Below are 288358 nucleotides of genomic sequence, written 5' to 3'. Positions count from 1 at the left end.
TAAGTCAAATATCCAAATTTCCGTTTTATATATGATATTTCCTGTCGTTGATTACATTCCCCTCTAGTCGCCGTAGTTCTCAGTGTAATATGACCCGTGGCACGCTGTCTCAATGGCCTGAATCCACTTTTTTGTCCTTAAACGCTCGTTTTTTGGGTCAACAGCTTATAAAAACGTCTGGGTTTTTGCTTCTGGGTTTTGTTCAGCTTGTTTGCAGTACACTTTGTCACATATCAGCTTTTATACATTGTTCAGTTTTTTGTTATAAGTCCGAAATGACAAAGAGGCAGCCTCACGCAATGCAAAGTCAATGGAGACGGTTTGATTGTTTTCCCCCCCGGTGGGCGTGGTCTTCAGATATGCCGCATGTCGCTCTGTCTCTATGGCTGAATAATAAGTCCCATCTTCTAAATATAAGAGCCAATCACCAATTGGTAAAGTCATTGCGTCACTGGGGCTACAGTTATAAGCTCAGTTTGCTATAGAAACAGTCAGTGTTCTGAGACGCACGCTTGTGACTGCACATGGACATTAGCTGGTCCAGAATGAAAAATGCAGTTTTGAGCTTTTAGAGACAAATTTTATGAGACGGTTGTTGTCAGACTTCATTGGTGATTTCAAAGATGAGATTTCAGCTTTGGGGAACTTGACGTTCCCCATTCAAAGAGATGCTGTACTTGCATGACTGAAATAGCTGCACGAGAGGCGCTGCAAAGATGGCCGTCGACTGAAATGACTTGCCTTGGCTTTCAGCCAAATTTGTTTGCTATAGAACAGACCTTTTACTGGACAGAAATAGACATCATGGGCTAATTAAGAAAGACTCAGTTAGTGTCTGCTCGTGTAATCGATACACCAGGGCCTATAGCACAGTGGTGACCTATGGCATCGCTGTTTGTGAGTAAGATGTGTCTAGACTGGCATGTGTTGTGCCCAGGGCCAGCTGATGGTGAATCCCCTTAGGTAAGTGAACAGCTGGCAAACTAAATTATACCATATGCATCCAAATGGTGTTCAGAAAAAGGCTCTAACAGGTTATATATAATGTTTCCATGTTTTAACCTTGTGTAGACCCCTGTGTGATATTGTTTTGAAGGTTGTAGGATGTGTTAAATGAATGTCTTTAGAAATCAGGTGGAAATATTTTAAATCACCATGACATTGTGTCTGGATAAACATGTCTAAATTTAAAGGTATAGTTCAACTCTGTAATTTTTAATCACCTTCATGTTGTTCTGCACTTGTATGACATTCTTCTGTGGAACACAAAAGGAGATATTTTTAAAGGGATGGTTCACCCAAAAATGAAAATTCTGTCAAAATGCACTCTCCCTCAGGTCATTTAAAACCCATAAGACTTTTGTTCATCTTTGAAACACAAAGTAAGGGGTTTTTTATGAAACCTGAGAGGTTTCTGTCTCTCCATTGAAATTCAAGGTAACTAAAGCTTCTAAAAAGGACACAAAGGCATCGTAAAACAAATCCATATTAATCAAGTGGTTTAATCCAAGTCTTGTGAAGAGATATGATCGCTTTATATGCTGAACAGATTAAATTTAGGGTTTTATTTACTATCTAAACAATGATCAACACACATACATATACAAACGTGAGTCTATCATTGGGGGTTTTTCGTGTGTGGTTTTGCTTTCGGTAACTTACAGCGACAGAGATATGAGTGGTGTCATCTGAAGGCTCTAAATCCAGTCACTGTTTTCCACCAGAGCTGCTCACATCATTTTTGTGTTGTATGTGCGACTCAAATGCTCCGCTCTCCACCCAGATATAAAAGCTGCTATCAGTTAATGAAGATTTGATGGATGAACTCGTGGCTCAATTGGACTCTTGTTGTATCAAAATTGATAAGACCTTTCAAAAAGAGGAGGGACGTGGGTGGAGCTGAGGTGACGCGATGACTAATAGACAGCAGACAAATGGCAATCCACCTGGCCACGCCCTTAATTATGCAGAACTTTAAGGCTTTATATAATGTAAAAGAATGAGTTATAAAAAAATGCACCCACTCACAGTTGTCATGAAGGGCAAAATTTGTACCAGGCTGTAAACAGGTTTTTTTCCGCTGTAAAGTTGGGCATTTTAACATGGAGCTCAATGAGATTCTGCTCCCTTTTGGAGCCTGTCCCTAGTGGCCAGTCGATGAATTGCAGTTTAAGTTACTTCTGTATTTGCTTCAAGAGAACCTGGGGGAGGCTGCCGCTTGGTTTGAACGGGACATTTTAGGACTCACACTTGCCATTGTCAATCCCAAAAACTAACAGTTTAAATGTAGCCTAAGTTTTGGTTTCCTGGACTTTCAATGGGAATGACATGAGGGTGAGTAAATGATGACAATTTTCATTTTTGAGTGAACTATCCCTTTAAGAATGTTTCAGCTGTTTTTGCCCATATAATGCACAACATTGGACCTAATAGATTTCCGTTGTATGGACAATTGTATGATTTGTATGGCTATCTTGTGACCACTGTATCCTGTCTAATCCCATGTTATACTCAGGTATTTAAACAGAAACAATCACTGTAATACACGCACGTTTGTAGCTGTGATAAATGTTAATTTTGCAGTGATTGAGGAAGGAGGGGTGAAGATGAAGTTAACAGTCGTTGATACACCAGGCTTTGGGGACCAAATCAACAATGATAATTGGTGAGTATTGGGTGATTTCTGTTAAATCCAGAGGACTGATAGCTATTTTCAATCAATTTCTATTTTTTGCAAATGATCCAAAATGTCATTGCATCCTATATCACTGCATCTGGAAAACTGAGGAGATGCATTTGTGTCAGCTGCTACTAACTGGCATAAAAAAACATGTTCATAGTATGAGGGTCAGTGTTTCGACGTCCAGATTTAAACTTAATTTCCAGAGACAAGAATCAGATTGTTGGTAGAGATGCCAAATGTGAGTCTGGTTTGGCAGCTCGCCCTCATTTATCACATCCAAGGGTCTCAGTAAAGCGACACAGTATTTTTCTGTGTCATTCAAATGCCTCAGACAAAACGCTGCTGCGTTGGGTGTTGAATCTTCTGTTGCTGACTGTCATGACAATAAAAAAACAGCTTTTTTCATTCATGAATAAACTAACCATACCTAAAAATGTAACACTTGTTCTTTTACTGAAAAATTCCAGTCAGTTTTTTCATGTGCTTTCATTTTGTTTCAAAGTTTCATGTATTCTAACATAGCTCTCCACATGCCACTTTATTGATTTGTTCTTAGCTGGGAGCCCATATCCAAATACATCAATGAACAATATGAGAAGTTTTTAAAGGAAGAAGTCAACATTGCTCGCAAGAAACGCATCCCTGATACCCGAGTGCACTGCTGCTTGTACTTCATATCCCCAACTGGACACTCGTGAGTTTACATATTTTATATTAGTTCATATACCACCATGTAAATCAGCTCACATAGTGTGTAAACTTTAGCATACTTTTAAAAAGAGTACTTATTAAGGAAATAATATTCTTGAAAATAATACTTATGTTCGAACTGAATGTAATGTTTTCAGACACTTAATTTCATGTTATTTGCAATTAAATAAAAATAGGTTATAATTTACATTCATATCAAATGCAATTGACCATATGCATGGTTACTTCCTGGTTTTCAATAAGCCAGCTTGGGCATTTCCGGTATACTGTTAGCTGTCATTCTATACTCGCTGTACATGGACACAAAACCATCAATGGTCGACTTTTTAATGTTGTTGACTTTTTAATATTTTAATTCAGTTATCACATTTACCTAATTTTGCCAATAAAACAGTTTTATTGATTGCAATAAAGACTAAGCTAATGGGAACGTTGGAATAATAAACATTGTCTGTTATTGGACACACACGCAACATTTTTCCAGCACTTCAAATTATATTTTATAATGTGATGACTAAAAACTTTATTTGTTCATCTTTCTGAGATTGACCCATTTGTTAGAACGAATGTTTCAAGATGTAGGAAATACAGCATTTGATAGAAAACACTTTTATTTAAAACTAAGAAATAAATGAATTACAACTATAACCAGGAGATGGCGGAAGAGGATCATTTATTGGCTCATATTAGCCATTTCCAGTCATATTTTTTCCACACGTTTTGATTTTGAATAAATAAGAAACATTATAAAATCCTTAGGCTAAAATACATTTTGTAAATGTGAAGTAAGAAGTAGGCTACTCACAAAGTCTCATGAAAAACACTAACTTTTTATTGCGAATGAATTACACTGAGAGCTAGCACCGTGCACTCCCTGCCTTTAGAATCACTGACAGAAGCTGTCAGTTAGAGCAGATTTTGGCACACTTCCCATTTTGTCCAAAGAATTTAACTAAAGTGCACAATAAATCTCTAAATTACAGTGTGTTGATGCTTCTTTTCACACAGAAGTGTGAAAACTGATGGTCGAATTTAATTTAGCTGAGGAACAGGGACGCATCTTTTTTTTAATGTTGTTTTACATTTAAATGACTAAATTAATGCTAGGCTTGACTATCTAAGTGACTATATTCTGATTTCAAACAAATTATTACACTATTGATGCTGTTAAAGCTACCTCAGGACATTGACGATACCGACACACCAACAAGTGACATTTCACTGGAAGTTTCCGGCTTATTTCATTGCAGAAGTTCTTATGAATGTTCCGTGCATAAGGTCAATTAGTTGAACTTAAGAGTGCTTTTTTACAACTTTTTATTTCATAATTACTTCTAGTGGCATTTAAATATGGTTAAACCGAATGTATGGACAAGCATTAATGATCAAATAAAATTTACTTTAATGTAATTTCTATTGAAACTTCATGGCATGCATATATTTTAAAGAGTCAGCACTCCCCACCAAGCTGTTTGTAATGAAGTTGCAATTTACTACGTGTAAAACATTAACTTTAAATGTAATATTGAATAACACACTACAGTTATATTATATATATATTATAATCAAGTACTTTGTGCTTTATATCAGTCAACACATCAAAGTAGGTTTGCTTCAAAGCATGAAAATCATTTAATGTCCTTTACACAATGCACTTTTAAAAAGTGTACTTAAGTGTGTTAAGAAATATAGACCTTTTATTTAATTCATATCAAATCTGCTAGTACAAGTTTTTTTAACAAATATGTTTTTAAGATTTGAAGTACATTACAAGTGCTCATTTATTACAATGCGTCTTTTTCATATTGAATCAGCTGACAGTTTAAAATGTAATTGACTAAACTGGTCTCTATAGAAGATAGCAATAAGACGTCTGGATTTCTGTGTGCTTCTTTAGAGTATTCACATCTCTCTGATATTTGTCAATAATTGAAAAATGCTTGCAGTTGCAGATTTGTTAATTAAGACGTGTGCATGAGTGCTCCTCATTCAGCTTGAACGAGCTGCAGTAGTCAAACTGTGAACCTCAGGCAGACCAGTGTCCCTGTTATAAAATCTCATTCTATTAATCATATCTCTTCCCCCTCATTTCCCCTTTCTCAGGCTTCGCCAGTTGGATATTGCGTTCATGAAACATCTGAGCCGCGTGGTCAACATCATTCCTGTCATTGCCAAATCGGACACGCTCACTCTTGAAGAGAAAACTGAATTTAAACAAAGGGTGAGAATGAAAGACGGCGAATTGACAGGGCGATTCATTATCAAGTCAGTTACACCGATTAACTAGCGTTCACCATAATCCCTTGCAGGTGAGGAAGGAGCTGGAAGTGTGTGGGATCGAGTGTTATCCACAGAAAGAGTTTGATGAAGACATGGAGGATAAGAGTGATAATGATAAGATCAGGGTAAGATCTCACTTCTCACATCTTGCATGCTGTTCTTTTTCTTTACATCTTTCTTATCTCTGCTTTCACCTTTGGATGCTCTCCTCTGTTGGTCAAAGCGTTTTCACATTATGTTTGTCCCATTAAATCTGTGCATTACAGGAGACAATGCCCTTTGCCGTGGTAGGAAGTGATAAAGAGTACCAGGTCAATTGCAAACGAGTTTTAGGGAGGAAGACAGCCTGGGGAGTGGTGGAGGGTGAGTGGGCAGAAGTGTTATTTTTCTTTTTAAAGCAGATTTCTAAGATAAAAATGGTCATCTGTTAGTGTCACTATGCCAATAATATTTATTTCTGTTCTGTTAGATCAGGGATCAACCTTTTTGAAATTAAGTGCCATTTTTAAGTTTCCTAGCTAATCACTGTGCCATCCCATAACCATAACCGTATTTTAAATGGTCGTAATGGCTTAATTGAAAGATTGACACATTTTACAGTTTAAACCTGATGATCAAACATTGCTTGATCAATTACAAACTTTCTTATTTTATTAGTAACATAGAAATAGTGCAGAACCTTAAATATTTCTGAAGCAATTTCCCATCAAATATATTCATTATACTTTAAATTAGACTTTGAATAACAGATTTCCAATGTGATCCTGCTGAACCCCACTATGCCTGAACAGAGTTTGTTCATCACCGTCGTTGTGATGTGTGTGGAATGCTAAAAAAACCTACAAGATTTGGGTAATTTTCTATATTTCTGTCCCTGCAGAAAATCAGCTTATGTTGCATCCAAAACATGGACCGAAATTGATTAAACAGGATTATGTTTTAGGTTTATATATACAGTATATTTGCCCAAAATAATACAAATATGTGAACACAAGGCATTTTAATCACTTTTTCTACCAGATGACTTGTCCCTATGTGCTATTTGTCCACTCAGACATTTTATAATGAATAAAATCTAGAAAAGTTACAAAAACAAACTCTCTGTTCTTAGTACTGTTTTCCACCCTGTTAGTTTGTACTTAGGGCATCTTATTTAGGGCAGGACAACATTAATTTCCTAATAATAACATTTCAATGGAACTTTTTGAGGTACTGCATATAAAGAATGACCTATTTTACCGTAAACATTGTGTATTTGTACTTGTGTACGGTAAATTGTTGTCTTGCTGCATGTTTTCCAACTGTTTTTTTTTCTGTCCCTGTAGTTGAAAACCCAAATCACTGCGAATTCTCCTTACTTCGTGATTTCATGATTAGGTGATGTATGCAATTTGATTGGTTATAGTGATCTTAATAGTGTATTGTGTACTTGTTAAAAGATATTAATATTCAGCAAGGACGCATTAAATAGATCAAAAGTGAGAGTAAATACATTAATAATGTTACTGGAGATTTCTATTTCAAATAAATGCAGTTATTCTGAAAATATTTCTTAAACCACTCAACACTAATAATAATGTTATCATTTACTCAGGTCTCACCTCCAGGACCTGAAGGAGGTCACTCATAACATCCACTACGAGACGTACCGTGCCAAGAGGCTCAACGATAACGGAGGTCTGCATCCCATCTCCTCCTCTGGCCATGACACACAAGAAAGCAACCTGTGAAAAAAAAAAAAACGAAAAAAAAAAACATCAGGATAGTAGGATGTGAGAGGAGACACAGATTCATCTTGTAATAGTTCAGCTGTGCATGCTCAGAAGATCGCTGTGGAGGTTTTGTCTTTATACTCCTTTTAACCCTTTGTGGAACTCGTCATCATCTCTTGTCGCACAACCTTTGAAAATTAGAAAAAGCGTTCCCCAGTTGCTCACTATGCTGATTTTAGTGAGCGAGATTGCTTGTGATAATCGTGTCTTGTCCTCCGTCCTCAACTGCAACCTCTGGTAGACACATTTGAGCAGTTTAATATAGTTAGAAGGGGGATTGCACTGCCACTGCAATCTGCAGCGTACTCAATGGGCCCAGTATGAACATAAGTAAGCCTACTAAATCTTAACATGCAAAGTGTTTTAATAAGTGTTCTCTCTTTGGCCATATAAGGGTACAGCAGTGTTTCTCTAAGTACTTTTTATCTTTGCTGTGTAACTCTGCCAGAGCAAGTCTCAGAGGACTCTGAAGTGACCACTGAAGTATTCCTACACATCATTCCAAACAAGTGGAACAATTTAAGCGCATGCCTGGATTTCCAGTGGCTAGTGCGTTTACATTGCTTTCCAGTGGCCAATTAAACTTCAGGAAGAAACCGAAAGAACACTGATTAAAAATGATCAGTTCCTTTTACAAATCAAGAAGTTTTTCTTCAGCACATTTTGTATGAGTGTGTCTGTTTGCGTGAATGAGTAGAAAAGTTGCGTTTGCGTTTAACAAAGCTTTCTTGTCATTTTGCCTATGGTAATAGTGATTTGTGCCTCTTATGTGAAGTCATTTTCTTTTTTATATCCCATGTGTGCCAATATTTCCAATTGTGTGTGATTACTTTTACATTCCATCTCACAATAGCACTCCCATGATCTCTGCACAGATTGATACATTATGTATGTTGGAATCTTACAGATTCATACTGATCTTAAATCAGTTCACCATTAATTCATCGTTTCATATCGCATTTAATCAATGCTGGTGTGGAATAATAAAACACCTTTGAACAATAATTATGAAACATTATTTATATTGTATTTATGTTTTATTTATTACGATACTTATGTTTTAATTTAATAAACATGTTTGCCATGATTGCCTTGACTTTTTTTCGCATCCAAAAACAGTACCAGTTGTCATTCGTTTATTTTAATGCATAAAACAGAAACGGGAAGAAGTTTGCCTCTAGGGGGAGCTGTATGACAAAAGACTAAATTGCGTCTGTATTCACAAAGTCCACCGGGGGGCGCGGGACTGAATCGTAACAACACACACATCAGTTCACTCTATTCAGTTCACACAGGCAGCATTTTCCTAGTCCATCCGAATTCTTGTTTGTCGTATGACTGTATGTCAATCGCTGCAACCAGGTTTTGACTTGATAAAAACCCTTTTATAAGTGTCATCACAGTCTGTTTAGATGAATTATAAACTTGCCCTCATATTATCATGCACCCATTTCTCATTTGAGCGTGTTCCGCCTTTAATAACCCTCTGGCACTGAGATAATTGATTTTAAGTGATACTCAATTAATTTGACTGCGTTATTTATCGTGGCTTTTTTTATACGATACGGAAATACCGTCGTCTTTGTCTCTCCATGTGTCGTTTCGTGAGCTTTGTGCTTGGCTTGTTAAAGGAGGAGGAGCCAAACGCCCTTCCTGCTCTATGATCTGAGAAAACAGTACTTCTTTAGTATGTGTTGGTTAGGTTATTGTAGTGTAGTGTATGTCCTGTCAGACCACATTTTATCTCCTCTATCTCAATAAATCTATTCTCAATCAAGTGGAGTCCAACTGAAACGGTTCAGCGCTTTAGGTGGAGAGGAATACGGGTTCTTAATTTATTAAAGCTAAAATATCAATCCTTTAATCATTTATTTGTACTGTTTAATTGAGATTGTGTATATAGACCTCGTGCAGTTGAGGCTTATCTAAAATTGGTTACATAAAACGTATCTCATCTGTGTGAGCTCCCCACTAGCTCGCAGGCGGTACTGCAGTTAGTAGACATTTCAAACATGCTTCACATGCTGCAAGTAATGACAACAAAATGGCTGACCTTGATAAACCCTACTCCCTCATCGCGAACCGTTGAACTGCTCTGCATAAGGTGTTGGGTGTGTGCAGACTGTGCATTTCAAACAATGACTTGTTTTTTTTAACCTTTCTTGTTTATTCAGGTGTGTTAAAAAAGAGGTGATCTAAAAAACAAAACAAAAAAAACAAAAACAAACAATGAGCCTGCAAGTGCAGACAACTCCTCCCACGGGTATCCCATCCCCCTCGCCGCCCCATCCCCCTCTGTCACGCGATCCTTCCCCGCTAATATTTGAGTGAGTGCAGTAAATAAATAGAAGTAAAACACAAAGAGCAATAAGTCTCAAGTGATTTTCATGATGTTCAGTTGACGGTGCCTGTTTGAGAACAGTCAGTAGAACTATATTCTGATGCTGTAGCGGTTTCATCGCGGCATTATATTACGCTAAATGGAATAGTGCGTAATAAGAATGTGTCCTCCGATTCCCGAACGAATGAATCTTTTGAGTCGATTCTTTCTAATGAATCAACAAATATACAGCACAGCCGGGCAATTGGGAAACGCAGCCCATATTCCCGAGCGAATGACTAATATGAACCGATTCTTTTTAGTGAATCAATATGGATCAATCGGAGCTGTACTCACTGAAATAAATCGCACTGTTTATTTTCATGCCCTATTCGAAATTAACCAAAAACTGCAGCTGCGCTTGAGGGTAAATCAGGACTGGCTGTATACAACTATGAGGTTCAATAACTCACATTTATATCCAGAAAGCTATGATGATGCAGGGTTTGATATGGCCAGGGTTTGTGTACGGCCAAAACTCGAGCTTGATTGTTGAAAGGCGTAATTCATTACAATTCAGTAATGATACGTATTTGTTTATAATTTCGTACACACATTTCTAATACACATCCACAGTCCACTTTAGATGTCAGTCGAACCAAAACAAATATTCATGGGAAGGATGAGAACACGGTTGAACCAGTGAGAAACCGAGTTTCTCTGTATATCACTGCAATTGCTGCGTATGGATTTTAAAAGTATGTTAAAATGTACGCTACCACCAACTGACATTTAAATTCAACATGGACACCTCAGAAGACGTTCGAGGGTAGGTAGGAGGAGCCTAATTTTCGATTCTCATGTTGTCCCGCGAAAAGCATGTCTCCTCCCCCTGTTGTTGTACCGTTGTTGGAGGGAGAAGAAGAGAGCGCGAATCACCAAGCAAACTACACCGTGGAGTTGCTGTCAGCCTGCTCTCACTGTAGCCTACAGTCAATCACCTTGTGCTGCTGTCTGTGTGACTGTATGTGATTCCGTTGCGTGACGATAAAGACGTTACCAACAGAATCCGCGTTTGCCGATGTTCTGCTTTTAAACGTATACAATACGAGACCGTCGTGGTAACGAATTTTTGGAGGTACCGATTTGTAGACGCTCCGACTGACCAAACGCTGGGTGAGTTTTCACTCTTGGGTTTGCACAATTAATTGTTTGTCCTACTATTTGTAACTTAATATACATTTATTTTGATTTAATATATTCGTTTTTTTTGTTGTTATCTTGAATTAGGGTTATGTTTATATTTTAAATGTAACGTGATTTTACCTGTCACACATAATTGCACATCAGGTGTAAACATATTTTTTAAACTCAGTTTAAATAAAACAAAACACAATTTAGACTGTCTAGGTCATTTGTTAAATGTATTTAAAGTGCAATTTAAGTGAGTGTCTTTGTTTTTTTTTCCATTTTCCAAAGTGATAACTGCAATGTGATTTCTTCCAAACCTGGAAAAAAAAATCCTATTTACAAATCCAAAAGATAAAAAGCTGCACATGTAGATATAACATTTAATGTTTTTATGTTGGCTGACTGATATTAGTGTGAATGTAGCATTGTTTGAAGAAGTTTTGTCACTTATAGAAATATACTCATTTTTGTCAGCCATAATTAATTTATTCTCTGAGAAGTGTCCAATAACAGGCACTTTGCTGAGATTAATAATAGTATTTGGATCCTTGTTGTCATGTGATCTCAATCTGCCCCCCTGAGGTGAAAAAGTAAAAAACTCCATGTAAAGTAAAAAAGCTGCAATTAGGCCATGTGTCCACCAAAGCATTTTTTTCCAGAGGCCAGCATATTTTTCCAATTGTTTTCAATGGGAGCCCCACGTAGCGAGGCGAGGTGCTGAGTGTCTATTTCATGCTGAACACCCCCAGTTTTTTCTTTTTTTACTTATCGCTGAGAGTTGAAGCATGTTCAACTTTGGGGAAAACACCGCACTCATCAGTGTCACTTTTTACTTAGCCATCCAATCACAGTGGAGGAGGGACGGGACAAATACCACACTGTCCAACTGTCGACGTCTACTCATCAGTTTTCATTTTTACTTCTGTGTTGTTGTTTGCGTCGTTATGCAATTACATATGCAGACAGATCACAGCGCTTCCTCTTTGGTGATTGCTTCTAGGTGATTGCTTCCGCTTCTAGCAGACCAATCTCAGCGCTTGCGGTCCGCGGCGAATTGACACATTGTTACATTTTCGGAGAGGTACACGTCAGGCTATGCCACAGGCTATGTGTAGCTACGTCGTATAAATTAGCTTTAAGATTTTAGCAGAGCGCTTGCCGTTTTCAGCTGGCTAAAACGCATTGGTGGACACGCGGCCTTAAGGCCTGTACACACCGGGACGAATATTGTGCGATTATCGCCAGCATTTTTCGCCGCGTTATGAGTGTTCACACCCAAGTGATTTTCACTGGCGATGCGCCGAGTGATTGTGCAAATTCAGCCGATGGCGCTCCCTGTAGTGGTGCTGCGGTACGTTGCGCTTCTGACACTCGCTTGTCACACATAAGAAGAAGAGAGACAGTATTTACGTGCTTGGCAAAACCATTCACACACTTTTGGCTAACTGGCAAGTAGCATTAGCAGCTCTTCTTCTTCGTCGTATCAATGTGTGCTCGGCGAGACCGTTTTGTGCTTGAGCGCCACCAAGTCGTGTTTTACTGTAACTTCAGCAGCTCCAGGCATGTGAACAAAAGCACCGATCTCATTGGTCGGCCAGTTTTAAACGTGCCGCGTCAAAAAACAACAACAACCCAAGGTGTTTTTTTTTTAAATTACGCTTTTACGCCTGCCGTTTTGTGCACACTCACAGTGGCGCCCTTTGGTTAGTCACGATGCGTTAAACATCGGCGATAAACGTGCGCGAAAATCGTCCCGTGTGAACAGGCCTTTAGGCTACGGAATATAACTAAAGTCTTCATCTCATCTACGTGTTTTTAAACCTATTTTTCAAGATATAAGTACAGATAGCCAAACGTATGCCATAAGTTGAGCTAGTGTTGCTATGTCAAAACAACAATGCTTAAATAATGCCCCAGTGCTTACCTAGCCTATATCCACCTTATTTTGCAATGCGGAAGTATTTTCTGTGAATGTGCAAGACTTCCGTTTCATTGGCTCCTTTAGGTAAATAACTAGAAGAATAACAAAGTGTTAAAACTAATTGTACGACAATAATAATGTGCACTTTTAATCTGTGGTTCTTTCAAAAAAAACTTTTTTGGAGGTTGGAACGGGATTACATTTTGTCTAAACAGTAGAAGCCTGTTTGTAAATTAGCATTATTTTTGCAATACCATTATTTAACGACTACTAGGGATGTGATGGTGAGTAAATTTTCCCACCGGTTAATCGACGTGTGACAACACCGGTAATACCGGTATCACCGACTCGGCTTTTAAATCACTAATTCAATCTAACCGAAAGTAACATGCACATGACCGCTCGAGCATTCATAACGCAGCGGAGCAAAGCAAGTGGTTTCAATGAATTCCTATGAAAGTTAAGCTTCCGTTTGCATGAACTGAACATGCGCCAGTGCGCACACACCTTGAATGACCGTTAGTCCGTAAATGCTCGCTCTGTGGGGGCATGAAGGGATGACAGTTCGTCCGTAAATGCGCGTTTTGTGCGGCCGTATACATTTTACTTTCGGTTTTGAATTAGCACCAAATCCGGGGGCGGGTTGCTTGAATTGTGGGTTCATTAGCCTATTATTCTTAATGAAAAACACAACAACAAGACAAATGACAAACTCCCTTATATAGGCGCTTTTACATTTCGCTTTGAAACCAAATCTTCCACGATCATCTCAGTCAGCTCCCCACTGTCTGATGAATGAGATCTGACTCCTGCTGCGTTTGTGCCGAGACTCACGTCAGATCATGCTTTATTAAGCAGACACGTTCAGTTTTTATTTGTATTGTCTGTTCTCTAACTGAACTAAATTATTTTATTAGCCTACTAAAAAAAATCATAACGACGGTGGGGGCGGTTCCGCAAGTGGGCAAGTCATGTAATCGGTGTTGAGTCTGAACACCGGTAACCCCGACTATCTTAGAAAGCCTACCTCCTACAAAGACTCTGACTTGTTAAAGGAACACGCCTCACCATTTTTGAAAATAGGCTCATTTTCCTACTCCCCTAGAGTTAAACAGTTGAGTTTTATCGCTTTCGAATCCATTCAGCTGATCTCTGGTTCTGGCGGTAGCACTTTTAGCATAGCTTAGCATAGACCATTGAATCTGATTAGACCGTTAGCATCTCGCTCAAAAAATTACCAATGAGTTTTGATATTTTTCCTATTTAGACCGACGGAAAATGAAAAGTTGCGTTTTTCTAGACGGATATGGGTAGGAACTATACTCTCATTTCTGCTTAATAATCAAGGAACTTTGCTGCTGTAGCATGGGTGCAGCGGCGCAATGATATTACGCAGCGCCTGAAAATAGGCTAACTTCCATCATCATAACCATGACAACCTGCTTGCGCAGGCAGCGTGCTGGGGACTATTTTCAGGCGCTGCGTAATATTGCGCCTGCTGAACCCATGGTACCCGGAGATCAGCTGAATGGATTTGAAAATGGTAAAACTCAACTGTTTAACTCTAGGGGAGTTGGAAAATTAGCCTATTTTCAAAAATAGTGGCTTGTTCCTTTTAAGGAACAACTGAAATGTTATTTTGAGTAATAGATCTAGCAATTTGCCAAGTACTGCACTTCATCATTATTTTATTTTATTTGCAGATATATTTTAAGTCTAAATATAACATTGCTAGCAGGTTGCATGTTTCATATCACTATAGAAAAGCTCAAATAGAAGAGAATGTTGCCAGCAATGCCAAGATCATTGGTTTGAAGACCAGGGAATGCATGAACTGATATAAAATGAAAACCCTGAATGCAGTGTACCTCATTTTGAGTAAAAGCATTTGCCAATTTAGGTCAGAGGCCTTTAGATTACATAAGCATAAAAAATGGTAATAATTAGGGAATGTTTTATAGTCAAACAACAATATTGACAAAAGGTTTCTGTACAAAACAGACTTATTAAATATGACAAACAAATGGTGTCCCTTCTTTATTATAAACACTCATTATTGTTTTATGAACATAACCTTTACAGATGCTTCTTTTGAAACCATAAATATATAATCACAAACCAGTGCCTCAGATTTGTTTACTATAATGATTCAGATTAGGGCTTTTCACACTTGAAATAGTTAACCCTGGGTCATTCTAAACCCAGAGTAAACTGAATCCTGGGTTATCTTGCTTCACGTTCACACTGCTCATAATTTACAGCGGGTTAACTATTAATCCTGGGTATTCGTAAGCTGACGTTTCACATTGTACATTCCTAAACCCTGGGTTAACATTCTTATTTGCATATTTGCGGGTTCAGTGTCATTGATTAGATGAACGCAGCACAAGACCTGTTTACATAAAAGCAGCAAGGAGCATCCTCGTATTGCTGACTGTATTATCGAGTTTACACTGAATCAATACTTCAGACTATAAAAGTAAGAATATTCAACAATCTCTTCTTCGCTCAAATTGTTTTTTTTCTGTAAGCATTTAAAAATGTTCCTCTCAAGCTGAATTTACTGTTTATATACAATGTGCAGTGTTTCCGTGACTGTTTAGAGCACGCAAATATATGTATGCGATTTGTTGTCTGTGGCTAAGCGTCTAGCTTTAACATTCTAACACCGCATTGTTTCACACTGTACAAGTTTGGCACCGCAATGCTGGGTTAACACTGCAAAAGCGGTGCTTTCATAACCCTGGGTGAAAAGCGGTGCTAACCCCGCTTCTAAATTACAAGTGTTAAACTTTCCTTTACCCAGGATTAAAAGCGGTGTTTAGAGCGACCCAGGGTTAAGCGCAGTGTGAGAAGCCCTATTGATCACAGACTACTGCTTTGACCTAATCCAACTTGGATCACTCCATCTGAGGGACACATTGAGGTCTTATTATGCCACTGCTTGACTACCGTAAAGACAACTGAAATGCTGTGGCCAATACATCTTTTATGCATTGCTTAAAGGCCAATTTATACTTCTGCGTCAAGTGTACGCCGTAGCTACGTCTTAGGCTGTGTGTTGCACCCGTAGCCTACAACGTACCCTGACGTGCACCTCTTCAAAAATGTAACAACGCGTCAATTCTATGAGGATTGGTCTGCCAGAACCCCTTTCTCAGGGGTACACATGCTCCCTCTGCATGTGTAACTGCGCGTCGCTGAGGACAAGGACGCAGAAGTATAAATATAATATAATATAATAATATAAATGAAAATCGACGTGTAGCCAACGGCGTTGAGGCTATGCCGCAGGTCTGACACAGAAGTAAATCAGCCTTAAGAACATGGTGCACTTTTGTCTTAAATTCATCAAATTAGGCCCTGTCCCAAATGGCACCCTAAATCCTCACGGTCTTCCTCTGAGTCCGCACTTTCACAACGTAATGCCGCTTTGATTGCCGGGAAGAAGTCCAGTGCGTGCTCGGCAGAAGTGCGCATCGAGGGCGCATATCGACCTCAAAGGGGGCGCTAGCGAGCACCCTTCTGAGACCTAAAATGACAAATGGGACACCCTACGGACCGTAGGACTTAAAGTCCACAAGACCGAAAGTGCACATGAAGTGTGCCATTTGGAACAGGGCCTAAGTAGACTGTGTGTTTTGGAAGCCAGTGTCAAACTTAAGCCGCTTTTCCACTGTGGAGTCGAATAGTTCCAGTTGTATTTCCACTTGAGCCTGGTATGGCACGGCACATTTACAAACTGTTCTTAGCCTGTATTCTCAGCACGGTTGGCTAACTGTGCTGGTAGAATGCGTGTGATGTCGCAACTCAGGATTTGTCTCCTGTCTGCCTACCAGTTTCTTTGACGCTTGCTGAGTGCGCTATTTGAGCGACGTAAACAAATTAATAATGCAATTAAAAGAAATATCCGATCATCTTCCATTAACACGGTTGCTACTTGTTTGTAAACTCTTGCGTTACCAAGGCAATGACTGGCACATTTGTATTACATTCCAAAGAGCCCCGTTATCAGCCCCACATTGAAAAATGAAACCATGTGCGTGCCGGCTGGAATGGAAAGGTTAAACCGAGAATGGTGGAAAAGCGGCTTTTGTCTCACTAGTAATGCTACATTACTGGGCTGGAAACGTGTGGATTAGAGATCATCGATATTTGAAGACTCATGTTTCCAGGGATTGGAGCGAGCTGACAGCAGTGAATCCATCTTATCAGATTGGAACCGATCCATTAGAAGAGATTTTAGGAGAATCTTTGCTAACCATCACAAATTGTTGGTGTCTATCATTCTCCTCCGTGTGCTGTACTCTTGCCCAGTAACAAAGATGGTCCAGGCCTAGTTGGAGGTGCATTCACTTGGGTTCAGAACCCTGAACATGAGCCCTGCGGAGCAACATTGAGACAATTGTGCAGTTAAGTCGAGCTGTTGATCCAACCACAAGGGCATTTTCACACCTGGCTCGCTTGGAGCGTTTGTTTTGGAACCTTGTGCGTTTTCTCTCTTAGTTAGGTTGTTTAGGCATACGAACATATGAACAATTGTGCTCAGATCGCACCAAGACAATCGCTCCGAGATTGCTTGAACGAGGTGTACTCGGCCCGATTGAAAACAAATTCTGGGGCGGTTCGGTTGAGATGAGAAAGCAATCTGACCCAACGGACCAATAAAACAATTGGCTCATGATTCTTAACAGGAAATGTTAAGAATGTCAAGAGGTGCACTAGCGATTGATGCTCGAGACTGCGGTCTTTAGAGTCCTTTTTAGCACACCCACCCCCCATGCCGGAGACGCCGGTTCAAATCCCGCTCGGAGCGGGTCGAGTAGGACTGGTTACATTTGGTGCCGTGACCCGGATGGGAGTGAGGTTTAGGGTGGAGAGTGTAACAGAAGCAAGCTGGTAAGAGCTGTGCATGTAAACCTCACTCCCCTGGCCTCAAGAGGCGCACTAGCAACTGATGCTACTAACTGCGGTCTTTAGCGTCTTTGTTAACGCGCCTGCCTCCCACTAGTGCACTAGCACCCATACTAGCGACTGGTATTACAGACTGCGGTCTTTAGCATCTTTGTTTGCACCCCGCCTCCCATGCCGGAGACGCCGGTTCAAATCCCGCTCGGAGCGGGGCGAGTAGGATCGGTCACATTTGGTGCCGTGACCCGGATGGGAGTGAGGTTTAGGGTGGTAAGTGTAACAGAAGTAAGCTGGTAAGAGCTGTGCATGTAAACCTCACTCCTCTGGCCTCAAGAGGCGCACTAGCAACTGATGCTACTAACTGCGGTATTTAGCGTCCTTGTTAGCGTCCCCGCCTCCCATGCCGGAGACGCCGGTTCAAATCCCGCTCGGAGCGGGTCGAGTAGGACTGGTTACATTTGGTGCCGTGACCCGGATGGGAGTGAGGTTTAGGGTGGAGAGTGTAACAGAAGCAAGCTGGTAAGAGCTGTGCATGTAAACCTCACTCCCCTGGCCTCAAGAGGCGCACTAGCAACTGATGCTACTAACTGCGGTCTTTAGCGTCTTTGTTAACGCGCCTGCCTCCCACTAGTGCACTAGCACCCATACTAGCGACTGGTATTACAGACTGCGGTCTTTAGCATCTTTGTTTGCGCCCCGCCTCCCATGCCGGAGACGCCGGTTCAAATCCCGCTCGGAGCGGGGCGAGTAGGATCGGTCACATTTGGTGCCGTGACCCGGATGGGAGTGAGGTTTAGGGTGGTGAGTGTAACAGAAGTAAGCTGGTAAGAGCTGTGCATGTAAACCTCACTCCTCTGGCCTCAAGAGGCGCACTAGCAACTGATGCTACTAACTGCGGTATTTAGCGTCCTTGTTAGCGCCCCCGCCTCCCATGCCGGAGACGCCGGTTCAAATCCCGCTCGGAGCGGGGCGAGTAGGATCGGTCACATTTGGTGCCGTGACCCGTATGGGAGTGAGGTTTAGGGTGGTGAGTGTAACAGAAGCAAGCTGGTAAGAGCTGTGCATGTAACCCTCACTCCCCTGGCCTCAAGAGGTGCACTAGAGAGTAGCGACTGATGCTTGACACTGCGGTCTTTAGTGTCTTTGTTGGCATGCCCACCTCCCACTAGTGCACTAGCACCCGTACTAGCGACGGGTGCTACAGACTGCGGTATTCAGCATCCTTGTTAGCGCCCCGCCTCCCATGCCGGATGCCGTTTCGACTCCCGCTCTGAGAGGGTTGAGTAGGATTGTTTACACAGGCACGTTGTTAAAGATGACTAGGCTGGATCGGAAGCTATGTGTAGTCTGACATGTTTTTTGTCCACGACACGGACAAAGAATTTAAGGCCCTGTGCATGAACTGTCATGTGACATGAATTTTCAATCGTATAGGGTGGACTGAGATTGTTTCTGAAATGCAGTTGGAACTCCAGTTTAGACGAGGAACGTTTTCATTTTTAAACGCTGTTTTAAAGCGAAAACGCAATAGTGTTAACAAGGCCTAATAGTCAAAATCTTTGCCACCTTTAAAAAAGTATGTTCTATATAGTATGAATATGTGTAGTATGAATGGCATGCAGACTTATTGTCATGTGACCTAGTAGCCGCAGTTTTGTCAACTCGCTGCCATTCACAAATCCTCTCCTGTGGCTTCAAGGCATAGTAAAGTGCTCAGTACTTGTCACCTACTTGCATTTGACAAATTCTGTGAATTCGGATATACTACTTGTACACTGTTTCCCCCCTACTATGTATTAGGGACGCATGCGATTTTGGATGCAAGTTATTGACAGACAGCCTTTGAATGCATGACCTTCTATACTTCTAGCATGTTTTCTGCTTCTTGTGGACGTCGTGCCACCAAGTAGCCATGGCTGAATTGTCCTACTTCCCTCGTCTGTCTACTCATTCCACAGCTTTAATAGTCGCTTTCATTTTATAATAGTAAAGCAATATATTGTTTTTCTTTTTCTACTCTGGGGAAACAGCCTGTTCTTTTAGTGCATTATTAAACTACTCATCTTTTTTTTTTTCACCCCTAAAGATCTCTTAAATGGTACAGCCCTTTTTCTGTCAGTAGTTTTCCACTCACCCATTGACATTCACTGTAGGGGGAGGGGAACGACTTGACTTGTGCTTGTCTTGAATCATAGAGTAGCTGTGCTGTTGTGCTATGCGTTTCCCGGTATCCACTTCTATGCCATGTGATAGTCGTACTCATAGACAAGTAGTCTGTTCCCTGACATCATGTCTGAGTGTACTTTTTAAAAATGCAATTTCAGATGCAAGCTTTGCAGTGGCAAGTACAATGTGTTTGACTTGCGTTTCCATGAGTACATGGCTCAGTTCTCCCTTCATTTTTAGGCTCTGTTAATGGGTGCTGTTATATCACAGGTCGTGGTTGTATTGTGCTTTAAATAAAACCCGGAAATATATTGAAGTATGTTATTTCTTCCTTTTTTAAATAACCATATCAAAACAAACTCAAAAAAAGGGAAGAAAATAGGACAGAACTGTCTGAAACCGGGCTGATTTCATGGCGCTGGCTATTAGTCTTGTTTCTTTGTACATCAGTCAAACTACATGAAATATTTTATGCATTAAGCGGTTCAATTTAAGAGGTTTCATGATTCGTAATACTGTTGTCGATTATTAATTGTTTGTTCGAAAAAGGTTTTAGTTTAAAGTTTGGTCTTTAATCTCCATAAAATGTGTACCTTTTAAGATTTTTCCATCATAATAAATGCTTGACAAAAAAATAGGGTAAGGAATGGAAGGAGAAGGAGAGCTTCTCATATCCTGAGTGTAGAGAATGGGACAGAACTGGTTGAAACCGGTTGTGGTAGCACAGCTTTACTTCCTGAATGTACAGCGGCACTGTGAACAACAAGGATTTCTGGTCACTAGCTATTTGTGCCGTATGGATAATGTGGTATTAATTGTACGAATTTTAAGCGATACAACTATTTTGTGTTTTAGGAGATTTTACGATTTTTAATGCTGTGATGTTTAGTGACCGATTAGTTTAAGAAAATGTTTAAGGTTAATAGGAGAACATATAATAAAATAACAACGTCCCAACAAAGAAAAGATACATTTTGAATTAGTGAAAATAAATCACCTGTTCTCATTTTTCAGCTTCTCGAGGTAGCTGAAGATTAATATTACTTAGATTGTAATCTAAGCCTCTGTAAACAGAATAGCTGTATGTGCTGTTGATCTCATCAAGGCGGCATGATTTGCTATTTTTATCTTAAACGTTATATCTTGCACTGATTGTATATAGAGCATGATCATGTATCACATTGAATCATGTAACACATTGGTAATGATGAATCTGTAATGATTCATAATGTAATAGTGAAAATTTAGGTGAGAAACTTAAATTGCACCCAAAATGAGACCTGATGAAATTGTGCAAATGCCGATGACAACATTACCATTGGTTAGACAACACTTAAAATCCTCTGCAAAGCACATGGTGCAACCTCGTTTCTGTCACCCCTCCCCCACACTTATATGGCTCATGATTGACTTCTTCTTCTTAATTAAAATGGTGTATACATAAAAATTATTAGATTAGTTCATTCGTACTGCATAAAACTCAGGACTTCAAATGGTCAACAGTGCTTAGACAAAACTGGTTCAAAATGCTGCCGCTTTTTTTCTCATTAATCATGACATGTGGTGTGGACACTCCCCTATGCACAACCACATAATGGTATAGTCCACCCTTGCCTCTGGTTTTTCCACTTCATCTCTATTCTTTATTAGGCCTGCTGTTTACTAATCATACACTTAACAACCAATGAGCTTTTTGCAATTAGTCATACTTAAAGGTTTTGAGTGGGAACAGATTAATTTTCAAATGTGTTATTTACAATTGGTTTTTATCTCTTATCTGTGTGTAATCTGCTCTCACTATTTATTTATGGTTGCTGACCTAGTTAAACCCTGGTTTCATATTAATATATTTAATCATACTTAATGTGTCTCTATAGTATTGATTGACAGAGTAATGACTTTGTACTTGAGCGCTGTGTCGCTGCTTTCCAATGCTCATCTGCATATTTGCATTCCTGTGACCTTTGCATTGTTAGCGCTATGCTAGTTAAGCTACAGGAATTATGAAGCAGTGTCATGTGTACATAAAGCTCTTCTGTCATCTATACTGTTATTGTGTTTGGACCAAATGGGTTGGTTTTTGGCAATCTGTTTTTCCAGCCAGGCTATGTACTAACAACCAAGAGCCGATTTACAATAATTTAAGGTAGCTTAACAGACTTATCAGCCTTTTCTGGAAACCAGCAGCATACATTGAAAACGTTAATGTTAATGCTTTGACATATTCAAACACATTCACTTGATGCTTCCAAGAAATTTGGAATAGTGCTGTGAGGGGATTTACGCATGTGTGCCTGTGCTGCTGCACATCTGTAAGTCTGTGTGCAATGTGCATTTGATGTAGTTTTCGTGAACCCACTAGTGCACACGCGCGCACACCAACACACACACACTATGGCATGCACTGAACTGACAGCATTAATCCAATACTGGCCCTACACGGTAGGTGACAAATTCGTCAACTGTGCCATGTATCATGTTTTCGCGCCAGCAGTGGCACCAAATGGAAGTGCAAAATAATGACAAAACGGCATTGCCAAACAGGTAATCTTGCCTCTAACATGCCATATTTTTATGTGACAGTCTATTTTTCACAGATAAAATTACATTTGAAATATAACATTTGTGAATCAAGTTTTCAATATGCACATTAATTGCTTGCAATGTTTCTGTGCTTCGATAATGGCACTAAACCTGCGACCATGATTTATAATTTTAACGCCCCCCCACCCCCCACTCATTGTTAATGGTTTTGTTTTAATAATTAACATACTTGAATAGCTAGGTAGTTTCTAGAAAGTGGAGGTTTCTTTTCTCTCGCATTCTGCCCTCTGAGAAGATATCAGATTTCTGTTTCTTTTAAATTAGATCCTAGTGTAAAAATAAGCATAACTGATCCTACGAAAATTACGGGCCAAACTGTCAGCTCTCATGTCTCATTTCTTCATTAAACCTAGGGCTTGATTGTACAAACAGTATGCTTTCCAGCTTTTTTCAACAATAGCACTTTTCATATTCATGCGTTATTATCATACAACATTAAGTTACTCATTACATAAGCACTAAACAGACACAATTGTTACATACGATCTCTCTTCATAGTCATATCATTACTAATGTCTGTTCTGCTGGAACTACAGGAGAAGGTAAGGGGGTAGATCCTGTTTTTATCATTCCCAATCAATGAAAACTCTAAACTGTTGTTTAATGCTGTTTCCTGTGTCTGGCTTCCTTTGCCGATACAAGATGGAGTTGTCTCCCCCTCTCAGTCCTTATGATGGTATGCTCTGTACTCTCCAGTAATTTTCCATTGCCTGCTCTGCTGTGCTACTTGGTAGCAAGCGGGAGGAGCTACTGCTCAGTGTGACTGTCTCCAGAACTAGTTTCAGCTAGTTTGATATTTTGTGTAGACTAACTACTACGCAATTTTTAAAAACAGTTCTCCATTTAAACTTTTCAGAACATGTTAAGGATATGAGAAGGAAAGACTTTAAGTAGGCCAATTAAAAAACAAAACAATCATGTTTAGCTCTTGGGGTTATGTGAAATTATGTACGAAATACTGCTAATTTTTCGTTTCCAAGTGTATATAAGCTTCTTTGTTGAAGTATTAATCGTAATACCCCTGCAAAATGAATGGTACAATCCTACCTAAGCCCCTCCCACACCCTTCCCCCAGCCTGATCAGTTTTAGTGCTAGACTTTTGATTGAAGGCTAGAGCAGGCTTGCCAGTTTTGCCTCCTAGCAGAAGGTGGCCTGCATGCAAGGATAGCAGTGTAAGGTCCCTGCTTTCTGTCTTCCTTTTGTAAAATTTTTATCTGTATTATTATTATAATTATAATAATAATAATTATTATTATTATAATATTTCTATGAGTGTGTGTGGTTTGGTTCATTAGGTTGTACTAATTGTAATATATTCTGCAGTGGGTGACGTGTACCAGTAGGGGGGAAAGTGCTAGCTTTTTTGAAAAGAACCATTCATTTATGTATGTGTAATTATTGATTTGGTTTTTAACCAGTTTATTTTGGCAGGTGTATTGTGGTTCAGGTGTACTTGGTCCTGCTCGGTGATAACTTGCTTCAAGAAACATTTAAGATCCGAACTCTCGTTTAAAGTGTCCTGACGAATCAAACTTACATTGATATTTTGGCATAAGGGGTCAATGAAATTACAGAACTCAAAACTTGCTCACAGTCCAAATAGAGCATTTAATTACTTCACACTGCATTAACGACTCGTTTTAAAAAGCCCACATTGTGATGTCAGGATGAGGCGTTCATTTGAATGACTCCACCCATGCAACATCGTAATCGTCTTGGTGAAATGGTTACTGTATTTTGCTTTTAAACTGTGAAAATGTTGTGTCGGGTAAGGTCCCCAGACATTGCTGTGTTCCTGGTTGAAGAAAAACCGCATCTTTGCATGCATTTCCAATGGATCCCAAAGTTGGGAATTTTTAACGATGTACCTGATTGTGTAAATGTGGGATTATTTGTTTGTTTTGCACGTTTTACCATTGATTCATTTGTAAAACACTCACAATATGTAGCAGGATTTGCAACGTTACTTTTATTGAAAGATGGCACACTACTATAATGAACCTGTGTCGACGGTAAGTAAACAATTTAATTCTTATGTTTTGGTTTGTTAATATTTGTTTGAAAAGCAGGGTGTAATGCAACGCAAAGCATGTATTATGTGTAATGCTTGGTTAATTATAATCTAAATACATAAACCGACACCAGGAGAATTCTTCACGTTTGTAGCTAGTGTAAAGGCCCGTTCACATCAAGGACTATGACTATAAAGATAATTACATTAGTGTCCACACAATATCGTTGTTTATTTGTTTGCCTCTTTAAATGCTCGAGCTTGTTACAGCAGGATGCATTTTGATTGGCTGTCAATGTTTTTATAGTTCGTCAGCTGGATAAAATCGTTCTGAAAGTGATTCCAACTATATCGTTTCTCTATATTATAGCTGTCGTGTGAACTTTGCTATTCTTTAATATTGAGAGCGATTCTTAGAACTATATAATTATTTAGCGTTATTTTTATAGTTATCGCCCTTGGTCTGAATGGCCTTTAGTCTGGATTAGCAGTGTTGGCAGCTAAAAAGCTTTTTAGATGGTATATCATTTTGGTTTTCATCAAACTATGTCTTCTGGCGGACTTGGTGCCGATTTAGTTCAGTTTCTATCTGAAGTTTTGAAAACCGTTCTGTGCGTAATTGAGGACGCATTGATCATTTTCTTTCCAAAGATTTTAGCCAATCACAATCATGGCTTTTTACATTTAAGTCTTAATGCACAAGTGGCCTCAAAATGGAACATTCGGTTGAAGGGTTTAGACCATTTTTTAACAATCTTAATAAACGATATAAGTGAACCCTTACTTGCTCAGCAAGGTTCTCTTAAAATTAGCTACTAATACATGGACCCCTTTTGTTTCAGTCGGAATTAAATCATTCCGAGTGATGAATTCGAACAGTGTTTACATGCTAAATAAAGTGATTGGGATGATGTGTGTTTGTCACAAGCTTCAAATCAGAATTTATATTTTAGCATGCGCAAACTGCACGAATATACAAGAGTCACAGATGATGAGAGGAAAGAATTTTAGATTGATATACTGCTACTGTTGCTCTTTCATAACAATATTAGCCTCTTAGGGAAGAATAGCCATAGTAGATTCACTAATGCCTGCTTTAGTGCCCTCAGTGGCAACACTAAGAATGCATTGCATACTTGCGCAACAGCATTTTTGGTACACAACAACTCCCGAAATACAGTTTGCCTATCTGTAAGTTGCATATAATATTCAGCAATGATTAATTCCATCTTTTATAATTGTGTATATTTGCGCTGTACTTGTTCTTATTGCGGTGAGCTTCACATTGAATTGCTGTCAGAATGAGGCTTTGCAATACATGACGGGAATGAGAGGCAGATGTTGGAACTGTCATGTTGTTTATATTCTTAATTAGCAAGCAAGATTTCAGCAACAACAGTCATTACATCCTTCAGAGGACGAATAAACAGCAAAAAAACAAAACAAAACAACAATCAGATTAGGTTGTTGAACATGCTGTACCCTGTCTTGAAGTTGTATAACCTTGATCATGGAACGTATTAAAAGATAACAAGGCTGTTTTATAAGAAACCAGATAGATTTGTTTAGTCTGCAGAGTAAATTGGACAAACTTTGAGATAATGATATTTTTATGCCATTGCAGCTGTTTTCTTTGTCATCAGCCGAGCTGGTGGCCATTTTGTGTTATTGCAGTGCAGAGTATGAAATGGCCGAGTGGGGGAGGGGCTCTTAAAGAGACTTGCTGGAGTCTGGCTCTCAGTGGTAGCTGTAGTGTGCATGCTTCACTGCTGTTGTGCCGTGTTTATTTCTGGTAACTCTAGAATAATTTTAAGCTCTAGTGCAAGAAATGGGTTCCATTTCATGCACCCGTTTCACAATTTTGTGAGTTTTGAAAGTAATAACGCACAAGTGGCTCCACAATGGAATGTTCAGTCAGAGAGAGACTAGAAAGTTCAGACCATTTTTGGAAAAAAAAAACTTTTACTTGCTTAGCAAGGTTCTCTTCAAACTACAGGACTTGAAATGAACACCCGCCAAATGCAGTGGCATTTAATGCAGTCACTCCTACTAGCCACTTTGGCAGGTTGAATTTTATACATTTCCCAATTGTCATCTTTTTAAAGAGCATCTGAAATAATAAACTATGTTCAGCAGCGTAGTGTTGTCAAAAAGATACTTTTTTTCGCTACAGAAATATCCGGAATTTTCTGTAGAATACATACACAACACTCTCGTTCTCTAATCTCTCCGACAGCAAGTTGACCCAAACCCGCCTCCCCTCAATCGTTTAATTTGCTCCGGACAAATATTTTTGGTGTTACAGGGCTTGAATTTTGGCGTGGGATTGCGTGTAATTTTGCCCATTCCAGCAGATTTTGTGCTCACACCCAAAGTGCGCACACATAGCCGCCTCTCAGTGCTAAATTGAGTTCGTTTTCGCTGCTTATTGCTCTTAAACAGCAAACAAAATAATGTCAAAATTCTTGGCGAGTACTCTCAGTCAGTTATGTTTTAAGAGCTTGGAAACCGTTGAGAGAGAAAACGCATGCGTAACAGTATAATGGATCCGTGCGTCAGGTCTTAAAGTGACAGCAGCCTATACTGCTGCCAAATTATGAGATATTAAAAATATATACATCGTTTACACCAATGTCTGTTTTAGTGCCCTCAGTGGCAACACTGAAGCCGAAAGTATACTTTTTTTTTTTTTACGCCTACGTGAGCATATGCGCACGGTCGAACGCACAGCTTTGCAACGTAAACTTCTCTGACCACGAGTTACAACCCATGTAAATATTGCAAAAAATCAAATGCGCATGTGCAACCTGGTTACAAAAATCCGGTGGTGCGCGTTCAGTACACGTGTACTCTTCTGGTGACGAAATTTTCGTGACGCGCAGTCTACTTTGACCTTGATAATGCAATGCATACTTGTGCAACAGCAATTTTGGTACACAACAACAACTCTTAAAATGCTTTAAGTTGCACCTTAATTCAGTCTTTTATGGTTGTGTATATTTGTGCTGTACTTATTTCGTTAAGCTCCACGTTGAATTGCTGTCAGAATAAGGCTTTGCAATGCATGACGGGAAGATTTCAGCAACAGCTAGTATGTCCTTCAGACCATGAAGAAGCAAAACAACATCTATCAGATTAGGTTGTGGGATTAACCTTGAATATTTGGACATACTGTGCCCTGTCTTGAGGTTGTATAACCTTGATGATGGAACGGTATTTAAACATAACGATTTGGAAAAGAAAAGCTTGACCTTGAAGAAACAGGCTAGATTATTTCAGTCTGTAGACTAAATTAGACAGCCTTTAAGATAGACACTTTTTATGTTTGTTTCTTCTCACTTAATTTACAGAAATACTGCAATTGCAGCTGTTTTCTTTGTCATCAGCCGAGCTGGTGGCCATTTTGTGTTATTGCAGTGCAGAGTATGAAATGGCCGAGTGGGGGAGGGGCTCTTAAAGAGACTTGCTGGAGTCTGGCTCTCAGTGGTAGCTGTAGTGTGCATGCTTCACTGCTGTTGTGCCGTGTTTATTTCTGGTCACTCTAGAATCATTTTAAGCTCTAAGTGCAAGAAATGGGTTCCATTTCACACAACCGTTTGACAATTTTGTTGGTTTTGAAAGTAACAACATTTTATTTCTCAGAAAATGAGAATCCTTAATTATTCTACAATTGTAAAATGTTACTTTTGAATTGTAATGTAGTAGATCAGATTGCTAGTTTTAGTATCTTTTATCAGAAACCTTCAACTTCTGACCGATACATGAGAGTTCTATGGCAACCAATTACTGAAGTAGTCTCAACTGGTTTCAGCCAGTTTCAGCCGGTTGTATCTGTGAGTAGGTGGCTGAGCATACAATAGCATTGGAAAATGATAGCTGCTTCCATGTGAACTGTTTTTAACCAACAATGCTCTCTGTTTTAATATATCTTGTATTTCATGTTTGTCATGGATTAGATCCCTGCTCCTCTGAAATTTAGAAAATGGTATATTCCACTTCCAGATATCTGTTTCTACTTACTTATTTTTATTCTCAGTCAGGGCAGGGGTGGGGTTTTGGTTGTGTTTGCAGCAGTTTGTTTTTGCTGCTATGTGTCAGCCATTTTACGATACCCAGTTTAAGGAATCTGTTAATTTAGTATTTTGGGAAACATTTAAGACGGTTGTGAACAATGCAGTTGTATTAAGCAGTAGCAAATATCAAAGCATTGATATTTAGCCCATATAAATATTAATTTAACAGGTACTTTTATTGCAAGCAACTTAGAGTTAAGAGTAATGCCAATGTGATGTTAGCAGTGCTGTACAAGCAAATTTTAAAAGCCATACAAGGACTCCAGACTAGAGTGCGGATCGGGACGCATTTTTCTGTCTGAGCCCGGCCCGCGTCCGACAGAGCAGTAACCGAACCCGACCCGAGCCCGACAGGCATTAAGATATTTATGTCCGAGCCCGAATCTATTGTAGCGCACAGACTCTTCATAGTTGTGAAATTGCTGTTTTGTTTTGCACCGGCAGTGATAAGGTTAACAAAGGGAGTTCAGAGGGGCGGAAACAAATACGGAAGACGTGTGCGCTTGAGTGAGAGTGTGTTCATCTTCATTCTGATTAAAAGTTCGGAAACAGAGCCTCCCTTGTCTGTCATTCTTCAGACATTACACTATTATTTTTTTTTTTCTCATACTAATGACACGTGTGTTTGTTCGTGTGGAAAGCCCGCTTTTATTAGGCAGCTATAGGAAGGCATTCTGAAATGATTACAGATGAGCGCATCAGCGCGCAGACGGGGAAACAAATAGGCTACACATGTTAACGGGGCTCAATCAAATAGCCAGTTGTGAAACCAAAATTAAATGAACAAAGGTCTATCAAAAATGACCCAAGCTAAAAGAACAAAACATTAACGTAACACAAATGCAGCATATTGAAATGAAAATCACTCTTACCATTTTTCTCGAAAACTGTATGGCTACTAAACTGCAACATGGGATCTATTTACATAATCCATCCTTCAAAGTTTAGGCTAATCCAGGTTATTATGCAGAAAAAGGATTGCATCAACTGTGTATGGCTTCAAGGCTGTCCTCTGCTCGATGGTCCTGCCAGCAGTGCTGAAGTTGCGCTGCCAGCCACATGTAGCCTAATAATATGCAATATGCACGCACGTGTTGCGCGCTGGTTGCGCGTTGTCACAGCTACAAAAACAAATTTCTTCGCACAGGAAGACGGATGTTAGGGTAATATTTTTAATTTATTTTAATCACAAAAACATCAGGTTAAAAAGGCCTATTGGCTACCTACATAAGCTGTTTTAAATTTCAAATGTTCAATGCCTTATCGCGCTGACGTGACCGAGCCCGACCCGAACCCAAACATTTTTTCTAAATATCTGTCCGAACCCGGCCCGGCCCGTTGGTTACCGTCGGGCTCGGGTCGGGTATCCATCCTCTACTCCAGACTAACATTTGAGAGCAGTGGCATCAGCACCTGTTTGATGGCGCTGGAGGAATATTTATCATGAAGTTAATTTAAAAGTAAAATTACTCTTGTTTTTTGATAATGCGTGCAGTTACTAATAAATATTTACTTGTTTGTTTGTTTGTTTGTTTGTTTGTTTATTGGGAATTTAGCCGTGAAGCACTGAGCTTGAATTGAAATGCAGATAAAATGTACTTTTATTAACAACAATAATGTGCAAAAACCTAATTTAAATTAAAAAATTCTACTCTTATTAAATGTAAAAATTTTCTTCTATAGTATCATACTGAACTGACCGACAGCTTCAGGGATTATAAAAAGAGCTGTGTAATTCAGTCAAAATTTTTGAAAAAAAGTTTTTGTTTTTCATGAGACTGTGACACCCTACTTTTTTCCATATATTAAGTATTGGAAATGGCTAAGTTGTCAAATAAGTTCTCCTATGCTGCCACCTACTGGTTATAGTGGTAATTTAATGTATTTTTTAAATAAAAGTGCTTGTTTGCCACAAAGTGGCCTACACCTTTAAACGTTTAGTTTTACAAATCATCACATTAAAAAGAACATTAAAATGTAATAATATTTAAATGTAAAAATAATACAAATTTTTTGACCATTTCTTCCATTGTACCATGGGGTGTTACTAAATTAGATCCATGGTGAATGTTTAAGATATGTGGACTGAAACCCATTTACTTAGTTCAAGCAACAATGGTTTCTCCTGGTTTCCACGTCAGCGCTGTTTGATCTAATAGCTATGGTTTATGACAGAATTCTGTACCGAGCGCTTCTCACTAAATCCCGCAGTAGCGATTGTTATTAATTCTGTGGCGAATTCAAACGCTTTCTCACTGGATCTCCCAGCGCCGTGTAGTAACTGTGTCGCGTGTATGAGCTTGCGCTGCACTGTCTATTATTGGTCCGAGCTGATAAACGGTCAGCTCAGTTAAAACGAGTAGCGCGGTTCCATTCCGCTTTCATTTCAATTGCCATTTGATGTTTCTCATATGTAACTAAAATGGCAGCTCTTATCAGTTGGGCACCGTTGTGGTCACACCACCTCTAAAAAAAATGTAGTCGCACCAGCAGGAAAAAAGGTCGCAGTCTGAAGCCCTGTATACCAGAATACAAGGGACATATAACAATTAAAGCTAGTTCTGAGGATAGACCGTAAAAAAATATGGACGATGCGAATTCATTCTCTTCCGCTGAAGTAACTGAAGCCTCTGGAGGTCCGAATATGGCGCTGACATCTTGCGCAGATTTAGGACAGAGTCTGCGCAGTAGTGATCTCAGGACTGGAATCTGCGCGGTAGAGAGCAGGAAGTAGAGGCGCGATATCAAAAGCCCGCCCACTCTCTCGGAGATGCAGAACAACTCATTATGTCGGTGTGAAATAAACAGTTATAGAAATGTAGAAATTAAAGCTAAAGCTCCGATCTCCTCCCGAAAAAAGTCTGTTAGTGCCTCAGTGACAACTTGACTCAGAGAAGCCGTCAATCTCAACTGTCAATCATGACGTCACACCCTCCGTTTTTATAGCATCAAATAACTAACTAAAACTAAACTTACTTAAAAAAAAACGAACACTTGAAATGAAATCGTGATACAAACTGCCTACAATGACAGAAACCAACTTTGGTAAAAAAATATTTGAAGTGTAATTTGACTGTTTAGTTTGTCTCGCGTCCATTAGGAAACATGGAGGGGCGGGGGTTATGAGCTATACTGGGACCAGCCATCCGGGGGCGATCGAGGCGCAGAGGCTTCAGTTTCTGAGAGGATTGCTACAGGCTTGGTTCTGAGGAATAGAGGGCAGCAAATAATGTACTCTTTTTCTCCATAACCTTAAAAACATAAATAATTCTGACACCAGGCCTCAGATTAGATCAGTGCACTTTTTTTCCCAGCTGATGAATGATAAAAACATTGATAATCAGAATCCAACAGACTTTGCACATTTAAAGCAGCGGACGACACAGGCTTATTATAAACAGAATGTTATGATGTGGTCGCTAGTTATAGTTATCTTAAAGTTATCAAGAATGAGGAGGCTTTAAGTCCGTTGTAGTTGTGTACGAATTCCTTTAAGTGCTGCTTTAAATTAACCTTAAATATAGAAATTCTAGAAATAACACCTTTTTAAAACATTTTTGTTATCTGCAGTGTTTTGGTCATGCAGTTCTATGCACTTGCTAAAATATAAAGGGAGGAGTGCATGTGCATTTTTTTTTCTGTCTCATCTTATTTAATTTAGACTGCAAGCTCACTGCTAGTCAAAATAATCCTTTGCTGTAGCACTGTAGATTCAGCATTGGTGCTTCTAATTAGCGGTGCAGGAAACACTGGATTCCTGTTTGTGCTGGGTAAAACATGCATGGGACCGGACCGTTCATCCAGAGAGGCGGCCACAAACCTCAAACTGTTGGATGCAATGTTCGCTGAATGTTTCATGGTCAATTGCATTGTTAATTGATAAGCATCTGGGATGAGCTTGATTCAAAATTCCATATTAATCCTTGGCCAGGGATGGAAACTTCGGTCCTGGTGGGCCACTGTCCTGCGGGGTTTAGCGCCAACCCTAATCAAACACACCTGAACAAGCTAATCAAAGTTGTCCATGCCTGTTCTAGGCATTTTTGCAAAGTCTAGCTCCGTGTTAATATGATATTCTAGGGTTCTAGCGGCCCGGATGGTAATGGCGGAGATTTTAAATAGTTACTCGTCCTTTTCCTTGCACAACTTCCTTTCAAGCGATCTCTCAACACCCCTTTTTTTTTTAAATAATAGTACGACCCGTGCCTGTCCTTTCTTCCGTTTTGACTGTGCACATTCTGCAGCTATGGGGGAGGGGTGAGTCTTCTCACTTCCATGAGTTTACCCCCCAATAATATTTAAGTACTTCTGTTTCTCACCTTGATCTCTACTTGAGTTATGTTTTTCTTTTCGTTCTTGGAAATGCTAGTTTGTTCAATCGTGGCAAAGTCTTGCATGCTGTTCTGTTCACTGAAGGCAGTTTATTGTTTCTGCTGGATTCAATAGTGATCCAGAGGATGTTAACAATCTTTATTGGTCTAAAATGAACATGTTTTAAAGGCACCTCTGCAAACGTAGTAGAGTCCAAGCTATGCTTCCCTCCCCCTTCCATGTACTCTTTGTGTGCTCCTAAACGTGCCTGAGTTCTCTCATGACTAATCCTGGGCTAAGCTTGAGAACCGCTGTATTTCAGACTCATCTCCACAGTTAATTGTATTTTTAAGATCAACACATTTGTGTGCGTCTAAATGTGCGCACTTTCGTTAAAGCTGAAGGGCACTGATTGGAGGAGATTGTGACCAAACGTAATGTTCATGTCTGGATATGTTGGACCTCTGAGTAAGTGGACCTCAGAATGACAAGTAGTTAATGTCTGTTTGGAACTCAGGTAGTTGTAACGTCCAAGTTAAGAGTGTCTCCCCCTCTCAGTCCTTCTAATGGTATGCTCTGTACTCACCAGTAATTTTCCATTGTCTGCTCTGCGGTGTTTGCAGCAAGAGGGTGGAGCTACAGCGCAGTGTTGACTGACTGTGCTCTGAAACTAATTTCAGCTAGTTTGATTATGTTGAGACCTAATTTATGTTTGAACAGTTCTGTGTTTCAATTCTGTTTCACAGCATGTCCACCTCAGTTAATTTAGTAAGGGAAAAAAAGTAAAACCTGAATAAGTTAATGAATTAAAGTTAAGAGAACAATTTTTTTCTTTCTTTTTGCAGTCATATTAGCTCAAATTTTTCAGTAGTTAGTGCAATTAGTGATAGAAAAATTAGTAGAATTAATTAGTAGCACCCCTGTAAAGTCCATGGTACAGCCCTAGCCCTGCCCCTCCCCCACTTCTGCTCAGTTTTACTGCTAGGCTTTTGATCGCACGAAGGCTAGTCACGCTTGCACATTTCTCCTCCCAGCAGAAGGTGGCCTGCATTTGAGGATAGCAGTGTAAGGTCACAGCTCTCTTCCTGTACTTATTTAATTGTTTGTATTTTTCATTGGTGTCTTTCCCTGAAAGTATGATTTATAGAACTATGTGAAATGTATGAAATGAAGTGGGGTGCTTGCGATTTACTTCGCATTAGCATGAACGTGTTAGCCATTTTCACATGTCATATCATATCATGAATTGACTATGCTAACATACTAAAAGCAGTTGATTAGTTTTCAGTCGGGTGACTTGGCAGACATGTGTTTCAGGTGTACTCAATCCTGCTCCTGGAGATTTTCCTTTCAGCAGCGGTTCAATCCAAGGGTGCGTCTCAATCAGCTCCCTAGTTCAGTAGTCAGGGCACTGATCAGGACATAAGTCAATGGGATGACTACCTAATCAGTGCCCAGACTACTGAACTAGGGAGCTGATTGAGATGCACCCCAACCCTACCTTAGCGCACCTGCTGCTAATTTACAAGATCCTGAGGACCTTGATTGGATTCCTTGTGTGCTTGTTTAGGGGCCGAACTAAATCGTGTTTTTTGTAGAAAATTTAGTAGGGTTGATCACCCTTGTATACTGAAAGCATGTCACTACAAAATGATAGGCCCAATCAAATTTGAACTTGAAACTAGATTAAAAAAATAATAATTAAATAACTAAAATAACTCCTTACAATGAATACAAATGTCAAATTTGACTTAAGCTAGTTTTTTAATTGCACATTATTAGTATTGTTTCAATTGTATTGAGAAACAGAGAGACCTAACCAAACTATAGACCAGGAAAATCAATCCTGCTGGCTTTGAGAGCTTAATTTATTTAAATATTAAAATTCAATTCATATTTATGAATAAACTTTTGTCAGGTGGGGGAAGAGTGGCTGTGTTGCCCTGCATACATTAAAACAGTGTTTGTCAACTGAAGGCATCAGGTTCTTCCAATGTAGACGACTTTGTTGTTTAGAATGGGGGTGATTTTAAGTTTTGATGTGACGTGGCACTTGCATGCGTTGTGGACAACGTGTTAGTACACGCTTGTGGCTTTTTCACTTAACAATATTTTTGATGCTGCATGACCTGCATTTATCTATAAAACAAAGAAGTTAATGTCCAGAGACATTGCTACTATTCCATTACGGTCACTCGTTGAATACAAGGTGACAGAGGTAAGGGACATCTGCATGGACTGAAGAGAGAACCCTTTAAAAGCGCTCCATTAATGCTCCAATGCACAAATATGAAGCAATGCCATAAGACTGAAGTATGATCAGATTGCTCAGAAGAAACACAGGAGTAGCCCACACCTGATGCACGTGGGAACCATCTTTGTGATCCAGAACACAGAAGACGTTTAGCACATAAGACTACTGGTGGGATGACAAGGCTTGAATAACTAAACACACTGTGCTCTCTGTAGTAGTTTTATGATCTTGATGATGCAGCGTAATTAAAAGCTGATGATTTTTAAAAGCAAAAAATCAGCTCCAGTGTGGACGAACTGGACGCATCTTGACGCTAAGGAACGTAGACGTGAAGAAGCATGCTTGCATGCAAGCTAGACACTATATCAGACAGCCCTGAAACAGAGGCACTTTATTTTAATTTAGTCATTTCTTCCTGTTTAAATTACATGATTTGTGCAACTGCAGTTGTCAGCAGCTGAACTGGTGGCCATTTTGTGTTATTGCAGTGCAGAGCTACTAGTATGAAATGGCAGAGCGGGGGTGGGGCTCTTAAAGAGACGTCGATGTGCAAGTCTGGCTCTCCATGGTAGTAGCTGCAGCGTGTGCACGGTTTTACTGTTGTTGAGCCATGTTTGATTCCAGTCATTCTAGGAGGATTTATGCTTCAATGCGTGAAATGTTTCCTTTCATGCACTTGTATGATGATTTTGTCGGTTTTTGAAAGTAATAATTTATTACACAGAACAAGGAGATTCTAGATTCTGAAATTAAACTGATTTCATTATAAAAGCCGCTATTTGGTTGGTGTATGTTACCAGGAACAAAAACTGACACATGACAGAGATCTATGACATACAACCCACAGCTAAGCCAGTCTCAACTGGATTCAGCCGGTTTCTGCCGGTCGTGTCTGTGATTAGCTGGCTGTGCATACAGTAGCATTACAAGAGGAAAGCTGTTGTTTTTTTTCTAAAGGGAGTTACTGAATTACTAGTTTTAAGATGTATGCAGGTCATGTTTGTACCTATTTCACCAGAAACCCTCTTTAATACTACTTTGCATTTTATTTTTTGGCATAGATTAGCTTCTCTTAATGTGTGTGCTACCCTACAAATTACAAAATGGTATATCCCATTTGGTCTTCCTTCTCAGTCAGGATTGGGGGAGGATGTTGGCATAGCTTTTGTTTTTCATGCTAGCAGCGACAAATTTTGCAAAGCTGTCATTGTGATTTGCAGTTTTGATTAGTGGTTAAAGCGTTTAAGAATTTTTTTTTTTTTTTTCAAAAAATGTTTTATTGTCTGTCTAAAAACGCAGTGTTTATTGTGCATTTGCGAATACCACATTTACATTTATACATTAATATTTGCATTTATTCATTTAAAAAAACGTTTTGGTTAAATGTGACGCACCATTTTAAATTATATAAACACAAAGGCAGAAGGAGCCAAAATATTATCAGCCCCACTGAATTACAAAAATAGATTAGAATAAAGCATTACATTTAAATATTTAGTAAACCAATGTTAAGTAAGGGGCCAATAAATACCAATATTCTCCATAACTTAAACAATTTGTTTAAGTTGTATTGTTATTCTTGTCCTTATCATTGCTACAGTATATTATGTCTTTTTAAAAAATATTTTATTTCAGTGACAAAAAAAAGTTGGATTTCTGAAAATATAACTGACCTGAATAGCTGTTGTGATAAACTAGCTGCTATTAAGCTGAAAGAATAGGCCTGCACACTGCCATAGTTTGCTCATAATTTAGTTTATTTAATCAGAAATGTTTTAGATCAGCACAGTTTCTCAGTGTAGTCTTTGTTATCGGCGCAATGAGCACAAATACTGTGGTTTTGCTGGACAAAATTGATAGCATCAATATTAATGAATATACGTTAAATATATAACTTGATCTCCACTGGCCAATTTTTGAAATCAAAAATTTCGACATTTATGTTTGGACTTAAATGGGTTTGTAATCGCCTGGTTAATGTACAGTACTAGTGAGTGAGTTAGCTGGCATCTGCTTACATTTACTAGTACTGAGATACCTACACAGAACCTGCTATTGTATGTCATGTGAAGTCTTAGTCAGTACCACCATTCTCAGTCATTTTAGTCATGTCCAACTCAAGATGAACAAACTCTGACAGTGAGTCAGATGTTAATTCATCGGGTGAGTCATTAGACTGATTCAAGTTTGAGAAAAATGTTTGATTCCTTACAAAGAAAGAACCAGCTCATAGTTATTTGTTCACACATTAGACTACAATGTTTTCAGTGTGTCTTTTGTTGTGGTCAGCCAATGTTTACTGTCTATTTATACTATCAGACCCAGAACTGCGAAATATTACTTTCTCATAGCGTTCACTTCACACTGTGAACTCTCAAGTCACAACTCGGCTCAACTATATTTTGTCTTGCCGCGGTGCTGTAGATCCAGCAGCAGCATGTCGTAGTCTCAGTTTAGCAGTGCAGACAAATCTGTGGCTACTTATGCAGGGTAAAATAAGCATGTGGGTCTTCATCCAGAGAAGTAAAAAAAAAAAAAAACACACACCAAGCTGATGCTAAACTTGTATGAAGAACGAAAAGCTTGATGTGAATGAGCACTGGGGCAGAACTTCACTGGTTGAATTCATTTGTGAATTCACACTACTGAAATGGCTATATAAACTCAACTCACTCCTCAAGCTGGCTTTCTGATTATTGAAACTACTGAGGTGATCAATCTGACTAGCAGTTGGAGTGTGTTTTCTGCATTGAAAGCTAGTCGATACACACGAATCGGAAAATTACAAGCTGTTGAGATGAAGCATAGCATAGGTCTCTGTTAAATATATTAGCTACTAGATCTGTAAATGCAGCAACACACTATTAAATTGTGATTGCATGTTAATTTAGGCAGATGTAACGTTTTCATTCTTGTATGCAAAGGAATATGTATTTTTACACCCCTCTTTTTAGTAGTAGTACATTCCCTGTCTATTCATTATTCATTTCTACCGTTTTTTTTCCCCCCTGCAGAAGTGGGGGGAGCGAGAGTGTTCTCACTATCATGATTTCTATCCCTACTCAAATTTGACAGCTTTTTTATTTTTTTATCATTCTATGCTTGAGTTTTTCGCAGCGCATAATTAAATGGAAAGCCTGCAGTTTGGCTTTGCTTGTTCACTCATGGCAAGGGTCTTGCAAACTGTTCTGGTTGCTGAGGGCAGTTGTGTTTCCTGCTGTCTTTCAAAGAAGTAAAAGTTGTTAAATGTTGTACTATTTTTCTAGTGTAGAAATCAACGTGTTTTAAAGGCAACTGCAAACATCCAACATGTGCTCCCCTCCCCCTTCCATGTACTCCTTTGTGTGCTCCTTGAGGTAATGTGACTAGACATGCTTGTGTTCTCACGACTAATCATGTTTGAGAACCGCTGTATTACGGAATCATATCCCAAATTATTTTAATATTTGGATTTTTTGTTAAATTCGTCTGCCTTTCATATGCGCTTAAAGTTAGCTCTGATTGGATCACCTCAGTGCTGTTTGGCAGACATATCAGACCTCTCGATTAGTTGGACCTCAGATGGAAAAGACCTGTAATTAATGTCTGTTTGGAACTCGAACCGTTGTAACGTCCACGTTAGGAGTGTCTCCCCCTCTCGGTCCTTATGATGGTATGCTCTGTACTTTCCAGTAATTTTCCATTGCCTGCTCTGCTGTGCTACTTTGCAGCAAGAGGGAGGAGCTACTGCTCAGTGTGACTGTGTCTCCAGAACTAGTTTCAGCTAGATTGATATGTTGAGACCTAATGTGCGTTTAAACAGTGTTCAGTGTCAATTCTGTTTAACCGGTTTAATTCTGTTTTAAGAATTAAAACAGAATTCAATTTAGTAAGGAAAATCTGAAAGTAGGCTGTAACCTGAATAAATGTATTGTTAAGAGAACAATAATTTTTATTCCCTTTTTTACAGTTATCTTGGATAGTACAGCTCATTTGTCAGTGTCAAAAATATTGTATATTAGTGTGTTTAATACTTATTGAAATGAATAATAGTAGCACCCCTGTAAAGTCCATGGTACAGCCCTAGCCCTGCCCCTCCCCCACTTCTGCTCAGTTTTACTGCTAGGCTTTTGATCGCACGAAGGCTAGTCACGCTTGCACATTTCTCCTCCCAGCAGAAGGTGGCCTGCATTTGAGGATAGCAGTGTAAGGTCACAGCTCTCTGTCTTCCTGCAGTGTTTTGTTTCTTTTTATTACAATCCTTGTGGGAATGTGTGGTTTATTTTACTAGATTGCACTAAATGTATTTACATGCAACTTTATCGCAGTTTGACATGTTGGCAAATGTGTTTGTTTTTACCGTTAGTGGAAAATGCGGGTATTAAAAAAAAAAAGAAAAGAAAATGTTTTGCTACCTAATGTGATATTGTTGATTGTCTATCATGCGTGCTAAAAATGTATATTGGTTCTTAACCCGTTTATTTCGGCAGATTTAATGTGGTTCAGGGGTACTCAGTCCTGAGATTTTCCTTTCATCTGAATCTAGGTTCAACCCTCATTTAACTCACCTGTGGTAATTTACAGGTGATCCTGAGGAGCATGATTAGCTGGTTCAGGTCCTTTTTTGGAACCAAACACAGTCTTCAAAATCAAATCTGTGTGAAGGTAAATCTCCTGTAGGATTGAGCACCCTTGTGGTAGAGCTAACACCTTAGGCCTTTCCTGTTAACAGTGCTTGCTAAATGTTTTTAGCTATAACACATAGATTAACTTAGCCATGCATGTCTAGAGATGCTGCTATTCTGTACCTGTGACTCGTCAAGCACAAGGTGTTGAAGATGAGGAACATGGATTAAAGAGCGTAGAACACCAGGACGAAGCAAAACCAGAAGACTGAGGATAACATAGCACCTGGCGGGTCAATTGAAACACCTTTACGCTGTCCAGAAGACACAGAAGAAGACAGAAGGCCACCTCTGTGCTATCATACCATTTTGTGGGATCCAAAGGCATGAATAAGACGAGTGAAGTTTCACAACCTTCAAGAGGATGAATTGAAAGCGCCGCCTTTACGCAAAAAAAAATCTACTGCAGGAAGGAACTTCGACGTTTGGAACCAGAGAGAGTCAGACGCATGCTCCATGCCAAGTTGGCTAAATTCAATTAGACAACTTGTGAAATCAAATCTATTCCAGTTTAAGTCACATGGATAGTGCAGTTGTTTGGCTTGCCAGCAGCCGAGCTGGTGGCCATTTTGTGTTATTGCAGTGCAGAGCTACTTGTGTGAAATGGCTGAGCGGGGGAGGGGCTCTTAAAGAGGCCTTGCTGTAATTCCAGCTCTGTGGTAGCTGCAGTATGTGCACGGTTTACTGTTGTTGTGCCGCGTTTGATTCCCGTCATCAGAAGGAGTTTAAGCTCTGGTGCCTGAAATATTTTCCTTTTCACGTATGAGCGATTTGTGGGGGTTTGAAAGTGTTATTGATCAGACTATGAGCAAAGTCTCAACTGGTTTCAGCCTGTTGATGCCGGTCGTGTCTGTTATTAGCTGGCTGTGCATTCAGTAGTTTCTAAAGGAAAGCTGTTTTTATACAAACAGTTGTTGTGTTGGAGGGTTTTAAGATGGGTTCAAGTTGTTGTTATTTTCTTATTTCACCGATGGCCCTCAATGTTTAAGTATTATATCCATAATCCGGTCATCTGCGCTTGCACTACAGTCTCTTGGGAATTCTCTACTTGCGAGTTAGGAATTCGCAATAATGTCGTGATTTGGTTTGAAGTGATTTTGGTCGGAATAAAATCACTTCTCAACAAAGAAGGGAGTTTATTTGCCAATAAAGAGAAAATGATGAACTTTAGGTCGGTAACTGATGCTTTATCTTCTGCTGCCGCAGAAAATGGTTAACTGTTAAGTTTGGTGGCACAAGTCTCCCTGTAAAACTGCTGTCTCAAAGCCGTAATTGTGATGTTCAGTTTTCGGAATCCCCTTGGAGTAGTGACTTTTTAAAAATCGTTTTTTTAATTTCATAATTTAAAATATCTTCTGCTAATAAATTTAATTCGAATAAAGCAGAAGCCAGGAATCATGGACCCAGCAATATTAGCAGTGCGGTAAAAATAAATAAAAAAAAACAGACCACATGCGTTGTAAATAGTGCGACACTAGCTTGGCTCCGCCCTCCTACATACTTCCGCTCAATTTTAATTTTCCTTCAATACTCCGTCTGGGATTGCGGTATATTCTCTGGTTTTCTCCTGTCAAATTTTAACCGCTCCAATCAGTGAACAGAGGGAGTGGCTAAGAACGATGATGTTGAAGTCGTGCGCTAGTTTGAGATGATATACGTGACGACCAAACCTTAGCGATTGGTTATGGCCGATCCAGAGTGGCTCTGGGCAGATCCAATAGTTTTAAACTTCAACAGAGTACCCGCCTTCAAGGAAGTTAACGCTTGTCAATGGAGAGTGGCCAGACTCTGTACAAATTAAATCTACGAGAGTTTGGTAGGACCAGGCTAGTGCGATACCATTCCCTCCTATGGACAAGTGTTGTAAATTAGCAGTTTTGCTATAACACTAAAAACAATGTATCTGGTTTGCCCAATGCTGTTATGTCCATATCAAATAAATAAATAAATAAATAAATAAAGAGCAATGAATACAAGAATGAGGCCCCGTACACACACAGGCGCGTTTATCCGTATATGCAAAAATTTGTATGATATCGGCGTTTTGGGAGCCTGCAACCGCTATTTTTTTATTTTTTTAAACCGGGTCGCAGAGTGGATAAATAACCCTTGCGTTATCATGTATACAGCCAATCCGTATATTTTGTGAAACGATGATGTCATCACCCCAAGTCTGGACGCATGCTCCAAGTCGTCTTCTCCATTTTTAGTGCATCTCTGTGGCAGAATTACAGCGCCACATACTGGTCTGGCATGTGTACTACATCGTTTCAGTGGTTTCATGTGTACTCCGATATTTCGGCGAGACAATGACGTGTTTACAGAATTCGTCTATAGGGGGAAAAAAATATCGTATGGGGAAAGCTCTGGCTTCGTGTGGCTGTGGCCTGAATCTCATTTCATACCCTGATAGCATACAATTTCTTTATTCTCATCATAGCTGCAGTATTCTGCTCATTTTTTATTTTATTCCCATGTGACCGCACTGAGAAGGCGCCACACTTCCTCTAAATGAAAACAAAGAGCTTCAGATTTATCAAGGAAAAATCATGCCGTTCTGTCTCCTTCAAGGCCTTCATCAGACATTAGCAGCATCGTACACACAAGTGTATAATATTATCTGAATTTTTATCCGTCTTCCTTGTATTCAAATTTCTGCATCTCCACACCCCTGCTTTTATCCATCGTACGATCGCTATCTCTTTTTTTTTTTTTTGACTGCACATTCTTCAGCAGTGGGGGAGGAGTGTTCTCATTGCATGAGTTTCACTCCCACTGTAACTTCTTTTCCATTCCCATTTTACACCTTTTTTTTTTGGGTGTAAATTCTCTCTGCACGGTTTCTTGGAATGTTTTTCCTGGTGTCTTCTAAAGTAAAAAAAAAAAAAAAAAAGGTTTTGTGGTGTGGAAATCAACACGTTTCGAAAGCAACTTTGTATGCATGGTAGAGTTCTAGCAGTGAACTCTTTTCCTTCCATTCACACTTGGTGTGAGACGGCTGGACGTGCTTGCGTTCCCTCACGATCATGAGATGCTCCTGAGAAGTATTAGGTTCATTGTGTGTGTATTTATGCTTGTTTATTGATTGTGGATGGCGCCGAATATACTAGAGCACGAAAGAGGCATTGACAAGCTCAGTGCTGCTTGGCAGGCATATGTCTTAACCAGATGTGGCGCAACTAGATTTCAACGGCAAGTGATCTTTCTGCCCACTCTGAAAGTGGAAATGCTTTGCGACCAAAATCACATCTGATTTCTATGATATATTCCCAGGTGGCACCATTTTTCTTAATATCCTTTTGGATATTGAGGGATTCGTCAGTTCTGATGTTTCTAAAAATGGGTGAGGCTACCCGATGTTATGCACTAAAATGGAAGCCGTGAGATGGGCACAATGCAGTGTCGCTTGTCATGGCTAGGACAGGAGCGCAGATTAATGTGGAAGAGCGCTTTGGTCATGTCGCTTCTGGTTAGGACGGTGTCAGACCTCGGAGTATGTGAAAACTCATCAGTATTTACTCTGAGTTGCAACATAAATGTCATTAGGCTTTACGAGATCTGTAAAGGCTAATATTTTTCTTTTTGTTTAGACTTGACAGCAGAAATAGCCATCTGAACTAGTAGATTTGTTTAGATAAGGAAGGTCCTCTGCTTTGTTCTCATGGACTGAATATAGTTTTTTGGCACAGTAGAGAGATGACAGGAAAGGATGGTGAAAAATAAAATCGGAAAAATGTCATGAGCCGGATTAGTACTTGTATTGCCGGGATGAACACTTTAGTTAAATGTGTCAGAACACATGCACTAACAAAATGTAGGCTAGTTGGTGAGTGACATTTAGTCAGGATAGTTTTTCAAGTGACCCTTTACTAGGAAAGCAATGAATAGAACATTAGAGGTTTGTTGGCTTTTGCCTTTGGGAATATCTCCCAAGAAAATGTACAGACTTATAATGCTTTTTCTTGCGAGTTATTAGATTTGATTTCGCATGGTCATGAAAGACCATCACGATTTTTGCAAAACTGTGTGAAAGATGTTCACGAGCTGAGACTGATTCCATGTGACTAAGAGGTGATTGTCAAAAGGATTAAATACTTGACCATAGCTCATTTTGTTTTCAATGTAGTTGTTTACATTTATGGCAGTATTTTGACCTTTTACCTTGTTATAACCCTGCCTTTGTGCAATAGCAAAGCTACTGCCAAAAGATGTTTGTGCTGTATTGGGATGCACGCTGCGGAGTTATTTATTGAAAAATATGGACTTTGGAAAAATGGTTATTGGCAAATTGGTGTATTTTTGTATGTTTAAAATGCAGAGCAGATTGAGTTTAGCTGTGCTCCCTCTTGTGTTGACACACAGCGGTGCACGTGAGACACCCCTCTTGTGTTGCAATGGTACGATCCACATCGCAGTAATTTTCCACCCTGTTTTCTCTGTGCCTGCAGCAGTGGGGGAGGGGTCTGTTTTTTTGCTTTACAGCATATGGCAGTTTTTCTTTCTTGCTGCTGATGTTTTCCCTTTTATGCTTTATTTCCCTCTTTTCTAAAGGTTTTTGTATGAATGTCCTATTTTGGAACACCTTCAATCGCAGGTTTCTGACTACTGCTGGTTGATCAGTGAGATTTTATGAGGTGATGAATCATCTCTGACTCCTCATGAGTCCAAAAGTAACCTTTTGTTTCACATAACGCTGTCCTGTTGGCTGTAACGCTACAATTGTGTAGCTACACTGTTTTTTCTATTCTAGTTACAGCCAACACCTTACAAAGAATGTGCTCCGCCTCTCCACACGAGTTCCCTTCCCCCTCCCGTTCTCTCTGTCTCTCTCTGTTCCTCTTTTCTGTGTTGTGTGCGCTTTGAGCTAGTTGGAAACTAGGCATGCTCCCGTTTTTGCGCTCACTACTAATGAAGGCCTACTCCTGAAGACTTAACCTCAAGGTTGTTTTTTTGAGCTGTTTTGGTTCTTGAGGACCTGTTTTTTTTCGCATTCAAATTTAGTGGTGTTTAGTTGTAGGATTAATAGGGCATTTTGGTGGATGCTTGTTTTATTTGTTTTAAGACAAATTCTAGATGGGGGTTCATGTTTGCGTTTTATCGTACGAAAGACATTTTTTACGATTTTTTCTTGTTTTTGTCGTGTTTGTTTTGGCTGTTGCTGAGAATTGTTCAGTTCTAGCATGATTGAGATCATCTAATGTACATTTGACTGGGATATTTTTAATTCATACTTTGGTCTTGCGCATCAGGGAGTGTTGATTGCGTGAAATCCGTAAACGAGCGTGATTCATTGCGATATTTTTTATTTATTTTATTTTATATATATTTAATGCATTTTAATGGAATATTCGCTTTTTTCTTATTTTAGATATAGCAATTTTTTTTGTCAGCTTACCACAGATATTATTGCAAGTATCAGGCAGGTATCTATCTTGAAACGGTTTTTCAAGACGAAATGCAGTGTTCGGCTATTTTGCGAACAGTTGTGCAGTCCACAAGGTTGTATAGCTGAAATCAACTTGGATTGAACGGGACTTGGATATTCAGGCCTGAGCCTCAGGAGGAGGAGTACTGTTGAGCTGAGCCTGGCTTTACACCGCAGCTCTGGCGACCATTTTGCAATGAGCGGGAACCTCTGTGTCTATGTTTACAGTTGGGATGGGGGAGGGTCACAGTGAAGGCTGTGCGCGGTGATCAGCATTAGAACTGAAGCTAGCAGCCATTTTTATAAAATGAATGTATTTTCTGTGGCCATAAAACTGAGGACATGGAGGAATACAGAGATGCACTTCATTACGGTTTAGTTTTTGTCACAGATTGGTGTTTTTTTTTCTTTTCATATCTCCATGTTTGTTTCATGGAAATATGAATGCTATTTGTTTTTTAGTGTTCCTTATGGGCTACTAATGGCTATCTATCATCAGTTTAGAGACCCTCATTTGTGACTTATACAACCTTGTTACCTGTCTTGTTCCTGACTCGGCAGTTTGTGGTGACACTTCAGTGTTTAGGATGGAAAATTAGTCAAATCTAATAGAACTCGCAATTGAATTAAGTAAAAATCTTTTTCGTGGTTGTCATGGATACCAGAACTCCATGGGGGAATGGCTATTGACAGGAAGTTAGGCAAATGGTTTATATATGTAAGCCGCGTCATTCACACCTGCCAGGATGATGATTGCTAATGTAGCAGTGCAGCAGCAATGCGGTGTCCAGTGGATTCATGCTTGCAGATCTTGCCAAGATATTTTTATGGGATGTGTAGTAAACAGAAAAGATGAGAATAACTAGAGTTGAGAATAAGTTGCAGTCAAGACCGATAAATTTTTTTGGATCCAGCAAGGTGCTTTGCTAATAGCAAGTTAATTTCAATGCTAGCAACTTGCTCAACTCTTATTCATGGGAATATTGGAAAATATAGGAAATTGGTTCATATTTTAAGGTTTAGGCTATGGTGTTTTGATTTTGTTTATAAATGTAGAGCTGAGAGGATTTAATTTTGAAAGTATTTAACAGTTTTGTTTCTAAAGTAACGCTATGTTTGTTCTGGTCTCAGATCATATGTTTTTAATCACAATCTATGCCAGGTGGCTAGTCATTGTGTACTAATTTAGAAACTTCTAGTCTCTTAATAAGCGCTGACAGAGAACAGTACCGTAATTTATTTTTAAATGGATGTCCTCCTGTAAAATGTAATAAAAAAAAAAAAAAAATTGCAAATAGGTTTTAGTATTACCTCGTCTTAGCAGGATAACAATTTGCAGTGAACTACTTTATCACATATTGCGTGATGTACTTTATTTGTGATCAATCTGAATTTAATTAGTTTCTATATTGTGTAGTATTGGGTAAACATCTACTTTAATTACAGGATGTCACCAGCTTTGTTTCTTTAGCTGTTTGCTCAAGTTCTATGTTTTTCTCTGTAGAAGATGTTATTTTTTCACAGCTTGCAATGAGTTCACTGTATGTGGCCTTTGTCATAACATTTGGCTACAGATTCAGCATGGATTGTAATCCATATATGTAGAACTAAGGAAGTATTTTACAAGATTACTAGATAATCAAGTAGAATATGCCAGCGCTCATCTGATATGTGAAAACTACTGGGTTATGATTACGTAATGTTTTGAGTTCAACTTATTAATTAAAACATGAGGGAGCTGTACTAAGAGGAACTGAAGGATGTTTGGATCTGGTTATGAGTTGAACTAACTTTATCATGAAATGAGTTTGTGCGAAAGAATTTTTAACTTCATTTCAAATCTAATATTTCAATTCTTTTTGTTTTAGGATCCTCAAGCGACTGGCTGCCTAATCCATGAACAGGAAAGTACGAGACATTGCAGAAGCCTGGTAAGACAAACTAATGTCTTTTTGTGATTAACACTGAGACAGACGTACGAATCTAGTTTAAGTACTATAGTAGCTTTGAAAATCTGCATTATATAATGAACTCCTCTTGTCGCTAGCAGATTCTGTAGTGTGCTGCTCTTATTGGCTAAGAATTGCACCAATCACGTTAAAGGGGAGGACACAAAGTCTGCTCTCCCTCTTGGTATTCTGAAATCAGATGCACTGCTGGCTGTTACGGCCCTACCAACTCACTAGTTATGTCAATTGAACTGAGGAAGGTTATCGGTTTTTGTTAGGTAACTATTTTCACAACAGATTTCTGGTGGTTTGTGGACTTTTTAATCAGAGAGGTGCTTCAGCTCAGACGGATAGTGTGGATAAACAGATCTAAACAGTTTAGTACTTCTACTTTGGATGAATTACCATCTAAAAAAAACTTGCCAAAGTCTTAGTCCAGGGTTATGGTTACGGTTTTGTTACAGTTAAAAGAAGGTATTTTGATTGAGGTCAAGAGAAAAATTCTAGCAGAACAGCAGGAAATGGCTTTTTAGATGAAAGACAGTGACACCTTGTGGTGCTCTTCAGTAAAGACACTTGTACTTGGTCAGATTAATCCGATGTGTTGAGTACTGCATGGAGTTTTGCTAACTGTTTAGGATGTAAAGCATTTGTTTGACCATATCCTCCTGCTGTTGTTCTGCAGGTGAAAATGGAAGTAGCTGTACCTGAGGAACCTCAGAAGAAAATCTTCCGTGCACGGAAAACCATGAAGATGAGCGATCGTCAACAACTGGAAGCTCTGCACAACACCCTGACAACCACCACTTCCAGCTCCGCCTCTTACTCATCTTCCTCGTCACAACCTCAGATACCGCTGGTGAATGGCACCCACACCGAGGAGAAGGAGAAGGATAAGGAGAAAGAGAAAGTAAAGGAGAATGACTTGAATCATAAAGAGGCCGACTTGATGTCGCCTCCCCCGGATTCGGCTCGCTGTTCCCCTACTCCATCTGTTTCTCGATCCCCCTCTCCACCCAACGAACAGGCTACCTCACCTTCTATGGATCTGGATGACCCCCTTGTGGCCGCAGAAGAGAAAAAGGAGACAAGCAATAAAAGTTCCTCCTCTTCTCTCTCTGCTTCTCCATCTGGGCTAAACTGTGATCCAGAGGTTAAAGAAGGATTTCTGTGCTTGAGCGAAGAGGATGAAATCCAGGCCGACAGAGATGAAAAGAAGGAAAGTAGTGAGGAGATGAATGTAGATGATGAGAAAGAAGACCAAAAAGACGAAAAAGGCACTTCTGAGAATGCAGGAGGTGAGAATGTCTAGAAAACCCAACCTGCCTGCAAACTACTGGTCAATCTCTAATAATCGGGGTGGTGAGAGCTTTGTCAATCTTGCATTCCCATACAATTCATTTGCGGAGACCGTAAAAAGTCACTCCTTTGAATACTTTAGAATACTTTTAAATCCTGAGAATAATTCATTACTTTGCAATCTGAGTAAAGGGATAGTTTATCAAAAAAAATTAAATCGTCGCCATTTACTCGCCCTCGTGTCTTTACAAACCTGTTTGAGTTGCGTGGAACACATTTTGAGTTATCTGGGTTTTGCCATACAATGAAAGTCAAAGTGGTTCAAAGCAACATTTGACCCGATTGTATGGACAAAATAAGCTGCAGCATTTTTTCAATATGTCTTTTGTGTTTTACAGTCGAAAACGTAAAACCGGTTTGGAATAAGTGGATGAGTAAATGATGATAGAATTTATTTTTGGTTAAGCTTACTCTATTCAAGTCTCAAATGATCGAACAATTTTGAGTTTCCAAGCTAAGTGGTGACATGAAGTTTAGCCTTTGAGCTGACATTCGTTACGCTAATAGCCCGTTTTTAATAGTTGTAGGCGCTGCCTATAAACCTAAGCCCTTTTTCTGCCTCTACTTAACAGCAGACAACAGCTCCCCTGCTGGCACAAAGAGAGCATTGTCTGAGGAGCAAGATGAAGATGACACCGAAATCGAGGAGAGAGATGGAAAACGAGCAAGGCTGGAGGGTGAGGAGCTGGAGGCTCAGCTGGAGCTGAAAATCACAGGCAATGCCGGGAGCCGGCATAAACTGGAGAAGGTTTGTTAATTATTCGCTCAAATCATATCTATGTACAGCATCTGTAGCATGCAGTCGCTTAACATGCACAACATGATTTCGTATAGACGAATGGGTAAATGAGCCCAAGTCTTTAGAAGAAAGGCATAATAGGTCCTCTCTAAATAGTCTTGATTTTGTTTTTGAGGTCTGCTAATATTGGTTTTCATGCTTAAATGTTCAAACGCATTATTTTTACATTATTGAGCACCTCTCTTTCCATTCTGTCAGTAACGCTCTGTTTAGTTCCGGTCTCTATGGAGCCGCTCTTTCCGAAAAGTTTATTTTGCTCTGATTAGTTGGCTGGACGAGTGTGTTGTGATTGGTCGATCTTGAAGTGTCACACCCCTTGCCATAACCACACGTTTCGATACACCACTAGCGCAACTCAACCAACTTTTTTTTTGTGGGAATTTTGGAAATTATCTGTAGGAAAGGATACTCATAGATTAAGTTCATGATAAACATTCTTTTGAAAGACTTAAGACATGAATTACATTTCTTGTCTCTCTTCCTGTTAGATGGTACAGCAGTTAGTCGAGGAACGGTTACGGGTGCTGCAGTTGACGGTATTTGACCGAAGCCTAAAAGAGCTGAAAGAGAGAGTGGAGAAGATTGACAATGCAACCAAACAACAGAATGCTCTGCAGCACATTAACACACTACAGGTGAGTCTTGAAGTTTTCACCAGAATCAATGCTCGCCAGAACAATACAAGAATTATTGCTTTTGTGCATCAAATAGAAACCGGTTTGTCTCTCTCTTTAACTTTAGGCTAAGATATCCCGGCTATCCAAAAAGTTTGGTGCTGCTAATCAGGCCTCGGAGAACTCAAAGAGAACTCAAGAGGTAAGTGTGTGAATCGCTGCTATAATTGATTTTTCTTCAGTTATTGTGGAATTAAGACGCGGTCCTTATCTATAAACATAATACACTTCTTAGTGTTTGATTGCAGGCAAAATATGCATTAGAATGTAAAATTGAGTTAACTTCTTTTTTTCTTTTCTTTCATTAATCAGATTCATGCTGCCTCTGCTGCTCAGGCCAACAATGCAACCAACATGACAACACCGCAACGGTAAATACTAAACACATCTGATATATCAACCTCTATTCTTCACAAGATCATGCTACTCTTGCTCCATTACAAGATATTGCAATCATTCGTTTTGTATATTATTTGACATCTAACCTACACGGCTGTAAGTCTTCCACCACTTTCAGTCCTTCTAAGGGGCCATCCACACAGAATGTGTTCTTGCATTGAAAAATGCAAGTTGTGGGCTGTGGAATAGGAAAAAATACAATGCCTTTTAAGTTGTACTTCTTTTAACCTGAATGCTGTGTTATGTGCGAAAAACACACGAACGCAACGGTCAAAGACGTCCCTCTAGCGCATGTTTAGCGCAACGCAAGGGGAATGCAAAAAAGCATTCTGTGTTAATGGCCCCTAAAGCTGCATGGCTCCTGCTTGCCAAGATCTAGAGATTCCACCATCCTTCCACATTGGTTGAACAAACTCTCAGTACACTCTTAAAAATAGATAGTAAAGAGAGTTCCAAAAGGGTGTTTTCCTTCTCTGGCATTTGGCCGTTTTTTTGGTTCCCCTAAGAAGCTTTCAGTGATCATTTCTTAAAATAACCATTATTTTTCTTCAGTGTGATGAACATTAAAAAAAATCTAAATTCCCATGGATGTTAAAGGTTCTTCATGGAACCGTAGATGCCAGTAAAGAACGTTTATTTTTAAGTGTGTTGCTGTCAGAAGAGCTAATTCTCTAGCCACACTCTTGGTCACACACCAATTTGGGAAAAGCTCCACACATTAGTGCTGCTGTTTCTAATTTAAAAAGCTACAGCCTATAACACCTTGAAATGCTTGTCCACGACCCATTTTTAATGTTTCCCTACCATGTCTGTTCTTTTACAGTACTGTTAAAACCACAATGGATTCCAAACTGTCCAGTCCATCCACTGGTTCTAATTCAACTGGTGAGCTTTACAAAATGCTTACAACATTTTATCAATTCTAGTTCTTGCAAATAGTAAGTAACTATTTCATTAAATATTTATTTTTTCTCTTCCCTCACCCCACAGCGATCCCAGCGCAGCCCAAACCTCTGTCCACACCGACTACGCCAGCCTCCTCCGCTCTAGCCGCCCCTGCACCCATTCTACAGATCATCTCCACAACAACAAGCTCTACTCCCTCATCCACCTCTTTGCCTGGCCAGTCTCAGACAGGCACTCTACTACTAAAGACTGGTCCCGGTACAGGGGTCATGACTAACACCCCAGTAACATCAGGGGGTCAGTCAGTGTCTATTCAGCCGCTTTTAATTCAGCTGCCTTTAGCGATGGCAAATGGGCAAAGTGGGGCATTAGTCAATGCTGCCGGTAGTGTTGGTTTAATACCAGTGTCGTCACTATCTACGGTTAGTAGCATCAATAAGGCAAAGACGACTACACCTGCCACCACCTTCATCCTTCAAAAGGCAGCAGGCAGTGTCGTTTCGTCTTCCTCCACGTCAGCAGCTCCGGCGGTGTCATTGGCGAGAGCCGTGTATCCGGGTGGCACAGGGACTGTTAGTTCACCCAGCACAGGGATATCCGTGACAACAGCCCGAACACCCACGCAGTGTGCTGCTGTTGTGGGAGTGTCTACAGCGGCCTCTTCTCCAGGAACCACGGGACCAGCGGCAACAGGATCAGCGGCAGCTGCAGCTGGTCCACCATCAGCTTCCGCATTGGCCTCAAAGACCGGTATGAGACTTCAATTTGCTAAATGATTGTTTTTGCTGTATTTCATATGGGGGGACATAATTGACATACTGTATTAGATGTTATTACTCCATGCTGTTTAAAGCATGGAATAATAAAATATAGAGTTTTAAATAACACATTGACATTTACATGTAGCAACAAAAAAACAGAAAATTCAGAGATTCTTGAATTGAATGACTTTAAAAAATGTTTGGTTTTGCCGTCTCTCTCAGTTGTTCTGACAGTGACCACTCTGTATGAATGAAATTGACCAGATATTATGTTATAAAGAGCAAATATTTTGTAGCGGATTTTATTATTCTCACATTGCCTCTGTGTTATCGATTCATATTTTCAATAATGTTATTTTAATCTCTTATTTTAACAGATAATCAGGCCTCAACACCGAAAACACCCTCTCAGGTAGGCAAGGTTTCATTTTGTAATGAGATGTTTAAAACGTCTTTGCAAATACCACTTCTGTGCAGTAAAAGTGTGGTATACTAAATTGTACTCCTCTCTCGACAGCCTGGGCGTCCCAAAGGTTCTGTGATAGATCTAACTGAAGATGATGACGATGTGCAAGGTAAAACACTGTTGCTCTTTATTCCTCCATCTTAAGGTGCAGTCACATTAAAGGTCTGTTGTCAGTAGTGTAGCGATGTATGAAGCACTGCTTACACAGAAGTCGCTTTCAAATCAAGCGGTTTCCTGTTTGTCAGCAAGGCAAATTGACATAACTAACTTGAATATGACTGAAATCTGAGTGGGGAACTTTTGGGGAACATCGTAGTTGATGTTTTTATCTCTCTTGAGCATTTTAAGCTACCGTTTCCTAATACTTTTTCTCTTTTTGTTGGTGCTGTGCAGTGACAGGAGTCCAGAAGGCCACTGTTTCCCCCATCACTACCCAGCGTACATCTGGGCCGCCTCCTTTAGTCAGCTCTACCCCTAATGCTGGTGAGTGGTTTATATATTTCGTTTTTTCTGTTTTCCCTTTTGCTGTTGCTGGTAATTTATATAGCGTTCTACATCACTTCAGAATATGACTATCTATACGTATAAATTCAGAGTTGTATACTATACTTACTTATTTTTTTTCTTTCCTCCACAGGTTCAGGTGTTCGATCTGCACAACGTTCCTCTGTGGTGAGTGTGTGTGTGTGTGTATATATATATATATATATATAAGATATATAAAGATGTCCAAAATGTCATTTCTTTCTCTCTTTATGATTTATATTTTGTTAACATATAGCACCTATAATAATCTTTTTCTTATCTTCCCTCTTTATTCTCTCAGGATTCTCCGTCTCTTTCCCGTCCAAGCTCTTCTTCCTCCACCTCTCTTCCTCCACTGCCACTGGCACCATCACCACCGGCGCGTCTCCCACCCGAGGCCGCCCACACATCACCCCCGCAGCAGCCCCAGCTTAAACTGGCCCGTGTCCAGAGCCAAAACGGAATTGTCCTCTCTTGGTGTGTTGCGGAGACAGACCGCAACTGCGCCGCTGTAGATACCTATCACCTGTACGCCTATCACCAGGACAACCAGGGGACGGCATCGGGCACTGGTGCTTCGGCTCAGTCACTGTGGAAGAAGATCGGGGAGGTGAAGGCACTGCCGCTGCCCATGGCGTGCACCTTGACCCAGTTTGTGTCGGGGTCGACATATTATTTTGCCGTGAGGGCGAAAGATGTGTACGGCCGCTTCGGTCCTTTCTGTGAACCGCAGTGCACTGACGTCATTAATCCAACATCCTCTGCATCATCCTAAATTTATTCCAAATGGATGGTCCAAAAGGATGTGGCCTGGGCCGAAGGAAGTTTGACGGGAGATTTGTAATTGTTACAGAATTGTTAACTATGCGCAGACCACTGGTTTAGTCTTGCCCTTCGTGTTAGGAATTGTAGGGAGTTCAAATAGGTTGTCTAATGCAAATGGAAAAAACAAATACTCATCACTGCATACAGACACGCATACACTATTTGTTTCAACTTTATTTTACATTGAGGAGGGAACTATCAAACATGCATTGTGCTTGAATTTGTATTTTCCTTGTGCAGAATGTTCAGAGTTAAGTATTGTTTTCGGAATTCTTTTTCTCTCTCTTTTTTTTTTAAGGTGACTTTTTTTTAATAAAACAATATTCAATACACTGCACAGATGTTCCAATATAGGTCCCGGTCATTAGCTACAGGACAGGAAAGCAGAGGTGTTAAAGGTTTTCTAATGTTTTTTGTCTGGTACCCAGACACTCCAAAATGACACTCAATAAAAGTATTGATATATTTAAAAAAAGGCTCTTTTATTATTTGGCAAAACTACAGTGTGAATTATTGAATGACATACAAGTTCTGTTATCTGTACAAATATTTCAAACTTTTCAACTATATGTAGCATTCCTGTTCATCTCAATGGCAGAAGTATTGACCTTTTTTTCACAGATTGATGACATGTTTCAGCAGTTATGAACATCGTAAATCTAGCAAAGTTTTTACATAAAACTGTATTTGTGTTTTACTACCTTCCCATTAAATTGCAGGAAACTAGTTGGAGCAAATGAGAACGCTAAATTATTTGTTGTAGTTTCCGTTAACCATTATAGAAGTTTACACAATGATGACGACTTTTATGTTCACACTACAACAATGTACCAAAATGGAAACGGTTTTTCGTGTTCAAACGACAACACTATCAAAATGACCCCATTCACACAGATCTGCAAAAACACCTAAAAACGCTGTTATACTGCCAGGCCAGTAGATGGCGATGTCTCTTTGTAAAGAAACACTTCGCTCCTATAGACTGAACACGACGCCACTGTTCACAATTTCATGTTTTTGTTGATTACACAGAGGCGATAATGGTTTAAATTTTAAAAACATGCACTTTGAAAACATGTTTTCAAACTCTTGTGCTTTCAGGCCCCCAAAACGCCATTGTTGTGGCCAAGCGTTTTCCGTTTTTAGTTGAAAACGGTGTCATGTAAACGGCCCTGTAAGCTTCTGAGAGCCCCGGATAAACAAATAATACATTTGACAATTTTCACAAACATTTTAGGCTGTCAGTGAAGAAAACAGGCAAACTTTTTATTATTATTTTAAGTAACATTGCTTACAGCACACACATGCACAATTAATTCATAGGAGAGCTGCTAGGAAAATTATAACTGTGACTATTAAAAAAAAAATCGTTCTCTACAGTATTAATGTTGAATGTAATCTGGACATACTACAATCATCATTGTCATGTGACCTACAGCGTCAGTTACGTTAGGTGCGTCTCAATCAGCTCCCTAGTTCAGTAGTCCGGGCACTGTTCAGGGAGCCAGCCCATTGACTTATGTCCTGATCAGTGCCCGGACTACTGAACTAGGGAGCTGATTGAGACGCACCCATTGTTTCACTGACATTCATAACTCCTCTCTACCATGGCCTCATGGGGTAGTAAAGTACACACTGGATGAATGGGCTATACTGTTTTGTCGTTTACTATATAGTAGGGTAGTATTCCAGAAAGCAAGGTTAACTTAAGCCGCGTTTCCACTGGAGGGACTACTTTGGGATGGTATACTCTGTGCATTTTCGACTGCAGGAACCAGTCTAACTGATGTTCCGGGTAAACATTTCCTCCTCAAAACGGCCCTTTACTGTCACATATACCCTGAACTCTCGGTTGATTAACCTAAACCTTGCTTACTTAAGGTATAACGTTACAGGTACCAAAACTGCGGTCTGGAGTAAATTCAGTCAACCCGTAGTAAGAAACGCATGCTGTGTCCGAAATCGCCCCCTATACCCTTAAATATGGCATTGTTTGAGGGTACAGCCATTTGTAATGTTGTCCGAGACCATAGTGGACATTATTGAGTGCACTCATTCAATCCCGTAATACAACGAGTCAGCAACTGATGTAGGATACGCTCAAAGGCTAGAGAATACCCTGCACTGAGAGTCGCGCGCTGAATGAATTCCCGCGTCTCGCCAGGAGATGGCGCCCGCGGCTGAATCATCCACCCATCGATTTCCCAAAACGCGCGGGTACAGTTACAGGTACGTTCTTTTAAATTGATTATTAAATGGTTTAATTACGGTGTATACATTCTAGTTTCCATGGGAGAGATCAAGATAAATATTTTGATTACTGCTGGAGCTGCCAGTTTGCTACGTTTTAAATAATTATTCAGCAAGCAGAAACTATGCAAAAGCGTACAACTTCCGGCGCACTCAGTGTCCAAATTCATTCGTTTTCATTCACTCGTTCAGGTGGACCATATTAGTGTTGTGTAGAGTAATGTACTACTAGGGAATAGTGAACGATTCATAGTTTTCATGTGACGTCAAACCGTTATAGGAACGTCCACCTGAGGGCAAAACAAGGCTTTCCTCCATTGTCAGCCAGTCATTTTTATCAGCAATGTATTACTGTAGTAAAACAGTGATATTAAAAGACAGGCATTAGGATGTGTGTAGTATGAGGCACAGATCAATCAGAGCATTTAAGTAGCTTTTATAAACGTGTCCTAGGAAAAATAAACATTACTGGTGGGCAAAACTATGACATGTTTAAAACAGCTCAAACATGCATTTTAGTCTAGGACTATCTTAAGCCTTGTCTGAGGCAGATAATATTGGGGACTTTAAGGGTGGGTTGCACGATTACTAACTGGCGTCGGTTCACCCTCCGCCTATGCTTTCTATGTAGTTAATCTGTGTTTAAAAAAGTGCTGCAACCTGCAACACAACTCGATTTAAAATAAAACCCATATCAACAAATCCTTGATTAGGCTTAAACTTTGGTTGATATAATCCTGGTGCAACCCACCCTAAGCCTTTCTTATATGGATTTAAAAAAGTGCCAAAAGCTTGCATCTTGTTCACATATTTTAGTTTTAAGATGGAAAATGTACAGGCTTGTGCTGCAGTTCTATGGCTGTTTTGCCCTCCATGGCTCCGCGACACAACATCAGAGTTATCGGTGACCAGACGTTTGAGTTATCGGTGACCACACGAAGACATCCTCGAGTTATATCGGTGACCACACGAAGACATCCTCGAGTCAGGGGCGGACAGGCCATCTGTGTGATCTGGAGAATCACAGAACGGCCAGTACTGCAGTAGGCTACACCCGCTACGCACGCAGTCATCACCTGTTTTTTTCCCCCCACTAACTCTGTTTCACACTCCAGTATTGTAGGTGGCAGCAATGCACCTTTAAGTTGGATGCCAGGTGCACTGGCCGTGGCCGTCAAGTAAGGAGAAGAAGTGGAAGAGTAGGAAGAAACCTGGAAGAAACCAACAGCAAAGACGTTAGATAGAACAGTGTTTCCCAACCGGGGTGCCCAGGTGCCGTCTGACGAGAGCAGGGGTGCCATGTATAAGTCCTTCAAATATTGAAGGACTTTTACATGGCACCCCTGCTCTCTCTCTCTCTCTCTCTCTCTCTCTCTCTCTCTCTCTCTCTCTCTCTCTCTCTCTCTCTCTCTCTCTCTCTCTCTCTCTCTCTCTCTATCTCTATCTCTCTCTCTCTCTATATATATATATATATATATATATATATATATATTTTTTTTTTTTTTTTCTTTTTTTTTTTTCAAATTTTTCAAATAATGATCTCTTTGTAAACTTTGTTCAATGCATGCGAGTGCTGCCATATGTTCGAATATGACCAGTAATTTTCGCCGTCATCTCCCGGGTTTAGTGCCAGAAGACGCGAATGAGAAGACGCGCGCGCTGTGAAAATTTGGTTCTAATTCAAAATTTGTCTCTGTGCACTCATCCGAGAGCGTGCACGCGTCTCACAGTCCGCAAATATTGAGATCTCTTTCAAGTCTTGCTCTTGAACGGACAAACTCACGCAAAAAGTATGTCAACATGTCCATCTTGATGAGTATTCTAGCAGACATAGTCTGTATGCCTAAAGTAAACTTTATACAGTCGAGAAAGACTAAGCATATCCGTGCATTAGGTCTTAAAGGGGCAGTAGCCTTTACTGCTGTCTGTTTAATGTCAAACAACAAAAGACAAGGACATCACTCACTGCTCTTGATTGAAATGCTTTTGTAAGTTTAATAGGATTAATCTTTAATTTATACAGTCAAATATGCAATGTTATTTTACATTTGATCAATTTCTGTACCTGAAAACTAATGTTAGACGTACCTGAAAAACCTGAAAAGCATAGTTTATTTTATTAGTATCTTTGCTCAATAGTATTTATTTGTGCTGCTGCTTGTATTTAAATGATTTGTTCTTATTATTTTCTTTATTTTTATTTGACAGTAGTCCTTTTTTCCCTGAACATAGCAAAAACTGAACCATACCGAAATGGTGAACCTAAAACCGTGATACAAACCGAACCGTGAGCAATCTGTACCGTTATACACCTAGCGTAACGTATGCGAGGGGGTGCCACAAAATGGAGAATATTCAAAGGGTGCCATGACTGAAAAAAGGTTGGGAAACACTGAGATAGAATAAGCATAGAAACAAACAAACAATATGCATAACGCGGCCGCGGGTAAAAAACGGAAAGAAAAGGATGGGGCTGAGAAGGCGAGATAATTTTTTTTTGCAGAATTTAGATACTGAAGCCGCTAAATGTCGCAAACTAACTGAAATATTTAGCAGCACAGCCAGCAGCAGCACCTCGCAGTTAAATATTAGCAGCAGTGAAGAAGCCAGACAGCTATGCAGCAACATGCCACCAGTGATGATGATGAGGGACAGAAAGATGAGCTGGTTCCACAGGCAGATCCAGGGCAAGTATGGAACATGAGAGGAGAAAGACAGTTACTTGCTATGGATGATGTTAGGAAGTGATATTCAGGTTGCTACATTTTTAATGATTACAGTAGTTAAAACAGCTAAACTTCAACATTTTAGCTGTAAAATGCCACATGCAGCTAATGTTGTTGTTGTTGTTGTCGACTTTACGCACGGCGATTGCTTTGGGCCGGCCTAGTCAAAGTCCAGGGCCGTTTTTTAGTCCCAGTCCGTCCCTGCCTCGAGTTATATCGGAGACCACACGAAGACATCCTCGAATATATCGGTGACCACATGAAGACATTTCTCATCAACCGAGCGAAGAAACCAGGAGTCACCATGGAAACGGCCGCTTAGAAGAAGCGTCCCATTTTCATTTAGAAATAATTTGAATGGACATCTACGATGTGTTAGAAAATAATAAAATTAACAAATTACAATAAATAAATAAAAAACATCGCTTTATGTTATGTTAAATGTATAACTATACATATCATGTGAAACCTGTTATGCTCAATAAGCCTTATGCACTGAAACAAAACTGCCCTGGAACAGACGCGTATGTTCATTGAGTAAGTTGCTATGGATACTTACATAATATGAAAGTTACATCTGTTTTGGGAACTGAAAGTTGAGGTTATTCACTTACTCTTGAGTAAACTTACGTCGCACAAGCTGCTTCTCCAGCACGCGCTTTCTCCTGTCTTCCTCTGAAAGCCACGCGCGCACTCGCGTAATTTAAAAATGAACGGTCATTTCGTTTTACTGGCAGACTGACATTGGTTTATTGATATCTTTATTTAATAATTACTTATAATTAATAGTAGCCTAGCTGTAGCTGTGAGAGTAAATATGATTTCTAATAGATTTGACACCCGCATCGAAGAGAACATTAATCGAGAAGTTTGTTTTCTACGGACCAAAGGAAGCATGTCGGGCTAAACTGTAACGTTAAGGCCTGTACACACCGGGACGAATATCGCGCGCGCTTATCGCCAGCGTTTTTCGTGCCGTTTTTCGGCGCGTCTTGAGTGTTCACACCCAAGCGATTTTCACTGGCGCTGCGCCGAGTGAACGTGCACATTCAGTCGATGCGCTCCCGGTACACAAGATGGTGCTGCGGCACTTTAAGCCTCTGACACTCGCTTGTCACACAGAAGGAGAAGAGAGACAGTATTTACGTGCTTGCCAAAACCATAGACATATTATGTATATGGACAAAACCATTCACACACTTTTTGCTAACTGGCAAGCAGCATTAGCAGTTCATCTCCTTCTTTGTCTACTTACTACTTCTTCGTCGTATCAATGTGTGCTCGGCAAGACCGTTTTGTGCTTGAGCGCCACCAAGTCGTGTTTTACTGTCACTTCAGCAGCTCCAGGCACGTGAACAAAAGCGCCGATCTCATTGGTCGGACAGTTTTTTACGCGCCGCGTCAAAATAAAAAAACGAACCCGAGGCGTTTTTTTAAAAAATGACGCTTTTACGCCTGGCGTTTTGCGCGTCGGTGTGAACACTCACATTGGCGCCCATTGTTTAGTCCCGAGGCGTTAAACGTCGGCGATAAACGCGTGCGAAAATCGTCCCGGTGTGAACAGGCCTTCAAGGCCTGTACACACCGGGACGAATATCGCGCGCGCTTATCGCCAGCGTTTTTCGTGCCGTTTTTCGGCGCGTCTTGAGTGTTCACACCCAAACGATTTTCACTGGCGCTGCGCCGAGTGAACGTGCACATTCAGTCGATGCGCTCCCGGTACACAAGATGGTGCTGCGGCACTTTAAGCCTCTGACACTCGCTTGCCACACAGAAGGAGAAGAGAGACAGTATTTACGTGCTTGCCAAAACCATAGACATATTATGTATATGGACAAAACCATTCACACACTTTTTGCTAACTGGCAAGCAGCATTAGCAGTTCATCTTCTTCTTTGTCTACTTACTACTTCTTCGTCGTATCAATGTGTGCTCGGCAAGACCGTTTTGTGCTTGAGCGCCACCAAGTCGTGTTTTACTGTCACTTCAGCAGCTCCAGGCACGTGAACAAAAGCGCCGATCTCATTGGTCGGACAGTTTTTTACGCGCCGCGTCAAAATAAAAAAACGAACCCGAGGCGTTTTTTTAAAAAATGACGCTTTTACGCCTGGCGTTTTGCGCGTCGGTGTGAACACTCACATTGGCGCCCATTGTTTAGTCCCGAGGCGTTAAACGTCGGCGATAAACGCGTGCGAAAATCGTCCCGGTGTGAACAGGCCTTCAAGGCCTGTACACACCGGGACGAATATCGCGCGCGCTTATCGCCAGCGTTTTTCGTGCCGTTTTTCGGCGCGTCTTGAGTGTTCACACCCAAACGATTTTCACTGGCGCTGCGCCGAGTGAACGTGCACATTCAGTCGATGCGCTCCCGGTACACAAGATGGTGCTGCGGCACTTTAAGCCTCTGACACTCGCTTGCCACACAGAAGGAGAAGAGAGACAGTATTTACGTGCTTGCCAAAACCATAGACATATTATGTATATGGACAAAACCATTCACACACTTTTTGCTAACTGGCAAGCAGCATTAGCAGTTCATCTTCTTCTTTGTCTACTTACTACTTCTTCGTCGTATCAATGTGTGCTCGGCAAGACCGTTTTGTGCTTGAGCGCCACCAAGTCGTGTTTTACTGTCACTTCAGCAGCTCCAGGCACGTGAACAAAAGCGCCGATCTCATTGGTCGGACAGTTTTTTACGCGCCGCGTCAAAATAAAAAAACGAACCCGAGGCGTTTTTTTAAAAATGACGCTTTTACGCCTGGCGTTTTGCGCGTCGGTGTGAACACTCACATTGGCGCCCATTGTTTAGTCCCGAGGCGTTAAACGTCGGCGATAAACGCGTGCGAAAATCGTCCCGGTGTGAACAGGCCTTTAGGCTAATTTTACAATTCAGTGGTAGAAAAAAAACATTAGCCTACTATCCTACTTTAAGACAAAAGGTAATAGGCTACATTTAATATTTAAAAAAACATAGATTGTGTTGAATTAATTGTTATTTGGTGCTAAAGAAATGCAAAATCTGGGTACTCCGTGAAATATTGTAAATCTTACATATTGGACAAATTTAATCTTATTTAATCTTCCACATGATGGTTGTCACGGAGTTAGGGCTGTGCAATTAATCGAATTTCGATTTCGATTTCGATTTTGCCTCCCAACGATCACCAAAATAGTACAATCGAGAAAAAACGATTATTTTGCCTTGCGTTCTGAATGAAACGCGCATGCGCTCATCCGCCCCTCCCGAAGCCACAATCTCTCTCAGATCGGGAGTCTCGTGTGCATATCATCCGCTGGAATTTAAAAACTCTGCGCGAGTAAAGATGGCAGAAGGAGGGCAGTTACAGCAGCGTTTGTTGAGCAAAATAGGCAAAACCAACTCCGTTGTCTGGGAACAGTTTGGCTTCGAGGAATCAGACGACGAGCAAAAACATGTTACGTGCAAGATTTGCTACAAGTAGTGTCTGCAACGCAAGAGAACACCACGAATTTGTTTAACCACTTGAAAATTAAACAGAGTGACCTATGACAATCTAATAAAGAAACAAAAACTGACGAGAGCAGGGGTGCCGTGTAAACGTCCTTTTTCCCCCTCATATTTTTCAAATAATTCTCTCTTTGTAAACTTTGTGCAATGCATGCGAGTGCTGCCATATGTTAGAATATGACCAGTCGTTTTCACCGTCGTCACCCGGGTTTAGTGCCAGAAGACGCGAATGAGAAGCCGCGCGCTGTGAGAAAATGTATCTATCTGATAATGTATCATCCGAGAGCGCGCACACGTCTCTCAGCGCGCAAATATTGAGTTCTCTTTCAAGTCTTGCTCTTGAACGGACAAACTCACACAAAACGTATGTCAACATGTCCATCTTGATGAGTATCCTAGCAGACATAGTCTGTATATGCCTTAAGTGAACTTTATACAGTCGAGAAAGACGACGCATATCCGATCCGGATTGAATAGCTTTTGTAAGTTTAATAGGATTAATCTTTTATTTATGCTCTCAAATATGCAATGTTATTTTACATTTGAGACATTTCTGTACCTGAAAACTAATGTTAGACGTACCTGAAAAGCATATCTAGCCGAACCATATTGTTTATCTTATTTATTTGTGATTATCATTTTTACGTGAATACTTTTATACTTTGATTTGAATATATGTTATATTATTTATTTTAATAGTTCAAAAAGTACAACAAATGTTACAATTTCAATTGAATTGTTGAAAGGTGTATTTTTAATAAATACAACACATTCCCAAAGTCATGTGAAATAATCGTGTTACATAATCGTGATTTCAATATTGACCAAAATAATCGTGATTATGATTTTTTCCATAATCGAGCAGCCCTACACGGAGTGTTATCCTCCGCCGTCACTCCCTCACATCGATCAACTGAGTTCTGATCACGCACGCCATCAGCACGACAATCCCAGCACTATATCTCAGCACACAACTCAACCACATTAATTTTCTGATCTTAACGTGGACAAAGGACAGCGAATTATACCGCAAACGCCTACCAATCTCCCTTATTGTGTTCTTCTTGCCTCCCCACGTCACCTGTAAGTGAATAAACAGTCAGTTGCAGCTAAGCATATACTCACCGGGATCCTTCCTCCTCCGACTAGGTGTGCGTGCTTCCCACGATCCTCTACTCCGTAATGTCCGTCACCATCTGCAACAGTAAATAGCCTACTATCTTCATTGATCTGCCATTACCCCCTACCTGGCTGCAATAGACCGTTTACCGACCTGTTGTGCTCAATCCATCTTTGCTGCTAATAAAACTCGTGTTTGGAATTCATCAAACCTTCTTGTTTGAGTCTGGTATACCAACCTGTAGGTGTATGGGTGATGTGCTCGGAGTTTTATTAATTAAACAATAAATAAAAACAAGATAATACTGATTATAGGCGTCCACATCCATCTTCCACACCACTTATGGGTCATAGCATTCGGTGCCATTTGATATGACATAATGTGGTAGGCTATATTTTGTGCAAAAATGGGCTAAAACTGGTTTCTAAATGCTCATTTTGTATAGTTAACCCCCCTATAGACCACAATAATATGTACCCAGGATTAATAAAAAAAAATTACTCTTATTTTAGTAGGATAAACTGCCATGTCCCCAATTAAGCTTGCATAACTTCAGCCACAAATAATACAATCAAACAAATTCCAAATTTTTTCAGTATTGTACATTAATATTCCTCACCAAAACATATTTGTTATTAATAACTTTCTAATGCTTAAAGTCTTTAAAATATGCATGTCTCTGAATTGAATGTCCCCCCTGTTACTCTGATGGAAAGTCCCTCCCTTGACTGTTCCTCTAATCACATTACACTCAGGAAGTAGAATACTTTTTTGGTGGCAGTCAAACTATCTACAAGAAGCAGAGGAAGTATCCACGATCCACAATGTGTTGGAGTGAGTGGGACACAACCGCGGGGTAAGTTGTAAGTAACACACATGGTTTAAAACTTTACACACATGCCAGAATGACGAAACTTAGCATATTTACTAGTTGCCATATCAACACTATTTAGAGAAAAAAATGCATCAAGATTAAAAAATCTTTGGAAGATATCACTGAACATTTATTTAAGCATAGCATAAGTAAATTTCTTATTTAAGCTCATTTATCATCTCAGTTTTTTGTGTGTGTGTGTTTATGTAAAACAAGACAAATCTGATATTATTATAATCTTATATCTGTTATTTAACAGTTGAGATCGTTCTTAAATCTGATCTAACAGCAGAAAACACGAGCCAGGGTTTAAATCCCCGGAGTGTCTATTCACACCAAGTGCAAATAGTGTGCCTTGTTGGCAAGTGCTATACGTACTAGCTCCACCTAACAATGATTGGTTGGGCCAAACAAGAAAAAAATGCATCAATTTCAATTCCTTCAGTGGTGCAATCTGTAAAATGTAAGGCTTAAGGATCCTGGTTTTGATGTGATCGACCAGGGTTCGAATCCGCCTTTTGCAGAGCTCGCTCTTATCCCTTTTCTCATCACATATGGCATTTACTTTCAATAGAAATAAAATAAAGAAATAAAGTGCCTAACAAAATGTTTAATAATAATAATAATAATAGCATTTATTAGGTAGGGGTAGGGGGTAGGTAGGGCTTTTATTGTCCTATTAAGGTGGCATCCATTTAATAATTTTAATAAATATAATCATTTACACTCTATGTTATTATTCCATCCTGTTAATGTACAACAATACTGAGGTGCAAATATTATGTATCTGTCAAAATGAAGTATAAATAGCATCTAATTATATACACATATTGCTAAGAATTGCTACTTTTAAATGGTGTAAATAGATTATATCACTATTTTCACTTAGTATGCCATTTCACTGGTGAAAAAATAAGCTACTGTGTTTTGCACTGTTGCATTGTCATTTTAAAGTGAATAAATGTTTTGTATTGAGATGCTGGTTTACTGTTTCATGGTAATTTATAGAAATGTAGAAAATAATAAAATTTATATTAAAAAAAGTAGCTTGGAAAAAAGTAACAATGTGTGGCTTACAAGGAGACATTTGTAAATATTCTTAAAACTATAATTTTCTAAATTGATAAAATTGAGTTGCTATTACTTAATAGTCCAAGTTGAAAACATGCAAAGTCTAATAGGATAAACAATTTTATTGAGTAAAATGGGCACAGTATTTTTTTTCACAGTGTATAGGCCTACACTCTAAAAACGTTTAATATGATTTACTCAATTGTTTTGGTGAAACATTTTTACACAAAAAAAAAATTAGTACATTTTAAAGCAGTGAAATCAATTACATACACCATATGAGCTGAGCAAATGCAAGTAAAAAAAAAAGCAGATCTGTGTAACTACATTTGGTACATTTACAAATAAAATTGAGTAGAAACAATTTGGGGAAAAACATTTAAAAACCAATATTTATGAGTAAAATTAACTGTTTTTATTTGTGAGTAATATTAACTCTTATAGTATAACTTTAATATTAACTTTAATTTCCTCTAAACCTTTGTAAAATACCTCACACCACACGTATACATGACATTGGCCTTTATTGTCGATGAGTAAAGCAATACAGCATATATTACAGTTTTGACATGTATACAATATTTAACAACATATTTACAACATTTAAACTCATGTAACAAACATTTTAGAAGTAAAAATGAAGTAATTCAAGTGTAATCAGCCTGTCTGTTATCCAATTTCCACCGTATCAGCGCCGTTTCTCAAGCCTGAGATGGACTCGCACTCTGCGGGTGGACTTTGAACTTCAGACCGCCGTCCTGCATTACACTCGTAGCTCAAAGATGCTGCAACGCGCCTGACTCCATAACCTGCCAATAAACAAACAGTGCACAGTTTTAAGAAAATTTTTTCATCCAAATTAATTCTATTAATTATTTTAAGGAATAAAGTTGTGTGTTTTGAGCAAGGCAGTAGCACCAGGGGCTTCAAAGACAGATGCAGATTACTCACATTGCATCCCTGTATGTTGTTTTGCATTAAATAAAAAGATTTTAAGCTCAGTAATGATTTTATAGATCAAATAAAACACACAAACCTGAATTTCAAAAAGGAAATGTTCCAATTCTGCGGCGCTGAGATGAAGGAACTGCTCTGGAGACTGAAGAGAATTCAAACAGCCTGCGCTCACTCAACCGTCGAGCTGTCCTCACGTCAAGGGGCGGGGGAGGGGTGCAGTGTTATAATCAAGTAAACTTACTACATTTCTTCAGTGCGTGTTAAATATTAATAATCTAAGTAATATTTGTGGTTCTTCAAACAGATCGATTTAATTATCCTTTCTCAAATATTTTGATAGAAATTTCACAAATATATTAAGTATATTTGAAATAAATAATTGGTTATTCGAACACTAAGTTCTTTTAGTGAAAACAACTTAAATATAACTGTAAATTTGAGACAAAATTAACTGTTGGATTTTTTAGTCAATTTATTTTGGTATGTTCAACTCAAAACATCAAGTAAATGATATTTAGAAATTTTATTAAGTTAATAAAGTTAATTATTACTGTGATATTTACTAAGCCACTGAATTATTTTTTCAGAGTGTAGCGCGCTGATTGGCTGCGCTGCGGCAACTGCACAAACCTATGGCGAGGCGGCTGATACGCGCTAACCAATCAGGTCGCTTCGCGTCCTAGCGTGTCAGTGCCCGCCAAAATGGGTGTGGCCTATGGCTATAAAAGCCTCCCTAACGCCAGGATTCACTTTAAATCAACTGAAGCGATCGCCGGATCTAAGCACAATAGCACGGCAGGTTACGCAACACTCGTTCCCTTCTCTCAGGGGACCGAGGTTATGTTTAGTAACCGGGACGTTCCCGTTCGAGAGTACTCTTGTAATGCGTAAGTTAGCCTATGCTATGGGAACCCAATTTAAAACGCGCTGCGTGCTTATAAACTTCGCCCCATACTATGGCCTGGGGCGAGAGCCCGAGGCCCATAGAAGAGTTAAAGTTATGAGTCCCAAAAAGAGGCCAACAAATGGTGAGCCTCATATAAGGGAATTTGCACAAGGATTTGTTTCGTTGTCAGCATTCTGAACGAGCGCGTCATAAGTGTTTGTTCAGAAGTCTGAGATCTAGGAATGGGTCTGAGACCGACATCCTTCTTTGGAATGAGGAAGTAGCGACTGTCAAAACCTGACTCGCTTATTGCTAAGGGGACAGTTTCTACAGCCCCGTTTGCCAACAGTTTCGACACTTCGGTACGAAGCACGTGACTCACGTCGCTCTTCACCGAAAGCGCGGGGGTCTGCGAATAAACTGTCTTTGAAGGCATGGTGCATAGAAATATATTTTCTGAGGGGAGAATCGAACCCGGATCGCCTATGTGGTAACGCGGAGTCCTAACAGCTAGACCACCGTGACGGTGATTTTTGTTGCGCGCAGGGCTAAGTCAGAGGCGCTGCGCAGGTCTTTGAATGCCTCAGGATCAGGGCCAGACTCATCCAGAGTATGGAAAAGTTTGGCCTGAAACACTTGAAGGACAGCCATTGTGTGTAGAGCCGAAGCAGCCAAACCGGCGGAGGCATACGCTCAATCAGCGAGAGCTGACGTAGTGCGGCAGGGCTTGGATGGGGTGCGTCACTTTTGACTGCCATCTCCTAGCGGCGACCGCTTCCTCAAGAGGGGGAAGACTCTCATAACCTTTTTCCTTCGTGCCATTGAGTATCGAGAGCGCTGAAGAAGCCAAGGATTTGAGACGATTTCGTCAGCTCGTCGTGAACTTCTGGGAAGAAGGAGGGCGAGCCTCTGCAGAAAAAAAAAAAGGAAATAGGACCGGCCGCTAACTGAGAGGGGCGTTGGTCATCCTGGGTGAACAAGACGGGGGGTTCTGAGATCGAAACATGTGCGGAGTGCTCTGGCGTGGGCTCGCTCGTCTGCTCTGGCATTCTCTGTCCGCAGCGCTTCATTCTGCACGGCCTGAGCGAGAGAAGAGGGAGAGCGGAGGGAACAGCATCTTCATTTAAGCTGGTGAGTCGAACCCGCAGAGATTTGGGCTGGAGGAGAAGAAAGTAGTGAACCTCCCCTACACTATGAACAACAGGGCAAACAAGATCCACCAGCTTAGGCAAGAGCTGAAGAGTCTGAGGAGGAGGTTCAAGGAGGCGAGGGAGGAGGAGAGGGGTCCCCTAGCAGAGTTGCGTGTTATCCTCCGTAAGAAGCTCATGACTCTGAGGAGAGCGGAGTGGCACAGGAGAAGGAGGAAAGAGAGGGCCAGGAAGTGGGCTGCCTTCATAGCGAATCCCTTTGGCTTCCAAAAGCAGCTTCTTGGGAAGAAGCGGAGTGGCCGGCTCACCTGCTCCAAAGTTGAGATCGACCGTCACCTCAGAGACACCTTCTGTGACAGATCCATGGAGCAAGATCTGGGCCACTGCCAGCACCTGATTGATCCACCTGCACCAACTCTGGACTTTAATGGGAAGGAGCCCAGCTGGAAGGAGATCCAGGAGGTGATCAAAATGGCCAGAGCAAGCTCAGCCCCAGGACCTAGTGGGGTACCTTACAAGGTTTATAATAACTGCCCGAGGCTACTCCACAGGCTCTGGAAGATCCTGAAGGTCATATGGAGAAGGGGAAAGGTTGCTCAGCAGTGGCGGTTTGCAGAAGGGGTGTGGATTCCAAAGGAGGAAGAGTCAAAGAGCATCGACCAGTTCAGAAACATCTCGCTGCTCAGCATTGAGGGAAAGATATTCTTCAGCATCATTGCTAGGCAGCTGACCAACTACCTCCTGAGGAACTCGTATATTGACACCTCTGTCCAGAAAGGAGGGATCCCGAAGGTGCCGGGGTGTCTGGAGCACACTGGCGTGGTCACACAGCTGATCAGGGAAGCCCGGGAGAACAAGGGGGACCTGGTGGTGCTGTGGTTGGACCTTACCAACGCCTATGGGTCCATACCCCACAAACTGGTTGAGGAGGCCCTGCGCAGGCACCACATCCCAGACAAGTTTAGAGACCTCATTCTGGACTACTACGAGAGTTTCAGTCTGAGAGTCTCTGCGGGGTCTACAACATCAGACTGGCACAGGCTTGAGAAGGGTATCATCACTGGATGCACAATTTCAGTGATATTATTCGGTTTTGCCATGAATATGCTGGTAAAGTCTACAGAGGTCTAGTGTAGAGGTCCCCTCACCAAGTCCGGTATTCGCCAGCCGCCCATTAGGGCTTTCATGGATGACCTGACGGTGACAACACCACACGTCCCAGGGGGCATGTGGATCCTGAAGGGCTTGGAAGAGATGACCACCTGGGCTCGCATGTGCTTCAAGCCAGCAAAGTCTAGATCTCTGGTGTTGAAGAAAGGAAAGGTTACCAACAAGTTCCGCTTCACACTTGGCATGACCCAGATACCAATAATCACTGAGAAACCAGTGAAGAGCTTGGGAAAGGTGTTCGACTGTAGCCTGAAAGACACGGCAGCCATCCATGCAACCAACCTTGAACTGGAAGGCTGGCTAGCTGCAGTAGACAAGTCAGGCCTACTGGGCAAGTTCAAGGCCTGGATTTACCAACACGGCATCCTCCCACGGATTCTCTGGCCCCTCCTGATTTATGAGGTTCCAATCTCCACCATCGAGGGCTTTGAGAGGAGAGTCAGTAGGTTTTTACAGAAGTGGCTGGGCCTACCTCGAAGCCTGAGCAGCATCGTTTTGTATGGCCAGAACAACAAGCTGAAGCTCCCCCATCAGCAGCCTGAATGAGGAGTTCAAGGTGGGCCGTGCCAGGGAGGTGCTGCAATACAGAGAGTCACAAGACCTGAAGGTCTCCCATGCTGGGATCGAGGTGAGGACAGGACAGAGGTGGAGGGCAGCAGAGGCTGTGGATGTGGCTGAGTCACGGCTACGGCACAGGGCATTGATAGGAGCAGTGACTCATGGAAGAGCTGGCCTGGGTAGCGGCACAACATCTCGCTACAACAAGGCACAGGGCAAGGACAGGAGATCACTGGCGCAGCAAGAGGTGCGGGTAGCAGTAGAGGAAGAGTGGGCCAGCAGGATGGTTGGAATGCGGCAGCAGGGAGCCTGGACAAGATGGGAGCATGCAGTGGACCGTAGAGTCTCATGGGCAGAGCTGTGGAAAGCAGACCCACACCGCATACGGTTCCTGATCCAGGCTGTCTACGATGTACTACCGAGCCCATCCAACCGGTTCAGCTGGGGATTGGTGGAGTCATCAGCCTGCAGCCTCTGCCTAAAGAGGGGGACCCTGGAGCATATCCTTAGCTGCTGTCCGAAAGCACTGGGCGAGGGGCGCTACTGTTGGCGCCATGACCAAGTCCTGAAGGCCATAGCAAATACCATCAGCTGTGGAATATGCCACTGTAAGCGCCTCCACCCAGTGAAGAACACCATTGCTTTTGTCAGGACTGGGGAGAAGCCACCAGCTGCCAGGGCCACCTCATCTGGCCTGCTAGCAACAGCACGAGACTGGGAGTTGAAGGTTGACCTGGGGAAGCAACTGAAATTCCCAGAAGCTGTCGCCACCTCAACACTGCGGCCTGACATGCTACTCATCTCAGAGACCTCCAAGCAGATCGTTCTCCTGGAACTCACCGTATCCTGGGAGGACCGTATCGAAGAGGCCACTGAGAGGAAGAGGGCAAAATACGCTGAGCTAGTGGAGGAGTGCCGGAACAATGGGTGGCGAGCGCGTTGTGAGCCCATTGAGGTGGGATGCATAGGGTTTGCTGGCCAGTCTCTCTGCAGGGCCTACAACATCCTGGGCATCATAGGGGCCAGTAAGGGAAGGACCATCAAGGAGGCCACAGAGGCAGCAGAAATTGCCTCAAGGTGGCTGTGGATAAGGAGAGGAGAACCATGGGTGGGGTAGGGTCACCTGGGTGAGAGTGTATGATGCTTGAAAGACCCGCAACACTCCGTGACCCCAGGTAACATCACTGATGATGTGTCCATGTTGCATCAAGTTGATGTATGTTACAAACACAATACGAGAGTACTCTCGAAAGGGAACCATTTAGTTCAGTGGTGTGATGTCCATCCTGTTTCCTCTGTTTTTTTTATGTTAATAAAATAAGTTTAACAAATGTTATGCATTCTTTTTTTTTATTCTAAAATAAATTGTTGAAATTAGGAAACAATCTTTTTCAAAATAATGCTTATTTATGAACACTTATTAAATAACTTATTAAATAAATTTGCTGGGTAAAGTGAGGGACATTCCAGCTCTTAGACAATTTGAATTACAATAACTGTGCGTTCAAAAAACGTATAAATTGAGAGGAGAATGTCCTGTAACTGGGTGGACAGTTGGCCTTTGCATGTGTGTTTTGCAATTTGCTTAAAAATATTAAAGAATAATATCCTGAGCTGAACCAAAAAATTTTCTCGTAGTAACAAGCCCTTATTCAGATAAAATGATTAAATCATGGAAATTTGATATTATACTTATACTTATATTAACTTATACTACTGTATACTGGGTCACGGGTGTGCTGGATGATTACTTACGTACAGAGGGGTAATGATAACAGAATATCACAGTAAAGACGTTCGGGGCGAACCTTAGAATGACATTCTATTGCTGTTAAGAACTTTCCTGGCTAACCAAAAGCAAACCTTAAAGAACATTCTGGGAACCAAAAATTGTTGGTTGTTTTGCGGTGGTGTTTTTTTTTCTTGTTCTTTTAATCTTTTAATATTAATTACTGTGAAAAAGAGTAGGCCTATTGTTTGTTTGCTAAATATATACATTTAAAAAAAGATTGACCTAAAAAAAAACATCTGTGCTTTCAGAGATAATGTGGCTGCAAATTTGTTTAGCCATTTTACTTTCAAATTTGTTGTGAGATTGGATCACATAGCTAGCTATGCATTTTATTAGTCCTAATAAAAAAGTGGTTTACTATCAGTCACTTGAAGACCACCCCCCCCCCCCGCCCCCAAACCTGTCAGCCCGCAAAAAAAGAAAATGTGTTATGTTTATTAGTGAACACTAAACAATCATGTGAAGATGTTAAATATCACAGGAGGTTTCTGATCTGCAAGCCCACATATAAAATTACTTCCAAAATAGTTCTTTCATAAAGCATAATGGATTTGAACATAAATGAAAAAGTAATGCAATAAAGCAAACCATAAAGCATATTAGGTTCTCTTTGGTGACAAACATACAGTATTATATTACTGAGGAAAATTAAACACCCAGTGAAGTGAAGATATCTAGCTGAACATTAGAATTTTACTGGCCCAAGTTGGTTTAAGACCATATATATTTTTAAAAGCCTACTCTGGTTTTAACTGTGTCTCTTCCTTTGGTTTCACAAGAATTCTGATCTGACAAGATTTTTAGCCAGTCAGGCTGGGAGTCCAGTTGGCTGTCCAGCTAAACCAGCTGATGACCACTCTACCCAGAGAACAACTTAAACCAGCAAAGACCTGCACCATTTTAACCCTGATAAGTGAAGAGCTGTAGAGCATGTGTTCTGGTGTTTATTCCCCTGTAGCACCCAGTTGCCTTGTTTTAGAAAACCTTTTTTAATTTGGCAACTAAAAGAGGCTGCTGCTGAGTTAAACGAGGAATACTGAGTAGCACTAAGGGACTATTCTGTGTGAAGCACCTAATTGCAACAATATGTCATTTGAAAAGTGCTAGGCTATACAGATATAATTAAAATGAATTAAATTAAATTGTTTAAGTCTGTGTTAATTATACAGTAAAGTTTGTAATTGTAAGTAAAGTTTGAACCTAACGTTTGCACTATGCAGATTTTACCTTTGTTTTTCATACATTAGCCACAAGAGGGCAGTCAAAGATTAACAATGTCTGTAGAAAATGCACCGCGGACTTTAGATGCATTAAATCTCATGATAATAGCAAAATTGTAGGTCTATATTTTAGCAAAATTGCATTCTCGCTTTGCTAACTGACAGGTATTTTGTAAGCACACTTAAAAACTATTTTGTATTTTGAGGAAAGTGTTGACGTTTTCAATGTTTTGAACTAACGTTTGGGTATTTTGTTGAAGAAACGATTTAGTTGAAGATGTGACGTATTGGCGTTAAATCTGAATTGTTATTGGTAAGAAGAACCGCGAATAACAGAAATATGTCTTTATAATTGAGAATATTTATTTATGTGAATGTGAAATTGTGAAATAATTTTAATCAATCACAAGTTTAGCTACTGTTTTTTCAACCTTAAAGGGATCGTTCACCCAAAAATGAAAATGAGCCCATTCTTCTTTCAGACAAATACAATCAGAGTTATATTCATGGCACATTTTACTTGTTATCTCCATGAATGAAACTGAGAAATGTAGATCTTCTTTAAAGTTTACTGCACAAATGTAGCTAGTTAAAATAATAGGGTTTAAAGCATGTGTTAAAAAAATATTTTATCCACATATTACCAATCTAGACAATTACAGTAATATAAAGGTTGTCTATATTCTTAATGAATATTATCTGGTTATTTAAAATGATTAAAAATTAATTAAATATTCAGGGCTTGACTACACATAGTGTAGAACCAAATGTATTGGTCTTTCCTAACCTAGTAGGCTATGCAAACAATATATTTTTTTGTTTTGTTTTACCCTCATTGGGGGCTGAGCCCCCCTAATATTGAAATCTTAGAATCGCCTTTGAAAGGTACATATATAACTTTTTTTTGTTTTGTTTTTTGTTAAAAATGTATCAAATCAATACATATATTATTAATTTATTTTAGACCTGTCAGGTGGTTTTGGCGGGAAATCGCATACATGGGCCTACACACGTCATACATCTGTAAATAGAGAAAAGTGGCAGAGTTTTGCAACAAGCGAGAAAGGTACGGTGACATGGAGCACGATAAACCTCGAACCTCTGGGGAATCACCCGTTTTAAACAAATACAAAAAGAGTCTGCTGGCAAAAAGAACATGTGTCAGAGATCGTAATAATAAAGACTGGCTTTGGCTTTTCGGAGATGGAGAAATTGGGATTTGAAATGATGTAAACGCGACGTGGAGATGGCGTTTTTATTACTCGACAGGTGAGTAAGATATTTAATTGAAGATAAATTGCCATATGTAGCTCTATATAACAGTGTTCTTTGTTAAGCATTATCGGGTAATTTCATTGTTGTTGTAACTGTGCTGGAATTTATTTATTTTCAAGGACGTGTATATGGGATCAGAATCCCGCCAAATTTACTGCAGTCATGCATAAAAAAATAATAAGCATGAATCAAAATTTTAAAAACAAATGTGAAAATATAACGCAGAAAACTGAAAAATCAATGAAAAGTTAACCAGAATCACAAACAACGCAGTCACGGAAATAAAAATAATAAGCGTAAATCAAATATTTAAACAAGTTTAAAATTATATTGCTCAAAACTGAATCATGAATTCAAAATTATCTGAATCGCTCACAAAATCATGTTTTCTGCTCTTATTTTCATTTTTTGCATGTCCTTGCTCTTTTCTCCTTTGCTCTTGTTTCCACATTCTGTGCTTGCGGTTTCAAATGTTGCAGTTCAAGTTTCATGTAAATTAGGGGCGGGTCTTAGCATCACCATTGGTCCACTAGTTCTAGATTGACAGCTCATCCTCAAGCCAATCAATTGAAGAGGGAAGTTTACGTCACTCCAATGCGACTCATGCCGCAGTTCAGCCAGCCGCTGTTGAGCTACGAGTGTAACCTCTATCACTATATCTGCAAGGAAATACATTATTGTATTGTTATGAATATAATCTTAGGACTCTATTCTTTTGTATGATAGACGTTTTAGGGGGGTTTCCTCACAATTAAAGCAGTAAAATGAACATGATCACGACTGGGTGCTTACTGACACGAAACGCGTTCACTAGGCCTATAGGAGATGCACGGATTGGGCTTTTATTTAATCCGCAACCGCATCACGCACCGTCCGCACCAACGTTTTTTGACCAAAGTTCAAAGCCGCACCCGCCCGCCATCCGCTGATTGTAAAGCCTTGTTGGGCGATGCAAGGCGCTGCTGACGCGAGCAATCGTAATTCAATGGACTGGCCTACATTAAACCTTTAACTAAAATAGTTATTGAACTGTTTACACTGTCATTTACAATAAAAGAGCCAGCACAGCGACAGGAAATAAAAATGAATGCAAAAAACCTGCCTTAGCCTACTGTGACTGAAGGAGCTCAAGAACCGCTCACTGGTAAAACGACGTGCACTCAATCCCTCCAACATGACATTTCTCTGTAGCCTACTTTACTTGTTTAGTTTCATATGTTTAAATTAGGGCTGGGCAAATTAACGCGGGCGATTATTTTTTTCAGTTTAACGCATTAAAAAATATTTAATGCAAATAACACAGCGTCCGTTTTTATATCCATTTTTGTCTAGCGTTACATGATCACGCTCCTATTCATGTAAATGCTTCCAAGCACGACAAGACACAAGAGAACGCGCTGTATGTCAATGTCCTGTGTGTGTGTGTGTGTGTGCATGGGCGTAGAATAAACGTACATTCGTCCCCCGCACTTTTACCGGGTCGCACCGGTCCTAGTCGCCCCGCTCTTACTTTTAAACATTTATGATTATAATCATTGTTGAAAACAGCTGTGGAAATCATGATGCATTTTATTTTTCAGTATTTTTTAATTAATAGAAAGTTAAATGAACAGCATTTATTTGTATTGAATAAAGCATATATAAATATTTTGTTATAATGCCACTTGATCAATTTACTGCATGTTTGATGAATAAAAGTATTAATTTCTCTCTTTTTTTTATCTTACCACAAATGTTTGAATAGTTTCATGATTTCCACAAAAATGAAGCAGCACAACTGTTTTCAACATTGATAATAATCATAAATGTTTCTTGAGCAACAAATGAACATATTAGAATGATTTCTGAAAGATCATGTGACACTGAAGACTGGAGTAATGATGATAAATTCAGCTTTGATCACAGGAATATTTTTTTTCTTTTTTACTATATATTCACACAGCTGCTTTACATTGGGATAATATTTCACTGTATTACTTTTTTACTGCATTTTTTATTAAATAAATGCAGCCTTGGTGAGCAGGAGACTTCTTTCAAAAACATTTAACAATTGTAATGTTTCCAAACTTTTGATAGGTACTGTATATTTTCTGCCTTATTCAGTGATATTTTTTTTTTTTTACAAAGCATAAAATCCAAGGGGACTTAATGCACAAGTTTTTGTAGTACATAAACCAATCATAAAATTGGCATAACATATAGGGAAAACATTATAGATATTAGTGGTTATTTTTCAGCAGTGTATTTGATATCTTACTCAATTAAAAGCAAGAGATGAGATCAATTAAATCTGTCAATTAGACAGGTTTAGAAAAAAAACTGGTATTACACCTGACATTTCTGTCCCCCTCACTTCTGAAAAGATGGCTACGCCCCTGTGTGTGTGTGTGTGTGTGTGTGTGTGTGTGTGTGTGTGTGTGTGTGTGTGTGTGTGTGTGTGTGTGTGTGTGTGTGTGTGTGTGTGTGTGTGTGTGTGTGTGTGTGTGTGTGTGTGTGTGTGTGTGTGTGTGTCTCGATTAGCTGATATGAGTCACACAGACAGGACATTGACACACACACACTCACAGACAGACAGACAGACAGGACATTGACACACACACACACACACACACACACACACACACACACACACACACACACACACACACACACACACACACACACACACACACACACACACACACACACACACACACACACACACACACACACACACACACGTGTTTTGCTCATGAACAAACAGTAACAACAACACAGAGAATTTTGAGTATTCTCATATTATGAGTCTTAAATTAGTTCAATAACGTCTTAAATTAACTTAAAGAGTTGTGAGGAAATGAGATCCACGATGTTCGTCAGCGGCCGTTCTTAAAGTGACAGGAGCACTGATGATGCCTGAACAACGGGAACAGAGAAAATTGTAGCTTTAATGATGATTAATCTATATTTGATTTATTATTTATGTAGTTAAGAAAGATGTTTCATAACTGTTAGATTTCTGTATATAGACATATACAGAAATCTAACAGTTATGAAAAATCTTTCTTAACAGGGAAGGCCACAGGTAAAAAATAACATTTATTATAATGGGTTTATGTAAAGATTGTTTTAAGTTCACTTAAATTAAAAGTTGTTTTTTTTAAAGCCTAATAAATGTTGAAATTGGCCGCTTTCAGTTATACTGTAATGTAACGTCATTAATGTTCCATAGAGACCGAGATACTGGCCTTCATTCATAAAAAGATGCCATTACAACACATATTTTAAAAAAAGCTGTCTTTAAATTGTTTCTACATTAATTTGGAGAGTAACTGAAATTATTACAATATCAAAATGTAATTTTAAATATTAAAATATTAAAAAATAGAAAAAAATTTGATTAATTAGTTAATTTTTGTAATCGATTCCCAGCACTAGTTTAAATATTATAATGTTATTTTTTTCATTTCATTTAGCCTACGTTGATTATGAAATATGATTATGATAGGCTATATGTAAGAAGACATGGGGGTCAAAAATTATTTCGACCACTTTAAGTTTCGTTAAGTTTTGTTTTGTATAAATTGTATCTTAATTTTAATCAATGTTTTGTCAACCAATTTCGAGGATTTAATCAATAATAAGCAAAATATAGCAGACAATGGCATGGAGGTGCCAGCGCTGCATGAACAACGGCTTAAATGAACAACTAGGGAAGAACCAGCATTACACAAAGCCAGGGCATGAGCTTTAGAAATGAACGGAATCTTCAGAAAGGCGCTCTGACTCTGGAGGAAATATTACCACTCTACGCATTCTCTATACCGCAACGGTCACAATATGACCTCATGTATGTTTTAAAAACATAATTCAACATATAAATATTAAGCCTTTTTTTTAATGGCCACTTAAAGTGTACAAATAAATTACTAAATGCTAAAAACGATCTTAGCCTATACATGTAAATTAACTCAAATTTGCAGCACCTCCACTTCCCGTGCTCCTGCCTATATATGAATAGCCTATATTGTACCCCAGAAAATCAGCAGGGAACCGATCGGCGCACAATGGACAAAAATAAATCGTATCGCACACACGTAGGCCTATTATTTATACGCATTTTCGTGAGATCGTTGCCTTGCACGTCTAATTAATTGGCAAAGTTTTCCGACTATTTTTTCGTTTTCTGCTGTGGATGTTATTGAATTTGTAGAAGTTTAGCTCTTGCTTTCTCTCTTTTAAATGCCTATCCCCGAGTGACTACAATGACTGGCTGTTTTAGGATAGGCCTAGGCTATATACCTAATATCGAAACAAAACCCAGGCAGTATGTACGAGATGTTTAGGCCTCCATAATGTTTCTTATTCATGTGTGGTTTCTTATTCATATTCCACCACTGGCTGTGAAAAAATATTTCTTTGGAATGAGAGTGGCACTAACCAACTATTTGGGGTCATGATCATTTGATCAATTTCTGATTAACCTCTCTAAAATGTTGATTGTATAAATTGATATATTTAATAATATATTCATGATTGTAAACAAATATATTTCCATGCACAAACAGTGGGCCAGAGATGCGCGGTTGGCAATTACAGCCGCGGACTCCGCGGATCGGGCGGATGACGTGACGAAAAATAAGATTATAAGATTTTAAATTCGGGCGGATGGTTCAACCATTCAAATTAATAAAAAATAAAAAAATATATTATGCTTACATTGTTAAATATTGTTGCAGCGCCTGGTAGGCCAAGCAGACCTGCAAGCTAGAAGCCCAGCCCAGCTGTCAGTATGGAGGCAGCCCCATTCTTAAATATAGCCTATCTCATAATTATATTTTATAATCAACGTAGGCTAAATGAAATGAAAAAAAACAAACAAAAAAACATTATAATATTTAAACATATGAAACTAAACAAGTAAAGTAGGCTACAAAGAAATGTCATGTTGGAGGGATTGAGTGCACGTCGTTTTACCAGTGAGCGGTTCTTGAGCTCCTTCAGTCACAGTAGGCTAAGGCAGGTTTTTTGCATTCATTTTTATTTCCTGTCGCTGTGCAGGCTCTTTTATTGTAAATGACAGTGTAAACAGTTCAATAACTATTTTAGTTAAAGGTTTAATGTAGGCCAGTCCATTGAATTACGATTGCTCGCGTCAGCAGCGCCTTGCATCGCCCAACAAGGCTTTACAATCAGCGGATGGCGGGCGGGTGCGGCTTTGAACTTTGGTCAAAAAACGTTGGTGCGGACGGTGCGTGATGCGTTTGCGGATTAAATAAAAGCCCAATCCGTGCATCTCCTATAGGCCTAGTGAACGCGTTTCGTGTCAGTAAGCACCCAGTCGTGATCATGTTCATTGTACTGCTTTAATTGTGAGGAAACCCCCCTAAAACGTCTATCATACAAGAGAATAGAGTCCTAAGATTATATTCATAACAATACAATAATGTATTTCCTTGCAGATATAGTGATAGAGGTTACACTCGTAGCTCAACAGCGGCTGGCTGAACTGCGGCATGAGTCGCATTGGAGTGACGTAAACTTCCCTCTTCAATTGATTGGCTTGAGGATGAGCTGTCAATCTAGAACTAGTGGACCAATGGTGATGCTAAGACCCGCCCCTAATTTACATGAAACTTGAACTGCAACATTTGAAACCGCAAGCACAGAATGTGGAAACAAGAGCAAAGGAGAAAAGAGCAAGGACATGCAAAAAATGAAAATAAGAGCAGAAAACATGATTTTGTGAGCGATTCAGATAATTTTGAATTCATGATTCAGTTTTGAGCAATATAATTTTAAACTTGTTTAAATATTTGATTTACGCTTATTATTTTTATTTCCGTGACTGCGTTGTTTGTGATTCTGGTTAACTTTTCATTGATTTTTCAGTTTTCTGCGTTATATTTTCACATTTGTTTTTAAAATTTTGATTCATGCTTATTATTTTGTTATGCATGACTGCAGTAAATTTGGCGGGATTCTGATCCCATACGTGTACCGTGTCTATTAATGTGTAGAGCTACAGTAACGCCTTCAGTTTAGATGGGATTAGCCTATATCTCTTAAACCTAGAATGAACAGTCTCTCTCTCTCTCTCTCTCTCTCTCTCTCTCTCTCTCTCTCTCTCTCTCTCTCTCTCTCTCTCTCTCTCTCTCTCTCTCTCTCTCTCTCTCTCTCTCTCTCTCTCTCTCTCTCATTTTCTATTTTTAAGTTATGAAAAAAAATCCATATTCATCCGTACAGTCACGCAGAGCCGAAGCACGACTAACCGAAACAATGTTCTTCCGCAAAATGCATGCAGTTTTGTTTTTGACCGCTAGAGGGCTACATACGATTACACAGTGGACATTTAAAAGTCATTTAGTCTTAGATTTAATTTTTCTTCTATTTTTAAATCTACACAAATACAATTAAAATGTATTTACACACATAGACAAAAAAAGATTAGAACAAAGACACAAGTGATAAAATATTCAGAAGCCTATTTGTTCCTATTCCCCTCTTAGTACAGAGAAACAAACATTGTCTCTTTTGGGATGAAATACAAAACTAAACAAATTTTTTGACACGCTAACACTGTACTGTTTTGATTAGGGAAACTTTGTTTGCTCAGCTAAGTTCGCAGGATGAGGATGTATGAGGATGACAGCAAAGTTGGCGCATAAAGTCGCCATGTTGCCAAACAGATGGGGAAGAGAGAGATATGACCATTAATTGAATGGGTTATTTGACATTGAGTGATGGGAGCGATAAGAAGTTGATGGCTGTTGCTTACCAGTGGGACTTGTGCAATTCCCATGAGATGAAGGGTGATGTGAGAGAACAGGATCACCCGCTCTCGCAGATACATTGTTGATTGTAAATAATAATGTGCTTTGATATGATGATAATTGCTAGCTATAGCCACTATTAGTCAGTTTTGTATCTCTTTTCCCATAACTTTAATGTAACCGCTTTAGGGAGATTTCCCATTGACTATAAAAATCAAAGAAATCAGCTTTATGTTTTTTTTTACAAACACATTTTTACAATATTGATAAATAGTTTTAATGTTTTTATATAATATTCTACACATTGAGTTGTATGTGAAATAGTTTGAGAGCTCAAATGTTCAAATTAACTTTTTACTTATATGATATATATTATATGATGTCTTCATCTTCATCGCCGGATATTCTTGGATAATGAGACAAATATCTGCAGGTCAGCTTTGCAATGCAATGGGTCACAGGTTTGATTGTATTGCATTGAGTTGCATTGCAATTCAGTGTAAAATGATCCTGTGACATTGGCGTGGCCAGCACCATACCTTACTGTATGAGCTACAGCAATACATTTTAATATACATTTGATTATGTTAAAGGTACACTACACTATGTAACCTTTTTGTTTAAAATGAACAAAACTCAAATGAGTCAATACATCAGTTATTTCATTAAAAACATGTTTTTATCTTACCCTGATTCACTAATAAGCCTATTCTAAGTGTTATATTTTAGACCCTGCAGGATGGTTTTATTGGGAAATTGCGTACATGTGTCACTTGCCCATGTGTGTCTCATCATATTCATAAATATAGAAAAAGTGGAGAAAAAAAAACACAGAATAGAGTAGAGTTTGCTGGCAAAAAGACAATGCGACAGAGCTCGTAATAAAACAAGAATCATCATTGGCTTGGCTTTTCGGAAAGGGCGAGAACTGAGGGATTTGAACATTCGTAAAAGCGCATGTTTTTTTGACCGCTAGAGGGCCAAAAGTTACTTAGTGTACCTTTAACATGAGTGTGTTTCTATTATGTTAAAAGATAGGGATAAATGGTGAAACCGGTTTGGCTTAATTTATCGCTGTTATCATTGATGCAAATGGAGTGGATGAAATTATCCATGGCAAAAAGTGGTGGGGACATGTCTCTGCCGTCCTCACTGTAAATGATTCCAATGATACTGCCATTATTGATTCAGATATCTATTCAAATTGTAGGTAGGCCACATGAATTCCAAACAGGGTTTATGTAGTGCTTTATCTGTATTTAAGAATCTTTCATTGATGTGCACCCCAGGAAGTGCTCTAATATAAACTTTTCTCAGTTACAACTCTGATACTTTAGGCATGAGGAGGTTATACATTATAAACAAAATTAAAACAAAAAAATGTAAGGCACAAATTGCACCATTTCCATGGCCCTTCTTTAACTCTCCTTTTATTTTTTTCTATTTCAAAGTGATCAATAAAGGGAGCGCGCAACAGGTAGACAGACAGACTGTGTGAGTTTTAAAAAGGAGTGGAAGACAGGTGCCAAGAAACTGAGGATCAAAGCACAGTGATCAGTAGCTCAAGCCAAGTAACCAGAGAAAGAGAGAGTGAGCCCTTGAGAGAGCAGACATCTGAGAACCAGACATTCACATGTACACAGAAAACTCAGACCGATGACAGATGGGGTGGTAGTGCACCGGTGCAGACAGAGTCAGTGCCTAAGTAGGACTGGGCAATGTGCAGAATGATGAATTGGCTCAAGTTGGAATTTTAAATTGAGATACCCACATACCACAGGTTATTAAAGAGGAATTTACTGAACTGCAGAATTCAAGGAAATTCAACAAAGTCACACAACAAAGAGATTTAATTTCTCTTTGGAACAAAAGATTAAAAATTACATAAGCTAGACTTATTACGGTTTCCACAAAAATATTAAGCAGCACAACTGATTTCAACATTGATAGTAATAAGAAATATTTCTTGTACATTAAATCAGCAGTAATGAAGCTGAAAAATCAGCTTTGCATCACTGGAAAAAAATACATTTTAAAATATATTATAATAGGAAACAGTTATTTCACAGTTTACTGTGTTTTTGATCAAACAAATGCAGTCTTGGTGAGAAGAGACATTAAAAACAATACAACAATTTTTACCAACCCCAAAACTTGAACAGTGCATTCAAAATGTTATATATACAGTGCTCTCTCCAGTCTCCACTAATATTGCCACCCCTGGTAAATATGATCAAAGGCGGCTGTGAAAATAAATCTGTATTGTTTATCCTTTTGATCTTTCATTCAAAAAATTCAAAAAATGTCATCGAAGAATTGAAAGTGGGGGGAAATCTCATTATGAAATGAATGTTTTTCTGGAGTTCACATTGGCCACAATCATTGGCACCCAATTATTGCCTGATGAGTTTGGAGAACACCTGACAAGAGATTAGAGACCATTCCTCCATACAGAATCTCTCCAGATCCTTCAGATTCCCAGCTCTTCTCTTCAGTTCACCCCACTCCTTTTCTATAGGGTTCAAGTCATTTCATTTTGTGCTCAGTGACACATTTTTGTGTTGATTTTGATGTTTGTTTTGGAACATTTGGATCCAACCATGTCCATGGCCCTTTATAAGATTTATAACAGATTTTCTATCTGTTGGTATTTGCTAGGATCCTTGATATCATGTATCTGAACAAGATGTCCAGGACCTCCAGCAAAAAAAATAGGCCCACAGCATTAAAGATCTAGGAGTATTTTTTAACCGTGGGCATTGGATACTTCGTATCCCTGTTTGCACCAAACCCATCTGGTATACATTGACATTCTTACTAAACCCATCTGGTGTGTTTGCTGCCAAAAAGCTCTTTTTTAGTTTCATCTGACCACAGAACCAGGTCCCTTTTGAAGTTCCAGTCGTTTCTGACAACTTGAGTTTGTTTTTGGATGAGCGAGGAATATTTTTCTGGAAACCCTCCCAAACAACTTGTGGTGATGTAGGTGCTGTTTGATACATTTCTTTAGGCTTTCTGACCCCAAGACTCAACTAATCTCACAATTCTACATCTGTGATCCTTGGAGAGTCTTTGTCCACTCAAACTCTCCTCATATCCGTGCATTAGGACGATATAGACACATGTCTCTTCCAGGCAGATTCGTAACATCTTTAGTTGATTGGAACTTCTTATTTATTGCCCTGATGATGGAAATGGGGATTTTCAATGCTTTAGCTATTTTCTTAGACATTTTCTATTTTGTGAAATCTTTTGCTGCACACCAGACCTCTATTCTTTGGTTTAACTCATTGTGGTGAATGCTTTACGGCAGTGGTTCTCAAAGTGTGGTACAAGTACCACTAGTGGTACTCAGGCTGCCTTTAGTGGTACGCAGAGGAATCACTAAATAAATTAATGTTAACACATACATTTTAATTTAAGCTTTATTTGAGTAAAGTTTGTTTTACATTTAAGTACAGTACAGTTTTAATTTAACTTTACAATACATTTTAATTTAATCATTATTTAATTATTTTATTTACCTGTATGTAAGCACAGTGCAGTGTTAATGTACAAACTGTGTATTTACAATGTTAAAGTGGCTGACAACAATAACTATTCTTATAAGGGACAAGCTGTCTCGTTTTTGAGCTGTGCAGAGCTGTAGCTGAATAGTTAGGCCTACTACGCTACTGTATTTTAATGCTGGTCATTATGGTGTTACTTGTAGAGTCAAATATTTTCTGAGGTGGTACTTGGTATAAAAAGTTTGAGAACCACTGATTTCGGGAATTTGGCCTTTTCCGCTAGTATTTGTGAACGGAAATATACTTCAGAGATATTTTACTCATAAGAATTTCTAGGGCTGCCAATAATTGTGGCCAACATGCATTGGAGAAAAACATTTATGTGAGTTTCCCCCCCACTTTCAATTGTTTTACTTCAATGAACGGTGAATTTTGTGAATTTTTTGCACAAATTTACAAACACAATTTATTTTCACAGCGGCCTTTGCTCATATTTACCAGGCGTGCCAATATGGCAATAACATACACATACAGCATATAGCCAAGTAAATTAAAACTTTTTTGTGCCATCTTTACGATTATGTCATGCTTTGCAAAATATCCCATGTTGTGTATATTTTAACATTTTTGCTTATTTATACTGAATAATTGTATTACTAATTTGTATCTTTTGTAATCTTTTTCTCACTCTCAGTTGTGCAGTAATCCTGTAGAGGGACCCCTCTCATTCTGCTTCCTCTGCCTCCTACTCAACAGTGCTCTGTCCGTAAGGGAGGGGTGTGAGAGAGAGAGAGAGAGAGAGAGAGAGAGAGAGAGCGAGCAGTCTCGTTGTGTGGAATTCTTGGGCAGACATCGCAACCGTTACACCTCTTCCTACTGTTCTGCCTCAGTCACTGTCTGTGGAAAAGGGCTATTACTTACTGCAAACGGAGGACTCCTTCAGAAGCCAAAAGAGAGGGAGAGAAAGAGAGGAAAAAAGAGTGAAAGAGAAAGAAAGAGATGAACTAAAGCAACAACTGGACAGCAGGAACAAACTGACTGCCTTTTCTGTATAAAAGAAAGGAAGGAAAACGGAAGGCACTGGAGTATTTGTTTTTTTCTTTCGTTTTGTTTTTTTCTTCTTTCTCATCGTGGTGCTGGGAGGCACATCATCTTTTCATTTGTTTGCTCTCTCCATCATTTGCCTCCTGATCTATTTCTCCATCTATATGGTGTATAATTTTGTCTATTTATGACGAGACAGGAGAGGAGAGAAAGAAGGGGCAAGTTTTTTTTTTTTACTCTTTCACTCGTTTTTGACTATTTATGTCCCCCTTCATTCCTTCACCTGTCCCTCCTTTTCATCATCCCCTCTTCCTTCCATCCCTCCCTTCATCTCAAAAGTGTGACGCTCCCTGAATGAAAGTTGGATAGAATTACGAAAGAGACTCAGAAACCATCTCCACATCTCCTTATCAGTTTTTTTAATCCTTTTTCTTTCTCTCTTTTTTTAACAGTTCTTTTGTCCTCCACCATCTACCCTCACGTATCACTCTTTTTTTCCCTGGATGCTTTAATATTCTTCTAGGTAGGTTTAACGGCTCGTTTAGTGTCTGTCCGGTCTGTTTGTCTGTGTGTGTGTGTACTTGTGTGTTCTTTTTTTACATGTACATAAAACACACATACACACATGCATTAAACTAATGGACAGCCAGGTGTCAAGAATTAAATATCACTTCTCCATGCCCATTTTTCTCCAACTCTGTCCATCTCTCACTTATGAACAGAAAGACATTTATTTCCTGCCATTCTTTCTATTGTAACACACACACACACACATACACACACTTAAAACACTCACACACATCTGGGCTACCCAGTCTGAAACATCCTCCATTCATCTCCAGTGTCCAGTGCAAGCATCAGTGTCTTCTATTTCATTTGAGAAATCATTGCAGACACATTTCTGAGATGAGGTTCTGCTTCCATTCTTTGACAGAGATGGGTGAGGTTGGCGTGACTGCTTAATTTGTGCTTCTTGGACACATTTTGAACTTGTGATCTGTGTCGTCGGCGGAGGCCTTCTCTGAGCTGTTGAAACATGAAACCTGATTTGTGAACAATAAATTGGTATTTGCTGAAAATATTGATTAGGTTTCAGAGCAGCAGTCGTTTTTTTCTTCTTCTCTCGTTTCACCTGCTCACAAGCTCGAGTCCATTTGCGCTGTTATGGTCACTCCTTCGTTTTATTGAGTGTTTAATTTTCTGCTGTCACTCGCCATCTTTTTCTCATTTTATCCTTTCATCTAACACCTTTCGGATAGGCCGTCACCTCCACTTCTTTTCTTATCACCACCTCTTGATTTTCTCTATATTCATTTAGGGTCCCTTTTTTTAGGTGTCGTGCATGACTGGTGTATGACTGTAATCTCAATAGAGAAAAACTTTTCACTCCCCACTGAAAGTTATTTACAGCCCATCAGTTATCCCCCTTGAATGATCCTTTTGCACTTCATTTTATACATTTGAATTCAGAACTGCTTTCTTTGATTGACTGAACGATATTCTTCTATTTACCTCTAAATATTACAAAAGAGGATTTTTTTTCAATCTTTGATTGGTTTTTATATATAACTATCTAAGAAAGGGGTGGTGATCCAAGGAGTGACGTCGTGTCACAACTTAATATGGAAGGAAATCTCCTTTTTCCATTCATGTTGATATTTCATTTCCCATGCATTATTATTTAGTTTATGTGCTTATGCTTCCCTCTTGGCGACTGGTTTGAAATCTCAAATAAAATTCAGTTTCAGCTAAAACTTTCCTTGAGACATCTCAAACTCATCATCTCCCCCACATTTTTTTCTTATATATGGACTGTTTGAAAAACAAACAATCAAAAAGAAAAAAAAAAGCATCTCACTTGCCTTTTATTGGGCGAAATGGACAAATCAGTGGAAGGCGACCATCTTGTCTTACGTTTTTGAATGCTTGCACTCGCCTTCTGTCTTGTGTATCACATTTTTGTAAACATTACCCAAATAATAATGATGAAATGCCACAGGACAGTTAGACTGGTAAGTAACACGGTAAAAATATCACACAAGTATTTGTACATATTTGTAAGTGTGTTACTGTGTGTGTTTGTGAAACATGCCTGTCCTTTCTATGGCTTGAAATAGACTAAAGTGCATCTATTTACGTATCAGTTAAGCAATAAGTATTGAACACTGTATATTAGATCAGTTGAAAGAAATGACAAAAGGGAAAAAAGAAACATCTCAAATCTAAGTTTGATCTTTATTCAACATCATTAGTGCTTAAGATACTGTTCTCTTCCTTTCTCTTCCAATAGTGTCATGAGAAGGACCCAGCGAAGGACGTACATGGATACTTGAACCAATGACAATTTAAGACCAGACGTCGCTTCTCCATCCCTCTCACTACTGGACTGCTGGGCATCAAGCAACTCCAGAGATTGTGGACTTGTGAACTTTTAGAAACATCTTCTTTTCACCTTTTTATATCACATTTTGTAGCCGATGTAGGCCTGACTTTGTCCTGGTTCATTTTAAATTTTACGTACATTTCTTAGGTTTGATACAAGACTTTAAACTTTTCTTGAGTGACTGAACATCATAGCTCAAGCAAGTTTTACTTGTCTTTTATTTTGTCTTCACTTGTGAGCCAGGCATCTTTCTTACCTTTCTTGAGTGGCTTTTCTTAATAGTTTTGATTTGATAAACGATTGCCTGTGCTCAGTCATCCAGCCTGGATTTACAGTAGGGACCAACACTTTCATCCAGTCCTACTTTTTCTTACCAATCCCTCAAACTACTTCAACGGTCGGTCACTCCTCCATCCAGGGCTATGAGAGGAAGAGACAAGACCCAGCTCACATCATCATGCAGGAGTTGAGGAGAGAGAATGGGAGTTGGGCTGGCAATGTTCAAGGTAAGGGATTAACTTTGCTTTCCTTTCTTCTCTATTGTTTATCCTCGCTATCTCTGGCTATGTTCGCAATGGAATATATAATGGAGTCCAAATGAAAAACAATTGTAGTTCATAATTAGTATCGTAACATAATTAGTAACATCATTCATTACATTCAACATTTGAGGTAATATAATCAGACTACTTTTTGATTACTTTTAGATTACTTTTGACCTAACTTGTTTATCACATTGATTTGAATAGGATAATCTTGCACCATATTGATATAAAAATACAAAGAGAAAGAAAATATTCTGTTCTTTGTATCAACAACATGACGTGCATTAAATATTACATTACGTCAGGGTTTCCCAGACTGGGGTTCCTGATTGAACTGCAGGGGGTTTTATGAGTGTATCAAAATAAAACACTTGCTAAAAAAGATGAAATATTTTATTTGTTCAACTGCATGTCATGTGACCACTAACCAACATCAGACCAACTTCATTTTATTATTGACTTAGGTTAAACTTCAAGTAAATATATTAGGTCAAAGAGGTTCAGCTGACAAAAAAGTAGGGAAATCCATGTAAATATGATATTACATTAATTTGTACATTTTAACATGTTTTGAAAGACTCACTGGGTGATAATACAAACAATAATGAATGTGTTTGCCATGAGTTGATTAGATATGCAATGTTGAGAATAATTGACTGCCATTGTGAGAATAACATGTAATCAATAAAAGAGTAATCAATAAAAAAGTAACTAATCTGATCACAAGTATTTTGAAATTTAATATAATCTAATTACAAGTACTTAATGATTACATGTAATCAGTTACTACCCAGCACTTCTAACTACTTACTGAATAATGTATTTACTGTTAAAAAAAGTTAGGGGGTCAGTACGATTTTTTTGAGGGGGGTTCATACTTTTATTCAGCAAGGATTCATTACATTTTTCAAAAATTACAGTAAAGACTTTTAGAAATGGACGTTGTTATAAATGTTTTTTGAACTTCCTATTAATCAAAGAATCCTGAAAAAAATATATATCCTGGTTTCCACAAAAACATTAAGCAGCACAACTGTTTTTGAGCAGCAAATCATCATATCAGAATGATTTCTGAAGGATCATGTGACACTGAAGACTGGAGTAATGATGCTGAAAATTCAGCTTTTCCATCACAGGAATAAATCATATATTAATATATACATTTAATTAAATTGCAATAATATTTCATAGTATTACTGTTTTTACTGTATTTTTGATCAAATAAATGTAGTCTTCACCATCATTGGAGAATGGAGAAAGATGCTTTTTGCCCACAGAATTGTGTAGTTGCAACATCTACAAGCAGGGCCTAAAAAAATAAAAATACAATTGTTTATTTATGTATTATTATAATTTTTTAAAATCAAATTTGTAAGTTTTACAAAATTTGGCAGTACAATTTAATAATGAGTCATAAAAGAGTCAAAAATCATAGCTAATTTTATGTTCATTCATCACACAAAATCTTGAGTGCATTGCATTGTGGGATACAGTACAGAGCACTATGTACTTTGTTATATGCTGCCCATTTTTGGCAAATGTAACTGGTCATATTCAATGCATACATGAAATTTGCACAGAATACATACCAGGATTGGGTTAAAAATGTCTCGTTTTTAGTCAATTCTCATTTTGATGAACCAATGTCGATTCTTAAATCCCAAGAATCGCTCTTTTAGTTGATGTTGTTTTCAGTTGACGAATTAATAAATATTTGTAGTGCACCTCCCATTCTATAAATCTCAATAACCTCAGAGTTCCTCTGAAAGCTTTGTGCTTTGTTACTTTTTATATGAAACAAACTTTCAAAATGTGTCAATTTTATTATGAAACACAATGAAAATCATTTTGGCTCTCTTAAATGTGGCGTGACAGATCACTCTGCTAGTTATAAACATCAGAAGGTATGTTGAAAGATACAGTACAACTTAACAAAATCCGTATCATATCTCGCTCAATCAGTGTTTCAGCCAAGAAAAGATGTCAGTTAAACAGCTTGTACACAATATGTCACGTAGTGTTACATGTAGTGCACATAGCTCGATAGTTAAGAGAAGAACATTTTGCTAAATATATGTTATATGCTAAATATTAGGGTATTGACACATTTCACGATTCGATTAGATTTCCATTCACAAGCTTTCGATTCGATTGCGATTATGATTCGATTCAATATCGATTATTGTGGATATATATCAGATACAGTACATGGCAAATTTTCTTGAGGAAAAAATGTCTTAACTAATGCTGTAAACTATACATGGGAGTCAGTAGGTGCATTACTATAATACTGATTATACCGATCAGACTGATTATTTACATTAACTGATTTAAATTACACTCAATGATGTTTTTTTTATAATAATAAAGTTATAATACTTAATTTACAATCACATAATCATATTTCTACTCTAATTAGTTTTTTAAAATATAAACATTTAAATGCTGGCAATGATAAAAACTTGAGGGATTTATTCAACGTAAGAACATTAAAAATTATAATGAATAGCCTATAATTTATAATATATTTTCACTTAATAAGTTCTTCAATATTCTTCACCATTTAAACTTTTTATGATTGACTTACTGGGTTCCTAGTTTTCAGCACTTGAGAGATATTTTTTTCCCTTGAGAATATCGGCCATGTACTGTACCTCATATATATCCAATTGAATCGATATTGAATCTAATTGAATCAAAATCGGAATTGAATTGCAAGCGTGTGAATCGAAATCTAATTGAATTGTGAAATTCCAGTCAATACTAATAGCCCTGATAGCCTACATACAATGTGCAGCAACAATTTTGAAAGAATTATGTTAATATAGTAATCTGAATAGCTTGCCAGCCATTCTTGATCTTTGATATTCTCTCTTAAGCACGCACATTCGCTTTCTCTCTCATTACCATTTTACCTTCTCTCACTTCCTCGAAGGCCGTAACAACATGTCTGTTTTTTCTTTCAGGGCTCTAATTTTCTGTTGTCTTAATGAATGTGTGCGTTTCTGATACTCAGCGCGGCATTGTCTTCTTTTCATGCAGGCGTGCTGCCTTCTATCCAGTTTGAGTAATGTGCCTGTGGTCTGGGTCAGACATGGCAGCTAAGTGGGTTAATGAAAGAGAGAGTAAGAGCGATAAATACTGAGAACGGGAGAGAGGGTAAGAAAATAGGGTGAGAAACAGACGGCCTTTTACTCTCTTGCTCTGTTTTCTCTAGAGGCGCTCCTGATAGCCGTTAGACTCATTCCTGGGAAAACAGGAAAGTCGTTAGTCGATCTGAAAACGTCTGATGATGTATCGCCCTCTTAAGATGTGCCGCTGCTGATTAACGTGAGGTGACAGTGTTTTTTACCCACGTCAGTGGGGCCGAAGCAGCTGTCAATCAAGCTTGACGTTGATTGACGGGGACCAGAGGGATGAGGACAGTGTGGAATGTCTTTCAGAGTGAAGCATCACTCAGAGATTCTGTTGGTGTGGTAACAGAGCCTCTGTTGGCATGGCAACGGAACATAGGGACACGAGGGCATTCTAGACTTTCAATGATATAACTGCTACACAGAGATGGTGCAAATCTGATTTTGTGTCAGCCGTTGTTTCAGAAATAATGATACTTACGCTGTAGACACCTTGCTTGTGTACACAACTCGTCTGACAATGTGCTGCTCTACATTGAACTAGCGCGCGTACCGACTGAGCAAACAACAAGCCGTAATCTATCATCCTGAAAACTGGGGAAATTTGACTTAGAAATGTTCGTTTTCAAACAACAAAGATGATAGTCAATAAGAGCCTCTCTGGGATGGATGATGAAACAGTTAGTTAAATGTGTGGTGTGGGTTTGTTGGTGCTAAATTGTTTTGTGGCTTTGTTGTGAAGGAGTGAATATCGAGAGCTAGAATTTTGTGTACTTTCCAGTCAGAGAAACAGGACAGTGTGTTATAAAGCATTGACAATGGTGTTCTTTAAATTGTTTAATATAATATAATATAATATAATATAATATAATATAATATAATATAATATAATATAATATAATTAATATAATATAATATAATATAATATAATATAATATAATATAATATAATATAATATAATATAATATAATATAATAAATATAATATAATATAATATAATATAATATAATATAATATAATATAATATAATATAATATAATACACTGCCCGGCTAAAAAAAGTGGCTGTTTTTTTATGTTTCTAGCACGTTATATGTTTGGCAACAGTTCTTCTAACCCTAAATGATGGAGTGTGTAGATTTTCAGTTCTTAAAGGGGTTGGTTGATTGCCCCTTTTTACAAGATGTAAAATAAGTCTCTGATGTCCCCAGAGTGTGTATGTGAAGTTTTAGTTCATAATACCCCACAGATCGTTTTTTATAGCATGTTAAAATTGTAAATTTTTTGAGGGTGAGCAAAAACGTGCCGTTTTTGTGTGTCCCTTTAAATGCAAATGAGCTGCTGCTCACGGGGCGGAGCTTCAAGAACTCCAGTTAGCAGCTCTGATTACCTCATGCAGACAGGCAATGAAACTGTTCAGCCTTTTGTGTTCAAACCAGAGTCAGACGATGGAGAGAAGTGACAACATGTAGAATGCAACAGATTCAGATGTTCCTGAATGGTTAGTTGATGAATTTATGTAGCTGAAGTGGAGTTAACTATCTTCAAGTCATTGATTAGCATATTCGGTCATGATAATCTCACCCCCTTTGTTGCGTGTTCCCGGGGGCAGGGTTTATGTAAATTTCAGGGTTAGTGATGTCACTAACCCTGGAGGAAACTCATGGAGTCCCTACCAGCCGTTTGTTGTAGTCCTTAAAGGTGTCATGAACTGGCTTTTAATTTTTTTTTATACTATTGTCTGAGGTCAACTTATGACGTTTGCGTGGTTTTTACATTCAGAAACATCATAATGAATAAGTAATAGGCTATTTTCTGCCTTGGTTTTGAGGGTCTCTGAAAAACGGTCGGTTTTGATGGGCGTGCCGCACTGAAGACTTGGAAGTAAACGCCCACGGCTAGGATTGGATAAGATTTGCATATTTAATGAGCTTCTGCTCCCCCTGTCAGTGACAGCGCGTGGCAAAGGGCAACCGGAATGAATCGCCCAGCCCACAGCTAGGGCTCGCAAAATGTCTTTATCAAACAAACACAATGATTCAGCTCTCATCCACTCGCGATTGATTGGAATGTTATTTCTGTATCGTTTCGCCCTATCATTAGTGAATATAACCGCGAACCGTATACACACACACACACGTGTGCGCGCGATAGCCCATCTGAAAAGCACATAGCCCCGGGACTTTGGGCTTTGCTAGCTGCCGTTACAAGTCCGAGTCTGATCACGAATGAACCAATAACACCTTCTCCAGCCTGTGACGGCGTGCTAAGGTATGTAATCAATAGATATCAAACGATCTGTAGCAATGCAATACTAACACATATAAAAACATGTTTTACTCACATAAGTGTGTTGCACCGTTCCTGTTGGATCCAATACAGAAGGCACAACATTGTGTTTTAATCTCAATATGTCTGCAAATCCAGTCTTGACCTGTATCTTGTTTACAATCGATTCCGCACCGTTTAGCTCCACGAGTCGGTGGGCGGGCTTGAGGCGGTGCTTCCGCATTCTATTAAGTCAATGGTCCACATATTGTGAAAGCTCTCGTTTGCTGGGCCTGGTGTTTATAAAAGCTTTTCTTTGACTAACAAGGACGTTTTCAGCTCTGAAACTTACAGGATATTCTTATGTCACGATGAACTTTCACATACCAAAGGCTCAAAGGAAAGTTGATTTCTCAATTCATGACCCATTTAAAAAGGAATTTCTTTAAAAGAAAATATCTCCCTTTGCTTTGAACTTTGAGCATCATAACTTTTCAGAGGTTGTTCATACTCAAACAGCAACGTTACACACTAACTAAAGTTTAAAAAGTGAAATCATAATCAACCACCCCTTTAAACAGCCATGTAGGAAGACATATCATGGCCATATTCCAGGATGACAATGTCAAGATTCATCAGGCTCAAACTGAAAGAACAAACACCTTTAATTCATTGAAAGTCTTTGGGATGTGCTGGAGGAGACTTTACAGAGTGCTGGACTCTTGCATTTTCAATACAAGATCTTTGACCAAAAATTGATGCACCTCTTGATGGAAATAACATCACAGCATTTATTTCCTTCAAGAGGTGCATTTCATTACACATCATGTATTGACAATGCAAGAGTCCAGCACTCTGTAAAGTCTCCTCCAGCACATCCCAAAGACTTTCAATGAATTTGGACTCAGAGCTGCCAATTCATGTGTGAAAATTATCCTTCATGCTCCCTCCCAACCATTCTTTCACAGTTTGAGCCTGACAATCTTGACATTGTCATCCTGGAATACGGCCATAATGTGTCTTCCTAAATTGGTGTTTAAGAAATGAAAAGCTACACACTCCATCATTTAAGGTTAGAAGAACTGTTGCCAAACATATAACGTGCTAGAAACATAAAAATCACTGCAATAATGATCCAATCATTGGCTCTTAAGCATTTGCCAATTTAAATCCAAACAGCCACTTTTTTTTTTGGCCGGGCAAAATTTTTTATAAAATAAAATAAAATAAAATAAAATAAATAAAATAAAATAAAATAAAATAAAATAAAATAAAATAAAATAAAATAAAATAAAATAAAATAAAATAAAATAAAATAAATAAATAAAATAAAATAAAATAAAATAAAATAAATAAAATAAAATAAAATAAAATAAAATAAAATAAAATAAAATAAAATAAAATAAAATAGAAATCAAATCAAATCAAATCAAATCAAATAAAATAAAATAAAATAAAATATTTAATTTAATTTAATTTAATTTAATTTAATTTAATTTAATTTAATTTCTACAATATTTTGGAAGGGTCCTAATTAGATAATTTCCAATATTATTCCTCTTGTCTTAATAGGACAACATATTTACTGTAATTACCTGATTTTTTGTTATAACACATGATTAATCGTTAAAAGAAACAATCTTTTCAACTACACAGTATCATTATTTCTGTGTTACAAATATTCAAATTATCACTGCTTTTACTGTTATACAATTTTATAGATCGGATAGAGACACATCTATGGCAGCGATCAAAATAGAGCACATCACGGTTTGACGCTTCAAATATAAAGATCGTATCAATTACATTGTTGCACCAGTACACTGAAAAAAATGATTTGTTGAATTTACTTCATTTTTTTATTGTGGTCGCAATCAATTTATTTGATCTCAATTTAAACAAAAATACATGCAATTCCCATAAAACCAATTCATTTTTTTTCATTAAAATCAAAAAACTAAATTTAAATTATTTAAACGAGCACAAATTAATTATGCTTAATTTAATCGGGCCATAATCATTTTTTTCAGTGTAGGTGCCGACAAGTGATTGTTGTTGACTGTCATTGAATCATTTACTCAAGAAATTCGTTAAAAAACAAGTGAAGTATTATGAGCGAGTCATTGAATCAATCATTCATTTAAACAGATTTTTTTTTTTAAATAGACTGCAGCAATTAACATTTTGTCAGAACCTCTAGTAAATGACATGCTATTTTGTTCAGTTGTCTGTTCAGAATCATGGGAGAATCATGATCTCTATTTGAAGCAAAGAAAGTCATGAATTGATCCAGAATCATGTTGCTCTAATAGGTCGCTATATGCACAAAACAACCGATAAAATATCAAGAAAAAACAGACATATAAAGAAAAAGCGCTAAAGTGAATACAATTGAAAGTGTGTTTTAATTTTGTTTTGGTTTTAATTTGTGTACAGCAGTATACTGTCAGATAAAACTGGTTACAGTTGAACGTGTTGTCTGTTCAAGTGCACAAATGTGTGCGTGTGTGTGAAAGTGTTTGTGGCGGTAGGAGAGATGGATTGACATGACATGGAGGTCATTATCCTGCACTGGTCTTTTCTCATCGGCTTTAACAGTATTGACTAACAAATTAAGGGGATTTGGTTCCAGCGTGTGTGTAATGGGCGCATTTAACAGAGTTCATCTGTGTAATCGGGTCAAAAGGAATATACCTTATGGCACAGGTCAGTTTGCAAACAGGCAAGTTACAGCTGAGAGTGCATGTGTGTGTTTTGATCCCCCCACCCCTCCCATGGTGATGATTTACCAGTTTATCAATGTGCACCTGTTGTAATTCACACCTCCATCACCATAGGAGTAATTTTGGCTCTCGTCCCTCGTTCACTAAGATGGTTGAAGCTTAGCCTTAATCACAGCGCATGACTTCATTACGGATAGTTACAGTGACTTAATGAGCTCTTGTCCAGTCATGCACAGTGTCATAAGTCTCTGAGATGAGTGATATGCATATTTAATGGTGTAATGTCATTATGTCATTTAATGTCATTCTGCCTCTTTGGAATGGAGGATATGGTTGAGAAAGTTGTGAGTAAGCGGATATGTAGCGCAGACAACAGTCAAAATATCATCATACCAAACACTGCAGTTCAATACCATATTTTGCTTGGCTGTTATTTTTTGTGAAGTGTGAAATACTGGATATATCAGATTAGCTGTCACCTAAAAAACGTTTGGTCTGCATTTTCTATCTGTCTGCTTTTACTGCCGGGATGCTCAATCCCATTCCTGGAGATTTACCGGAGATTTTTCTGGAGTTCAATATAAAACTCATTCAAACACATAATAATAGCTAGTAATGATTTTTATGACAAGGGGTCAAGGTTTGGCTGGGTGGTATGGTCCAGTTAACCCCTGATGGTAGATGATATAACTTTGTCATCTTGGGGCACAAATTGACGGCCATTCAAAAGTAGACGTGCATTGTGAATGATTTGTTTTCCAAGTGTCATTTAAATCCTATTTTAAATGTTTTTGGAGGACTTTAAAAAGTGTGAAATGGTCTTATTTTTCCTTGTCTTCTGCCATTCATGACACATCTCAGGATAGTCACTCAGATCTGGAAAGATTGCAAAAATTCACACTATTTAAATGTAATAAAAGTATACTTTAATACTTTCGTAGTTTAATTTGATAAATTGATAAATTCATGACATATATCACTTTATTCTATAAAACCTATTTAGTTTGAATTCATTTTTAGTACATTTAAATAACACATATTATTTTATGTTTTGTTATCTTAACCCCAAAATGTCAGGTGGTGCAACTGTCCGAACAAATGAACATGCTAAGAAAATGATTTAAAACGATGTCGTTAACGCTTTTTTTTTTAAGTTTTATGTGTCAATGATCCATTATATTAAACAAAAGTGTGTGTATATCGGTCAGCTGTTCAGTTGAGTACAACTAGGACCTCAGGCAGTAGTCATTTGTAATGCCTGATTAAACAAAAACATATGTACAAAATGTAACAATTGTGTAAGGTATTGGCTAAGCTAACAGGCTAATCGCCTATTGAAATGCAAAGCTAGTGCACTTATCATAAAAAAAACACAAAGAACAAGCAGTGTTTCATTTCACACTCTTTAGCTTCAGTTATATAAGGTTATATGCAGCTCTGTTATATAACAGACATTAATGGTCATAAAACATAGTAGGCTATTGTGATTTTGTAGGATTGTAATATTTTGTAGGGTTTCTAATCAGGCATTGAATAGAGCGGAATCATCCTAGGACAACTCAACGAACCCGAAAATGTTGATTGACCATCTGCGGCCTGAATACATTTGATCTTTGCAACTGATGTTTTTGGTTAGAAATAAAAGTGACCTGCTCATAGTGGTTGAATACCAGTAGTGGAGGTCCACATGATTTAAAACACGATCTGTAGTAAAGGATGTACGCCACATCACAGCTCATGTCTCCCTTTGGTGTCCATTAGTGAACGCTACATAGTGTGTTACAAAGCACAGAGGAGTGGACGATTGAGCGATTTGGGATGGGGCTCATTGTTTCATGGTAACCATTTGCTGATATTCATTTGGCCTAAACAAGGAACAGCTTGGTAATTAATTACCCATGACCAATGGGCAGGGGGGGTGAGCCAATGCTCGCGCGTGATTGGTCAAAACAGAAGCAGGCCATCACCAAGCCCTCAGGGGAGGAAGTGATCTCTCACCCGAAAACCTGCTCATCACTGCGCTCATGTCTGTCAGAGTGTGTACGGTCTGATACAGATGTTATGGTTGTATCCATTCATAACATTTACAGTATTTGCCGTATATTGGTAGTGCTGCTTTTCCTCCGCATCTGCTGGCCAAAAAAACTTTCCCCGTAGAATCTCACACATCCTGTGTGTTTGTATAGGTGTGTGAGGTTGTGGGTAATGGAAGTTCAGTTTGTGGGCCCATATGGATTTGCATATGTTTAGGACTCAGTTATGTTTGTCAGGGCCGTGCAGAGAGTTCTTCAGAGGCAGGGGCTCAAATGTAAAAAAGGGGCAATATGTAAATATATATATATATATATATATATATATATATATATATATATATATATATATATATATATATATATATATATATATATATATTAGGGGTGTAACGGTACACAAAACTGACGGTTCGGTACGTATCTCGGTTTTGAAGTCACGGTTCGGTACGGATTCGGTACAGCAGTTTTACAAAATTGTGTTTTATTAATTTTTATTCAACAGTGGTTTAATAAAAAAAAAATTGTCTGTCCTTAAATGAATTCAATTATAACTAAAAGTTTCTTAAAGATAATGCTGTAAACTATATAGGGAGCCCTTACATATTGCTATTAAAGATTAACAACAGAGCCCAAACTATTAGCCTAAATTCATTTGCTATTTATTTTTAGATATAATAATCAACACTCATAAGCTTCACATAAAGCAGTTTTTGCATTAATATGTAAATCTAATTATTATTATTTTTTTGATTTATTTGTTGAAATATAATCATTTAGTGGCTGTAATTTTCATGACAGGTTTATTTAAACATACATTAAATAAACAAGACATCACTAACAGGCTAAGTGGTATATAATGAATATATATAGGCTAATATAACGAATATATAGGCTAATATAGTGCATGTGTTCAGTGAAAGAGTTAATCTCTCTAGTGAACTCACAGCTGTGGACACTGAATGACTTCTGAGGTAAATGTGATTCTACATGACATTGTTTGTTTACAAGCTGTTTTATTGTCTTTCCGCGGTTGAAACACAGATGGAGCGATTACACAACATATGATACGTTTCAGTAAGTTGTAATGTATCCTCAACATACCTTAAGATATTCATTTCTTTAGGAAGAGATGATCGCGTTCACTCGCGCGCCGCGCGCTGCCGCTTGAAGTTGAACTGATACGCGTCTATCTGTCACGTCACATAATAGAGCGTTAAAACGGCATTTATCGTTTGAATTTCGTGATAAAATGGACTGAATACTTAATATGTTCGTGTGGGAACTCGGATTGAAGTGTGTTCCGCGCTTTAAACAAGCCGACTGTTAACTGTTATAGATTACATTCATAACCGTTCGGTACACGCGCGCACCCTACCGAAAGCCCGAAACGTTAGTACGTCTGTCCATGTAGTTTTCAACCGATTTATGAATAAGAACAGAAAATTACCGCTCCACTTCACATGCCCAATGGAATTTGAACTTGCTTTGCCAGATCACGATTGGTTGGTGTATATAGGCTACATGACAAACGGGCATTGGTGAATTGTGTAATACTTTAAAATATATAATATATAGACTTGTAATTAAATCAACACATTAGCTCTGATTAAGGATGAAAAAAAATATTGGTTTACATTTTTCCCGTAAGGCCACATACTCTCTGAAAGGACCACATTTGGCTCGAGAGCCGCTTCCGAACAGAGGAAAATCAGCAATCAATCAAAACGCACGCGACCCATAGCAACGCGTTATGGCAACGCCTCAACAGAAATTGTCCGACTTTTGAGCCGTTCGTTACTATTGTATACATTGTCATCAATGTCATGTTATAATAATCACATTTATTTATTTAGTTTTATTGACCACGATATTATCATTGATATTTGTCTGAGAGGGGCACTTTTGATTCATTTTGAAAAAGGGCAGGGGCTCGAGCACCCAAAGCCCCCCCCCCTGCACGTGCCTGATGTTTGTGCATATATGTATGTATGTGTCATATGCTTGTGTGAACATATGTCTGTTCACTTGGGTGTTTCTGTGTGCTAGTAGCATTGTGATTGTACATGCTGCATGTTTTCATGACATAGGGGAGAACACTTTGTATCTCAAACACACCTCATATTTACCTGCATGTATCTGTTATCATTTAAAGCTGTTTTGAAATCTACTTAATTGGTGTGAAACAGCAGGTGGAGTGGATTGTAACACCATTAGACATCTGTTTAGATTTTGTGTATTATTTAATAATTTTTTTAATTTTAAGCATTTAAATGAAAAAAAGGTTAAAACATTATTTAACAGAATATACATAAACAAATAGGCTAATTTGTTATTTTCTAAACTCTAAAAACAACCACTTCTGGGTTATTTGGCAACGATATTGGACAGAATCATGAACGGACGGACCATGATGGACGGAAGATACAGGGTTTTATACATTAACCCATTTACTGGGTTGTTTTTTGAAAGTGCTGGCTCAGTCTATTTGATATTGAAGGTTTTTTTATTTTAAATAATCATTAAAAAAACCACTTGGAATTCTCTGTATATATAGGACAGGAACAGTTCAAATACAATATATATTTTTTCAATGGCAAGTCAGTCTTTTACAGTCATAAAATTCTCAAAATGTTTTAGGATGTGACAGGAGCAGCAACTGCAGCCAATGGGAATCTGTGGTAAGAAAACTGGTATCAGTAGGCTGTTCCAGTTCATTAAATGACAATCTTATATATTCATTTTTGAAAAGTTAAATAAAAACAGCTTTACCTTGTATGGCGTTCAACCCAAAAGCATATACGCGCGACCACAGCCGCGACGCTAGTGCATTAGATCAACAGCGGAGCACAAGGCAGTTTAGGCGGCGATGTTGCCTCGTGTTTTAGCCCTGGTCACGCATTCTTTTGGCGGGAGGTGAAACTTCCTGGTGGCGCTGATGCATCGTTCGGCTAGCGTTCCAGTTAACTGTGACTTACATGTAAGCAAAAAAAGGTAAAATGTTAGACTACAGATATTTTCCTCTTTGTACAGTAATAATTTGATAGGAATACAATGTAATACAAACCTTAATTTCCCCCCAGGAAGTTTTCTCTCAGAACAGAACAGATCAGAACACAAAATGACCATTGACAAATGTATCCAGTTTTAACCGGTTTTGCACAGACTATCCAACATTGGGTTACATTGACCCAGCGCTGGGTAGGTATGTGATGACCCAGCAGCTGAGTTACAGAAAACTGGGTAAAAATATTAAAAATAACCCAATAAAATGACACAGCAGGCTTAACCCGCAGCATTTGGGTTAAAAAAAAATAACCCAGCATATTTTAGAGTAGGTTTTTTTGGTAGGTTTTTTTAATATTTGGGTCAAAGGTTGAGATTTGTAAGCTGTTTTTGAAAGAAGTCTCTCATGCTCACCAAGGCTGCATTTATTTGATAAAAAATACAGTTATAACAGTAATATTGTGAAATATTAATTCAATTTAAAGTAACCATTTTCTATTTTACAGTATTTGAAAAAAGTAATTTACACTTGTGATGGCAAAGCTGAATTTTTATTTCCTTCAATAATCATTCTTATACGCTGATTTGGTGCTCAAGAAACTTTTTATTATCATCAATGTTGAAAACAGTTGTGCTGCTTAATATATTTTGTGGAAAACGGGAGGCATCTTCTTCAGGATTTTTTTGATGAAAAGAATGTTTAAAAGAACAACATTTATCTACTGATTCAGATGATACCAGCTGTCACGTAATATTCATTATTAACCTGATTGCAAATCAAATTATAACCCAGAAGTTGGGATGCATGATATATCAGCCACCATATTGGTATCGGCTGATATATGTTCATTTTTAATGTTAACGTTATGGGCCCAATAAGAAAATGTGGGCGATTATATTAAAGCCGATAAATAATGGATTATATCCTTCAGCTGAGACACTTCAGATGCACACTGTTCGCCATTATGGTTTTGAATGGCTTGAAATATTGTGAGTGGAATCACTTCAAAAAAGGAAAACACAGTTAAGTGCAGCATGTGCGATGCAAGTCTGTCATAAATGAGAACATTATAATTGTGTGCTTGGGACATGGCTTTCAATGGTGAGACTTTTGTGTTTGAAATCAAAATTAATTAAAAATGTGGATTTAGATTTATCGGCCAATATATCGGTTATCAGCTTTCAAATATAAAGAATTATCGGTAATCGGTAAAATTGTCGGTGCATCCATACCTAGAAGTGAATGTAATTTCTTGAAAAACCTTTATATTTGTACACAGAGATTTAGAGGTTACTCATAGATAGTTGACGGTCATGTATGTGTGTATAAACATACCCCGAGATATTTTCGGTAAACAAAATGATAATCGAAAAATTATCCCTAAAATTTAAATCTGTTTTAATACCGGGAAGCTTGATTTTGGCATCTGCCTCAGTTGTGATGAGTGCAAACCGCTGCTGGCTGTTATTTAAGCGTCATTATGAGGAGAGAGGACTTCAGTAAAGGTTACAGCTCAGAGGCAGGAGTTCATAAACACTGCTTAATGGAACCGCACTCACAATGCTATGACTGATACCTTAGAGACTGGAGTGTGTGCGCGAGGTGTGTATATGGGAACGTATGCTTGCACAGAAGCCAAGACAGAAGTGCTGGCTAAATGTCTAAGTATGAAAATGAGCTTAGTTAGAGGTAAATACCAAGTCGTTTCCCTCTGATGGTGTTATTTGCATGTGTTGGTGTGTGTTACACACACCCAGAGATTATTTAACGTGAAAAGGCAGGCCGCATACCTTCATACCACTAGACAGACTAATCTCTCACTTTAAGTGTGATCTGTGTGTGAGTGCATGCGTGCATACGGTTCTTCCGTTACACAATATGTTACAATCCTCTTGTCATCTCTTTATGCTGAATTAAATACATTTTTTGCGTGTTTCGGAATTGAATCAACTGTCTCGGGTTTATCAGAATTCATTCTGTATAACTGCATCAATGAATGTTAATTCAGTTTCTGGTTGTTATCAAAGCTTTCCCTCCCGCTCTGAAACAGAGCTCGTTTGAGATGGGAGGGAGCCTGTGATGGGCTTTTGTACAAACATTTTGTTGAATACATAATTTATTACTTCGCCAAGAAGAACTGAGATGGAGGACTGCGTATAGAAACGCCTTATCTGTGATTCCCAAAGCAATGAAACAAACAGAGATATATTAGAGTGCTCAAATGTACACACTTGTATTTATTTATTTATTTCACATCCTCTCTCGCCCTCTAAAGCATGCACAATGTCAGGATACCTTTGAGTCACCTGCCACACACGTTGTAGTCTGTGTTCGCTCAGTTTGATGGTGTCGGTTTTACTAGTAAGTCTTTGTTTGGTTTGTTCTGGATTGCAGTAATCATGTTGGTTTGGTTCTAGTTTTGATCATCGACTGCTTTTAAGATCAATAAGTCATTCCAAATGGCATTTTAGCTGACACCAACACACTTGACCAGGCCTGTTGGAATCTTTTTGACCATTGTAGCCAATCTCAGGCCCTTGGGGGCCATTCTCTCGTCTTAAGCCAATTGTCAATCAGGCCTTAGGCCATGCACAACTGTCTCAGAGAAAATCAAGAGAGAGCAATCTATCGGAGCAGGCAGATGCATGGATATTATACAGCACCACAGGGAATGTGCGTGTATATGTAACATTTTTTGTTGTCTGTGTCAGTTAAACTTAAGCTTTAGTGGTAGCCATCCAGCAAATGTTGAGCGACACTGGAATTCTTAACACAAAAAACCCATATACAGTGACAACAGGCAGAGATAGATGCAGTTTGGGTGTGCAAGCATGTATGTAAGTGTGTGTATCCGAGAGCATTTTCTCAGAAGAGGCAAATTATCACAATAAACACAAAAATATGCCAAAACAAAGATTACAATATCTGTATATATGATGTATTTATGCAATATATAACAACTGAAATAATGTGTAAATGACACATTTTTCACCATTCAACAGCTAGTCAACAGTGGTTCAGAATGAGATCAAAACCTCCCTTGAGCTCTTTGGGTTTAACATAAAAAAAAATTCAAGTGAAAAGCCGTGCCTTCATGCCACTGTGATTGGCTCATTCAGTGCAATAAAGCTTGCATTATGTTCTCACCAGTTTGCAGTTTGGCATGAATGGTTAAAACTTGTGGAAATAGACATCTAATATAACCCTTGGACATTAGCACTTTTTATAATTATTATTATTTACACATATATGATATGTGTATGGTATGTATGTATATATAAATTAGTTATAATGTTAAAATGATTAATGCACTTAAATGCACTCACCCCACCACAGATATGATGCAGCGTTTAGAATGCTTTCATTTCAACATATTGGGGCTAAAATGAGTTTTTGTCTCTTATTCATTATTTATATCATATTATATAGTTAAAGGGATAGTTCTCCCAAAAATGAAAATTCTGTCATCATTTACACACCCTCAGGTTGTTCCAAACCTGTATGCATTTCTACCTTCTGCTGAGCACAAAAGAAGATATTTTGAAGAATATGGGCAACTAAACATGGACCCTGTCGACTCCCATAGTATGGAAAAACATACTATGGAAGTCAATTGGGTCCATCAACTGTTTGGTCAATTTCTGTTTCAGAATTTTCACTTTTGGGTGAACTATCCCTTTAACCCCTTGGAGTCTGAGCTGTTTTGGGGCCCTTTAGAAGTTTTGACATGCTCTTACATTTGTGCTTTTTTCAGTTGCTTATAAACACATTAATAGCAAAAGTGTAATTACACTGTATTCAGCACAAACTGGGCTACCATAATATGTGAGCAACATGTATGTACATGCTTGTATTTTTGAGAGAAAAATGTTTATGCATGGTTTTTGAAAAAAAAATATTTTAAAATTAAGGACTCAAAACACACAATAGATATGTGTCCACAAGACTTTGACTAATGGGTGTTGTTGCCTAGAGTTTTTGCTTTAAACTGATGTGAGAATCATTCACATAAAACAATATAATAATTTACAATTTACAATGCCACATGAGCAACGACTGCAATATCACACGAGTGCTGTTTTTGTCCCAAATAGCACAAATGCAAATGTTATATTGATTTTATACAACGGCTAAATAAATAAGAAGTTAATATGAGTTATATTTTAGATGCAACATTGTTGGTTTTTGCTCAATTTTGCCTATAAATATTACCTAAAAAGCCACTTTTGTTTAGAACTGTTGTGTGTCTTGGAGCCACACACAGCAGTTTTTAGTTTGTGAATGAATCAGTGTTCTGAGCGAATCAACCGGGTGAACCAGCTATGTTTCCATCACCCTGTTTTTCTGCGTATTTTGAAGTATCGCATCAGAAACTAGTGATGGAAACGCCAAATTTTGGAAAAAAAGTTTTTACGCTCGCTTGAGGTGATTTTTGACTTGTGCAAAATAGAGTTAATGTGAATAATGGGAGATGGAAATGCATTTGCAGAATAAATACTGACGCAGCGAACATTAAACCCATGTGACTAATCGGCTGTTTCCGCTGATGGTGTCCATAATGTTGCATAACATTTCAAATGTGGCCTCTGACATTCTCAAATGACGTAGCCAAAGGTTGTGAGAAAAATGTCTGGTCACTACAACCTCCCATAAGTCCTGCTGACGTTGTCTTTCCCATATGTATGGGGCTCGCCTCGTTGTAATGCCCTTGCTGATAGTGCCTTTATCAGAAATTCTTCAATTTAGTGGATGCAAGCTGCACTGCTAGTACATTTTTAACTTGCCCAATCGTAACTAATTGCAGTCCTGTCTCCATTTTCTATGCGTGCCTTGTTTTATTTACTGTTGATTACTGTGTTACCAATACCACCGCCATCCGCTCGAACAACTTGATGGAAACGCACCAAATTTGTTTGTTTTTCTTTTTTGCAAACTTTGAAAATATTTGCTTCACCTTTGAATGGAAACCCAGGTAGTGATTCATTCATAAATGGAGCCATTTATTTAATTCCTGAAAGAATCAGCCTGTTGATCAAATTGAATGAATGAATGACTCAATGACTTACTTACATAGGTCGGCGTCGTGTCATAGCTGGGGGCGTGGTGTGGGGGCAGAGGTGACGTGGGGAAAACACAATGGAAATGCATGGGGTTAACCTGCGTAGAATTACTGTTGCCGCTCGACAGAGCAAGATATATAGAAAAACTGAGCCATATTGGGTCAGATTGTCCGTACAGTATCTGTGACTGATAAACAACCCAATGGAATCATTTTCTCAAATACATGCTGCTCCGCCGACCCCCATATAGGTATGACATGCCTATAAATCACCCAGTTTTTCCATGAAGACGTTAATTCAGTGTTCCTGAATTTAATGAATTAAAAGTATGTATTACATACATTTAACGTTTTAAAATGTTCATAAAATTTGTCTTGTTCTATGAAATTGATATTTGGAGTTGACATGTCAGTGTCACAATTTTAGTAGAATTACTGACAATAGCAAAAAAAAATTATTTACTTTTTTATAGCAACCGTCTTCATCGAAAGACTGGATGATTTATGAAGTTGCCTAGCTATTATGTTGTGTAATATTTGTGGGAGCAGAATGCATTTTGACGAGAAAATGTGTCGTACATATAATGTGACTATCAGCTTGAAGCACAAGCATGAGCCCAGCCCTTTCCATCATGAAATAAAGAAGACTTTTGAATGTTTTGAACATTAATAACCTCACACATTATGAGGGTATATGTGATCGCTCATCGTGAAAAACTGCTTTAACGATAAATTGAGTCCCGTGACAAGTATGACTTTATTGACGTTTTGTTCAACAAACTTTTGCCATTGCAATTAATGAAACCTCTTTTTTAATTCCCAGTAATGCCGACCAAGCCAAATATATTGATATTGATATTTGAAGATACTTACATTTCAAAAATATATCTCTGTCTAAACCTTTATCTTTTAAAATTAAGTTTTTCTGAAAAATGGTACTTTCGCCCCTGCTCTCAACTAATTTATCCGCCAAAACTGATGTGTGACCATTTTGTGATTAATTAGATAAATAAATCGGCACATCATGTAATTATATATATATATATATATATATTTTTTGATCGTACAAATTATGTTCCTTATGCATTTAATGAGCATCAAATAAAAACTGGAACTAGAATCACTGGACTAAAGCCACCTAAACACAGAGCGAGAACTTTCAGAAGTCTGCTGCATATCATTGGCGTGTGTTTTATATGAAATAATTTTTTTTATCTGATTATCTGAAATCTCAGCTGTAAGCGTTTCAGACGGTTCTGTTTGAAAAAACATTTGTGGAGCTGACATTGAGCCTTTAGCTCCTTAGGAGAAAATGTGTGGGAGGTGTGTGTGTTTTATTTAGTTTAATTATTTTTATTATTATTATTATTGCAAGAGATGGTGGTTTTATGTATGTTCACAAGGTGTCTCTAAAATGCCCTTTTCAGTAGGCTTTGAATAGGTGTTACTATGTACTTTAAGACAAAATCTATATAACTATGTCTGTATATAGCAGTCTCTGTTTGTGTGTGTGTGTGTGTGGAGGAAGGTTCATTTGAATAGTTGCTATGGAAACCAAGTGCTGTTAAAATGAGAGGCAGAGCCAAATAGAGCATCTTAGTCTCTCCTCCCTCTCTTGTTCACCCAGCTGCTGTTCTTCTAGTCTTCTATCTCCCCATCTAGTGCTTATCCTTCCGATCGGTGTGCTTCTCTTTGCTTACCCTCCTCTTTTATTAGCTGATTATTAGAGCACTTTCTCTTTTCGTCACTACTCTCGTTCTGTCTCTGCTTCATTCGTTTAGTCTTCTAATTTTCTCTTTTACGTTTTTTCAACTTCTTTTGCAGTTCATCTCTCCATACTTTTCCATACCCCCTCAACTGATTTCTCCCTCTCTTTCTTTCTCGTTCTTCCTCCCACACTTTGTCCTCCTCCATCTCTTCTCTCGTCTGCAGCAGAGAGAGCTAATTCACAATTAGCATGTGTACCTGCAATTAGCACTGACAAACCTCCAATAATTAGCCTTGTAAAAGCAGTCTTCCTTTTTCAAGCGTGTTTGCTTTCTTTCCATGCAATACCTCACTTATGTTGTCCTTTCATCTTTTTGTCCTCCTCTTCACCCACCATGTTTTTCTTTCCCTGTTCTTTAAAGACCCCATGAAATGAGTTTTGTGGCTGTTAGCTGGCATGGCGTTTAATCTGTTTCCCTTCAAAAATAGGCTGCAACTGGTAAAATATCTATTGTAATATGCATGATTTAAATGTTGCTTGCAAGAAAAAGAAAAGAAAGAAAAATGAGTCAAAAGATGCTTTTTGCAAGAAGTCTCTGCTCACCAAAACAGTAATATTGTGAAATTTAAAAGCAAAGTTTGCAATTTTCTATTTTAATACATTTTAAAATGTAATTTATTCCTGTGATGCAAAGCTTCATTACTCCGGTCTTCAGTGTCACATGATCCTTCAGAAATCATTCTAATATGATGATTTGATGCTCAAGAAATATTTATCATTATTATCAATGTTCGAAACAGTTGTTTTAAGCAATAGGAAACATTTATATTTTTTTCAAGATTCTTTTAATAAAAGTTCAAACAAACAGATTTTTTTTTCAATAGAAATCTTTTGCAACATTATAAATATCGTTACTGTCATTTTTGATCAAAGCATTCTTGCTGTATAAAAGTATTTTACTGACCCCAAACCGTGGAACTTTATGCAAATTCCTGTTTCAATGGAAAATGTCTACAAGAAATGTCTTCATTGCTCCGCCCCCAATTGCACAAACACACAATGCAAGAGATGAGAGCTTTATCATAGCTGAAGCAGAACGAAGATGACAAATGAACGACAATGAAGAACAAAAAATTTACATACAGTACACAAGAATACAAGCAAAGTCCCTTTAAGACAAGTCATTTCACTCGGTGGCCATCATGGTCAAATCATGATAAAAACGCCATTTTCAGCCTGGACTAAGCTAATGCGCTAAATCAATCTCAGAACACTGCATGTTTCTATAGCAACCGGAGCGGCAGCTGTAGTGATACGATGACTTTACTAATCAACGATTGGCTCTTTGATTTAGAAGGCGGGGCTTATTCGGCCTTATGATAACTTACTTTCTCCCATTCATAAGTAATTGGAGTGATCCGTCTTCCTATAATTAAAGTCTTTGATACGAGCAAGAGTTGGTTGTTAGCCGCCAACAGAACAGCAGCTCTAGAAAAACAATCACACTCAGAACTGTCCTGTAACTATAGCTAACATTAGAACAACAGCATATCTTGGGGCTGTGAAACATAGCAAAAACAAAAGCAGAAACAACGCAACCTCTGCGTCCGTTTTCAGGTCTCTCCAGTGCTGGAAAGCTTTTCTAATATTAATGCGGATCCTAAAGCTTGTACCTAATCGTTCCCCCTTTTTTTCAGTGATATTCCTCTGACCTTTTCTCTTTAGTAATGTCTCTCAGCCATCTCTCTTTCTACAGTCTTTCTTTAAATCTCCCTCTTGCTCACGCTCTCTCCTCCCCCATCATGTTTGGCAAGCCCCCTACTGGTGATTAGTTACAGGTGTGTTGTGGTGTACACCAAACACTGATCCCTAAAATCTACCCGTCACTGTTACCGTAACCAATGAAATTAGCTACAGGGTGGGATTTCTGAAGTGGTTTGGGGGGGAAATGAATGCATTCTACACAGAGGTGTGGAACAAACAAACACACCCCTCCCTTCAATGAAAATAGCTCTAAATAACAATAAGTGTTCATCAAAGACACCACATTAGAGAAAGATAATTGGCCAATGTCAGTCACTGTGTGTGTATTTGTGTGTGTGTGAGAGACAATATGCTGTTTGCTGATAAATCACCTTGTATCTTACTCATCTAATTGCATTTGGTATTCATTGTGCACACAATAGACTCTCTCTCTCTTTTCTCTCTCTGTACACACACAGGTACTTTCTCTCTCACTGTGTTTTACAATTTAGGCCTTTTGAACTATTTTCTCAATTTTTTTTGAAGTGCATGAATGTGTGGGCCAGGCTTTGTCTACAATGTTGGAACCAAATGTCCTCATAAGGGGCAGGAAATAGCATTAGCTCAGTATAAAAACAGCTGACGTCAATGGCAAGTCCCCAGCATCAAAAGCATGCAATAATTTGGGGACATAATTGTCCTCATATCTGACAAAACCTCCATTTGTGATGTTATTAAAGGTAAAAATAAAAACTATAAAACTATATTTGTATCTATCTAAAAATGCAAAAAGTTTTCATTTAGCAGTAGGTTTATTATTTGTTACTCATGAAGCATAAAATTGCACCGCTGTGCCTGTTTTTTTTTTTATATATTGTGTTATTAGTACGAATGTCATTAACAACATAAATACTCCCCCAATAAATAAAGTAGGCCATTTGAAAAATATGTCAGATTAGCAGGTAAGTAACTTATGTTACTAATATGTTACAACATTAATATGTTGCTGTTGTTTTGACTTATGAAAACAATTCTTAAATATAATTTGGCAAGTTTGGCAGCGCTGACATTAGACATAACGATTGCTATTCATATCAGATAATGTAAAATGTTGGAAACTATTAATTTGCCTAGCTATTTTAAGGCAAATAGACCAAAGAAGTAATTGATTGGCATTGCTACCAATATAAACTTGCTTTGCAAACTATGTTGATTCGTGTTTTATTACGGGCATAATTGCTTGCAAATTTCCAGGTGACCACCTTTCCTTTATTTACTAATATTATGTAAACACGCATGAATGAGGGACAGTCACAGAAGTGTGCAGTTTGCTGCCAAATCCATCCTGACAGCTCTAAAATAATAATAATTATGGGCTTACCGTAGTGATTTAAGGCAAGATGGTTTTATGATGTACTCACTCAAAACTTTAAGTTTTGTTAATTTTGAAGAAAAAAGTTACATAGTATGGTGTATGTAAAAACATTAGAGGTCTTTTGCTTGTCCTTAGTTATATAAACTTACTCTGTGTGTTTACTGCTGCAAATGACCTCTTTTCCCAAGACTGTCTGTTTCTGTTATTTCTGTCCAACATATGTCAATAATGAAGAGGACAGACCCTTGAAACGAGGACACATGCTCTTATTAAAAAGACCGGTCTCTCATCAGTTTTACTTGCATACTGCGACTCAACTTCCACCAGCCAGAGTCAAGTTCAGATCATGTAGATTTGATGCGAATTAATCTCCTAAACTAAAGTTGTCTCCCTGTGTCTTTTTCTGTCTGCAGGGACTGTATCTTCACTCCTCCGCCATGCTTGTCAGCCTCCACCTCTCCTCTTCCCCTTTCTCCGACCGCCGCGTCCTGTCTTTGGTCTCCCTTGCTTCCTCTTCCAAACCGGCCTTGTCCCTCTCGTTGCTTTTCCTCTTTCTCTTCTTCTTCCCCACTTGCGAGTCACGCCGTGGAGGCGGGATCGGGACGCCCGTCGGGGGCATGAGCGGCGGCGAGCGAGGCCAAACGATCATCAGCCCTCCTCATTATCCTCCACCAGGAGTCAATCCAGTGGGTCCTCCCTTGCCACCAAAGTTTGCTCAAGGCCTTAGCATCGCAGTGATCCTTGTGGGAAACTCCAGCGAGGTGTCTCTCTCTGAAGGTCTGGAGAAAGAGGACTTCCTACACGTGCCTCTCCCTCCTAAAGTCGAGCTGGTCACAATGAATGAAACCGACCCCAAGAGTATCATAAACCGCATCTGTGCTCTAATGTCACGGAACTGGGTCCAGGGTGTGGTGTTTGGGGACGATACCGATCAGGAGGCCATCGCCCAGATTTTGGACTTCATCTCGGCTCAGACGCACATCCCCATCCTGGGCATCCGTGGAGGCTCTTCCATGATCATGGCCGCCAAGGTATGACAGACGCAACTGCTACCTATACATTTTAGGGCATTTTAGGTACAGATGAGGATACATTTTGCTGCCTTTATAAGAAACTTAATTTTGGGCAGATTCTAAAACACATCACATGTATTTTTAGTGGCAATCCCAGAATGCATTGTGATGAGCTAAGTGAAGCTTGTTCCACGATGGTTTACAGAGTTGAAAGAAATGTTGATTATAAATCATAACATCCTTTTATATTTCTTAATATTTACTTTACACTTTATATTAGTTAACACTATGAACAATACATCTACAGCATTTATTATTCTTAGTTCATGTACACATTAACATTTAGTAATATTTAAAATCAGAACATTAGTGTATGTACGGTGGTCCAACATTAACAAACAATTAACAATTAACTAACATTAACAAAGATTAATAAATGCTATAAAATGTTTTGATCCTTGTAAATCCATGTTTGCTAATGAATTGACTAATGCTATCAAATAAGACCCCAAGTGTTACTCTAATGTAACATTTATATATTTAATTATGTGAAATATATATATGTATGTATTTGAGGGAACTACTTTTTATCAATCCTTTTCAATATATTTTAATAATATATACACGTATGTATGTTAAAATATATTGAAAAGTGCAGATTAAAAGTACATTTTAGTTTTTTACAAAGCAGAAGTAAGCTATTTTTGTTGAAGTGCAAGACTTCTGATACATTAGACGCTAAAGATAAATAACTTGAAGAATATAGAGCAGTAAATGGTAAAACTGTTTGTGCTTCAAACCACTGTGTTTATAACAATTGCAAGTTTGCAGTATCAAGCAGCATAAAGGACCGTTTTTGTACAGATAAAATAACTGGATGACACTGGTAGCCTCAAACATTTAAGTTACAAATGTCCGTGTCCCCTCTTGTGTTAAAAAGGTGGATACAGGTTTGACGAGATAAACCACTCATTGAAATAGGAATGGACATTTTTAAAAAGTCTCTAGAACATGCTTGTGCATTAACTTATTTAATGCTATTATTTTGTATGATTAAGAGCAAACACCTTAAAGGTGATGATACCATTGTTGTGTATGAAATATATTTTTGACGTACTTTGAATTGAAGTCTTTTTTCCATTCATGTAGGCAGGACCTGTATTTCTCTTAAATGTCGGCATGAAATGGAAGTTTTCTTCTTTTCTTCCCTATTGTAAGGTTTATCATGAAACAGCTTATCGAACAAGAAAAAATGTAGGGTGGGACTTGATTTTGTCCATCTGGAATTGATTGGATCTTTGGTTTGCTGTGATCTCATATTTGTGACAGGTTTCCCCTTGCGTCGAAAAACACCATATCAGAGAAGACCTAGCTAACAGGGAACGTTTCTGGCAAGGTTCTCAAAGTTATAAACAAATGTTCTTTTAGAAACGTTACTAGAAGGTTTTTTCAAAGTTATCCGGTCTTTAATAATGTTCTCAAAACGTTAGCAAAAAAATCTTTATTTATTGATTGATTTGACTGTCCACCAATGTGGAAATTGTCCCTTGGCTTCTCATAAAAAACACAGTTATACACATACACAATACATCAATTTAAAAGTTATATATAAAAAGTAGGAGTTGCTTACACTTCATTTAATAATCTAATTGCCACTGGTATGAAGGAATAGTTATTTTGGGACTTTATACCTTCTTTCAGATGGTTAAAGGTGCAGTGTGTAGTATTTATAAGGATCTATTGACAGAAATGCAACATAATACACATAACTATGTTTCCAGTGGTGTAAAAGGCAGTGTTAATTTTGACAGCAAATTTTTATTTAGTTTTAGTCATAGTCTTTTGACTAAAATGCCATTTAGTTTTAGTCATAGTTTAGTAACCTGAATTGTTTTTAGTTTTAGTCTAGTTTTAGTCGACTAAATATCATAAGATTTTAGTCGACTAAATCTACTGTAGATTTAGTCTCCTAAAATCTAATGAGTTTAGTTAAATTGTAATACATTAAGCATTTAAGCATTACATAACCGACTGTTACTTGAACTGACATTTTGACATTAAAAATACACGAAAGAGAGCTCAATTCACTTTTTTGTTTGTTTTTTAAAAACATCTATATAGTTTTTATAACTTTGTATTTCTGTTTTAGTTAGTAGGCCATGTCAGGTTAAGCTAAAGCTTCAAATAAGTTTGTTTATTTATTTTTTAATTTCAGTTAACATTTATTTAATTTCAAGTAATGAAGATTTTTTTTATGGTTTTAGTGAACTATTATAACCCTGATACTTTATTGGATATGTGTCAAATACTGGTCTTTCCTCCTGACTATGAATTAAATGGGAATTAAATTTAATACAGTTTATTGTGTAACCAAAAACGAATATATAATGCGTGACTTTTAAATTATAAACAAGCTCGAAATACACATTGACTCTTATTTTGAAATGTCTGCGCCTCACTATTGCAGTTGCAGGAGCTCATTCAAGTTCAGGAGATAAAATATGCATTGTTACAACCGTCTAAAACATATAACTATATAAACATCGTAAAGTAAACATTGTCATTACTCATCAGCATTAGTTCATATACAATTGCCTGGCAAAAATGTGCGCTATTTATTGATTGTGAGCCGCTCTGGAGCGCTGGATTGGGGATGCGTGAGCCTATATAATGCGCAACAGCGCCGTGTTTTCCAGCGGTTAGATCAGCATGTTCAAATCAAATGTGCTCAACTGTTACACAGGACATCAGTTCTGACTGGATCTCTTCCTTAATCGACCCTCCCTAACATTTTCGTCTCGTTTTAATTTGTTGACGAAAATGACAGCAAGTTATCGTCATAGTTTTTGTCATACAACACTAGTTTTTATTTAGTTATCATCTCATTTTCGTCAGTGAAAAAAGGTTGTTGACGAAGATTATGACGAAAATTATTCGTCAACGAAATGAACACTGGTAAAAAGACCTTACCTAATGTACCGTTATGTTTTTATCACCTTAAAATGAGCCATTTCTATCTACATACACCGCGGGGTCCCCTTACAGAGAAGTCACCATTTTGCGTCGTCATGTTTCTACAGTAGCCCTAAACGGAAAAAAACTTCTCTACAGAGCGCTAGTCACTCTCTGTTGTCTCAGACGACGACATCTGCATCCTGTGTCGGCCACCGTAGCTTCTCTATGTGCTTTGAAATGGAGGGGTGAGCGGTGGGTGATTGCAATTCACAACCTCACCTCAAGATGCCGCTAAAATTTACACACTGCACCTTTAAGTACAGCGTTCATGGAACGTTTTTTTCTGAAACCTTTTAGTTGGACTTTTGTCTAAGATATTTTTAATGTTACTTCTTGTTAAAAGAACATTTAAAAGTAATGTTCCCTTAACGTTAACATAACCTAGAAAAAACATTTTACAATTGTAATTAATTTAGAACTAACTTTTTTATAACGGTTAGCAAAACGTTCCAGGTATTTGTCTTACACTGTGTCTACACCGGATGCGACTGTTGACGTGGAGATTTGCTGCAAGTGGAAGTTATTTGTTTTCTTTTTTGTAAGATTTATTTTTTGCGTTTTCGCCTTTATTGTGATAGGACAGTAAGTAGACAGGAAGCGAAGTGGGAGAGAGAGAGAGAGAGAGAGAGAGAGAGAGAGAGAGGGGGACGGGATCGGGAAAGGTCCACGAGCCGGGACTTAAACTCAGGTCACCCGCAGCGCTATGTTGGCACTCTGCCCATGAGGCTATCGCGCCAAATAATGGGAATCTTGATTAAAGATTACGAGGGCACAACTTTTTTTAAAATAATGATGTGCACGGGTAAATCATTTATCATAAATCCTGCAATATTTCTTGAACAACATCTCTAAAACAAGAAAGGCCGAATTTGATTTCATGGTAACTTTAACCATGATGTTTAGATAACTGCGTACTTCACGTGAAGCTTGAACTTGTTACATAGATGGGAGGCAGAAAGTTGCGTATGTAGATCATTCCAGAGCACTTTTGATTAGGATGATTGGAGAGTAGCTTCCTGGGTAGACATTAGACTCACTTGAGTTTGGAACAGAGCCACACTATCTATTCTTTTCCCCCTCAATATCTTCGATTCCTCTCATGCATGTTTAATACATCCACATGTTCCTCTCTTTTCTCTTTCTTTTCCGCCAAGGTCAGAGTTGTGTAGCAGACTTGTGCCTGCTGTTAAGTCAGCGGAGGTCTGAAGTGCTGGAAAGAGATGTGACGGGACGCATAGTGCTGTGTACTGTCCGTGCTGTCGTTAACCACCAGCAATGTGCTTCATTAAGATGACTCTGTTCGAAAGAGGCAGAAGAAAGGGAGAGAAAATTGGAGGGAAAATAAAAGCTATGCAGATTTGTTTTTCTAAAGACAATGGCCAATAAGAAAGAAGGTAATAAAAAAAAGACGGCGGGAGAAAAGTGCAGAAAGAGAAGGAAATGTCAGAGGGACTTTTTGTAAATGCCACACAGTAAAAAAACAGGAAGTCAAGTACATTTATTTTGTCATCTTGGAGAAAAGGGAAAACAGATGGGGAATAACTGCAGACACTTGTGGTGTTAAATACACCGTGCAAACAAATATTACCTAAACTTTAACACAACATTCTCAAGCCTTTTGCAGCTGCATGCATAATCACGGCTGTCCCGAGGAGATTTATTTTTAAACAGTTTTCGGAAACTCAGTACACCCAGTGTTCTCGGGGTGTTTAAAGGGGCAGCCGTAAATCAGTGACCCCCATCCTGAACAGCCTTTGCTTTAATGGAACAGGTTCCATTATATTTATCAAGAGGGACACTATTCATCCAAACACAGACTGCAGTATATTTCCAAGAAGAAGTTCACCGAACATGCAGCTCACATCAGTTTTCTCCTTTGATGTTTATGGCTACAGATGGTTGATGTGTCAAGATCTTGTTACAGATAATCATGTGAACAAGTGAACAGTGGTGTTGCTTTTCCACCAGAGGAATTTTAGGGACTGCCTGAGAATATTAGATATATTGTCATGCTTGAGATCGAAAAGTAACAAATCAGTTAAAAAAATATAAACAAATGAATTATTCACATTAATCATATACATCAATATGAAGAAAAGTCATTGAGATAACTTTGTTGTGGCAGGTGAAAGCACTGAATAATAGACAAAAGTGGCTTTAGAGGTTGAAAATGTTCATTTAAATAAAGCTGAAATAAATGCTGGATAAACTTAAGCTTAATAATATAATAATAATAATATATATTTGCATTGCCAACCAACTAAAATGAAGTACTACATTTACTTAGAGCATCTTCCACATACTTTTTTTACTGACTGGTCTAACTTCTGCATCTTAAATGCACCTTAAAATATATTATATAATACTTTTATATATACATTTATACTGTCACTATTTGCACTTCTGGTTAGATGCTTTGTTGCAGTTAAATTATTATATACATTAAATCTAATCCAAAAAAAAATAAAAATAAATGAAGCTAAATATAAAAATGACAAAAGCACATGACAAAATTAAACTGAACTAAATTAAAATTCATTAAAATGTAATGTAAAAATGAAAAATTTACATATAAAATAAAAGCTATTCAAAATATTAATACATACTATAACAGTATATATATATAAATAACACGGCTACAGTCCACAATCTGTTTTGCACTTGAGTTTGTCCAAGGTAGACTTAACAGCCGTTCACACAGGACATGTTCTTGTATTTTGATTATGACTTTTTAAAGTTGTTATTCATCGTGATTATGATCTAAAACACTGCAATAAATCAACCAAAGACTGATTCAGAATGAACGGCCAAATGATTCTTGATTTCCCCCATGACGCCGTAGGTCACTTTGTTTGTTTGTTTGTTGTCAATTTTTCTGGACAGAAATTCATCTTTGATGCTGGCAATATCATACATCCACAATATCACTTAATAAAGCACATAAAACATATTTGTCCCCATAAAAACATAAACGCATAAGACAATTAAATACCATACAAAATATATGTATATGCATATCTTCTGCACATGCATTCTCACACATGCGTACAAGCACCTACCTGTATAAATATATCTCAATACCTCAATTAAGAATTAGGTTTAAAACAGTCACCGCCAATGGAACAAATGCTCTTTTTAGCAAGCGGTATGCGCAACCTGTGCCCCGAAGGGACGGCCTCCCTTCATGGTTAAGACTTCCAACTTGTAAAATACAATAACTCACTTTTTTAATTGTGTAATTTTTTTGTCTCCCATTAATTTTAGATGTACATAGATCCGGTTTAAGTGCATTGGGAATGTTCAACTCGTCTGTCAGCAATCTCTTTGTTCTAGATCTATTTTTTGCAATATCTGCAGGCTGTTACAAGGAGAGGAGCTCTTTTTAGTGTTGGTGTAGGGTTGTTAAAACATGCCACATCCTCTCATAAGCCACTGAGGAGCTCGATAAGGGGCTAATTGAATTAGCGGAAACATTTTACCATGCTTGATGCCTTTCCATCCAACCACACATGCATAACGGCACTGTTATCTTTCTTTTACGACTCTTCTTTGTTTTCCGAAGAGCAGTTGAGTTGATGGAGATATATATATATATATATATATATATATTTATATTATATACAGGCAGAAATGAGAGAAAATCATTTAGTATAAGTACATAAGCCATTATAAGGACTTGTTTCTAATTCTGTGACTTTACCCCATGACGCCATAATCAGCTGGACTCCATCATACTAACTCTAGGCAAGCATTGTGCTGGCTTATCCGTTCCGTGTGCTTTACCGTGTGTTAATGGGGAGTCATAGGAGCGCTGGGATACTTAACGAGCGCAGTCGCACTGCTAATTTCATGCTTAATGGGAACACATGCAAAATCAGCCTCTCTCGCTGGCACACGGAAGCATTAGATGTGCATGTTGCATATACAGAGTTTAGAGACTGAGTGTGTTGTCAAACCGCTCATCAGATGCACCTGCCAGGCTGGTTCATGCAACACATCCGCTCAAGTGTACTTTCAGATACACGCACAGCGCACACACACACAGAGCACAGTGCTTTCTCTTCTGCATTTGCATTTTCAGTCATTTGTGTCTGCGATGTTTTGGTACGCCACATCTGTCCATTTCTTTTTTCAAACGTTTTATTTAATCAGGTGAAACTGTTGTGAATCCGCATGGATGCATTTTTGCATTTGTGAGAACTTTAGAGTCTGTTATTCTGCAACACTGATTCACAACACACAGCTGGCTTCAGAAAAACTGGGATACAATCTAATGAATCAAATTCTGGAAATGAATGAAAATATATAAAAATTTATGAAGAAACTTTTTTTTATCTATTTGCAGCTTTGTAAAAAAAAAAAAGTTACCAGACACCGCCAGGGTTTTTGACAATTTTCACTAATATGACCCCCAGAATATTTTGTTGTATGAATATCTGAACATGCAATATATCTTATATATCTAAGAACAGACCCTCTTCTTTTAAACAAAAAACAAAGTTTTATTCTAGCTTCATGCATTATTTTTTTTATCAACACTTGAATGTAAGTTCCATTTAAAAAAAAAAAAACATTTTGAGCAAAGAACTGTGAAAATAAAGTTCTTGTCAAAGACTACGTCTGGATCAGATGGAGTAGAACGAGTCCATCAACACCCCTAATGCTTGCACAGTCCTATACCTCGTCCTGGGTCGACGTTTCATTCAGTAACATTAGGCAGTTTAGATTTATATTTTGTTTAATGTTGATGATCGCGCTATTTTACATATGCACATATGCTATCGCTTGTTTCTGCGTCGCCTTCACACGGTTTGATCAGGAGATTCAATATTTTTTCAGAAGATGTGTAATAGCGCCTCCTGCCGTATCACAGCGAAAACAGGGAAAGCTGGTAAATTCCGTCATTGGCGGGGAAGCGTTTTCTCAGAAATTACGGAAATTTCTGTTAATGGCAGGGAATGTTTTTTTTTTATCTTTAAACATTTCATTTTAAATTGGGAAACATTATGACATAAAGTCAATCAGAAATATATTTTAGATTCTACAATATTTTTCAGTCAATCAAATAAGAAAATGTATGACATTGGCATGTGAATTTCTCTTGAGTGCTGCTAACATTAAAACTAAATGAGGACAAACCAAATATTAAAGGCCCGTTCACACCAAGAACGATAACTATATTAGCGTCCACACCAGCGGACGCGATGCAGTTTTGCTGTCTGTCACTTTAAAGGCAGCGGCTATTTGCACTAAGTGTAAATAGCATATTTTCTTAGCGATAGACGATATTTACACTAAGTGATTCTATTCTATTTACACCATATAAAAGTAGTAGTACATTGCAATATGTGTATATAGTAATTAGATGCTATTTATACTTCATTTTGACAGATACATACTATTTGCACCTCAGTATTGTTGTACATTAACAGGATGTAATAATAACCGAGTGTAAATGATTATATTTAATACAATTATTAAATGGATGCCACCCTCCCTACACCTACCCCTAACCCTACCTAATAAATGCTTTTATTATTATTAAACATTTCATTAGGCAATTTATTTTCACTTTTAGAACATTTTCTTAATTTTTATTGAAAGTAAATGCCTTTCCGATGTGATATGTGATGGGAAAGGGGAGAAGAGCGAGCTCGGCAAAAGGCGGATTCGAACCCTGGTCGAGCACGTCAAAACCAAGTTCCACGAGCCTTACACTCTACTGACTACTCCACTGAAAACACTGAGATGTGTTTAATCTTGTTTGGTCCAACCAATCATTGTTAGGTGGAGCTAGTGTGAATAGCACTTGCCAACAAGGCACACTATTTGCACTTGGTGTAAATAAACACTCCACACTTTTAAATCCTTGGGCTCTTTAAAGCAGGATGGATTCTGATTGGCTGTCAATGCTTTTATCATTCATCAGCTGGAAAAAAAACATTCTGAAAGTGATTCTAACGATATTGTTTCTCTGTGTTATCGTTATAGTTGTGGTGTGGACTCTGCTGTTCCTTTATATTTAGAACAATTTTCAGAACTTTATCGTTATCGTCATTGGTATGAACGGGCCTTAAAACATTTTGAAATTAAATTCACTTGTTATGCTGATGAAAAAATTCTGATGAAAAACACTATTCAATCAGAAAAATGCAAAATGGAAGTATTTTCACTGGTAGCCTCACTAATGGATAGTGTTTTCAAAGCTGACACTATCAATGTCAGGCTGATACTATCAGTGTCTTGTTTCAGATGATCTTCCAGTGCACCTCTCCATAAATCTAGACACTCTACTGAAAAAAAAAAAAAAACACTTCAGAAGTGTTTTTGATTGAAAGCCTGTTGCTGTCAGCATTGCAGGAGAAGCCATGCAACACTTTCGCATTTGCACCTTGTAAGCGAACACTTGTGACCCACGTTTCAGAGCAGTTTATCACTGGTGTCACACAATCTCATGAATACAGTAGTTATGACTCACTATAGTGCATGTCTACATCACATCCAGTGACACTGACTCATTGTTTAAACCTGGAAGAAAATATAATAACACAAATTATCTAAATTAATTCCACTTCAATATTATGAATAATTATTAAAACATTATAGATAACATATTTTATATAAAAAAATAAATATATATATATATATATATATATATATATATATATATACTCATTTAATTTAAATACACTACCATTCAAAAATAAGATTTTTATACATTTGCAAGAAGTCTCTTATTCCCACCAATGCTGCATTTATTTAATAAAAATACAGTAAAACAGTAATATTGTAAAATATTATTACATAAATGTTTTCTTTTTTAATATATTTAAAATGTAATTTATTCCTGTGATGGCAAAGTTGAATTTTCAGCATCATTACTCCAGTCTTCAGTGTCACATGATCCTTCAGAAATCATTCTAATATGATGATTTGCTGCTCAAGATCATCAATGTATTATTGTCATCAATTTTGAAAGCATTTTGCGCTGCTTAAAGGTATGGATTTTTTTGCTCAAAACTCTGATAATCTTTTTTTCAGGATTCATTGTTGAATAGGAAGTATTTATGTGATATAATATTCTTTAATATTAGTTTATACTGTCATTTTTGATATATTTAATGCATCCTTGCTAGAAAAAAAAAAACTCTTACTGACCACTTTTTAACATATATAGCATATAATATATATAACGTATGTATATAATAACTTTTTTATTTCACATTCAATTTATATTAGTATGGCAATCCATAAAAAGTGAAAAGGTGAACTGAAAACTTACCATGGATTTACATTTTTTTCTTAGTATTTTTGGTCTCCTTTTTGTTTTAATGACAGCAGCACTCAAGCGGAATTTATTTCACAATTTTGAGTAAAACCTTTTTCCAGCGTGATTTGAGAACGATCCAAAGAACATCTGACCATTCAGATTCTCAGTTCTTCTTTATTATGCTTGATAAAGTTCCATTGATTTACATTTTTCAAAATCAGAAACCTTTCCATTCATTTCAATGTTTAAATTGGTTTTTCAATCCCAGATTTTCAATGTTGTCTCAGACTTTGAGCCCCACACATTTCAAGCCCCTTTAGTTAAAGCGGTTCTTTAGATCGTTTCTGAATGCAAGAAAACACACCGATCAAACTGCAAGCGACTGAATGCTACTCGGGGAAAAAAGCAAGAATGGATGGAGAGAAGGAAGGATGAATATGACAGCTGGAGAGGGAGGTAGAAAAAGACTAGGGTGGGAGAGAGATAGAGGAAAGGAAGAGGGGACTGTTTTAAAATGAAACACGTGGGTGTGAAACAGAGGAAGAGGAAGGCACTCAACATGCAGTTACAACACGCTTACATCTAAATGGAGGCATTCAAAAACACGAAAAACAGATTGAAAGCGGTGAAACGTGACACTTGGAGAAATTTAGCATTAAGGGATGATCACAGAAGGGCGAAAAAGATGTGTATAGGACAAACCGATTGAGAAAGAGAGAGTATAAAAGAGCTACTGCGATTCCCGAGCACGGATGGGGGAGTGAATGCATGCATGTGAACGGACGAGAGAGATGTGTGACATGCCACAGGAGGTGGTGGTTAAAAAAAGGGGATTGAAGAGTGTTTTCAACCCTGTCTTTTTCTTAATAATTACTTTTACACCCTCTCTCTATCTTCCACTCTCTCTTTCTGTCTTTCTCTACCCAACCCCAAACACACTCTGTGGGCTGCATTGGTTGGCATGGCAACCGCTGCTACATACATTTCTATATATATGTAGAAGGAAAGCGAGAGAGAAAGACAACGAGGGAGTCAGGAAAAGGCAGAAGAGGAGATTTAGAACGTTCAATTGCTCTGTATATAAATGTAGCCGGTATAGGGAACAAGTGTACATCAATATATCATTTCATTGAGAGTGGGCAGGGAAATTCACCATTCCACCATTGATTGTGCACCAAAACCCCGGTTATACATGAAGATTGGGCAGTGAAATAGTTTTTATTCACCTCAGGTTTGGTTTCTGTTAATGGCTTAATTTATTTTTGTGGAAACCTTGATAGATTATTTCAGGATTTTTGGACGAAAAGAAAGTTCAAAAGAACAGCATTTATTTGAAAAAATTTTTTTTTGTAACATTATGAATGTCTTTACTGTCACTTTTGCATTCTTGCTGAATAAAAGCAAAGACTTTATATACAGAAAGACGGTGCACTCTTATTACTATGAATGGGAGTAAGTGCATCACGCAATATAACGGAATAAGTCCCGCCTTCTAAATTAAAGAGCCAATCCCCAATTGGGGAAGTCATTGCGTCACTGCGGCTGCGGTTAGAAACTCAGTTTGCTATAGAAACAGTCAGTGTTCTGAGACGCACGCTTGTGACTGCACATGGACATTGGCTGGTCCAGCCTGAAAAATGCATTTTTTTGTCATGATTGTAGTGTTTAGAAACTAAATTTATGAGACAGTTGTTGTCAGAATCTATATTTTAGCCACGCCCCCAGTGTGAGTTTCTAGGAAAATGTTTTTTTAGAACTTATTCATTCCATGGCAACGTGTCATGCAGCAACACAACCAAACTCCGCCATGTTAGTTTGCAACACAATTCAGAGAATCGGATCTGCCGAATATACAACACGTAAATTCATCAATTTCTCCCGAAATACATAAAAGTAAGTGGCAAGGGAAGTAGGAGAAGACTTTATAGTTTCTATACTTTATAGTTATAGATTTTATAGTTTCCTACACAAAATGTAGGCCTATTTGATAGGAATAAAACAGGATTCATAGTCCAATGGAGGCATTGCCTCCTCTCACGTGACTTTTCCCCATTCATTCTCAATTACCCCCCATCAATCTTACCGCACCTCTTTTAACAGGAGGTCTGCTAAAAGTCAATGGGCTCAGGGGAGGCAAGCCTCCCGCTGTAACTTCAGCTGCAGGTGTCGCTGTCGGGCAGTGTTACTTTATAAAAACGGGTGACTTTTACACTTTTTAATGTCACATTTGGTAATATTAGGATATTTTTGTAATATCGATTATTTTCTCATCCAGTTTTTTTGAGGGGACACTGCCTCCCTTTGCCTCCTTGGAGGAAACGCCCCTTATTAAAACGTAATGTATTTATATGTTATATGAATTTAAATATCTATTAATGTTTTTTATGTATATGCACAAAGGTATTTTATGTGTAAGAAATAAAATATGACCATTAAAGCCACAATATGTAATTTTTTAATTTTTCGCCGCTAGAGGTTGCTTATTCAAAACAAAGGCATGGCTTGATAACACCTTGATTTCGCAGAGCTTTTATTATGCCACAGACGAGCGCGTCCGCTTCTTCGGTCATATGTATGTGGGGTAACAAAGCGCTGTTTTATCATATTAGATACATTTGAGTGTTGAAAGTTATGTTATAATGCTACTCTGTGCGTTCGCTCTGTGGCTACTATAAGACAGTTGTTACACACCTCAGTAAAGCTAGATGGATATTAGGCATGGTAAAACATGATACTCGCGGTAAATAAAGAAAACGAGATTTAAACAATAAGACTAACTGTGTTGAGCTATATAACAATGATTCGGTTTCTGATTCGATGAATGTTATCAAACAATTGCTAACCTGTCTAATAAAACACATAATATATTAAAAGCGTCTTTGGTGTTTCCAGGGTTTCTACAAAATAAAACCGGAAATTGAGGGTAACACGTGTATGATGTCACTGACAGGCGATGCACGGACATGCTCCGTGTCCTGGTTAAAATGGCTTATTTCTCTGGATTTAAACATTCTTCGAAATAGTTCTTGGGAATAATGTAAGTACTCAAGTCAACAAAATATATAACGTTGTTCTAGTGGTTTTTGGATATTTTAATCCAAAAATCGTACATCTTGGGCCTTTAATCTGTACAATATTTATCTGCATAAGATTGTCATGAATAAAACCTCTAAACTGTGCATTCCAGTGTTTGCTGCGTTCCAGGGTGTGCCAAATGAGCCATGTTTCTTCTGAATGAAGTGAACTGCTCAGTGTGTAGGGAGCAGTAAGCACTGCATAGGGACCTTGAGAATTGGAACACAGCTTGTGAGTTATTGAAAGGCCAAAGCAAGTATCAGAGGTTGCGGTCGGGCTAAGAGACCATTAAACACACACTCTCAGCAACACACTCAAAGTTCTCGGCTCAGATGGGAGGGCAGACATGGGAGAAGTGGAGAAAATTGTACAGTGTGGTATATAATAAAAGTTGAATATTATTTTTAAGGATCAATGTGGCTTGGTTGAATAGAAGTACAAGGCAGCACTTTCACAGAGATTTTTTTTTTTTAAAGATTTTGTTTTTAAATCAACTTTGTAAAATTTTTATTTACAACAACAACAAAAAAATATATATATATATTTATAAAAATTATTGTGGTTACAGTGCATACAATATAGGTAATCTGGAGGGTTAAAAGGCAAAAATGTGCAGCTCATATTTTTAAGGCACTTATTCATTTGAAATATTAAAGGTGCAGTTTTTATGAGGATCTATTGACAGAAAAAAATGCAATATAATATATATAACTATGTTTTCAGTGGTGTATAAAGACCTTACATAATTAAACGTTATGTTTTTATTACCTTAGAATGAGCCATTTCTCCCTACAAACACCACGGATCCCCTTACATCGAAGTCACCATTTTGCACGGCCATGTTTCTACTGTAGCCCTAAACGGACAAACTTCTCTACAGAGCGCTAGCTACTCTCTGCTGTCTCAGACGACGACATCTTTGTCCTGTGTCGACCACCATAACTTCTCTATGTGCTTCGAAATAGAGGAGTGAGCGGTGGGCGATAGCAAATTCACCTGCTAGATGCCGCTAAAATGTACACACTGCACCTTTAAGTAAAAGCCTGTTAATTATTTGAGCTATATCATTTTTTTAATCATCATTAGTTGGTAAAATCTTTCTAGGTGGATAAACTATGGATATATTATTCCTGTGATTGCAGTTTGTTCCATGTAAATGCACTGTAAAAAAAAACATCCAAGTTGATTGTACTTAAAAAAATTAAGTCATTTCAACTTAAATTACATTAAACTGGCTTAAAAAAAATGAGTTGAATCTTGTACAACATAAAAAAGTTGAACATTTCTTAACTGATTTTGATGAGTTAAAGCAATGTAAAAACATGTTATCATAACTTATGAATCATATTTTGTGGTGCTTTACAGATTATGTCACCTCTCTATCTCGTAACCTTGAGATTATTGTGCTAAAGGACTTTATTGACCTACCGTTATGACAACAAAGTTAAAATATTGGATATTACACAGACTAAAATACAATTTTAAGAGTATTACCACAAGACCTTACACACATACTTTTGAGACTGTGCATTTTGTAAAAATGTACTGCCTTATACAGTCACATACGTCCACAGAAATTGCCTTAACTTCCATTTTTGCTCGTTTCGAGGTGCGAATCAAAATTATTTTCTGTCGTTATTGACACATGCCACAAATGCTGTGAATACAGCTTAACTTGAGCCCAAAACATCATAATTTAGAAGTTGGAATTGTTCCTCTGCAATGCCTCTTCATAGCGACAATTTAAATTGCATACACGCATACTTTTGTTGTGTCTCCAACAAACAGGCTAATAAAGTGACTTTTCTGCGCCATGCAGCCAGTGAAACGCATTGTCTTTCAGCCCGAATACACATTCTGCGTTGGGGAGATAGAGACGGCACTATTGTTCTCTGTGATTAGGCTGTTGATTAGATCCTGTCCATAAGCCCCTGGTATTAAACCATCATCATTGTTTCCCAGCTGTTGCAGTGGGGAGCAATAAGGCGCTTGTGAGCGATGAGAGGTGAAGGCCAAAATGGATGAACGGGTTATTTATTTATTCATCCCTTCATTCACGCCCCGTGGAGTCAGCTGTATTAGAGGCGAGTGTCGATGTGCACGTTCGGACCGTTGCTAGGGAGCTTGGGTCTAATCCTCAGACGGGCTGGTGGTGTTAGGCTTGTGCGTGCTGTAAGCGAGAGTGCACGGGTACACAGATACACAGACAAACAAGCACACACTCTGGGGTTTGCTAGGCTATAGTGTTCTGCCGATCAGTTTTATGGCGATAAAGCCTGGAACCCCTGAAAACCCATGTGCTGCACTCAGCTGCTGAGCACAGAGCTCATGCAGTGTCTCTCTGTCTGCATAACGATTTTCGATTTCTTAATTCATCTCTTTTTCTCCTTCTGTGGCTCTTGTCGCAGCATTTATGAATGGCTTGAGGAACAAAAACCTTTCTCAAAGACAGAGAAGGTATAAGGGCAAGAGAAATGGTTCTGATTCAAAACTGTTCAGCCACTTTTACATTGAATTGTTCTCTGACTTGTCTCTTCTTATCTCGCTTCTATTCTGTTCTTCTCTCGTCCTCTGCTCATCTCTTGTCTCATCTCTTTGCTCCGTTTCTCAGTTTTATCTCTTGGTTAAATGTCTCTTCTGTCCTCAACACTTCTTATCTCTTTACCACTCAACTTGTATCGATATTACTCTCCTCTTCTTTTCTCTCATTGTCTCGCCTTGTCTCTTCTGTTTTCTTTTCCACTTCTTGTTTCTTTACCTCTCTCCTTGTATCGTTTTGACTCTTCTCTCCTTGTCTCACCTTGTCTTTTTTGTTCTCTTTTTCACTTGTCTTAACACTTCTTGTCCCTTTACTTTGCCTCTCTTGAATCGTCTTGACTTCTTTTCTCTCGTCTCACCTTCTCTCTTCAGTTCTCTTCTCTATTGTCTTGTCTCTTGTCCACTCTTCTTATCTAGTTTTATCTTGACTCTTCTCTCCTAGTCTTGTCTTGCCTGACTCTGCTCTGTTCTTTTTCTTACCCTTGCTTCCCTTCTCATTTCTTCTCATCTAGCCTAGTCTCTTTTCTCTTCTCCGCCTGCCTTGTCTCTTGTATTATCTCATATCGACTCTTTGCTTCTCATATTGCTTTTGTCTCGTTTTTCTTTTCTTCTCTTCAGCTTCTTCCTTCGCCTCGTCTCTTCTTAATTTTTTTTTGTCTTGTTTCAAATCTTCTCTTAGCTTTTTGTTAGTCTCTTCTCATCTTGTCATGTCTCATTTCTTGTCTCATCACGTCTCATTTCTCTTTTAGTTTCTTCTCTTGTTTCTCTTCTAATCTCGTCTCATTCATCATCGCTTCTTATCTTGTCTCTACTGATCTCTTTTTGTTTCTTTTCTTGTCGCATCTCATTTCTCTTCTCCTCTCGTCTCTTCTCTTCTTATTTCTCTTCTTGTCACGTCTCATTCCTTGTCTCTTCTCATCTCATCTCATCTCATCTCATCTCATCTCATCTCATCTCATCTCATTCCTCATTTCTTCTTGTCTTGTCTCTTCTCGTCTCTTTTTGTTTCTTTTTTTGTCACGCCTCATTTCTCATCTCATCAAGTCTCATTCCTCATCTCTTCTCGTCTCGTCTTGTCTCTTCTCATCTCTTTTTTTACGCCTCATTTCTCATCTCATCAAGTCTCATTCCTCGTCTCCTCTCATCTTGTCTCTTCTCATCTCGTCTCATTCCTCATCTCTTCTCATCTTGTCTCTTCTCATCTCGTCTCATTCCTCATCTCTTCTCATCTTGTCTCTTCTCATCTCGTCTCATTCCTCATCTCTTCTCATCTTGTCTCTTCTCATCTCGTCTCATTCCTCATCTCTTCTCATCTTGTCTCTTCTCATCTCGTCTCATTCCTCATCTCTTCTCATCTTGTCTCTTCTCATCTCGTCTCATTCCTCATCTCTTCTCATATTGTCTCTTCTCATCTCGTCTCATTCCTCATCTCGTCTCGTCTCTTCTCATCTCGTCTCATTCCTCATCTCATTTCTCTTCTCATCTCTTCTCTTCTTATTTCTCTTCTCATCTCATCTCATTTCTTGTCTCTTCTCATCATCTCATCTCGTCTCATTCCTCATTTCTTCTTGTCTTGTCTCTTCTCGTCTCTTTTTGTTTCTTTTTTGTCACACCTCATTTCTCATCTCATCAAGTCTCATTCCTCGTCTCCTCTCTTCTTGTTTCTCATCTCTAGGGCTGTAATCTCCCAGTCGATTAGTCGATTATTGGTCGATACGTTCTGGCTCGACCAAAATTTTGATTGGTCGATTTTTTTTCAGCGTTCATTTCATTAGTTTTTGCCGCGTTCATTTCATCAGTTTTGCCGCGCCGCGTTCATTTCAACAGGTGGAAAACACTAATTGCTAATGGGGGTGTTTTCAGAGCAACCCTGTTTCACAGGTATCAGTCTGCCTTCAGAACACCCCCATTGTTTTCACTTTTGGATTAGCCCAACCCACTGGAGAAGAGAGACAGATTGAAGAAGGCTAGTTTTCTGTAACTTATATTATTTATTTAATTGTGAGAGCGTTTTTTTCTGCTCTTGATCTGGCTTGTTTAATAAATATTCCCTTTTAATTAAAGTGGACGTGCCTTTTGTGTTTAAGAGTAAAAGCTTTAAGTTAATAGTCTATTCGTGTCTCAGCCGCGAAGCTGAGCTCAGCTGAGCTCCTAACGTTCGAGCTGCACAGAGCGGCTGAAATTATACTGTCTGTCAGTTATTATAATACATATGACAAAAACAATTGTCTAAATTATGTTGCATATTCCTCAAAAGTTCTTGTGATGATATCTAGTTGACAATAGTACTATATTTTGGGAAGTCATAGGCTATGATATTGCGCAGGCGCACTTGATGCGACGCTGTCAGAGCCGACAGACTCGCGTGTCAGACTCATTTCAGTGCAAAATAATCAGCTCAAAAACGATTTAATATACTGCAAATAGCCTACTAGTTTTTTATGTTTATTTATAATTAATTTATGCAGACAACAAGGCTACCAAGTACTGCGCACAGTGCGCAGCTAATTAATTTAACTTTTTTTTTTCCTAACGTCATTTTTAGTCGATTTTTAGTCGAAAATTTCAGGACTTCAGTCGACCAAGATTTTCTTTGGTTGATTACAGCCCTACTCATCTCGTCTCATTCCTCATCTCTTCTCATCTTGTCTCTTCTCGTCTCTTCTTGTTTCTTTTTTGTCATGCCTCATTTCTCATCTCATCTCGTCTCATTCCTCATCTCTTCTCATCTCTTTTATGTCACGCCTCATTTATCATCTCATCTCGTCTTGTTGCTTCTCATCTCGTCTCATTTCTCATCTCATCTTGTCTCATTCATCATCTCTTCTCGTCTCGTCTTGTCTCTTCTCATCTCTTTTTTGTCACGCCTCATTCCTCATCTCGTCTCATTCCTCATCTCGTCTCATCTTGTCTCTTCTCATCTTGTCTCATTCCTCATCTATTCTCATCTTGTCTCTTCTCATCTCGTCTCATTCCTCGTCTCTTCTCATCTCATTCCTCATCTCTTCTCATCTTGTCTCTTCTCATCTTGTCTCATTCCTCATCTCTTCTCGTCTTGTCTCTTCTCATCTCGTCTCATTCCTCATCTATTCTCGTCTTGTCTCTTCTCATCTCGTCTCATTCCTCGTCTCTTCTCATCTCATTCCTCATCTCTTCTCATCTTGTCTCTTCTCATCTTGTCTCATTCCTCATCTCTTCTCGTCTTGTCTCTTCTCATCTCGTCTCATTCCTCGTCTCTTCTCATCTCATTCCTCATCTCTTCTCATCTTGTCTCTTCTCATCTTGTCTCATTCCTCATCTCTTCTCATCTCATTCCTCATCTCTTCTCGTCTTGTCTCTTCTCATCTCGTCTCATTCCTCATCTCTTCTCATCTCATTCCTCATCTCTTCTCGTCTTGTCTCTTCTCTTCTCATCTCATTCCTCATCTCTTCTCGTCTTGTCTCTTCTCATCTCGTCTCATTCCTCGTCTCTTCTCATCTCATTCCTCATCTCTTCTCGTCTTGTCTCTTCTCATCTCGTCTCATTCCTCATCTCTTCTCATCTCATTCCTCATCTCTTCTCGTCTTGTCTCTTCTCTTCTCATCTCATTCCTCATCTCTTCTCGTCTTGTCTCTTCTCATCTCGTCTCATTCCTCGTCTCTTCTCATCTCATTCCTCATCTCTTCTCATCTTGTCTCTTCTCATCTTGTCTCATTCCTCATCTCTTCTCGTCTTGTCTCTTCTCATCTCGTCTCATTCCTCGTCTCTTCTCATCTCATTCCTCATCTCTTCTCTTCTCGTCTTGTCTCTTCTCTTCTCATCTCATTCCTCATCTCTTCTCGTCTTGTCTCTTCTCTTCTCGTCTCATTCCTCATCTCTTCTTGTCTTGTCTCTTCTCATCTCGTCTCATTCCTCATCTCTTCTCGTCTCTTCTCATCTCTTTTTTGTCACGTCTCATTTCTCATCTCCCATCTCCCATCTCTCATTTCTCATCTCATTTCGTCTCATTCCTCATCTCTTCTCGTCTTGTCTCTTCTCATCTCTTTTTTTGTCACGCCTCATTTCTCATCTCGTCTCATTCCTTATCTCTTCTCGTCTTGTCTCTTCTCATCTCTTTTTTGTCACGCCTCATTTCTCATCTCCCATCTCTCATTTCTCATCTCCCAATGTCTCATTTCTTGTCTCCTCTCTTCTTGTTTCTCTTCTCATTCCTCATCTCTTCTCATCTTGTCTCTTCTCGTCTCTTCTTGTTTCTTTTTTGTCACGCCTCATTTCTCATCTCATCTCGTCTCATTCCTCATCTCTTCTCGTCTTGTCTCTTCTCATCTCTTTTTTGTCACGCCTCATTTCTCATCTCATCACGTCTCATTCCTCGTCTCCTCTTTTCTTGTTTCTCTTCTCATCTCATTCCTCATTTCTTCTCATCTTGTCTCTTCTCGTCTCTTCTTGTTTCTTTTTGTTGTCATGTCTCATTTCTCTCCTCGTCCTCTCCTAATTTATGTTCTTGTCTTGTCTCATTCCTTGTCTCTTCTCATCTCGTCTCATTCCTAATCTCTTTTTATCTTGTCTCCTTTCGTCTCTTTTTGAATCTTTTTGTCACGTCTCATTTCTCATCTCGTCTCATTCCTCATCTCTTCTTATTTGGTCTCTTTTAGTTTTTTTCTTGTCATGTCTCATTCCTCGTCTCTTCTCTTTTTGTTTCTCTTCTCTTCTCTTCTCTTCTCTTCTCATCTTGTCTCATTCCTCATTTCGTTTTATCTTGTCTCTTCTCGTCTCTTTTTGAATCTTTTCTTGTCACTTCTCATTTCTCTTGTCATCTCTTCTCGTCTCTTTATTTTTTTCTTGTCGCGTCTCATTTCTCGTCTCTTCTTATCTTGTCTCTTTTTTTCTTGTCATGTCTCATTCCCCATCTCTTCTCTTCTTGTTTCTCTTCTCATCTCATCTCATCTCATCTCATTCATTATTTCTTCTCATCTTGTCTCTTCTTGTTTATTTTCATCACATCTCATATCTTGTCTCTTCTTTGTCTCGCCTTGTCTCTTCTCCACTTTTCTTGTATTGTCTCGTCTCGTCTCATCTTGACTTGTCTCTTCTCTTCTCTTCATTCTGCTGCTTTTCCTCTTTTCTTCTCTCCTCTGGTCCTTTGTAGTTGACAGGCTCCTGGAAATCTTTATTCACCCTTATTATACAAATGCACCATGGATGCATAGATAATGCAGAACCTCTCTCTCTTTCTTGGTCTCTAACTCGTTCTCTTTTTCATCATTTGGTGCTTCTTGATGTCACTTGGAAGTGCTACAGTGCCGTCCTTTGTGCATGTGTGTGTGTAAGGCTCTCCTCAGAGATCACAGGAGTCCAAGTGTGAGAGTGTCTGAGAGATCAAAGGGGGAAAATATGAAGACACCAGGCACGCCAAAGATCACAAGGTCTGTGCGCGCATGTGTGTGTGTGTGTGTGTGTGTGTGTGTGTGACTGTTTTACCTTTCTGCGATATAAAGATCATATCAGGTTGTGAGTGTGTGATTTATGCCATTGTGACAATCCCACCAGATACTTTACACAAACCTAGATCTGTGTATGTGGTTTTACGTTTGGGTGACTTTGGTTTTGAAAGGTCCTGTCAGTGTCTGACTCCGTTTGTTTGTGTTTGTTAGGGCACCGTAAGATCAAAGTGCTTCTGTCAAAGCGTGTGTGTGTGTGTCACCGTTTAGCTCCATGCTCTTTTGTTCAGGGTGAGAGAGAGGCAGCTGCTTAATTGGACAGACAGTTCTCTCATCTTATACACACACACACACACACACATACACACACACATGCTCATGCAGTCTGGCACTGACAGAATAACACTTCACTTTCACCACCAGAGACTAACATTCACACACACACACACACACACACAAATCCACACTGACCACAGTGTTTAGAACATGCAATTCAGAACAGCCAAAACAACACACTTAACAGTAATAAATCAACCCCTAAACACACTCTCGTTCATCACACACACAAATGCAAAGAGCCGGTATGTAATACAGCAAAACTCCATGAGATGCTGTGCATTACAGGGATTTTTACTGCAGTTAATGGCTGTTATTAGGCACAACATGAAGCAGTTTGCTTGTATAAAAATGGCAATATGATAAAAACACAGTTCATTTCAGTTCAAATTCGGTAATTCAAGTTATTATATATTACATTTTAGACAATTTTATTTATGTGCACTACTGTTCTAAAGTTTGGGGTCATCAAGATTTTTTTTTTTATAAAAGAAATGAATACTTTTATTCAGAAAGAATTAAATTGATCAAATACATTTATAATATTACAAAATACTTCTATTTTGAAGAAATGTCTATTCATCAAAGAATCTTGAAAAAATAAATCACAATTTCCACAAAAATATTAAGCAGCACAACTGTTTCCAACATTGATAATAATCAGCAATGTTTCTTGAGCAGCAAATCAGCGTATCAGAATGATTTCTGAAGGATCATTTGACACTGAAGACTGGAGCAGTGTTGCCAGATTGGGTCGACGATTTACTGCCCAAAAGCTCACCAAAACCCACCCACTCCAAGGAAACCCGCCCAAAACTTTAACTGCCAAAATAATGTGAGCGAATTTTATTTTTATCGCCTTAAAACAAAATAATGATGACAAAATAAAATACAAATAAATCAAAACGAATCAAAACAGGGCAACTACAATAAAGAGAATTAGCAAATATGACTAAAATGTCCAAGAAACTATGTCAAAGCGGCAATCATGAAATTAACTGATGACTTTAAACCCAAGGAAAAGCACATGCATTATTTTTAATGTCAACAGTAAGAATAAGCCAATTTAAGAGCAAAAAGTGCCTAATAAATGTGATCGGAACGTAATTAGCAGGCATTTCACACGTTAATGCAGACACCACAGCCAAAATGGGTCATTCACTGTCGATACTGTACGATAACTAGGGATGCACTGGTTGACCGGCCAAAAATCGGAACCTTTTTTTTTGGGGGACTATTTTTCCAGAAGCGTGCCCGCGTGCACATATACCTATATTGCAATCAATCGCAAACATGTCACTTGTGTGGAAGTATTTTGAAATATGCAAGCAGGACGTGAAGATTGCAATCTGCAATGTCTGCAAAGGATGAGTTAATCGCGGAGGAACAACAGCGAAAACATTCGGTACAACTAACTTGATCAGACATTTGAAAGTTCATCACCCGAAAGAACACGATGAGTATCAAAAATCAGTTGATAATGCAAAACAGCCAAAACCTTCATCCCTCACTCAAAATGAAGTGAAAAAAAAACAAACATTGGTATCGGAATTGGCCATGTAAAATCATGATCGGTGCATCACTAACGATAATCCAACAACAACAAGAATGCGCTTACCTTTGTGTTGTGTTGCGGTTTAACTTCAGACAGAACTACGTCTTAGAGCCCTGCACGGGCCTCAAATCTAGGCCCTAGCACGGCCCTGGCCCGAGGCGCTGAGGCCCTAGCCCGGCCCGTGTCCGAAAGCTTATCAAAATTCTCGGCACGAGTCCGACTGGAGCCCGTGGATTTTTTTTATTTATTTTTTATCCTTCCTATTACACATTGTTGCAGCCATTAAAATAGTTCAGTTTTGTTTTTAAATGTCAAAGTAGTTATATTTTGTTTAGTTTCTTTATTAAGTTAATTTAGAAAAACGTTTGAAGCATTTTTTTGTCTGTTAAATTAAAGTTTTTGTTTTTTAAAGTGACGACCAAGCGGCCAGCGGCCGACAGTGAGTTAACCACATGTTTGAACAATTTAGCCTCTCAAATAAACACTGGACTTGTCTTGCTTATAATAAAATCCATAGGCCTAGATATAAAACACTTCAAGCATCAAAATGTTAGTTTAAACGTTTAGCTTATAACCACCACCACCACCACCACCACAGTAAAAAGGCATTTTTGACAAGCTGAGGCAGGCTGATGCTGCTCGCAACGGCGCTGGCAAACGAAACGGGCTACACAATCTAAACAAATAAAAAAAAAAAAAAACATGCAGGTTGTCTTACCTTACACCTCTCCGCAAAATTAATATAAATCCGATCTTCAATACCCGCGCTATATGCACATTTAACGCAGTTCACGTCAATGAAAGCAACAGATATGATCTGCATTTTATTCATCAGCTCATTTCAAGATCGTACAAAAGTCGGGGCCCCTCAGGCTCGGGCAGAAGTGCAGGGCTCTACTACATCTTTTGTGAAGTACATATTGTAGAACATAACGCACTTAGCACAGTCAAAGCTGATTAATCGTTGACTCAACCCTCTTTTAGCAGCAGTCTCAGGTGATAGAGTACAGTCCACATGGTTTAAAACTTGCAGATGTCCTGATCAGGCCAGTGTGCACATGAAAATGGACAGGAGTTGTCCCAACTCGGAGTATTTATAAAGAGCCTTCGAGTCATCTCCCATCACAGGTGTAATCCATGTTTGGAGAGTTGGATCAATCTCCCACTCTTTACTGTAGATACAATTTACTGTGTATTTCTGTCACTTTGGCATAGCGATGACCTGAATATTACCGCACTAAAAACCCGTCAGTCATGAATGATCACGTCTGCCTGCTGATCGCTGATGAGGGCATGCTCGTTGGCGACGTCAACACCAATGCTGCAGTGTGTATTTAATATTGTAATGATTTTATGTATGGACTGTGGTGTCTGCATTTTACGTATATGCAACCTTTAGTCTGGTTTATTAACCAGTTGTAGATGTTTGAAATCTGACCCCAAACCAGCCCAAATTTTGTCCACCTGCCCAAACCCATTTTTCCCCGCCCAATCTGGCAACACTTGACTGGAGTAATGATGCTGAAAATTCAGCTTTGACATCACAGGAATAAATTACAATCTAATCAGGACTGAGGAATACATTTTAAAATAATTTCAACTAAAAAATGCAGTGACAGGTATTGGCTGTTCATCAGAATCATCATCATCAAATTTTTCAAGCCAAGATCTACTGTAATATATCCCATTTAGTTTTCTTAATCTACAACCTGCACTGTTAGCACATGGGGTTGTTGAACTGTGATTGACAGCGCAGTTGTAAAGACCCATCACACAGACTCACACACATAAGGATGTTAAGCGAGGGAACTTGCCGCTGTGTTGTTGGCTGACGGACAGTGGCATGACAAATGACATAACTGTATCTCAGCTGTTGTTTTCATACGAGCGCTTCTGAATCATATTCATATATGCATAAAAACATAAAATGAAGGCAAAAATGCATTGCTGTGGTCAACCTAATGCTAATGTCATGCATGCAGTTATACCAGCACAGCATTAAAAACAATTCCTATAAATATGTAATATCTATACTGCTGTCAGCAACACACGTGTGCAAAATATATATACGTCATCTGATCAGCAGTTTGTAAAGACTGTGTGTAAATCTATTTTCACACACAGTCATCATTTACTCACCCTCATGTCTGTCCAAATTCATATGCATTTCTTTCTTCTGTGAAACACAAAAGAAGATATTTTGATTGAAGACTGTTTTTTTTCCATAAAATGAAAGTCAATGGGGTCCAAAACATAGATTTTTTTAAATCTAAGGAATTAAAATGCATACTGGTTTGGCCAGACACGAGTAAATCATGACAGAATTGTCATTTTTGAGCAAATTATCCTTTTAACTTATGTTGCATTTTAATCTAAACTCACTGACCAGAATATGATTGGGCTTGTTTAACTTGGGCAAGAAAGCAACCACCCTGAACACTAGAAATCCCATAGTAAAGCCCTGGCAACAACCCATAACACCCTGGCATTGTGGCACTGAGATTTGCATTGGCAAGAACCACCGTTTTCTTCACAAATGTAAAATCTTTGAACTGCTCCATGTTTTTTCTATAGGGTTTGTATGTGTACTTGTCTGCTAGCATTTGAATGTGCACATATATGTTTCAGATTGTGTTTGTGTCTGTGAGTGTGTGGGGAGTATTTTTTCACTCTAATGGCATCTTTAGCTAGAACGTAACGATGGAAACCACGTTGCCACGGAAACACTGCATGTCTCTTTGAATTAGAAATCTCTATATACACACACCCTTCTCTCTCTCTCTCTCTCTCTCTCTCTCTCTCTCTCTCTCTCTCTCTCTCTCTCTCTCTCTCTCTCTCTCTCTCTCTCTCTCTCTCTCTCTCTCTCTCTCTCTCTCTCCTGTTACTGTTACTGACAGTGCAGCTGTCCCTAGTCAGGAAGTGTCAGAGCAGAAAGATATTCAAATTCAAGCAAAAAATATAGTGCAGAGAGATAAACGGAGAGAAAGTGAGGAAGGATGGAGATGGACTTCCTTAAAGGGAAAGTTAAAGAAATAATTATCTCCCTCAAAAAAGAAAAGAAAGAAACTGAAGTGCCGAGATAAGGAGAGTAGCAGAGGATAACAGCTGTAAGAAGAGGGTTAGTGAAAGCGGGAGAGAGATTGGTTATGCTGTGGTAAATGCTGCAGGCATTAAGTAACTCTGTGCAGCTCAGACAGTTTTGCTTAAATCTAAATTAACACCATACTAGTACTACAAATATAATAATGTAAAAATATAATAGCTTTTTATACCAAAGTTAAGTAAGAATGTGATTGCGGTAAAAGAAAACAAAAGTGTTAAATGGCCAGTGTTCATTAGTATAGTGGAGAGTATCTCCGCCTGTCACGCGTCAGACCTGGGTTCGAGGGTTTGGGAGGCTTCTTCTGGGGCAGTTGTGGCCTAATGGTTAGAGAGTCAGATTTTTTAACCGACTTAGGTTGCGGGTTCGAGTCCCACTCTCATTAGCCGCTACTAAGGTGCCCTTGAGCAAGGCATCTTACCCCCCATCGCTCCCCGGGCACCGCGGAAAAATGGCTGCCCTCTTGTCCAGGTGTGTGTGTGTGTTCAATACTCACTGCTGTGTGTGTGCACTTGGATGGGTGAAATGCAGAGCACAAATTCCAAGTATGGGACACCATTACACCATTCTCACTTGTAAGTCACATTGGATAAAAGCGTCTCCTAATTGAGTACCGACATATTTTTTCTTAGAAATACATAACAAAAAATAAAAAAACCGTGTTTGTCTTATATTCAGGGTCTAGACTTTTACATGTCAATAATACACCCGCAACAATAGTTGGCGCCAAATATGAGTAAAACGAGTGTGCCAAGAAATACGGTACGTCAGATTGGAAATTTTAGAAGATTGCGAGTGCAAAAAGTCTTAAAAACGTAAACAGTCAAAGAAAAGCTTACCGTCTAAGAGCCCAACCCATTCTCACTCCCAAGGCGTCAAAATCTGAAGATGATCAAGATCAAGATGCATTTTATTCTTTGCATTTGTAAAAGCAGACATGATTTTATTAATACTTTATTCATATTTAAAGGTTACTTTTATATTTTGGACCAGCTAACCCTAAACATTCATATTTCATTCAAATAATACACACGACTCTAGCATGACGCATTCGGTTACAAGACACACGAGAGCCAATGACATTTTACAATCAAAGCTGACGTAATGACGCAATTGGTCACGAGACATACGAGAGCCAATGCAATTTCACTATGAAAACTGACGTAACGGGCGGCAATATTTGAAATTAAATGTGTTCATGATCTTCAGCGGATGGAGACGCTGATCGCTTTTGGGGATTTTCTTCACACAAATCAATCGTTTGGCCTCGGAACACTTGGAATATGTGCACTTTTTGAATAACTTGTGCATGCAGTCGTATCTGCCTGTTATATCTATATACCACACAAATGTGTAGGTTTAGGGATGGAATGGGGTTGGGTTGCATGTTAAAACGTGTCTAGATAGCGTAAATAAAATTATGATGGCTGATTAAATTAAGAATCACAGTCCAACATGTCGTAATGGCAAAATCATAACCCAATATATGATCATCATGACGATAACATTCCCGTGCCCGTTATGTGTCTTACGCCAAAGGTTTCTCATTGAAATTAATGGAGAACTCAGCGCGTCGATATAGTGACGCCTAGGGGTACCTTTAGCGTCTTTAATGTGACGCGGAAAGCACTTGACCATGCTTCGGACTTTGAAGCCTTGGGAGTGAGAATGGGTTGAAGAGCCGTGTGACTGTCATGTTTGCGTGCCTTGCTGACGGGACCAAAGTTCCCCCGTACATGATTTTAAAACGAAAGGCGTTACCCCTTTTAAAACTACAAGATTTCACTTCTACTGTTCATGAAAGTTTGGTATATGGTTTTCATTATGAGATGATAACCTAACAGTTATATAATTCAGATGAGTTACAGGTTATTTTTGTGGTATGCAAAAAAAGTATTGATTTTTAAATGTGATTGTTTTAACATTTTACCAGTATTTACCATACGTTCAATACAAAATTTAAATGTGAAAAATATGCAATATGAAAATTAATTTAAACTGAAGGCCTTTTCTTTATAAAATACAAGATTTGGTATTTTTTTGGTGCAAAAGGAACATCTTGAAAAAGGGGTGGGGGTCGTCTTATAATCAGGGAACATCTTGAAAAAGGGGTGGGGGTCATCTTATAATCAGGGAACATCTTGAAAAAGGGGTGGGGGTCATCTTATAATCAGGGAACATCTTGAAAAAGGGGTGGGGGTCATCTTATAATCAGGGAACATCTTGAAAAAGGGGTGGGGGTCATCTTATAATCAGGGAACATCTTGAAAAAGGGGTGGGGGTCGTCTTATAATCAGGGAACATCTTGAAAAAGGGGTGGGGGTCATCTTATAATCAGGGAACATCTTGAAAAAGGGGTGGGGGTCATCTTATAATCAGGGAACATCTTGAAAAAGGGGTGGGGGTCATCTTATAATCAGGGAACATCTTGAAAAAGGGGTGGGGGTCATCTTATAATCAGGGAACATCTTGAAAAAGGGGTGGGGGTCGTCTTATAATCAGGGAACATCTTGAAAAAGGGGTGGGGGTCGTCTTATAATCAGGGAACATCTTGAAAAAGGGGTGGGGGTCATCTTATAATCAGGGAACATCTTGAAAAAGGGGTGGGGGTCGTCTTATAATCAGGGTCTTCTTATATTCAGAAAAATATGCAGTGTAAAAAAAATGTAGGTCTCCAATTGAAAATTTTCTAGTGACCAATCACATCTAAATTTTTCAGTTGGCCAAATTGAATTTCTGTGAATTAAATTGCATCAATTCACAGAAATTAAATTTAGAAAAATTTAAATGTGATCGGTCACTAGAAACTTTTCAATTGGAGACCTGAATTTTTTTTACAGTGTGGTAAATGTACTAATAATTATTATTTTATGGACTTTCTGAAATAAAATGAAGAAATGAAGAATTTGTTGATTTTTGGAATATTGGAGTATATCACGTTTAATTCAATGTGTTATTTGCTATTTCTTTGTAATTATTTATTAAATTTATTTACTAGAAATTTCTGTTTTTTATTTATTTATTTATTTTTCAAGTAAATCCTACACCAATTATTTTCAGTGTTTTAAATTGAAAATAGAAATAGGAAAACAATACAGCTGTCACAGCTGGGAGAAAAAAATTATGATGAAAAGGATGATAAAAAGACATGGTCTTTTTGTTGAATTTTAGGTAATAGAAGTATAAATGCTTAGTCTGTATTATTTAGATTGGTAGACACTTCCAGATCTATAATCTAAATGAAATGAACGCAGCTTCTACTGATGATCTCTGGTTTACAGTATTCCTGAAAAATCAGCATTTGAAGACCTTGGACGATGCATTTTTTGACCATCAGTCCGAATTGCATGAGGGCACCAAATAATTCAGTGCTTTAAAACCAATAAAAGATCCTTAAAATCAATCTGTAATTCTGTTTTTAATGAGTAGCCAGTACAAATGAGCTATAACAGGTTTAATGTTGTAGCTAATGTGTACTACAGTGAGCGAGAGAGAGAGATTTGGAGAGGAAATGTGCGTGTAAGAGGGTGGAGTGAAAAAGGTGGAGAATGAGGGGGAGGAATAGCGAGTAAGTGACAAGGAAGGGAATGACGGAAGCAAGATGAATCGAGGAGGAGAACTTGGGAGGTGGAGGAAAATTTGTGTGAAATACTAAGTGTAGGGCTGCCAGAGATGGAGAGGCAGACAGAGAAAGCAAGTTGTCAGAGGCAATGGAAGAGAAAAAGTATATGGTGAAGAAGGAGGGATGAGCTGGCAGATGAATAAATGGGAAGGGGAAGAAGAGACGAGGATACTTGAGATGAAAGAAAAGAAATGGAGAGATTGGGAATGTAAAACAGTCCACAAATACAGTGGCAGGGTTATGAACTGAATGACGTTCATTTTACACGGTACTTGACTCTCACTGGGCACACACACACACACACACACACACACACACACACACACACACACACACACACACACACACACACACACACACACACACACACACACACACACACACACACACACACACACACACACACACACACACACACACACACACACACACACACACACACACACACACACTGACTCCCTCATGCAACACACTCATTATAGAAAGAAACATTGTGACTCGCACACTCTCCTCATAAATTGCAGGCATTTTCCCATATTCAGGCACAGCGCTCTATAAAGCTTGTATTCATTACTCTAATGAAGCTTAATGAAAGCATCGCCTTCACTAGCAAACACCAAAGATCACAAAAGAACAACCTGTTCTCTAGAGCTGTCGTTCACGTTTGCGTGCACATAAATACAATACCTCAGGAAATAAAATATTGTGTGTTCACGTGGATGTCTTCGCAAAAGCAAAATACTCGGAACTGTATAAAAAGCTCACCCTGTAAACAATGAAGATGCTGTTATGTGTAAAATAATTTAAAAATGTGTCAATAATTATGCTTAGAATGAAAGTATAAAAAAGGGCAACTATTTATGCCAAAGGGAAATGCATTTATGTCAATGCGTTATGTTGCTGTTGTTCATGCTTTGACAAAAATAAGGTACACTACCATTCGAAATTTGAATCTTTTATTCAGCAAGGATGAGTTTATCTGAACAGTGATGGTAAAAAGTAAAGCCTTTTATGATGTTTCAAATGTTGTTCTTTTGAACTTTTTATTCTTCAAAAAATCCTGGAAAAATTTGTTTCAGGGTTTCCACCAAAATAAACTTTAAACTAGGGCTGATCGCGATTAATCTCATCCAAAATAAAAGTCTGTGTTTACACAATATATGTGTGTGTACTGTGTATAATTATTATTTATATATAAAAACACACACAAGCATGTATATATTTAAGAAAAATGTATTATATTTATATATAAAATATTTATATTTATATATAATATAAATTATATAAATGTATATACAGTATATACATGCAAATATTTCTTAAATATATACATGAATGTGTTTGTATTTATATATACATAATAATTATACAGAGTACACAAATATATTATTTAAACACAAACTTTTATTTTGGATGTGATTAATCGCAATTCATCTTTTGACAGCCCTACTTTAAACGTATATAATTGCAAAAATAAATGTGAAAAATATTTTGATTTGTAACCAAAGAAATGAAAAAAGAGAAAATACGTGTGGTTACTTATATACAAACAGGATAAGTCAGAAATATGATTTTATTTCACTCAGTCAACCCGAGTACATTAGGTTACACAGACTCATTTTTAAGTGGTTAGATCATAGGGTCACTATTTTAAGGAGGAAAATGGTACAGAACAGAAGTGACAGATTTCTGGGTGCATATTGATCTGTCATTGGCCGAATAAATTTGTAGTTCTGGTTGAGCCAATATTGTTATGTCTGTGTGGTTGGAAAGCTCATGACAGTGTTTACACTTTTTCACATTAAACTGGGATTAAATTGGTTTAATTACAATCCAAAAGCAAATTATTGGTATAAATGCAGATAACAAAAAATCACAAATATATTAATAATTATTTGGGATGGCCATGGAAAAGTTCTCTGAAAACTGAAATACTTGAATAAATCTCAGGACTCATCGAAGACGGAACAATCAATTTTCCATTTGTGTAAAATTGTTTACACACCTCAGTATGCACTGTACTCTTACGTACGACTAGTTTTCTGTATTTTCCCTCTATTTTGCTTTTATACCCTTTCCAATTTTCTCTCCTCTTTCTCTCTTCCCTCACTACCTTGAGATTATTTAGGCAGTTTAAAGACCCTCGATACATACTAATGCATCTTGCACACATGCACACTCCACACCCTGGTGCTTTTGATAAAGATCAAGCGTTGAGCTTTCAGCAAAGAATTTATGGTGCGTGTGTGTGTGTGTGTATTTTGGCTCTTTCACAAGGCTTACATGTGTCAATAAGTGACTAATTGCCTTTATCCTCTGTGTTACTAATGAGCTCTATTAACTGAAAAGAGCTGAGAATTTAATTACCATACGGGGTTGAAGGGTATGAAAAATATAAATTCCGCTTCCATACTGTCCCCCTTTCCTCTCCACTTTCACTTGCCTTTTTTGTACATTTTCTCTTTCACTTACTCTATCCATCCTTTTCCTGCTGTCTCCGTCATTTGCAGTCTATGTGTTCAGCTACAACGAGCTTGACGTATTGATGCAGACAAACAGCATGCCTTTTAAAGAGATGATCATCTATCATTACGCTGCCGCCTTTTTCTTCCACATTTCCCTCCAAAGGTTTAGTCAACATAAAATCAAAAATTACCCTATTTACATTCTTAAAGGAACATTACGGAATTAATACAAGTTAAGCACAATTTACAGCATTTGGGCAATTATGTTGATTATCAAAAAATAATTCTCATCCCTGTTTAAAAGCAAAAAAAAAAAAAAAAAGCAAAAATCAAGATTACGGAGAGGCACTGAAATGGAAGGAAATGGGGCAAAGTTTTCGAGGATGTAAAAGCAGAAATGTGAAGCTCATATAAATTACAATTCTTCTGTTAAAACTAGTGGTTGACTGATATATCGGCAAGGCCGATACAAATGCGTATTTGCTGAATATCGGTAAATGAGAATGTGTAATGTTTACCTTTCCGTTACTAATAATATAAAAGCACGCTGTAATACTTTTTTGTATACAGTTTACTTTCCTTGTATTACAGTTCTATCTTGTAATATATTAGACAAAACTGTTAAACAGAGACCATAACCATATATATACCAAATATATACACCAATCAGGCATAACATTATGACAGGTGAAGTGAATAACACTGATTATCTCTTCATTACGGCACCTGTTAGTGGGTGGGATATATTAGGCAGCAAGTGAACATTTTGTCCTCGAAGTTGATGTGTTAGAAGCAGGAAAAATGGGCAAGCGTAAGAATTTGAGCGAGTTTGACAAGGGCCAAATTGTGATGACTAGATGACTAGAGTCAGAGCATATCCAAAACTGCAGCTCTTGTGGGCTGTTCCCGGTCTGCAGTGGTCAGTATCTATCAAAAGTGGTCCAAGGAAGGAACAGTGGTGAACCGGCGACAGGGTCATGGGCGGCCAAGGCTCATTGATGCATGTGGGGAGTGAAGACTGGCCCGTATGATCTGATCAAACAGATGAGCTACTGTAGCTCATATTGCTCGAGAAGTTAATGCTGGTTCTGATAGAAAGGTGTCAGAATACACAGTGCATCGCAGTTTGTTGCGTATGGAGTTGCATAGTCACAGACCAGTCAGGGTGCCCTTGCTGACCCCTGTCCACTGCTGAAAGCACCAACAGTGGGCACGTGAGCATCAGAACTGGACCACAGAGCAGTGGAAGAAGGTGGCCTGGTCTTTTAAACAGTGAGTATTTGAACATTTACAGATTGGCCTCATTCAATTTCAGTGTAAGCGTCTCACTGTAACCCAGATTTATTTGTTTTTTAATTAAAGGAAGGACAAGTTTGTGGTAATCAACATTATTCCACAGATGCTGTGTTGAGTAACTCAAAATTGATACTTCTTATTTTAATGAAATATTGCAGAGTTTATTATGTAGTATTAATTTTTGCACATCATTTTTAATTTATGGCCCTCGTGATCTTCTGGTGCGAGGGTGGGACATGTTTTCTTTTACATCACGTGGATGGCCGGGTGCTTGTGCGTGTGCGTTGCTTACCTGGGGAACACATGGCACCAGGATGCACTATGGGAAGGAGGCAAGCTGGCGGAGGCAGTGTGATGCTTTGGGCAATGTTCTGCTGGGAATCATTAGGTCCTGCCATCCATGTGGATGTTACTTTGACACGTCCCAGCGACCTAAGCATTGTTGCAGACCATGTACACCCTTTCATGGAAACGGTATTCCCTGGTGGCTTTGGCTCTTTCAGCAGGATAATGTGCCCTGACACAAAGCAAAAATGCTTGAGGAAAAATGGTTCTCCTCAAAAATGGTTTGAGGAGCACAACAACGAGTTTGAGGTGTTGACTTGGCCTCCAAATTCCCCAGATCTCAATCCAATCGAGCATCTGTGGGATGTGCTGAACAAACAAGTCCGATCCATGGAATCCCCACCTCGCAACTTACAGGACTTAAAGGATCTGCTGCTAACATCTTTGTGCCAGATACTACAGCACACCTCAGGGGTCTAGTGGAGTCCATGCCTCGACGGGTCAGGGCTGTTTTGGCAGCAAAAGGGGGAACAAAAAAATATTAGGTCATAATGTCATGCCTGATCGGTGTATATATATGGCTTTCTATCGGCCACCAAAAAAACAATATCGGTCTACCACTTCATTTTTCAGTAATTTTAGAGTTTTTAGGTTGCCATGCAACAGACTGGATATAATTTTAGAGATAAGGTGAGTATGCAATTTGTTCCACACTTCTTATGGTTATACTTTTTAAACAGTGAGTATTTGAGCATTTACAGATTGGCCTCATTCAATTTCATTGTAAGTGTCTCACTGTAACCCAGATTTATTTAGCCTTTAATTAAAAGAAGGACAAGTTTGTGGTAATCAACATTATTCCACAGATGCTGTGTTGAGTAACTCAAAATTGATAATCCTTATTTTTATGAAATATTGCAGTCTTTAATTTAAAGTATTTATTTTTGCACATCATTTTTAATTCATGGCCCTCGCGATCTTCTGGTCTTCTCATGATCACATTAGATCACAGCAGTAACAAACCACAACCATCCCATTATCCAATCAAAATCAAGACCCGCCCTACAGCTTGTTTGAGAAGCCTTTTCACTTGGATATACGTCACAACAGGGAAGAAAAGACGATCACAACTTATGTTTCACACTTAGGCCACATTGACTATTTGATGTTAATAATAGCAAAGGGGTAAAACTTTATTTCGATGGCCCACTTTAGATAATTTTGTTGACTAACTATAAGTAACTTTGCACCTACATGTCGACTAGCAGTCATTAGAGTATTAACAGACTGCTTAATATCTGCTAACACTTTATTTTGATGGTCCCAGACTATAAGTAACATTACAACTACATGTCAGTTTATTCTACTAACCCGTCTACCACAGTCTATTAATACTCTAATGAGAGTTAGTTGACATGTTGTTGCAAAGTTACTTATAGTTAGTAGAATGTCTAAAGTGGACTATCGAAATAAAGTGTAACCAAATTGGGCATTGTTTTAGAATACTGTACTTGCATTTGGTCTGATTCCATTCTGGTGTACTCACTTTTTAAGATCCAATTAATTTCAGTGAGTTTTACGGAAGTAAAACAGGCTTTGAATGGCAATTCATGCTGGATAAAATAAAGTAAAAACCACGCACACAAAAAGAGTGATAACATTGATTTGAGCAGCTTCAGTATGCTGGAGATGTGTAAAGAGCTCTTTGTGATTAGAATATGCATTAAGCCAAATTTAGAGAGCGAGGATTGATCTGTTTTGGTTACGAAGTCATTGGATGAAAAAGAAGGATAAAAGATAAAAAAGAGAGAGCATAAAAGAAACAGTAGTGAATCGAAGAACGGAACAATTTTTTTTTCCCCCTTACCCTGTCATTCCTTTAAACTTGGCTGTTAAAAACTGGTGCATCAAATGCTGATAATGGTGTTTAAAGCTCAGACCGCACGCACACGCATGTGACGTTCATTATCCATAGCGTTCAGATGTTGATGTTGGCCGATGCTTCGTAAGATAAAGTGATCTTTGCCACTGTTGTGTGAGTTTGCGTATTTCCGCAGGTCTTTTTAATATGAAATGTACAGAGCATGTGGTGTGTGTCTTAGGATGATGAAGTGTTTAGAGTCGGTGTGTGTGTGTGTGCTTGTGTGTGTCTTTGGAAGATGAAGTGTTTTTAGTCCCCCCTGTTATTACAGTCTATTTCAGTCTGACTGAGCCTCATACATCTATGTCACAGTAAGGGAGTGTGTATGTGTGTGTGTGTGTGTGTGTGTGTGTGTGTGTGTGTGTTTGCATGTGTATGGGGTGAGTGTTTCTCTGATGAGGTGAGTCATGTCTGTTTTCATTTTTATTGTGTGTGTGTGAGTTTGTTCCTTCCGGTTACGAATGTCTTTGTGTTAGTGTGTCTACAAGTGACTGTAGGTTTCTGTGCTGTTAGTGTATCTAAAATGACACTCCGCATATATTTATATGTCTAGGAAGCTGTGCAGTGTAGAATATAGGTTTGAATGCACTTCTTAAATGTGTTTATGTGCGCCTCCCTAATGTTTTTGTAATGTTTGGCTGGTTTATGCAAATGTATCATGCATCTTGTGTGAGGACGTGGCACAGAACGTGGCTGAGCCACGCTTTGCTTGTGGTGGAGCTTGAATAACCGTAGCGATTTGCATAAGCACGCTCGCATGTGTTCAAAGGCAGAGGTCAGGAACACTAGCCTAAGGGTTGTTTTAGTGCGGGAACGTACGCTTAGACTCTGGGTAAGCTGGTGATAACAGATCCTCATGGCCATTGTGCATGTGTTTCCACAGATGAAACAATCTTGTATAGCAAAGAAATACAATGCTTTGATTAAACCAGTCATCACCTGAGGATAAAACCAGAATGGAAATTCAAGAGTATTATCATTTTATATAAACCATCAAATTATTTTTGGTTCACAACCAGCCCGTAGCTTCCAAACCGGATGTCTCTGTGAAAACGCATACAAATAGAGTATTTCAACCGGGCAGTGTGGGATTTGTCCGTATATTAGTGTTACCCAAAAGAGATTTGGGTTTCAATTATTCATACTTCATTTCCTGCTGCCCACATTAATAGAGAAATTCAGGGCCTGAAAAGACCATGGCATATTAGAATTGTTAGTTGCGCAAATATTGAGTTATTAGTGCGACCGATAATTATAACGGACAACAACGTCTTGGGTTTTAATACGGAAATAAATGGGTGGTGATTTAGGAATATTACACATAAATTTAGAATAAAAGATTAAATAGTTGAAAATTGGCCATGGGGAGAGAGAATTAAAGAGATGAGGATTTTTTTTAATGAAGGAAAGGCGATGTATTCTCTTTTTCCGCCATGCCAAGCCTACTTAGTGAGCCAAGAGAAGCATAACTGCTGCCTCTTTATGAGATGCAGGAAGTCTCATTAAATTCAGCAGGAGTGACTCCTCTTGGTCCGCTGCAGATGCTCTCAGCAAACGGGGCTGAGACCTTACACTTCATTTAGACACGGAGGGCAAACTATAGATGTTAAACTCCATGAACGCCACAATGGTATTTTGGGAGGTACAATTATAGTGAGGGGGACAGAACGTGCAGCAAAAACATCTCGTCTTGTCTTTGTACTTTGAACTTTATTTGTGGCATACTAGTTTTGTCTTAGGACAGGGTGTTGTTCTTTTTGAGCTAGAATCAACTACATAAAAGGGGCACATACAAATGTGTTCAAGGTCTTTAGATTCCATATACACTACCATTCAAAAGCTTGCGGTCTGTATGGTATGTAATGTTTAAGCGTCTCTTTTGCTTACCAAGATTTATTTGATAAAAAACTATTTAATATATTTTAAAATGTAATTTTAAGTCAAAGCTGAAGTTGTCTTCAGTGTCACATATCATTCTAATATGCTGATTTGCTGCTTATTTGTATGGAAACCGTGATAGATTTTTCTTCAGGATTCTTTGATGAATAGAAAGTTCAAAAGAACAGCATTTGACAAATTAATTAGAAGTCTTTTGTAACATTATAAATGTTTTACTGTCCCTTTTGAACAATTTAATGTGTCCTCGCTGAAGAAATGTATTAAAAAACACTGTTACTGACCTCAAATGTTTGAATGAGAGTGTACATAAACAAAATGAGCAAATTAAGGAAAATTATTTCAATGGGTCAAAAATTCATACCTCAACACAAAAGAAAAGACGGTGAGTTTTGGACACAATTGACACCATTATCAACATTCATTTATAAAGCATAATAAAAACAGAAGTAGTTGACCACTGTGCTGTACAAAACCTTCCAAAAAAGACTGAATATAAACATTTTTGACCGCAATGCAATGAGAAGGTTGTCTGGCTATCACCAGACCAAGCTCAATTTAAGATTGAACTTTGGTCTAGGGAGTCTGCTCTGTATTTTCTACTGCACAAGAGGCGTGATCAACGAGCATAATTCAAATGACTCTGTACGCAATTGGATAGTCCTTCGATCAATCAGACATCAAAAGGCGTGATCAATGGGCATCGCTTCTCTATCCGTCGTCGTGTTAAACCCACCAATAGCACGCCAGGTGGATAAGCCAGTCTGTGATTGGTTCCGGGAAAAAGTGTGACAGAAGCAGGATAAATGAATGTACAGGTTTCCAGACTGAGCTGCAGGGCGAAATCAAATCGCCGGCAGATCAGGCTGGGTTTACCCAGTCTAATGAGAAGGAGGATAGTATCAAAACACTGATAAGTGATGGATCATTAGTTATAAGCCGGGGTAAAAAGATTTTTCAATTCAGATTCTGAAGAAACTAATCTAAGGGACTATTCCACATTAGGTAAGAAATGTCTTAGGGCCAGATTTACTAAACGGTAAATTAGCGTGAGAGCGTCATTCCAAAAAAAGCGCAGATGGGAGTGGAAAGTTCAGCGCATGAGTCAGATTAAGACATGAGTCCGATTAAGACATGAGTCAGATTAAGACGTGCTTTTTTGGGCGGTAAATAATGGCGCAAACACCAGTACACTGATGTGCGCAAACCTTAGTAAATCACCTCGCTTGATTCATTTAAATACTCTCCTGCCATAAATTTTGCGTCTGAAAGGGAAACTCCTAAAAAAGACACTGCGTGTCTTAAAATAAAGTAAATCCTGACAGTAGTTTTTTAACTCCAAAAGAGGGTTTGCGCTGTTTTGTCAATTGAGAATCGAGAGTTATGAAAGTCATTTACTTTAGTCACTGTCACTATGGTTACAGGCAAAAATACAAAAGGGGATTGACTTTGGTTATTTGTTCATATAGGCATTATTTGTTCCACTCCTGTGAGATATTGCATGAACAGGTCAATTTGAGAGTTAAACTTGCCAGTAAATATACACTCACCTAAAGGATTATTAGGAACACCTGTTCAATTTCTCATTAATGCAATTATCTAATCAACCAATCACATGGCAGTTGCTTCAATGCATTTAGGGGTGTGGTCCTGGTCTACACAATCTCCCGAACTCCAAACTGAATGTCAGAATGGGAAAGAAAGGTGATTTAAGCAATTTTGAGCGTGGCATGGTTGTTGGTGCCAGACGGGCCGGTCTGAGTTTTTCACAATCTGCTCAGTTACTGGGATTTTCACGCACAACCATTTCTAGGGTTTACAAAGAATGGTGTGAAAAGGGAAAAACATCAAGTATGCGGCAGTCCTGTGGGCGAAAATGCCTTGTTGATGCTAGAGGTCTGAGGAGAATGGGCCGACTGATTCAAGCTGATAGAAGAGCAACTTTGACTGAAATAACCACTCGTTACAACCGAGGTATGCAGCAAAGCATTTGTGAAGCCACAACACGCACAACCTTGAGGCGGATGTCACAAAGCTCGAATCATTTCAAATTGGTTTCTTGAACATGACAATGAGTTCACTGAACTAAAATGGCCCCCACAGTCACCAGATCTCACCCCAATAGAGCATCTTTGGGATGTGGTGGAACGGGAGCTTCGTGCCCTGGATGTGCATCCCACAAATCTCCATCAACTGCAAGATGCTATCCTATCAATATGGGCCAACATTTCTAAAGAATGCTTTCAGCACCTGTTGAATCAATGCCACGTAGAATTAAGGCAGTTCTGAAGGCGAAAGGGGGTCAAACACAGTATTAGTATGGTGTTCCTAATAATCCTTTAGGTGAGTGTATGTTAATGTCAATCGCAAACATTGTGCGATGTATCCAATGTTTCATCATTTTCATTGTAATAAATACCATCATCATTATCAATACTAATATAATTACCCACATCCTGATATTTTTCTTCATCATAGATATCTGCACAAAAATCAGCATTAACTCTGACGTTACAAACTCTTAATACACAATAACCTGCAAAATAGCATCTGAGCAATGTGTCTGTGATATATTATTGATATAATAGTGTTTATTTACTCTCTTTAAAGTCAGTTTCAACCAAAAATACTTGGCATAATAAATAATTACGTATGTGTGTGTGGGCGAGGGTGATGTAGTACACATGGTAGCCGGTGTAAATGGCAGTGTTTGCATCATTGGTTGAACCGGTTTCAAATGTTCCTCCCTTCCTCTCAGACACAGAGAGGAGGAAAAATCGCTTAGGTGTCCCTTCAGAACAATTGGTTTTGTTCGGGGAGAGAAAGAAATGATGAGGGGTTTGGAATAAGGTGGAGATGTGAGGGAGGAACATGTTTTATTGACTTTCCTGAAAAAAGAGACATAAAGGAGTAAAGCAAAGGAGAGAAAAGAGAAGAGAAAGTCCAGGTTAAAAGACAGAGGGAAGAGGTAATAGACAACAGAGAGACAGGCTGACAGCACGGGTGACAAGACGAATAAGACACGATGCAGCCAAGACTGATACTGGAAGAGAAAGTTTCAACAATTAATGAGCCTGGTAGCACATCTCATTTTCTCTGGAAGAAAAACAGCAAGAATGAGGGATCAGAGAAGTGACGAGGGGGTGAAAGTCTTTGCTCTCATTTCCCTCAGAGGGGCCTTGAGGCAGGAAAACTTGAAAAAGAGCAAAAAGGGGAAAGAAAATGAGGTCATTGTGTTTCTGACATAGAATCTTAGGCCATTGCCCTCGGCTAATACATGTGCATTATCTTACTAAGTTATTAACTAGACAACAGTTTGCATGCTTGAGTGGCGTTTATGTTATTATGCTGATACAAAGACCTGTGTTAACAAATAAGGCTGTGTATATATATATATTAGGGCTGCACAATTAATCGTTAAAAAATTGCGATCTCGAATCAAACACCCACGCAATCTTATTCCTAAATGACAGCAATTTGGCTGTCTATTCTACACTTGACAAGTACGATCACAGCAAACATTCAAATCTGCGTTGGCGCTGCTGCTGATCCAGAGAGAGAAATTGTCATGGATGAAATTTAACACAGTCTTTTCAAACGTATCAACACGTATCATTATTTCTGTGTTACAATAATTCAAATTATCACAGAAGTGGGAAAAAAGTTTATAGTTCAGATATTAACACCGATTTACGGTAGCAATCAAAATAGAGTAAATCACCTTTTGAAAGTAGCTTGACGCTAGAGGTCTGCATTCCGTGACTGGATCAGTAGTCTGGTGGCGCGGGAGTACATTTCCAAATCAAAGTGGCAACTCTGAATAGCCCAGATGCTCCTGAAATCCTTTGACAACAGCATATCCACTCTTGAACCTGAAGTGAACAAAACTTTCTGCAATGGTGGCGTTCACACAGTGAACGTCCCAGTTCCCTGCCCTGAACCTGGCAATAAATGTTCTTTGCATCCCGTCCACGAGAGCACCTTCAGAGAGAACATTCAGCCTTTGTGGCCTGATTTTGGAGAGACGTTCGGTAATGTCAGTCGTCAGTCAGCGACATTTTGTTCTTGCATGGATGTTAAATTTATTAGTATTTTTGGCTTATAATTTTGAGTGACAGATTTCGTAATCGATTTAGCCTATTTTTCACTGTGACTTTTTTTTACGGTGACAGTATCATGATAAGACAAAAATAACAAATCAAATTATTGTATAGCCACCGTTTTATATTTGTTATTCCAGTCACTCTCTTTCTTTAGGGGACATTTAAAGCTACACTATGTAACTTTTCCGTCCACTAGAGGTCGCCTGTTCAAAACAAAGGCGTAGTTTGATGACGCCACGTTTGAGCGCAGAATCTCGGGACATGTGGTCTTCACCTCACAGCCGGTGGGAAACAGTCAGGATAGGACTCGGGCAGAAATCATGTTCATGGATGCGATTATTAACATTACTGTAGTGAAGCAGAGCAGGACCGAGTGTTGTGGAGCTGAGCAAGGCCGCAGGAGCGATTGAAGAGCGGGACTGTTATTATGGCATAGTCGCCGGCGGGACTTTTATTATGACACAGTTGCCGGCGGCACTTCCTCTTCTCCAGTGCTGAGTGTGAGGTAACGCAGCTCTGTTTATCATATTAGATATATCTGAGTGTGTTGAAAAGGAAGTTATGACGTTCGCTCGGCGGCTGCTATGACACTTGTTCACACTGCAGTGAGAGTAAAGTGTTTCACTGAATAAAACCGGAAACCGAGGGTGACGCAGATATGACGCAATCGACAGGCGACTCCCTCACACGCATAGCTCACACGTCCCGGCTCCTTGGTTAAAATAGCAATTTTCTCACGATTTACAAATAGTTGAAAACATTTGGGATATTCGAAGTACTCAACTGAACAAAATATATAACACTGGCCTAGTGATTTCTGGATGTTTTACTGCAAAAATCCTACATAGTTCACCTTTAAATCTGGAAACAAGGTCTAAATTTAGCAGGGATCGGTCAGGTCTGGAAGAAAATCATTCTAAGCGTTAAGGGGGTGAACACAGAGTGAATTTTAAGCAGCAGCGGGTGGGTGCAGAATAGAACTTAGCGGGAACGGGACGAAATAAACAGTCCCACGCTCTACTTGATGTTTCCATTAAAAATGATATCAATTACATTGTTACACCAGTAGGTGGCGACAAGTGACTGCTAAAAAAAGTATTTGTCATTGAATCATTCATTCAAGGGACTCGTTTAAAAAGGCTGATTAATGGTTAGAGAGCGAGACTGGTAACTCGAAGGTTGTGGGTTCGATTCTCAATACTGGAAGGAAATGACTGAGGTTCCCCCCAAGGCACCTAACCCCCTGTCAGTGCTTTCATAAAAACCCCAAAATGACCCCAACCCCTTAATCTTTTCTTTCTGTGCAGTTTCGCTGTCAACAAACAACAGTGAGCAATAGGACAAATACAACAGGGAAAAAATGATATGAATTTTTTACAATTTAGCCTACTACTAATAATATTTTACTATACAGAAATGTTATAAAGTAATCAAATGGAAGAATTAAAAATAAATAAATAAATGAAACATTACATAGTCACTTCAATGTATGAATTAAATATACTTAGAGCTGTGGATGATTTATCGTTTCCTTTTGTTGTTTGATTAACTTTAAATGACAGAGAGAGCAGCGGGTTTATTAGGCTGCTGTCACTTTAAGACCAAATGCACGCAATACACTGACAAGCATTCGATTACTTTCCCTGTATATGTACACCGAAGACGTAACTGAATGCGTTTAAGTCCCCAAGATGGACATTTTGAGATATTTTTGTGTGTATTTGTCCATTTAAGCTCTCTGTGTTTTTCTCCATCTCGGATCGCGCGGACAGAAAGATCAGATCGTGTTGAACAGCGTCTCTTTCGCAGCTCAATACGCCTTTACACATGCCGTTAGATGATTCGACTGATTTGGATGTTATGTACAGTATGGATGACAGGGCACATCTTCAATGGAAAGGAACGAAAAACGGCATTATGTTTTAATAATCGTTGGAAGCCAAAATCAAAAACAAAATTAAAACACAGCCCTAAATAATTTTTGAGCGCTCCTAGGGCCCTATTCTAACGATCTGAAACGCAAGTGTCAAAGCGCGAAGCGCAAGTAACTTTGTGGGCGGGTCTTGGCGCTGTTGCTATTTTCCCGGCGGGATAAATGGCTCTTGCGCCCGGCGCAAATCTAAAATGGGTTGGTCTGAAGTAGCTTCATTATTCATAGGTGTGGTTTGGGCGTAACGTGAATAAACCAATCAGAGCGTCATCCAACATTCCCTGTAAAAGCAGGTGCGCAAGTTCCATTATGGATTGCTATTATTATGGCGTATTTACCAGGCGCACGCCAGGAGCGGTTCACAGCCGAGGAGACTGATGTTCTTGAAAGAGCAGTGAAAGACAGAGAAGTTGTGTTGTATGGGGATGGGAGAAACCCACCCAAAATAGCGTCGGTTAAACAGGCGTGGGAGGAAATAGCCACAATTGTTTCATCAGCTGGCATCCCCAGGACGTCGCACCAGTGCCGCAAGCGCTACAATGACATCAGAAGACGGGGAAAGTCCAAGCTTGCCAGCATCAATCGGGCACGCCGTGTAACGGGAGGTGGATCTGCAGAGGACATCGCTGCGTCCACCCTCACCGATTTTTTTTTTCCTGGTTCTTGACGGACAAACCAATTTGTTAGATGCCCTTATATACATATATGTCTTGCCAGAAGTTGCCACTATTGGGCAAACAGGTCTCCTTAATTATTAGACTACAATTAGCCTGAATAATTTGTAAGCTAGATTTATGCCTATTTTTTCACATCTTCGTGGCACACCACAATGATTTCCGTCATCTCATGTGTTAATATTTTTTAGTGTAACAATTTATGATTTGCAAAAATAACTGTTGCATCTGTGTAGATTACATGAGCAAAGTGTATGCGCGTTGTGCACGCTATACATTATGGTCAAGCATGCGCCCTTAAAATAGCATAATGAACAACGCGCAACGCGCCACTGACTTTAGATTAGGTTTTTTCTGGTCAGTGGCGCAATTGTTTAATGGAACAGCAAAATAGCACCAGGGATTGTTTGCGCCGGAACACGCCTCCTTTTTTGCGCTGAACCGCCCAGGTAGCGCAAGTTCATTCACTAGTTTAGCGACGTGCTTCTGTGGAGGGAAAAGCGCGCTTTGCGCGGGTGCAAAATAGGAATGACACATGCGTCGGTGTACAAAGTCAATTGCGCTGGGTGCAAGATAGGGCCCCTAATGTGTGAACTAACTTGGATGGGTTAAATTCCGAGTATAGGTTACCGTACTTGGCCTTCACATGTCACTTTCACTTAAAGGCACAATATGTAATTTTCGCCGCTAGAGGTCGCTGATTCAAAACAAAGGCGTAGCTTGATGACCCCTTGATTTCACGGAATCATGGGAGTTGTTGTCTTCACCTCTACAGCCAGTGGAAAGTAATCAGATGGGACTCATAGAAATCATATTCATGGATGAGCTAATGTATTAAAGATTTATTAATGTTACTGTAGCATGAAGCAGGGTGAGGCTGAAAGCCGCTGGAGCGGAATGAGGCCACTGGAGCGATTGCAAATGAGAGACGAGCGCGACACACAGCGCGAGAGCATTGGAGCTTTTATTATGCCGCCCGACGAGTGCTTCCGCTTCTTCGGTCATGCGTATGTGGGGTAACAAAGCGCTGTTTTATCATATTAAATACATTTTAGTGTTGAAAGTTCGCTTGGCGGCTACTATAATACAGTTGCTGCACACCTCAGTAAAGCTAGATGGATATTAGGCATGGTAAAACATGGTTCTTGCGGTAAATCAAGAAAACCAGATTTAAACAATAAGACTGTGATGAATGTTATCAAACAATTTCTCACCTGTCTACAGTAATAAAACACATAATATATTAAAGCGTCGTTGGTGTTTCCATGGTTTCTACAAAATAAAAATAAAAAATCGAGGGTAATTCAGGTATAACATTTGGGATAATGTAAATACACAAGTCAACAAAATATATAACAGTGTTCTAGTGGTTTTTAGATATTTGAATCCACAAATCTTACATATTGTGCCTTTAATCAATCAAGTGAAGTATACAGTATATAGTGAGTTTTCCACTATTCCATAGAAATAGTTTATTACTGCAAGATTATGTCACTGAATGAGGTTTTTTGTGAGCTCCATGGAAGTATCGATTTTACCAATAAGTTGTTTCAGCCCTAGTTCCTTACATATCAGTATGTACGTGACTAGCTTTTTAAACCACTATTTACTGTCGCTTTGACAGAGCGTAATCTCCATCAAAAGGCTTTACATTCAGCCGCTTACACAATGATTCGCCTTGTATGTGGGCTACGGTACTCTGCTCAGGAGAAAAGTGGCGGCATTCTGCCACATGCATTAGTATATCATCAATATCCACTCTGGGTGTAATAGAACTGAATGCGAGGGGAGTTTTAGTGCTTTTTACGGTACTGTTTAGCTCCATGATGTTGATTAACGCAGATGCACCGTGTGCTCACAGCACTATTGAGACAAGGTGTCTAGACGTCACTCACACCTATGGCTGAATCCGTTCTCGCTTTATCCTCGAAATTCAAGGCCACAGGAAGAAAGAAGAGAGTGAAATATAAAGGGAGAGGAGATGCACAGGGAGAAAAATAGGAATTATCTCTGCTGGACGGAAATAGCCCTGTGTTTCAATCAAAGACAGGCTTTTAAAAAAAATTGATTTAAGAGCGCCGAAGGGAGGGAGCCGTATAATGGGAATTAAGGTTGTTTCACGTTAATTATGCGTCATATGTGACATGTAATTAATTCAGTGTGTGTTTGATTAGAGATTGAGGGAGGGAGGCCCTTAAAAAAGATATGATGATCAAGCACAATGTGTTGACGGTCCAGAATAACATGAAAAAAATTATTTCTGTGAAGAAACAGAGCGGCGTAATAAAGCAGGAGTGAATGGGTAATTCTGTGAAACTGGTGAAAAGGGGATTTTAAGATTAACTTTCCTTTAAAAAAAAAAAAAAAGATTTTAAGCATTCTCTAATGGGTTATGTATTCGGTGTTAAACTGTAATCTGTCATCTTATGCTAAATTAAATTGTTATTATTGGTAAATAATGAGAGTATATCTTCAAAAACGTAAGAGTTTAACATTACAAGTATTGTGATAGAGGAAGGAAACATGTTTCTAAAGATTAAAAATATGCATATTTGCTTTTACACATCCTCATGAAGAAAGAAAACTTCATATATAAAAATGTCAATAAAATTTTTTATTTTGTTGTTGTTGACACATATGGCACCTGTATTGTACAATGACCCAAGCAGAGAGATGTTATTGGTTATGGGTGTGAATATGGGATACAGGATCATAATACAGGATAAAATAGTGCGCCAGGGTTCGTGTGAAAGCAATAAATTACAAATAGTGTTGAAAAAAAAATAAAACCCAGCACAGCCTAAAGAATATAATGCATTTTGTTGTTTATTTGTGTTGGAGCTATGGCATCATGGGAACTCATGTGCTAAACGAACAGCTGGACATGCAGTGGAGCCTATTGATTGTTTATAGTGCATATCGCCTGGGGAAATAAGGTGTTTTTAAATAAGAAATAAGAAACAGAAAGAGTGAGACAGAATGGACTATATGTGTATGTGTGTTTTTGAACTAGTGCTCTATAGAGAAACATGATGTGCACGTTCTCCTGATTCAGTGTTTAGAGAGAAAGCTTTTGGTTTCCTAACACTCATTCAAAAACAGGCACAAACCATCTGTTGGTTCTAGAGCCCTCCGCCGTTTCTCAGACTGATATTAAAGAAGTGCTCAGTTGATTTCACAGATCCAGCATAATTCACCAACACTATTAAAACATCAGCCATATCATGTGAAACACTCACAACAAAAGTGTAAGATTGAAAGGGGTGAATTGTGACTGCCCACCACCGCTCTAATCCTTTGATGGCTCGGTTTGTTATGAGCAAGACTCTCTTTTTATTGTCATTTCTCTCCCTCTGTGTCTCGTGCTTCCCCTCTCTCTTCCTCTCTCTCCTCTTTTTTTCCCTCTTAAAACCCTTGCGTGACTTGTGAGTCATCACATCCCTTTCTACAGTGTGCAATCCAAGCTGTGCTCTGTATTACTGTATTACAGTGCTGGCATCCATCCATCCATCCATCCATCCATCCATCGTTTGTTCTGCTTTTCTATCTATCCATCCATCCATCCATCCATCCATCCATCCATCCATCCATCCACCCATCCATCCTTCCATCGTTTGTTCTGCTTTTCTATCCATCCATCCATCCATCGTTTGTTCTGCTTTTCTATCCATCCATCCATCCATCCATCCATCCATCCATCCATCCATCCATCCATCCATCCATCCATCCATCGTTTGTTCTGCTTTACTATCTATCTATCCATCCATCCATCCATCCATCCATCCATCCATCATTCGTTCTGCTTTTCTGTATATCTATCTATCTTTCAATCTATCTATCTTTCAATCTATCTATCTATCTATCGTTCGTTCGTTCGTTCGTTCGTTCGTTCGTCCGTTCGTTCTGCTTTTCTGTCTATCTATCTATCTATCTATCTATCTATCTATCTATCTATCTATCTATCTATCTATCTATCTATCTATCTATCTATCTATCTATCTATCTATCTATCTATCTATCTATCTATCTATCTATCTATCTATCTATCTATCTATCTATCTATCTATCTATCTGCTTTTCTGTTTATGTATTAGTCTATCTATATCTGTCTGTAAAACGATAGATCGATAGTTAGATATCATTCAATCTATCGTTCAACCATTCTATCTATCATTCTGTTGATCTATCTATCTATCTATCTATCTATCTATCTATCTATCTATCTATCTATCTATCTATCTATCTATCTATCTATCTATCTATCTATCTATCTATCTATCTATCTATCTATCTATCTATCTATCTATCTATCTATCTATCTATCTATCTATCTATCTATCTATCTATCTATCTATCTGTTGATCTATCTGCTGTTGATCGTTGTTAGTTTTTTTTGTTTGTTAGATGGTTCAGTCATTTGATTGTTCTATCCATTGTAATAGAAAGTGTCCATCTATTATATATAAGTGTTCACTTTTAGTCTACAGTTACTGTAATTTTATTTTGCTGAGTGGTTTGTACATAATTCAGACGGCTCTTTTCAATTATTCTGTGCAATTTTTTCCCCTTACTACTCCCTTTGATCTTAAGTGTATCTGTTAGCTTTAATTCCGATAAATGTTTTATCTTCCACGATCAAGGTTGCGCTCTCTTTTTCTCTGTAGTTTGTAAGTCGGACAGCTCCGTGATCGCTCCCAGGCTTAACAAGCCAGCAGCAGTAGAGGCTGTTAATGCTGCGAGTGACCTTCTGGAGAGCGAGTCTCTGTCTCCCTCTCTGCAGCTCAGCACGAGCTCCATTTGGCTGTGTTCATGCCACTGGTGTTCTGAAGGGTGGAATCTAACTATCTTGTCAATACAGTTGTAGAGGAGAGGAGCTGTCTTTAGCGACGGAGGTAATGGTACATCAACTTTACCCAGAAGTTACAGTGAAGTCAAATTAAGAATTCTGGACTCTCATTTCATCTCGCTGTCTTTCTCTCCTCCTTTTCATTTCTCTCTTTCTACATTCCCTCTCTGTGTCTGTTCTTTTTCTCATCTAATTTTTATTATTCAGCCCTATCCCTGAGTCTGTGTAAAGAAATAGATTTTGGAGCACTACTTGCTGGAAGGGCCTCTTTCTATTGTTGTAGAAAATCACAGAAGGTGCTCACTGGTTGAGTTTCAATTAGTATTGAATAGAGAAAAATGATTGTTCGAGATGATACAAAACTTTAATTTAATACATTTCTGGAAAAAGAACCTTGCTCAAAATGTGTCATAGCACGGATCGACTGCAGGCGTCTAATGGTGCGTCTTGTCAGAATGATTGTATTTATCAGTGAATGCGAAATTGTTGTTATGAGTGGTAAAGTTGTAATTATGAATGAGCGAAACCAGTGTAGGTTGATTACAGAATGAATGACTCTTATGAGCCGGTTCTCTTTATTAGAATTAAAATTAGAAACCAATCAGTGTAATCTGATTGCCAAATGAGTTGATTTATTTTAGTGGAAAAACTAAATGTCGGGTTACAGACTGGTTGTTCGAATGACAACATGCACTGTAGTTTGTCAGTGGTATTTTATGAAAATGGTGTTTATTATATAGTTAATGCCAATTCGAATACTCTGTCTTTTGCACAATTATTTATTCGTTAGCAGTACTAAAAGAGTTGTTATTTAAACCATTAAGGAATCTGAATCAGAATTTAAAATAAAGGCTTTTTAACACTGTGGATTCTCTATTTTCTTTGGCTTTCTGGCTTAAGTGCCCCTTATTTCCAATCAATCTGATACTTGATCCATCGTGGTAGATCAACTGATGAATCACTTGAATTTAGATGCATGCTCTCCTAAACGGATCTGATTCTTCAATCTTTCCTCTGTCAATGACATGCTGTTCTGGTGAGGTATTATCGATGGCAGGAGCTCAGCTGTTATCTCCTCCCAGCAGTCTAGAGTTAGTGGGGAACTTATTTTATGTCACTGCCTCTCATTCGAATATTAAAGATACTTTGCTTATAAACTGCCTCTGCAGGACACTAGTCTTCATTATTGAAGAGGAGGGGAGGAAAGTAGTGAGGGGAGAGTAATGTAAGGTCTGGATTAGTTCCCTGCTGCTTGCACAGGGCTGTATTGAATATAGTGGATGACTAGGTCCGCCACTCCATTGTGCTAAACAGAGGAATGGGAGTCCGCTAATTCACTTGCATGTGGAGTGCATGTGTCTGTGATTGCTCATTTTAAGATGAATAGACTCGGAATGGATGAAGAGGAAGAGCGGAGCAAGGGAGATTGATGACAGGCAGGGGGTGAGGAGCAGAAGTGTAGAGTGTCGGATTAGGGAGGAATGATCCGGAAAACAAATCTGACACATGGTAGCCTATATATCACGCGCATGTGTGTGTGTGTGTAAATGTACAGTTGAAGATTTTTCTTAGAAAACAAATTTAATACTGGCATATTGTTGCAAAGGTTTTTTATTTTTATTTGTCATTACATTTAAAAGGGAAAAATATAATGGTATATGTATGTGTGTACATATACAATATGTATATATTTACAGTACTGGTCAGAAGTTTGGAAACATTACTGTTTTTGAAAGAATTTAAAATAATGGTTTTCTATTTAATATACTTTAAAATAAAATTTATTTCTGTGATGCAAAGCTGAATTTTCAGCATCATTACTCCAGTCGTCAGTGTCACATGATCCTTCAGAAATCATTCTAATATGCTGATTTATTAGCCTGGCTCCGCCCTCCTACTTACTTCCGCTCAATTCCTTCAGTACTCCGTCTGGGACTGTGGTATATTCTTAGGTTTTCTCCGAACAATTTTTTACCAGTCCAATCAGCGAACAGAGGGAGTGGCTGAGAACGATGACGTTGATGTCGTGCGCTAGTTTGAGTTGTAGTTCAGTAATGGCGGCGGAGAAAAGATGCGAGCGAAGCCGTTCGGTCGTTGTGGCACCGCTGCCGAATATCCAGAAGTTAAAGCCGGAGCAAGAACAATCTTTGCTGAGTTTCGTTGGTGGCCATGATGTTGTGGCCCGGAAAAAAATTTATTTTCCAACTCTCTCCGTAAGTGTTGAAGGAGTTGGCTGAAGCCCTATCCGGACGGTAATTGTTTCTCGTGCGGTCGGAAGGTATTGTCATCATTTACAGGGGCTAGTCAGTGATTTTATTGCCGTCCGTCTCCCACCACCCGCGTAAAAATACCCGGCCGAATTACCTACTGCTTTTGACAAACAGGTCATGTGGTAATTTAATTGCTCTCCGAATCCACATCTCTGAGTTTTCAAGAATATATCTTATATCTTATCTATATCTTTGACCAGAATATAACCCGTTTGACCCCTGCAGAGCACCGTACGGTTGAGCTTCGCTGTAATTTGGATGCATTTCTAGACTAGTATTTCTTTAAATGCTGGCAAGTATTTACAAGAGCAATATATTTCATCACCGCTCAAAAAATAAAAAGAAGAAAAGCACGTAAACATTTGAATTGGGCCATTATTTACGGCAGCATTTATTCTTATCATATGACATTTTAGTTACCGCATATACAATCATGTTACGGACCACGAGAGCAGCGCATTCCCGATCACAAAACTCTCGTCTCCACCGTGAATAAATCACAATCCGAATGCACAAGGTTTTATCACTTAGGTGGCGTGTACAATCTGCACACTTGCACGGTTATTTTCACAGACTTCCATGTGAGAAATAAAGGCGAACGGGACGTTAGTGATTGATCATGGCAAATCTGAGTGACTCTGAGCAGATCCAATAGTTTTAAACTTCAACAGAGTTCCCGCCTTCAAGGAAGTAAACGCTTGTCAATGGAGAGTGGCCAGACTCTCTGTACAAATGAAATTAAATGTAAGAGAGTCTGGTAAAACCAGGCTACTGATTTATTATCATTGTTGAAAACATTCAGAGTTATGTCTGTTTTGGTTGTTCTTCTACTTTATTTAGTTTCACTTGTCACTTGCTAGTTACCTCCACACTACATTCCCCATGATCCCTCCTGGCTCTCACCTGCACTTACTCCTCAATCATGCACACCTGCCATCATTCACCTTCATCAGCTCCACTACACTTATTGATGTCCACACGGAGACGCGTTTAGCTGTATACGTTAAAATTTTGTACCGTATCAGCGTTTTGTCCACACGGATCCAGCGTTTTGGGAGCATGAAATTATGAAATTATTCATTAAACTATGAAATTATGATATTTTTTGAAACCGGGTCCCAGAGTGGATAAATCTGAAAACGACACCCGTGCGTTTTCGTGTGTACAGCCAATCCGTATATTTTGTGAAACGGTGATGTCATCACACCACATCCCACACGGGAAAGACTAGAAAGGGATACAACTACGGGAACTGTGCATGCGGCCATCAATATAGCGTCATTTAATTACATTAATGCAATTGTATTTGTATTATTGTAAGGGTAGGTTTAGGGTTGGGGTAGGTGTAGGACATCTGGTAAGTAGCACATTTATTTATTGTTATTTTATTGTGAGATTTTGCCTCACTTCCTACCATTGCTGTACCCCTTCTAGCCACAACTCTTCTTCTCCGTTTTTAGTGTATTTCTGTTGCAGAATTATTTACATTTTCTACTTTTACACATTTGGCACACACTTTTATCCAAAGCGACTTACAGTGCCCTGATTACAGGGACAATCCCCCTGGAGCAACATGGAGTAAAGTGACTTGCTCTGGGATCAAACCAGCAACCTTCTGCGTATCAGTTCAGTGGTTTAACGCACTAGACCACCATCTCCATATTATAGCACTACATACTGGCCTGGCATGTATTCTACATCTTTTTGAGTCGTTTTCATTGCTCTCGTGTGTATGCAGATATTTCTTGAAACGAGGGGGGAAAAAAGATCGGATAGGGAAAGCTCTGGCTTCGTGTGGACGGGGCCTTAAGCTTTCTGTTCCTGTCAGTTCGCTGTCTGGTATTGTTTGTGTATTGTGCACACTGTTGGGTTTGATTCTGTTTTGCTTAAGTAAAGATCTTTATTTGAACCTCTGCATCCATGTCTCCATCCTTTGTGGGAAGTAGTGTTGCAAAGTCTTTTCAAAAGTTCTTTTCAGCCAGTTCCGCTCAAAGAACCGGTTCAAAAGCCGATTCATAGATTCCTGACACTATGTACTATGCATTTCTTTTATGCTTTTTATGCATTTCTCAGTGTCATGTTATATCAAAGAAACATTCAAATAAAGTAATCTGTGTCAATGCATATTGAAACAATCGAATTGTTTACGTGAGTGCATGTTGCTGATTATTGCCTTTCATTCACTTAAGTTAATGTTTGTGTTCACATTAAATTCATCTTTCCTTCACGTCGGATTCGACTAAATATTACGCAACTACAGCACACATTACAGGCACTGATCAACAAACGCGGATATTTATACCATAGAACGAGTAAACCAACTCCTTGTTTATTGTCCTTATAAACTCCTTGATTTAAAATATCTGCACGCGCAAAACCATAGTAACATTTTTTTTTCATGTTTTAATAAAATTAAGGCCTATTCAATAAAACCAGTTCACTTAATGGTGTTTGTGGTTACAGTTTAATTCGTGGATCCTTTGTGTCTGATACGACTGACCAATATTGAGTAGCCCACATCTTGGATAAAATTCCTAAAAGTTTTGCACATGCAGCACACATAACAGACATGCATAAATGATATATAGCCTATATAGAAAGAATAAACCAGTTATAAAGTTTGTTTAACAACTTAAAATATAATCTGCATGCACAATAAACTACAGTAAAATGTATTTAAATCTCTCGACAGAAAGGTTTTTGCAGGTTTTTATAAAATGTTATTTAATAACAGCAGTCATAATACGCATATTTCCAGTAGCCTTACGCAAGTCTGAGGCATGCTAACTCAATCATCAGAATCCTCTGTAATCCTAAGCCAACTTCGACAACTGTTTGAACTGGCTCTTTCGTTTCTTTTCAGGTTCTTTTTTAGTTGGACGTGCTACTTCGGACGAACTAAAGTTCGATTCAATTCGATTAATGAACCGGCTCAAAAGAACGATTCGTTCAAGAACCGAACATCCCTAGTGGGAAGTACCGTGACAACAGTACCGATTCTTTGATGAATAAAAAGTTTTAAAAGAACAAATCTTTTGTAACAATGCTGTTCAAAAGATTGGGGTCAGTAATTTGTTTTCTTAAATAAGAAAAAGAAAAAAAATTATACTTTTATTTAGCCAGGATGTGTTAAATTGATTTAAAAACAAGTTATAGTAAAGATTTATATTAGAAAAAATTCTATTTTGAAAAAATGTTTTTTTATTTATTTATTTTTTTAAACTTTTTATTCATCAATGAATCCTTAAAAAGTATCACAGGTTCCAAACAAATATTAAGCGGTGCAGATGTTTCCAACATTGATAAGAACTGAGTATCAAATCAGCATCATCATATTAGAATGATTTCTGAGGGATCATGTGACACTGAAGACTGGAGTTATGATGCTGAAAATTCAGCTTTACCATCACAGAAATAAATTCTATTTTAAAGTATATTAAATAGAAAACCATTCTATTCATTTGTAATATTTTTTTTACAATATTCATTTAGAAATCATATATAGAAATCATTCTAATATGATGATTTTATACTGTGTTATTATCAATGTTGGAAACAGTAGTGCTGCTTAATATTTTTGTGGAAAATGTAAACAAAAAAAAAAGTTTTTTTTATTTGAAACAGAAATCTTCTGTAATATTATAAATATCTTTATTGTCACTTTGTATCAATTGAATGTGCCCTTGCTGAACAAAAGTATGAATTGTAACAAAACAATAGGATTCATCCCTCTTGATGGGATCAACTCCAGACAAGAAGAGATGGAATAAAGACAGGAAATTAATATTAGGGGAATGTAAATAAATATAAGTCACGCATAAAGCAGAGACACACATACACATTACAGGCAAATCAAGCAAGTATTAAACATTTAGTGAAACTCTACAAAACAAGAATATATAAACAACATTAAAACTACAGCTGTTAGATTAACAACCCAAGCCCCCCTCCCCGCAGCCCCATCAGTGTTGTTACCTCATTAAAGCCGAATCAAGGTAATGGATCAGTCCATCTCGGACCCCAGGGGAGTGGCTTTGATGTTGAGTATGGAGACCTGAAAGAGAGAGAGAGAGAAAGACTGTGAGATTTTGCCATGCGGCATGACTAACATGGGCAAACGCCCACGACCGACTTCATACATGAATACACACACAGAACAATCATTTACAGGCCTGTACAGTCCTATACATCAATGTGCATGCATTCATGTGCACTGTCATACATGTGTGCATAGCTTTAATGTTTTGGCTTATTGGCCACTGACAGCTTGCACACACACACACACACACACACACACACACACACACACACACACACACACACACACACACACACACACACACACACACACACACACACACACACACACACACACATCTGTGTATCCATATTAGATGTGAAGAGTTCATTGACAAGCTCATTATAGGAATTTGAAATGTATTTATACAACTCATTTATTACCAATGTTCCGCAGACATTTCATTGGGACATTTAAACTGCCTGGGATGGAACATTTGTTTCAGTGAAGTGGTCATTTAGATATTAAGGGAGCAAAATGTGTCTCGCTCACATGCTTTGATGCAGCAGATGTTAGATCTGGCGAACTGCGGTGCTTCTGGGGTCGGTTCATATTTCTATACAGTCTTTCTCAGCATCGCTATCTTCAGCTTGATCCTTGTTTCCTTTATCCAAACATTAGCTGGTTACTGTAGTGAAAAAAAGATAGTCACCCTTATTTATATAGCTCTTTATAAAATCGTTTCAAATCAGCTTTACAGTGATAAACAGGAAAATAATGATGAATTATGCTAACAGAATTCAAAAAAGACAAAAGTGTCATTATTCAGATGAAGCCAGTTCAGTGTTGATTCAGTTCAATAACCGTGTAAAGTTCATCAATTATGAAAGGAGTTCAATTCAGCTAGAAAGCAGCTCTGCAGAAAAGTTATGTCATCATCCAGCTCACTTCAAGTCTCTTCCGATATTATATTGTCTGTGCAGTCAAATCAATAATAATATTGCTGATTAATATATATTAAGTGTCACTAACTAAGAAATGTACCTTTTCATTTGTCGGTTTGTCTTTGTAATAGGCAAGAAGAATTTGAGCTTGGTTAAATTCTTATATAATAACGTACAGATGCCATATTATAATGTGATTCTCTTTGATTCTTCTGTGTTCTCATGCACGCGTTTCTTTTTTTCTTGCAGGATGACCATTCCATGTTCTTCCAGTTTGGTCCCTCTATAGAGCAGCAAGCCTCTGTCATGCTTAACATAATGGAGGAATATGACTGGTACATATTCTCCATCGTCACCACCTACTATCCTGGATACCAGGACTTTGTCAATCGGGTGAGAATTTTTTTGCAGTTTTTTTTTCTTTCTTCAATTCAATCCCACTACAGGATGTATTCAGGACAAGTTTTCAGTCTTCACCCAAGCCTATCTTCACCTAAGCCTAAAACCATGAGTTGTGATGTCAGTTCAGTTCAGGTGTCAATTCATATAAAGCTTTATTCATATAAATAAATATATATATATATATATATATATATAGTCACGGGGTGAGGAATCACACGACAAGGCAGGCTGAGTGCAAAAGGCCCTGGAGGGTGGATTTTATTTACAGTGCACGTGAAAAGGTGAAAACAGTCAGTGAGCCGGTGCGTGATGGCTAGTGATCCTTGTGCTCGGTGGTGCTCAATCCTCGTGAAAGTGGGTGTCCAAACGTGCTCCAGTGAAGTGGGCTGTCGGTCACTCGCTGCTTTCTGGGGGAGAACAACAAAGAGAGGTTAGTCCAGCAGTGCATTCAGCTCGAGACCAGAGTCTGTCTGTCTGCTCATCCGTTGCTGCTTATAAGTCTCTGGGCTGATGAGGTGCAGCTGTGACCGATCAGCCCACGATGAGGGCGTGCAGGTGTGTTGTTGCCAGGGCGACGCTGATTCCTCTGGGTGGACTCGTCACCCCCCCCCCCCCCCAAGCGTCGTTCTGGTCCTGTGAACATATGGAGACAGTAGGGGTGAAACAAAGGGAGGGTGGGGAATGACCCCTGACAGACCTGCGTAAGCTGTCCATATCCGTGAGAGTCCGTCTGCGTTCGCGTTGGCGGCCCCGGCCCGATGACGTACCTCAAAGTGGAAGTCCTGAAGCGCTAGGAACCAGCGAGTCACCCTGGCGTTGGTGTCCTTGGCGCGGGCCATCCACTGAAGGGGCGCATGGTCGGTGACCAGGGTGAACTTGCGGCCTAGCAGATAGTACCTGAGCTCCAGGACTGCCCACTTGATGGCCAGGGCCTCCCTCTCGACGGCGGCATACCTCGTCTCGGCCGGGGACAGCTTCCTGCTGATGTAGACGATCGGATGCTCCTCGCCTTCCTGGATTTGGGACAGGACGGCTCCCAGTCCTGTGTCAGAAGCATCCGTCTGCAGCAGGAAGGGGCAACCGAAGTCTGGAGCGCGGAGAACCGGCGAAGAAGTCAGGGCTGTCTTGACCCGGACGAAGGCCTCCTCGAGGGCTGGGGTCCAGCACACTTTCTCCGGCTGCCCCTTCCTGGTCAGGTCTGTCAGGGGGGCGGCTAGAGAGGAGAAGTTGGGGATAAAACATTGGTAGTACCCTGCCAACCCCAAAAAGGCCCGTACCTGGGTCTTCGTCTGCGGTCTTGGGGCGGAGTGGATGGCCTCGACTTTCTTCTCCTGGGGCTGGATGAGGCCCCTTCCGACTCGGAAACCCAGGTACTTGGCCTCGGAGAGGGCTAGGTGACACTTGCGGGGGTTGGCAGTGAGTCCAGCCCGCCGGAGCTCCGAAAGCACCCTCCGCAGACGTTGTGGATGACGACATCATCTATATAGGCCGCTGCGTACGCCTGGTGGGGCCGTAGGATGATGTCCATCATTCTTTGGAAGGTCGCGGGGGCCCCGTGCAGGCCGAAGGGAAGGGTCCGGTACTGCCGGTGGCCACTGGGGGTCGAGAAAGCAGTCTTGGGTTTAGCGGATTCAGAGAGGGGTACCTGCCAATATCCTTTGGTGAGGTCCAAGGTGCTGATATACCGGGCCCTTCCCAACCGATCCAGCAGCTCGTCGACCCGAGGCATGGGGTACCCGTCGAATTCGGAGACTTCGTTCAGGCGTCGGAAGTCGTTGCAGAAGCGGAGGGTGCCATCCGGCTTTGGGACCATCACAATGGGGCTGGACCACGGGCTCCGGGATGGTTCGATTACCCCCAACTTCAGCATTTGACGGATCACTTCCTCAATAGCCTGCCGACGAGCCTCCGGGACACGGTAGGGCCGTTGCCTGACGATGACTCCTGGTGGTGTTCTGACGTCATGCTGGACCACGTTGGTCTGCCCGGGCTGGGTCGAGAACACATCCTGGAACTGACTGACCAGGTGCTGCAGCTCCGCCTTCTGGGCAGCCGAAAGATGGGGGTTGACGTCTACAACCACGGGATCGGTGATGCTTAGGGCCGCCACCTGGTCCCGGGTCCCCACCCACTTCTTCAGGAGGTTGATGTGATAGAGTTGCTCTGTCTGGCGTCATCCCGGCTGCCTCAGGCGGTACGTGACTGGCCCAATCCTTTCGATCACTGTATACGGTCCCTTCCAGGTGGCCAGGAACTTGCAGGCAGAGCTGGGGACCAGGACCATGACGCGGTCTCCCGGCTGGAACTCCCGTGGTTGGGCTGCCCGGTTGTAACGGCGTTGCTGCGCTTGTTGAGCCTTGCTGAGGTGTTCCCGGACTAATGGCATCACCCGGTCGATCCGTTCCCTCATCTGGCGGACGTGCTCGATGAGGGTGCGATGAGGGGCAGGCTGCTGCTCCCAAGCTTCTCGGGCGATGTCCAGGAGCCCTCGTGGTTGGTGGCCGAAGAGAAGCTCGAAGGGGGTGAAGCCAGTTGAGGCCTGGGGTACTTCGCGGATCCCGAAGAGCACATAAGGAATCATGAGGTCCCAATCCCGCTTATCCTCCGCCGCCACACGTCTCAGCATCTGCTTGAGGGTCTGGTTGAACCTTTCTACAAGCCCGTCCGTTTGTGGGTGATAGACTGTGGTCCTCAACTGCTTCACCCGCAGCAGCCTGCAGAGATCTGCCATTAGCCGGGACATGAACGGGGTACCCTGGTCAGTCAGTATCTCCGTTGGTATGCCCACTCGGCTGGCCAGCAGGAACAGCTCCTGGGCGATGTTCTTCGCGGTGGCCTTGCGGAGGGGAATCGCTTCGGGGTACCGGGTGGCATAATCGACGATGACCAGGATGTGTTCGTGGCCACAGGCAGACTTTGGCAACGGCCCCACTATGTCCATCCCAATCCGCTCGAAGGGCACCTCAATGATGGGCAGCGGAATGAGTGGGCTGGGGGGAGGAGTCCTGGGCGACGTGACTTGGCAGGTCGGGCAGGCCTGGCAGAACCTCTTCACCTCGGCCTCCAGTCCAGGCCAGTGGAACCGATCACGGATGCGTTGGGTGGTGTTAGCTGCCCCGAGGTGACCTGCCATAGGATGGGAATGGGCCAGCTCCAGGATGGTTTCGGTCTTGGTCCGAGGGACAACTAACAATTTTTTCTCCTCCCCCCTCCGCTGTGCGACACAGTATAGCAGGCCATTCTCAACGACAAAATGCGGGAGAGGATGGGGCCGTGGGAGGACGTCTTTCCCGTCGACGATCCGCACTTGTGACCAGCAGTGCTTCAGGCGATCGTCCTCCCGCTGTTCCTTGGCGAATGAGCCCCCTCCGGCAGCCTGCTGATACACATCAAAAAATGGATTAGTGGATTGGGAGGGGGACTCACCATCTCTCCCGCTGTCGGAGGCTAGAAGGGCTGGTCGGCGGCGGGGTCCACGCGGCCGTCTTCGTCTTCGACGGTTCCCCTCCCGGCTGGCAGGCTGAGTGGCGGCGGTGAGCAGGGCGTCGAAGCCTGGCCAGTCTCTACCCAGCAGTACGGCCACCGGAAGGTCCTCTACCACGCCGACTTCCACCGGCCAGGTGCCTTGGGGCGATGAGATGGTGACTCGACGGGCCGGCACTTGGCGAGTGTCTCCGTGCACACAGGTGATGGGGAGGAAGCTCTTCTCGCCTCTTCGGGGCCCACACAACCCTGGCTGGATGAGGGTGACCGTACTGCCGAAGTCCAGCAGGGCTCTGAAGTGTTTCCAGTCGATCACCACGTCTGCTTCCGGGGCTCCCGATGGGATCCGCTGGTGGACGATGCAGCCTGCCAGCCACGCACGCGGAGGCGGCATGGATTCGGCGCTGGGCATGGGCTCGTCTCTCGGCGGGGGAACCGTCGGCCTGCCTACTGGTCGCGGGGCGCCTTCGAGCGGCCGTCGCTCCTGGACCACCCTCCGGGGGAACGGCAACACTCGCTCCCCTGCCTCACGGTGGTGGATGGCATCCGCCAGCTCGATCGCCTCCACGAGTTCCGCGGTGTTGGCCGGGTTTTTCATACCGACCGCCTGCCGGATGGAACGGGGAAGAGCACGGAGGAGGCGATCGACCACCACCCGTTCCGCTACCTGAGCCACCGTGGGACTTCCTTCCATCAGCCAATGATGAGCGATGCGTTTGAGTTCGGCGGCTTGGGCACGGGCTGGCACACGGGGCTTGAATTCCCATTCATGAAACTGCTGGGCGGCACAGATGGATGAGAGACCCAACCTCCCCAGGATTTCACGCTTGACTTCGTCATAATCCTCAGCGATCGCACGGGGAAGTGAAAAATAAGCCCGCTGGGCTTCTCCAGTGAGTAGTGGTGCCAGCGCGCGTGCCCAATCGCCCTCTGGCCACTCCTCACTTTGCGCAGTCGTTTCGAAGACCTGCAGGAAAGCCTCCACGTCATCATCCGCCGTCATCTTCGGCAGCAGGCGGGTGGCTTGGGCACGCGGATCAGGTAGCGGAACTCGCTGGGCGGCGGCAACACGGATGGCGGTTAATTCTTCTTCCGTCCTGCCCTGGCGAGTGGCGAGATGTTCCACGATTTGTTGCTGGCGGATGCTCACCTCCGTGAGGCGCTGCAACACTTCCTCCATCTTCGGGGAGCGAGCGCGCCGCTTCCGGGTCCTGTCGTGCAGAAAAAAAACAAACAGAGAAGATCAGGATTTTGGTGCGGTGAACTTGTCGGTGATTCCTCACGCTTCTGCCCGCATTCTCCACCAATGTCACGGGGTGAGGAATCACACGACAAGGCAGGCTGAGTGCAAAAGGCCCCGGAGGGTGGATTTTATTTACAGTGCATGTGAAAAGGTGAAAACAGTCAGTGAGCCGGTGCGTGATGGCTGGTGATCCTTGTGCTCGGTGGTGCTCAATCCTCGTGAAAGTGGGTGTCCAAACGTGCTCCAGTGAAGTGGGCTGTCGGTCACTCGCTGCTTTCTGGGGGAGAACAACAAAGAGAGGTTAGTCCAGCAGTGCATTCAGCTCGAGTCCAGAGTCTGTCTGTCTGCTCATCCGTTGCTGCTTATAAGTCTCTGGGCTGATGAGGTGCAGCTGTGACCGATCAGCCCACGATGAGGGCGTGCAGGTGTGTTGTTGCCAGGGCGACGCTGATTCCTCTGGGTGGACTCGTCACAATATATATATACAGTTGCAAGAAAAAATAACAAAATAAAAGAGATCATACAAAATGCGTAACTTTTTTTAGTGTTGTACTGAATAAGTTATTTTACATGAATGTTTTTTTACATATAGTCCACAAGACCAAACAATTGCTAAATTTATTAAAATGATCCCGTTCAAAAGTTTCTGAACCATTGATTCTCAATACTGTGTGTCGTTCCCTGGATGATCCACGGCTGTTTTTTTTTGTTTTTTGATGGTTGTTCTTGAGTCCCCTGTGTTTGTCCTGAGCAGTTAAACTGTTAAACTCTTTAGAAAAATCCTCCAGGTCCTGCACATTCTTCAGTTTTCCAGCATCTTTTGCACATTTAATTCTCTCCAGCAGGGACTGTATGATTTTGAGATCCATCTTTTCACACTGAGGACAATTGAGGGACTCAAACACAACTACTAAAATAGGTTGAAACATTCACTGATGCTCCAGAAGGAAACACGATGCATTAACAGCTGGGGGTGAAAACTTATTGAATTTGAAGAACAAGGTGAATTGTACTCAATTTGTCTTCCGGGAAACATGTAAGTATTTTCTGTTGCTTCTGAAGGGCAGTACAAAAAAAAAAAAAAGAAGATATTTAAACAGAATAAGAAACATTTGGAAATCGTCACCCTGTTCAAAAGGCTCTTAATGCATCGTGTTTCCTTCTGGAGCATCAGTGAACATTTGAACCTTTTTTTAATAGTTGTGTTTGAGTCCCTCAATTGTCCTCAGTGTGAAAAGATATATGCTCATTATAATATGCTCAGTTGCTGCTTTGAAATCTTTTGTATCATTAAAAATACATTTACTCTTGCTTTTGATCAATTTAATGCATCCTTGCTGAATAAAATAATTCATTTAAAAATAAAAAACGTATTGACCCCAAAGCTTTGAACAGTAGTGTATACGGTATGTACTGTATGTTGTCATTTTTATTAGGGGCCAAGCACCGAAGGTGCACAGGCACCTATTGTTTTCGTTGGCATTCTTATTATTCTTATTACATTTATTTATTATTTTAAGTAGTGTTTTACACTGAGATTTTAACACAGTGTTTCTCTAGATTTTATTTCTGAAGAAAATTGGAGTGGTGTAGAAAAGTATATACTGCATGGGTTTTAGCATATTGCCATGTGGTTGCAAGGGTGTTCTGACTGGATACCAGGGGTCACTATATAGGTGATTTCTAGTGTGTTTTGAGTGTTGTATTTCTGTTTAGAGCTTCTCTGATTAAGTAGAGCACATTCATAATCGCACTAAACAATTCATTCAGCAGAACCTACTCTTGTTTATCAAATCATTGAAATGCATCATCAGGGTGTATAAACAGTCAGTTTTTCAGAGCTAGCCTCATTTGGCCAAAATGAGATTGGGATCTTGTGAAACCCCAGACCGAACTGCTGTTTGCTTCACTGCCTGTAATTCTGGAAACTCTAGCTGGTTGGGTTCACACCCTAATACCGACGTTGTAACTCCCGCTGGGGAGCCAGCCGCTGCAGCTCGATCTTCTTTCATCATCAGGAGTTTGCCAATGCTCCTGTCTCAACTAATGCTCTCTTCCTTTCCTCTATCTTCTGTATGCTGGAGCTCCTGTCAAAACTAATGTACCCGTCCTCTCCCCTATCTTCAGTATACGTTGCTCATATAGGAACTCCTCTCCAATTTTGTTTTATCATTTCTGATTTAAAGGCATAGTTCACAAAAAAATTTACATTTCGTCATCATTTGCTGACTCTTATATCATTCTCAAACCATGTGACAGCAGAAAAAAAGGCTGCATGCAAAATAGAAAGTCATACGTGTTTGGAATGAAGTGAGGGTGAGTAAATGATGACTACTGGAATTTTGCCTGTAACTATCTTTCTGTTCATTCATCACTCTCTCACAATTTATGCCTTTAGACTTGTGTACAAGCCCTATAATAGGAGCGTTGACCCTTTTAATTCATGCTAGCCTTTAGAGCAGGGGTTATTATTGTTAATGAAAAACTATTCAAAACATTTTAAATTGAAATAAAGCTGAAATAAAATAAAATAACTAGTGCTGTCAAAAAAAAGAGAATTAAACTCATAAAAATGTTTTAATATATTTTTTAATGTTGTAATACTTTCATATTGAATCTTCAAAATAATGTTGAAACAACATAAAGACATACATATATTTTCAATATTTTTTAATGGCATCTTATACTAAGCACTATGAGTGAAGGCCAGTATCACTGATACCAATACTGATACTGGTGTCTCTTATTACATGGATTTTTCTTTCAATTTTAGCCATTAATTATAGCCATTGAACATCACAGAATAAATTGATAGGTAAAAAAAATAAATTAAAAAAAAAAAATATATATATATATATATACATATATATATATATATATATATATATATATATATATATACATATATATATATATATATATATATATACATATATATATATATATATATATATATACATATACATATATATATATATATATATATATATATATATATATACATATATATATATATATATATATATATATATATATATATATACATATACATATATATATATATATATATATATATATATATATATATATATATATATATATATATACATATATATACATATATATATATATACATATATATATATATATATATATACATATATATATATATATATATATATATATATATATATATATATATATATATATATATATATATATATATATATATATATATATATATATATATATATATACATATATATATATATATACATATATATACATATATATACATATACTTTAAATTGCCGGGTCAGATTTTTACCTGTCCAGCTAAAATGCACAAAAAGTTGTTTTCATTTTTTTGACCCATGTAACCTTGTAAACAGTGCTTTAAGATTTTCAGGTTAGTCTAACGGATACATATACAGAAATTTAATAATTTCTGTATCTGTGCAGTTAAACATTGCACATTCTTCACTCCATAATTTATAAACTGAATATAGATTAATCCATATTAAAGCTACATAAGTGATTCAGTCAAGAGCAGTGAGTGATTTTTTTTCTTTGATTAACATTAATCACAGACAACAGCAGCTTTATTAGGTTGCTGTCACTTTAAGATCTGCCACACATGGTGCAGATCTGACACACACCCTTTTTTCTCACAACTCTTTACGCTCATTTATCACTTAAAACTCATGTAAGACTGTGCTTACGAGGATACTCGACACAACAGGAATTTTGGAAAGTGTGTTTTTGTCTGTTCAAGCGCCGAAAGAGAACTAGGGCTGGAACAATAAACGGATACATCACGATTCTTCAAATGATTCTGGATAAATTTTGAGATTTTCAGTATGCAGACACAATTCTCTCTCCAATCCATTCTGAGCTTAGTTTTTAACAGCAGATGACGCTGCGTACTTTAGAAACAGCCGTACTCTGCTTGCTTCCAATTCCTTAGACTTGCTTGAATCTTCCATAAAATAATCTTTCATAAAGTTCGAAAAGTGGTGTTCGCAGTGGACTGTGTTTAGATTAATTTTGCGTCATAAAAGCATTCTGAGGTCCAAGTACATTTAAAGCGGTCATGAATTGAGAAATCCACTTTTCATTCAGCCTTTGATATATAAATGTTCATCGTGATATAAGAATATCCTGTAATTTTCTGAGCTGAAAACGTCCTTGTTAGTCAAAGTAAAGCTTTTATTGACATCAGGCCCAGCAAACGCTCGATCTCAGAGTATGCCAACCCTTGATGTCATCGTGTGGTGAAACGCTGCCTCAAGCCCGCCCACCAACTCGTGGAGGTAAACTGATCGCGCTACCAAGCAATAAACATGCCGAAGATAGCAAGATATTGCACTGTATCTAGTTGTGGAAGAACACAATCGCTGCATAAGCTTCCTTCGGATTCTAAAATTAGGAATGTGTGGTTGAACTTTATTTTGAATGAAGTTCCAGCTCACGTGGTAAAGACATTGCACGTTTGTTCGCTTCATTTCACCGCGGAATCGTTTGTAAACAAGATACAGGTTGAGACTGGATTTGCAGACAAATTGAGATTAAAACACAATGCAGACTCATTATTATGCAAAACTGTTATCCAATCATAGCAGTGGGCGTTTGCTTCCAAGTCTTCAGTGCGGCACGCCCATGAAAACCGAGCGTTCCATGAGAGAGCCTCAAAACCAGGGCAGAAAATAGCCTATCACTTATTCATTATGATGTCTTTGAATGTAAAAACCACACAAACGTAATAAGTTGACCTCAGACAACAGTATAAAAACATTAAAAAAGCCAGTTCATGACACCTTTAACCACTTGCGTGGATCATCTCGCACAAGCGCTCTTCTTCATGAGCATTTGAACGTGTGGTTAAAAACTAGCCTACAGTGCCATCTGCTGTTAAGCTCAGAATCGATTTGAGAGAGAATCGCGATGCATCCCCGAAAATCTCAGAATCGATCCACGAATATCGATTTACTGTTCCAGCCCTAAAGATAACTCATTGTGGCACTGGCGCAGTGTCTAGAGCCGCATTCTGTGCGCGTGTTTTGGGTATTTGTTCACAGAGAGCCGCTTCACAGACAGCATGCTTGTACAGATTTGAGTTCTTATTTTACGTCTTATCGTGCTTGAATGGTTTAATAGCACGGATGCAGCGTTAATTGTGTTAAACTGAAAAAAATGTATCATGTTATTTTGACAGCCTTAAAAATGACAAACTAAATTACTAAAAAATGTAACTAAAATGAAATCGAAAACTGAAAATATAAAAATTAAAAACAAATGATCAATCTTAATAAAAACTATTAGTATATAAATAATACTACAATAACGCTGTTTTAGTATAGTGTAAAGTCAGTTACTGTGGAAAAGCAACCACTTCAAATTACAGCCATCTGTTGTCATTCCTACATTTATATCTGGCACACAGTGGTGTGAATAGAGTTCTTAAATACACAGTACAACGGTCAGGATTGTGTTTGATTTCTACTGCACCTTCAGCCATTCCCCAAAACAGGAGCAACCTCAGGGCAATACAAGCAGAGCCCACAAGAAGTCCAGAGGATGCTCCGCTTATTGAGGAGGCTCTTGATGTCCTTGCAGGTGTATAGCAGGCAGGTTTTTGATGTTCTACCAGTGAGACCAGTGCCCGGTCTTTGTGTTGTCTTTTGGGGGAAGAACAAGGGTTTAGTTGATTCCAAAAGCTTGAAACGGTGTCCAATGCTGATACTCTGCTCTCCAGCCACACTGACATCAGTTTTCTTGTGCCTCTATTTGTGGCCCTTCATCTTCTGCAATATCCTGGGTTGCCACAGTACCTGCACTATTATCTTCTCTTACTTTGCACTTTGTAAAAGAACATGGAAATACCTGGGTATAGAATCCACAATGTATCAGGACCATATCAGTTATCAGAATCATTAATGGTCGATATTGGATATTTATTTCTCCTGTTAACAATCGCTTCTTTATCACATCTTTATTAAAATGTAAAAAAAAAACCTCCATTTTCATATTTCAATTCATATTGATGTTGTGATGCCAAAATTCACTTGTAGCATTTAAAAATGTTGAGATTTTTTTTTTGCCTAAATTGTATAGAATTGTAATTTTTACCTTTTTCGGGGGATTGGTTTTTTGCAATCAGATCAAAAATAATGATCAGCTTATCAAAAATAATTATCAGACCATAATTTTAATATCAGTCCATTTTTAATATGAACCAGTGTTGTTATTGTTTACTAAAACCAAAACTATAATATATAAAAAATTGTTTTCTGTAATTCTGTAAAAATAAATATTAGACCAAAAACATAAAAAATCTTGTTAACTAAGTAAAATAAATAATTTTAAGTTGAAGTAAAAATTTATTAATAAAACCCACTTTTTACTATTATTAATATTAATAAAAAACCGATATTAGCACCTCTGTGGTACTGGATGCTCACACTACACTTGACTGCATGTGTGTGTGTAATGATACTGTCAGTGCAATTTGCAAGTCTGTCAAATTAGCTTCAAACATTGGGCGATACAGAAATATGCATCATCAGAATTGTGGGTATAATAATTTCATCTTCTAGTTCTGACTGCGGTTGATTCGAATGAAAAGCATCTCTGTGGACTTGTGTTTAAACAATTTGTAATGAGAAAATGCAGTTTAAATGCAGAAATAGGGGTTAGGTTTGCTTCTTTACAAATTATAGAGATCAAAAAAACGTTTGCTATAGGCTGGTATCTGGAAGAAGTGCATGATGGGAATTTCACTTTTTATGATTAGTGTTTTCATTTACTCAAATATTGCTTTTACTTTCACTCCCTCTTTGTCTTTTGGCCGATTTTCTCTTTCAACTCTCTGTTCTCTATATATCTAAAAAACAAAAGCGAACAGTTTCAGGAGATCTGGAGGCAGCAGGAGGGTGTTACAGGACATGCCGTTTTTTCATCTTTCTCTGTCTTTTTTGCTACCTTCCAGATCCGGAGTACCGTTGAGAACAGTTTTGTTGGCTGGGAGCTGGAAGAGGTGCTGCTGTTGGACATGTCAGTCGACGATGGCGACTCAAAGATCCAGAATCAGATGAAGAAGCTCCAAAGTCCTGTTATACTTCTGTACTGCACTAAAGAAGAAGCCACAACCATTTTTGAGGTGGCACATTCTGTCGGCCTCACTGGTTATGGTTACACCTGGATTGTACCATCTCTGGTGACAGGGGATGCAGAAAATGTACCCAACGTCTTTCCAACAGGTAAGAAGAGAAGGATGGATGGATGGATGGAATGAACAAAGGTTAAACTATTGAAATATGTCAGATGATTGTTTCAAACCTGTTTCCTTTATTTGCAGGTTTGATCTCTGTTTCCTACGATGAGTGGGACTATGGGCTGGAGGCTCGAGTGCGTGATGCTGTAGCCATAATCGCCATGGCAACCTCCACAATGATGCTGGATCGGGGTCCTCACACGCTGCTTAAATCCGGATGCCATGGCACACCTGACAAGAAAGGCAGCAAGTCAGGAAACCCCAACGAGGTGCTGAGGTGAGTCAAGCTTAGCGGGATGCCAGGGTTCAGACACTGACATCTGGGTTCTGCAATCATACACATACACAGGCTCTCTTCCAGGCACACACACACTTACAACACCTGCTCAGGAGGGTTTCTGAACTAATGGAGTGCTTTGAAAAGGGCGAACAGGTGCACAAACATACACGCACACACACACCCCATGGGTGGTGTTAGATACCTTTAAAGTTAGTTATTGAAAAAGGCATTTTTGATCCATAAGACTGTGATAACATTTTATATAACATTTTCCCCTGATTTTATTGGTGATTTGACATATGCTACTGTTCAAAAGTTTGCAGTCAGTAAGATTGTTTTTTGTTTTGTAAAATAAATCTATACTTTTATTCAGCAAAGACACAGAAGTGACAGTAAAGACATTTATAATTTTACAAAATAGTTCTATTTCAAATAAATGCTGTTCTTTTGCTTTTTTTCATCCAAATGTTTCTTGAGCAACAGATTGGTATATTTGAATTTCTGAGTTTTTTTTTTGTTTTTGATTCTACAATAATTTCAGTTATATTTATGATTACAAATGTGAATATTAGATATAATTAATTACCTTACATATTAATCAGGATTAATCACAGAAAACAATTAGTTACACTTTTAGTTACATTGTACTTACTCAAATAAGTACTGAGTAATATTAATTTACTACATGTACTTACTATAGAGTTACCGTTAGGGTTTAGGGTTTGTTACTTGTAATTATGAATAATTTACTGTTATTACTATAGTAAGTACTTGTAGTAACATGTAGCCATGTCACCTTAAAAATAAAGTGTTACCAACAATTAATTAGCAAACATTACAATTATTTGTCATTTAATTAATTACTTAAAGATTTGTAGTCAATTTACAGCCCCTACAGTAACATAATGGAGTGTGGGAAACCCTTCCCTCGAAATGGGATCACAAATGGCCACAGGAGACGCGTTTGAAAGGCATGTTACTACCAAGCGGTAACTGACGATCCGTCTCACCTGTGATTGGATCAGCCGAGACGGATCCTAATAAAGAGAGCAAAGAGAGTCCTGGATTGAACAGCATTCTATTGTAGCTGTACTGTCCCTGTAACCCCTCACGGAGACAGAACGAGTGAGAGTGACAGATGGACAACAAAGGAGAAAAAGAGAGAGGAGTAGAATGTATATTATTGGTAATGTGGGTTTGCGGTAGCTCCTCGCTGAAGTGTCTGGCACAGAGCACCTTTCACTTTTCTTTCCCCATTATGTCTCCTCTGACATTCAGCCCGCGCCCACGTGTCTGTACCGGCCCGGCTGTGGTTTTCATCTTAGAAACATAAATATCCATCGTAATACAAAAGTGAGCTTTTCATCTGAGCTCCTCTGTTCTCTTTTGTACCGTTATTTGACATTTAGTATTGAGGGGCATTGATTCCTAAGTATTAATTAGCGTTTAGGCTCGGTCACACTCTCTTTTAGCCAGTCATTTGATCTGCTGGTGAGGAGTTAATTGAATGCTCGAGGCAGAGCAGGATTAGGAAGCCGAATGGAACAACAGCGGAAGCCTGGTCTCTCTCTCTCTCGCTCTCTCTCTCTTTACATCTTTTAATATAACAAACTTTAAATCCCAAAGAGACATGGGTGAAAAGCAACAGTAACAGATTCAAATCTACCTCTCATCCACACTTTAATAGGAACAGTTGTGGCATACGTATGCTCAGTTTCCTCTGTGGATTCTTCATGTGCCAATTTCAGCAAAACAGACGACGGACTCACCTTTCCGCTGGTCTAGAGGCGTGTCTATAGATGTGTACATTACAGATTTTTTATAATACACTATATTACCAAAAGTTTTGGGACGTCTGCCTTTAAATGCACATGAACTTTAATGACATCCCATTCTTAATCCGTAGGGTTTAAGATGGAGTTGGCCCACCCTTTGCAGCTGTAACAGCTTCAACTCTTCTGGGAAGGCTTTCCACAAGGTTTAGGAGTGTGTTTATGGGAATTGTTGACCATTCTTGAAGCGCATTTGTGAGGTCAGGCACTGATGTTGGACGAGAAGGCCTGGCTCGCAGTCTTCGCACTAATTCATCCCAAAGGTGTTCTATCGTGTTGAGGTCAGGACTCTGTGCAGGCCAGTCAATTCCTCCACATCAAACTCGCTCATCCATGTCTTTATGGACCTTGCCGTCATGTTGGAACAGGAAGTGGCCGTCCCCAAACTGTTCCCACAAAGTTGGGAGCATGAAATTGTAGAAAATGTCTTGGTATGCTGAAGCATTAAGAGTTCCTTTCACTGGAACTAAAAGGCCAAGCTCAACCCCTGAAAAACAATCCCCACACCATAATCCCCCCCTCCACCAAACTTTACACTTTTGACACAACTGTTGCCAGACAGAGAAGCGTGATTGGTCACTCCAGAGAACACGTCTCCACTGCTCTAGAGTCCAGTGGCGGTATGCTTCACACCAAGGCATCCAACGCGTTGCATTGCACTTGGTGATGTAAGGCTTTGATGCAGCTGCTCGGCCATGGAAACCCATTCCATGAAGCTCTCTACACACTGTTCTTGAGCTAATCTGAAGGTCACACGAAGTTTGGAGGTCTGTAGCTATTGACTCTGTTGGTGACTTCTGTGCACTGTGCGCCTCATGTGCTGACCCCGCTCTGTGATTTTACGTGGCCTACCACTTCGTGACTGAGTTGCTGTTGTTCCCAATTGCTTCCACTTTGTTATAATATCACTAACAGTTGACCGTGGAATATTTAGTAGTGAGGAAATTTCACAAATGTACTTATTGCACCGGTGGCAACCTATCACGGTACCACGCTTGAATCACTGAGCTCCTGAGAGCGACCCATTCTTTCACAAATGTTTGTAGAAACGTCTGCATGCCTAGATGCTTGATTTTATACACCTGAGGCCATGGAAGTGATTGGAACAACTGAATTCAATGATTTGGAGGGGTGTCCCAATACTTTTGGCAATATAGTGTATATTGATACTAAATCAGGCTACAAAATGTATTTTAATTTAAATACAATCACAACATTAAAAAAGAAACTTAAAGGGACAGTTCACCTCAAATATTTTGTCATGATTTACTCACCATCATGTTGTTCCAAATCTGTACAATGGAACACAAAAGAAGATATTCCTAAAGATATTCTGCCGACGACTTGATGGGCGTGCTCTTGCTCTCGCTCTGGGGTGCGTTTCCCGTACAACGACGTAACTCACTGCTTAAAGGGCAGTCGTGGCCCAATGATTAGAGAATTGGACTTGTAACCTGAAGGTTGCAGGTTCGAGTCTCAGGTCCGGCAGGAATTGGCAGTGGGGGAGTGAATAACTGAGGTAAGACCCTTGAGCAAGGCACCTAACCCCCAACTGCTCCCCGGGCTACTGTGTGTGTGCACTTGGATGGGTTAAATGCAGAGCACAAATTCCAAGTATGGGTCACCATACTTGGCCACATGTCACTTCACTTTCACTTCACTACCATAGTACGATGCATCGTTGAAGAAATCAACTAACTAGTCACGACTGTTTCCCGAAACCGTCCTGTCATTCAACCACGTTGGTTAATGATGTCACACATCTGGTAGAGTAATATCTGCTTTTAATGAATTAGTTAGTGATCGAATTCTTGCTAGATTTTTTTTGCTATAAATTATCGACATGTTATCTGAGGAGTAATTCTCATTTTTTTCAGTTATTTTGCTTTATTTCCAGATTCAATCATTGGCTCGTTCTTATGTACTAGAGCACGTACTCACATGCGCTCTCTTCAAAAAAGGTGCTTTAAATCTCTTGACAAACTAAAAGACATAAATTACATTTGTATGCTAAATAAAAGATATGATAGTACTGAATGTCAGATTGCTTATTTTGCTCAAGATAAGGATTTATTAAGTCCACATGTCATACTTCCAAGAAACTGCTTTATAACCACAGGTCGAGAGCTGTTGTTCCAACCACACAAGTTTGCGATGCCGTTTCGAATGTTCATTCGAACTATGGTTTCGGGAAACACCGACTCGTTGAACTATGTTGATAACGATGGAATTTGCTAACTATTTGATAGTTGGCTAACAATTCTTTTGGGAAATGCACCTGTAACGGAGTTTGTTCGTGTGTGAAGAAGGAGGCGGGAACCGGCGAACATTCAACAATAACTTTAATCAAATAAAGTAAGTAAAAGCCTCACGGACGACTGCCGCGCACACACATAACAAAACGTAAATAAAAAGCAACTTAAAATCCAGGCCTGGTCCTCTCTCATCCTTCACTGGAGCCGCTCGTCCTTATATGCCTCCGTGCTCCCACATGAGAGGACTCGAGACCAGTGTGCCTCGCAGGTGACGTTCATTCTCAATCACGCACACGATCTCGCTCGCTCCTCCCATGTCTCTCGCTCGTCCACCTCGCCACAGCACCCCTGGTTGATGTGCGCACACGCTTATCCGGGAGAAGTGCCCATAGAAAGGAATTCCGCTCTTTATGACGTCATACAGTAGCCTGACGTTGTCAGAATATGAGTCTGATACTGCTCCATTGGGCTGTGATTATGGGGCGTGTCTCAACCGAAATGCCTCTGCACTCAATTGGATAGACCTACAACCAATCAGAGCAAGGGAGTAAGTGACTTATGTTGAGCGACGTTTCAGCAGAATATCATTAACATGTCACATGTTAAATTCCCCAACACATCTAGTATTTATGCAAACGTTGATCACATTTGGAATAAATAATAAATTATAAGCTAATGCAGCCACGGCCAGACATTAAGAAAGAAATGATTCATTAATTGCTTAGCTGGGTCTTCAGGCTATGCAGTCTGTTTGTTCACCTCAGCTCCGAATCCGAGTTGTTCTTTCTTTTTGTCACATCACATTTAATCACCTCTGTTCCCTGGAAAGATTAGTTCGCCTCTCGAGTCTTCAGGTTCGAGTCATTCGTTCACCAACTCCATAGGCTGAATGCAGAAGATCCTGAACAGAACCGATTGCATGTAGTGCATGTGCGGTCAACACAAAATGAACGAATCGCTCAGTGAAACAGCTCGTTGTTCCCGAGTCATATTTAAGATTAGTTAAAAAAGAATCGTCCATGAACGACACACCACTAACGCATAGATGTAATTTACATGTCTATCTGTTTTGCTTTAATACTGTGATGTTTTGTAATGTTTAATACAAATAAAAAAAAAAAACGCATAGTTGTCAACAGAACTCGTTGTAAACGATCTTTGCCGGTATTGTAAAAATAATTTAAGGATACACAGAGTACTTTAGCCTGACGTCGTCATACTCAGATTCAAATGAATTCAACCCAAGCGCTCTTTGATGACGTGGATGGTTACGTTACTGTCCATCATCGTATAAAGCCCGCCTGACAATTTGATTGGTCCGAACAGCTCTGGTTCGAGCATAGTTGCTCCACAACGGTCATACGTCCAACTCGTTTTTTGAAACTTTGGCCATGTTTAGCACGAGAATCCAACTCTTTAACAGTGTAAATATGTCAGAATGCATAAGGCAAATTGCCTTAGACCCCCCCTTTAAACTATTTTCTGTGTAAAGTGTTGCAGGGGTGGTTAGCAGTGAAACATCCAACAATCCTCTGATCGCTTGATCCTGCTGTCTCTGAAAACACTTTTAAATATTAATTGCTAATTTTGGAAGCTGCTTTCTAAGGCATGTATGTAAACGAGCACTTAAGTCCAGCCGATAGATTTAACTAGTCGATAACACGTTGTGCATGCATTTAATATACAAATTACGTACAAATTGCTATCGATCATTAATAAAACACCACTTAAGGTTTGATTTAAATGTTAAATTAAACATTTATAATGTTTCCGGAACGATTTGTAGCCCGGAGAGCATTTTATGAAGATATATAACTGTGTTGTTGCGGAAAGCTTTGTTTGTTTAGATGAGAGAAACAAGTAATTAAGTGCGTGTGTGGGGGGGGGGGGGGGGCTTTTATGTTATTTGTGAATGGTGAGTTTACAACAATTACCCAGCGGACATGGTATCTGCTGGAACAAGATGGTTGTATTTGTGTAATTAGGCAGATGTGTTAGGGTAGCCTTTAGAGTCGCTGAAGTGGATTTTTGAATTGGCTGATGAGAAGATAAGGACACACTTTAATGTCTTATGAATGCTGGAGAGAGAAAAGTAGCCGTAAATACGAACCAGAGAAAATAGTTTTGTTCAGAGTCCTCTGGGAGTTCAGGTTCCTCTCAATCACCCTGCAATGCACACCTAGGACCTCACATATGCGTGCACACGCACACACACAAGAAGCTTTTGAATGACAGCCTTATGAGGTGGGCTGAATGAGAACCACCGGACCCTGTAACCCCTCGAGGACTCTAATGATCCGTTTCCACCATGATGGAGACGATTTAAATGGCATTCCAAGATTCTATATTATCATTCTGGAACACCCACCATGCTCTGCGGTGGATCTGTCAGCGATGATGGAGGGCTTTTCAGCTGGATGGGTCATGTTCTGTGATGGTTAAGGGCCTGAAACAGCCTCAAGGGGTTCCTCTGAAGGTCAGCTGAAGGTTTAGGCATGGTTGTAGAAGGTTAGATGAGATACATGTACCCTATAAAGGTTGAGAGCGGGGTTAAATGAGGTTACGTACTTATCTCAGATAAATTGATCGCAAGGACACTGTGTGGATTATTCTTGCGAAAAATTTATTTCATTCAGATTATGCTAGAATTTGAATGATTTAATCAGTTTAATGACTCTTTTGTTCTGAAACTTATTTTAAAGACATTTTCCACATGTTTATAGATATTTGGAATATGGCCAGACAAAATATCATTACCTTAATGCCGCTCTAAAACCCTTTAGTATTATTCGCCTACCAATTTCCAATTTCACACTTTGTTTTTAAAAACCCTTAAAAAATTTAAATTATATATATATATATCTAACAGATTTTCTTTTTTTCTCTTCTTTTTTTAAATGAATTTTAGACATTTGATTATTGTTTTGGAATATTTCAGAAATGATAATCAAGTTTTGGTAATGAGGTTAAAATTTATTTAATTATTTATAATAAAACGCTTCGCGTCGTGACCGCATCACCACCTCGGGTGTGCATTATTATTCTAATAATTCAACGGCCCGTCGTCAATTATTCCTTACTCAATATATTACACTGAAGAAAAAAAAAAGTAAACTCTACTTAACTAAGTTAAGTAAAGTTAACAAAGAAAATAAGTAACTTCAACTTGGCCAGTAAAAGGTGGAGTAATTTCTATTTAGTTGACGTTTCCTTTGTGATACGTTTTACTCAAGCAATATAACACTGAATTAAACCACTCTTTTAAAGTGTATGTTTTACTTAGAAGCATCTAAGTAAATAACACAATAGATATTATGTACACACATATACACAATACACAATGATGGTAACATTCGATTTATCGTTAACTCCAAATTTCATAAAATGACAAGTTACTAAACCAAACACTTGTGTTAAACAGCAAAAAAGTTCTCATCATGCACTAGGGCTTGAATAATTAATAAGGTTTATTGATTATTCAAGCCCTATTGCATGATGAGAACAGCAGTATAAGAAAAGTTGAGTAGGTTTTACTTAATTTTATAACGTTTATATTTACGCATTAATTTCTACAAGCTTGAATTGAGTACTAATATAGAATTTACTTTTATTTTGGCTGAACTAACTTTTTCATGTGGAAATCACATTTGTATTTTATATAGTATTTTTTATCAGTGACTAATAGATGCACTGTAAAAAATTATCATGATTTTAACGGTAAAAGACAAAAAATTCTACGATGAAAAACAGTTAATTGGTAACAGAAAGTTTCCATACTATATACGGTGAATAACTGAAATAGATCTAACTTTACATTTATTAATTTTACAGTAATATATACTTTTTTTAAAGTGAAAAATAACAAGTTATTGTGTAATTTACAGTGTAAAAACGTAAATTGACATTCCCAGAATTCCCTGAGTGACACTTCACATTTTATGTGTTTTCATTGAAATAACCATGTTTCTTCTTAGTTTTTTCTAATCAATTATGTACATTAGGGTTTTATGTTGCATCTAATGTTGTTAAATTAATGTTTATTGCATTTTTTAAATTTCATGTGTGTTACCATGATGGTGTTTAGTGTTTGTGTTAATGAGACTGTGCTCCTTCTATATTTTGGTATTGTCCTCCCAAAAACTTTGATTCATCATGTGACTCTCATCACCACTGTGTTTGGTGGTTGTCAGTATATATCAAAGGTACATAACAGATATTAATATTTCAATAGATTGGTCATTTTTATCATTATTTCAGTTAATGATACATGTACATTTTTTTACGGTAAATTTTTACAGCGTACTAGGGCCGATATTGAAGAAAAATGCGATATGCGATATCCTTGTTAAATAATGCGATATTCGATATGCGATACGATATTGCTTTAAGTGTGTAAAATCTATTTAAATTATATAAAAAAAATATTTAAAAACAGAATGATATCATTTGTGTGTTGTTTCACATTCTTTCTGGGAAAAGAAAGCATTGACAGTTCGAGTGTGTAACAAGACACGAAAAAGAACGACTTGTGCGCACGTTTCGGTGTTGGTGTCAGACAGCACAAGAGTGCAAGGAGTTGTTTTTCGCAAGTTATTGTGTTTAATAACTCTTTTTCACGTCAAGCAAGTCACTTAAGTAACAGTCATGTGCCCAGTCTATTCTCTGCTATATTGGTCAACCTAAAACATACACTTTTCACAATGGTGACGTAGCCTATTCAAATCATTCAGATATTGCGTACCCTTGCGATATGCATATTGCGATATGTACATTTGCAATATTTCGATAATTTCGATATATTGCGCAGCCCTACAGCATACACGTAATTATTACAACATAAACCTTTAAATTATACGGGTTTGAACTGTAAAATAGACAGTAAACTAAGTGCTGTCCCATAAAACCTAAAATGTTGCAACTGTATTTTTTACTGTAAAGTTCTGGCAGCCACAGCTGCCGTTTTTTTACCGGAAATTCTGAAAATCTTTTTTACAGTGCGGTGCACATTGTCATACACAAATACAAAACTTCATCATGATAACACATGACACTAAAATAATGTATTTCACTCCAAAACATTATTTAAAGCTTTAAATAACAGGAAATGTTCCATTAGATCTGTTACAACAGGTTTTTACCGCACCACATCTTTTACTATTAAAATGACGTAGTATTAAAATGTATACAATTATAAATAGATAATGTGTGTATGTTTGTTGGTGTGTGTGCATATTTTGTGTTTTCCCTCGCATGTGTGATTGTGTGGCTTGTCTCTCTGATGCTTTGACTCCTCTGAGGTGCTTAAGGCTTGTGAAGCTGCAAGGCTTTTATTCTCCACTTCACTTAATTGTAGCGCCTCAGGCTGTTGAGCTCAGGTTCAGTGGGTGGCCAGTAGACCTGATGCCCAGAAAGTTTAATAAGATGGTTGTGGATGTGTTTATTATGCTTTTGGGCATTGCTGAAAGACGCTGACAATAACTCTTCAGAAGTAGGTCAAGATATCAGTTGTACAATTTTGCTGGTGAACCCATCCGGTTGTCCTTTGGTCTTGCACTCTCTTCTTTCTCAGTTTCTGCTCTCTGTCACACTTTGTTTCGGTCTCCATTTATTGTTTGCTTGTAGAATACAAAATACAAAATGAATAGTCTCTGCCTTAACAAATCATTTGGCTTTTAAGCTCACACACAGCTCAATTCCCAAGGTGTGTTTGTGCGCCTTTACACAGAGAGAAAGTGTGTGTCTATGTTTCAGTTCTATCCATTAGAGTGGTGGTGGTGGTGGTGGTGTATCGCTGTGTTACAAGGCCCACAGGCTTCCCTGGGGAAGGGGTTTGATCATTACATGGTGTCCTGTGTAAGTAAAGGTAATTAATCTCGGGTTCACCCAGGAGCCTATAACTTGCTTTAATTAAAAATGCATACATAAACACACAGACTTCTAGAAAAACCTATACACATTTCCACAGCCCACATCCACTTTCATATATATATATTCTGCACTGTGGGTGGCTGTGAATATGGGAGACCAAAGTATGATTTGATCAGTGCTAATCTGAAATCCTGTTTAGGTTAACTAATATTGTGATGTCATAATACCTCCAGCGCTATAAATCCTCTGCAGATTATTGTCGCCCTCGTGTTGATGATGCATTAAAATAATCCAGTGCTGGTAGGCAAACACTGTAATTACCTCCACCAGAAGCATAACAGCCATGCCTCCCTCCCTCTAGACCAGTGGCCTGTGGTGATCTTCTAAAAATGAGAAGGCAAAGCCCCCTCTTGGTTGGATTTTTAGTTCAATGTAAATTCATGGTTTCCATGTTAAATGCGCATACCATTTACCTGGCATTATCAACAAGCAACTAGTACCATACTATAATATATTTGTGTGTTTATATTAACAATTAACATATTGTCATCATTTACACAGCTTCCATTATTGTACTTCCAAAAAAAGTACAATAATGAAGTAAAAAGCATATTTTATGTGTGATGTATTTGTTGTTATTAATAGTCAGATTATTTTCAGACCATTAGTCAGCTAATCCTCTGCAAACACAGTTGGTGTCATGAAGGTTGCCGACACGGAGATGCTCTCTAAAAATCGCCTCAGTCACAGATCATTTAAAGTAATTTCAAGTTCATTTCGATTCAGATGTGACCAGGAGTGGGGAGTGGGCGAGTAGTTTACTTTTTAATTAGTCCGTCAATTTCCAACAGTTTGACCCTGCAAGACCAATTTGTGAGCTGTTTGCAAACATGATGGGCAGGCGTTATCCCATTGGCAGGGTAATCGACCAATCATATCAGATTTCTTCCGTCCAATAACGTTGCACCTTCCGCAGATCGTTTACTTTAAACTGAAGGTCATTTGCCTTATATAACTCATATGACCTATTTTCCATATAACAAATTTGGCTCAAATTCAGGTGTGATTTTTTTTTCTGCTGAATTCAAAATAAAATTTGAACCTGGGTCCACCAACATACTAAAGGGAAACTGTACCACTACCCCTGAACTTCTTATGTAAAGAACTATCAATTTTTGTGTGTGTTTTGTTCATGCCTTATCTTGCCCAGGACAACAAGTGAGTCAAGACCACCACTGGTGCCTGATCAAAAACAATAGGTGCAAGACACCCGTGGGCTCAGGGGAGGCAAAAGAGACACTGCCTCCTTCTGTGGTTGTCTTTGCTGCACAGTGTTACTTTATAAAAATGAATGGTTTGAACTAGGGTTGGGCCGATAGATGATGCCATCGTCCATTGCCGTCACAACGTTGAGGCATGTTGAGCATCGTGATCCCCCCATCCCTCCCCCCTCCAAACCGTCCGTAAAAAAACACATATGCAAATTATATTTGAATGGATTATTATTGCTGCTTCCATACACACCAGTGTGTGTTTTACAAACTATAAATGTGTTGTTTTACAAGTACTTATGTGTATTTAAATGTCCGAAACCTAAATTAAAGATGTCTGTTGTTGTATATGGCAAGCGCTGAGCGCATCCGTCTCTGGCTCAACGTGAAATCACAGTTTGAATCTGGCAGTTGTCACGTCACTGTACATAATTTGTCCAAGTCTGCTCCGCATCGGTCCTTATGGAGTGTGCACACAGCATTAGCCAAAATCAGAATCGCTGATGACATGAAGATGGAAATATTTTGAATTCGCTTTTATTTTTATAGTTTGAGTCTTTACTTTAATTTTGGAATAAGTTTCAGTAATTTTGTTATGTGCTTTTGTCATTTTTTCAGTTTTTTTTTATTCCTTTTTAGCATTAATTTATTTGAGATTTATATGAGTTTTAGTTTAAGTAATTTTAGGTCCTTATTTTAATGATCTGAGCGCATGGTCTGAAGCGCATGGCGCAGGTGCACTTAGGGCGTGTCTGAATCCGCTTTTGCTAGTTTAACGATGGAAAAAAAGGTCCAAAAGGGTTGTCCGTATTCTCTTAATGATTCATGGGTGTGTTTTGGGCGCAACGCACAATAAACCAATCAGAGTTCCATCTCCCATTTCCCTTAAAAGCAAGTTGCGCTTGCCTTACGCCAGTGGTTCTCAAAGTGTGGTACGAGTACCACTAGTGGTACTCAGGCTGCCTCTAGTGGTACGCAGAAGAATCACTACATAAATTAATTTTAAAACACATACATTTTAATTTAATCTTTATTTTAGTAAAGTTTTTGTTTTACATTTAAGTACAGTACAGACTTTAATTTAACTTTACGACACATTTTAATTTGATCATTATTTAATTATTTAATTTACCTGTATGTAAGCACAGTGCAGTGTTAATGTTCAAACAGTGTATTTACAATGTTAAAGTGGCTGACAACAATAAATATTCCTATTAGGAATAAACGGCCTAGTTTTTGAGCTGTGCAGAGCTGTAGCTGAATAGTTAGGTCCTCTACACTACTGTATTTGAAAGTTGGTCATTATGGTGGTACGTGGAGAGACAAATATTTTCTGAGGGGGTACTTGGTATAAAAAGTTTGAGAACCACTGATTTACACCATGGCAGATTCGCTATTTACATGGCGGAATATAGACACCCTCAACCTGACGAGTCAGTTTAAATACATGTGTGTATTTGCCACGACAATAATAATGCGAGTATTGGCCGTTCTCCTTTATTTATTATGGAAATTCGTAAAAATAACTGTGCAGGTTGTGCACGTTACCTCAGTGATAAAACCTAAAGCTTGTGCATTCAGATTGTGATTTATTCACAATGGAGGGGAGAGTTTTGTGATGGGGAACGCCCTGCTCACGTGGTCCGTAACATGATTGCATGTGGTAAATAAAATCTCATATGCTTGGTATGATAAGAATAAATGCTGCCGTAAATAACGACCCGATTCAAATGTTTATGTGCTTTTCTTCTTTTTATTTTTTGAGCGGTGATGCAATATATTGCTCTTGTAAATACTTGCCAGCATTTAAAGAAATACAAGTCTAGAAATGCATCCAAATTACAGCGAAGCGCAACCGCACGGTGCTCTGCAGTGGTCAAAAAGGACATAAATAGTTAATTTTGAAGTGATATATTCTTGAAAACTCAGAGATGTGGATTCGGACAGCAATTAAATTACCACACGACCTTTGTGTTTGTCTAAAACAGTATGTAATTTGGCCGGGGATTTTTACGCGGGTGGTGGGAGACAGACGGCAATAAAATCACTGACTAGCCCCTGTAAATGATGACAATACCTTCCGACCCCACGAGAAACAATTACCATCCGAATAGGGCTTCAGCCAACTCCTTCAACACTAACGGAGCGAGTTGGAAAGGCTTTAACTTCTGGATATTCGGCAGCGGTGCCACAACGGAATGAATGGCTTCGCTCGCATCTTTCTCCGCCGCCATTACTGAACTACAACTCAAACTAACGCACAACATTAACGTCATCGTTCTCAGCCACTCCCTCTATTCGCTGATTGGACCGGTAAAAATTCTTTCGGAGAAGAAGAATATACCGCAATCCCAGACAAAGTACTGTAGGAAAATGAAAATTGAGCGGAAGTAAGTAGGAGGGTGGAGCCAGGCTAGTTTTCTCACGCTGTCATTGTGTGTTTATTTTGTTATTGAGAGGAAAGCGCACAGCACATATTTACATATTCATCTAAACTTCGCTCTCATTAACACCCACCAACCCGCCAAATGCAGGTGGATTTCTGCAGTGGCCTGTAACGCAGTCACTCCTACAATGTAGTGCAATGTTGTGTTTTTCGAAACATATCGATACTAAAATATATGAACGCTTCCAATACTCATTTTCTGCAGAATAGATTCACAATACCAGCTGTGCTTTCTCGCTCTCTCATCTCTCCGACAGCGAGTTGACACACAAACCCTCACTCACTTGTGCGTTCAAACCGCCATTGTCGAGAGCATCAAAATTCACTCTGGCCGCCCTGCCAATGACGCTGTAGAAAGATTTGTGGACGCTCTGACGTAGATCGAATGCTTGGGTTTTTTTTTAACTGTATTTAAAGGGTCCGCAAAGCAAACAAGCATTGAAGCAGGAGGCATTTGTGCAGACTGATCACAAGTAGGGTATAAGTTAACCTCATGAAATCTTTTAAATGTGAAAGTAAGAAATTGATCAATGGAAAGAACTTAACAATTATAGTTACATGTTTGCTAACGAAATAAACCTATTAAAAGCCATTTGTGTGTTGTGGCTTTTGTGTTCATGGTTAAGTTTATGGGAGTTTAAACATGCAGTTTATAAGAGACGTTTACTAGCCGTGGTCTTTAATTAACATTAACATTAATTTGTGTGCAGCCTACATTACAATAACTGTCCTGGTTGAAGTGCAGCATTAATGCAATTTGTCAAATTGGTGTTGTTTAGAGCAAACTAATTGCATTCCTGCTGAAAAACAAGCATTCTAGCTCAAAAATAGGAACTAGGAACTTTGGGGTGGTACTCGGTGTGTTTCGACCACAAGAATCAGGGTCTAAATGAAGTTCCGGGTAAATATTTCCCCCTCCGAAAGTCCCTGCTCGCGAGGTAGTACTTTTTCAAAGTTCAGGAACTTTCGGGGGTGGGACTTGGGCGCCGAACATGATGATTGGTTGAGTTCACGCAGCATTTTATGTCAACCGGCACTTTTAAAAGTCTTTTGCGAGGTTCGTTCTGCGTTCAGTAAATATCATTCTTGCTCTTTCTGTCTGATGGCGTGCGTTCGTCTCAGCAATCTCACGGTCAATGTCCGTAATAGCTGATAATAACAAACGTTGTCTTTATTTTAAATCTAGCTTTCAGAATATGCTTTAGTATCAGTGCTCGTCTTTTTTCCGCCATTTTGTTAGTTACCTCTTTAGTAAACCAATACATAACCAGCAAAAGCAGCGCTGCTTGCATCTCCCCCATACTTGTTATTGTTGCAGACAGTGTTGCGCAAAAATTATTACTGTCCGTCGCTGACTGGGAGAAGCAGTCGTGCGCAGTCCTACATCACCGGACTAATTTGCCTAATCTTCACGGTACTTTAGACCGCAGTGGACACTAATGTGGTCGGAACCAAAGTTTACAGACTGCGTTCTATGGAATTCTCTGAAGCGGAGCACTTCTACATTCCGATTGGTTGCCGCCGAACCGTGTTATAGCTCATTACCATAAAGTTGACCTGATTTCAACGCCCAAATCGTCCCAGACGGCTCCCATTGAAAATGAACGACTTCCAGCCACTTTGATGCTCTCGCCACTGGCGATGTGAACGCACAGTCACTCGTTTCATTTGCTCAGAATGAATATTGTTGCTGTCACAGGGCTTGAATTTCAGCATGGCATTGCACGTATTGTGCATCATTTTACTCATTTCCCCAGATTTTGTGCTCACACCCAAAGTGCACACACATAAAGCCACCTCTCAGTTTGTTTTCGCTGCTTAAACAGTCAAATACACACAACATAATGTCAAAATGCCAGTCTTGGCGAGTACTCACAAGAGAACGTAAACAGTTGAGAAAGAAAACGCATGTGTAACAATATAATGGATCTGTGTGTCAGATCTTAAAAGTGACAGCAGCTGCCTGCTACCAAATTATGAGATAATGTTAAAAATATATGGTATTTTTTTCCCTATCGATGTATCAATGTCAAAATTGTGGCCAATGAAATTGCTGAGTGGCTAGTAACTTTGGAAAACCACTAGCCACAGTGGCTGGTGAGCAAAAAAGTTAATGTCAAGCCCTGGTTACGTGTGCACGAGTTGCTGGCTGCAGTTCACTTAACGGCCACCGGTGTCGCTAACAACAAGGGTTTCTGAACTCTACATAGCCCCTTTAAGTTTAAGTTTTTCATGTAATATTTATATTTTCTTTTATTGTAATCAAAGAAATGTTTTACCTTTAGTTAACAATAATAACACTTGCTCCTCTTGAGGAAATACCCCTGCAGCAGACAAGACGTTAATGAAATAATCATATACAGTCCTCACCTCAAGTTTTCGATGGCTGTTAAAGCTGTTCCCTGTCGACCTGAGAGGTGATTTCACAGCCTTGACAAGTATAACGAAATGGTAAAGTGTCAAGCACGATATTATGTCAGGGCCAAAATTATACATGAGAGGAAACCCTTGAATGTAAGATCAAGTAATTCATAGACCCTTGAATGGTTGCGCTTTTAAATGTACGAGTGTGCGTACGGTAAATCTGAAGACAAGTTTTTCAATGTCAGATCAATGCTAGAACTGAAAAATGTCGTATACGATAAATCTGGTTGTCTGTCTTGTCGATATTGATCTGTTTGTATTTATAGCGACAGATAAATGGGTCTCTGCTGCATCATGCGTCTCGCTGTAAGTACAAAAGATGCTACCTCTCTCTCCATGTCTCTTCCTCTCACTCTCTCGGGTGAGATTACTGTTCCCATGGCAACACAGCAGATTGCTTGGAGATTGCTATGGTTGTGGGCACCATGGTAACGCATTTTATATGCTGGTGGGTCTCTCTCTCTCCCTCTCTCTTTCACACACATCCTCTCACTTTCATTCTATCTGTTGGCAGTTTGGGGTTGTACACGTACTTGCTCATGTCAGGAATCAAAACAGTCTTCCCTAACACACCCATTTGGGAATTGATGGTGTACGCTTCTGTGAGATTGTAGGTTAAACGGATCAAATGTGCACTTAACTATTGCAGTTTAAATGTCTAAAATACATTGCGAGTCTTTTAATACCAGTACCTGCTAGTGGATGCTGTAACTACACCATTCAGTGGGTAAATAACGTATTTTTCCATTGACGACCCCTATGTTTTCTGACTAAATCCATTTTTGCGAACAAAATATAGTCTGATTTGGACTCAACGTTGTCATTTTCCTGCGCCTCCCGAGGACCCATGGCACTTTACTTTCAAAGCCTCCTCTGTCAGATGGGCAACTACCATTGAGATGAATGGCAATGCTAACGGTTAGCTGTTATAGACCTCCTCACAGGAGCCTCTCTATTTGTATATTTCTCTTTCATGTTCTCTCGTTTAGAGAAGATATTTATTTCTTGTGTGGTGAGTCGTTTTCATGAGGCCGATTGTTGTCATGGCGACGACAGCCCACAGATGGAGGCAAGAGAGCGAGGAGTGCAGCAGAGAGTTTTCACTGGCTCTGACACAAAACTTGTTGACACACATACACACTCATGTTATGATGAAAATCTGCGCGCTTATCGCTGCTCAAGGGCACAAACACACATGCACCTGACTACAGACTGATTTACAGTCACTGCCTAAATTGGGTCAGTTCTTCTACGTCATAAATTTGACACCCTGATGGCAGAACATCTTACAACTTGTCCATGTGATTCATTTTCATGATGATTTACTGCTGATATAATTTATTATTTGGGGGATTTTTATTTTGTGTTTTTGACACAGTAGGGTGAACTAATGAAAAGGGAAAATAAATGGAAAAGGCACAGTTTCTTATGTATCTGTAGGGAAGACTGGGGCTAGTTTTCAAACATAATATTTCTCTGTCTAGGTTTATTTTTTATGAAAGTCAGTTCCTGTATAGGCACATAACTTAAAGTCTTGGCTGCAAAAGAAGTTAGCGAACATTTCAACTGTTATTGCCCAGGAAAAACAGATTTAGTTCATTTAACAAATATTTCATGAAACATTTCATGAAATAGCATAAAATGTAATGTAAAAAAACAAAATCTATATAATATTTGAAATAACTATAATTCACTTTATGTATACAGATATACCAAAAATTCAAAAAGAAAAGATACATTTGTGTAGTACGCTGAAAGAATTTGGTGTAGGATTTACAATTTTCATTGGAAATTACAACAGAGAATTACAAAGAATCAGCAAATAAAAGTATAGATTTAAAGTATCAAATGTATAAAGACTGAAATAGTAATTTCTTGTAAATGTACTCCACTAATCTTAATCTAATCACTAATCTAAAGTTTTATTTACAACTTTGAAAAAAGTTCATGTTGCTCTTATTACAACTGGCCATGTTCTCCCCTAATGAAAATTGTTTAATGTTTCTGATGGGTTTTATTTTATTTCATTTTTCTTTTCTTTTTTTATTATCGTATTTGTGTTTATATTTATATACTATAAATCTTTATTTCTTTTTCTTCTTATTATGAACACACATATCAAGTAAGTGGCAAATGCTGAAGCTGTGGCCGAGAATACTAAGAAGTCAAGTGCTAAGTTAGATCTCAAGGGCAACAAGAAGAACAACACATTATACGAATGCTAAAACATTGTTTATGCAGTACAGATGTCTAAGTGCTAGATGAGGTCAGTAAAGACGAGTCACTGGACTCAGTCCATTAAGCGCTGCCCAAATTTGTCTGTGGAGTAGGTTAGTGACTCGAAAGAGGTTAATTACAATAGAGGTTAATTACAACTCGAATGAAAGCATTCTGTATGAACTTGGAGATGTTATTTGGCAAATTCGGGTGGGCCGGTGAGGAAGAATCAAATGTACTCTGTGATTAGATGGCAGTGCAGGGTGGTCTGATGTAGACGGAAATAAATTAAAGGACCAAGTACTGAGCCATGGGGGACTCCAGGGTTGAGGGGCAGAAACTGAGGCTTTCTTTCTAACTTAGTATGAACTGTTATTAAAGGAGGAAATAAACCAGTAAATTAGCACTGAAATGAACAGTTTGTGGTTGACCATGTCAAAAGCTACAGGCAGATCTGTACAGGGTCAATACGCTCTACCTGGTAAGGTTGTGGGACAAGATTTAATTCCTAAGCGATAGAGGTCAAGCATGCTGTTTTAGGAAAAAGGTTGACATTTGGATGAAACTGTTCATCATGCAATGCTTGCCGTCTCATCCACAGTATCCAGTACAAGCAAATAGGAAGCCAAACTGCTTCAAGATGCAACAGCGTTCAAATAATGACCTTATAAACTAGTTTAAATGTGCTACTTCCAAGAAATTAGCATTCTTGGATGGCTTACTTGAAGGCTAAGATATCAAGTATTAGAAAAAATCTGGCATGTAATATTACTCACTTCTAATAAATGGTATTATTAACTTAATATTATATTGGGCTCATGACTATTGTATTTTGTGATTGTGAAAGTCATAGCAGTTCCTCAAGACTCGATTTAAACTCGTGGATTTAAAAGTCATAATAATGGTTTTGTGACCAGGAGGCTGCCAGATTCACATTTGCCATTGTGAATATTATTTGCTACAGCCTCTAGCAACAACAGCTTTCCTGCATTATAAATGTATGTGGACATGTGCGGATAGTGTACAGAAACCCATACACTATAACTGGAAAGCCATGTACTGTAAAATGCTGACACTGAGGGATCCTGTAGATTGCTTTGACTTGTTCTGAAAATATTTGTGGTGAACAATAACGGAAGGTGCCTTTGTGTTAATAACCCTCAAATGTGCTTGGTCTGATATATTCCCTTTGTTTTCTCTTCAGATACCTCATGAATGTGACATTTGAAGGGCGCAACCTCTCTTTCAGCGAGGACGGTTTTCAGATGCACCCAAAGTTGGTTATTATACTGTTAGATAAGGAGAGGCAGTATGACAGGGTAGGTATCGCTCCCCATTTCTCTTTTTCTCTCTTGATTTCTCTTAACTCATGACTGCACAGTTCCCTGATGTAATTACCAACCTTCATTTACTCTTTATCTCTCTTCATCTTAATTCAAGATTTCTGCCGTCCTCAAATTTAGCCCGCACTAATCCAATCTCAGCCACTTCAACCTCAACACCCTCTCATTATGTCACTTGTTATCCCTCTCTCAGCTTCTGCTCATCTTGCCCTCTTTGCACTTTCGCAGGTCGGTAAATGGGAGAACGGGTCTCTGACGATGAAGTACCACGTGTGGCCTCGGTTCGAGCTGTACTCGGATGCTGGGGAGCGAGAGGATGACCACCTGTCCATTGTTACGCTGGAGGAGGCTCCGTTTGTTATTGTGGAGGATGTTGACCCCCTCAGTGGCACCTGCATGAGGAATACAGTGCCGTGCAGAAAACAGCTTAAACTCATGTGAGAATCGCACAGGAACAGTGCAGATGTTCAGGAAATGAGCTGCAGCTTGGTTCAAAGTTCAGATTCGTCCCAGATTTCACAGTCGATATTGAAAAACGTTGGTTTAATCGCAGATGAATATTGTGGGGTTCAAAAATCTGGGACCACAAGCAAAATATGAGAGTCAAAATTTAATTTAAACCTGGAAATAAACAGAATACCAATACTAAGAAATACAGTGAATGTTTCACCACACTGTATGTCTGTATAGATTTGTTTAATCGTGTCAAGATTGATAAAGCTAAATAATATAGGTCAAATATCTTAAATCTAAAATCAGTCATTGTATGAGATCAATCATTAATCTTGACTGCCAAAATGCAGATTGTCTCATTAGAGCACTGAGTACAGATACTTTTCATATTCAAAGTGCTCTGTCACTGTCAGGACTTGACTCGAGTATATCATGTATTATGAAACACCATATTTGGTGTTTATGGTATTGTACAGTTGATTTACTGATTTACTCGATTGGATTAAAACTGGTATTTCGTGTCTTTGTAATATAGATTATTAAATATCTGTTAAATTACTGTTAAATTCATTAAGCATTCTTGTGATAAATTGCTGCTAAAACCCATTTATTGTGAGAAATGATCCAAGATTAGTGTGAATTTTGACAAATTTAAGTCGCCTTGTACTATTGCAGTCAATGCACATGCACTGCAATAGTACATGCAGTGTTCATTAATCATTTTGATGTTATGTTGACTCATTGATTGATTTTTTCAGATGCAGATTCATAATGAAATGGTATTTTGATCAAGGAATTAATAAACAGCTTAAGCCAAATTTGTTGAACGTCTTCACTATTTAGAAAAATAACTTCCCGCGCTAACATTAATCTTCTCACCTTTTTCTTCCTGTTTTTTCTTACCCTAGAAATCAGACAGGAGATTCAGGGATCTACATTAAACGCTGTTGCAAGGGCTTCTGTATTGACATCCTCAAAAAGATCGCCAAGTCTGTAAAATTCACCTACGATCTCTACCTGGTGACCAATGGGAAGCATGGCAAAAAGATCAACGGCACATGGAATGGCATGGTTGGAGAGGTTCGTTTCAAAATGCTATTAGTAAACACCTAGAGTAGGGGTTCGAATAGGCTGTTTATCATCCAAGAGCTTGCTGGATCAATTTTCTACCTTTTCTGCCTTATTGCAAATGAGAGGAGCATATCAAAATTGTATAGTTTTGGTTCTCACACTGTCACATAATAATTTGGTCAAAACAGTTTAAGAAATGTTGTTAAATGACTGGAAATTTTGTGATTAAAAGGATCAGGAAATGTTGCGAGCCAGACTCAAACTCACATTGCTTGACTGAGCACTATGGCTCCAGTGTTATTTTAGTATCGTTGATATACTAGTATCGTTTTTGTTAATATTTTTAGTTATATTTTCTGTTTTCATTTTAAAATGTGCTATTTTTTATTGTGTTTCAGTCATCTTTATTTGTTTTTAAATATGTATAGTTTTTTTAAGTTTTAGTTATTGTATTAATTTAGTATTTCTTTGTTGATTTTTCTTATTTCAAGTGATGGAAATGTTTTTTTTTATGGTTTTAGTTAAAGATAATGTGCAATAACCACTTGGACATGGCTCTATGGATTCCTGATTATGTATTATTTTCAAAAAGTGAAATTCTGAACAGTATCTCTCATGACAAGAACAGATGAAAGAGAGAGAAAATGTGAGCAAGTGAGTTTGCACAAGCCCAAGGGAAAATACAGCTGGTGCATTAATTCAGATGAGAAATAATATGAGTTACCGGATCATATGTAAATCCACAGTTGGAATGAATGTTATGCAGTTCCCTTTCTGTCCTAGTCATATGAATACTCTCAGAACTGCACCACATTTGGAGTCGCAGACTTTTAGTAGCTTGCTTTATGTTTACTTAATGTCTTTACGAGATCTGATGCTCCAAGACATGTTCGTTTTCAGAGATAGATGCTATAACGCAACACAAACTCAAACAAATATGCAAAAAACAGTCTCATATTTTGAAAAGACAGAGAAAGGAAATAGGATATGGAATAGCACTACTCAACATTCAGCCTGCAGGGCTTTTTTGCGGCCCGCATGTTTTTCGAGATTCGGCTGTACACCATGGTAAACCCACAGTGCAATTTTAAAAATCTGACAACAAGCGGAAATCTATAGTCCACTCTGCAAACCGTGCCACAGACGAGCGCTTACAGTACAGCTTCATTGATTATAATGGAAGCCATTTAGTTTTTATGTGTGACTGTGTAAGTGTGTAATACTCAGTAGCATCATTAATATAACAGAAGCACTATAAAAATTAGGAGTGTAGCACTGGAGGCTAAAGGGATCCGGCTTTGTGGCCCCTTGAGTAGTCCTGATGTAGACAATCACCTTATTAACTCTGTTTTGTCCCATTTTCCTATATCACCAGAGGCCTCTTATATGTAACTCTAAATATACCTGGACAAGTGATGGGTTTGGGGAAGTAGTGATTAGGGAAAGGTTGAAAAGAAGGAGAAACGGCTATTAAAAGCTACTGCGACCCAGAGTAGGAAGTAACCTGATTTCAGCTTTCCTTGTTAGTTTTTTTCTTCATGGTTTTCTCATTCACTAGTTCCCGTTTTATCTGTCTTTCACCTTTTTCTTTTCACACTGTTATCTCCCTCTGTCATGGCATGCCTGGACTAGTACAAGATGGCCATAACTGTCCCTTTTCGTCATGTCTAGGTGGTGCTTAAGAATGCCCACATGGCAGTGGGGTCCCTGACCATAAATGAAGAGAGGTCAGAGGTCATTGACTTCTCCGTGCCCTTCATAGAGACAGGGATTAGTGTCATGGTCTCTCGTAGCAATGGCACAGTGTCTCCTTCTGCCTTTTTAGGTAAGTACTAAATACACATTGTAAGGGGATTCAAGATAAAATTCCACATTCAAGTGCACTCTTCATTAATAATTTGTCTTCCCTTCTTTCTTTCTTTTGCTCTCAGAGCCCTTCAGCGCTGATGTCTGGGTAATGATGTTCGTTATGCTGTTGATAGTTTCAGCCGTGGCTGTCTTCGTCTTTGAGTACTTCAGTCCTGTTGGCTATAATCGCTGCTTGGCAGATGGACGAGGTCTGCACACACATATAAATCTATCACCCTTATAACATGTGGTATATATAGATTTATGTCTTCATTTTCTAGCCATCTATAAATTAATATAAATATATTTATTGCAGTCTTTTTACAATATAATTTTATGTTTACAGTATAATATGCTTTTTTCAATTAAATCTAATAAATATATTTGTCTATTATATTTATATATATATATGTGTGTGTAAATAGATACATTTATTTATTTTTTTATATATTATAATATATTCTTATTAAAATTATATAAATGTGTGAATTACGGCTGGGCGATATGGTAAAAAAAATTAGCGCAATAGCATTTTTCATATCAGTCGAATCATTATTTCTTTAAAGTTTAAAGGCAGATTTTTGCTCCTGAGTGAAAGTTGTAGAAAATCCAGACAGTTACATGTGGTTTTAAACTACTTTTTATTGTCAGAACATGACAAACATAACACTTAACACAAAATTTTTCCAGCCATATTTCCTTAACATAATACAGTGGTGGCCAAAATTATTAGAAGAATCTGAAAATATTGACCTTTTTTGCCTCTAAAACATGATTTCATTTGAATGATGGTTGCTCTGATCATCAAATATCAGATGAAGTCGTACTGTTTTTATCCACTTTTAACTTTAATGTTTGGTATGTCCACCTTTTTGCAGCAATTACAGCAGCACATCTCTCTGGCATAGTGTCAATATATTTCCTCTGAGAACTTCAACACTAATGTTATCCCATGCCTTCTGCAACTGAAGCCAAAGGCTTTCCTTTGAATGTACAATAGATCTGTCCAGTTTATTTTCCAACTCGCCCCAAATGTGCTCGATGGGGTTGAGTGAGGTCCGGACTTTGAGGGGGCCAGTCCATCATTTTCAATGTTCCAGCAGATTCCTTCCGTCGCAGGTAGTTCCGGCAATAGTTAGAAGAATGTTTCGGGTCATTGTCCTCTTGGAAAATAAATCCTGGCCCAATAAGACAACTCCCAGATGCCAAATCTAATTATAATTATTTTGGCCACCACTGTAAATATCTTAATAATCTTACAAAAATTATTTCTTAGTTTCTGCATGTTCTAATGGGTGATATTGTTTCAAGTCCTGAAACAGGTTTGTGTTTCCTGACTATCTTAGGCACAGTTTGCAGTGCAGGCTGCAATATTAAGAATATTATGTGCTTTGTCTCTTAGGATGCAGATGTACATTTACGTTTATTAACAAAAACAGTAACATCTGTAAAAATCGTATTTTTATATTTTGAGTTGTATTAAAATGAACTATTGGTCTTCCATAGTAGCATACATTTAAAGCATGATAGCCACAGTTAAACCCTGCATATAGCACCTCAATGCCATGGTAAAATGTTACCATATGGTTTCTATGGTATTTGTATAAAAACAGTTTATACAACTTATAATTATTATACAAAAGTTATACAACCTAAATACATTTGGTATAAATGCACAAACACTGTAGCTTAATCACAAAAAATACTGTAATTATATTCCATTACTCCTTTAATACATGTCTACATTAGGCCTGTCACGATAACAAATTTTGCTGGATGATAAATTGGCCAAGAAATTATTGCAATAACCGATAATATTGTCGTTCTGAGACCATTTTCATCTAAAATAATGATAATGGCAAAATAATGCAGGTACACCTTTTCAAAGATCAATACACTTTTATTTCTAAAGACTATTTAGCACTGAAAACCTTTTAAAAATCCACAATAAATGAACAAAACAACCAAAAACAATAAAAGCAATGGACTCTCAGTCTGTTAACAAAAAATGCACTTGAATAAATACCAAAAACAATAAATAAAATGGATGAAAACTGCAACGGATGATTGTGTTTTAGGTGGTGGCACGGTTTACAAAACCCACGGTTCGTATCACGGTTTTAGGGTCACGGTTTTCGGTTCTGTACGGTTCTTGTTGTTGTTTTTTCTTTTAATCGTTAACACTCCAGAAATGTACTTCAGCATATGATATTTAGCTTAATTATCCACAATTTAGGATACAGTATATAAAAAAATTGTTATATCATGTAATCATGCACAAACTGAATTTGACTTGACTTTAAGCACATTATTGGGACCATCTCTGAGGAACGCTAGGTGAGATTTTGATACAGCAAGAGAGAAGACATTGATGACATGCTTTTCATTTATTTGGCAAAAAAAGGAGAATATATATTGCTATCTCTACAGGAACTTATGTGCCTTTTTAGCGCACAAAGATTGAACTTGAAGCACACAAAGATTAAGCTAAAGAATTAACTTGCATATATCAAACTGCCAACTTCAGTGTAGCTTTAAAGCCTTGTTTAAACTCGACATGTCCGCACGAGCACGAGGGTGCGAGTGGCAAAAATGACGTCAACGCGGAGCGGGTGGTAGTGCGTGAGACCCCGGCTGCGTCCCAATTCGCCTACTTATACTATGTCCTAAAAGTATGTACTCTTTTTGTGAAGAAAAAGTACATACTTTTGAGTGTGTAGCAGAAAAGTATGCAAGCTTTGGGACGTACTACTTCATCATCTTTAACGGACTCTGTTGCTTAGTTATGTGTCCCGTCACCGTTTAAACTGCCCTGTCAATCATCGTCACAGTTCAAATCCTCCACATTCAATTTAATTTCCTACCGTATTGGAGAGAAATATAGTAGCACGTTGATCTGCCATTCGTGGGTCTTTAATGTAGAGACTCCTCTCATGTGTTTTCAAAGTTAATGGCCAAACGTATCATTACAAAAGTTCTCAATGCTGTTGCAGGTGAAATATAATGTGGCTAACATTGAATAAATATCTTTAGTCAGGTTAAATACTGATAATTGCTCACTCAAGCCCCTTTATCTAATCCTCTCTACTTAGCCGTCAGAATCGCGTAACCGTCATGTTTGTAGTTTTTTAACACTTTTTATCCGCGTTTGTAGTTTTCGCAATGGGTTGTGGGCAATATCAGCCGTTAGAGTGCGCATCGATCTGCACTTCATATTCTGACCGGAAATAGTAGACCATCCGGGAATCTTTGGAATACTCTTTTCAACATACTACGATTTGGGACATACTAATTCTTTTTTCGAATACTATTTAGTACGGATAGTATGCAAATTGGGACGCAGCACCCATTTTGCTTGGCGGTGTGCATGTCAAATTTTGCGCGCGGCTCCGCAACCGAAGAAGCACGAGTTCCAGGCGAATCGGGCCGAGCATGACGTCTCATCACGCCGGCACCCAGTCTGCGCGTCGAGTATAAACACCTCCCCAAATGGACGAGGCGCACGCGCACGGTCAGCGAGAGAGAGAGAGAGAGAGAGAGAGAGAGAGAGAGAGAGAGAGAGAGAGAGAGGAAAACAAATAAGCATGCAAATGGAAATTATCGCGGCCGGAAAAATTATTGAGCTCATTTTTTTTTATTGTGCGATTTAATTTATTTATTGATTATCGCAACAGGCCTAGTCTACATTAATAATATATAACCCACATTTCTGCCACAATACCATGGTAAAGTTAGTGTTACTACAGTAAATCCATGGTAAAAGATGGCGAAAAGCCTTAAGGCCCGGGTATACTTCGGCCGTTAGCGTTCGTGCACCGCCCGCATGACGTATTTTTCGTCACTCGGAGGGCTCGCGGCCGGCCGCACACCCCGTCCGCGCGCAGCCCAAATTTTGTGACCGCGCGGACGGTCCGCGTTCAACAGCGCATGCGCCAGCAGTACAGAAGAGTCCATTAGGTGGCAATAAACACAGTATTGAGCACAGTGTTCAGCCGTCGAAGAAGAGTGTGCAAAGACCGGTTTAAAAACAACACGCTTGGAAAAAAAAGAGCGCATTTTTGATTCTTCAGTGTTTCTTCCAAACTATGTAGCAATGGTGGATGCACTACAGTTCTTCTCCGATCATGCCCTGCGAATGTCCCGTTGATGACAGGACTCAGTGCTGCCCTCCGATGTCTGGTGGAGCATAGACACTTTTTTACTGCGCATGTGTCGAACGCGATCCTCCGCGCGCATCCGTTGTGAAGTATACTTTGAAAGACGCGCGGACAGGGCTGCGCGCGTGACGCGTCCGGGCGCGGTAAGTGAAGTATACCCGGGCCTTTAGGCTTGAGTGTTCTTCACTGAGTTCTATTTATAGGGTTTGGCCATAATGTCCATCTTTCGATTTTGTATTAGCTGGTTTCACGCTCAGCAATGTGGGCTACTGCTTCTCTGAATAGTATTGATTCTTTTGATTGAAATCAAAACTGAATAGTTAATTTATGTCTATTTATTATGAAAAGCCATTTTCTTCCATCTGCCCTTTTACTCCTCTCTGATTCATATTAAATTATAACGTAATAACTCCCCATTTCAATTTCTCTACCTTTACACACACTCAGAGCCTGGCGGTCCCTCCTTCACCATTGGAAAAGCGATTTGGCTACTTTGGGGTTTGGTCTTCAATAACTCTGTGCCCGTGCAGAACCCCAAAGGCACTACTAGCAAGATCATGGTATCGGTTTGGGCCTTCTTCGCTGTGATTTTCCTGGCCAGCTACACTGCCAACCTGGCCGCATTCATGATTCAAGAGGAATATGTGGACCAGGTGACTGGCCTGAGTGATAAAAAGGTAAGAGTGTTTATTGGTCGAATTCAGCAGCATGTGCAAAAGTTGAATCATAGGAAAAAGCTGTTATTAAAAATATAGTTCTCATTGATCTCATTTATCCTACTGTCCAAAAATTAGACCAATTCCAACTCTAAGGACATAATAAGCCTTGACTGCCTTGAACTGAACGTGACTTGACTTCATACACCAGACTCTACTTCATCCTTGGTGTTAAACAGCTAAGGTTAATTCGCACAGACCAGCCAATAAATGATGCAATATTTAAGGTGCACTGTGTAATTTGTGTTATAATATGTTCTTGTTCTAGTTTAATGTGCAGAGAAAGCTGTAGGGCATTTGTGGGTTTTCACTTTAAAAACGTTGCTTGGTTTGAGAGATCTGACTTGTCAATCAATGGTTTAACCAATGACAGGTTTGGGGCGGGTGTATCTGTGACTGAAGGTGTGTTAGTGAAATAATCATTTCTTTCACAATTCACCTTTTACATTTTTTTTACAACTTGCCATTTTATGTTCTTAACTGTGAATACGTGAATTCATGCATGCTTACACTGCACGGTTTTGCATACGAGATCCTAATACTACTGTTTATGATCCTCAAATGACTGATGACATATTTGGGCAACCACATGCTGACTGGTTTAGTGATAATGTTTTTGTTTTTCTGTCGTCTTTGCGTGGAAAAAAGTGGGCTAATGTGAATTAGCCAGCCGCTATGAAACAAGATTTGACTCTGAGAGGGTGCTGTAGCCCGTTTAATAATTGATGTGGTGAGATTTTTGTTTTTTACTCTAAGTCATGCTTTACTTTTTATGCCTGGCAAAGCTTTGAGTGTCTAGAGAACATAGTCCATGTGTTTACACAGGAAATAGTTCTATTATGAATGGTGGAGAAAAGAGCTCTGTTGTATCTTTTTACGTTTTTTTGAAATGACACCTCTCCTCACACTTTGTCCCTTGAGTGTTCATTGACAATGTGGATACTGCTGAGTTATATCCATTTATTTTTTTCTCTCTTTTATCAAGTTCCAACATCCGAATGACTTTTCCCCTCCGTTCCGGTTTGGCACTGTGCCCAATGGAAGCACAGAGAGAAACATAAGGAATAACTACAAGGAGATGCACAGCTATATGACCAGCTTCCACCAGAAAAACGTGAACGAGGCACTCCACAGCCTGAAGACGGGGTGAGAACGAAAAAAAGAGAAAGATTGAGAGAGAGATGATGATGATATCTGTATGAAAAGGGTGAGAAGAGAAAAAGAGGGCAAGACAGGGAGATTAAAAGCTTGTATGACAGCAGTAAGTACAGTGTGTGAGTGGGTGGATGAACTCTGGACTGATAATAGCATCAAAATGAGGCATCCTGGAGGGACTTTGTTTGGAGATGCTGATTGGTAGAAGAATGATTCAACATGAAACTGGTTTCTGCAATCCTTTATTTTATCAGTAGGGGTTGAGTGGGGCACAACCTAATGCGGGGTTAGTTGTAGCATACATGATTTTTTATTTACTCGTTGCCATATCAACACTATATAGAGGAAAAATTGTGCCAAAATTAAACAAATCTTTGGAAGATATCACTGAACATTTATTTAACCATAGCAAAATTCCTACTTAAGTAAATTTTTCATCTCTGTTTTTTGTGTTTATTTAAAAGCAGACAAATCTGATATTATTTTAATCTTCTATCTGTTATTTAACAGTTGAGATAGTTCTTTAATGCTGATCTAACCAGCAGAAGACACGAGTCAGGTTTAAATCCCAGTTGCGCAGATGGGGCATGTTGTCACAATGTGCCGCTTTTAGAACTATGATATTATATTCAATACTTTTATGAATTCTATTGAGAAACCATGAGAAAAAGGTGAATAATGACTGAGAGTGAATGTTCAGAAATTATTAATAGTTATTATTTTTTGAACTATGCTGTATAGCTGTGTTTTGCAGTATTTTTGTCAAACTCAAAAATTAGTTTATTTATTAATTATTTTTAAACATTTTACATAACATTTTAAGCTGTCATATGGTCATGTTACAATGTGCCCCAACTATGGGGTTATGTTGTCACATTTCACTTCCATTCTTTCTGGTTAAATTAAGAAAAAAGTATATACTGCATTAATGAAACAAATCCACATAATTGTACTAGACGTGAGTGAAATTAATGTGGGGGAAAAAAGGCAAAAAGCGTTAGGTTGTGCCCCACTCTCCCCTACTAACTGTGGACATTTTAAAGAGGCACTCAGTCATTTTTGTTTATGTTGTGCTGGTCGATATGACGGTCTTCTTGGACTTATAATAACAGTTACTAGGATAAAGTATATAGTTTTAGCTGGTCATGTGATTTCAACATCGCAGCTCATAGGATGCAACACGCTTTATGTAAAAGCTTCATAAAAAAACTCTTCATTAGGAGCCTACATGAGCATACATCATTTTAAACATATTTTAAAACTATTATTCTTTTTTGTGTAAAACATTTTAATGAGGGAGTATACAGTGCATCTGGAAAGTATTCACAGCGCTTCACTTTTTCCTCATTTTTGTTATGTTACAGCCTTGTTCCAAAATTGATTAAATTCATTATTTTCCTCAAAATTCTACAAATAATACCCCATAATGACAACATGAAAGAAGTTTGTTTGAAATCTTTGCAAATTTATTACAAATAAAAAACGGGGAAAAAAATCACATGTACATAAGTATTCACAGCCTTTGCCATGACACTCAAAATAGAGCTCAGGTGCATCCTGTTTCCACTGATCCTCCTTGAGATGTTTCTACAACTTGATTGGAGTCCACCTGTGGAAAATTCAGTTGATTGGATAGGATTTGGAAAGGCACAGACTGGTCTATATAAGGACCCACAGTTAACATACAAATGTTTGTGCATGTCAGGGCACAAACTAAGCCATGAAGTCCAAGGAATTGTCTGTAGACCTCAGAGACTGGGATTGTATCGAGGCACCACAGAAAAAATTCTGAAGTATTAAAGGTCCCAATGAGCACAGTGGCCTCCATCATCCGTAAATGGAAGAAGTTTGGAACCACCAGGATTCTTCTAAGAGCTGGCCGCCCGGCCAAACTGAGCAATCAGGGGAGAAGGGCCTTAGTCAGGGAGGTGGACCAAGAACCTAATGGTCACTCTGACAGAGCTCCAGCATTTCTCTGTGGAGAGAGGAGAACCTTCCAGAAGAACAACCCTCTCTGCAGCACTCCACCAATCAGGCCTGTATGGTAGAGTGGCCAGACGGAAGCCACTCCTCAGTAAAAGGCCACCTGGAGTTTGCCTAAAGTTACCTGAAGGACTCTCAGACCGCGAGAAACAAAATTCTCTGGTCTGATGAAACAAAGATTGAACTCTTTAGCCTGAATGGCAAGTGTCATGTCTGGAGGAAAACAGGCACCACTCATCACCTGGCCAATACATCCCTACAGTGAAGCATGGTGGTGGCAGCATCATGCTGTGGGGATGTTTTTTGACAGCAGGAACTGGGAGACTAGTGGGGATCAAGGGAAAGATGAATGCAGCAATGTACAGAGACATCTTTGATGAAAGCCTGCTCCAGAGCGCTCTGGACCTCAGACTGGGGCGAAGGTTCATCTTCCAACAGGACAACCACCCTAAGCACACAGCCAAGATAACAAAGGAGTGGCTACAGGACAACTCTGTGAATGTCTTTGAGTGGCCCAGACAGAGCCCAGACTTGAACCCGACTGAACATCTCTGAAGAAATCTGAAAATGGCTGTACACCGACGCTCCCCATCCAACCTGATGGAGCTTGAGCTTGATGGAGCTTTTTTTTTCTCTGTTTTTTTATTTTTAATAAATTTGCAAAGATTTCAAACAAACTTCTTTCATGTTACCATTATGGGATATTATTTGTAGAAATTTGAGGAAAATAATGACTGTAATCCATTTAATAATATTTACACCCTCAGATTCCAGATTTTCAAATAGTTGTATTTCAGCCAAATATTGTCCAAACCTTACATCAATGGAACGTTTATTTATTCTGAAACTTAATAAAAAAAAATATATATATATATAGACATAAAATTACAACAGAAAATATCAAAATAAAATCGAATTTAAAATATTAACAAAATCAATAATATCGTATCAATAATTCTGAAAATATTATTACTGGTTTTGACAAGGAATTACTGGCATTCTAACATATTACTCCTCTCTCTCCTCCTGTGTAGTAAATTGGATGCATTTATCTACGATGCAGCGGTCTTGAACTACATGGCCGGACGCGATGAGGGCTGTAAACTGGTGACCATTGGCAGTGGTTATATCTTTGCTACTACAGGGTATGGCATTGCCATTCAGAAAGACTCAGGCTGGAAGAGGGCAGTGGACCTCGCCATTCTGCAGCTTTTTGGAGATGGTAAATGTTGTCTCATTTTTTTTTCTTTCTTTTTTTTCAATTTGTCATTGCATTGGATGATTGCGATAAATTAGTTTGAAAAAGTATGGAATTTAATTTCAGTCATTTATAAGTCTGGGAAAGTATTGGATTTTAAAATTGACAATGTGTAGATACCCTGTAATCTGCACAAATTATTTAAGGGAAATTCACTAAGAATTAATCTGTATTGTTTTATCATCTTGATTAATAAAAAATAATGCAAATCTGTCAACCCTACAAACACACCCCAAAATTCTGCTAAGCACAATTTGCATGATGGAAGGCTATAACATTTAGCAGACAGCGCCTGGTTAAAATGGATTGTGGGTGGTTAGTGAATAAGACAGGTTTTTGCTCTGAAATGCTGTTCACAAAAGTGGCGTGAATGTGTAGAGAATTCACAGCTTGAGATCTTACTTCATTCACTTCTTCTTTAAATGATTCTCAATGTGCCCTCAAGGCAAACAGTTTTGAAGAATACCTGGCAAGAGATGACAAGTGCCTACACTGTCTGTTAGTACGCCAACAAGTATGCCACACAAAATGGTATTAGATGTGTGAAAATATGGCAGCCTGTTTTTCAGAGCTTGCTTTGTGTGAGATTCACGTTCTTTTAAAGCATAATAAAGCTAATATTGAATTACTGTCCTCGTCAAATCATCAAGGATTCATCTCATAGTATTACAGGTGATTCAAAGCTTAACACGGTAACATACAGTGTCAAACCGAAGGTGTCTTACTGAAGTTTTCTTTCATATTTGCACAATGGATATTACTTTGCATTTGTGATTTTTTAAATAGATCATATAATTGCATTACAAATGGGTGTATCAAAGAATCCTGAAAAAAGTATCATGGTTTCTGCAAAAAAACATTAAGCAGCACAACTGTTTTCAGCAAGAAATGTACTGCATCTTGAGCCCAAATCAGCATCTTAGAATGATTTCTGAAGGATCATGTGACACTGAAGACTGGAGTAATGATGTAATGACATTTTTTTTATATATTCAAATAGAAAAATCTAATCAAAAATCATGTTTCACAATATTACTGTTGTACTGTATTTTTAATCATATAAAATGCAAACATGGTGAACATTAAAAAAAGTCCTTTTGGACAGTAGTGTATGTACAGTTTATTGTAGCAGTAGCTGTACTAAATTATAAATAGTGTACTATTATAGTGCACCAAGTAACTGTAATAGCTGTACTGTAACAGCAATAGATCTGCACATTTCTAATTCATTTTGATTTGAGAGCTTTCCTTTAGAACCTGCTAGTAATCCAGATCCAGAGGCCATTTCTGGAAATCATCCTCTCTGCTCCAAACAGCATCTGAGATGACAGGCTGTTTGGAACACATCCAAAGACACATGCAGAACATGCCCTATGCACCCCATACATGCATAAAACAGTGTTAATAATTTCAGACATTCAGGATGATAAATTGTAAGGCGAGTTTATAGCTATATGGGCTTCAGATTGGCATCTAGATACATTTATATAATATATATCCCATACTTAGCGATTCCACATGCATGCATGGGTATGTCACACAAGCGGGACACGTTAGAATAGATTAGTGGCACAGTGAGCGTTCATATGCATATTGACAAGCAGGCAGTGCACCTTAGTTCGGCACACTGACAGCGGTATGGCATGTAGAGGTACCGTTGGGTCTATCACATGTTGTTATATAAGCCAGCATATGATCCAGGAGTCCTATTTGTAAGTGTCAAGGGGGCTCTTGAGTTATCTCAAAAGTACACTGGGAAGGCATCAACTGTGTGACATATACATGTAGGTACACATGAATGCACCAGCACAGCATGCAAACACCCGCGCACACATTCACCCTCACATAGAGTTGGGTTTGTGACGGATTTGAAGGCTTAAGTCACCAGGTAAAGTTCCCACTGCCACTTCCATTCAGCCACTGAATGGATGGAATATTTTGCATGCGTGTGTTTTTTTATTTTTTATTTTTTGTATATTTGTGTATATCTGCATTTGTCCTTAAAGACAGACCTGCAGGACAACAAATGGTGTTTTGGAGTTTGATCCTGTCCCTCCTATGCGGGCTGTTAGGCCCCTCAGGGCCCTTATTAGAGCTGGGAACCAAATCTCAAGTGACTCCCATAAGCAATCATTAATGAGAAGAGAGCTTCAGTGCATACGAGTTCGGATTAATTCATCATGACAAATGTTACACTTCACAGGGGCCGTAATTTGTTTACTGTGCACAGTTTTGTGGGGGCTCTAAATAAATGCGCTGCTAAAATCGTCACGGATAGACGTAAAGTAAACAGACATATCTGCTAACAGTAAAGCTCAAGAGCTCTTAAAGCCCATAAACACACAACGGGAGAGGCAGAAAGTAAAAATTCAAAGGTTTACAAACAGGCACTCTCTTTTTCTAACACACATACAATCAAAACTTTAGAAATTAGCAATCTTTTTCCTATTTCTTTGTAGGGGAGATGGAGGAACTTGAGGCCCTGTGGCTGACTGGCATCTGCCACAATGAGAAAAATGAGGTGATGAGCAGTCAGCTGGATGTAGACAACATGGCAGGTGTGTTCTACATGCTGGGAGCTGCAATGGCCCTGTCCCTTATCACATTCATCGCAGAACACCTCTTCTATTGGCAACTGCGATTCTGCTTCATGGGTGTTTGCTCGGGCAAGCCTGGCATGACCTTCTCCATCAGCAGGGTGAGTGGCAGGTTTACTTTTGATCTGCAGGCAAACAACCACAAGGGTTGACCCAACTATTATTCTATTGTTATTAAGTTCAATTAGTTCTTAAAGCTTTGGAGACTGAGAGCACAGATAAGAAAGATATTACACTGCAAATCATTTTCTTAATTGGTGTCTTTGTCCTTCCTGCCCAGTAAAAATATCTTTCCTATCCTTAAAGTTGCGATGAAATGGAATTACCTAAAGATCTTTTTTTCCCCATATTGTGATGGGGGGATGTTAGGAGGGGAAAAAGTAGGGTGCGGACTATGCATCTCGGTTGTTGATTGGATTTTGAGATGTGGGTGTTACATTCAAAAGTGGAGGCAGATGAACGCAAGCTTGCAGGGGCGAAGAAGTCCTGCATATATCACACAAAAGAAAAGATGCATTCACGCTATGTTGAAATTACCGTAATTTCGAGGTTTCAATTTGTAAAAAGCATTCACGCCGCTATAGAGCTCGTAATTACTGCTTGTAAGATGGAACTTTTCTGAGAGCGTCTACTTGTACCATATGACCGCTGTACCACCTGACTGCTGCAGATTAATTTAGGCGTTAATAGTGTCGCCATAGAAACGCATAATTCCCAGTCCGAGGATGTGAACAGCTCTGAATAGAACGTCACATGTTGTAATCTCGAGCGTATGGTTATTACGACAGGGCGTGAACGCAGCAGGAAGTCTTGTCATTTTCACCGGATTCAGTTATGACATTTTGATTGGTCAAATTATTATTATTTTTTTTAAATACAATAAACATATGCAGATGGTAATGGTAAGCATTTAAAGGATTAGTTCACTTTCAAATAAACTTTTGCTTATAATTTACTCACCCCCTTGTCATCCAAGATATCCATGTCTTTCTGTCTTCAGTCGAAAAGAAATGAAGATTTTTGATGAAAAGATTTCAGGATATTTCTCCATATAATGGAAGTCAATAGTCCAAATGAGAGGTTCAGTACAGCTTCAAAAGGGCTTTAAACCACATCAAGCGGTACCAGACGATCAATAAGGGTCTTATCTAGCGAAACGATCAGTCATTTTTAAAAAAATAAATAAAGTTTAAGTTTTATAAGCACAAATGCTTGCCTTGCTCTGTTCATTGATGCGCGCTCGTGACGTCACGTAAAACGCAATTACGTTGAAAAGGTCATGCTAGACGCAGGCGGAAAGACGTTTGAATATGTGGATACGGTTCTCCTTCCGCTCATTTGTAAACACTGACTCGGTACTTCCGCCTGCGTCTAGCAAAAGTTTATTTGAAAGTGAACTAATCCTTTAACAAGCATTTAGAAAATAGGGTGAATTTCCATTTTATGCCAACTTTAAAACAAGATTAATTTACTTGAGAAATATTAAAACATAAATATTACATTTGTTAAATATTTCAACAAATGTATCTTGAAAGTAATTTTTAATTAAGCACAAACCTAACATAACTTTATGCAACTGGCTCCTTTTGGCACTTGAGAGAATTTTACTATTTTAAAGTCCCAGTGAACCGCAAGTTGCAACCGATTTTATTTCAGTGTTGTGACGTATTTCCAAGTGAAACGGAATTGAATAGAGGGCAGGGTTTCACTTCAGCGCTCCTCCTCTCCATCTCTCGCTCATAGCAGACTAACGGTTGGAGGGGAATGGTTAAGGATATTCAAACCCAAGTCGTCAAACTGCCGTCATTGGAAAGGGAACACCATTCCAGACCGGAAGTTACTGTTCAGATTTTGATTAAATTTCTGTTTATTAACTTGCACAGATCAATTTTTCACCCTAAATGCCTGTTCACACCTGGACGATTTTCGCGCGCGTTTATCACCGACCTTTAACGCCTCGTGACTAAACAAAGGGCGCCAATGTGAGTGTGCACATGGCAATGCCGTAAAACGGCAGGCGTAAAAGCGCCATTTAAAAAAAAAAAAAACACCTCGGGTTAGTTTTTTTATTTTGACGCGGCAACCAATGAGATCAGCGCTTTTGTTCACGTGCCTGGAGCTGCTTTACTGCTAAGTTACAGTAAAACATGACTTGGTGACGCTCAAACACACATTGATACGACAAACAAGAAGTAAGTAGACAAAGAAGATGAGCTGCCAATGCTGCTTGCCAATTAGCAAAAAGTGTGTGAATGGTTTTGGCCATAGCAAGCACGTAAATACTGTCTCTCTACTTCTTCTGTGTGACAAGCGAGTGTCAGAAGCATAAAGTGCCGCAGCACCACCTTGTGTACCGGGAGCGCTATCTACTGAATTTGCACGTTCACTTGGCGCATCGCCAGTGAAAATCGCTTGGGTGTGAACACTCAAGACGCGCCCGAAAAACACTGGCGCGTGATAAGCGGACGATATTCGTCCCGGTGTGTACTTGCCTTAAGACCTGTAATGTGTGCTAAAAAAGTAAATAAGGTTGATTTTGATTTCATGAGGACTTTAAGGATGTTCAAGTGTTTTTACTGGAAACAATACAAATATACTGATAAAAAAATGATTTTGCTGTGTAAAAAGAACAATAAAAATAATAATAATGTGAAAAATGTATAAGCATTTCATTTACATTAGACTCATTAGATCTCAATACTTAGACTTTTGGATGATGATTACATTTGATTTGAGGGGGGTATAATTGTGACAAATGTGGTGTATTTTGTGCAAATGGTACATTTTGTTTCCGTTTCATTCTGATGTGTGTGGGGGGAAGGGCAAACAACTTCAGTGCCCATTTTGTGCAGATGCAGTATTTATAAATCAGACCCCTGATCTTGAGCTAACAGGCCAAAGCAGCAGTCTCTCATTCTAGACATTCGGACTTCAAATCGTGCCTCAAGCAATTTGGAGTGGTGCCATGACCCACATAATGTCTGGGATGAGCACAGAGGGAGTAAATATCAGTTTATCTGACCAAATTGGCAAGTGACTCAAAGATAAACCTGGGTTTACCTGAGTTCACGAATTATTGAGCCTAACAGGAAAAACGATTCATATATTGGTCTGTTTGCAATTTGCATCAGTTACCTCAGCTACAAGTACAGACACCGGAAACCGATTATCTAACTAGATATAGTTCCTTTGAGATGTAGATGCGAACACTAGCTAAAGCAGTGTTGCTGTGGTGGGGGTAAGAAGAATCTAAAATGAATAGGGGGTAAAGGCAAAAAGACAAAATGGGAGAGAATGGCACCTCTCAAGAGAAAGAAGGAAAGAGAAAAAGAAATGAGATAACACTGAATGGAGAATATGTTCCAACCCAATCGGATTGAAGGGTCAGGAGATGAATGAGAATAAGAGTCACACTGGGAAGGATGACCTGAGTTTAAAAAAAAAGACAGAAGGTAGAGGAGATAAGAGGAACATAAAGAGAAGAGAGAAAAAAATACACAAGAGTGGATAGACACTAAACGTGACTAAGAGCGAGACTGGAAACATTTCTGACATGTTGCCTCACTGGAGGGACGGATCGCCAGTAGAAGAGTAACCTTTAGCCTTTGAAATGTTTTGAGGAGAATTCTATTTGTTCCACATGTTTCATGTATTATTTGTTATGAAAAGGGTTTCATGGTTTACTATGTATATATATATATATCATTATAGTGCATCACAATATAATATAAATAAGATAAGATAATGAAGTATTTTGACTCCCAGTCAGTCTCACAATAACACATTTGCCATTAAGAAATGAGTTTGATAAAATACAGCCAAAACTACACAGATAAATGGATTAAAATGCAGTAAATCTGCATCGTGGTGAATGAGTTGAAGAGGTTTATTACAATATTGTGTAATTAATTTGTCATGGCAGTGATGAAGGAGAGACTCAGAGGAGTAGACACAGTGGTGTCAGCTGAATTTTAATCACATTGATTGAAGACATTGATAGGCAGTCAAAACCACAGAGTTACTGCAACCCTGTCACCGTGTCAGCATCAATCACAACCTCTTTCACCCCTGCCGTTTCTCTTTCTTAAACTTATTCCATTCTGATTTTCTCCCTCTCCTTTCATCTCTTTATGACTCCTCTCATTTTCCCTTTTCTCTTCTTGTATTTATAATGTCAAAAGGTGAAAGACAGTGATGGATAAACGGTTAATTTTAAACATGATGTGATAAAGGAAATCCCTGAAAGTTTTTAACATGAATAATAGTCAATTTCTCCTCCAGCAGGCTTTATAAAACTAAACTACAGCATAAAGAAGACTGTCAGAACAGTAATTACAAAACTAATTTGAAAACGTAAATACTTAAAAACTATAGAAACTACGAGATTTGAGACTTGAAGGGACATGTGACAAAAGGGTTTGACTTGACTTAAGGCCTGTTCACACCAAGAAAGATAACTATAGTAGCGTCCACACCAGCGGACGCTATCGTTCTGTTTATTCTAAACGCAGTCTGCCGCTTAAAATGCTCGAGCTCATTACAGCAGGATGGATTCTGATTGGCTGTCAATGTTTTTATCATTAATCAAATAGATAAAATTAATCTGAAAGTGATTCCAACGATATCGTTTCTCTGTGCCGTTATCGTTATAGCTGTGGTGTGAACTCTGCTTTTCTTTTAATATTGAGAATGTTTTTTAGAACTATATCTTTATCGTTATCGTCCTTGTTATGAACGGACCCTTAGCCTTTGCATCAGAATTGTGGACATGTTTGCTGCTAATTAAACTTTTCATTAAACTAATCTAATCCCACATTTTTTGTTCCTTCTTCTCCTTTCCTTTGTTTTTGCTTTCCCCTTATTTTATGTCCAACAGGGCATCTACAGTTGCATCCATGGTGTTCAGATTGAAGAGAACAAATCAGCCCTTAACTCACCATCAGCCACTATGAACATGAACATGAACAACACCCACTCCAACATTCTCCGTTTGTTGCGTACTGCCAAAAACATGACCTCTGTGCCTGGGGTCAATGGTTCACCCCTCAGCGCATTGGACTACAGCCATCGTGAGTCAGCCGTTTATGACATCAGTGAACACCGGCGCAGCCTAGCAGGCCACACAGACTGCAAGCCTCCACCGTACCTGCCAGAGGACAACATGTTCAGCGACTATGTAAGCGAGGTGGAGAGGACTTTTGGGAACTTGCACCTGAAGGACAGCAACCTGTACCAGGATCATTACCTACACCACCATGGGGGCACGGGATCCGAACTGGCTCTCGGTATGTCGGGTCCCCTGCCTAACCGACCTCGTAGCTTAGGGAGTGCCAGTTCATTGGAGGGTGGGTACGATTGTGACAGTTTAGGGGGAGGGGTAGCGCCCATCTTCACCACCCAGCCACGGCAGTCGCTGACACATCGGAACAGGGAAAAGTTTGACCTGATTGCAGGTCACCCAACCCAGTCAAGCTTCAAGTCTGGCCTGCCTGATCTATACGGAAAGTTCTCCTTCAAGGGTGGGGCATCCAGTTCAGGGTTTATTGCAGGACATGACAGGTACTGTGGGGGAGGCGGGGTGGGATCGGGAGGGGACGATGGAAACATTCGATCCGACGTGTCTGATATTTCCACTCACACCGTGACCTACGGGAACCTCGAAGGGCACGGCAAACGGCGCAAGCAGTACAGGGACAGCCTAAAAAAGAGACCCGCTTCTGCCAAGTCTCGTCGTGAGCAGGATGAGATTGAGCTTGGCTTCAGGAGACGCCCCCACCACACTATCCATCATCACCACCATCATCCAGCAACACAAGCACACCGCTCAGCCACTCCACCTGTGGAGCGCAAGAGCCAGAGAGGTGGTAACTGCACCTCCTATCTATTCAGAGACAAAGATAATTTGAGGGACTTCTATGTGGACCAGTTTCGAGCCAAGGAAGGGGCATCTCCATGGGAACATTTGGATTTAAGTGATGCTCCAGGAATGGGTGGAGGAGTGGGACTGGGCGGAGGCGGTTGCAGTGGAGTAGTTAGTAGCGGTGGTGCTGGGGGAGCGTGCACTAGTTTGGTTCCCATGGAAGATTTCCTGAAAGGTAAATCCAAGAAGACAGAATGTAAGGGTGGAATGGGAGGAGGATCACCTGGGCAACAGGGCCATGCATGCTGGGAAAAGGGCATCGGAGGGGTGGGAGGGTTGGCTGGAGGGGATTGGGAATGCCGCAATTGCCACAGTGGAGGGGTTGGAAGTGGAGGAAGCAAGCCAGTTTGCATGCATGGGGGAGGCGGGGCCGGGGGCTATCCAGCTGCTGGGGGAGTTGGGGGATCCAGTGGAGGGAGTGGACAAATCTCAAGCCGCCCTAGTTCAGCCTCTTGCAAGCGGTGTGATTCGTGCAAGAAACCGGGCAACTTGTATGACATCAGTGAGGACAACCACCTCCTTATGGATCAAATTGGGGGCAAGCACCCTCTGGAGAGCGGAAAGGCAGGGGGAGGCACAGGGGCCCAAACCCAGGTACAGAGGCGGAAATTTGGCCCAGGTGGTAAGGTTTTGCGCAGGCAGCACTCTTATGACACATTTGTAGAGCTGCAGAAGGAAGGGGCGGGCAGGATGGGTGGGTTTGGAGGCAGTGGCGGAGCGTCAATGCTTCCTCCACCCCGGAGCGTGAGCCTAAAAGACAAAGACCGCTACATGGAGGGCGCAAGCCCCTACGCCCAGATGTTTGAGCAGTATGCGGGAGGGGAGCGGGAGACAACATATTTTGGGGACAGAGGGAAGGGTGGGGGTTCATCATTTAGCTTATTCCGTGGGGGTGAAGGTGGGTTGCACCGTCGCTCCGTGGGTGAGAGAGACATGAGGGACAGGGATAGAGGCATGATGGGAGGAGGTGTGGGCGGTACCCGAGGGGTCGGGACTTACTCCTTGTCTAAATCTCTCTACCCAGATAAGGTGAACCAGAACCCATTCATCCCAACCTTCGGCGACGACCAGTGTCTATTACACGGCGCCAAATCATACTACATCAAAAAGCAGCAGGCACAGCCGCAGCAGCAACAGACGCCACAACAGCAGCAGCAGCAACAGCTCCTCAACAACAGTCGGGCTGACTTCCGGGGCTCCATGGGGGTGACTTCCTATTTGCCTGCTTCCGCAACTTCTGGGGTGATGTCCAATGTGGCCCCTCGGTTCCCCAAGGAGCTATGTCTGGGCGGGCCTCTTGGCAACCACCACGGTGGAGGACCTAGCAACAACAAGCTGCTGTCAACAAGGGATGGGTTAGGAATGGGTCAAGGACAGAGATCGTTTAACGGATCGAGCAATGGACATGTTTATGAGAAGCTTTCCAGTATAGAGTCTGATGTCTGAAGATGGGAAAATGTGGAAAAGAAGCCAGCGGACATTCGGAATGATGATTGAGAGAAAACTCAAAAGGCAGTGTGTAATTAGTACCTTCATGCTCACAAAAAGAAGAGGAAACCGTGTGTAGGGAACTGACTCATGCTTTCATTAAGTTACACGGATCACGCGCTGCCAAGCGTACGTATGTAAATAGTGAGAGGGGACCTGCCCACTGTCGAAAATTTGAGATTAGGGGGAAAACCTGTTTATTCCACTCTTTTATTCTCTTGTTTTTTTTGTATATCCCACTTTTTCCCTGCTCCTAACATCAAAACAGTGGCCGATCCAGATGGAGACAACTGTGTACAATCCTTTGTACAATTGTGGATGGAAATCAGTTACTCTTTTTAAACAACAGGGTAAACCTTACAATAATTGTATTGATAATGTTCTTGATAATAATATTATTATATATTATTACAATGTTTATGATGTTCCATTTGGGCTTGGTTTCTGGATGTTTTATGCTGTTATATATTTGTACTGTAGTTTCAGTTCTTGGTTAACAAACCACTTTGCGGGAGGCTTATTGATTTGTCAATTGAGCTAATTTGATTGTTAATTGAGTTGTAGACAAACGTGAATTCCATAAAGGTTCTTTATTATTGGTTATTCAAGTTTATTTTACCAGTATGGAGTGCTGTGAAATGTGTGTACAAGGCATGATTTGCAAAGTACTTCAGCTGTACTTGAGATATCATTGTGAAGGAAATGTATTCTTTTCACCTTATTTTATAATGTTCCATTTGTTAGAACAATATCGGTTTAATACACAGCACGTTATGTGCCTTACCAAGACGTACAGAATACCAGATTTACAGGTCATATTGCCATGGTAACTTTCTGGTCACTGCACACATATTTGTCATTGGATGATTCATATTATTCTGGAACCTTCCTTTTATGATACAAGCACTGATATGGAATATCCAGCATCGAGGAGATGCAAATTAGCCTGAATGTGTTCATACTAGTATTCATTTTGAGAACCAGGTTCTAAAGAAAACCAGTTAAATGATCATTCTGACAAGTTCCAATAATAGGAACATATGATATTTGAGGTTTGCACAACATTGTATAGTGCACAGGATCCTCTCTGAGAGTTGAGCTGCAGTTGTATGGTGTCATCTATGATATAGAAACAAAAATCAACTGAATATTTTTCTCCACTGTCCCCCGTTTCTTAGGAAGGCTTTGATCAAGCAGTAAAATAGCAACTGTGTCATGGATTTGTTTCCACTTAGAATGCAGTTAGTATTGGATATGCTTATCTGTACTTTACTTAGGGAGACACCAGTGCACAGTGTGTATGGTTTTGCAAGATTCTCAGCAAATGCTTGCATTTTATGTAAATATTCTTTTTTTCCCACTTTGTACAGTGAATAGACAGAAAGGATGTAACTCTTCAGATTTATGTTTTACCATATTTGTTAGCTATTTTAAGAATTAGAGTGAAGGTTAACAATCCAACAATACAACTTTGCTGCAAAACGTATCAGTTAAAACTCAATGGTATGGATACACATTAAGATTTGTTTCTATATCCTCCCTACTGTTGTCCAGGCTAATACAATCCTTTACTGCACCTGTACAGCAGAAGTGAAATTTTCTAGATATTTTTGTTATATTCCCCAGTCCTTTTTTTAAAACCTTAAGACATTATAATGGAAGGGATGACTCCAGTTGTTTCCCCTATCCATTTGAAGTTAATTTGCAGTTTTAATACCCACTTATATCAAGTAGAGGTATTTCTCAGGAATTTTGGATGGGCACAGGCAAAACAAACATATCATTTAACTAAATTGCCTAATTATCTAAATCAATAAACAAGTGAACTCATTTAATTGGATAAACGTGAGGCTCATTGCAAGAATTTATTTACTTTTCCCCCCATAATTTTCAAAACCACAAATGAACTCATGGCAGGGCAGTCTGATCACATTGTCTTTTTTTGAACTTTTGGCCCACAGCTTAGATTAAAAAATCCTTTACTTGAAGTTAGTTGTGTTTATTATTGCAGATTTTGTTTATACATTTTCTTTGTGAACGAACTGTTAGCCAAACAGATCTCCACTTTAAGCACAATATTTATAATATTTGTTTTATAATTGATGTATAGCTATCAATTTGTGAATTTTTATCTTAACTTTTTGCCATTCTTTTTTGACTCGGTTGTCTTTGTGTGAGAGTTTGTGTTTAAGACGAGCATGCATATCTTTTACTTATTTATCGCCATATCTTTAGCGTTTCATACATTTATGTCTATTTAGATATCATGCCTGCTCTTTGTGGATGCAATATGTTGATAAACTGTGCATCATACAGGTTCAGAGTGATACAATAGATGTGGTGATTCTAATGAACTGACAAGATCTTTGAAAAATGAAAGGGAAAATAACTTGTGGAAAGATCAAAATCTGGGTGATAGTGCTAGATTTTGTCAGGAATATTCCTATTAGGTAAGGAGAAGACCATTTTTGTGCTAATTTTGCCATTTTTTGTCACACAAGATTTTGCTCTCACGATACCTTTCTTTGCATGGTACCATTTTTTTTTTTAAGTACCCTTAAGATTTTTTTTTATGCTTGGTCTACTTTTTTCTTTTATTTAGTAAATCCTTTAAAGATATCTCACAAGATATCTCATAACAGTGTGGCATTTTTTAAGAGCAAGAGATTTTTTAGACCATTGCATTTCCTGTCAATCTCTGTGTTTGTACTGGAGAGTCAAGCCTATAGTTTTTAGTAGTACTACAGTGTGTAGAGGAAGTATTGTGTGATTGTGTGTGCGAGTGTCAGGGACATTTGCCTTTGCTCTTCCTGAAAAGCTTTCCAATTTTACATTTCATTTCGATTCACACTTTAAAGATGTGGCCTTGTAAAAGCATGCTAATATCATTTGAAAAATACAGGTTTAGTGCGAGACGCAGAATATAAATGGAGACGGGCCGATAAAATGGGCGGGATAGTAGCCAATGTTCTGTGTTTTTTCAGTGTTTAATTTCTCTTCTCATTCATTCTCATTTTAACTAATCTTTTTTTCTCGATGACTGTAGGATAAGACTTCAGTAGTTTGACTCCATTTTATTGCTTTGTCATTTTAGAGCCCTCCCTAGTAAGGTACGTCACATATGATTGTATGTGTATCTGAAATCATATGCTTGATTACCTCTGTGTGAGAGTGGGCGTGCGTGCGTGCAGGTTTTTGTGTGTGTGTGCGTGTGTGTGTGTGAGAGAAAAGGAAACAGAGCACAGTGCAATGGTTATCTATTATGTCTGCTGTAAATAATTATGTCCCCTTTCCATAGCCTTTTAATATATGAAGACAAATATTTAAAATATTGAAGTTTGAGATACATTTTTGTCCGGAAGATTTTTTATAGCCACATGGGGAAAAGGTTATTAGACTACTGGACCAGGAGCACAGTGCCATTCTAATAGCATCCGAGAACCAGAATTTAAGACACAAATTTACACCGTTGTTGTCTTTAATTCTGTCTTTCTTGTATTTTAACCACTTATTTTAAATCTTACTTATGGATCACAATTGTACAGATTCTGTAAATATGACAAAAATTGTTTCTTTTTTTCTGTTTTTGTATAGAGAGAGATTACATGTGTTAAGGCTACAATAATAATTTAATGAGACATTTCACAACACTTAAGCTATTGAGAATACAGACACAGTGTGAAAAGTGCTAAGATATATTCTTCTGTCTCTTTGTACAAAACAGTGTTGACTAAAAACAAAATAAAAGGGAGAGATCTCAAGCTTTATAGTCCTTCTGTCTTTTTCCATACATTACCAGCAGCGAGAATCTGAGAGGAAATGGTGACACTCCTTTTTTCTGTTCTTTTTTTTCCCCAGTGTCATCATCATGCGCTGAATGTGAATCTCATTTGGTTTTCAATGCTGTTAATATGAAAATTGTGGGACAAATTTCCATTCGTTTCTTATGTGCTCTACACAAGCTTAGGTTTGATTCGTGACAATGTACATGAAACGTGAATGAGAGCTTATTATCCACTGGTGTTGCCCTGGATACGTCTGGTTCACTGCATCATGAACAAATTGCAAGCAAAGTACTTATCGCTCTTTTCTGTACCTATCGAGTCATGTCAAACATATCATTCTGATTATTGATTCCTGTGTGCAAGAGCTGTTTTTAATCATGAGAATGTCATGTGTGCTCTTTATTTTTAAAGTAATAGCTGTTTATTTTAAAACCATTTGCAATTCAATATTTCACAAACCTACTCTTTCTATTCCTGTCTCACTCCCCCACTCTCTTTTTCATTCCCTTTTCTCTCTCTCTTTCTCTTACACGTTTCCTTCAAGCAGCCAATCACAGAATACATTGCAACACATGTAACTATTTCTTGACAATTAACTGTTACCTAGCAACTGGACCTTTAGAGAAAGAAAGAGAGAGAGACGGAGAGAGAGAGAGAGAGAGAGAGAGAGAGAGAGAGAGAGAGAGAGAGAGAGAGAGAGAGAGAGAGAGAGAGAGAAGAAAGATTTGTGTAGTATACTGTGTCTTGGTTTGGTTGCTACAACATATAACACAAAAACAGCAAGTAGAGATGATATGCAACACCCACACGTGTCCATGGCGACAGGGAGGAAAAGAGCTAAACGCAAGCAGAGAAGTTTAAGGAAGAGTCACGGATAGAGGGAGTCGTGAATGGAGACTATATTCAGAAAGTAATTAAAAAGGCATTAGTTTAAACTTGACAAAGTTATAATAGTTTTTTCTTATCTATTCTGAGGTATATCTGAATGAAGCAGCTTCTCAAACAAGAACAAATGTTAGGCGGGACTTGATTTTGTTCATCTGGTATTGATTGGTTTGCTAATGCGGTGATGTCATGTGAGTGACAGGTTGTCCCGCCCTCGCGCCAGCAAACACGTCATCAGAGAAGAGGGGAAGGGGAAGTTATTTTGATTAAAGATTACATGAATTTAAAATGATTTGGACAGATAAATCATAAATATTCTATTTTAAAAAAAGAATTGTCAATTTAGATACATGGTGACTTTAAAGGCCCACTGAAGTGCCTTGAAACGCGCAGCATTATTTAATGTGTTGACGTAATTTCCACTGAAACAGGAAGACATATTAAACAGCTCCTCCCCTTTTTTAAATAGCCAATAGCTTTTCATTTATATCACAGAGGAGCTCGGCAAAGCTGCAGTTTCCTCCTAATCTCCTCCGTTTCGCTTTAAAATATAGCATTCTGTGCAGAATTCAAATGGGTCCAATACGTTTAGATTCTAGAGAGCATTTGATTGGACAGAAAATCGAAAGAGCAGAGTGATGTCATCAAAAAAATAATTGATCCATATTGGCAGAAGAGAGAAACTGAGTTTTGAATGCTCAATATCTTCTAAATGCGAATTGTGTCATTGTTTTGGAGTACACTAGTTAAGAAAACAGTAAGAATAGCATATTCATACTTAAAGCCCCCCAAAAAAACATTTTGATTTCATTGGGACTTTAAGGAACAGTCACAGTTACACAGAGGAGGTCGTGAATGGAGAGATTCAGGATAGTAATTAATAAGGCGAACCCTTCACGTTCATTTAGAGAAGGTTAGATAACAGGGAGTCTCGTTTATGTAGACCATGGGTCTCCAAACTCGGTCCTAGAGGGCCGCTGTCCTGCAGAGTTTAGCTCCAACCCCAATTAAACACACCTGAACCAACTAATCAGCTAATCAGTGTCTTATTAGGACCGTGTAAGACCTTGATTAGCTGGTTCAGGTGTGTTTATTTGCGGTTGGAGATAAACTCTGCAGGACAGCGGCCCTCCAGGACCGAGTTTGGAGACCCCTGATGTAGACCAAAGGTGCTATAAGTTTTGCCAAAGCGAATTATACAGACGCGCATACACATATTTGTGTTTACGTACCGATATTCTCTCAGACGTCCTCACTAGCACAGAAATACACTCACACATACTACACACTGGAAGTCTAAAGTGATCTTGGTAAACGCTTTTAAGTCCTGTGCTGACCGAAAAATAGCGGCCACAGACAGACCCCACTGACTTCAGACACTCGCTCCTGTCACAGAGGCATGCGGTCAACTAAGCCGTCACAACACTGCCACCATGTGGCCGGACTTACATTACACTCCACATTCATCTTGCGCACATCTGAATGGGTAGTGGCGCCATGGTGTGCATTTCCAGCTGTTAAAATTATACCACTAGGATCCTGTCAGTCCATAAGCTGTTGTAGAAAGTATGTTTTGTGTTAAAGTGAGCTTATAAAAACAAAACAAAAAAATTGTTCCTCAATGCAATATACCAGTATTATTTGAGGGAATTAATATCATTAGTGAATCACTTGAATGCTGTTCTCTATGTTATACATGTTTGAGTGATATTTAGTGATGATGTATTTTATATGCAGTGTAAATGTGTGGTTTATAATAGAATGCTTTCATAAATACATAGAGATGGGAACCATATTTAATATAAGATCTGGAACTGGAAGCCTTTGAGAAATGATGCCACCTGGCTGACATCATTTATGAAAAGTATGTGAATGGGGATGGTGGTTGGAACATGGAGTGTAATAGGAGAATGATTTATACAGTACAATGCTGCACTTACCTCTACAAACGCTTATAACAGTGTCTGCATAATATGTCATTTAAACAATAAGATAAAACTGGTTAAAATTAAAGGGATAGTTCACCCAAAAATGAAAATTAGCCCATGATTTACTCACCCTCAAATCATCCTAGGTGTATATGACTTTCTTCTTTCAGACGAATACAATCAGAGTTATATTAAAAATGTCCTGGCTCTTCCAAGCTTTATAATGGCAGTGAATGGCTGTTTCTGTTTTGAAGTCCATAAAAGTGCATCTATATCCATCATAAAAGTGCTCCACACAGCTCCGGGGGGTTAATAAAGGCCTTCTGAAGGGAAGCCATACGTTTGTGTGAGAAAAATATCCAACTTAAAACTTTACAAAACAGTAATCTCTAACTTCCTCTAATGGTTGTACACGCGTTCACAAGAGACCGGTGAGAATATGCTAGTTCTCGCGAGAACCAAGTTTTGTTCATCTGCGCTTCCGCATTCGTCACCCGAACTTATGCTACGCCTGCGTCCTCGCCATATGCTGGAACGCCAGTCTCTCGTGAACACGCGTACGACAGTTAGCGGAAATTAGAGATTACAGAGGTTAATTAATTAGAGATAACAGGCCTTTATTGATATAAGAATATCCTGTAAGTTTCGGAGCTGAAAACTTCCTTGTTAGTCAAAGAAAAGCTTTTATTGACACCTGCAGGCCCAGCAAATGATCAATCTCAGAATATGTCGACCCTTGACGTCATCGTAAACTGAAACGCCACCTCAACAGATAAATATGTATGCCTGATTCTGTAGCCCCGCCCACCGACTCGTGCCTGAGACGATATAGGCCTACATAGAGATAAACCGCATCGAACTTCTAAGCAATAAACATACCACATAAGCTTCATTCGGATTCCAATATCATGAATGCATGGATGAACTTTATTTTTAATGAATATCCAGCTCACGTGGGGAAGACATTGTGCGTTTGTTCCTTCATTTCACCACGGATTCATTTGTAAACAAGAGACTGGATTTGCAGACCAGATGAGATTACATGAATGAATGAAGCAACACACTAATGTGAGAAAAAAATGTTAGTATTGCATTGTTACAGATTGTTTAATATCTACTGATTATATACCTTACCACGCTGTCAAAGGCTGGAGAATCCTTTATTTGTGGTGTTGTTGGTTCATTGCGATTCGGGATCAGTCTCGGACATGTATGGGCCAGGGCTCGCAAAGCCAAACGTCCCGGGGCTATGTGTTTTCCAGACGGGCTACCAAAACCTAAGCCCGGCCTGCCGATGGGCTATCTTGAAATAACATTCCTTTCTTGATGTGCGTTGTTCACTCTCTTGACTTGATTTTTGAAGGTGTGTGCGTGTTTGTGTACGGTTCGCGGTTATATTCATCGATCGGGCAGGCCAAGTAATAAAAAAATAACATTCCAATCAATCGCAAATTTTTTGGGTGAACTAACCCTTAAATCACATAGGCTACCATGAATCATACTAATCCTAAAAGCTAGTTTTAGTTGTGTTAAGTTATAAAACAAATTTTATATTTTTTCCCAAGTAAGCACTTTGCAAACCAACCTCAAATTGCACACATAATTTTATTTATAAATGAAAAAAAAAAATCAAGAATGGGTCTGTTTTGTTTTACCCAAGAACTAAGGTTTTTATTTGCAACTTATTATAATTAGCTACATTAACAAAGAGATGCAAGATATTCAACAACAAATATTGTCAACCAACCGCTGTATTTAGTTTAATATTTGAGTACAGTTCAACACAAGTAATCAATCATGAAAAAAAACAGACAGAATTATATTTTAAAGTATGAAAATGTATTCACCTGATTTTATTCCTGCCACACAAATGGCTCTGTATATCAAAAGCTTCAACTAAAGATTCTCACAGAAAATAATAGCTGATTGTATGGCTTTAGCTTTGTTTGGAAAGAGCTAGAGTGTCTGTTTTTACTCTCAATGTTTTTTTTCTTCATTATCCTGCTGGAAAGTTTTCCACAATCCACATTCCCAACATTAGTTTTTCTGCCAGGGAACTTTAATCGCACCTTCGAGACCTGAACATGAAGGAGTAGGCTACAGAAAAAAGATGCACGCTTGTATACTAACATGTCTAGCAATATGTGACTTGTTTTATCCCCAATATAAACGATATTTCCTGAATAACATTAATGTGTTTGATTATGAGATTTGCAAATATTTACCTCCCTCTACCTCTCACTTTCGCTCGCTTTGACCCTTCCGTTTTCATTTTTGAACACTTTCACTCGTCTGGTTCTCACCACCCTGTTCACAGGACGGTTTACTCGAACCACGTACCGCCGTGAATACTTTGTTTGACTCTGTCCCATTCCTTTCACACTCTGAGGAGCCAGTTCCTCGCCCTCCTCTCGGTAACCATGATGACGGAGGGAAGGTTCCAGGGTTGCTAGGCGATTGTTAAGATCTGTGATGCGCCTCTGTAAGTGAGAGACTTCTCTGAAGAGATCATTTAGGGACTCCGAGAGAGGACGGACCCTGTGAGAAAGAAGAGAGTGTGAGACGGGACTGGAATGTGTGAGAGTGTATGTATGTGTGCAACGTCTGTATGAGAGAAGGAGTGTAGAATCCTTCTTCTGGAAGGATTTGGCAGTTTTGTTCAGAAAAATACTTAAACCGCTAAAACCTTTTTTTTTCATATAAGGACATAGTCCTACACTTTGCACACTCAACTCTGGATCAAAATACCAAGAGAGCCCTTAAAATGTGAGACTGTTAATACAGGTAACATTATTGATGTAAATAAGGAGATTTCACATTATTTTGGTGCACTAGAATGTGTGGTCAGTAAGTCAAAGATCATACGTTAACAGGACGTAGTGTAAAATGACAAGACTGAGCTTCTGGTCCTCCTAGCCAAGACCTGCCTCACAAAATCTCAAAAGGTCACACCGCTACTGCCTCCAGCTGTGTTAAAACGCTCGGTGCCACAGGATGACGAGTCCTTTGTACACCACATTATGACAACTGTCCAATTCTGCCCGCTTCACGATCAACAACAAAAGGAAAACAAAGCCTTTTCTCAAATTTACTCTATACTTGGTAGCGCATCATGGTCTGCAAGCAGCAGCCTAGCATTTTCACAGCTATATAGACTGCTGCTAATCTCTCTTCTGGCATCTGCCACACTTGTCCTCAAGCACATCCGAAACCCGCCATCCAGTCAATATGTAGTTAGTTCTTTAACGCGTTTTAATTTTTGACCTGTGTAAACTTTCGTACGTTGCTATATTTATTCGTTGCCCCGCTTAAATGCCGTGTCAAGTTAAAAAGAAGCTAACAAACTTTTAAAAACACACATTGCCATTCAGTTGCTTTTTGTCTCACATGTTTAACCCTTGTGCATCAATTTAAAAAAGTTACTCTGAAGTCCTTAGAGGACCTGTTATAAAAGAAGCTTTGGATCACAGACTTAGGCCCAGTTTCACAGACCTTACACTTAAGCCTTGTCTGTGAAACCGGGGGTTAAAGGGTCATGAAACCCTAAACCAAATTTTCTGAGATTTTAACAGAGTTATATGTGTTGAACATCATTGAACACAATGTTAGCATCTGTTATATTTAATTGCAGGGTAAAACTGGTTAATTTTAAGGTTTTTCTCTCTATTTTCGACTTCCGGGTTTAAAAACTACATCGTATCCACGTCACAGGTTGTGACGCGCCAGCGCACTATAGTACTTTGATGACACGTCGGTGTCTCATTATTATTAATGAGACAGAGTTTTCTTATCCTATGAGAAGACACCGTCTCTTAATTATTCATGACAGCGCATGATTCTTTCCAATGACAGAAGTGTTAGTCTGTGAGTTTGCGGTAGATGAGAGAGGCGTTCAAAATCATGGGTCGTAAGTGTTTATTTTCGGTTGGAACCAGATTCACCCAAAAAGGAAAATTTGCTGATGATATACTTAACGTTACCCTCAGGCCATCCAAGATGTAGCCTAGGTGTCTTTTTTTCTTCAATTGAACAGTAAAGAAGATTTTTAGCTTTTATTGACAACAGGCCCAGCAAACGCTCAATCTCAGAATGTGCCAGGCTATGACGTGAGAGTGTAGTGAAGCACCGCCTCAACAGAAGAAGAATAATGCCCGATTCTGTAGCCCCGCCCATTGACTCGTGCCACTAACATGACACAGGCCTACAGAGAGAGCTAAACCGCTTCGAATTTCTAAACATAGCACATAAGCTTCATTCGGATTCCAGTATTATGAATACATGGATGAACTTTATTTTTAATGAATATCCAGCTCCCGTGGGGAAGACTTTGCGTTTGTTCCTTCATTTCTGATCACGGATTTGTTTGTAAACAAGAGACTGGATTTGCAGACAGGATGAGATTACATGAATGAATGAAGCAACACACTAATGTGAGTAAAACACGTTTTTTATATGTGATAGTATTGCATTGTTACAGATCGTTTGATATAGATCTATTGATTGTGTACGTGTCTAACATACCTTAGCACGCGGTCAAAGACTGGAGAATTCTTTCACTCTCTTGACTTGATATTTGTAGGTAAAATACAATCGCGGAAGTTTTGATCAATAAAATGAAAAAGAATGTTTATAAAAAAATAACATTTTAATCAATCGCGGGTGGATGAGAGATAAATCACTGTGTTTGTTTGATTGATTCACATGGCTTTACGATCCTACATCAGCATCAAAACACAGCGAATCCAACACATTCGTGCAGCTCGCCATAATTTGTAGACAGAGATTACAGTCGAGCAGCTATTAGCTCGATTAGCTGACATTTAAAAAATGGCGGATCTCAAATTTGTGTTCGTCTTGTTGGTCACGGTAACCCCGCCCTCAGCTCCTGACGCAAGCGGTTCTTACTTCTAGACCAGCAATGTTTTGGTGCTATTTAAGAACCACTTTTCCTGATTCAGAGCTGCTTTGGGAGTGGAAAGACAAAGAACCGATTTGAAACTAGGCTCTGACTCCAAACCAGCACCAGCACTGCCTTGTTGGAAAAGGGGTAACGGTGTACTCGCGGGCAGCCGAAGCTCATTAAATATGCAAATCTTATCCAATCCTAGCCGTGGGAGTTTACTTCCAAGTCTTCAGTCACTTCCGAGCGTGCAGGAGAGAGCCTCAAAACCAGGGCAGAAAATAGCCTATTACTTATTCATTATGATGTTTTGGAATGTAAAAACCACGCGAACGTCATAAGTTGACCTCAAACAACAGTATACATTTTTTTTTAAAAGTCAGTTCATGACACCTTTAAAAAATACCGCATTTAAATTCAATTGTCTGAGAACATAAAAGCCTTAGAAACATTATCTGTTTGCAATTCTTTTCTTTTTTCCGTGTCATGTAATTCTCATAATTTGTCAATATGTTCAATATTGACCCCTTCCCATTTTTTTGTACTTGTGTACTGTTTTTACATCAATAATAATAAAAAAATTGACACTGTGTTCGTTTTACAACAGAAAGGGAGGATGTGTGTGTATTGATCATCAAAGTGGTACTTTGTGTTTATCCTGGACGCCGCAACCTATATAAAAATTAAGATTATGTTCGCATGCGCAATTTCAGTCGGGAAGTTTGACTTTACAGATTTCCAACTTTTGAGCTCCTGCGCATACGTCATTATGTGACAGGAAGCTTGTGCTCCAGACTGTCGTGAACGTGCTCAGGACCGTTTACCGAGGCTGTGGATTACAGGTAATAATAATGTTGTAAATAATGTTCAGTTTCTAAATCGTCAGGAGCCGCGGGTATTCATTTTGTTTTGCTTGTATGTGTGGGGGGTTTTTGATTCTCAAAGGGACGATAGCCATTGACTTATATGAATCACCAAGGACCACGGTTTCTGCTAAAAAAATAAAACTTTACTGTTCTACTGAAGAAATAAGACACCTACATCTTGAGGGTGAGTAAATTAACAGCAAATGTTCATTTTTGGGTGAACCATCCTTTTAAGTTTGGTCTCATTAAGAAGACCATTGGCCGATTTCTGTTGAAAAGTTTTAAAAAGTTATAGAGGTTTAAGCTTATGAAAATGATTCATGAACCATATTTTATATAAAATTAATATTTAATAAAACATGCTGAACTCAAAACTGCTAGAAAATCAAAGTCATGGTCTAAATGATTCCAAATTTAAGGTTGATATATCAAATTAGCTTTCAGTAAGATTTTGTTTGGCCACAGGACCAATTTTTTCCTATTAAATGACAGCGCTGGGATTTGTGATTTGCAGTACAGTAGAGTTTTTCTCTCTCAAATATTACACGTGCACACACAATACGCATACAAACCACACTCTGACATCTAACACACCCACACAATTATAGCTGCATAATATGTCCAATTGGCTCTATAATATGCAGAAAAACAAATTTGCTTTTATAGGCCAAACCTGAGAAAATGGTGCCATCTTGTAATATATATATATATATATATATATATATTTTTTTTTTTTAATAAACATTTTAATTTTGAAGCCTTTGCCAAAAGAATGAAAGCCTATTGACAAAAACTGTAAATAAAACTGCCATAGTTACATGGTCCTGGGATTGAAATTTGCCCTTAAGGTCCTGAGTGTAACTATTTTGTGTACCTTATATAGATTTATTAAAGAAATGAAAAAAGTCCAAATATTAAATATATTAAAATATTAAAAGTCCAATAAAAATACATACTTGTGCCAAAAGTTGGCAATTGGCATTAACAAAAAAGCACAAAAAAAATTCTTAAGGAAACACAAGGGTTAAACCCTAGAATGTGTTCTTTGTGAATGACTCCAAGTAGTAGGCCTACTTTCAGTAACAGGATTCTTTAGGTGTACACTCACCTAAAGGATTATTAGGAACACCTGTTCAATGTCTCATTAATGCAATTATCTAATCAACCAATCACATGGCAATTGCTTCAATGCATTTAGGGGTGTGGTCCTGGTCAAGACAATCTCCTGAACTCCAAACTGAATGTCGCAATGGGAAAGAAAGGTGATTTAAGCAATTTTGAGCGTGGCATGGTTGTTGGTGCCAGACGGGCCGGTCTGAGTATTTCACAATCTGCTCAGTTACTGGGATTTTCACACACAACCATTTCTAGGGTTAACAAAGAATGGTGTGAAAAGGGAAAAACATCCAGTATGCGGCAGTCCTGTGGGCGAAAATGCCTTGTTGATGCTAGAGGTCAGAGGAGAATGGGCCGACTGATTCAAGCTGATAGAAGAGCAACTTTGACTGAAATAACCACTCGTTACAACCGAGGTATGCAGCAAAGCATTTGTGAAGCCACAACACGCACAACCTTGAGGCGGATGGGCTACAACAGCAGAAGACCCCACCGGGTACCACTCATCTCCACTACAAATAGGAAAAAGAGGCTACAATTTGCACAAGCTCACCAAAATTGGACAGTTGAAGACTGGAAAAATGTTGCCTGCACTGAAAAAATACAACTTATGTTTTGTATGACAAATTCAGCTTTTAAAGTTTATTCAACTACACTGTAAAAATCCAACTTATGTTTTGTATGACAAATTCAGCTTTTAAAGTTTATTCAACTATTTAACATGAAAAAAGTTTGTACAACTAATTGACCCAAAGTTGAGAAAACTCAAAAATGTTCTGCAGCTGGTTGCCTTAAACTTTTAAGTTTTCTCAACTTTTTTTTTTTTACAGTGTGTCTGATGAGTCTCGATTTCTGTTGAGACATTCAGACGGTAGAGTCAGAATTTGGCGTAAACAGAATGGGAACATGGGTCCATCATGCCTTGTTACCACTGTGCAGGCTGCTGGTGGTGGTGTAATGGTGTGGGGGATGTTTTCTTGGCACACTTTAGGCCCCTTAGTGCCAATTGGGCATCGTTTAAATGCCATGGCCTACCTGAGCATTGTTTCTGACCATGTCCATCCCTTTATGACCACCATGTACCCATCCTCTGATGGCTACTTCCAGCAGGATAATGCACCATGTCACAAAGCTTGAATCATTTCAAATTGGTTTCTTGAACATGACAATGAGTTCACTGTACTAAAATGTCACCAGATCTCACCCCAATAGAGCATCTTTGGGATGTGGTGGAACGGGAGCTTCGTGCCCTGGATGTGCATCCCACAAATCTCCATCAACTGCAAGATGCTATCCTATCAATATGGGCCAACATTTCTAAAGAATGCTTTCAGCACCTGTTGAATCAATGCCACGTAGAATTAAGGCAGTTCTGAAGGCGAAAGGGGGTCAAACACAGTATTAGTATGGTGTTCCTAATAATCCTTTAGGTGAGTATATATGTCTTGTAAAACTTTTCCATCAGGACTTTTTTTAGTATTCATTTTTTAACTAGTTTCATAGTTTACAGTCATGGTCAGAATTATTGGCACCCCTGGTAAATATGATCAAGGGTGGCTGTAAAATAAATCTGCATTGTTTATCCTTTTTATCTTTCATTAAGCAAAAATGTAACCATTCATTGAAGTAAAAGAATGGAAAGCCAAAAAAATGATTTGGTAAAACCAAAGAATAAGTTCTGATGTGCAAAAGATTGTTGAGCTTCACAAAATAGAAAGTGGCTGTAAGAAAATAGCTAAAGCATTAACAAATTCCCATTTCCACCATCAGGGGAATAATTAAGAAGTTCCAATAAACTAAAGATGTTAACAATCTGCCTGGAAGAAGACATGTGTCTATATCGTCCTAATGCACGGTGAGGAGGAGAGTTTCAGTGGCCAAAGACTCTCTAAGGATCACAGATGGAGAATCGCAGAGATTAGTTGAGTCTTGGGGTCAGAAAGCCTTTTTAAAAAATCTAACAACCCCTACATCACCACATGTTGTTTGGGAGGGTTTCAAGAAAAATCCTTCTTGCTCATCCAGAAACAAACTCCAGCATATTGAGTTGTCCGACACGATTGGAAATTCAAAAGAGACCTGGTTCTGTGGTCAGATTAAACTATAAAAAGAGCTTTTTGGCAGCAACCACACCAGATGTGTTAAGTGCAAACAGGGATACGAAGTACCCAATGCCCACAGTTAAATACAGCTGGATCTTTAATGTTGTTGGTCAAGTGTTTTTTGTTTTGTTTTGTTTTTTTGTTGTTGCTGGAAGTCCTGGACATCTTGTTCAGATACATGGTATCATAGAACAGGGGTTTTCAAACTTTATGATGCCAAGGACCCCCAAATACGATGAATCAGTTATGAGGGACCCCCTTCATAAATTCCATCTATGTTTATGAAAAAAACATTTAAACTGTTAGATAAATTGTGACAACAATAAATACAAAATATTGTTTCCAAACTTAATAAATTGGCTCTATTTAATGTTGTATGTATAAACTTGAAGAAGAATTATTTGTATAAGAAACTTTCACAATAAATATATGTAAGCAGCTTACGTACTTAAGATTTTAAGAATACTGCCTTATAAGATAAAGGGACTCACTAGAAAGATACAAAGCAAACATATACAGTTCTGGAAAGTAGCCTATGTATACGGCAAGAAATGAGAGAAACATTTAGAAAAGAAACAGAATATTCTGTTGACTTTATCCATTTGTTCTTTGTCTTTTTATTCTATGAAATTTTCTGGGGACCCCTCAGGACCTTCTGGAGGACCCCAGTTTGAAAATCCCCGTCATAGAATACCAACAGATAAAAAATCAAAACCTTACAGCCTATGCTAGAAGTCTTATAATGGGCAGTGGTTGGATCTTCCATCAGGACAATGATCCAAACAAACATCAAAATCAACACAAAAATGTGTCACTGAGCACAAAATGAAGCTTCTGCCATGACCGTCCCATGCAGTTCCCTGACCTGAATCCTATAGAAAATGAGTGAAGAGAAGAGCTGGGAATCTGAAGGATCTGGAGAGATTCTTTAAGGAGGAATGGTCTCTGATCTCTTGTCAAGTGTTCTCCAAACTCATCAGGCATTATAGGAGAAGACTCAGAGCTGTTATCTTGGGAAAAGGAGGTTGCAAAAAGTATTTCATGCCAATAACTACGGCCAACGTGTTTTGGAGAAAAGCATTTATTTCACTATGTGATTTACCCCACACTTTCAATTCTTTTACTTCAGTGAAAGGTTCGATTTTTTTAAAATAAAAGATAAAAAGGATAAACGATGCAGATTTATTTTTACAGCAATCTTTGATCATATTTACCAGGGATGCCAATAATTCTGATGATGTGTAGGTGTGTGTTATGGTGCTTGATGTCTAGCTTCACATGCTTTGTGTATTATTAGCTATTTTTTGATCTGGTAATTTCCACTATAGTGAGATACTGGACAGTTGATAAAATCAGATCAGCTTTAACAGTCTCAGTCTGAATGACAATAATGTCATTATGTACATGCAATACAGTCATTCAGACAGCAGGTGTGCCTGAGAAATCCTTTTCTGGCATTTTAAGTGCTGTTTCAATGCTTGTAAGGCTTAGAATAAGCTTCATGAAAACAATCTCCTCAGGGCTAAGGGAGTGAGTCTGTTAAACTGCAGACTTCGGGATAACAAACCCCAAAGGACGCTGCATTTTTCTTGTTTATATAAAACAGTCCAACAAGCAGCTTTCATGTGCAAAAAAAAAAAAAACCTTTAAATGAAAGTTTGCAAAACAAGAAAGCTTTACGGATCCCAGCGAAGAGAGAGAGATAGGCCTAGCTACATTAACAGATAAGTGTTGTAGGAAATGCATATTAAATATATAAAAAATATTGGTGGTTGGTTAACACTAATTGCTTTGTACTTCAACACCAAGACATTTAAAAGTCTTTATGAATTCGTTCAGGTATTAGGAAGGATAATGTGTTACCTGGAGTAGTCTGGCAGAAGGGCATTGGGCTGTGAGTGTAAGAGAGTCTTGATATCTTTGAATATGCGTTTGCCCCAGGCGTCCAACACTCGAGTCACACTGCGTATGTTAGCCACGTTCACATTCTCCGCTGCCGTGAGGGCAAAGACAATGAGGTTAGTCTTTAATAAGGCCAGCCGCCACATGACAAGAGGCTGTCTGATACTTCAGAATGGGTTTAATCAGGTTTCTTTCACTAGACTACAGGGCTTTAACTTTAAAGGGTAGAACTAGGAGATGTCTGTTTGTGTTTTAGCTAGGCTGACAGATAAGGGTATGAGTTATTTGGTGTACACTGGTGGTCAGCAATGTGATTTGAATTTAATATTAGCTCCATGAAACTGTAAATCTAAACAAATGTGTTGCAGTTGAGTCCAGACTGACCCCCTTTTTTTACATAGTCCAACACAATGATTTTTGGAATGGACACATTACAAAATGCACAGAATATTCCTGCAGAATTCCACACAAATTTCCACTTGCGTGCTTATTTAAGAAATATTAGGCTAAATTGATATTGCTTTCAGCTAACTACGCTCTAAAAAATGCTGGGTTAAAAACAACCTAAGTTGGGTTGAAAATGGAGAAACCCAACAATTGGGTTGTTTTAACCCTCTGGGGTACTTCATTTATGTGTCATACCAACCCGATCTCATGGCAATTCGTACATATTTTACGAGGTGGCTAATTCGTACGAATCTGTACGACCTCAGTCGTACGAATTCATACGATTTTTGCTAAATCGTACGTATTTGACGAGTTGCCAAATTCGTACGTATTTGTACGAATGACTTACCTCAAACCCCGCCCCTAAACCTAACCGTCACTGGGGATTAGACAAAACGTACAAATTCGTACGAGTGAGGTCGTACAAATTTGTACGAATTAGCCACATCCTACAAATACATACGAATTGGTTGTGAGATAGCGTTGGTCATACTCAGGACCCATAAGGGTCAAAAATGACCCGGAGGGCGGGATTAAGATAAAAAAGATTTGAGTAAAGTCAATGAAATATATTTTTGTTCAACAATATTTTTTCTTTTCTTTTTTGGTGTTTTGAGATAATTTTATGATTTATAATTAACATTTATGCAATAATTATGACCCATTTTTCCCATTGAATATAATAAAAAATGTATATATATATTTACATTTTTTATTAAAGCTGTATTTCATTTTAGAGTCAAGCCTAGGCCTCATGAAAGCAATTTTTTAAATGAGATCGGTGCTATCCGGTGGACACATTGAGTATTTTTATCACGCAATAGCACATTTTTACCATTATAGTGGATCTTGCGTTTTATAAAAAAAATGTAAAAAATCGTAGCTTCATCGGAATGGTCCGAAACTTGGTGACTTTATTGGTACTTGGTATATGAACACCTCAAAAAATTGGGGACAGGATTTGAAAAGTCTAAGTGGTCGTAAAAGAGTTTTTTGTGCATACAATCTACAAATCAGCCAGGATGCAGAAAAAAAGGACTCAACAGTGAAGGGGTGAATCTCTAAAACATCAAGAGTGCAAAACAGACAAAAAAACTCTCTCACACACACACACACACACACTTATACACACAAAAACACACACACACACACACACACACACACACACACAAATTAACACGTGCCATTCCAAAAGCGAATTGTGTTTTTGTGTGTGTGTGTGTGTGTGTGTGTGTTTTTGTGTGTATAAGTGTGTGTGTGTGTGAGTTTTTTTGTCTGTTTTGCACTCTTGATGTTTTAGAGATTCACCCCTTCACTTTTTACGACCACTTAAACTTTTCAAATCCTGTCCCCATTTTTTTGGGTGTTCATATACCAAGTACCAATAAAGTCACCAAGTTTCGGACCATTCCGATGAAGCTACGATTTTTTTAAAAAAATTATAAAACGCTTCGGGTCATTTTTGACCTGATAGTACCCCAAAGGGTTAAGCTAACATTTAACCCAACCACTGGGTTAAAACAACTCATTCACTGGGTTAAAACAACCCAATTGCTGGGTTTGTCCATTTTCAACCCAACTTGGTTTGTTTTTAACCCAGCATTTTTTAGACAATAAGTCGTCTCAACTCAACTCAACTCAAAACTTTCACTCAGTTTAACCAATTGTACCATTCTTAAATATATTATATAAACATATCTGTTTTACCTCCTTCTCTGTAGTTCCAGTTCCCATAATCCACTTCGTTGCTTATCCCAAGGCATGGAGACAAAAAAAACACAACCACCATAGGCACCATCAGTATCTTCTTTGCCGTGGGAACAGTCATGGTGAAGAAGTGGCTGAGATGTAAAGGAGAGGCAGGGAGGAATAGCAAAAAGTTAAACAAGTACTAGGAACACTCCAAACGTAAGGCTAGAGACTTAAACCTTTACCCTGCCAATACATCTGACAACAGGAGAGCACTTTGTTTTTTCCATGGACAAACAGCCTGAAGTGTTCTTTTAGGGTCCGATCGATGATACTGTGAGGCCTGCATTTCTTGATCTATTCTTTGTCAATTTCTTCTCAGGACACTTTACAGGGCTCTTTTGTTGTCCTTTTTAGTTTTGTAATATTAAAGTATGAAAGGCAAATATGTATTTATTAGAAATAACCTTAGTCTCCAACTATTAAAATCACACAACAATAATTTTCTGTTGAAATATTTAATTAATTATAGTACAAGCTATTTTATATGGATTATTTAGTTTCCACATGTTCTATAAGCACCTCCTTTCTTCGACCATTGATGTAAAAAGTAAAATTGACTTATTTTTCATGCTTTATTTGTGGAAAGTGCCTCATGCACTTCACTTCTAAAAAGAGTCACGCGAGTGTTGGGTATTTCCAGTCTATTTAAATGAATGACTTTAGTTCATTCAGGAACACAGTGGGGAGATGGACGACGGGTTGATTGTCTTGTGACTGGCCTAACTGATAGCAAACTCAATTAGTTTATTTGAAAGAAAATCTCCTTTGTGCCCATGGAGCCACGACGCCCAATGACTGAGGCATTAGAGAGCTCTCTGAGGTAAGATAACTGTGAGAATGCAGAACTTCTAAAAACATGATCAGACTAAAACAATCTAATTTCAGAGAAATGCTGCAGGAAAGCAAAGAGAAATTGCAGTGACTCCACTCGTGAGAGGGAGTCCAGAATGGGAGAGAGAGCTTTACATAATATTGAACTTGGAGATCATAGTAATTGACTTTGTAGAGTGAGTCAGAAAAGAGGCATTTCTCAAAATGGCTCCACATCGTGGCGTAGCAGAGAAATGGATGAGCTCAAGAATCCGAAAATCACAGGATTAATGTTTGATCAGGACACTTTTTCCAAATCATGCAGGCATTAAAATGCAGAGAGAAGGAGCTGACATAAAACATGAATATCAATCAAACAGACATCCTAAATTGTGCTTTATGAGATCTAGACTGACCCAACTGCAAGATATGAAGAGAGAGGGAAAATAGCAGAGTAGTAAAACTGCGGGACACAGACAAGTGCAACGTGTGTTTAAATTCCACTATAAAAGTTACTTACTTTTTCAGGGAACGAGATGTGGCTTTCCTTTCTCTTTTTTCTGCTGTAATATCACTGTCCTGTCCACTTCTTCTCTCTGAACGTCGTGTTGAAGTCTATTGACTGTCAGACACACTTAAACTTATGTCTACCCTGCATAAGAACTTGTGTATATTCACCTCTCTATCTCTCTCTCCTCTATCTTACTCTTTCCCCTCCCTTCTTTTTTCTATTCTCTCACTTACCCACTTTCTTTTTCTCTTTCTTTCTCCCCCACCTCCCCTCCATCTGTTGGCCTCTGCCTTCTCACTCCCTCCCAAAATATCACCCTTTCCAGATGTTCACCTTTTCTTTAGATTTATTTGAGGTTTTCTCTATCTGATAATTTGCCCTTTTGTCTCCGTATAGCGACTCGCACACAACCTTATAGTAAATAGTGAAGACCTTTCATAGACATTATAATAATAATGCTATACCCAACCTCTAAACCAACCCCTTACTGAAACCTATTGACATTTTGAAGCGAAACATGATTTAGCTGATTTATGAGCATTTCAAATAGTGATAACCACTTCAGATGTCCTCATCTGTCTGTTTTTGACATATGTTGACTCTATCTGTGAGGAAATTTTCTCTCTCTCACACACACACACACACACACACACACACACACACACACACACACACACACACACACACACACACACACACACACACACACACACACACACACACACACACACACACACACACACACACACACACACACAAAATTTATGGAGACTTTCCCTCATAATGATTTTTATACTGTACAATATTCTTGTATATTCTATCCCCTAACCCTAAACACAACCCGCACAGAAAACGTTCTGCATTTTTACATTTTCAAAAAACAGAATTTAGTGTGATTTAAAGGGGGTTGATTTTCCTCAAGGGGACCAAAAATGTCCCCATAAGATCAAAGATTTCTGGTTTTACCATCCTTGTGGGGACATTTTGTCCCCACAATGTAAGGTTTTGCAGAACCACACACACACACACACACACACACACACACACACACACACACACACACACACACACACACACACACACACACACACACACACACACACACACACACACACACACACACACACGCAGACAGAGAGACTCAAAAAGGTTAGCAGAGCAGTCAGTCTCATAAATCAGGTAGTCTCACATGATTTCTGTTATTCAATCAAAAGGCTCTTTAACATTGCTGTGCAAAAACTGCATGAACTTGCATGTGCCTTTCAGTTGGAATGCTCTTTTATTAAAAAAAAAAACTGCATTCATAATTCTGTCCTCACTTCACACTGTGTTATTTCCATGGTTACAGTGGGCAATTTTTTTGTTTGCCACTTCAATAAATGTCTTTAAAACCTAGATAAAAATAGAAAATTTGCCTTATGCCTTATATTTTTTAATGTAAGAAACATGTGCCTACCAAAGGTAATACCGTTTACCTTGATAAAGACTTGATCATACTTTTGAATGTAATACAAGAAGACCAGTTATCAAACAATTGTTCCCAACCTCACAGTCAAGATCAAATCTTGTGTGGTTGTTACGCCATTTAAATCCAGGAACTGCAGCAGAATGAATATACACATTTATAATTACAAATCAACTTTTCGAAAGTGGAATTAACCTGCATCATGCATATACAGGATGACTCTCATAATGACTGCAGAAAGAAAATATGTGAAAGATTATGGGGACAAGAAATATTTTTATTCCCTGGTATCCAGATGTTATATTTGTTGTGCCTCTCTCTCTCTCTCTCTCTCTCTCTCTCTCTCTCTCTCTCTCTCTCTCTCTCTCTCTCTCTCTCTCTCTCTCTCTCTCTCTCTCTCTCTCTCTCTCTCTCTCTCTCTCTCTCTCTCTCTCTCTCTCTCTCTCTCTCTCTCACACACACACACACACACACACACTTTTTCTGCTCTCCCTCTGTTTTTGTGGTATGTGAGGTCACTTTTGCCTGGCTTATACAAGTATGTGAGTATTCCTTTAGCTCAGCAGTCACAAGGCACACATGCACCTGTTTCTCATTAAATAAGGCAATTTGTCACCTCTAACTGAATTCCTTGCTCTTCTCTTCTCTTTGCTCTTCATTTATCTCTCAATCGCAGTCTTTTTATCTTTGCCATGGAGTATGTGAGGTGTGTGTGCAGTCTTGATTGCTGAAATGTAGTCTTATGTGGGTTTTTCGTTACGTTGTCACTTACAAACACTATTAGACATCTTCTTCTGCCTGTTATCTATTTTAAATCAGAGATTATATATTTTGTCTATACATAGCCTAATATTTACTTTAAAGACATATAGGCTACTCAACGGTGGGAAAATATATTTGATTCGGAACTGCTGTTTTTGATTTATCTGCCCCGGTGCTAAATATGTGTATTTCCGTGACAGTGATGTAATCATTACATAATTCATTTTTGATGATTTTGGAAGTCCTCTTTTGGAAGTCCTCCGCTCTCTCGCAAAGTATCACATGCTCTTCTGCTGCCACCTGGTGGTCAATTTTAAAGGGTACATAACACAGTTGACAGTCTAATGTTAATTTTGAGTACCTATAGAGTAGTATTGAATCCTTCATATCTATACCGATTCTTTCCGAAAGGAGTGCAGTGGGCGGAGCTAAAGAGTCACACACACAATACAATATACACTCACCTAAAGGATTATTAGGAACACCATACTAATACTGTGTTTGACCCCCTTTCGCCTTCAGAACTGCCTTAATTCTACGTGGCATTGATTCAACAGGTGCTGAAAGCATTCTTTAGAAATGTTGGCCCATATTGATAGGATAGCATCTTGCAGTTGATGGAGATTTGGGGGATGCACATCCAGGGCACGAAGCTCCCGTTCCACCACATCCCAAAGATGCTCTATTGGGGTGAGATCTGGTGACTTTGGGGGCCATTTTAGTTCAGTGAACTCATTGTCATGTTCAAGAAACCAATTTGAAATGATTCGAGCTTTGTGACATGGTGCATTATCCTGCTGGAAGTAGCCATCAGAGGATGGGTACATGGTGGTCATAAAGGGATGGACATGGTCAGAAACAATGCTCAGGCTTTAAACGATGCCCAATTGGCACTAAGGGGCCTAAAGTGTGCCAAGAAAACATCCCCCACACCATTACACCACCACCACCAGCCTGCACAGTGGTAACAAGGCATGATGGATCCATGTTCTCATTCTGTTTATGCTAAATTCTGACTCTACCATCTGAATGTCTCAACAGAAATCGAGACTCATCAGACCAGGCAACATTTTTCCAGTCTTCAACTGTCCAATTTTGGTGAGCTTGTGCAAATTGTAGCCTCTTTTTCCTATTTGTGGTGGAGATGAGTGGTACCCGGTGGGGTCTTCTGCTGTTGTAGCCCATCCGCCTCAAGGTTGTGCGTGTTGTGGCTTCACAAATGCTTTGCTGCATACCTCGGTTGTAACGAGTGGTTATTTCAGTCAAAGTTGCTCTTCTATCAGCTTGAATCAGTCGGCCCATTCTCCTCTGACCTCTAGCATCAACAAGGCATTTTCGCCCACAGGACTGCCGCATACTGGATGTTTTTCCCTTTTCACACCATTCTTTGTAAACCCTCGAAATGGTTGTGCGTGAAAATCCCAGTAACTGAGCAGATTGTGAAATACTCAGACCGGCCCGTCTGGCACCAACAACCATGCCACGCTCAAAATTGCTTAAATCACCTTTCTTTCCAATTCTGACATTCAGTTTGGAGTTCGGGAGATTGTCTTGACCAGGACCACACCCCTAAATGCATTGAAGCAACTGCCATGTGATTGTTTGATTAGATAATTGCATTAATGAGAAATTGAACAGGTGTTCCTAATAATCTTTTAGGTGAGTGTACATCATCGCATTATCCCCGGATAACTTTCGATTTGCTATACATTCGTGTTATTTACATTATATGCACTTACGCACCGATTGCCAACAATACAGTCATTTGAGGCAGTTTCACTCACCGCCAGCTGTTTCTATTCGTGACCGGAAACAAACAAATAAACAAACAAACAAACACAATTGCAGAACTCTGTTGCTGCTACGGGAATACAAACTGCATCCACTGTTCCCTTAACGCCGGGTTATTTGGGAAGCTGAACGAGGCTATCTTCCCTCAAAACCAAAAACACACTTCTTTAGTGACATTGTTGATTTTGTGGTCTAAAAACAAAATTACAGCGGTGCGGCCGGCTTCCGTAACCAAACGAAGCTTGTTGATGAGCGCACTCTCGCTCTCAAACACGCTCATACAGGAAAGTGCCCATACAAGCAATTCCGCCCTTTATTATGTCATACAGGGCCATAATCACACACAAAAAAAGTTACGAAACTCAAGTCAAAATTTGAATGCGTTGAGTTCGTAATCGCGAAAGGAGATCCCGAATTCCATCTAGCATTCTAGCTTAGTAAAAACGCTTGTCTGACAAGAGCATGTAACTTTTTTTTTATGACCTGAACTGAATTTTTTTTTCACCCACTTTGTAAAGAAACTACATTTCAGTGTTGAAACTTTAAAAAAAACCTGAACAATAGTGTAGCCTATTCAGATTTGAGTAGGCCTGTTATACTATTACATTCTCAATATAACAACTTAAGAGCTACAGTTCTGTGAAGGACAGAATTAAGGAAGTGAGCTTGTGGAATGAGAGAGGAAGCGTTCTCTGGGGATTGCATGAGATTGTACTTCATGATGTTTAGGGTCCTGTGACCTTCCACTGTGATGTAATATAGCTTAACTTCCTGTGTTGCCTAAAGAGAAAACCACTTTTTTTACCACTTCTTTCAGAAACGGTGTGCTAGATGGTGATATATCTGAGCTTTGATGAAACAACACAAAGAAAGAAAAGGTGGATCCTTTTGTTTTTTATATTTTAAATGAAAGGAAATGCATGCGGTCAAATCTGTGCTGTGCTGGCTCGTAATTCTGTGCTGTTGGCAGGAAACTCAAGGTATAGTTGACCATTATTCATGTGCCATTGCAGCGTGTGTTTTATTTCATTTTCATTATTGTATTGCTTGATTTCTCACCCACACTCTCTCAAGCCGAATTAGAAAGTTATGAAAATACCAGGAGAGCACAGATGGTTCAATAACACCATGCTCTTTCCTCTGTCCCTCCAGCCAAAGGTGCATTATCTATGCTGAACAGAACCAGAGTGGCACTAGCGGGAGATGTTCTTGTCTTTAACCTGTCAGTGTTCATTCCAGCAAACTGCAGCTCAAGCCTTGCATGCATCCGTCACGGAAAGAGCATTTGGAGTAAAAAACTTCAAAGTGAATTTGTTGACAATACAGTGTCGGAGCCAGCGCGTATCAAAATGTACAACAACTCCAGTTCTGGCAATTACTACTTTCGTTTAGCACAAGACAAATGTGGAAAAAATATTGACGTGCATTGGGTGGTTCATGTGAGGGGTGAGTAGAACCTTTTTTTTTTAGAGTGTTGCTAATCTCTCAGGCACAACTTAAACAGTTTAAAATACTACGAATCTTGAAATTGATTGTGATTTTTACTATTTTTACCTATCGTTTGATACATTTGTGGCCTGTGAGCCAATAGATAGGATGGGTCGATGACTAAAGAGGATCATTATGGATTCATAAAAAAAGATGACAACAAAAGAAGACAAGATGACCATGAGTTCAGTTTAATGATATGAAACTGAAACTTTCAGCAAAAGAAAAGGCTGATGCAAAAACTGAGCCAGAAACAACATTTCTCTCTCTTTCTCTCCCACCCCAATGCTCTGTTTTCCAGATGAAGGTTATCAGGAGCCAGATAAGGAGTTAGACAATGCCATCATCACAATGCTGGTTTTCTCAGGAATTCTTCTCATCTTCAGTGTTGCTGGGTCACTTTACATAGTAAAGAGCTACAAGGTAACACTTGGCCACACATAGTGTCAGAAACAATAGAACATACTATATAGTTGAATCCATTCTCTAATTGTGTATACTTTATTCTATACTTTGATGCATGAATCAGATGATAGGCTACTCATGCTGTAAAAGTCCATTCTAGCAACGAGGGGTTATAGATATGGACTGTTAACGAAACAGTATTCTGTCTGTCTGTCAGTTCAGAAAATTATGCAAGATGTGCAATTCCATTGCGAGATAGTGCTGTTATAAGCAGAAAAGGGCAGACGTGTACTTTCCAGAAAATGTTTGCTGCTAGTTTGAACTCTAGTTTTGCCTCTTTTTAGGATCAACCTCATTGTAGAGAAGACACAAATGTAGTAGCGGAGGAGAGACCAGAGGAGAGTGATGATGTGATGCTGGATGAGAATGCTGCATCTGAATCACTCTACACAGTGAGATATCAGTCTCTCTAGATTTTCTTTTTCCGTCTCAATATTTGGAATTTATTGGGTAAAGGCTTTAGTAAGAATTTTAAATAAGGCCTAATAAAGTCACCTTCTACTCCCTTCCAACAGGCGCTAGAACACAGATCAAGCTCCACTTATGATACATTGCATCCAGAGATGAAGATGCATGAAGAAAACACAAGGAAGAAAAATTCAGATAAAAAGGTTTGTTTAATTGGGGAAAATTGTGCAATATTACAGGACCTGTTATAACGGCCTACATTAAATGATTAATTATTATTATTCATTATATTCCATGTATGACTACATTAAAAGTATAGTTGTTGATTTGAATATAGAAACACAGAGTGCATAATAATTCTAGCTTGTTTCTTGAGGATAGGATCATGCAATGAAGGTACTTTATGACATATACTTTGCATTTATGGTACTTATGAACTTACGAAGAAAGCACATATTATCACTGGTAACAATACAGCATTAAATAAAAAAGGAAACTACACTCTCTGAAAAATGGTACAAAAGCTGTCACTGGGATGGTACCCTTTAAAAGGTTCTAATATCTACCATTTAAGTCCTACTAACATGTACTCTTTAGGTACAAAGGTATACCGTCCCTATACCTTTTGAATACCGCCCCAGTGACAGATTTTGTACCTCTTTTTCTGAGAGTGCAAGGTAATCCAGCAGGTGTAATGCATGTTGGGAAATTGATGCATATAAGCGTCTTAAGGTGTTGATACACGGGGCAACTTTTTGCCGTCAACGGGCAACCAGGTGAGACACAGGGCCCATGATTGATCTTAAGCATCCAGATAGAAATTTGTTGCCCATTCTCAATGCATTGCTCAGAACGCACATTTGGGCCTCCAGACTATAGCAGTCTTGTACGTCTTTGTAACAAAAGCATTCTCTCTGGATAGTTGATCCACTATTATCATCATCATAGTGTTGCAGAAACATAATAACAGAAATGCAATGCTCTGAGCCCTAAATTGGTTATTAGCTATATATTCCTTAAATTTGTACATCATGATTGCTTTATTTCTGATTGTTAATGAATTATCTAACCACTTCATAATTATCCTGTGACCTGAGGAAAAATTAATTGTGTGAAATAAAAAAAAATATGTCAGTTAAACCTGATGTCACCCTGCATCCAAAAGAAAATGTGTCAGTTATAATTTGACTGTTGTTTTCGAATACCAACAGTGTCTATTGTTGTGTTCTCTTTCAGCAATGCAAAGCGCAAGAAGACGAAGTATCTGAGTCACTCTATGAAAACCTGTGAATGAACGAATGAATTTATATGACCTGCTAGAATATACTTCGTATAAACACTTATATATAACACTTGTATAATTTAATATTGTATTGGCCAGTGTACAGTGTAACAGAAAATAAATGAAAGATCAAAACAACTGACAGCTGCATCAATATGTGTCGTTTTTCCCCAAACAGTGCATAAAAACCAAACCGATTTTCCGTAGCTCGCTTTTGCTGCGTGTAAACCAATCAAAAAAACAGATTTATATGTGCGCAACCAATGGGAACACTTACATTGAACTTCCTGTGTGTTTGCCCCTCCTTCTTAAGTGTCAACAATGGCAGCCGAGGGAGATTTTCTGATGCGTTACCGGGCAGTGTCAAATAAACTAAAAAAGTAAGAGCTGAAATAAAAGCTTTATATTACTTATAGAAGATTGTTTTCAATGTAATATTTGGTAGACAATCAAGGTTGTCTACAATATTGAGCGTGACCAAAGAATGTCATAACAGCACTACACAAGCCACACTAGGTTGCTAACGAAATGTAAAGAGATACGAAATTGAATGAACCCATTATTGTACGATTTATGTATAAACAGCTGATGATTTGTTACATTTAGCAGATGTTTAATTTTAGGCGAGCTCCTTCGCGTAACGAACAATTCCAGTAGAGTAACGTTAGCTAGTTGGATGTTCAGCCTGTCAAATTAATCTCGTGTATAGGCGTTTTTTTAATATTTCGCTCTTCTTGACATCACAGACGTTTTCTGCGGAAGCCTAATGTTGCTGAAGCAAGTGAACAGTTTGGTGAGTATTGTATCAGAAGACTGCTCAGATTATGTGTAGTAATGCTAGTCACTGTTTATCACTGTATGACATCTTTCCTCAGGTCAGCTGGCTAAAGAGCTGAAACAGCAGGACTGTCCTCAGTATGCTGCCTTCTGTAATCTCGCCATGGCCCGGTAAATGCTCAATTTATTTATGTTTTTGATTTAGAAATATATGAAATATCTTAGAATACAGGGAGTGCAGAATTATTAGGCACGTTGATTTTCTGATCATATTTTTTTTCCAGGCACATTTCACCAATTCCAAACCACAGTAATCCTAATAACTACTATTGATTTAGTATTTAATAATGTATAAGTGATATATAATTGTTCATGAAGGCTGGAAATGAAAATCACATTATATTCAGGTGTGCAGAATTATTAGGCATGTTTTCTTTTACAGATAAATTGAGCCAAAAAAGAGATTTAACTCAGACTGAAAAGTCAAAAAGTATTAAATGCCCATGAGAAGGATGCAATACTAATGCAATACTAGACATTGCAGTTAAGGCATGACCATTGGACAGTGAAATGCTCGTTGGGTCAGCAGGGTCAGACAAAAACCGGTGGTGAAGAAAAGACACCTGTTAACTGCAAAAGAATTAAGAATTAAGGTGAAGAATTAAGGGTGAAACCATCAGGAACCCTTTAGTCTCCAGCGCCACCATTTTCCAGAGCTGCAACCTACCTGGAGTCTCCAGAAGTGCAAGGTGTCAGGATCTCAGAGACTTCAGTTAGGTAAAGAATCCTAAAAAATGACCCCCACTAGATAAGAATCACAAGCTGAAGTGTTGTAAAATACATTAAGAAGGTTTTTTTATAGGCTTTATGGACAGATAGGTTGAGAGTGACTCTTGAAGGACCAGCACCACATCCTCTAGTACCACTGTTTGAAGAATTCATCTTCCAGAATCTGGCAGTACGTTTTGGGAGTTCATTTTAGTCCATCCTGAAGTCCGTTTTGCAGAGATGGACTAAAAATGAACTCCCAAAACGTACTGCCAGATTCTGGAAGATGAATTCTTCAAACAGTGGTACTAGAGGATGTGGTGCTGGTCCTTCAAGAGTCACTCTCAACCTATCTGTCCATAAAGCCTATAAAAAAACCTTCTTCATGTATTTTACAACACTTCAGCTTGTGATTCTTATCTAGTGGGGGTCATTTTTTAGGATTCTTTACCTAACTGAAGTCTCTGAGATCCTGACACCTTGCACTTCTGGAGACTCCAGGTAGGTTGCAGCTCTGGAAAATGGTGGCGCTGGAGACTAAAGGGTTCCTGATGGTTTCACCCTTAATTCTTCACATTAATTCTTAATTCTTTTGCAGTTAACAGGTGTCTTTTCTTCACCACCGGTTTTTGTCTGATCCTGCTGACCCAACGAGCATTTCACTGTCCAATGGTCATGCCTTAACTGCAATGTCTAGTATTGCATTAGTATTGCATCCTTCTCATGGGCATTTAATACTTTTTGACTTTTCAGTCTGAGTTAAATCTCTTTTTTGGCTCAATTTATCTGTAAAAGAAAACATGCCTAATAATTCTGCACACCTGAATATAAGGTGATTTTCATTTCCAGCCTTCATGAACAATTATACATCACTTATACATTATTAAATACTAAATCAATAGTAGTTATTAGGATTACTGTGGTTTGGAATTGGTCAAATGTGCCTGGAAAAAAAATATGATCAGAAAATCAACGTGCCTAATAATTCTGCACTCCCTGTATTGTCTGACAGTACAGTACTATAGTGAGTAGAAACAAAATATTTTCCAAATTAGATTTTACACGTTTATAATATATATTTTTAGTGTGAATTTGGTCTTCATACACGAAAATGTATTGCAGTTTTTTTATTTAAATTGTAGAATTGGTTAGTGCTGGGCGGTATGACCAAAAATATATATCACGGTATTTTTCTAAATTGTATCACGGTATATGACGGTATTTTTTACCCCATGCATGACCGGTTGTTAACCACATTTTCTACTGATTGAGAGAGGAAATACTGCAGTAGATTGACTAGAATGCCCTATTTTACTGTCATGACGGGTGAATATTGTAGAAAAATTCCACACTAGAGTTAATACAGGTTTGCAAAGCCCCACAAAATGATTCTATGGAGAGACAACCAATAAAACACAGACCTGCAACACACTCATTACAGACACATGAATATTAAAATATGACCAGAGAGAGAGAGAAAAACAGAGTTGAGGGCACTATAAGCATTTAAAAAATCTTATCTTGTTGTTATAAAAATCCTATATAACAACAAACTGCCAAAACGAAGGAGAAACGCAGATATTTGCAATACATTTAAGAGCACTCTCTGAACAAATGACACATCAGTTTAACAGAAAGAATAAAGCAGTTACTTTTTTGCCCATTTTCTTTGAATTGTCAGTTTATTATTAACTTACATCATTCATTGTCTTTTGTATAGAGGAATAATCCATTGTGTCATCGCGGTCGTGATCAGTATGGTTCAGTGTAGCCAAATCAGTGCACATTTCATTTGAAGAAGACGTGATGAAATATGTGCGCATACACGCTTCGGGTTCACGTTTAGAGCACTATAGTATATGAAATATGTCCATAAAAAACTTAAGCGCGCTTGCTCCGGTCTATATCTGATATATGATCCATGTGGTGAGTGTTGTTAAAGGGTAACTAAACCCTAAACCAACTTTTTTTTAGTTAATGATCTGTAATGCTGGGGCTTTATTAATGCTGTTCATTGATTCGAGTAAATGTTTTGACATTTGAGTATAAAGTGTTTTAATTCTATAAAATATGGTGTAAAACCGCCAAAGTGCTGCCCTCTTAAGGTTGAATGGTTGCTACTGCAGTTGAATTTTCCTATTGGACGTTGTGGTACATTGTGACGTAGGATGGTACCTCCAACGGCTCACTATCCGCGCCCCTGGCACGAGCTCACCACGCCCTCAGAAATGTTTCCCCCAATCACATGATGAAAACGGCTTCACTCCAGTATGAACTGTCATATTACATGAAGTAAAAACATTATGAATTAAACTGACTTGACACTTGCTTTAACATTGTATTGAAGAAAATACGGTTAAATAATGCAGTTGTCAGTACACGTCAGGCTTTTCTTGCGATATTATTGCCACCCGTCATGTGTACAGATATTTTTCATACATGAGAAGCGCTTTCAAACCCTGACACGCAAGTGGTTGCTGCGGACGAAGATAGATTAGGTCAGTTCTCTTGCGCGGCTGCTTCACTAGCATCGTCTGCATCGGGAGTTAACGCAGTTTGAGCCAGCGGCTCGCATTGATAAGGCTCCGGGTTTGTGTCTACAGACAATCCACCCTCCTCCACTTCAGGTGAAGGTAGGAGAAATGACCGCTCTGTTGCAAAGCTGGCGTCACTCCAGTCATTCTCCATCTTTGCGACTCGCGAGTCAGACAGCTGTCAAACAATCCATCACTGCGGGTCTCAGGTGCACGCCCTCCGCTCAGCCCCGCCCTCGGTTCGTCCCCTCTGTGTCCGCCGGGCTCTCATCACGGCGCTCCACGCAGAAACCGCTCTCTCGCGCGCGCCACGTGTAGTTTGAATTCTCCACTGTAATCAAGGGCTGAATCCGAAATCGCGCCTTATAACCTCAAATAGGGCATTATTTGGAAGGGACAGCGCTTTGTAGTGGTGTCCGAAATCATAGTGAACGTTATTGAGTGCACTCATTCTATCGCACTGCAATAACGAGTGTACAGCCGATGTACACACAACGGTTGTCCGACTTCATGCACTCGTTTTCATTCACTCCTTCAAATAAAGTGATAACGTAGGGAATAGTGAATGAGGGTATAGGAGGGGATCTCGGATTCTGTAATGCGATCTCAGCTGTGGTCTGACTGCTCTCACCATAGACCGTAAAAAAATATGGACGACGCGACTTCATTGACTTCCGCTGACCAAAGTTGAAGCTTTCATAGGCCCGCTCACGGCGCTGACATCTTGGGACCGAGTCTGCGCAGTAGCGATCTCGGGACCGGAGTTGCGCAGTCGAGAACAGGAAGTAGAGGCGCGATTATCAAAAGCCCGCCCACACTCTCGCAGATGCAGAACAATTAATTATGTTGGTGTGAAATAAACAGTTATGGAAATGTAGAAATTAAAGCTAAAGCTCCAATCTCCTCCCAAAAATCCAGAAAAAAGTCCGTTAGTGCCTCAGTGACAACTTCACTCAGAGAAGCCGTCAATCTCAGCTGTCAATCATGACGTCACACCCCCCTTTTTTATAGCATCAAATAACTCACTAAAACTAAACTTATTTAAAAAACGAACACTTGAAATGAAATTATTGTAATAAAAACTGCCTAAAATGACAGAAACCATCTTTAGGAAACAATTATTTGAAGTGTAATTAAATTGTTTAGTGTGTCTCGCGCCCATTCAAATACATGGAGAGGCGGGGTTTAGGAGCTGTACTGGGACCGGCCACCGGGGGGCTATCGAGGCGCGAAAGCTTCAATTTCTGACTGGAGCACTACAGGCTTGGCTCTCACTAGTACAGTGCAACAGTGAAATACGTCCCCTCTCAAACAATGACGCGCTGCGTTCCGAGCGTTGTTTAAGTGACATACCGGTATTGCGGTATCATCAAAATTCATATCATAACAAAAATAAATACCGGTATTCGGTATGAACCGGTATACCGCCCAGCACTAGAATTGGGGTCACTCGCATGAGGCTGATCATATTTGTAACCAAATGATTGAAAGCTCTTGTTGTAAAAAACATGCTGAAATGTTTTTTTTTTTCTGTCTTCATAGCTGTGAGCAGACTCTGTTCAATGCTCCAGGAGAAGCCCTGGCTCTGACTGATGCAGCCCGACTCTTTCTTGCCTCGGAACAGGAAACCAGAGCTCTGAAGGCTCCCGGCTTCGATGAGAATATGCAGGCAGCAATGAACTGCTATAGTTTTGCTATTAAGGTATTTAGTGCAATCAAATTTATTACTAGTGATTTATCACTATGCAGATAAGCATGTATGAACAAAGGTTATTCATTTGCGTAAAGTTGGGCTCACTTTTGAATATGCCGTTTTAAATAGAATCAAAAACACTTATAATAGGTGTGGAGAAATAAATTTACATTGAAAATGTCTTTTTATGTTTATTGTAAAACAATGTTGCTTTTGCTCTGTTTAGCCTGGCATAGCGCTATTTTAGTATCATTGAGATACTATTATAAGTTTTATGATTTTGTTAAACATTTATATATTATTATTATTTATATTATTTATATATATATATATGCTTTCTTGCCAACTGACTGGAATAAATAAAATGTGAATAATTTTAATACATTTTAATGAGAACAATACCGTTATCATCTCTGTGTCAACTACAAGAATGTGAATTTGTGAAAACGGTGACGTCATGCGCGTGTGTATTACATGTTTAGTCTATAGGAGCGTAAATTTTCTTTACAAAGTGACATTGCCAACTACTGGCCTGACAGCATACTGCGATTTTAGTAGTTTTTGCAGATCCGTGTGAACGGGGATCGTTTTGACAACACTGTCGTCTGTACTAGTGTTGTCAAAAGTACCGACCGCGATACCAAGTCGGTACTGAAATTAAAAAAATGTGACGCTTTGAGCGCTGTTGAGCGGAATCGTAAACGCCTCTGATTGCCCATTGTGCTCACATGCGTCTGTGATTGGATACAATGATCAGCGCTTCAAAAACATGTCGTAAATATACATCAATGACGCTTTTCACAGATACACACGGGAGCGTTTGAATGCAGGCGTCTATCAGCCTTCCGGTCCGCTGGTCGACGCCTGCTTGTGCTTTCAAACGCTTCCGCTCCCACTTTCAAACACTTCTGTGTGCTTTCAAACACTCCCGTGCGTTGATCATTGTAGCCAATCACAGACACAGCCGATTCCAGCTCAACAGCGCTCAAAGCGTCACATTTTTTAAAATTCAGTACTGACTTGGTATCGCGGTCGGTACTTTTGACAACACTAGTCTGTACTCGTAAAAAACACGAAGGAAAAACTTTTCTGTTTTTAGTACATTGTTGTCGTGTAAACGTACCCTCAGGTTTTTATAGTTAATTTTCTTTCAGTTAACATTTAATTTCAACTAATCATTTATTTGTTTGTAACTTTAGTTAACTATAATAACAGCCTTGGCCTGACAGAACATCAATCCTTCGTTCACTTACTATTACTGCCTCGCTCACTGTTAGAAGAAGAGAGGATGAGGGTGAACAGCTAAACACCCACCACAAGCAAAACAAAAGTTGTTATTAAAATAATAGTTCACTTCAAAATCAAATAGTTTCAGCTAGTTTTCGCTTGCCGCTTGCTGCTATTTCACATGCTTCATGTTAAAATGCTCTTAAGAATTGATTGAAAAGTCATTTGAAGAGTACTTCTCTCTCTGCTGGACTAATATAATAAAAAGCCTAAAATCTTGCAATCACATGCAGATTTTGTGTTTATTTAGATGTTATACTGCAAATATGTACTTATATATTGTTTAGGTCTATATTGAGATGAATCAGCCTGTTATGGCGGCCAGTCTCTCACTGGAGCTTGGCAATGCTCTGAAGGTGAGACATTAATCATTGTAATACATGGGGAGGCTTTCTCTTAATAAATGAATTCAAAACGCATATTCACCTTGTTCCACAGTGCTCCGTCATGATGTGGTCCTGTTTATATATTTGTGTGTAGGAAATGAACAGATCGGGGGAGGCGATAGTTCATTTCCAGAGAGCCGCAGAGCTGCAGATTCAGACTCCCATTGAAGCCCTGCTATCACTGTGGGAAATGGCCTCCTGCAAAATACTGACCCGTGAGTTCAAAGAGAGGAGCGTTATCCTTTCAGAATGCAATGGTTCATTTCATGCATTGAGTTTCAGATGAGGTTCTGCGGTTGTCAGAGCAGTGATGTGATGTTTGATTGACAGGTGACTATGATGGTGCTCTGGCTGTGCTCTCAGAGATGCAGCACATGTGTCAGGAGAGAGGACTGCAGCTCCCCGGCACCAACACCCCTGTCGGTATGAATATAATGCACTTTCACTACATTCACTAAATACAATAAATACAATCAGTCTTCGTTTTGAAATCTAGGTGTGTGAGGTAAGCCTGTTAGGATTAATGATTCATTATCAAATCGCAATTATTTGAGAGAACCAAAAGAATTGTGCAGTTTAAATTTCAATCACATTTTGCCAACAAATTAAAAAAAAAAAGATAGTCATGGTCTTCATATGAAATTAAGGTTTGTGGATATATTTTCACAGCATCATAGTAAATCATATGAGTCTATTTTTAATAATTTTTATTATTATATTATACACAATTCCGAGTAAAAAAAAAAACATATTAAGCTTACACTGTAAGTCACATGATGTCTGATTTAAAGTGCTCCTATTATGCTATTTTAAAGGTTCCTCATTTTGTTTTGGATGTCTCCTAAAACAGGTTTACGTGCATCTAAGGTCAAAAAACACTTACATTTTTTCAAAATATACTTTGCACATCATCTCAACGCTCAAAAAGTCTGAAAACAGTTTGTTCGAATATCCAGTCTCTCTAAACTCCTCCTTTCCGCGAGCCTACTCTGCTCTGATTAAGACAAGCCAGTCTGTTGTGATTGGTCCACTGCTTACCAAGGCTGTAACCATGTCTTAGACCAGGAGTTTTCAAACGTTATGATGCCAAGGACCCCCAAATATGATGAACCTTTATGTGGGACCCACTTCCAAAAATCCATCTATTTTTATGTACGAAAAAATATTAAAACTGTTAGATGAATAATAAGTGTGACATTATAACTACAATATATTGTTTCCCAATTTAAATTGGCTATTAATTATGGATGTATAAACCTGAAGAAGAACATTTTTAATTAAAAATGATTTGTATAAGCAACTTTTACAAATAATGTATGTAAGCAGCTTACGTACTGTGTTAAGAAAACTGCCTTACAACCCCAGTGAGCGAGATAAAGGGGACTATAGTGAGAAACTCAATAAAGATACAAAGCAAACATATACAAATCTGTAAAGTTCCAGTTCTATTGTAGTTATGAAGTAAACTATTTGCAAATAATATATATTAAAGGGTTGTAGTTCACCCAAAAATGAAAATTCTGTCATTAATTACTTACCCTCATGTCGTTCGACACCCGTAAGACCTCCGTTCATCTTCGGAACAGAAATTAAGATATTTTAGTTGAAATCTGATGGCTCAGAAAGGCCTCCATTGGCACAATGCACTGTACACTCTCAAGACCCTTAAACGGTACTAAAGACGTCGTTACAAAGTCCATCTCACTACAGTGGTTCTACAATAACTTTATGAATCGGCGAGAATAGTTTTTGTGCGCAAAAAAACCCTAAATAACGACTTATATAGTGATGACGATTTCAAAACACGGCCTCATGAAGCTTTGAAGCGTTATGAATCAGTGAGTCGAATCAGCGGTTTGGATCGCCAAATTTCAGCAGTTTGGCAGTTTGACACGCGATCCGAGTCATGATTCGACTCACTGATTCATAACGCTTCGAAGCTTCATAAGGCCGTGTTTTGAAATCGTCATCACTATATAAGTCATTATTTAGGGTTTTTTTGCGCACAAAAACTATTCTCGCCGATTCATAAAGTTATTTTAGAACCACTGTAGTGAGATGGACTTTTTAACGACGTCTTTAGTACCTTTTAAGGGTCTTGAGAGTGAACCGTGCATTGTGCCAATGGAGGCCTTTCAGAGCCATCAGATTTCAACTAAAATATCTTCATTTGTGTTCCGAAGATGAACGGAGGTCTTACGGGTGTCGAACGACATGAGGGTAAGTAATTCATGACAAAATTTTAATTTTTGGGTGAACCAACCCTTTAAACATAAAATATGCACACATTCACTCTTATTTTCGTCTGTCTAATATGTAAAAATGCAAAACGTTTCTTGTCACGTCAAAATCAGTTACGATTTACATAAATCGTCTTATTTTTAAAATATCATATTTTCAAAAAATGTCAAGTATTTTGTATCACTTGATATTATTGTTGGTCGCTGAAAGTTTTTATCGTAAAACAGTTGTCAAATATTAAATGTTTAGCTACTTACATCTTACGATGCACTCTTTCTCTGCTATAACTAAAGTGTCGCGTTGGAACAGTAAGCCCCGCCTTCTTTGATTTGATTGGTCATCTCACTCATTCTGACAGTGACGAGCGCTGTTAGACCGCTGAGGCAGACCAACCTAAAAATGTACCATTTTACTTTTGTCATCCTAGCAACAAACAGAGCGGTGTGTAGTGGAGTACAGCAGAGCAGCATCAAGAATATCAAATAATGGGGGGGACAGTTTGGCCATTTCTAATTATTCGGGGGGACTTGTCCCTCTCAATGTCTATGGTGGTTCCGGCCCTGCCGCTTGCAGTGCGTGAAAGAATGTTTTTCTGTATCAATTCCAGCGCGAGTCCTCAAGTGCATGCAAAGATTATTCACAGCGCAGCAAACAAGCAGCAGCTTGTGTATGTGACAAATAAAACTCTTGAATCTTGAGCTTCTCGACATGTTGACAACACGAACCACACCAAAGTAGACGTCGTTCACTGGCAGCCAATGAAGACCATAGATGGGCATTATACTAATGTTTTACATTGTTAAGTAGGTATGTAACAGGAAGTGAGATGGAATTGCTGATGATTCATTTCAGAAGTTCAGAATCAATTATTTCTTTTAGGAGACAATAACTTTATTGGGTCGTACACTTTGACACTTTGATGACCTTTTAACTTCACAAAAAGCTATACACTGCTTGAAAGGTGATATTCGAAAAAGGTAATAATTGAAAATATTTTTAATTTTTTTTATTTGAAATAATAGGGTCACTTTAAATTGTTTATCGAAATTATTAGTATGACAGTTAATCGTCAGCACACAATTCATGATCGTGACAGGTCTAGTGTGAGTCTTGGTGGCCAAATTTGAGGGACTTTCACCAGATTTGGTGTTTATTTGGATTTTTCTGAATATACCCTGCAATCACATATTTATAAGCAGTAGTCATATTGTATTGTGACTGATATTCATGCTTGTCAAGGATTTGTTTTGCAGTTTTACTGAGTCAGCAGTCCTTTTGATTGTGTGGACATCAGCTAATCATCATAACGGCAAGGAAATGAAATGTGCTGTAAATACTAAAGATTCATGCTTCAGTTGTGTTTGTCTTAATTCCAGGTGCATTTATGGATATCATAGCAAAGTGTGAAATCTCCAGGGTATTACTGCTTATGCTGCTTGAGGTACAGTATATATTTAAATAAGCTCACATGTTGGACAAAATATGAATAAAACATACCTATACCATTAGTATATTTAATTACTATCCCAAGTATGTTTGTGTCTGTGTTTTAGCCTCCCCCTCAAAAGCTTCTACCCGAACACGCTCAGACACTAGAGCGATACGCCTGGGAATCTTTTGACTCGCACAGTCAGGGTAAAACTTTCTAACTAATAGAGAACCAGGCACAGTGTGTTTTTTGTTTTTTTTTACTATTCTGTATAAACTGCTTTCACTCTGTTCTCTAGTGAACTTCCTTCCAGAAAATGTGTTCCTTCTCCTACAGTCAGTTGTGGTATGTATTTCAAATCCATTTATATAAAGTGAGGTTGTTAAAACATACAGTGCACTCCAAGAGTTGAAACCTGGAAAAATACGTTTTCGGATTGTGAAATATGTAAAACAAAGTAGTATTATGACATAAAATAAGGAAGAAATATACTTACTAAATATACGTAGACAACATATTTCTTCATATGATTTCTGAAGGATCATGTGACACTGAAGACTGAAGTTATGATGCTGAAAATTCAGCGTTGCCATCACAGGAATACATTACATTTTAAAATATACCTCAATAGAAAACAAATCTAATAATATGTCACAATATTACTGTTTTTACTGTATTTTTGACCAAATAAATGCCGCTTCGGTGAGCAAAAGAGACTTAGACTTAGAGTATATGTTTTTTTTTTATAATTATTGCGTTGATAATATAACTTTAATTTGAATATTAGAAAATTTTTAAAGCATTTAGTGGTCTCTTAAATGCCTGCTACACATTGTGAAGTGAAGTGACGTGTGGCCAAGTATGGAGACCCATACTTGGAATTTGTGCTCTGTATTTAACCCATCCAAGTGCACACACACACCGTGAACACTCACTCAGAGCAGTGGGCAGCCATATTGCTGCGGCGCCCGGGGAGCAGTTGGGGGTTTGGTGCCTTGCTCAAGGGTCTTACCTCAGTCGTGGTATTGGGGGTGGAGGTCAATTCCTGCCGGACCTGAGACTCGAACCCACAACCTTCGGGTTACAAGTCCGACTCCCTAACAATTAGGCCACGACTGTACGAATTGTACGATTCTGGCAATTTCTGTGGTTGTGGCTCCTAAATGGTGGTCCTATGTCGTGCAGTGAGAGAGGTTCAAAGACTGTCTTGCGACCAAAGATAGCCTGCGATAATTTCTGACTGTCAGTAATTTAGCATGACCATCTCACAGTGTGTTTGTGTTCTATGACCTACGTTTACTGACCAGCCAATAAAAATGCAACATTAAATAGCGTATAGATCAACGCGACATATGGCGCTAAAACTTAAAACTACTTGCCTCAAGCTCCATTAGCCATTACCGCATTTATATTCTCCTTTCGCTTCCTCTATTTTTCAGCTCACATAACCACAATTGCCAAAGTGCGATTCATCTTGCTCTATTTGTTTAGCACTAGCATATGCTGATGATGTTTTATTCTTCTATACTGTCTTGCGTCATAGTCTACGATTCAATAGGTGTCATCATTGTACAGTCTACATGCATGTCATACCCAAGTGTACAGTGCGGTTTGTAATGCTCTTATAGGATTGCCGAAATCACAGTCTGTAGCGGGCATTACTTCTGGACTGCATTTTATATTGTGCTAGAATATCTTAAACGCTGTAAACTGATTGGTAGTAGAGCTCCTATCTTGGATTAAGAGGGCTAAATGGTTTGGCCTGTTTACAGATGGCATGTCAGGAAAAGGATACAGAATCTTTGAAAGCGCTCCAGACAGAACTATGGTAAGCTTTCTGTATTTCCCACCTCATACTAGGCATTTATCTATATTATATTTGAGGCTTTGCATATTAGATAACTATTTGGAATCACCTTGCTCTTCTCTCACAACAGGCCTCTCCTTTCGGCAGAACAGAATCATCTCCTCCACTTAGTGGTCCAGGAGCGAATTACACCCTCCGGTCAGGGCATATGATTCGGCATCATACACCCCCACAAAACACTTCTTATTGGAACATTCCTATGCCAGTGCCTGGTGCATTTTGCATGAGGACTGTAGAAGGTCCCTGGACCTGAAACTGTACAATCACATTTCTTAAATGACATCAGGTTTCAATGTCACTTATACAAATATGCTTCGATATTGTGTTTAAAAAAAAAGTTGTAAAATATTGATGTTGTAAATAATAAAATTACGAGAAAGATTCTTATGGCAAGGTTTTTATTTGTGTGATTTACTAAAATCAATGTCCTCCCTGGTTTACACGGTTTGGCTTTGCAATGAAAAAATATCAATCTGCAAAATAAAAATACTGAAACCAAACAAAGCAGAACTGGATACCTCAGACAAGGAGCTTCTTCCTTGAAAGGATATTGAATAATTACGCCCATAAAAATAGTACATCTTGACATTTAAAAAAAGAAAAGCATTTTGGAATATTCTGTGCTCTAGAATTAGAATCTTACAGGGTGATCGTTTGAACATTCATTCATCATGCTAATCAAAATAGCTGGCATAGCAACAGGACACATGATGTCATTATCAAGAAAACCCCACAGAAATAGTTCAGGAAATATGAGTTGTTTGTACAATGAAATTACAAAAGTCTACATGACCAAGTGAATGATCACAAACTGAACAGCACCATAATGTATCGCAGTAACAAAGATTTGACCCTTATCTTGACCTACAGTAGAGAGTGAGACTATCCTGTGCTATTGCCATCTACAACATAAATTGAAAGAAATTGTTCAATAAAATAAACTTAAAGGGATAGTTCACCCAGAAATGAAAATTCTGTCATTAATTACTCACCCTCAAGTCGTTCCAAACCCATAAGGCCTTTATTTATCTTCGGAACACAAATGAAGATATTTTTGATGAAATTCAAGAGCTCTCTGACCCCTCCATAGAACAGCGATGCTGTTCAAGTGAGCACCACGACGCATGCGCGGGAGCTGCAACGTAAACAGCGTAGGAGACTGGCACAGGCTAGAGTGAAATTGTTGAATAAAGTCATTATTTTTGTTTGAATACCAAAAGTGTTCTCGTCACTTCATAAAATTAAGTTTGAGTCACATGGACGATTTTAACGATGTCTTTACTACCTTTCTGGGCCTTGGAAGAACCTTAAATAGCGGTCTATGAAGGGGTCAGAGAGCTCTCGGATTTCATCAAAAATATCTTAATTTTTGTTCCGAAGATCTTACGGGTTTGGAACGTCATGAGGGTGAGGAATTAAATGACAGAATTTTCATTTTTGAGTGAACTATCCCTTTAAGACAAAGCTAGTTTTTAAAGTGCAAGTGATGTTTAAAACTACACTTATATATCATATTTTTCTGTACTTTATATGTACAACTTATTTGTTTTCTTTATACATGTTATAAATACATTTTATACAATTCATTTATATCCTGTATTTTCACTTCACCTTCGCCATCTTTACACACTAACCCTTGCAATAAAGTTTGTTCAGACCCTCTATCTGCCCTCAGTGCTTGGTGCTAGGAAGCATTACTCTAAATAAAAACAAGTCTTGTTCTCTGGTCAATTTTTCCTGAAATGCTGAGTCAAGACTTTCAGATATTTTAAACTTGCTGAGAAGTTTAAATGAACTGCTGATGATGATGTTATTTGTTGTGCACATTTCTTCATTTTCAACAAAGGCCTTCAAAACGTTCAAGACAACTCATTCATTTTCAGGTACTGCGCCTACACTTTGAAGTAGCACAGTTAGTCAAAGACCACAGTAAAGTTTGCATGACAAAAGAAAGGAAAATCCATAGCTGTACATTAGCACTGAGAGCGAGGGCTGAAGTTTAATCCACTCTCTTGCGCAGGACAATGTACATAATTCCCGTGAAGAGGGTCAGCAGCCAGCCAAACCAGGCCATGATGTAGGACCAGCCATACCAGCCTTCCTTCTCACCCCTGTGAAAGTGATCGGTGTAGACTGACAGAGCCACCATTATGCAGAAACCTAGAGGCCCAAGAGAAATGTAGAAATGTACAACAAAATTAATCTCTGTATCACATGTATGTTTTATATACGTGCATAAACTTGAGACAACTAGCGGTCAACCAAGGCCAATATATCGGTCAAGTTTTTCTGTTTGGCCGATAAGTGTCGGAAGCAAACTTTTATTTTGAAAGAGCATACATTTTCCATTTTCCAGTTTGTTAAACAGTTTTGTCAAAAAAAAAATACAGACAAAGGGAGGGTGGGGGGGGGGGGGGGGGTCACCCTTGAACAGGATCCAAATTTTTCTTATTTTGTTTAAATATTATAATTTTTTTCATTTACTTCTGCCCTTCAGAAGCAACAGAAGATACATGTTTCCCGGAAGACAAATTAAGTACAATTTACCTTGATCTTCAAACTCAAAAAGTTTTCAGTATTAAGAATCAATGGTTCGTAAACTTTTGAACAGGGTCATTTTAAAGGGTAACTAAACCGTAAACCAACTTTTTTTAGTTAATGATCTTTATTAATGCTGTTCATTGATTCGAGTAAATGTTTTGACATTTGGGTATTAAGTGTTTTAATTCTATAATATATGGTGTAAACCTGTCTAAGTGCTGCCCTCTTAAGTTTGAACGGTGGCTACTGCAGACAGTTGAATTTTCCAATTGGACGTTGTAGGTCATCGTGACGTATGATGGTTCTTCCAACGGCTCACTACACACGTCCCTGGCACGAGCTCACCACGCCCTCAGAAATGTTTTCCCCAAATATTATTGCCGCCCGTCATGTGTACAGAAAATCAATTGCATACATGAGACGCACTTTCAAACGAACAAAAATACCATAACGTGCTGGCATATATAGTTGTATATTTTATTTGAGGAAATCTGTTTATAATAGGACGTTAGGTTTGAACTTATTGGTCCTGCGCTGATTATTGATTCAGTTCATTTGAATAAAAATACATTGCATGTATCTGATCTATTTTAGTGGCATTCAGTATAAGGATTTGACTGTTCAAAGATTAGGTCAGTTCTCTTGCGCTGCTGCTTCGCTGGCATTGTCGGCATCGGGAGTTAACGCAGTTTGAACCAGCGGCTCGCATTGATGAGGCTCTGGGTCTGTGTCTACAGACAATTCACCCTCCTCCACTTCAGGTGAAGGTAGGAGAATGACCGCTCTGTTGCAAAGCTACTGGCGTCACTAAAGTCATTCTCCATCTTTGCGACTCGCGAGTCAGACAGCTGTCAATCAATCCGAGACTGCGGGTCTCAGGTGCACGCCCTCCGCTCAGCCCCGCCCTCGGTTCATCCCCTCGGTCTCCGCTCTGCCCACTTTTCCAGCATTTTTCAAATATTGCCAGTGGGTGGAGTTAAGCGCTGAGCTGGGGTTTAGTTACCCTTTAATAAATTCAGCAATTCTTTTGTCTTGTGGATTATATGTAGACATATAGTATGTAAAATATCTTATTCAGGACAGCACAAAATAAATAACATGCATTTTGTATGATCCCTCTTATTTTGTTAAAATTATTCAAAGATTCTACAAGGGGTGTGTAAACTTCTGAGCAAGACTGTATATGTGTTGTGTGTATGTATATATATATATATATATACACACAAGTGTCATATCATGTAAAGAAGATTTCAACCTGATCATGGGAAAATGTGACTGTTACTAGATGGCGATTTCATATGAATTTGTACGATTATCAGAAAAAAGTAAGCATGAAGGTCCACCCCTCAACATCCCTGTCACTGGGGCATAAGCAGATTATACAAAAATGTATGAATGTGCAAACTGATACGATATTAGCGACCAATTCACCAAAATGAAAAATAGCAGATTTACAGAAGCAGGGACTTACAGGAGATGAGCTGCAAAACTCCAGAGATGGTGAACCGTTTTCCTTTACCCAGAGTAAAGAGTTGGAATATGAACACGCACAGAGAGAACACGGCAAACAGGCAGGACAGCACGGCAAACCCCTGAACCGCCTGCAGATAATCTAGAAAGAGGGGTTGAAGGGACGTCACGAAGTGTCCCAGTCTGTACACTCTTAAAAATAAAAGATTTACCATACAGAAACTTTTCCATTGCTCAAAATGTACTTTATATTGGAAATGAGTTATTTAAATTATTCAAATGTTTTTCACACACAAAAAAAATGGTTCTCTGAAAGGTTCTTTTCAGGTTCTTTATGGAATTGATGCAAACCCCCTTTTTGGAACCTTTATTTTTAAGTGGGGCCACCAGTGAATATACACACATGCCTGAAAATGCCTACTGTAAGAATGATTTGCCTTACCTTTCCTGTATGAGGTCGGTATATCCATGTACACCCAGACATCATCATTGTTCTCCATCACCCATCTGCCCCACAGGTCTGTGTAAAGTGTCCTTGTGAACCACCATGCCTGGGAAAATAAAACTACCATTAGCTACAAGCTATACAATATAGAATAAAATACAATATAGTAAACAACTGAACATTACTGACTACTACAATGACAGTACAAACACTTACAAATCACAACACACACACACACATAATTACATTTCACTACATAACTTACATCATCTATAGTTGCCCAAAAGAGGAAGAATATTGTAGTCAGATGAAGCAAACAGATTCCTGCCAGGGCCTTCAACATATTCAGAGGATGAGAGGGAGAAACAAGGTGGAACAATATCCTGCTGAAAGGGAGGGAAATATTATAAGACATCTTGTGTTTAAGAAATAGTCCCAATCAAAAGGTCCTGTGAAATTTAGCATCTACTGTATCTTATGGTGACTGAATGAGACCAGCCACGTTTTGTTCCACTGGTGCTGAGGAAAGGAGGAAGAGGGGTTTGATGACATATATGCTTTTCATTCACACAGTACTTTTACTTGTGTGCTAATAATAACCAAGCCGTGTGTGTTTGCACCCGAGTCAGGCAGATTTTCCCAATATGCTGATAACAAGCAGCCATGGCCTACGACATCACCACGTGAAAGCTTCATGAATCCAAAGCAGTAGATATTGTTTTATTATTATCTAAAAGGGTCACCTCTCCTTTTAGGAAACTAACTTTGTTTCCACCAAGATCACATGCGCAAATCTCCAACGACTGTTAAACTACAATGGATGTCATGGAGGAGCAGAAGGAGGTTTTTAATGCCCTTTTCTTAAAGGCACACATACAGTAGGTGAACTAAGACGTCATTTAAAAAGCAGATGCATGCTGTTCATACAAACAACAAAGTTAAGAGAAAATATTGTGCTAAATCCCATTAAATTACTATAACCGTTCAGAGCAGACCTTCTACCATCATTTTACACATTGTATGCCCGTTCAAAATAACGTTGATGCGATCAACAAAGCGAAGCAATCTGTTATTAATTGTCAATGTAGCCTACATTAGACATTTGCTGGAATCCTGATAGTTTCTCCCCGCGAATTATGGAATTCGTGTAACGTCATAGCCTATACTTTTGGATGCAGCTTCATCCAAATTCTAAACGATCTATTACCGTTCAAAATAGGCTATTTCCCTGTGTTATGTCGATTCGAATTCTAAGATGCTTATTTTCATTAATAAATAATAACTTCACAGCCTGAATTCTACAGCGATGGCACAGATAATAAAACGTTACCTTGGGTATTTTAAGCTTTCAATTTATTTCTTGCTTTTCGTAGCCTATCTGATGACCCACACCATCCGAGGATTCGCACTTCCCCGCACCTCGTCCGCTGTCTCGCCCCCCTCCCGCACTCTTTTGCTGCATAGAGGACCCCACCCATCCCAAGGACTTACTTTTAAGTCCTTACGTATCCCACATCCAGAAAGCGAGATCCTAGAACATATAGTCGCTCACGGGAAATTCATGCACGACGTGTAGTAATAGACACACAAACGCTGGTTTCTCTGGATGTCAAAACAGCCACCAAAACACTTTATTCAAATGCCGAAGTGCTCAATGTTTAGACGCCTCCTTAAAAGCCCTGGAAGTTATACTTTTGCCGCATGCTCAATTATTCTTTGCAAGAGTTTGCGACGTCGTCATCCTGTTACCTAAGGCTGAGATGTGCTATAGTTACACCGATCTATCCGCATGCCGCAGCATCCTAACTCAGCTCTTCTGGAGATGCACGGTGACCGCAGACTCCACGCTCGCCCGGTGTCGCACACATAACTGCAGGGTTGAAAGCGCTCGCATGGGCCAAACGCAGCACATGGCTACCCAACAATAGGGCGAACCCAGCGCCAGTCAAAAACCATCTATCCAATCATGTTAAAGTAGCGCAGGAGCAGAAAATGATGCGCAGATACTTTGCAGAGGTTGATGAGTCATCTAAAGTAGGTTTGGAGCGACACCTACTGCGGATTTCATGGAACAGCATAGGCGAGATCAGGGCTGGTTGTCAGCTGTTTTTTTCTCTCTCTGCGCATTGGACAATTCACTTAAAAATGAAAATTAGCCCATGATTTACTCTTCCTCAAGCCATCTTAGGTGTATACGACTTTCTTCTTTCTGACGAACACAATCAGAGTTATAATAAATATCCTGGCTCTTCCAAGCTTTATAATTCCAGTTAATGGGCCCCACGAGTTTGAAGCTGAAAAAAGTGCATCCAACCATGATCCATCATAAACGTACTCCATGGCTCCGGGGGGTTAATAAAGGCCTTCTGAAGCGAATCGATGGGTTTTTGTATGAAAAATATCCATATTTAAAACATTATAAAGTAAAATATCTAGTTTCCGCCGTGCCTTTCATATTCAACTTTTAAAAAAGTGTAACGCCTCTCGTCATACTTCTGGCAGAAGCTAGATATTTTTACTTTATAAAGATTTAAATATGGATATTTTTCTTACACAAATGCATCGCTGCGCTCCAGAAGGCGTTTATTAACCCCCCAGAGCCGTGTGGAGTATGTTTAGGATGGATGGATGCACTTTTTTGAGCTTCAAACTCAATGGCAATTGCCCATATATGGCAGCATCCCACTCAATGGCTCACTACCATTATAAAGCTTGGAAGCGTTTATTAAAATAATATTTTGGAATATTTATTAATAACTCTGATTGTGTTCATCAGAAAGAAGAATGTCACCGGATGGGTTGAGGGTGAGTAAACTATGGGATAATTTTCATTTTAAAGTGAACTAATCCTTTAAATTATTTTTTTTTAAATTAAAAAATGAAAATTAATCGTAAATGGTTCATTTTCATTTGTATTGAATTTATGCATATAAAATGCCACATCGAGAAGTGATTTAATGTTTTAAATCAATGCAAATTGCGAATGTAAATAAACAAAGCAGAAAAAAACTTGTATATTTCATGATTTGTTCTGTGTTTGATGTTTTTACTATTTTATATTTTGCTGAAAAGCATATCTCTAACACTTGTATAGCTTCAAACATATTCAAAAAGATGATTTAACAGAGTCCTTTATGGAATATGCTGTAATAACTCTGATCGTACCACCTAAACAACCATTTAATAGGCTGTACTTTTCCAGATTTGAAAATTATGTATTGCCATTCAAGTCCGTGATTAGAAAAGTGCCTTAAAATAAAAAATATAATTTGCTAATTGGTTCACATTATTTTATACAGCTATATATATATACTGGTGGTCAAAAGTTTTAAATAATTAAGACTTGACTTAGACTTTGAAAGAAGAAGACTGAATTTATTTGATCAAAGAAACAGTAAAAACACTAATATTATGAAACATTACAACTATTAAATATTAAAATAACTGTTTTGTGTAATAATGTCATTACTCCAGTCTTCAATTTCACCTTATCCTTCAGAAATCATTCTAATATGCTGATTTGCTATGAATTATTATCAGTTATTATTTGTGCTCAATTATTAACAATGGCTCTTTCTTGTTATTTTAAATGCTGAAAACTGTTTTTGCATATTAACATTTTTTTGTGGAAACTGTGATACTTAATTTTTCAGTATACTTTGATGAAAGTTAAAAAGAACAGCATTTATTTGAAATAGAAATCATTTGTAATAATTATAAATGTCTTTACTGCCACTTACCTTTTCAACAGTCAAAATAATCATAAATGTTTCTTGAGCATCAAATCAGCATGATTTCTGAAGGATCATGTGACACTGAAGGCTGGAGTAATGGTGCTGAATCAATTTTGGATACAAATTTGAACTTTATTCCATAAAATGACAAATGTCAAACTCCAAAAAGGACAAACATGACTAAAAGGCACATTAAAAGCAGTCCACATTCTGCACTGCATTCCAAGTTTTCTAGAGTAGACCATATCAGAGCATTGTGTTATATGGACTGATGTATTGAACTTTGGTGATATTAAACTTTCCCTCTATGTAAAAGAGCTGTATAAAAGTTCTTCAAAATAATTTACTCTTTGCCATGTGCACCAGGAAAGACAAATTATAAAGTAGTATGCCAGTCATTCATGTAATGTTAAAGAAAAACATTTTAGTATGCCAGTCATTCAAGTAATGTTAAAGATAAGCATTTAAAAAAAAAAAAAAAAAAATTAAAAACATTTATATTTCATTATTGTGCTAGCCTATATCTATATGTTAGTAAGTAGTGTTAAAAAGTTATCTGTGCATAATGAGCGGTGGGTTGGTGGTGTGGAACAGGGATCTCCAAACTCTGTCCTGAAAGGCCACTGTCCTGTAGAATTTAGCTCAAACCCCAAATAAACACACCTGAACCAGCTAATCAGTGTCTTACAAGGCCCTATAGTAAAACACTAATTAACGGGTTCAGGTGTGTTTGATTTAGGGGTTGGAGCTAAACTCTGCAGGACAGTGGCCCTCCAGGACCGAGTTTGGAGGTGTAGAATGTTGTGGGCCGCTCTGTGCCAGAAAGTCCAGGGCCACTTTTTAGCACCAGTCCGCCTATAGCCATTGGACAATTAACTTCAGCTGTGGCTCATAGCGTTCAATGCACAGCTACACTTGTTTTAATAAGTTCTCAGGCTCGTGAGTTGCATATTTTATGTTACAGTTTAAGCTTAAATTGCTACTGGTTCGTAGTCTAGCTATAAGATGAGTTAAACCCCAAAATCGATTAAAAGTAATTGTATCACTAACCAGAGGGAGATTTAGCAATCCGACATGAATGCACGCGGTCATCTCTTAATACTCTGCGTTTTATTAATCGATTTTCAAGTTGTTTTCTGTAACAAATTTGGACAGAGGAGATCTGCCCAATCAGATGAACAGAGACCACAAACGAATCCGCGTTTTGAATGCGGCGACCGAGTCTTAAATGTTTTTCTAAAGCAAACCGATGTCGTCAATCTCCGAGTTCATGGACGTAAGTGTAAACCGAATATAATTCACTGAAACTTCCTGTCATACACAGCAAGTGATTTGTAGGATATAGCGAATAATTTATAGGCCTATGGGAATTTAAAAGGATGTATTTAGTCTCTAACCAAATACTTAACTAATGTAATACTAGCCCTATATTTAAACTGCTTCGATGTTCTCTTCTGATAGCGCTTGGAAACCTGCTCCACTTGAGCCAGTTAGCAGCTTTTTGTGGTGTTTCCATCAAAACTACACACGCAGATGTCCACCTGCTATTCAGCTATGATTCATGTTATGTGAAACAAGAGGTAAGCTTCCGTTTGGTTAGTTTTCAGTCACCGTAAATGCGTTACTTATTAAATAAAATCTGTTAGCTTACTCTAAGTTAATACAATTAATTGGGTCTAATGTTAAAATATTGATTTTATTTAAATTAATTGAATTGTTAAAAAAATGTTTGAAATAGTCTTGATTAGTTTTAAATGGTTTTTGAAGGAATCTCTTGAATGAATGAATCATGTTCATGAATCATGTCTGTTGTTGCCATCTATTGGCTTAACATGTAATCTTTATTTGAAGCGTTACATTTGTTACTCATATTGATTGCTATAAATGTTTATCCTAGTCCTTTTATTTTGTTTGTAAAGCTGCCTAAAGTCCCCAATGAAATCAAAATTGAAGTTTTTTTTTGGCTTTTAGCATGCTAGTCTTATGCCGCGTTCCAGGCAACCCGTAACCTGTTTTTCCAACCTTCGACCTGTGAAAGTGCACTGGAACGGCAGCCGAACCCGTGACTTCCCACCCGTGAACTCGTACTAGATCGATGTACTCCCAGTGACGTCACATAGCCCGCGAAGCAACAATGGCAGCCTCCAGTGTTTATGAAACCAATATACAAATAATGTAAAATAAGAGGTATAACAGCTTTTCTTGCCATCTGCACCGTTTTTCTCCTCCGTTTCCCTCAAATAAGCAGGTAGTAAGCACCTTTGGTGATAGAAATGATTGTAAATGAGCATACACCCCGTACGGTCTGCCATGCTAACTACCACACAATTCCTTGCGGCTTGCACTCAGGCAGTTTGCCGTGACTTTGCCTGGAACACTACAAAGTCGTGAGTTGTGGTTTGAAGTTGTAATTTACGGGCTCAAAAATCTGCCTGGAATGCAGCATTACTGTTATCTATAAGCTGCGTTCTAGAGACTGCATTTAGGCCACGCCCACACCAGGGGTGAAAACAATGCAATGCTCTGATTGCGTGAAGCGGCCTCCTTGTTATTTCTGACTTGTAACAAAAATAGAACCATGTCTAAAAGCTGCTATGTGACAGGGTGTACAGCAAACAGGTAAAAAAAAAACACAGAACTGTTTTTGTATGCGGTCGACCCAAAAAGAGTGTTTAAAGGCCCTTTCACACCGGACGCGTAACGAAAAAGCGAATATATCGTGTGCGAATAGTTCGCGTCAAAACCATTCACATCAGCCGCGACACGAGTTTGCGACGTTTCAGAGCTCCGACATTCCAAAACATTCGCGGCGACAGTTGAGAAAACACGGACACTTCATCATTCAGTGGAGACGAGCTTCTCATTTTCTTTAAAAGACCGAAAAGAAGGTTTTGGATGCACCCAGTCTTAAGAAACAGAGGGTCTGAAGGGGAGTATGCTAATCTTGTACAGGAGCTAAAACTTTATCATGGCCGGTTCCGCACTTACTTTCAAATGTCCGTGGGACAATTTGAGGAGCTCCTCCAGAAACCCTAGCACCGCATCAGACGAGACAAACACACTTCAGGAACCAATCGATCTGGAGCAGCTGTTTCCAGCTATGCTTCTAGTTGAGTCACAATGTAAACATTTAAGTGCCACAGTCATACTGACGGAAACGCATTCCCTTTCTATAGTCGCGGACACAATTAGGTTAGAAAAAAAATCAACGTATTGATTATATCGTAATCTATAGGCTAGTGGGCAAACACAGCTCCATCTGTACAGCTGTAAACACAACTACAGCTGTAATCTCGTGAGAAATGTGATACCTGGCAAAGGTTAATGTTGATTGAATGGCTAGTGACATAAACTGGTCATTTCGTGACCTTTGTTTCCTTGTATGTGATTGGTTTAAGCCTTTTCTATCGCTGCGAGTGTTAAAAAAAATCGGCATCGAAACGAAAAAAATAAACAGTTTTTTCGCCGCAGCACATTCGCGTTCAGTGTGGAAGCTCATTACACAAACAGCTGATCAAAAAATAAAATATTGCGCAAATTATTCGCGCGTCAAAATCGCGTCCAGTGTGGAAGGACCTTTAGGAGACAAAAGTGGATACAGGCAATAAGACGTGAAGCATGAGTAGGATGAATGGATAAATTGAGGTCCTGACACATTTAGTATGCCTACATGTGCAGTAAACATTTTGTCACTTAAGTCAAATGTCAGTTTTATCTTATTTCCTGTCGCCAATTACGTTCCCCTCTAGTGGGTGTAGTTCTCAGTGTAATATAACATAGCATGTTGCGCTCTCTCAATTGCCAGTATCCACTTTTGTGTCCTTAAACGTTTTTTTTTCCTTTTGGGGTCAACAGCTTCTAAAACTTCTGGGTTTTTGGTTATGTTTTTTTTATAGCTTGTTTGCTGTTCACCTTGTCACATATCAGCTTTTAGACATTGTACTGTTTTTTGTTATAAGTCAAATGACAAGGAGGCCGCTTCACGCCATACAAAGTTAATGGAGAGCGTTGGAATGGTTGCATACCAGAAAATTGGGTAAATGCCAGAAACCGCATTGAACCCATTTGAATTCTGCTCAGGTTTAAATATTCCGGTGTGATTGACATGGCAGATAGACATGGCAGAATCAATTAAAATAAGATTGTTTGAATTGGGAACACAATCTTTTAATTATTAGTGCATGCATATGGGATTTATAGCCCATGTATCTTTGTCATTTGCACCAGACCTCAAAAGTAGCCACCTGCTTCTGTGCTCTATGTCAGGATCCCTAGGACATCAATTACTATGTATGTAATGTAGCAAACAAATGGTTTCACAATCAGCCATGTTTGTGAGCAAGTGTCCAATAATAGGGTTTACTAGGGTAAAGTGAGTGGTGTTTGGCTGGTCATAATCTCAACATGTGGGCCTTAATAAGATGACCCATAAAGCAATTCACTTTTGTTTTTTTCAAAAACATTCTAGGAAACCGAATATTTATTGTCTCTAAGCTGGTATGGGACAGATCACATTTTGTCCTGTCCTGTAAGTGTGAACCCTCCCTCGGTTGTCTGTAAGAACAATTCCATGGAAATTATTGTTGGTGATGGGACCGCAGATGAACTGTCCGTTACATGTAAGTATTGAGTAATGGGAATAAAACATGTCTGTGGTAACTAACACTTGTGGACTTTCTGATATGTTAATGTCATCTGTTTCCACAGTGAATGGGGAATGGGCACCTCTGCTTTATGTGGCCACTAAATGCTGGCACAGAGAGCGGTCTAAACGGGGAGCGCTCACCTTCTCTGTTCCATTTTCAAGCTGTGGCGTCAACTTCAGGGTGAGTTGTTGGGGGTTTTGGCAATATTTGACTTTTATAGATTTGGAAATTTATGTCTGTTTGGTTTAAATGTGATTTCAGGATGGTCGCTTCATTCTGGATTTGAAATCAAAAGGCAAGATGATGCCTCTGTCCTGTCCATATGAGCCAATACCAGTTTTTCCAGTCAAGGACCCGGGTCTTTCTGAGACAACCCAACCACTGCCAAAAAAGCACCCCAATTTATACCACAAGCATCCAACTGAATTCCCTAGTCAGATTGTGAAGCAGGAGCGATCATTTCCTGTTGAGAAACCGGAAAGAGATGTAGATAGATCACCCTCTCCACACCCAAGGGATCGTTGGATGCCTAAATTGCCATCTTTGCCTGGCTCTTTTAACCTGGCTGTAAACTTCCCATTTTCACTTCCCGTACCAAAACAGCCGGTGCCTCTTAGAGATCCTTTGACAAGTAAACCCGTTGCACCGACCCCTGAACCGACCCTTGAAACAACCCCTGCTCCATTCTCTAGCACTACCCAACAGTTGGCACCCAGTGTTCAAAACCAACAACACCATCATAAGCATCGGGAACAGGAACTCGCTGATCAGGTCACGAAGGCTCCTAAGTTTAAACATCACATGCAGTATCCATATAGGTTCCAAAAACCTGCTCCATCTCCTCAATTGGAGCCTTCCCTTGATCTGAAATATCAGTTTTCAAGGGTGCCTGTCCCTGATACTTCACTGTATCAGCCTTCTGGGTCGGCTCAGAACTACAACTTTCCTAGTCCTAATCCGCTTCAAGGAAAGCCTTCTCTTGTTAGTTTAGCACAGTATCTTCCACCTGGGTATTTCATATGCTCTTACAATCAACAACAACAGCCAACTCAACATTTCCAGCCTTCTCAACACTTTTATCAAAGTAATTATGGCCGTCACGGTTCCACCACATCTCACTTATCCCCTACTTCTCCACTTATTCCCATAAATCCGCATTCTCAAACAAGCCATTATCCCTCTTATCCTGCTCTGCAATATCCTAGACCCTTCCATCCAGAATATTACCAAAAGCCTAGTGGGTCAGTCCAACAGCCTTGGTCAACCAGTCACCTTCCTCTAACAGGGCTGTCTCAAGAGTCCAAGCCAATGGTGCAAGCTTCAAGCCATACACCCGAGTATCAGACTGGTGGTGATCCGTCTCTAGATCTTTATCAGAGGCATGTTGTCCATACCTCTGGCAGAGGAATCTTAAGTAATTCACAATACCAGCCTAGTCAGCTTTCCACATTCCCACTTTCACCATTGAGACCAGGGGTACTTTTAGCTGATGTTTCCACAGAAAATACTAGATCTAGTCCTAAGGGATTTTTCCAGCCACGATCCATGGCTCCCAGTTCACAGGCTCCAAAGTTAACGGGCAATAATCCTATTATGCCCTTGCCACAACCCATGCCTCGTTTTTTTCCTGCAAAGGAAGGTGCACAAGTTGCACAACTTCCTTCCAGACAGGGCCCTTTAATAAGGGGCATGCGGAATCCCCATGTCCACTCTGAAAGGCCAAGTGAACCAAGACTTCAGACGCGTTAGAATACAAAAGACACCCTGCCATCGTACCAATTCTACATACATCTCTAGATCTAGAGAAGGACATTTTTGGGTCCTCAGACTTCAGATCTACCTCCCAGGAAGAAGTGCAACCGCCAAGAAAGGCATCACACTCGGAACCAGGTTTCTACAGTCCTTCAGCTGCTGAAGCGCTCAGTTAAAATGTGGACTGAAATGGTGAAAAGATGGTCCTAATAAACTGTCTTTTTGAGAGGTCTTGTTTAACCGATTTCAAGTTTGAGAAAATGAATTGGGATGGTGTGTGGAAGTGACTTGATTAAACTGTGTTCTACTGATAATGTAATAAATATTTTGTAAACTGTACTTGTTGCCCTTTATTTAATGAATTGTGCTTTCAATACATAGTTTGGTTTTTGCATCAATTTGATGTCCTTAAGAGTTGTATGCTACTCTGAATTCAGACAGTTTCACTGTTCTTGTCACATAGCAGAATTGCTTGTGTATACCACTTGTTTTTCAAAAGTTTGACATTATTTTAAAACAATGGCTTCACTGCTTATTTTCATAAACTAAATGATGTGTAAAACACTCCCAATAATTCAGAATTTATTTCGTTTTGTGCATGTCTCCTGACCAACCATTTACACCCACTCATTGACTTTAAGACCAGCAAAAAATATAAAATATATTAATCATAAGGTGTTTTTGTTTAAATTGTCAATAACAATGGCATTCTTGCATATGCCACAAACACTTTGATTTCCAGACATTAAAGCAATTTTGTTTTAAGAAATGTATGCTTAACTATTATGAAGAACCATTTATCTCAAGTATATACAAGAGTGACATGAATATTGAAATAGTACCTGTCCTTCCCGACTATGTTCCTCATGGTTTTCACCTCAAAGCTTTCAAAAGTGACAACACCTTGAGTGGAACTTTTTTATTTTTTACTTTCAATTTCTCTAAATTATGTACCATTTATATATTAAATATAAACATTTCAGTTTTTGAAATGTATATGCAGTATTTAAGACAAAAATAGAGCAGCCCTATTTAAAATCCAACAAATGGAGGCAGATAGGTGGAAAGCAATTGTTATACAGTCATACCAGTTAATTTGTTTGTTTGTACTGTATTTTTCACTCTGTTTTAGAGCAGGAGTTTTCAAACTGGGATCCAGGGACCCCTAGGGGCCTGGAAAGGAGTGACGGGGTCAGTGGTCTACTCAAGTTAAATCCATGAAAAATTTAAATAAGACAATGAATAAGATTAAAATAAATATGTGCTTAAATGTTAAATTAACACGTGATAAAACATGTCCATTCATCCATAAACAAGTAAATAGATTTATTAATTTATTTATAAATGTAATTTGTTATTCTTGAATTTTGCATTGAAAAAAATAACTCAAATGAATTTGATTAAAATAAATTATTAAATGTTAAATTGACTTGATAAAAGTGTAATAAAATAATTAAATTCAAATAAATATATGTGGAAAAGTAAAACTGTAAAAATGTGTATATAATAATAATATTAAAATATTTAAATAAATAAATTAGAATAAACACATACATTTATAAATAATTGTGCAAAAGTAAAAAAAAAATATATATATATATAGGCCTATATATAAAGTACATAAATAAATTAAAATAAAGTGATGAAATGTTAAATGAACATAAATGTAAAGAAATCTAGTAAAATTAAAACAAACAAATTAGATAAACATAAATGAATAAATGTGATTAAAATAAAAAATCTGTTAATTTTGCGATTAATATTAATATTGCGATTTAAAATTAATAAAAATTTAAATGAACATAAAAATTACTTTTATATATTAACTAATGTTAATATATAAATATAAATATATATATATATATAAATTGTGTATTAATTGGGTGTTTATAAAAGACAGATGTCTTTTAGATTTCAGGATGGGGGTCCCTCACGCTAGTATGCTCATATTTGGGGTTCCGTAATCTAAAAGTTTTAAAAGCCCTGTTTTAGAGTGTATGCACCTCTTTTTTGTGCTTTGTTTGTTTCAGTTCTGATTTGTGGTTTGTAATTCTCTGTATTTTTTTATTTTATTCTTCGTATACGGTATTCATTTCCTATGGCGGTCAAGTGTAGCTACTAAAACGAATATGCCTACAAGTGTCCACGATTTTTTTTTCACATAGCAACTGCCACAATTCACCAAGTTTCGCATTAGTTGATAAAGTTAAGCCTACATAAATAAAAATAAATAAAAAAATCGGCAACAGATAGATACATTTGAAAACGGTAATGATACCGACAAAAAGGCGGAGTGTAACGTCATTGACATATATTTACAGGTGGTGTAGTTGATTGGACCAGCCGTTTGCCTATGCGAACTTGGGTGCGCGTGTGAAGTTAAACAAACTGGCGATGTCTTGCGAACTTAAAACCTTAATTACAGTCTTTATATTATCAACAATGGCACTTAATCTTAACTGTCGTACTTTTAGCGCTACGTCTAAGCGGGAAGGTTATTCAGGAAAAAGCCGTTTCAATAGGCCTAGTGTGTTTTACAATGTAGCGGGCAAAAACGGTGCGTTGGCGTCGAACCCAACACATACAAATTTAAAGAGCGTTAGACGCGCGAGTTCAACATTTGAAACAATACCTCTACAGCCGAGTAAGTACATGTATGAACTGCGATCAAACGACAGCGCATTTATCCACTTGATCAATGAAAAAACTCCACCCAGAAGTTTCCACAAAAAAGCGTTTGAAGTCGAAGCTGGGTTTCAAGGTGACGCACCAGGTGTGTTTTCCTTTTTCTAAATATGAATATAATAGTGTGTTCTGAAAATGGTTAATGCATGCGCAATTCCGTCACGAACACTGTTTCACGGTTTTGTATTTTATGGACAGCGTTTGGGGCACCAGGAATCTCTAGGAAAATGTATCGACGTGGGTCTAGCTCTCAATCCACAGACACATGGCTGGCATTACCCATGGTACACTGCTCAGAAGAAGTAATGACCTTAACAGCCCCTGGAAGAGAACACATGCACATCTTTATAGATAGAGGTGAGAATAAAGTGACTGTTATTCATGTTGAGTGTTAACCACTTGCTTAACATTTTAACCTGCTCTCTGGTGTGCTTCATTCACAGTGAACGCAGCCCCACTGCCTTTATTCCAGGTGCCTGCAAATTGTGGATATTCTGTCAGGGTCACATGGAAAGATCTGGTCCTAATGGCCCCATATGATGGGTGCTACATCACACAAGAGGTGCCAAATCTGTTATCTTATTCCACAGTTCCTTTAGTGGCTGTTTAATCAATTCTGCCTTTTAATCAGTCGTTCCCCTTTTCAGAATGGCAGTTATGTTCTATCACTGCAGTGGCGGGGCAGTCCCATAAAGATATCATGTCCTATGACACCTGTGGTCTCGCAACCAACTATTTCTGTCTTGTGCTCTCAATTTGGTATGGCCATTGCTATAGAAGGCACCCAGGAAGCTGCTGAGAAACACAGGGTTAAAGGTAAAAGTGTGTTAGACACATTTGAGATTGTGCTTTTTTTTGTTCTGGCTGTCACTGGAGGAGAAGCCTCACCTTTAATTAAGCTAATGGTTTTTCAACCTTTTAATACACAAATGATTGAATGCAATGATCACATCTATCCAAATGGTTATTAATATTTTCACAGCTGAATCCTTTATTTGAGGTTTGACATTTGTGTGTGTGTGTTTGTGTTTGTGTGTGCAGTGAATGGGAACGTACTGCCTCTCCTATCTGAGACGTGTGCATATCGTGTTCATTCTCCTCCTGAGGTCGTTCTACTTCATGCCGCTTTAAGCTCTGAATGCGTGACTGCGACGGTAAGAAACAGAAACATAAAATTTTGAAATGAAGTCTATTTAGTCTATCCTTATTAGTGAAAAATATCTAAAGTGACTCTCTAAACTCTAGGCTTTTTTTAAAAAGATTTACTCATTTGAATTAATAGTAAAATTCCATCAAATTAAATAATCCTTACATATATTAATTGAATAACTGATTAAGGATTGTTCAATTAAAATATGTAAGGATTATTCAATTCAATTTGATGGAATTTTATTATTAATTGCAATGTGTAAATCTTGAAAGGCTTTTCAAGATTTTTTGTGTTTACTTACTAAAATAATGTGACATGGGGATGGGTGATGCTTGTTTACCTTGGTATAATTTTCAAAATTATACCATCAATACAAATGCTTGCACTGTAAAATAATGAATGGATAATTATAGCCAAGATAATGATGCTTAAAATGAACAACTATTTAATGATAATTGAGTTAGTAGTGTTGTAGTACTTGAGACTGGTAATTTTTTTTTTTTAAGGTCTCGGTCTTGACCGCATTTGTACTTGGTCTTGTCTTGGTCTCAGAATTTTATCTCAAGACCATAACTAAAATAATAATATCATTAACATCATTAATGTGATTTGATGTAACACTTACTGCTTAAAATGAAATCAATAACTAATTTCTAATATATATATATATATAAAAAAAAATATATATATATATAATTTTTTTTTTTTTTTTTTGTTTGTTACTGTGGTTCAGGGCTTGAAATAAATGCAGGATTGTCTCAAGTCAAATGCCCAAAATTAATATAATATATTATAACATAGGATATACTTAAGCAATATCACAAAGAGCAGGAGAGACACAAGATTTTGCTATTTTTGCAACATGTTTTTTTACTAAATGAATCTGCTGCTTTGAACAAATCTGTTGAATAAATTGTTTTCCGTGTCTCATTCATTAAGTTTTAATTTCATTTTCATATTTAAAAGTAGACCTATTGTTTTATTTTTCTTATCATGCTGATCGCATTCATCACCTTACATCAAAACCCCGCCCATTACAGTAGCAGCCATTTTGAAAAGTACAGTGTTCAGTTTTTTTGCTACTCCTCCTTCAAAATTTGTCCAATTTTGTCCAAATTTGCCTCAGATGACCTTTGGAAAAAGCCGCACAGAAATGACTGAACAGATTTTTTTTATTTATCTTAATTCAAAAGTTATACTGTCTCAAACTTAAAGAGGTCGACCCAAAATTGGTTCTGAAACTGCATATCGGCCAAACTTTGATCAATCGAAACAAAATTTGGTACGCTTCATCGGACCCATGATCTGGGGGTCCATGCCAAAGTTGGGAACAGCGCCACCTACAGGTCGTGAGATATCGAAAATGGCTATTTCTGCTCATAACTTCTGAACGCTTTGTCAGAAAATCATAATATTGGTGTCTATGGTTTCCTCGGGTCATGCCAAATCCGTGGATACTGGATATGCTAGGATCAGATGAACCCTGTGTCCGCCATCTTGGATTTTGTCATAAATTGCAATATCTTTTATAATATTTAACATATCTGCACAAATATTGGTATGCATGACCGACAGCATGTCCTGAACATACATTAGAAGTTTCAGAACAGCGCCACCTAGTGTTCCATAGATATAAGGTTTTATTGCAAAAAGGCTTATAACTATTGAAAACAAAGTTCAAAATTTAATTTCTTTGTCATTGTTCCTTGATTTATGCCAATTTCAACGATATCTCATTTGTCATTTTCCCAACATCTGACTGTCCGCCATATTGACGCAAATGAAAAACAGTTTTTTCGCTACTCTTCCTTCAGTTTTTGCCCAATTTTGTCCAAAGTTTGCTCCGATGATATTTGGACTGAGCCGCACAAAAATGACTGAACGGATTCTTGATAGTTACTACCGTTCCTGAGAAATTTGTCTCTGAAGTTGACCTTGCCTGTGTTTGTGTCTTTATACTAGCTAGCTTAGCATGTCAATTGGTTAATTCTAAAATTTGCTTCTGTTCCAGACATTAAATGATTCTGAGAATGATCTAATCTGAACTTTTTAAATATTACATGCAGTGCATTTTTTACAAAAAAAAAATCTTCATTCTAAGTTGATTCTCACTTTAAGTAAGGAACCTTGGCAGCTGTTTGAAAGCATGTCTGCCCAGTGGCGCAACACGATAAACTGCAGGCACAAGACCCAGAGATTGTGGGTTCGAGTCCCGTGTTGGGCAACTTTATAAAATTGTGTGTAATGGTGTGCTGTGCTGCAGAACTTGCTGTGCTGCTGTACTTGCTGTTTGAGCTATTTGCTGTCCTTGCGGTGCCTTCTGGGCTTGGCTGCTTGCAGCTATATTTCTATTTGTATTTGATTAAATATGAGACAGTTCTCAGACAGTAGATATGGATCTTTTAGATCCATTAAAGGAGTTCAGGGGTCTCATTTATAAAACTTTGCGTATAAACCTTACTAAAAGTGTACGTACGCACAAGCTAGATTTTGCGTATGCACAAAAATTCAGATTTATAAAACCATGTGTACGTCAGAACCTGCGCAAAAATCCCTTTATAAATCACAGCCAGCAGAAGATTGTGCTTGCGTGCATCTCCACCCTGTCTCCTGCAGAAATCACCATATATGGAGCTTACAACGCCTAGTTTTACTATGCATAACCTCATTTGCATGCGTATTACCATCCACTTGACACCATGTTTAACACTGTCAAAGGAACAAGACATAGAAAAATATTAGATACGGACTATAAATGCCATTTGTGCCTTACACAGTACATTGCTGACAATCATCCAATATCTTTATGTTTTAGAATAAATATATCAAAAGATCCATAAAAACAAAATTGTATAAAATACTTCTCAGATATTTAAAAAAAATAATAGTTTATTCATTAATTTCCATGGGCCAAATGTTATTTTAATTTAAAATATTGTGTTAATTTTAAACCCTTCAACTCAAATTCATGCAGTTTTGCTGATAATGTGAACAAATAGGATATTTAGACTATTTTAATTTAAACATATAGGCCTACTTATTTATTGCAGCGTAAATACAATCGTCTGACTCAGAGCGTCACTGACTAAGTATTTTAAAAAAAGAAACGTGCAAATCTTATTTTTTTCTTCAAGTTGTATCCTTCAAATACAGTGGTATTTTTCATAATTTTGTGAAGATGTCTTTACTCTCCGTGTCCGTGCAGCTGTGGTTGTACAGTAAGGGTGCATTCCATTCGACAGGGTCCCTACGCACTGTTCACTGCTCCCTACTCCCTGAGCACGGTATATCAGTTGAAGTGGACTTCACTGACAATAATCTCTCATTTGGAACACCCTGCAACGTAATCAAAGAAGGGCAAAGAGGGGGTCGCGCAGATTATGGTATAACATAAATGAATATTGTAATTTACTTTACTTTCAAATTTAAAACCATATAATAAGCATATACATTTACAAAACGCACAGTATATGTATCTAAAAAAAATGTACATTAGTTTTATTAGTTGACATATACCTGTATTGACTATGAACAGATTTGAAACTGCACCTGTCATTCAATATGAAAATGCATTTTGAATATCATTGGACCTATTCAAACCGGATAATGGACCGTTCGACCACCGAATATGCAGTGTCTGTGATATCGAATTAAGTGTGCGTCACTGATCATCGTTCTCGCTAAAACATATTTTGTCATAACATGAGATCTGCAGTTTAGTTTAAAGACGAATTATTGGAATTAGCCTATATTTAATCCTTGCTGTCCTTAAAACAGCGTGTCACAGGAAAAGTGATCAAAAGTTGCATATGTCTATCTAAATTCATATCATTTTTGTTTAAATTCTGAGTATTGACTTTATGTAATTTCAGTGCATTTCGCCATTTAATGAAACTGGAACATTAATGTAAATGTGTATATCAATATGAAAACAGTTT

At 38.8% G+C, this 288358-nt stretch overlaps 7 protein-coding genes across 18 annotated transcripts in view; 5 read left to right on the top strand and 2 right to left on the bottom strand.

Annotated features, from left to right (window-relative positions):
- The window catches only part of septin3 (septin 3), a 16108-nt gene extending 7576 nt beyond the window's left edge, over positions 1-8532 (top strand). For all 4 annotated transcript variants that reach the window (XM_079811630.1, XM_079811631.1, XM_079811632.1 and 1 more), the window contains 7 exons: positions 2584-2665; positions 3240-3377; positions 5498-5615; positions 5704-5799; positions 5941-6037; positions 7000-7051; positions 7269-8532. In XM_079811630.1, the coding sequence (XP_079667756.1) occupies positions 2584-2665; positions 3240-3377; positions 5498-5615; positions 5704-5799; positions 5941-6037; positions 7000-7051; positions 7269-7404 (719 nt within the window). In that variant the 3' untranslated portion in view covers positions 7405-8532. The remainder of the gene's footprint in view (positions 1-2583; positions 2666-3239; positions 3378-5497; positions 5616-5703; positions 5800-5940; positions 6038-6999; positions 7052-7268) is intronic.
- Positions 8533-10660: 2128 nt separating this feature from the next.
- On the top strand, positions 10661-55318 carry atf7ip (activating transcription factor 7 interacting protein). 8 transcript variants are annotated; one of them, XM_079811429.1, is made up of 15 exons: positions 10690-10942; positions 39773-39853; positions 47167-47229; positions 47933-48545; positions 49179-49354; positions 49894-50040; positions 50147-50221; positions 50392-50450; positions 51302-51363; positions 51469-52134; positions 52523-52557; positions 52663-52720; positions 53005-53094; positions 53249-53283; positions 53438-55318. In XM_079811429.1, the coding sequence occupies exons 2-15, from the start codon at positions 39788-39790 to the stop codon at positions 53909-53911; spliced, it is 2619 nt and encodes an 872-aa protein (XP_079667555.1). In that variant the 5' UTR covers positions 10690-10942; positions 39773-39787; the 3' UTR covers positions 53912-55318. The 8 variants fall into 8 exon arrangements, with proteins under 8 accessions (XP_079667557.1, XP_079667555.1, XP_079667560.1 ...); XM_079811428.1 differs by lacking the exon at positions 10690-10942 and adding an exon at positions 39321-39394; XM_079811431.1 differs by lacking the exon at positions 39773-39853 and having other exon boundaries at positions 10661-10942.
- A 33344-nt stretch (positions 55319-88662) lies between these two features.
- On the top strand, positions 88663-224308 carry grin2bb (glutamate receptor, ionotropic, N-methyl D-aspartate 2B-b; the record flags this gene model as incomplete). Its single annotated transcript, XM_079812111.1, has 15 exons — positions 88663-88689; positions 112188-112805; positions 169617-169760; positions 181484-181754; positions 181853-182045; positions 201566-201680; positions 201933-202141; positions 203066-203237; positions 204900-205053; positions 205160-205285; positions 209681-209910; positions 210935-211095; positions 214122-214309; positions 216805-217043; positions 221819-224308. 15 exons carry the CDS (start codon positions 88663-88665, stop codon positions 224306-224308), a joined length of 5337 nt encoding a protein of 1778 aa, XP_079668237.1.
- An 8227-nt stretch (positions 224309-232535) lies between these two features.
- LOC307123507 (uncharacterized protein) lies at positions 232536-245773 on the bottom strand. The gene is made up of 4 exons (XM_079812054.1): positions 245364-245773; positions 243989-244122; positions 241796-241925; positions 232536-233486 (listed from the first exon to the last, which is right to left on the bottom strand). The coding sequence occupies exons 2-4, from the start codon at positions 244107-244109 to the stop codon at positions 233180-233182; spliced, it is 558 nt and encodes a 185-aa protein (XP_079668180.1). The 5' UTR covers positions 244110-244122; positions 245364-245773; the 3' UTR covers positions 232536-233179.
- Positions 245774-250168: 4395 nt separating this feature from the next.
- Positions 250169-253143, top strand: nfam1 (NFAT activating protein with ITAM motif 1). Its single transcript, XM_079813365.1, has 6 exons — positions 250169-250352; positions 250525-250818; positions 251162-251283; positions 251610-251717; positions 251841-251936; positions 252970-253143. The coding sequence occupies exons 1-6, from the start codon at positions 250289-250291 to the stop codon at positions 253021-253023; spliced, it is 738 nt and encodes a 245-aa protein (XP_079669491.1). The 5' UTR covers positions 250169-250288; the 3' UTR covers positions 253024-253143.
- A 172-nt stretch (positions 253144-253315) lies between these two features.
- On the top strand, positions 253316-266388 carry f8a (coagulation factor VIII associated). Of its 2 annotated transcripts, none has more exons than XM_079813421.1 (12): positions 253316-253395; positions 253762-253808; positions 253891-253963; positions 258637-258796; positions 260362-260430; positions 260555-260675; positions 260791-260883; positions 264078-264142; positions 264255-264336; positions 264429-264475; positions 265903-265958; positions 266068-266388. In XM_079813421.1, the coding sequence occupies exons 1-12, from the start codon at positions 253337-253339 to the stop codon at positions 266147-266149; spliced, it is 954 nt and encodes a 317-aa protein (XP_079669547.1). In that variant the 5' UTR covers positions 253316-253336; the 3' UTR covers positions 266150-266388. The 2 variants fall into 2 exon arrangements, with proteins under 2 accessions (XP_079669547.1, XP_079669548.1); XM_079813422.1 differs by having other exon boundaries at positions 253327-253395; positions 253896-253963.
- An 874-nt stretch (positions 266389-267262) lies between these two features.
- LOC307124328 (epithelial membrane protein 1) lies at positions 267263-270814 on the bottom strand. Its single transcript, XM_079813423.1, has 4 exons — positions 270719-270814; positions 270451-270559; positions 270010-270150; positions 267263-268157 (listed from the first exon to the last, which is right to left on the bottom strand). The coding sequence occupies exons 1-4, from the start codon at positions 270794-270796 to the stop codon at positions 267997-267999; spliced, it is 489 nt and encodes a 162-aa protein (XP_079669549.1). The 5' UTR covers positions 270797-270814; the 3' UTR covers positions 267263-267996.
- Positions 270815-288358: the final 17544 nt, after the last annotated feature.

The sequence above is a fragment of the Gobio gobio genome (genome assembly GCF_949357685.1).
Source record: "Gobio gobio genome assembly, chromosome: 3".
In the NCBI taxonomy this organism is placed as follows: Eukaryota; Metazoa; Chordata; class Actinopteri; order Cypriniformes; family Gobionidae; genus Gobio; species Gobio gobio.
The sequence above is the reverse complement of the archived record's forward strand: the minus strand, read 5'-3'. Positions and strand labels throughout refer to the sequence as shown.

Coding starts and splice junctions, on each gene's coding strand:
- nfam1 (XM_079813365.1), top strand. CDS start 250,289: ATGCATGCGGTCAAATCTGTGCTGTGCTGGCTCGTAATTCTGTGCTGT. Junction 250,819..251,161: donor TTGGGTGGTTCATGTGAGGG/GTGAGTAGAACC, acceptor TCTGTTTTCCAG/ATGAAGGTTATCAGGAGCCA. Junction 251,937..252,969: donor AGAAAAATTCAGATAAAAAG/GTTTGTTTAATT, acceptor GTTCTCTTTCAG/CAATGCAAAGCGCAAGAAGA.
- atf7ip (XM_079811429.1), top strand. CDS start 39,788: ATGATTAGCTGGTTCAGGTCCTTTTTTGGAACCAAACACAGTCTTCAA. Junction 47,230..47,932: donor CGAGACATTGCAGAAGCCTG/GTAAGACAAACT, acceptor GTTGTTCTGCAG/GTGAAAATGGAAGTAGCTGT. Junction 50,041..50,146: donor AGCACATTAACACACTACAG/GTGAGTCTTGAA, acceptor CTTTAACTTTAG/GCTAAGATATCCCGGCTATC.
- LOC307123507 (XM_079812054.1), bottom strand. CDS start 244,109: ATGACTGTTCCCACGGCAAAGAAGATACTGATGGTGCCTATGGTGGTT. Junction 241,926..243,988: donor CTGGAACTACAGAGAAGGAG/GTAAAACAGATA, acceptor CCCTCACGGCAG/CGGAGAATGTGAACGTGGCT. Junction 233,487..241,795: donor CTTCTGCCAGACTACTCCAG/GTAACACATTAT, acceptor TCTTTCTCACAG/GGTCCGTCCTCTCTCGGAGT.
- LOC307124328 (XM_079813423.1), bottom strand. CDS start 270,796: ATGTTGAAGGCCCTGGCAGGAATCTGTTTGCTTCATCTGACTACAATA. Junction 270,560..270,718: donor TTTGGGCAACTATAGATGAT/GTAAGTTATGTA, acceptor TTATTTTCCCAG/GCATGGTGGTTCACAAGGAC. Junction 270,151..270,450: donor ACCGACCTCATACAGGAAAG/GTAAGGCAAATC, acceptor CCCTCTTTCTAG/ATTATCTGCAGGCGGTTCAG.
- f8a (XM_079813421.1), top strand. CDS start 253,337: ATGGCAGCCGAGGGAGATTTTCTGATGCGTTACCGGGCAGTGTCAAAT. Junction 253,809..253,890: donor TGAAGCAAGTGAACAGTTTG/GTGAGTATTGTA, acceptor ATCTTTCCTCAG/GTCAGCTGGCTAAAGAGCTG. Junction 264,143..264,254: donor TACTGCTTATGCTGCTTGAG/GTACAGTATATA, acceptor TCTGTGTTTTAG/CCTCCCCCTCAAAAGCTTCT.